The 243,057-nt window shown below is 38.4% G+C and overlaps 1 protein-coding gene across 2 annotated transcripts; it reads right to left on the bottom strand.

The window, feature by feature from the left end:
- Positions 1-43,529: 43,529 nt before the first annotated feature.
- On the bottom strand, positions 43,530-199,278 carry rasgef1a.S (RasGEF domain family member 1A S homeolog). Of its 2 annotated transcripts, XM_041571145.1 has the most exons (14): positions 199,206-199,278; positions 145,120-145,205; positions 64,961-65,140; positions 60,114-60,242; positions 57,067-57,204; positions 51,844-52,065; positions 51,423-51,497; positions 51,108-51,200; positions 48,291-48,393; positions 47,111-47,190; positions 45,964-46,155; positions 45,523-45,646; positions 44,479-44,551; positions 43,530-43,888 (listed from the first exon to the last, which is right to left on the bottom strand). In XM_041571145.1, exons 3-14 carry the CDS (start codon positions 65,132-65,134, stop codon positions 43,864-43,866), a joined length of 1,428 nt encoding a protein of 475 aa, XP_041427079.1. In that variant the 5' UTR covers positions 65,135-65,140; positions 145,120-145,205; positions 199,206-199,278; the 3' UTR covers positions 43,530-43,863. The 2 variants fall into 2 exon arrangements, with proteins under 2 accessions (XP_041427079.1, XP_018094960.1); XM_018239471.2 differs by lacking the exons at positions 145,120-145,205; positions 199,206-199,278 and adding an exon at positions 88,253-88,530.
- Between the last annotated feature and the right edge of the window lie 43,779 nt (positions 199,279-243,057).

A 243,057-nucleotide genomic window follows, 5' to 3' on the forward strand; every position in this document is an offset into this window, starting at 1 on the left:
GCTTCAGTGGCTGCAACCAAAAAAACTGGGCAAACAATGTCTACAAGGTCAACGTATGGCGAAAAATTACTATTTTCAGCATTTATATGGCATATTTTTTCTGGCAACTGTGCTTCAGTGGCTGCGTCCAAAAAAACTGGGCAAACAATGCCTACAAGGTCAACGTATGGCAGTTGTTTAAAGAGAACAGTAGATTACTAGCCAGCAAAGCTACCTAAGCTAAAATGTCCCTCAAATCCCTGCAGACTTCTGTCCCTCCAATACAGAGCAGTATCAAGCAGATTACTAGCCAGCAAACTTACTATCATCTGTCCCTGAAATCACTAACAGCTCTCCCCCTACACTATCTCTTCCAAGCACACACAGGCAGATTTTTCAGATACATTTTTGCCCTTGATCCCCCTCTGGCATGCCACTGTCCAGGTCGTTGCACCCTTTAAACAACTTTAAAATCATTTTTCTGGCCAGAAATGTCTTTTTTAGATGTTAAAGTTCGCCTTCCCATTGAAGTCTATGGGGTTCGCGAACCGTTCGCGAACCGCTCGCATTTTTGCGCAAGTTCGCGAATATGTTCGCGAACTTTTTTTCCGACGTTCGCTACATCCCTAAATACCATTTAGGAGCTGAGTTACAATACATTAATTCTGCAAATAGAACACCATGCCAAAGATGTCATTTGTGATAACTCTTCAGTATAATTTATTACTGTCACTAAATGTGTTCGATCATTATTAGTTTATAGTGTTCTGTAATGTTCATAGACCTTAGAATCCAGTTATCCTACCTTCAGTTGCATACAGATTGTTCTTGTTCATGTCAATGAGAGTGCCACATAAAGTAAACAATATGCTTATTTTTCTACATTCATGTTTTTTGTCTTTGTGAATAGATGTTTTTTTACTTAGAAAAATGTATGACAATATTACAAATGCACTGCTGATTGTATTTCTTATGAACTGAAAATATCATGCTCTCCAAACACTGCTTAATAATAGTAAGAAGACAAGACATTTGGAACAAGAATTCACCTTGCAACATTTCAAGAATATGGGATAGTGGAGAATTCTACAATCTTTATGAGACACAATGTACACAACTGTATTTTTATAACATCAGCCAAACATGGTTGCCCAGATACAAAAGGAATGTTTGGCAGTAGACTGATTGAATATGTTTTACTCTGAGAGTTTGTCCCAAATAAAATGCAACCAATGGTACTTATATATATGTACCCTATATATGGCACCAGACCTCTAGCTGCTCCCCTATCTGCCGTGACATATGAAGTGCTATGTATTTAACTAATAAAGTGTCCAGTGGTGGGCTAAATATATATATATAACAAACAAGGGAAAGTTGTGCTCACCACTATTTTTTAAAACCATTAGGCATGGGTGCAATGAGGGTGTGACCACGAAATACATATAGTCAACTACAAGAGATCCTCTGCACTCAACCCATTATCAATATATTTAAGACAGACATTTTGTTTGTTATAGTTATACAGGAGCAGTGACCAGCTCCATGTTGTAGCTCCCACCCTTCCCAGCTGTAGTCAGGTGATCCCACTGGTGTCTAATAAAAGGGCAGCCAAGTTTGGGAGTTTTACTTTGAAAGCAGCTAGTAAGTTGCAGGTAAAACTTAGTCCCTTTGTAAAATGTATAATTAAGCAATTGAATTCTTAATGAATCGGATGAAAATTAAGCGTAGGACTGGCCAGATATGGGATGACTTTGACGTAGTTGGCCAACTTAAATATATTGCAATATATGGACAAACAATCCCTGTGTTGTTTAAAGGGTAAGGCATTTTTTAGTAGCAGTATGCACAAAATGTCCAGCTCCATGTTGTAGCTCCCACCCTTCCCAGCTATAGTCAGGTGATCCCACTGGTGTCTAATAAAAGGGCAGCCAAGTTTGGGAGTTTTACTTTGAAAGCAGCTAGTAAGTTGCAGGTAAAACTTAGTCCCTTTGTAAAATGTATAATTAAGCAATTGAATTCTTAATGAATCGGATGAAAATTAAGCGTAGGACTGGCCAGATATGGGATGACTTTGACGTAGTTGGCCATCTTAAATATATTGCAATATATGGACAAATATATTGAATATATTGATAATGGGTTGAGTGCAGAGGATCTCTTGTAGTTGACTATATATATATATATATATATATATATATATATATATATATATATATATATATATATATATATATATATATATATATATATACACACTTCACCAATTGGGTCCGCACACACTTTCAGGCATTAGTTACATCTGATTAAATCTGGGCGCTGTGCTCATTATTGGAATGTAGAGAGATAGCAGGTATAGCACTCCAAGTTAGGTTAATATTTATTGAATAAAAAATGACATTACAGAGGCATCTACAAATATATATACACACACACATATATAGACACTAAAGAGCCAGCCCCCTAAAGCTAAATCTTTAAATCAGTATTGATCTGTCTTCCACACCAATACCAAAGGCATCACTGGTATAGCTATTGTTTATAAAATGCTGGGTCATAACTGGTACAGATTAAAAGGTTAACCATGGATTAGACACATTTTTTAGCACCATCTTGATAAATGACCCACAGAAAGTTAATGGTAAGGTTGCCAGTACTACACAGTACTTCAAAGATCAGTGTTTGGTGGTATTGAAATCATTTAAATAGTGTTATAATATGTATTAAAGACAAGGTGAAGTCTTTGTCACACTTCGCTAGGCGCAAATTCACTACCACTATGCAAGTTCTCTAAAATGCAAAGTTGCATCTCAGCAGTTGAATGTTTGGGAAGTTTCGCTATCATTAATTCGTCAGTACGAGCATTTCATATCGAACTTTCACTAACGTTCGTTTCAGCCTAGGAAAACTACATTAGTACACTTGCCCTTAGGTCAATTTGAATAGGGCGGGTAAGTCGTATAGAAGTCTTTACTAGAGATGTTGGTGCAAATGCTTGAAGTGGCCACTTATTATTAAAAATGTTCAAGAAAATAAAATAAAGACAAAAGAGATCCTCTATTGTCCAAGACATGAGCTCACCCTAAAACAAATGTGGCGTGTCCCTCAAATGGTTAAAAAAATAGGTCTAAACAAAAATTTATAATAGTTACAATTTTTAAAGACATTCCTGCTTTAAAATATGAAAAAGCATGGTTTTCATAATTTTAATAACTTTTCAGCATAGAGGATATGATGTCACTGATTGAAGAGGATGTAGCTTCTTCTTTAGTGAATTTGTGAGTGTTCGTCTGAGCAAAAATTCACCTGGGGATAGGGAACGAAACTGCGGTAGTGATGGTCTCTTTCACTGGCAACTTGTCTTTTAGGCCTGTTAGTAAATTGGAGATGTCCCTGGCGAATTTTCGCTAGCAACAGTCACTTCTGCCCAAAGGTTTGTTTTACTTGGTCTTGAAGAATTAAAACACACGTGATCTATGCATATGGCAAGGTAATTCACCAAGAATAAAAATGGATATCTTTCACAAAACTAGATTGCAGGATGGGTTGGGTATGTCTGACTTTGAATTATATTATCATGCAAGTTTCAAGGGTACAAATGTGAGGTAGTTTCTACCTGGTATAAGCCCATTGGGTGGGGGGCCTTCCAGACAAATAAAATGGTACCCTAATTTAAAAAAATGCAAACTAAATACCATAATTCTCTATCTTTTGTGATGTAATTTTTGTCATATGACTGAAATTTATGTATTATAAAAAAAATAATGTACCCTGCACAGAAACCACCAGCAATTGCTCCATTCATGCCATTTTAAATGTCACATGTAGGGATGAGCGAATTTTTTTGCTGTGTTTTGCCGCAAAAATGACACCCATAGACTTTAATGGAAGATTGTTTTTTGGAGATTTTATAGACTAAAAAAAAGTTTCCACATTAACTCACCATCAGCTCATGCTATGCATAACCAACGTAATTTACATGATCACAGTGGGATTTCAGTGACTCCAGAGCTTTTGAGTGTTGAGAATTAATGTTTGGAGCTTGATGCATGTGACGCACCACATAATGGACAGGATCCAATAGGTGAAAACCAAATTACAGGAAGACCTCTCCCATAGACTCCATTTTAATCAAATAATTAAAATGTTTAAACATGATTTCCCTTTTTACTGTAATAATAAAACAGTACCTTCTACTTGATCACTGCAATATAAATAACCCTTAATGGAAGCAAAACAATCCTAATGGGTTTTTTAATGTTTAAATTACTTTTTTTTTGTAGATGTAAGTAATGCAGATCCAAATTACAGAAAGACCCCTTGTCCATTAAACCCCATGTCCTGGGCATTACGGATAACAAAACTAGCTGGGGAGGAATGTATAAAAACAATAATTGACTCAATGTTCTGGATTGATTGTGAGCTCTCAAGACTCATCAGGTGTCTGTTTATATTGGGTGTACAGCAATGAGAAAATAGGCTTCAGGGTTGCATTACACAGACAGAACAAATCCCTTTTTTAGGGGTAAGCACACGTTCCCGGTTGGACAAAACAAAAGGAGAAGAAATCACACCAGGAGGGGGAGGTACAAACGTAAAAAAACAAACCTCCGAATGTGATTTTTAATTTGAGTAAACATATCCTTTCCCTGGGTGAATTGTCTCTACTAAATAAGGGTCTATCCTTTATTCCCAGTAAAACCCCAGAGCCCTTTGAGATCCTGGTTCCAACGTAAGCTTAACCTTCGTGAACATTTCAGACACAATCCTAGGGAATCTGTCCCTCTATTTAAACCCATGAGCAGATTCGATCCACCTAATACTTCAGCAGCAATACGCACTTTTAGCAACATTTTATCCAAAGAAATTACAACCACCCTACACAATATTAAACCACACCGTAAGCTTTCAGTTGATGAGAGACATGCCATTAAAACACTTATGCAGGACGATGATTTGGTAATATGCCCGGCCGATAAGGGTGGGGGCATAGTTCTCTTAAGCTATGAATATTATAAACAGGAACTACTTAATCAACTATCTGCCGTATCCACATACCGAGTACTACCTGGGGACCCAATATTAGTATTCAAGAGGGAATTGGACATGAAACTACGGAATGCCCTGACATCGGGTTGACTTGACTAGGATACCTTTCACTTGTTGACTTCGGACTTTCCATCCCATTCCCATCATTTAAACACTTCCCAAGATTCATAAATCACAATCTGCACCCCAGGGCAGACCAATTATATTGGCAGTGGGCTCATTATTGCAACCAGTGGCAATTTATGTTCAGTTCAGTGTTGCTCCCCACATACTATTCACTAGGAAGGGTGGTTGCTTAGCAACGGCTTTTGGCACCATTAAACGGCCTGTGGGTTTAAATTCTGGGGGGGGGGTTATGGTTTTCTGGTTGTTTGCCTGTAATCTCCTGATGAAGATCCTTGTGTGGGATCGAAACATTGAGTGGAATAAACACATTCTGTTTGCATCTAAAATGATCCCGTGAGTGTCGCTTCTCGTACAAGGTACAAATATTGGTTTTCCATAGCTGGCACCCGCGTCCTTACTAAGTAAACGGAGTGCACTTTTGGAACTGTCTTTGGCAAATAAAATGGTCTAAAATTTGGGGAAAATACTGTAGGTAGGACAGTTATTACTGTATGCTTGATTTTAGTCCTTATGGTGGACTAAATTTCATATCCACAGAAATAATTCATTACTTAAAGGAACAGTTCAGTGTGAAAATAAAAACTGTGTAAATAGATATAGGCTGTGCAAAATAAAAATATTTTCTAATATAGTTAGTTAGCCAAAAATATAATGTATAAAGGCTGGAGTGACTGTGTGTGTAACATAATAGCCAGAACACTACTTGCTTTTCAGCTATTTATATGTTAGTCTGTTGGTGCTGTATTGGGTAGACACATCACCCTCACCTTGCAGAAAGAAATATGGAATGGTAAGCAAGCTTGTTCACAGTGATAATTTAGGGTAGCAGCTTTTGGTAGATCCCTCTATCAGGATGTTTATCTGATGAAAACATGCAGGGGGCTCTGTCCTGTGGCAGATTGATGGTTTTAGATGGTTGTAAGTCTGGGTAGACTTCTCTAGTTTGGTTGAGCACTTGTGTTATTCCAACAGTATGAGCGGCTTTTCAGCTTTGTTACTCCTAAACTCTGTTTTGATTTCAGAATATATATAATGCATAAGAGCCATGAATATCCTGTATATGATATCCTTATGATGCTTAGTGAAGTCATCAGTTATAATCAGAGCTGCGTGATGTAATTTGTCAAATGTATGTATTATAATAAACAATGTTCTCCCTGTTGTAAATAATGAGGATATTACAAGCTTCCGTCTAACTTGTGTGTGATACACAAGCTTACTTCTAATGTGTGTGTATGTGTGTGTGTGTATATATATATATAGATATATATATATAGATATATATATATATATATATATATATATATATATATATATATATATATATATATATATATATATATAGATATAGATATAGATATAGATATAAATAAATAAAATTAAAAAAAATACAATGGAATGCCGCTCATCCCTTTTTATTGGGTGCACATGGGTCAGGCTTGATATACATACTGCACAATTTAACCCCAGCACTCCAATATATAGCTCCCTGGGAAAACCTATTTTTGCACAACTGAAATGTAGCTCTAGTAAAAAAAGACACTTTTCGTTAGAAAGTTTGTACAAAGTATGCATAAGCTGATGCACCCCGTCAAGGCAGTGTCCATGCGTCAGTCCTAACTAAGAGAAAGTGTTATCTTTGTTATCTTTGGGAGGAGAAAGACCATACCTGCTTTTCTCTTTATTTTGCACGATCTCTTCCAAAGACACCATTAAGTAGGGGTTGGGAGAGCAGGCATTGAGAAGAGAGCCACCTCCCCATAATATAAAATTAAAAAAACACAATGAACCAACGTGGAAAAGATTTATTCCTCCATAGTCACATCCAAGTGTTTCGATCCACAGGGGATTATATATATATATATATATATATATATATATATATATATATATATATATATATATATATATATATATATATATATATATATATACATAGATATAGATATAGATATAGATATATATTCAGTCTCAAGCATCTGCTGCAGTGGTTGTAGGGTCAAGTAATATGTAAAAATCTTCTCATGGATAGGGATGTAGCGAACGTCGGGAAAAAAGTTCGCGAACATATTCGCGAACTTGCGCAAAAACGCGAGCGGTTCGCGAACGGTTCGCGAACCCCATAGACTTCAATGGGAAGGCGAACTTTAACATCTAGAAAAGACATTTCTGGCCAGAAAAATGATTTTAAAGTTGTTTAAAGGGTGCAACGACCTGGACAGTGGCATGCCAGAGGGGATCAAGGGCAAAAATGTATCTGAAAAATCTGCCTGTGTGTGCTTGGAAGAGATAGTGTAGGGGGAGAGCTGTTAGTGATTTCAGGGACAGATGATAGTAAGTTTGCTGGCTAGTAATCTGCTTGATACTGCTCTGTATTGGAGGGACAGAAGTCTGCAGGGATTTGAGGGACATTTTAGCTTAGGTAGCTTTGCTGGCTAGTAATCTACTGTTCTCTTTAAACAACTGCCATACGTTGACCTTGTAGGCATTGTTTGCCCAGTTTTTTTGGACGCAGCCACTGAAGCACAGTTGCCAGAAAAAATATGCCATATAAATGCTGAAAATAGTCATTTTTCGCCATACGTTGACCTTGTAGACATTGTTTGCCCAGTTTTTTTGGACGCAGCCACTGAAGCACAGTTGCCAGAAAAATTATGCCATATAAATGCTGAAAATATAAATTTTTTTGGTTGCAGCCACTGAAGCACAGAGGCCAGAAAAATTACGCCATATAAATGCAGAAAATATGCATTTTTTTGGTCGCAGCCACTGAAGCACAGTTGACAGAAAAATTATGCCATATAAATGCTGAAAATATAAACTTTTTTGGTTGCAGCCACTGAAGCACAGAGGCCAGAAAAATTATGCCATATAAATGCAGAAAACATGCATTTTTTTGGTCGCAGCCACTGAAGCACAGTTGACAGAAAAATTATGCCATATAAATGCTGAAAATATAAATTTTTTTGGTTGCAGCCACTGAAGCACAGAGGCCAGAAAAATTATGCCATATAAATGCAGAAAATATGCATTTTTTTGGTCGCAGCCACTGAAGCACAGTTGCCAGAAAAATATGCCATATAAATGCTGAAAATATCATTTTTTGCCATATCGTTGAGTCACGTATGGCAAAAAATTGACTATTTTCAGCAATTTATATGGCATATTTTTTCTGGCCTCTGTGCTTCAGTGCTGCGGCCAAAAAAACTGGCAACAATGCCTACAAGGTCAACGTCGTGACCTTGTAGGCATTGTTGCCATTTTTTTGCCCAAGCCACTGAATCACAGAGGCCAGAAAAATACTTTTGCCATATTAAGCTGAAAATTCTCATTTTTTGTCGCAGCCACTGAAGCACAGTTGCCAGAAAATTATGCCATATAAATGCTGAAAATATCAATTTTTTTGTTGCAGCCACTGAAGCACAGAGGCCAGAAAAATTATGCCATATAAATGCAGAAAATATGCATTTTTTTGGTTGCAGCCACTGAAGCACAGAGGCCAGAAAAATTATGCCATATAAATGCAGAAAATATGCATTTTTTTGGGAATGCACGGCCAGAAATATGATATAATGCAGAAAAGTTTTTGGCAGCCACTGAACACAAGCAGAAAATATGCCATATAAATGCTGAAAATAGTCATTTTTTGCCATACGTTGACCTTGTAGACATTGTTTGCCCAGTTTTTTTGGTTGCAGCCACTGAAGCACAGAGGCCAGAAAAAATTAAACCAGTAGGGTTTGCACCCTAGTTTGTAACGGTGGCGGAGGGAGGAGGAGGACGCTAAAGGACAGCTGTGTGTGGAGTCATGAGGCTTGAAGAGAAGGACAGCTGCATAGAAGTCAGAACAAGTCTTCCGGCGTGCAGTAACCCTCCGAGATCCACCCCTCATTCATTTTAATAAAGGTCAGGTAATCGACACTTTTGTGACCTAGGCGAGTTCTCTTCTCAGTTACAATCCCTCCTGCTGCACTGAAGGTCCTTTCTGAGAGCACACTTGAGGCTGGGCAAGACAAGAGGTTCATGGCAAATTGTGACAGCTCTGGCCACAGATCAAGCCTGCGCACCCAGTAGTCCAGGGGTTCATCGCTCCTCAGAGTGTCGATATCTGCAGTTAATGCCAGGTAGTCCGCTACCTGCCGGTCGAGGCGTTCTTTGAGGGTGGATCCAGAAGGGTTGTGGCGCTGCCTTGGACAGAAAAACATTTGCATGTCTGACGTTACAGACTGGCCAAAGGGCTTTGTCCTTGCAGGTGTGCTCGTGGCAGGATTACTGGCACCTCTGCCCCTGGAATGTTGATGAGTTCCTGAAGTGACATCACCCTTAAAAGCATTGTACAACATGTTTTGCAGGCTGGTTTGTAAATGCCGCATCTTTTCGGACTTGTGGTATGTTGGTAACATTTCTGACACTTTATGCTTGTACCGAGGGTCTAGTAGCGTTGCGACCCAGTACAGGTCCTTCTCCTTAAGCCTCTTGATACGGGGGTCCTTCAACAGGCATGACAGCATGAAAGACCCCATTCTCACAAGGTTGGATGCAGAGCTATCCATCTCCGCTTCCTCATTATCAAGGACTGCATCATCCACGGTCTCCTCCCCCCAGCCACGTACAAGACCAGGGGTCCCCAAAAGGTCACCACTAGCCCCCTGGGAAGCCTGCTCCTGTTGGTCCTCCTCCTCCTCCTCCACAAAGCCACCTTCCTCCTCTGACTCCACTTCTGGCACCTCTCCCTGCGTTGCAGCAGGTGCCTGGGTTCGTTCTGGTGATTCCGACCAGAAATCGTGCGCTTCCAGCTCCTCGTCACGCTGGTCTACAGCCTCATCTGTCACTCGTCGCACGGCACGCTCCAGGAAGAAAGCGAAGGGTATTAGGTCGCTGATGGTGCCTTCGGTGCGACTGACCATATTTGTCACCTCTTCAAAAGGTCGCATGAGCCTGCAGGCATCGCGCATAAGCACCCAGTAACGGGGGAAAAAAATCCCCAGCTGTGCAGATCCAGTCCTACCACCCAGTTCAAAAAGGTACTCGTTGACGGCCCTTTGTTGTTGCAGCAGACGTTCCAACATAAGGAGCGTTGAATTCCAGCGAGTCTGGCTGTCAGAAATCAAACGCCTGACTGGCATGTTGTAGCGCTGCTGAATGTCAGCAAGGCGTGCCATGGCTGTGTAGGAACGTCTGAAATGGGCCGACACCTTTCTGGACTGGGTGAGAACGTCCTGGAATCCTGGGTACTTGGAGACAAAACGTTGGACTATTAAATTTAACACATGTGCCATGCAGGGCACATGTGTTAAATTGCCTAGTCTCAACGCTGCCAACAGATTGCTTCCATTGTCACACACCACTTTTCCGATCTGCAGTTGGTGTGGGGTCAGCCACCGATCGGCCTGTAACTGCAGAGATGACAGGAGTACAGATCCGGTATGGTTTTTGCTTTCCAGGCACGTCATCCCCAAGACAGCGTGACAACGGCGTACCTGGCACGTCGAATAGCCTAGGGGGAGCTGGGGGTGCACAGGTGTGGAGGAGGAGAAGGAGGACCCAGCAGCAGAGTAAGAAGAAGAAGAAGAAGACGAGGTAGAGAGCGATGGAGGAGTAGAGGTGGTGGCAGAACCGCGTGCAATCCGTGGCGGTGACACCAACTCCACTGTTGTTGTTGAGCTACCCATTCCCTGCTTCCCAGCCATTACCAAGTTCACCCAGTGGGCAGTGTAGGTGACATACCTGCCCTGACCATGCTTGGAGGACCATGCGTCAGTAGTCATATGGACCTTTGGCCCAACACTAAGTGACAGAGATGCGGTAACTTGGCTCTGCACATGTTGGTACAGGTGTGGTATTCCCTTTTTAGAAAAAAAATTGCGGCTGGGTACCTTCCACTGCGGTGTCCCAATTGCTACAAATTTGCGGAAGGCCTCAGAGTCCACCAGCTGGTATGGTAAAAGCTGGCGGGCTAAGAGTGCAGACAAGCCAGCTGTCAGACGCCGGGCAAGGGGGTGACAGTCAGACATTGGCTTCTTACGCTCAAACATGGCCTTCACAGAAACTTGGCTGGTGGCAGATGACTGGGAATGGGAACAGGTGGTCAAGGTGGAAGGCGGAGTGGAGGGTGGTTCAGACGGGTCAAGGAGAGCAGAGGTAGAGCAGTAAGATGCTGGACCAGAAGGAGTGTGGCTTTTAGTTTGCCTGTTGCCTTTGAGGTGTTGCTCCCAAAGTGCTTTGTGCTTGCCGCTCATGTGCCTTCGCATAGAAGTTGTACCTATGTGGCTGTTGGGCTTACCAAGGCTCAGTTTCTGACTGCACTCATTGCAAATTACAATGCTTTTGTCAGAGGCACACACATTAAAAAAATCCCACACTGCTGACTTTTTGGAAGTGTGCGATCTGGCGGTAACAGTAGAAGTTGGCGGAGTTGGCGGTATTGGCGGCAATGGCGGGTGCGTTGGCCGGCTGAACACAGGTGCCGATACATGTTGTTGCCCTGCTGATCCCTGCGGGCTGTCCTCCCTGCTTCTTCTAAGTCTTATTCTCCTACTGCCTCTCTGACTCTCCGTCTCTCCATCTGAACTACCCTCCTCTTGCTCTCTTCTACTAGGCACCCACAAAACATCAATCTCCTCATCATCATTCTCCTCAGATGCATCAATTTCTTCTGACACATCACAGAAGGAAGCAGCAGCGGGGACCTCCTCCTCATCACTCATTATGTCCATCTCTATCGTGTTCTCTGCCAGAATTAAATCTGGTGTAAGGTCCTCATCTCCTTCATCTTCTTCTGGCAATAATGGTTGCGCATTACTCAGTTCAAGAAACTCATTGGAAAATAACTCCTCTGACCCCAGTGAAGAAGGGGCACCGGTGGTGGAGGAAGTGTTACGTGGGGTGGCCATAGCAGTGGAGGATGAGGAGGATGTTGTGGTAAAGTTAGAAACGGTAGAGGATGGGGTGTGCTGTGTAAGCCAGTCAACTACCTCTTCAGCATTTTGGGAGTTCAGGGTCATTGGCTTTTTAAAACTGGGCAATTTGCTAGGGCCACAGGATTGCATAGCAGCACGGCCCCTAGCACGGCCTCTGCGTGGCGGCCTGCCTTTGCCTGGCATTATTTTTAAAAAAACAACAACAACAACAAAAACTCAGTTGGTTTTTCTGGAAACGATAATACACACAGCTCGATGGCGGGTTGAAGAAAACACTGTGCAAATAATGCCTACAAGGTCAACGTATACACTACTACAGCGGTGGATACGGATTACGTAAAATATATGAATGCTGCTTGAAAAAAAGTAACTCAAGTGGTTTTTCTAGAGACGATAATATTATCAATATTTAGACAAAATGTGAACAAGGTCACACAGCTCGATGGCGGGTTGAAGAAAACACTGTGCAAATAATGCCTACAAGGCCAACGTATACACTACTACAGCGGTGGATACGGATTACGTAAAATATATGAATGCTGCTTGAAAAAAGTGACTCCGGTGTTTTTTCTGGAGACGGTAATATTATGGATATTTAGACAGAATGGGAACAAGGTCACACAGCTCGATGGCGGGTTGAAGAAAACAGTGTGCAAATAATGCCTACAAGGTCAACGTATACACTACTACAGCGGTGGATACGGATTACGTAAAATATATGAATGCTGCTTGAAAAAAAGTAACTCAAGTGGTTTTTCTAGAGACGATAATATTATCAATATTTAGACAAAATGTGAACAAGCTCACACAGCTCGATGGCGGGTTGAAGAAAACACTGTGCAAATAATGCCTACAAGGCCAACGTATACACTACTACAGCGGTGGATACGGATTACGTAAAATATATGAATGCTGCTTGAAAAAAGTGACTCCGGTGTTTTTTCTGGAGACGGTAATATTATGGATATTTAGACAGAATGGGAACAAGGTCACACAGCTCGATGGCGGGTTGAAGAAAACAGTGTGCAAATAATGCCTACAAGGTCAACGTATACACTACTACAGCGGTGGATACGGATTACGTAAAATATATGAATGCTGCTTGAAAAAAAGTAACTCAAGTGGTTTTTCTAGAGACGATAATATTATCAATATTTAGACAAAATGTGAACAAGGTCACACAGCTCGATGGCGGGTTGAAGAAAACACTGTGCAAATAATGCCTACAAGGCCAACGTATACACTACTACAGCGGTGGATACGGATTACGTAAAATATATGAATGCTGCTTGAAAAAAGTGACTCCGGTGTTTTTTCTGGAGACGGTAATATTATGGATATTTAGACAGAATGGGAACAAGGTCACACAGCTCGATGGCGGGTTGAAGAAAACAGTGTGCAAATAATGCCTACAAGGTCAACGTATACACTACTACAGCGGTGGATACGGATTACGTAAAATATATGAATGCTGCTTGAAAAAAAGTAACTCAAGTGGTTTTTCTAGAGACGATAATATTATCAATATTTAGACAAAATGTGAACAAGCTCACACAGCTCGATGGCGGGTTGAAGAAAACACTGTGCAAATAATGCCTACAAGGCCAACGTATACACTACTACAGCGGTGGATACGGATTACGTAAAATATATGAATGCTGCTTGAAAAAAGTGACTCCGGTGTTTTTTCTGGAGACGGTAATATTATGGATATTTAGACAGAATGGGAACAAGGTCACACAGCTCGATGGCGGGTTGAAGAAAACAGTGTGCAAATAATGCCTACAAGGCCAACGTATTCACTACTACAGCGGTGGATACGGATTGCGTAAAATATATGAATGCTGCTTGAAAAAAGTGACTCCGGTGTTTTTTCTGGAGACGGTAATATTATGGATATTTAGACAGAATGGGAACAAGGTCACACAGCTCGATGGCGGGTTGAAGAAAACAGTGTGCAAATAATGCCTACAAGGCCAACGTATACACTACTACAGCGGTGGATACGGATTACGTAAAATATATGAATGCTGCTTGAAAAAAGTGACTCCGGTGTTTTTTCTGGAGACGGTAATATTATGGATATTTAGACAGAATGTGAACAAGGTCACACAGCTCGATGGCGGGTTGAAGAAAACAGTGTGCAAATAATGCCTACAAGGCCAACGTATACACTACTACAGCGGTGGATACGGATTACGTAAAATATATGAATGCTGCTTGAAAAAAGTGACTCCGGTGTTTTTTCTGGAGACGGTAATATTATGGATATTTAGACAGAATGGGAACAAGGTCACACAGCTCGATGGCGGGTTGAAGAAAACAGTGTGCAAATAATGCCTACAAGGCCAACGTATACACTACTACAGCGGTGGATACGGATTACGTAAAATATATGAATGCTGCTTGAAAAAAGTGACTCCGGTGTTTTTTCTGGAGACGGTAATATTATGGATATTTAGACAGAATGGGAACAAGGTCACACAGCTCGATGGCGGGTTGAAGAAAACAGTGTGCAAATAATGCCTACAAGGCCAACGTATACACTACTACAGCGGTGGATACGGATTACGTAAAATATATTATGGCTGCTTGAAAAAAGTGACTCCGGTGTTTTTTCTGGAGACGGTAATATTATGGATATTTAGACAGAATGTGAACAAGGTCACACAGCTCGATGGCGGGTTGAAGAAAACAGTGTGCAAATAATGCCTACAGGGCAAATAATGCCTAAAAGGTCAACTTATACACTACTACAGCGGTAGTAAAATAAAAAAAGTAAAATAAAAAAAAAATGAATATTAAAAAAAAAAATTAAAGTTGGTGCTGCTGAACTACTAGGAGCAGCAGATTAGCACACCAGTCCCACTCCCCAACACTGCTAGACTAATAGCACTGGGCTCTTATAGTAGTAGTAGTAGTAGTAGTAGTAGTAGTAGTAGTAGTAAAACAACAAAAAAATAAATAAAAGCAGTCCTTACAAGGACTACTGTTATTGCAGCAGTCAGCAGATGAGATCAGAAGCAGGACAGCTGCCCACTGCAGCTACATACAGAGCACTGCAGTAGAAGGTAGATTACTAGCCAGCAAAGCTACCTAAGCTTAAATGTCCCTCAAACCCCTGCAGACTTCTGTCCCTCCAATAACAGAGCAGTATCAAAACGATTACTAGCCAGCAAACTTTCAACTGTCCCTGAAATCACTAACAGGCAGCAGCTCTCTCCCTACACTATCTCTTCAGCACACACAGGCAGAGTGAAAAAACGCTGCAGGGCTTCGGTTTTTATAGGGAAGGGGAGTGGTCCAGGGGAGAGCTTCCTGATTGGCTGCCATGTACCTGCTGGTCTGGGGTGAGAGGGCAAAAAAAAGCGCCAACAATGGCGAACCCAAAATGGCGAACGTCGCGCGACGTTCGCGAACTTCCGGCGAGCGCGAACACCCGATGTTCGCGCGAACAAGTTCGCCGGCGAACAGTTCGCGACATCTCTACTCATGGACCAGCATTTCCAGTTGTGGTAAATCAAATTGCTTTTATTGTGTGTGTGTATATATATATATATATATATATATATATATATATATATAGTGTCGAAGGCTGAGTGTTTTTATACAGGTCATAGAACTCAGAGAGGGAGAGAGAGAGAGAGAGAGAGAGAGAGAGAGAGAGAGAGAGAGAGAGAGAGAGAGAGAGAGAGAGAGAGAGAGAAAGAGAGAGAGAGAGAGAAATACAAGAAGTCCTCTGCACTCAACCCATTATCAATATATTTAAGACATTGAGACATTTTGTCCATACAGCTACTAAAAATGCCTTACCCTTTAAAGAAAACAGGAATTGTTTGTCCATATATTGCAATTTATATCAGCTGGCCAACTACGTCAAAGTCATGCCATATCTGGCCAGTCCTATGCTTAATTTTCATCCAGTTAATTGTATAGTGATGTAATTTTTTGTGGGGGGAAAAGTATAAAAAGGGACAAGACACAAGGGAAGGGGCAGTTTGTAGGCGGGCATGGTTCAGTGAAGAACGCCTGCTGGAGGAGAAGAGTCCAGTTCTGAAGTTAAGCAATGTAATAGTGTACACAAGGTAGCAAGTGCAGTTAAGAGACTCAACCAGGAGCTTCCAGTTACTTCTGCCAAAGTATCTACAGATCACCTGCCTACATGCTGGGGCTGTATGTGTGAACAACTGTAAAAGCAACAAAATCTGCTATATTTTATATTGTAATGAAGTGGAGTAAAGTTAGAGATATATATCATTTATATATTGCCAGTAACCAAGGCTGGAAAAAGGCAGTGGGAACATCCAGACTGCTTTTGAACTTTCCTGAAAAGGAGAGTATTTATTCCACAGGGCAATCAACATGTCACAAATAATTTTAATGCAAATGGCACCCAGAAAGGCAAGTGCAGTAGCCAAAATGTGCTGCTTCTACTTATTTTTGCTTTCAAATTCAAAACTCTTAGGGGCCCATTTGCTAACGGTGGAATTTCGTTTTTTCTATGAATCTTGAAAAATTTTGGTTTTTGTGAAAAAAAAGTTGTGGTTTATAAAGTATAAAAACCATGAAATCCTCTAAGGTAAAATTTCGCCAAGTAAAAGTTTTTGAGGCACTATAGAAGTCAATGGATTTGATTGGAGCGTTTTAAATCAATCCGGAGCTTTTGGAGGTTTACCGATTTCCACCCGAAGGCTGTAATAGTGTTGAAAAGCTATTCAATGTTTAGGTTTATAGCCCATTTTTGTCTTTTTATAAAAATACTCTCATTTCCATATTTTAATCCCACTAATTGCAAAGGTATCCATTTTCTAAGTTTATATAATATGCATCAGGTCTTTTTAAGTTTATAAGTATTTGCTTCTAGTTTAAACCTTTCTCTTTACTGTACTCTGGCTTTTAATTCCATGACTCCTTTTTTCTTTCAGTACTGTATGTTCATTTCCAGTAAACAGTCCTATTAGATTGCTATGGCATGGGTACATTTTTCTTCCCCTAGAACATTGTGTTTTATATTCTGTCTGAGGTTTTTGAGTGATCTAATCATACTCCTCTCATCTCAGTAAGTGTCAGAGCTCAGAATGGTCCATGCTTTTGGTGTGACACCATGTTATTACTGTCAAAGCTCTCTGCAGAGACAATGACTAAACCTGTGTGAATGTTTGGCTATAGCTCAGAATGTAATACTATCATTTGTTTTAAGAAGAACGAGGAAACCTAATTCCCTTATTTGGATTTAATTTTTTCAGTAGTAGAACAGACAGATGTAGACTTATATTTTCTTTTGGAAAGGTATGGGTTAACCCTTGCTACCAGATCATGCCTCCAGATGTGTGTGTGTGTGTGTGTATATATATATATATATATATATATATATATATATATATATATATATATATATATATATATATATATATATATATATATACTGTATATATATACACATACACACATATAACAAATAAAATAAAAACAAATACAAAAAGTATTGTATTGGCTAACAACAAAAATACATTGCAAGCTTTCAGAGCACCAAGGCCAAAGAGACCAAGGCACCTAGTACATGTAATCATGTATAACACAGTAAATGAAGCACACAAATAGGAGTCCAGAATGGTGTATACTTTTTATGTAGTTGGTATAGCAAATTGATCTGTGCACAGGATTTATTTGCAGGTTTCACATCTGTTGCTGTTGCAAGGAAATGTGATGTGAAACCTGCAAATACATCCTGTGCAAAGATCAAGTTGCTACACAAAAAGTATACACCATTCTGGACGACAATTCGTGTGCTTCATTCAATGTGGTATACATGATTACAGTACATGAACCAGAAAGACTGTAATCCTTTGTGAAAATGGGACATTTATACAACCAAAAAAAACCTCCATTGGTGTTTCCTATAATTTTCAAGGTTTTGCTGATTCTGCTTTAGTCTACAGTAAATTACAAATTCTGATTTTGATTTATTATGATATTCAATTCATAGTCGTTATAGTTTATGAGTATGGACACCTTTGCACATACCCAAGCAACCAGTAAATAGAGACCTTGTTTTTATTCATTAACAAGATGCTTTTGCAGACATGAGCACATAATGGGGGTTATGTAATAAAAGGCACTAAGTATGCCCAGGAGCAGTAACCCATAGCAACTAATAAGATGTTTGCTTTTAAACAGGTGACCAGTAAAAGCTACCTGCTGATTGGTTGCTATGGGGTACTGCTCCTGGGCAAACTTAATGCCTTATATTACATATGGGGGTACGAGTCTTAAATTTCAAAGGGAAAGCAACACTTAGGGGCAGATTTATAAAAGGTCGAGGTGAATTTTTGCATGAAAAAAATTAGAATTTCAAGATATTTTTTGTGTACTTTGACTAGGAAGTAGTCCAAATTCGATTCGAATTTGAAAAAAATTTGAAAATTTGAATATCAAAATTTATCATGTACTGACCATTCGCCATCTAAAACCTGACGAATTTCTGTTTTAGCCTATGGGGGACCTCCTAGAACCTATTTGGAGTCAATTGGTGGACTTTGAAAAATCTAAGTTTTTTTGGGGGAAAATTTCGATTAGAATTCGATTGAATTATTCCTTCGATTTGAACGATTCAAATTTGGCTGAATACGTACCTATTCAATTGAAAACAGACCTATTCGACCCAAAAAAAAACATTCAACTTAATTTCGGTTAGTCTTTTTAAATTCGAATTTCAAAGTTTTTTCAATTCGAAATTCGACCCTTGATAAATATGCCCCTTATCGTTAGAATGCCCTGAAAAGGGTAATTTCTCCAAGCCAGAACCCGATGGTTACTGCTTGGGCTTGCATTGGTTTTCAGCCTAATGCTTCTCATGTATATGTTAGAACAGGAGAGCCCATACTTTACTCATGCGAGGTCTACTTGACCATGTCCATTTATGATCTACATATAGCATTATTAGAATTCTGTTCCATGGAAAATAATACTTAAATATTGGTTTATGAGAAAAGTAATATTTTTATATTTAACAAAAAACTATTTCTCATGTTACCTTAATAATAATAGATATCTGAATGAAAAGTATGAAATATGCTGAGTCAATTTAGTCAAGCTGCTTGTTGACAGTCTCTTGAGATCTACTGATCACCAGCTAAAGTCTACTGGTAAATCCCAATCTACCTTTTGGGCACCCCTGTGTTAGAATGTGCTCCAACACCAGAAGGAAATTGTTCTCTGCCAGGGATTGCTATAGAGACACATAGTTACATAGTTACATATAGTGATGGGCGAATTTATTCGCAAGGCGCGAATTCACAGTGAATTTGCGAGATACTCCGCCAGCAAATAAATTCGCAAAACGCCCGCGAATAAATTCGTGAAACGCCCGCGAAAATTCGGCTGGAAAAATTCGCCGGCATCAAAAAAATGTTCCCGTCGGCGAAAACGTGAAAAACTAATTTTTCGGCGAAACGGCGCAAATGCACCCATCACTAGTTACATAGTTAAATTGGGTTGAAATTAAGACAAAGTCCATCAAGTTCAACCCTTCCAAATGAAAACCCAGCATCCATACACACAACACTCCCTGGCAAAGAATATTATTAGGCTCTTCTTTAAAAGCAGGAAGAACATTACAAGAACCATGCCTCAAGCCTGAAGAGGCAGATTGGCCATCTTAAGCAAGAACTTCAGGATATGAGTGAGAAACTGAGAGCTGTCCGCGATCCATTTTTAATTGGCCCACAGCAGGTAATGACTAGCTGCTCCTGGATGAGGAGGGGCTGCCCAAGAACCCGGATCTCCACATCGCGCAGCTCAAATTCCTGCTGAGTCTCCCCAAGCACCACCCGGATGTGCTGCTCTGCATTGAGCTCATGGAGGCGGCGACTGTGAATAGTGAGCAGCGCGGGGCACGGGGTCGGGTCGGGCAGTGGGTCCGGGGAAGCAGTGGGGTTGGGGAGGGACGGTGGAGCGAGGGACCCGGCCTGCGAGAGATGTGCACATTGTCAATTGTCATTGGGCCTGATGCTGCTGGGGAGCTCCCATCACTCAGCACTTGGGCCCCTCTATCTTTAGCCCGGATCAAGGCTCCTCCTCCTTCTGTCACTGACCTCCCAGCATCCCCTGCACTCTGGATGATTATTACATGAGCCATTGGGCTCCAGGTAGGGAGTGCTGGGAGCTGTAGTGTCTGATCTCCGCTGCTGCAGAATCTCTACTCTGCTGGGAATGATGTATAATCTGTGTGCAGCACTGTGGAATTTGTCAGAGCTATAGAAACAAAAGATAATAATACAGTAGAAATGTCATGTGACTCCAAATAGGCCTAAATCGCTAGTTAGCTACCTCGGAAGGGATCAGTGTCAGGCTGAATGTCAAGCTGAATGGTCGGCCCCCGCACATTTTCACCTCACCAAATCTGGCCCTTGTTGCAAAAAGTTTGGACACCCCTGTTATAGAGGTTGGTTGGGATGTAATTAATAACTAGTGATGGGCGAATTTAGCGAATAAATTCGCGAATCGCCCGCGAAAATTCGCGTCAAAAAATTCGCCGGCGTCAAAAATTTTTTTTCGAAAAACGGACGCCGGCGCCAAAAACGGGCGCCGGCGTCGGAAAAACGGGCGCCGGCGTCAAAAACGGGCGCCGGCGTCAAAAACGAGACGCCGGCGCCGTTTCGCGAATTTTTCGCCGTTTCGCGAATTTCGCGCGAAATTCGCGAATTTTTCGGCGAAGCGAAACGGCGCAAATTCGCCCATCACTATTAATAACCCTGTTGAAGAAGATGAAGAACAAGAAACCAGAGGGAGTGACAAGGTTCTATACAGTGAGACAGATTTTGTAGAAGGTATGATTAAAACAAAAATAATCAGTCTATTAATCCTTCTTCTTCTTCTTGACCAAGAAGTAAGGAGCTGGAAAACGGCCTGAATTTAAAAGGAACCTGTCATTCTAAAAAATAAATCCAAATCCTATTTTGTGATGTTAGCTAAGCAAAATAAACTTCAGTAACACTATATACATGATTGAAATCTTGTTTCTTTCAGTCTCAGAATTCACAATCACAGCAAGCAGGCAGACACCATTTTGTGGACAGTGCTATTAAGGCAAGCTCTGCATCCTGCCAAAATCGTGTTTATTCACCAGAAAGGGGCACACAATGCCCATGTTCATGCACTGGCTAAACAATTATAGATCGTGAGAAGAGAGGGGCAATGTGAGGAGAGTAGTGACATCTAGGAAGTGCAGAATAGAAAGTGAAAGTAATTGCCTGCCCTGCCTCTGTGTCTAAGGCATAGTGGAGGGTCAGGCAATATATGATTGACAGTTGAGACTTTTAAACAAGTTTATAACAGGTACGGTTGTTTTAATGAAAAAAAGAATATGGGTTTCATGTTTAATTTGAAAAGGACATTTATGATATAGCTTTTTATGCTAAGTAAAGGGTTCCCTTTAATTATTTTCTGCTAATATACAGATAGTTTTTACTATGCAGTACTCTTAAGAAGAAGTCAATTTATATTCTGATATATTAATGTCCCTTTAGACAAAATGCTTTATAATTACTTGTCCTCTTTAGCAAGCTGGAAGAAATAAAGTTTTGTTGTGTAGCCTGAAGTAACATGTGTCCAGCTTCCTGCAATAGCAGATGTAATACTAATATGACTACCCTGAGTAAACTGTCATTGACAGTTTTCTAATTGGTGAAGAGCCCCCTAATCTGATTGTTTTACTGTGTTCAGCAATTTTTAGACTTTTAGAATCTCAGTGAATTTTGTGCAAAGTTTAATTTCATCTGAATTCCAGACTGAATTTAAATTCTGTCAAACACTTTACAAGTACATTAGAGGACATTATAGACAAATAGCAGGGGACCTTTTTACCCATAAAGTGGATCACCGTACCAGAGGCCACCCCTTTAGACTAGAAGAAAAGAAATTTCATTTGAAGCAACATAGGTGGTTCTTCACAGTGAGGTTGTGGAATGCACTGCCGGGTGATGCTGAGATGGCTGATTCAGTTAATGCCTTTAAGAATGGCTTGGATGATTTTTTGGACAGACATAATATCAAAGGCTATTGTGATACTAAACTCTATAGTTAGTATAGGTATGGGTATATAGAATTTATGTGAAAGTGTGGAGGGGTGTGTGTATGGATGCTGGGTTTTCATTTGGAGGGGTTGAACTTGATGGACTTTGTCTTTTTTCAGCCCGATTTAACTATGTAACTATGTAACTATGTGATTTTAAAGGGATTCTGTCATGCTTTTTATGATGTAGTTTTATTTCTAAATTACACTGTTTACACTGCAAATAATTCACTCTACAATGTAAAATTTAATTCCTGAACCAGCAAGTGTATTTTTTTAGTTGTAATATTGGTGTGTAGGCAGCCATCTCAGGTCATTTTGCCTGGTCATGTGCTTTCAGAAAGAGCCAACACTTTAGAATGGGACTGCTTTCTGGCAGGCTATTGTTTCTCCTACTCAATGTAACTGAATGTGTCACAGTGGGACCTGGATTTTACTATTGAGTGCTGTTCTTAGATCTACCAGGCAGCTGTTATCTTGTATTAGGGAATTTTGTTTATTGATAAAATACTGTAACAAAGAAACAAATCAATACAAAATAAACATTGCACAGAACACAGAATAATAAACTTAGAAATAACAACAAATCAAACAAAATCAAATAATCAATCTGTAACCTTCAATATTATCATTAAAGTTTCAGAGATTTAGCTGCTGATGTTCTCTGGTCTTGTGATCTTTCCTTCTGAACCCCACTCATTCCTAGGGATCCCTCATCCTCAGCATTTTTCCCAAAATACTCTTCCAGCCTCTTGAGACCTATTGTTTCACAGGGGAGTCTAAAGTGCCCCTAACTGCCCATCTCCTCAGAACCACCCCCCCTCTCTCTCCGCTTTCCTCTCTCTCCAACCGTTTTTAATTCCTCTTCCTCCTGTTCCATCATCTCCCCCCAACCGTTGCTGTTGAATAAATCAAATCAATTGGATCTCATTAGCTTTGTATTGGATGTAAATCTCCTCTTCCTCTTTTGTTTCTTACCTGCTGCCACTACTGCCCATCTACAACTGCTCTGGTTGCTTCCACCCTGTCCTCCTTCGTCTCTGTGCCACCTTTCTCTCTCCTCTCTGTGCTGCTCTCCTCCCTAGGGGTTTTCTTTTCTCTCTGCACCACACTAACTTCCTCCTGTCCCTCCTGCATTTCTTCCTTAGAATTGGGCATTTGCTGCTATGACTCCCAGACTGAAATAACTCCTGTTCCACCACGGGACAAGCCCTGTGGATATTGTGCCAGGCCTCAGGGCATTTGTGGTTGGAGTGACCCAAGGCCATGCACAGCTTGCAGCGGATTCATTTACACTCTTTACTCACATGGCCCTGGACCCCACACAGCACACAACTTTTAACTTTACAGTCACTTGCCAAATGTTACCTTGAGTCACACCTGAAGCACTGGGGGGGCTGCCTGGGTTAAAAACAGAAGCCTCTCTCTTTCCATATGAAGAAGGAATTTGGGATATGCCTGGTGATGTTATTATGTACCTGCAGCTTTACCTGCACCTGCCACCATGCCACCCAAAAGCCTTCCTTATCATACACCTTTCTCAGGGGGGTCAGCATAATAAATTGTTTCCTAAGCCAGACCAGAACATCCTGGGGAGGAATGGACTCATTGAACATTACAGTGACCAGCTTAGTGTCAAGCTTAGGGTCAGGCCTGGAGACAGGAACCAATCTGTACCCCTCCCAGTCCAACTCAAGAACCTTCTTCTTTCCCAGAAACTTTGGCCTCTTTGCACATCCTCACAAGACACTTTGTGCTCACCCACCACCCCACTTTCAATTCTGTATTGCCCCCCCATTTCCTTAAACCTGTCCTTATGGGCATAGAATGCCTTCCAGCTCCATTGTCTCTTTTATCACCTGCTCAATGTCCTCCAGCCTTCCTGATGCCCTGGGCCATTAAAGGGCCATTAAAGAGCCACTTGCAAAAGTCACAATCTATATCTCCCTCATGATCTCAAGACTCAGTGTCACGTTCCAGCTTTGCAACAACTCTATTCTCCTTAATGCAGTTATGATCTTATCAGTCACCAGAACAGTGCCCTGAGGATTTGCCTGCACCAGGGCACCGGGACTTTATACTGAGAACAGCAGGGCCATGAGGGGAGATCGTACTCTGCCCCATGTGTGATGTTGAAGGCAAAACACTCCCTTTAAGAACCATGATATTAGCAGTAGATGCATGTAAAAAACTTTTTTCAGAGTGGTATAAATTATTTTTCCCTCTGTTTCATATACACACCATCCACAGTGTATTAGTATTTATAAGCATGAAGAGTCGAAACAGACTGGAACATAGGCAGTACTTTTCTCTGCAATCACCCTTTATTGGTGTTAAATCACTACATGTTTCGGGAAAAAATCCCTTTTTCAAGTGATACAAAAAAGCCAATTGAATACACAATAAATACCCTGCAGGCTTAAGTCTTCACCCAACTACACCATGTGACACACATTCGTTGCTGGTAAATTTAAATGATGTAGTATTGGTATCAATAGACATTCAAAGTCTGTATACCTCTATACCGCAGGAGGAGGGGATAATGTACATCGAGAAAGTTTTGGTAGATACTACATTACCACACCAAACTGTGTATTTCTTATTGGATTGTCTGCAGTTAGTGTTAAGTAAGAACTTTTTCCAGTTTGATGACCAATATTATTGGCAAAGATAAGGTACGTTGATGGGGGCAGCAGTAGCGCCCTCTTTTGCCAGTATAGTGGTACACAAACTTGAAAAGGAATATTTTCTAAATAATACTACATATTGTCAGAATATAAAAGCCAACTTTAGATGTGTGGACGATATTTTGGTTCTATGGTCAGGTACTAGAGAGACCTTCGAAAAAATGATGGAACAAGCCAGTATGAACCATAAAAGCATTAAATTCACATACAAATACTCCAACAATTCCATCAATTTTTTGGATGTCTCTTTAACTATTATAGATGGGAAATTGACAACTAATCTATATCGGAAACCTCAGGATAGAAACAACTTGTTGAGAGCAGATAGTTTCCATCATCCTAAGGTTAAGAAAGGAATTCCAAAAGGTCAGTTCCTTAGGGTCAGGAGAATAACAAGTGAGACTAATGATTATAGAGAAGCAGCTGCGGACTTAGTCGAAAGATTCACACAAAAAGGGTACAGAAAAACAGAAATGGAAACAATAGCTAGTGAAGTTGAACAGATTCCAAGAAACCCCTTAATGTTAAGTAAAGGGAGTAATAATAAAAAGAACCATTTACCATTCGTATCTACGTTCCAACATAAAAGTAACAAAATAGAAAGGGTGATTAAAAGATATTGGCCATTATTACAGAATGATGTAACATACGGACATTTATTTAAGGATAATCCACTTTTTTCATATAAAAGAGGCAAGACATTAAAAGATAGATTATGTAGCTCTGATCTTAAAGCTAAAACTGCAATATCGAGATTTTTTGGTAAGCCTAAAATGGGAACCTTTCCCTGCTTGAGTTGTGGGGTTTGTAATTCAGTGATAAAAGGTGAAAAAGTGAGTCATCCATTTAAAGGCTTTGATATACCAATACAAACATATGCTACATGTGAGAGCTCATATTTTGTTTACTTGATTAAATGTCCGTGTGGGTTTGCCTACGTGGGACAAACGCCCAGACCAGTAAAGACTTGCATTGGGGAACATAAGGGGTATATAAGGAATTTTGACCCAAATAAAACCCAGCGACTCCTTACTTGCTAAACATTTTTTTGAAGCAAAACATCACCCTTCACAATTGAGATGGAGAGTTTTAGATAAAGTAGAACCTCTCCTTAGAGGTGGAGATAGGGTTAAAATGCTTCTACAAAAAGAAAATAAATGGATATGGCTTTTGGATACAATGCAACCAAAAGGATTTAACGATAAACTTAGTTATAAATGTTTCTTATAAGTATCTAATATACCCTTGACTTTATGCAGATCACTGAACTAGGAACTGAACACTACAAATGTAAGTGTAGAAAATCTTACAGTGAATGAATATTTGAAAATAATATAATAAGTGACATGTTTCCTATGTTTTTATTATTCAGCTTGACAGGCAAAGTTATGCAGTGTCTTGTGTTAATACTTAGATAGGCGAGGTGTAATGTCTAAAGTATTTTTTACTTCAACATGATGTTTATGGAATCGTATTTATAACACTATGGACTGCCTTGCAAGAAAAGGTGCTGGATATATGGACTTAAGGGTTAAATTTACCAGCAACGAATGTGCATCACATGGTGTAGTTGGGTGGAGGCTTAAGCCTGCATGGTATTTATTGTGTATTCAATTGGCTTTTTTGTATCACTTGAAAAAGGTATTTCTTCCCGAAACATGTCGTGATTTAACACCAGTAAAGGGTGATTGCAGAGAAAAGTACTGCCTATGTTCCAGTCTGTTTCGACTCTTCATGCTTATAAATACTAATACACTGTGGATGGTGTGTATATGAAACAGAGGGAAAAAGAATTTATACCACTCTGAAAAAACATTTTTTACTTATAATTAGCAGTAGATGGTAAATCAGAAACAGAAAGTAAATCCTTGCCTTTAAGGCCCATAACATCAGAATTGCAAGTATTATCAGCGGAAGGAAAAACATTGTCTTTAAGCACCATCACACCAGGTGCAGCAGAGTCAGAAGGAGTTACAGTACATTGCATTGCTTTAATACACAGGGTAAGTCATTGCCCTTGGACACTAGGACAGCAGTTACAGTATCGGTCACAGTCTCAGTGGGAAAACTTTCCCTTTGCCCCCCCCCTGTGATATGGCTGTTTGCTCTTTTGAGAAACAGATTTCAGTGCAGAATTCTGCTGGAGCAGCACTATTAACTGATGCATTTTGAAAAAAAGCTTTTTTTCCCATGGCATTATCCCTTTAAGCACTAGATGTTTTTTTTCAAGGTTCACAGTTTTTATTGTTTGTATTAAAGGAACAGGAACACCAAAAAATGAAATTGTATCAAATGAATTAAAATATAATGTACTGGTTAAACTGACATGTCTATAGTTTATATATAGAGGTTCCTTTGTAGTCATGGGGGGCAGCCATTCAAGTTGGAGAAAAGGCACAAGTTACATAGCTGATAACAGATAAAACACCACCATTATCTGTTATGTTCCTTGTAACCTGTGCCTTTTCCCATTTTTTCTAGCTTGAGTGGCTGCATCCATGCATATACAGCAGCTAGTTTATATAAACTATAGCAGTGTTTCTGAATTACTTCAAAAAGCTTTAATTGTTTGGTGTTACTGTTCCTTTAAGTTTAAAGATTCATTTGATATTGAGCCCAGTCAATACAGGGACTTTGATTTGGTGCATCCTTAGCGAGAGCGAATCAGGTTAGGATTTTTTGCACTACAAACAGTTTCATATAATTCTATTATTACAGCACTTAACATAATGAGTTCCCATTATGAACTGCTCTACAAGAAGGCAGACTCAGGAAGCTATCACCATATCACTTTATTTCGACCATTTGAGCCGCTCATGAAGGTGAAAAATAAAAGACAATACTGAAAATTGTGTATGCTACAACACTCAAATCAAGTACAGTAATTGTTTATAAACGCATAAAAATGCATTTTTAAGTGATAATGCGATTTGAGTGTTTCAATTAGTATTCCTATGATTAAAAGTGATAAATCTGACTTTTTTTTTCTAAATGCCTGATTATCAATTGTACAGCCACTGAACCTCTATGCTTGACCCACTAAATAGTGCTGGTAGCCCTGTGGAAATGTGTCGCACCCCAATTCTCTAACCTTTCAATAAGACATGCCCATATATAAAGTTTTAAAATGTGTCATCTCTTTAAAATCGCATTTTAAAGATAAGTTATGATTTAAAAAGAAGCCGTAAATGATTTGGCTTTTGTTTCTGAGTTAAAGAGAAATCTCATTTCTGTATGATGCATAGCTGAACGACTATTTCTTGCTCACATGAGGCAAGCAGTCCAACACATACAATGGTGCACCAAGCACCGGTCTTTACCTTCTTTTCCGTGCAATGCCCAGGATTTACAGACTTTGCTTATTTGTGTTTGTGTGACTCATTCAAGTATTGTGCAAAGGTAGCTCTGAGCAATAGAGCTTTATATTACATGCAGGCTAAAATACCTATGTGATAATAACGTTTTCTGTTTTCAGCAGGGCCTAGAGGTGGGGCAGACAATTACTTTCACTTTCCATTAACCATTAACCATTTAATTGTGTAGCCAGGGCATGGGGGTGGACATCGAGTCCCCCATTCTGATAGTAGTATACCATATTAGATAAGATTCTGAGATGATGCAAGATTCAAATAATTTATATATTGTAATTAAAGTTAATTTTGCTTGACTTATGTGATAAAATAGGATTTCGAATAATTTATTTGGGTGACAGGTCCATTTTAATAACCTGGAGGTGGGCATTAAAAGTACTGTTTCTATTTTTGCTGATGATACTAAATTGTGGCGAACTATCATTTCCATGCAGGATGCTGCCACTTTTCCAAGTGATTTGATGAAATTGGAAAATGAGGTGCAATGTTGATAAATGTAATGTTATGCATTTTGGTAGAAATAATATAAATGCAAATTATACACTAAATGGCAGTTTGTTGGGGGTTTCCTTAATTGAGAAGGATCTAGGGGATTTTTGTAAATAACTAGCTTTCTAATTTCAGGCAGTGTCATTCAGTAGTTACTAAAGCAAATAAAGTTCTGTCTTGAATAAAAAAAAAGGGCATTAACGCAAGGTATGAAAACATAATTTATAGATCCCTGGTAAGGCCTCACCTGGAGTATACAGTGCAATGTTAGTCTCCAGTCCTTTAAGGGAAACCAAAAAATTTGTGTTGTAAAAGAAAGACCTGTACTGGCAAAACTGGGGTGTTTGCTTCAGAAAAACAACTACAGTTTATATAAACAAGCTACTGTGTAGCCACGAGGGCAGCCATTCAATCACAGGACACATAGTAGATAATGGATACGTTCTAAAGAATCCAATTGTATACTACAGAGCTTATCTGTTATCTGCTGTGTATCCTGTGCCTATTCTCCATTTTCAGCTCTGAATGGCTGTCCCCATCGCTACACAGCAGCTTGTTTATATAAACTATAATTGTGTTTCTGAAGCAATCACATCAGTTTTACCAGAGGAGCACAACATTACATTATATTTACATTACTTTAATATAATGTAGACTGTCAAGGTTGGGGTTGTTCTCTCTGGGAAAAATTACTTGCAAAGGAATATGATTATTCTTTATAAGAACATTACAGGCCATTATAGACAGATCACATGAGATCTTTTTTTCCCATTAAGAGGATTACTGTACCAGAGGCCACCCCTTCAGACTAGAAGAAAAGAACTTTCATTTGAAGCAACGTAGGGGGTTCTTCACAGTCAGGACAGTGATGTTGTGGAATGCACTGCCTGGTGATGTTGTGATGGCTGATTCAGTTAATGCCTTTAAGAGGGGTGTGGTTGATTTTGCGGACAAGCATAATATCCAAGGCTATAGTGATACTAAAATCTACAATTAGCAGTGGCGGAACTACCAAGGGCGCAAAAGGTGCAGTTGCACCAGGGTCCCTGCCCCTGCACCCTCTATGCACGTCCAGCCCATCCTGCTGCGCTGCCTTTGCTGTGCGGCTCACAGCACTTCCCATTTTTTTTTACAGAGGCAATTAGCATAGTCGCCATGAAGAGAATAGAGAAATGTGCTACTGCTTCAGAAGAGGAGATGTCTAACAGGAACGCAGTTCTGCTGAAGACAGCTAAGGGATTTTCTTAATGTTTAATTTATGTCTTTGGGGTTTCCAGATAAGATAAGTAAATATCCTGCTCCCATTCAGCTCAGGTTTCAGGTACTCACAGCACATTGCAGTGTCCAGAGTTCTGGTGGATGTTTAACTAATGCACGCATCCCTGTCCATGCTTGTTGCTAGCCTGGCAATTTCGAGCGACTTTGAAAAACGTATCGCCGTGTGGGCCCGGGGGCACAGTATCTGTGTGTGTCAGTGAGTGTGTGTGTCAGTGTCTGTGTGTGTCAGTGAGTGTGTCTGTGTGTGTGTGTCAGTGAGTGTGTGTGTCAGTGTCTGTGTGTGTCAGTGAGTGTGTGTGTCAGTGTGTGTGTGTGTCAGTAAGTGTGTCAGTGTGTGTGTGTCTGTGTGTGTCAGTGAGTTTGTGTGTGTCAGTGTGTGTGTGTCAGTGAGTGTAAGTGTGTGTGTGTGTCAGTGAGTGTGTGTCAGTGAGTGTGTCTGTGTCAGTGAGTGTGTGTGTCAGTGTCTGTCTGTGTCAGTGAGTGTGTCTGTGTGTGTGTGTGTGTGTCTGTGTGTGTCAGTGTGTGTGTCAGTGTCAGTGTGTGTCAGTGAGTGCGTCTGTGTGTCAGTGTGTGTGTGTCAGTGAGTGTGTCTGTGTGTGTGTCAGTGTCTGTGTGTGTCAGTGAGTGTGTGTGTCAGTGTCTGTGTGTGTCAGTGAGTGCATCTGTGTGTCAGTGAGTGTGTGTGTGTGTCAGTGTCTGTGTGTGTGTCAGTGAGTGTGTCTGTATGTGTAAGTGTGTGTGTGTCAGTGAGTGTGTGTGTCAGTGTCTGTCTGTGTGTGTCAGTGAGTGTGTCTGTGTGTGTGTCAGTGTCTGTGTGTGTCAGTGAGTGTGTGTGTCAGTGTCTGTGTGTGTCAGTGAGTGCATCTGTGTGTCAGTGAGTGTGTGTGTGTCAGTGTCTGTGTGTGTGTCAGTGAGTGTGTCTGTATGTGTAAGTGTGTGTGTGTGTGTGTGTGTGTCAGTGAGTGTGTGTCAGTGAGTGTGTCTGTGTCAGTGAGTGTGTGTGTCAGTGTCTGTCTTTTGTCAGTGAGTGTGTCTGTGTGTGTGTGTGTGTGTGTGTGTCAGTGAGTGTGTCTGTGTGTGTCAGTGTCTGTGTGTGTCAGTGAGTGCATCTGTGTGTCAGTGAGTGTGTGTGTGTGTCAGTGTCTGTGTGTGGGTCAGTGAGTGTGTCTGTATGTGTAAGTGTGTGTGTGTGTCAGTGAGTGTGTGTCAGTGAGTGTGTCTGTGTCAGTGAGTGCGTCTGTGTGTCAGGGTGTGTGTGTCAGTGAGTGTGTCTGTGTGTGTGTCAGTGTCTGTGTGTGTCAGTGAGTGTGTGTGTCAGTGAGTGTGTGTGTCAGTGTCTGTGTGTGTCAGTGAGTGCATCTGTGTGTCAGTGAGTGTGTGTGTGTCAGTGTCTGTGTGTGTGTCAGTGAGTGTGTCTGTATGTGTAAGTGTGTGTGTGTGTGTGTCAGTGAGTGTGTGTCAGTGAGTGTGTGTGTCAGTGTCTGTCTGTGTCAGTGAGTGTGTCTGTGTGTGTGTCAGTGAGTGTGTCTGTGTGTGTGTCAGTGTGTGTGTGTGTCAGTGTTTGTGTGTCAGTTAGTGTGTGTCTCAGTGTCTGTGTCAGTGAGTGTGTGTGTCAGTAAATGCGTGTGTGTGTGTGTGTCAGTAAATGTGTGTCAGTGTGTGTGTGTGTGTGTGTGTGTCAGTGAGTGTGTGTGTCAGTGTCTGTGTGTGTCAGTGAGTGTGTGTGTGTCAATAAATGTGTGTGGGTGTGTGTCAGTGGTGTCAGTGTGTGTGTGTGTCAGTGAGTGTGTGTCAGTCTGTGTGTGTGTGTCAGTGTGTGTGTGTGTGTCAGTGAGTGTGTCTGTATGTGTAAGTGTGTGTGTGTGTCAGTGAGTGTGTGTCAGTGAGTGTGTCTGTGTCAGCGAGTGTGTGTGTCAGTGTCTGTCTGTGTCAGTGAGTGTGTCTGTGTGTGTGTGTCAGTGAGTGTGTCTGTGTGTGTGTCAGTGTGTGTGTGTGTCAGTGTTTGTGTGTCAGTTAGTGTGTGTCTCAGTGTCTGTCTGTGTCAGTGAGTGTGTGTGTGTGTGTGTCAGTAAATGTGTGTGTGTGTGTGTGTGTGTCAGTAAATGTGTGTCAGTGTGTGTGTGTGTGTGTGTGTCAGTGTCTGTGTGTGTCAGTGAGTGTGTGTGTGTCAATAAATGTGTGTGGGTGTGTGTCAGTGGTGTCAGTGTGTGTGTGTGTCAGTGAGTGTGTGTCAGTCTGTGTGTGTGTGTGTCAGTGTGTGTGTGTCAGTGAGTGTGTCTGTGTGTCAGTGAGTGTGTGTGTGTGTGTGTGTCAGTGTCTGTGTGTGTCAGTGAGTGTGTCTGTGTGTGTAAGTGTGTGTGTGTCAGTGAGTGTGTCTGTGTGTGTGTCAGTGTCTGTGTGTGTCAGTGAGTGTGTCAGTGTCTGTGTGTGTCAGTGAGTGTGTGTGTCAGTGTGTGTGTGTCAGTGAGTGTGTCTGTGTGTGTGTCAGTGAGTGTGTGTGTGTGTGACAGTTTCTGTGTGTGTGTCAGTGAGTGTGTCTGTGCGTGTGTGTCAGTGTGTGTGTGTGTCAGTGACTGTGTGCCAGTGAGTGTGTCTGTGTGTGTGTCAGTGTCTGTGTGTGTCAGTGAGTGTGTGTATGTCAATGAGTGTGTCTGTGTGTCTGTGTGTGTGTGTGTGTGTGTCAGTGAGTGAGTGTGTGTGTCAGTATCTGTGTGTGCGTGTCAATGTCTGTGTGTGTCAGTGTGTGTGTCTGTGTGCGTGTGTGTGGAGGATTTGATACCCTTATTGTTTTACTTTATTTTATTAAGATTTTTCCGTTTGCAAATCTGGCTAGTTTTGGGCTACCTTTAAAATGGCTTTTGGCTACTTTTTGGCTAGTCTTTGGCTGGTTTTGAAATGAAAACCTGGCAACCATGAGAGAGCAAAAGAGGAGGGGGAAACAGAATGTAGGAAGAATGTAGGGTGGACAATACATATACAATGGTTGGGGAGAAAATAAGATCCCTTATAATATGGTCACAGAACAACCCTCAGTGACTTCTAATATCCTTATCATTTACAGTAGGGGGTACATTATCATTATAATACATGAGTGATACTCAGAGTTCCCTTATATCATTATAATACAGTGAAACCTCCATTTTACATGTCCTTTTTACATGTAATGTTTGGATTAACTTTTAGTATGTTATATAATGGGTAATTCTTATCAACTTTTCAATTGGTCTTCATTATTTATTTTTTATTGTTTTTGAATGATTTTCCTTCCTCTTCTACATCTTTTCAGCTTTTTTTTTTATTGACCGCTTCTAAAAACAAATGCTTTGTAAAGCTACACATTTACTCTTGCTACTTTTTAATGACTAATTTGTGTATATTGACCCTCTTCTATTCATATTTCAGTCTCTTATTCAAATCAGTGCATGGTTGCTAGGGCAAAAAACCACAAATAATAAAAAATGAAAACCAATTGCAAATTGTCTCAGAATATCCCTCTCTACATCATACTAAAAGTTAATTGATAGGTGAACAACCACTTTAGGGGGGCCCAGTTGTAAATTTCTGTACCGGGGCCCTTAGGGGTCTAGTTACGCCACTGACAATTAGCAGTTCTGTATTTAGACCTAAACACGCCCTTATGTTGTGTGCATGATGTCAGCGTGTCATGCGTGTGACATCACCGAATTGATGTATAATTTCGAATTCATCATCAGCGAATTGATGTATAACTGAAATATAATTTCTACCAAAAATAGTGATTCATTAGGTTAGTGATGTCAGACTGCTATTATTCTGAACACAACAGTATAGGTTTACATGAATGTTAGTGGATGTATGTGTGCTGGGTTTGAAAGGTCTGAAATTGATGGACTTTAGTCTTTTTTCAGCCCAACTTAACTATGTAACTATATTATTTATTTTAATGCTTTCTCTTCCTGGTGTGTACTTTTCTGCAGGGGAAAATTATACAGCACTGGGGGTCATTTATAAACTTCGCGCAGGGCAGATTGGTTCGCAAAGTGAATATATTTGCCCTGCGCATGGTTATATTTATAAAGCTGAATAAGAGGATGCAAACAGAATTGCGAATTTTTTGTTCACAATGCGAATGTCTAAAGGGGTTTTGTAAATATGTCACAATTCGCAAATTGCAAAATCTTTATGCGCACACTCTGCGACTCAATTAAGCCACAACTTCGGTGGCGGATAAAATATTCTCAAAACAGTTTCGCAAACTGCGAATTAAAGTTACTGTCAACGCTATTTTCGTGCACAACAACCTCGCACATTGGGTGCGCTCAACGCAAACTCCTGTCTCATTTGTGCACCATTTGCGAAAATTTATTCACACTACGGATGGGCAGAGCATTGCAATATATTGCGTTCATGTGCAATACAAACATTTGTGAAAAATATGCGCTGCGCGAACTTTATAAATGACCCACACTGTGTTTTCTATGGGCAATATATACATAGTTATACTTCCATACACATGAAACAGGCTGCACATACACAATGAATGAAAGTAGCAATACAAACCCATTCTCAAGACTTTTTTGAAGCTATATATTTCTGCGATTATTCTGGTAGAAGCAGCAGTGGATCAATCAGCAGAAAAGATGGGTCCTTCAAAAAGGTCGTTTCACTTATTGATCCCCTTTGGTCCTACATGGATTTCTGAAAACCATGCACGGTTAGGAGTAAAGACGACTGAGCACAACGTGCTGCACTGACACTTTTACAAATTGAAATATCAGCTTTAATGGTCATACTACTACATATATCCCATTGGGATTTTTCAAATAAGAAAATCTCTCATGGGACTATGGGGCAGATTTACTAAGCGGTGGATTTTTGCCAGCGTCAGTTTCGCAAACAAACACAACACTTAGCCAGACGCAAATGTGCTCAGACTACGCCAATACATTAATTTGCGGGAGTTCGTCCAGGGGGTCGAACACTGGCAACTTTTCGCTAGCGGTACTTTGGCAGTGCAAGCATTTCATAGCGAAGATGCGCTAGCGTTCATATGTGCCTAGTGAAAATTCGCTAGTGATCTTGCGCTTAGGTCAATTTGCATAGGGTAGGTAATTTAAACTTGTATGGAGGTCTTTATTATAAATGTTGGTGCAAATGCTTGAAGTTACCACTTTTTCTTATAGATTTCCAGGGAAACTTAATAAAGACAAGAAAGTTAATATAATGTCCTACACATGAGCCCACTGTAAAATGAATGTTCCATATGTTATGAAATGTGTGGAGAAAACCGGTTACCCAAAAGAGATTGTCAGCCAAAAAAAGTTTGTCAGGACTTTTGCAGGCAATTCCGCTTCAAAAAAGGAAAAGTAGCCAGCATTTTTGAACTCTGATGCATTTTTGGGTCACAGGATATGATGTAAGTGACAGAAGATTGAGGAAGATCTAGCTACTTTATAGCACTTTGCCTGGTCTGAGGTGGTGAAGGCAACTCTGGCAAAAGAGTTCAGTAAAATCCACATTTTAGTTAAAGGGATACTGTCATGGGAAAAAAAAAAAATTCTAAATGAATCAGTTAATAGTGCTGCTCCAGCAGAATGCTGCACCGAAATCCATTTATCAAAAGTGCAAACAGATTTTTTATATTTAATTTTGAAATCTGACATGGGGCTAGACATATTGTCAATTTCCCAGCTGCCCCAAGTCATGTGACTTGTGCTCTGATAAACTTCAAGCACTCTTTACTGCTGTACAATGGAAAGGTAACCAGATAACAGCTCCCTAACACAAGATAACAGCTGCCTGGTAGATTTAAGAACAGCACTCAATAGTAAAAACCCATGTCCCACTGAGACACATTCAGTTACATTGAGAAGGAAAAACAGCAGCCTGCCAGAAAGCATTTCTCTCCTAAAGTGCAGGCACAAGTCACATGACCAGGGGCAGCTGGGAAATTGACAAAATGTCTAGCCCCATGTCAGATTTCAAAATTGAATATAAAAAAATCTGTTTGCTCTTTTGAGAAATGGATTTCAGTGCAGAATTCTGCTGGAGCAGCACTATTAACCGATTCATTTATAAAAAAAAATTCCCATGACAGTATCCCTTTAATTTGCGGAGTAACAATTTGGAGACCGTCGCTAGTGGTCATTTCCACTCTATCACCAGGCGACTTTTAGCTCTGGTTAACGGACATTACTCCAAATTGGCACCTGCGCCTGTTAGTAAATTGGCGATGTCCCTGCGGGTAGCAACGCTGGGGGAAAGTCACTAGCGTTAGCCACTACGCTCTTTAGTAAATCTGCCCCTATGTCAGTTAATGAGATCTGCAAGGCGGCACTTAAGTGCAGTCTCTCATTGCCAGCAGGCCTAAAAGAGAGTTCTGTTTCAAAGAACAACCACTCTGTCTAATTCCTGAATATTCCTGAGTGAATTGTACCATGTAATGTTTTACATTTACACTACACTGTGTAAGTTCTGCCACATGTGTAAGATACTGATAAATGCTTTTATTGTGTTGTTTATCTGTACTATATTCTCCAAATAGAAATAAATACAGATTTAGGGAGCACTATCAATCACACTCGAGAGGCAGTAAGATGGTGTGCAGGGTTAAACTGTAAATTGTAATAGAAAAAAGAGAAAGGAAAGCAAACCCTAGAAGGTGCATCTCCCCATCGTGGATCCGATGACTCAAAGAACCAATTAAAACTTAACTTTTATTAATAATTGAATAAAAACCAAAAGTCCAGAATAAATTAAAATAATTGTTAAGAACAGGGGGATAAACGGACTGTAATTAAGTTGCGCGGTATATAAAAGCCGTGAGGTAGAGAATAGACCAATCACAAGGTCTTGGGATAACCACGGGGCATGAATGGGGGTTAATAACCAATTTACTGAAAAATAGTGGGTATAAGCCAATCCTCGTAGGTTCCCTTCCTTAATTCACCATCCACCCCTTCACCCTCAGTTTCACCCTCCCAGTTCGTTGGAAAGGGAACCGAGTGAATGCTGTGCCAAAAAATATGTTCTCCAAATACTGGCACTTCCAGACCCTGCTGTACGAAGGGGTGGACTGGGGCCCACCGGGGCTGCTGTCTCAGGGGCCCCCTCCACAACCCACCTCCTTTTAAGACCGCCCCACTCATGCACATACTTTTTGCCTCAATCGGGGCCAGAGAGATGGGTCGGGAGCAGCAAGGGCAGGTAGTGGATCTCATCCGGGTCCCATCTGTTTTTTTTTCCCCTGGTGTCCCACAGCCCAGTCCGACCCCGGCTGTACAGGAACCAAATCAGTATATTATTCACTATATTATTTTAAAAATGTGCTATGTGGCACATACACAAGACTTCAGTTCTTCAGACTGGGCGTAGACCCATGATAGTTGGCTGTAACAGTCACTGTCCTAAGTAAGTAAATAAGCACACACACCAATAAACAGCCTTTTTGCTTAACCCCCACCTTTATGCCCCCCTAAGGTAGCCAGCCCCACAGTTTGGGAGTCACTGCTCTATTTGTATTAATTATTGATTTTCCCTTTAAAGGGGTTGTTCACCTTTAAATAACATTTTAGTGTAATGTCGACAGTGATACTCTGAGACAATTTGCAAAGATGAGTAATACAAAGTAGAAATAACAATAAATGTGTAGTCTTACGGATCGTTTGTTTTTTAGATGGGGTCAGTGAACCCCACTTGACAGCTGGAAAAAGAGAAACATTTCAAAAACTATTTAAAAAAAAAAAGAAAGAAGACATCAAGGCCAAATGAAAGGTTGATGATAATTAGACATTCTATAGCATTCTACAATTAAACTTAAAGGTGAACCTCCTCTAATGAAACAGACCCGTGTCATTGAGTACCTGCCACAGCATATCAGAATTGTGCATGCATGTCCCCAGCATATTAGCCCACAATTCCTGTTGGGGGAAAAAAAATTTGTGATAGGTGCCCTGTAGGAGTACTGGGAGACACTGGGAAACTCTGTATGTAAGGACTGTCTATTGGGGTCTCCCTTGCCTAATTAGCTGCATAATGCTGGAAGGCCATGTCATTTGCAAATCAGATTTTGGATCAGTTACATTATTTTTATACCTTTAATACACATATCTTGTAAGATGTATCTGAGAAAGTCTCTTGCATTCTACAGCCCTTACACATAACACATCCAGTGTAAGGGAGCATATATTTGTACTTCTCTATCTCCCTAATGGAAGTTATGTACACTGAGTTTCATATGGGGAAAAATACACAGACCATCTGAGATGAAGCAATTCTGTATTTATTTATGCAAGCACATCAGTTCAAACACAGAGTACCCTGCTTTGCAGTACAGCTTTTGTATTGAGCAAGATGGTTGGAAAAGAGCAAACTATCCAAAAACAATACACTATTTTAGAATGATTTAGAGCAAGGGGAAAATAAGATACGAGTCCCCTGATGAATGGATATGGTCTGTGAGTCTGCGTCTTACAGAAGGCATACCCCTGTCCTTGCTTATGGTACCAGCGATCAAGTAACGCATTGTCTTTATATATCACAAAAAAACAATTAAGGCATAATTACATGTAAAACTATCTCCTATATTTAAATTAAATAGATTCCCTTCATACTTTTTCTTTTTCAATATATCTTTTATTTTTTATAATTCAACATGTCTTTGGATAAATTCTATAGGCAACAATTTGGTTTTGTTCAGGGCTTGTTCAGACTGGCCAATTTGCATTTACAATTCACAGAAATGTGGTCTCACTGATCTCTGTGGGTTAGCTGATACTGTGAATGAATACTGCAGTGCGTAGAAAAAATTGTAGTTGACTGTAGGATTGCTGAAGTGATTGCCTGTTGCAGGGAAGTTACAGCTTGCCTTTTATGTTGGAAGCCACAAAGCTGATGTCCAGGTTGGATTTGCAGTAAAATTGCAATGGGTGCACAGATTTTTAACAACAATCACTTGTGTTTTTTATTTACAGTAACAAGTGTAAATAAAAACAGAATGTCACTAAAGTCATGATTAGCTTATTCAGCAGCATTCCAATTGCACTGTAGTGCTTTAATGAACAGATTTCAGCTACAAAGGTTAAAGTAAATAGTGCAACTGGAGCCAGAGGACACTGAACAATGAGACACTATATGACCTCTGAAGCTTGTTGCAGCTGCTTAAACTGCTAAGGTTGATTCCCACTGACATCCGTGTGAGCAGACCTGCAAATGCTTTAAAAATGCGTTTAAAATGTTTTAACCCAACAAAATCTGCTTGCACATTTTCAAGGAGATCATGGGGGAACATAGACATTTTTTGATGAAAATGATGCTGCCTTTTGTCCTATAGTCCTAAGGTATTCTTTGGCAATAGTTTCCCCTTTTGACTTCAGCAGAGATAGGTAGCCAGCATTCTTATATAGTCACCAAAATTGCAACTGATGCACTTGGGGTAGATCTGTTTGTCACCACAACCGTCTGACTTTGTTTGACAATTGCCACTTCTGTCTAGTTGTATACGGATAATAAAAGTCTTAAAGGAGAACTAAACCCTAAAAATTAATATGGCTAAAAATGCCATATTTTATACACTGAACTTATTGCAGCAGCCTAAAGTTTTGGCTTGTCAATAGCAGCAATGATCCAGAACTTTAAAATTGTCACAGGGGGTCACCATCTTGGACAGTGTCTGTGACTCTCACATGCTCAGTGGGCTCTGAGCAGCTGTTGAGAAGCTAAGCTTAGGGGGTCTTCCCAAATTATCAAGCAGAAATCGAGGTTGGCCTATAATATAAGCTGATGCTACAAGGCTGATTATTAGATTTGAAAGCTAGTTACACTGGTTTCTGAGCTGTCATGTAGTAATTATCTGTTTTAATTACTAATCAGCCTTGATTAGTGTCATATTTATATTCTATGTTTACTGTATGTTGTGCGTTAGGCCCTAAGCTCAGTAAGTGACAGCAGCACAGAGCATGTGGGGGCCATTCTCATACTGGTGGTAGGTGTATCTGCTCCTTGCTGTATAATTGTAATACTTACTGTTTACTGTTATGTAATTGTGGCTATGTTTAAACGTTAGGTATATACCATGTAAGCTTATGTATTGTATTATACAGGCCTACTATTGTGGCTTTGTGTGTATTATTTGCATAAACAAGTAAAACTTTATTTTAAATATACCATACTTGCCTTCTTTTGAGTGTGCATACCTATCTATATATTGTTACGTTGTGGGGTACCCATTGTAGGGGTACCCTTTTGATGTTTGCACCTCTTGCACTGTTTACCTACAGCATTTGCTGAATTGGTGTGCCCTCCACCCATTACTAAATTCTGTATGCTTACTCTCTAATTATCTGGTTTTGAGGCAAGGAAAATTGTGTAGTTAGAATTTCTCAAAAATGACAGATTTTTGGATCCTTTTTCTTTGTGGTCATTTGAAGCAGAAAAACATTTAGCTGCAGTACAGGTATGGGATCTCTTTGCCAGAAACCCAATATCTAGAAAGCTCTGAATTGCAGGAAGGCCATCTCCCACAGAGCCCATTTAAAGCAAAAATCCATATTGGTGGCAAGACAATCCTACTGGGTTTATTTAATGTTTTAGCAGACTTAGGGGCCGATTCACTAAGCTTGAGTGAAGGATTCGAATGAAAAAAATTCGAATTTCTAAGTATTTTTTTGGTACTTCGACCATCGAATTGGTTAAATTCATTCGAATACGAACGAAATCGAACGAATCGAACGAAAAATCGTTCGACTATTCGACCATTCGATAGTCGAAGTACTTTCCCTTTAAAAAAAACTTCGACCCCCTACTTCGGCAGGTAAAACCTACCGAAGTCAATGTTAGCCTATGGGGAAGGTCCCCATAGGTTTGCTAACCTTTTTTTGATCGAAGGATTTTCCTTCGATCGTTGGATTAAAATCCTTCGATCGATCGAACGAACGTTTAGCGCTAAATCCTTCGACTTCGATATTCGAAGTCGAAGGATTTCAATTCGAGGGTCGAATTTCGAAGTATTTTTTACTTCGAAATTCGACCCTTAGTGAATCTGCCCCTTAAAGTATGGTGATTCAAATTATGGAAAACCTCCTTATTCATAAAACCCCCAAGCATTCTTGAACCCAAACCTGTAAATGGGCAGCATAAATCAGCATCAGTATTACCCTCCACTTGGACTATGCTTAGTGCAGTAGACAGCCAGAACAGTTAGGGTGGGCACCAAATAATTTTTGGGTGGTCAATGCTTATATTTTATTGAAGATTATCTACTAAACACACACAAAATGTGTTTATAGGTCTGTGCACTAAAAATATGAGCTAAATCAACACTGAATAAAGGGGTTGTTCAATTTCCAAACACTTTTGTCAGTTGAGTTGTTTTCAGATTGTTCACCATAAACAAAGATTTTTTTCAATTTACTTTTTTAAAGTTTAATGTTCCGCTCTCTAATGTTTCAGTCTGTCAACTCAGTAATCCAGGAGCATTCTGAACTGTTGCTACATTTAGTTGATACAATTAGTTGATACATTTCTTAGCAGCATCTGTGGAATATCAGCAACTATTGTATCAATTCTAACAGCTTCCTTTAATGAAGCTCAGGGATTCTGCTCAGCATGACTAAAGATAACAAATGTATCAGTAAAATGTATACATTTTGAGCAGTTGCAGAGCCAGTGACCCCCCCCCCCAGAGCTGCAGATCTCAAAACAACTGAATTGAAAAAAGTGTATGAAGGTGACCCATTTAAATGGACTTTTAGTTTAAATTTAGAGAGTGATGTTCTGAGAATTGTTTTTAATTTTTTTTATTATTTGTGGTTTCTGAGTTATTTAGCTTTTTATTTCAGTCTGCAATTTCAGAAATCTGGTTGCTGGGGTCCAAATTACTCTAGCAACCATTTACTGATGTGAATACGAGACTGGAATATGAATAGGAGAGGGCCTAAATAGAAAAAGTAGCAATAACAATAGAATTGTAGCCTTACATAGCATTTGATTTTAAAAGCTTGCAAATAACTAAAAACTATAATGAAGATAATGACTGCTAGTTACAAAGTTGCTAGGGATTGGCCATTCTACTACATACTAAAAGTTACCTCACAGGTGAACCATCCCTTTAACAAGCTTGATATTGGTCTACAAGCCTTACTTTTATGTTGACCCATAATAAAACATGGTGTTTTTGCACATAAATGACCTGTCCGAAAAAAAAATCCATATCAGGTTATGTAAGAAATGAGTAAATCATGTAGGGGAATCATAATATTGTAGGTGCTAATATCTCAGAATTTCTTGGGGGAAACACCTCATATAAGCAATTAATTGTGCTAATGGTACTGATGATTTGGGACATACAAATGAAGTCAAATGTAAAACAATAACATTTTTATTGGTCATTAAGTGAATAGACCTCACCTGTCTCAACTCAATGGTCATTTCAACATTATAGGCGACAATAAATTAATTAAGAAAAAAGCATGGTATTACACAGACTCCAGGAGCACATAGTTTAGTGTAAACTTCAGAAGGGCTTGCTTTCATTTAAATACAGGCTAGGAGCCCTGTAGCTGTAAGACTGCATTTTACCTTAAGGCTTTAAGAAAATCAGTACTTGCAATGACCGACTTGCCATTTATCTTATATAAAAGTTTGCTGAAATACTGCATTTGTCCAATGTTTGTGTGACACAAATTATGCTGTATGGAAAATACTGAAACCATTCCTAGACACCAGTTAGCAGCAGATGCTAGTGATGAACCAGGCCTACAGGTGGCACGTGTTGTAGAATAAATGTAGTCCATAATACAGAGACCAAACACCTGAAAGATACGATTGCTTTTTCTTTTTAAGACACAATATAAATTAATGACACCTGCAAAGTGTTTATCAGATAAACCAAGCAAAATGTCCAAAGGATGTTCTCCTTTATAAAAACTTAGGAACTTAGTGATACTGACACTAAAAAACAACTTTTTAAAACATAAATATGTACATTAAACGTTACCTATAGGTTATGTTGATCATTTTTTGCTGAGAGGTTTGTCTATCTAAGTTATTATTAGTTGAAGTTTCTAAACCTGACTGTTTTGCCAACCTGACTGTCCCATCTCAGCCTGTCAGTTAAAGTTTCCAATGCTAACAGACTCCTGCTGCACAAATATGGCAGCCCCCTTATACAGGCACATGGGGCATCAGACAGGTAATGTAAAAGCATTGTGCAAATACTTGATGGCAAAGTTATAAGTAGCTTTTAAAGGCAATATTATGACAGAAAAAAGATTTTAATTTCTGGTGTCAGTATCTCTTTCAGTTTAAGGAAAACTGGTACCAGTTTTATATAAAAGATATAGTATTTTGTTATTAATTGTCTAAAAACATGAAAATGAATTGCATGTGACTAGTGCTTATGTGTTGTAACAAATCTGGTTCAGATACAGTTAACTATGTTACCATGGCAGCCAGTGGGTTACAAACAATGGATGAAAACATGGATGCTGGACATGAATGGGTAAAAACCCAAATGTCTTTTCATTAAAAACACTCAAAACACAGGGCCCGGCCCTTGGATTAAGAGTTAAATCTTTTGTTATATGGGGCTCGTGCAAAGCATTTTATTCTAGATGTAAATTCTTTGCATTGTGTAGTGGCCATACTTGCAGCAAAGGGTCTTTTTATTTTTAGTAAAACACAAAAATAAGAAACAAAATTCCCTTTTACATTATAAGTGCTTAAAGCATGAAATATATATATATATATCTATATTTATATACCATTAATTTTTTTAGACGTCATAAAAGATTATATACAAAAATGGCAAGCCCCAACCAGTGAGGACTAACTTCCTGCACAGAATGTTCTGCACAAAAAAGAAATCTAAAAATCTTTTATTCCTGTATGTGCTTCAGGCTTTGATTGATGGGCTTTCAGGCTCTGTTCAAAAGTGTTGACCTTTAAGAGAAAAAGAAAAACTGTTATTCTCTCTCATGCTGCCCTTACCTTTTGTCAGGTAAAAAAAAACTGAACACAAATGGAAGGGAATGACAAACAGAGTTGAAAAGAAATGCTTAGGGGGCATAGACATGGACTAGAGAACAGCAATGTAAAAACATATGAAAACACACTTCTTGTTAAGTCTGTTCTATGATTGGGTCACTAACACAAGCCTAGACTAAAAATGAGTACAGCATTATAAAAGCTGAATATTTAACCTACTACCAAACATTGTAGCAATTGTATGGTTGCACAACTGAACCCATCAGATTGCTGCAAGTAAAATGGCTATCATTTGATGATGAAAATATGTATAATCTGATAAATTTACATGATTTATTTAAGGTGCTTACTAGATTAATCTGAAGTTTGATTTATATCATATCAGTACTACACCATGCTATCCCTTTCTGGCAACACCAAAACCTCAATAAATCCCCAGTGAAAAACACCAACATACAGAACAAACAAAGTTTGTGACACTGAGAGTGATTCTGTATAAGCCACTTCCTATGCATTGTGATAGTAAAGAAATATTGCAGACCAACCTGAGAGTCTTCCAGCTGTCCTTTTCCATGTGGTTATCTGGGCCTTCATTCTCAAAGGAAGCCAGGAAAAGGGCTAAATATAAAAAATTACATCTTGTAATTAGTGATGAGCAAATTAATTTTTTTGCAGTGAAAATGATGCCCATAGACTGAAATGGGTGAAAACAATTATTGCGCATTAAAAACATTTTGTCGACAGACTTCAATGCAAATTCTTGCTCTTACGTGCATTTTCATAGAATGTAATCCCCATAAATCCCCATAGGAATGATTATAAAGTGGAGTTTTTCTGTGGTCGGCTCTAATCTCACATTTTGATAAATCTGCCCCAAAATGTCTTCTAAACCATGTCAATTACAGAAAAATTACACTGAAATTAGTGCTGACAACTCTATACTGATGCTCCATGTATAGTGATGGGCGAATTTATTCGTCAGGCGCGAATTCGCTGCAAATTCCTGCGATTCGTGAACTGAGACGCTGGTGCCGTTTCGCAAATTATTTGCCATTTCGGCAGAGTGGAACGCCCAATATTTGCCCATCACTATCCATGTACTTAGGAAAACAGAGCAGCACACAAAGCACTGGGTGTCTATTTGTATATGGAGTTGTGACAATTGGACAGAAGATTGCTGCTGAAAGAACCCTATATTTAGCTTTATATATACTGTATATATAAAAATAAATCTCGCACAGGTATGTTAATCGGCTGGCTACTAGAAAAGGTATAATCACTGTATAACTTAACGTAAATTAGATTTTCTTTACTTAGGAATCAATATTTTTCAGGTTTACATGTCCTTTATGAAATTCCTTAAAACAGTTATGCATAGAAGTACATGTACCTCTGTGAGAATGGGCTGCCAAGGCCAGTCACAAATACAATGTGCTTGCAATTCATACAGCGTTATTAATTTATTAAGTTATTAAAAAAGGTATTTGCACTAATGATGAGTAGTTAGTTAGAACTCCAGGGGACAACACTGATGTGTCTTTGCAATGAAGACATGCTATTTTCAAAAGAAAGGAGGTGGCTCGTTTTACCTTCTTCAGTGTAAATTGGTGTGGTTAGTAGGTAGGTCTGAATCTTTTTGTCCTTCTCATATGGACACTCCACCTGTTTCCATGTCAAGAAATCGTGGATCTGTCTTGAAATCTCCCAGAATTTCTAAACATATAAAAAGTGATAGTTGTGTTACTTACACACACGCACAGTACTTACAAACAAATAACTGAAATAAGACTAAATTCAGAAACAAAATTAGTTGGACAGCTGTCTTCTTCACACTACAAGGGACCTAAATTATTGGAATCATTGGGAAGCTAGGATCTGCATTCATTAGAAGGGTACATGATTGTTCATATGCTCTGGTAATTTAAAAATAGGCTAAAATCAGTAGTTGTGATACTCAACACAAGTGACTTCATGTATTGTATATCTGGGCCTAAATCACATTAAGAGGAAAGCAGAATAGGGGCTTTTACCTTGAAGTTAATGTGTCCATTAGGTAAACAGTTGGAATGGATTTTATGAAGGAAAAATATGTCTTTGATAAAAAGGTTGAAAACTGGGATTACAATTTTCTCCCGACTGCTGTTGGCACTAAGGGACCTTTGTGTTGCTCCCTGCAGAGCTGTACGGTAATTTCCAAAGTTGCTTGAGGGATCCATATGATGCTGTGAACAAAAGAAAGCAGTTTGATGGTTGTAAGATTCTCTTAAATCTGTAGCCACTAGAGGGTGCCGATGTCAAAGTTTGTCACATTTTTCTGTTTGAATAAGCTCTACCCTTCGCCTCACCAGCTGTTCAACAGCTGCATGCTTAATATGGTGTACTACTATTAAACTATCTATGTAGCAAGAACAATTTATATTTTACATATAGCAGCCCTGCACAGTTATTGGTCCTACAGCTGCTGTATAACTCCTTGCATTCTATACTATATGCTGGAAGGAATAGTTCAGAAGTATTTAGAGTACTGCAGACAGTGCTACTATGCAAGCTATCCCACAGTCCCTTCTGCTATAGGGAGACATGAGTTAAATATGTGTTAGGAGACTGAGACCACTGTCCATACACTTCAAGCAGCTAAAAAGTGTGTCTCATAGTAATAATTTATACATCTATTATTAATATTGATATGTATTTACAAAACAATGGAAACAGCTTATTGCTAACAGCCTAATATAACTGATCATAAGAATCTCATTACCACCTTTGGGGTTTATGCAAGTAATTTCCAAGGTTTTTGCTTTGCTTTCTTTGTTCTAAAAATGTCTATATTAAACTTTAATTGAGAGTGTTCTATATATATATATATATATATATATATATATATATATATATATATATATATATATATATATATATATATATATATATATATATATATATATATACACAGTTCAGGCTGTGGTGCACTCCAATCCAGCAGAATTTTACTGCCTGGGTGCTGTCATATATAGTGCAGATAGTCGTGTTCCAAGGATGAACATGAAACCTTGACAAATAAACTTCACTTTGCTTGATCTCATTATGAAGTCCTGGAATGCGTCATTCCTTGGAACACGACTATATATATATATATATATATATATATATATATATATATACACAAATCAATTTTTGTACCTCTAAAACATCAAATTTGGCTGTTTTCACTTTGGACCAAGTCTTCTTAAGCCTGGCTACAGGACTGAGATTCATTCCAGCTAAAATGAGAGAGAGAAAAAAACATCCAGAAATATGCATAATTTTATTTATAGCATAGCAGCAATGTCGTCTCAAATTTATATTCCCAATCAGCTATCAGACACACTTTATCAAAGGTACAAAAATCCCCAGTAAGACCAATGCCTGTTTTTGTCTCTTTCACCATACAAAGCCAGTAAATAAAAGCGAAAGATTATTAAAGCAGTTGTTCAGCTTTAAATTAACGTTTAGTGTGATGTAGAGAAACAATGTATTCTGAAACAATATGCAGGTGGTTTCCATTTTTTATTATTTGTAGTTTTTGAGTTACTTAGCTTTTTATTCAGAAGCTCTACAGTTTGTAATTTCACTAATCTAGTTGATATGGTCAAAATTACCCTAGCAATTCCGTATTGATTTGAATAAGAGACTGGAATATGAATAAGAAAGGGCATGAATAGAAAGATGAGTAATAAAACTAGCAATAATAATACATTTGTAGCCGTACAGAGCATTTGTTTTCAGATGGGGTCAGTGACTCCCAGTTGAAAGCTGGAAAGAGTCAGAAGAAAAATATATAGTAAAAAATATATAAAAAAAAAATTCAAGGTCAGTTTAAACATTTCTTAGAATTAGCCATTTTAAAACATACTAAAAGTTAAATTAAATGTGAACCACCCCTTTAATGGAGATTAATTATCTCTGGAGGGTATCAATTTGTTGAACACCCATGACAGTTATTATAATTGCGTACCTCAGACTATGGCCTGTTTTTTTTCTGAAAACTGCACTGGACCTGGGTATTATTCTAGTAAGTAACACTGCACCATCTCGTCTGTCCCAGGGATCTCCTGGGCACACAGCTCAGGCAAGGCAGAGATCCTGGAGTCAGAAAACAAGATGGATGTGCAGCACTACTTAGAATACTACCACGCGTTGGTGTGTTTTTTCAATGAAGAGGACCGCTAGTCTGGGATCTGAGATAAGAGATCATATTCAATGACAGGTGCCTAACAAATTGGTCTGATAACCAATATCTGAATATATTCAATTTCACCCTTCATGTCACACTCATACTCAATCATGCTCTCTGTATCCTGTTATATATATAGCTTCTTACAGATGATGGCCATCATGGAATTGAAATTTCCAATGTTAAAACATTCTCTGGCTACATCTATGAAAAACTCCATTACTCTGGTCCTCTGCTTCTTTTTCACCACCTATAGAATAAAAAAAAGAGTAGCATCAGTAGGAGTGTAAAATAGTATTTTCAATAAATAATATAATGCTAATATCACTATGCCCTGGTCATTTCTTTCTAATTATATTTAAGGCATTTCACCCAAAGTGTCACCACACAGTGGGCCTTGAATAGGCCCTGAACCTTGTGGCCTCTGGTGCTCCCCAGCCTTGCACATCTGATCATCATTCATGCTGTGAGGTACATTTCAGTGGATGCACACCCACTTGCTGCCAGACACCCATCCCCTCTATATACAGCTCTGCCAAATGCAGGTACCGCTGTATTCAGAGTATGGTGCAACCCTTTGAATACATTTTTAGCACTTTCCCTGGTTTTGTAAATGAGACTTCTCATGTACTGCTAAAGCACAAACAGTGAAGATGCTAAACAAGCTTACCTTTTATAATAAAAGGTACAAGGTAAGCACTAGAAATAGTAGCTCATAGCAAAGAATGCAGACTTTACAGCTACCTTGTAGCAAATATCTGGTTGCTATGAGTTACTAGACATGGAAAAAACTGTATGACTTTTTTTTATCACACACCTTGCTTTAAGCAATTTGAAACCAGTAAGTTCCTGCAATTAACAGTGAGAAGTGAGCCAATGGGGGGTTCTTAAATATTCTTAAGTATACAACTTTATGCTTTCATACAAATTAATTTCATCGTAAGTTTTATGTTGCATCTAGGGATATATCTAGGAACTGCTGAATGGCTTATTTTCACTGACTATTAATAAACTGTGTTGCCAGCAGGGAAGAACAATGCAGCTGAACCCCCCTCTGTTAACGTGATTGTTAGTTTGCATTTGCCTGTATTAACAATATTGAAATCAGTCATCCCAAACTTGTTTTATTAAAAGAGAAACTAAGAGATCAGTCCCCTGACTAACTTCTGTTGAACAGGATTTATAAGAAAGGTCACACTTTAGCAGTGTCAGACTGGGACACCAGGGGCCCACCCAAGAACCTTAGACCAGGGGCCCACCCAAAAACCTTAGATCAGGGGCCCACTCTCTGTACTATTATTCTTCCTCTCCTCACTCAACCGCTATTCTCCTAGTCTCTTTTCTTTACATACTAATATTCTATAATCTATTATTACATTTATTTGGCCTCTTTGTTCTCATAGAAATAGGGAATGGCCATGAAATAGGCTAAATGTTTAGCAGCAAGAGGGCCCACTGACACCTGGGCCCACCAGGACTCAATCGTGAAAGAAAGTTCATGAAAAAATTTTGAAATTCTACTGTTTTCACGGAAAAATTGTGAAATTCAAACATTTTCACGAAAAAATAGAGCAATTCGAACATTTTCGGAAATTGATTCTGCCGAATTTTCCCCTGTAAATTTCCACAAATTTATTCGCCGGCGGCGAAACACGAGAATTCTGCGCGAATTCATGCCAGACAAATTTATTTGCCCATCACTAATAACAGATGCTGCATATATATATATATGGATTGAATGATAAGGTGGGTGAATGCATCAGGAACTTACACCATTGGTGAAACCTGCCTATTAACAAACAAGTAGCTACTTATGTAGTACAGTATATAAAAACCATATATGGGACTTTTTGGTATGAAAAAGTTACAGAAATACTGTATCATATAATGCTGGTCACCTGGCCAAAGTTGGTGTGGTGTACTTGCAAGAGGCTTCAGGACAGGGACAACCATTAAGGGGCAGATTATTTAATTTTCGATTTTTTTTTTTGTCAAAACTCACAAATTCGAATTTTAAATCACCAACTCGAATTTAAATTGGAATGCGAGATTTATCACACCTTGACCCTGTAAACAGTTCTAATTCAAATATTCACCACCTGCTAATTTCATTTAAAAGTCAGTGGCAGAGGTCCGTTGAACCATTTGAAGAAGTGCCTTCCTGACATTCGAGTATTATTTCGAAGTACAAACTTGATTTGAATTTGATTCTAATTTCATTTGAATTTTCGGGTCGTTCGTATTCGATCAAATATAAGACGTTCGAGTTTTATCATAAATAATTTATTCAAATTTATTAGAGTTAAAAAAATCACATAGCTTTAAAATTCAATCTTTGATATATCCCAATGTCCCTAAGACTATGTTATAAAAGAAGGCAAGATCTTCCCCATCTAACATTTAACAAACAATCAGAGAGGTCTGTACAAGTAAGAGCTTGATTAAATCTAACTACCCTAAGGCCTTAGTTACTATATTTTTAACTTAGCACTCTGCCCTACACTTAGTGCCCATATACTTTTCAGGGGGTAGGCTGGGGGCAGCACATAGTCTTCTCCTTTGGATGCCCCTTGACTTGTATGTATGAGTCAGGTTTTAGGATACAGGTATTAACACTACTGTCTGTATGAGTGCCAACAAGTACAAACTGGTAGCGAGACCCATACCTTCTGCCTATAGCAGAGCATTAGGTACAGGGCTGACAGCTTTGCTTTTTTAATTTGGTGCATGGTACAGAGCACAGACAGTAGAAGTCTTTTCCTCACACAGATCTCCTACACTTGTGTCTGGGGGCAATGGGAAATGAGCCTCAAAGTGTCATAGTTAACATTGGTGCTCTGGATTTGTTTTCAGTCAAGTGGTCACTCTCCCTGACAATATTTATGCTGGTCAAAAAGCTGACCATGCACAAAATATGGCAAAAAATGTAACTTAATGTCATGCTTATTATATTAAATTACATACCTTGCATATCTCTGTAGCCACCAGCATGCTTAGGCAGTTAAACCAGTTGTCATAGGCTTCAAGGTTATAGGTTTTTGTGACATCACTTCGGCACTTTTAAAAGACAAGGAAAATGTGAGAAAAAGGGAAGTGTACAGTAACACAGTATAGCAAGTCATAGCCTTGACATTTGGTAATGCTAATGTTCTGTCTTTCTCTTTACCAAGAATAAATAATATGATTTGATGTAGTTGGCCAGCTTAAATATTTTGCACGAATATATGGACAAACAATCCCTGTTTTGTCTAAAGGAGAGGGCATTTTAACAGTAGCTACCTTATGGTTATCCAAGGAATCCATGTGACTGATGATTTGCATCAAATCTTCAGGGTAGATGTTTCCTAATCGTTCCTAAACAAACAAAAGATGTTAATTCCTGCATTCATGCCTATATTTATTAACAGACCATCATTATAAGGTTTGGCTGTAAACTCTTTCATCCACATATGATTAAGATACGATCTGCATAACAATCTCTTAATCTGGAAACTTCCTTAAATCAGTTATTTTAATTGTTGTGATCATCTCTGGAAGGACCACTGTGACTGAACTAATGTAAATGGACATAGTGCAGTAAACACCCAGTCAACAATTTCAGAAAGAACATCTTTGATTGCTGCTGTGAGCACAGCTGCAAATTTGCCACTTGCCTTTTTAATTTGCCCTACACGATCCAGACTTATACATGCCTTCTTACCAGTTCAATAGTGGTTAGCTGCTGAGCCAAAATCAGTGGTTCACTACACACACTCAAAATGTCCTTTTGAGCAGATTGGGGTTTGGTTTTCAGAATGGTGCCTTTATCACTGACAGGCTGACGGATCTTTTCCCTGACCTCCTGGAATTGGCCCCGAGTGGAGAGAATAAGCAGTACATTCTGAGTCATGTGACTGATGCTTTTTTTGATAGTTCCATTCTCCTGTACAAAATTAAAAAAAAAACACTTGCTAACTGACGTTTGCAGACGTTACATTGATATTATGCACAGAGAACACAATTCCATAACAATATTTGGACACAAAATAGACTTGCTTCTCTTATATGAAAATTCCAAAAATAAAAACTATGTGTTTGGTATACCAAGAACATTGATATTGGCCTTAGGCATACTTGAGATAAAATAATCATAAACTTTATGAGCAAACTGTAGTTTCTTCACACAGTAAAAAAAATGTTTACAGCACTGTCTAGGTTAGCAGAACACAGAAGGTCAAATTTATTTTCATCTTTAAAATACTATAAAAACCATTCCCACCCTTTACAGCAGCTTAAAAACCTTAATATGTTTCTGCTGAATGCAAATGGTTTTATTTTTTTATTAATGGTGCATGCAACTAGTAACATACAGATGAAGCCACTTGGATTTGTGAGTTAAATGCGTCATGACTCATGGTTAATTGAAGAAACTGGGTTATCTAAAGTCATCTTAACTCATTTAATGCATTTAACCTTTTCATTAGCATACCAAAGCACCATTGTTCACAATGGTGAATGCTTTAATTAGATGGGATGTTGTGACACAGTTTTCTGTGTTAAATGAGATAAATGGGATATCTGTGTTTAGTTATTCTGTGTCAAACAGACAAACCAAAGTGGCTGCATCTGTATCTACCAATCAGGGGCTGATGGTACAACAATGAAGTCCCAGTGCAGTATTATGTGGTTATCAGCTCCATAACAGATAACCTTTTAACTAAAGCAGATTCCAACAGAACATACTGATAACTCTATCAAGCAATATTGATAAATACATAAAATACAAATGTTATGCAGTTAAATATATATATATATATATATATAGACACATATTAGTGGTGAGCACAACTTTCCATTGATATATATATATATATATATATATATATATATATATATATATATATATATATATATATATACATATATACATATATATATATATATATATATATATATATAATGTATATATTTGGAATATGGATATATATATATATATATATATATATATATATATATATATATATATATATATATATATATATATAAATATTGTATATATAACTGATCTGGCGGCTACATGTACACTGTGCAGCCTTTTGTTATAGATACAGAGATGCTATATTCATTGTAAAAGGCTTTTTTTTAGTATGTAGAGATTATCACACCTCGAGGAATTAATTAAAAGCTGTCAACAAAGCGAAATGGTGGTCATATTTATAAACTCTATTTCTTAATATACAGATTTCTTTCTTTTGTTCTGAGTAGTGAAGCATGGCACCTAATTGTCTACTTGGATTATAAAGCATAATGGTTTTGTAATGAGTCTTATTAAAGTTTCTGGGCTGCATGCAAAGGCACTATGATTCTGGGGGTGATTCTGATGCATATTCCATTTTGTAAGGGTATACATAATTTAATGCCCGATAAATGGATATTCGTTGTGCCTAAACTGATGAATTTGGATTGGTGTGTAATAAATATACTCCAATGGATTAGTGGACAGCTGGTGTTCTTTTTACAAGACAGTTATATATTTATAATGGGAAAATTATGGATTTGCCAAGGCTTACATAAATAACTAATGTAAAAAGTGTATTGTGTTAATATATTTGTTTTACCTAAGTTAAAGGGTAAATCTGGCACACACATTTACATTTGCTTCTGAAGCTAAACATCAATCTTATTCTCTTAGAGACTGTTGAAATACTGAGAAGACACTATCTACTGAAAAACTACTTTTACACAACAGATGGAGCTCTGTGAGTGCTCTACCCAGGATATTCCAGCGATAAAAAAAACCTATGAAAAGGGCATATATGCACTAAACTAGTGTTGTATATTGCATGATACTTAGGGGGTTATTTATTAAAGTCTAAATGCTAAAAACTCGAAAAATTAGAGTTGTTTTACTATGAAATCAGAATTTTTAGTAGAAAATAAACTAACATTTTTTGAGATTTAAGATACTCCAGGGGTGTCCAAACATTTTGCAACGAGGGCCAGATTTGGTGAGGTGAAAATGTGTGGGGGCCGACCATTAAGCCTGACATCCATTCTGAGGTAGCTATCTTGAGATCAGGATCATCCACTCCTGGAGATGGACGCGCACACGTCGTTTAGGAAGTGCAGTCTGTTTGGACTTATTATTAGTGAAAGTATTTGCCACTTGGTTTATACGGCTGCCTGTGTGCTGAAGGTGTTAGCAATAGACACGTACTGGCATGTAGTGATGCACCACACTCACATACTTCTTTAGTTTACTGTACTGGCACATCAGTACATCTTTTGCACCTTCAGCCCTAAAGAAGTATGCAAGAGTGGTGCATCACTATGTGCCAGTGTGTGCCTATTGCTAACACCTTCAGCACACAAGCATCAGTATAGACCAAGTGCAGATCATTTCACTAATGTGCCCAAATATTACTGATACGGCTACGCGATTCCTGATTGCACTCTGCCGGGGGGCCACATTATTATTAATTTCATGATGGAGGCTGCGGGCCAGTGTATATTTAAAAACCGGCTGCAATTGGCCCCCGGGACTGACTTTGGGCATGCCTAATATACTTCACAAAAAGTTTGACCTCAGACCTGCCTAGGTTGTATATACTGTTAGTCAATGGGAGAGGTCCCTATGCTTTTTAGACGTTTCTGTGGTCTGCACTGGAAAATTTGATCCATAAAATTCTGGCATTTTGGGAAAGAGCCGGAAAAAAAAAATCTGAAAAAATTGTACAATTAGCGTTTTCACTCGATTTTATTAAGTTTTTCCAACGATCCAATTAAATTGAGCTTTTTTAATAATAAAATAAAGGTCAAATCATTTATTCTAATTTGGTCTCAATACATAATCAGAAAAATTGGGATTTTGATAAATCACCCACTTAAAGTTACACTGCCACTAATTCAAATAGGAATGATACCTACTCTAAAAAATTGGTTGCATAGGCAATATATAAGGCTGAAAAAGGGTTCATAAAGTTCATTACATTCACGTAATATTGTCAGTGCATTCTCAATAAAATCTTCACAGCTAACAATTAGAGATGTCGCGAACTGTTCGCCGGCGAACTTGTTCGCGCGAACATCGGGTGTTCGCGCTCGCCGGAAGTTCGCGAACGTCGCGCGACGTTCGCCATTTTGGGTTCGCCATTGTTGGCGCTTTTTTTTGCCCTCTCACCCCAGACCAGCAGGTACATGGCAGCCAATCAGGAAGCTCTCCCCTGGACCACTCCCCTTCCCTATAAAAACCGAAGCCCTGCAGCGTTTTTTCACTCTGCCTGTGTGTGCTGAAGAGATAGTGTAGGGAGAGAGCTGCTGCCTGATTTCAGGGACAGTTGAAAGTTTGCTGGCTAGTAATCGTTTTGATACTGCTCTGTTATTGGAGGGACAGAAGTCTGCAGGGGTTTGAGGGACATTTTAGCTTAGGTAGCTTTGCTGGCTAGTAATCTACCTTCTACTGCAGTGCTCTGTATGTAGCTGCAGTGGGCAGCTGTCCTGCTTCTGATCTCATCTGCTGACTGCTGCAATAACAGTAGTCCTTGTAAGGACTGCTTTTATTTATTTTTTTGTTGTTTTACTACTACTACTACTACTACTATAAGAGCCCAGTGCTATTAGTCTAGCAGTGTTGGGGAGTGGGACTGGTGTGCTAATCTGCTGCTCCTAGTAGTTCAGCAGCACCAACTTTAATTTTTTTTTTTAATATTCATTTTTTTTTTATTTTACTTTTTTTTATTTTACTACCGCTGTAGTAGTGTATAAGTTGACCTTTTAGGCATTATTTGCCCTGTAGGCATTATTTGCACAGTGTTTTCTTCAACCCGCCATCTAGCTGTGTGACCTTGTTCACATTCTGTCTAAATATCCATAATATTACCGTCTCCAGAAAAAACACCGGAGTGACTTTTTTCAAGCAGCCATAATATATTTTACGTAATCCGTATCCACCGCTGTAGTAGTGTATACGTTGACCTTGTAGGCATTGTTTGCCCAGTTTTTTTGGCCGCAGCCACTGAAGCACAGAGGCCAGAAAAAATATGCCATATAAATGCTGAAAATAGTCATTTTTTGCCATACGTTGACTCAACGTATATGGCAAAAAATGACTATTTTCAGCATTTATATGGCATATTTTTTCTGGCAACTGTGCTTCAGTGGCTGCGACCAAAAAAACTGGGCAAACAATACCTACAAGGTCAACGTATGGCAAAAAATGACTATTTTCAGCATTTATATGGCATATTTTTTCTGGCAACTGTGCTTCAGTGGTTGCAACCAAAAAAACTGGGCAAACAATGTCTACAAGGTCAACGTATGGCGAAAAATGACTATTTTCAGCATTTATATGGCATATTTTTTCTGGCAACTGTGCTTCAGTGGCTGCGTCCAAAAAAACTGGGCAAACAATGCCTACAAGGTCAACGTATGGCAGTTGTTTAAAGAGAACAGTAGATTACTAGCCAGCAAAGCTACCTAAGCTAAAATGTCCCTCAAATCCCTGCAGACTTCTGTCCCTCCAATACAGAGCAGTATCAAGCAGATTACTAGCCAGCAAACTTACTATCATCTGTCCCTGAAATCACTAACAGCTCTCCCCCTACACTATCTCTTCCAAGCACACACAGGCAGATTTTTCAGATACATTTTTGCCCTTGATCCCCCTCTGGCATGCCACTGTCCAGGTCGTTGCACCCTTTAAACAACTTTAAAATCATTTTTCTGGCCAGAAATTTTTTTTTTAGATGTTAAAGTTCGCCTTCCCATTGAAGTCTATGGGGTTCGCGAACCGTTCGCGAACCGCTCGCGTTTTTGCGCAAGTTCGCGAATATGTTCGCGAACTTTTTTTCCGACGTTCGCTACATCCCTACTAACAATGATGCCTTCAATTAACAAAGTAACACTTCTAGAAGAAAGACTTGGAATGGAATTCAGAGCTTCTCACCTCATCACACTGTGTGATACTTTGTGCAATCTCTTTCATTACTTTTCGAGCTCTCTCATCTTGGAAATCGAAAGGAAATGTTTCTGTCCATTCCTTCAGAAGCTGGATGATTTTTGCAGCAAAGGATTTGAGTTTGGCCTGGGAAAGAAAGCAAGTGCCAGTGTTATAAACTGCAGAATTCAGAAATGGAGCATAAGAACATAATGTTATTTTTTTTTTATGTTTAACAGTCACTTCCCATTTTGGCTAACTCGAGTAGCCACTAATGGCACTCCTACGCAATTGTCATTAATTGAGCATTAACGGCCACATTTACAGATAAAAACGCTACATGTGTGCCATACATTTTAGGATTGTTGTCCACAATGGAAAGTAATTGGATAAGTCCTTGGTGTGACAGTCACATTAATAAAACACAGATTTCTAGCCTCTGTCCTTTTTTTAACTCTGATGCCCCATTTTACATCTCCCATCATTCTTTAATTTATGGGTAAAGCAAGCTGGAAGTTGAAGTCCAACAACATTTGGGGCCCCAAGGTTAACAGGGTGGCAAAGCTAATCATAATGTGTCCTGTTTATTCATTTCAGTATCATCCAAGACAGAATGTTTGTTTTGAGACTATATAGCTTGACATTTGTGTACTTTTTGTATGCACCTGTACAGCAAAAAGGGCAGCTCTGATGTCTGTAGGTTACTGTGTAGTGGGAGGAACGTGGTAAGAGACTTAGAGATTACTAAGAATAAGTGACATGTCATCCAACATGTCACACAGTGGGAGGACTGAGTTACATGGTTCTGCAGAAATAAGATTCATGACAGGCCAGATAGGAACTTTTATGTGATCTTATTCTTGTGTTTCAATATTAACATTTTTGGCATTCCTTCTCAACTTCAATATGTTCATATAATAAGTATATGTACGATTCGAATGATTTTAAGCGATCAATCGAAGGATTTTTCTTCAATCAAAAAAATGTAGGAAAGGTGCTGGGGAAGGTCCCCATAGGCTAACATTGTACCTCGGTAGGTTTAAACTGCTAACCTTGACAGGCTATAGTTTTAATATAGTTACACAATGTCATCCTTCATTTTTGTTGATGTTAATTTTGTTTTGTTAATGTTGCAAGTTCCTAGTCAAAGGCAAATATAATGAAATATTGATTCCCAAATATGCACATGAAAATGACACAGGCTGAATCAAATTTGTTCTCAAAGTCAGTTAATACTCAGGCATTGCTCATTTTAAAATGCAAGGATATAATGAGGTCAGTCTGCAGGGCTAGGTCATAACAAAACAGTCCTTGAAATTGTTTTCTAGTTGCGACTGTTGGGAACATGGAATTACTGTCACGGTGAGGGTGGACTAACTCCAGGGTTCCTCTGTGTCAATAGGCAAGTTTGTGCATAAATCAGCTGAAGAGGCAGTGCATATGCCATGTTGCTTGGTGCAGCTATATAGAAGTGCAAGGATCATGCCAATATCTTAAAAGAATAGCCTCAATATGTGCAACAGTTGAAACCATCTTAACACAACCACATCTGTGGCTGCATTTGTAAACAAGCCCTATGGTCGGTTCTTAATCATTCACTTGGCATTCACTTAATCATTTCAAGCCACAAAAAAAATCTATGCTAACAATTATGCTATTAAAAATACTGTATCGAGGGTTGATAACTTTGCAAATTGTGCGTGTTCTATGCTGTTCATATTGCACTTGCATAGGCCCTTATGTATGCTTTACACATTCAATAAAACACAGTAATGTGTAGGCAGTCTCATAATGTGCTTTGCTTCCTGTATTGGCTTGTGCGGAAAGCTCTTGTCATGGCTGTGAAAGTTCCCACAGAGTGCCCCCACGACTCCCCGTCACACGGAACATTCTGAATACACAAGAGGTGTGGCCTTTGTCGAAATTTGACAAACATTGCAGCTTTCACTATTGAAAAATGAAAAGACAACTGTCTGTCACAAACATAATGTCACTTTTAACCTCATTGTGCCCAGTGGAAAAGAGTAGACCTTTAAAATCTAGCATTATACATTGTAGTGCATAGACTTGTGACCCAAAGACAACAGGAGGAATGCCAAATATCATTACATGTGACTGTCCCAGGCACCCAGCCAAAGAAAGGACGTTGCTCTTGTCCTGTGCAAACTGAACACATTGTTGGTTTAAGCAGATCACCATGAACAGAAAATGTCAAAATACAGCCTGCTGCTGGGAATGGGTCAGGGGAATGTGATATAAGCAAGATTAATCATTAGTGATGGGGGAATTTGGGGCGTTTCGCCGAAAAATTTGCAAATTTCCAGCGAAAATGCGCCGCCGTCCATTTTTTTTGGATGCCGGCGAATTTTCGCAGCGGTTTCGCAAATTTTTTCACTGGTAACTGTCAATTACCTACAAACAACATGATGACGAACAGATAATACATTCCAATACATTCCAATTAAGTTAACCCTTTTACTGCAACAGCTTTTTGTTCTTGGCCTGACTCAACTGGCTTTTAAGGATGCCTGGAAAAGTACAGTCTGCTCTGGTTGACACTTTGGTGCTTATCTAAGGCACATCAAGGGACACAATAATCAAATTATAATTTCTTTATTTCACCTGAAAACAATGTGTATGTTTAGCAAATGGCAATAACTTTTGTAGATAACATATGGTTCACCAAGTGATGGTCGGTTAGTCATCAATATGTCTGCTAAAGGCAGAGCATTTTCCATTTATATCTATGGAAACCAATGAGATGTGGATAGGGGTGTTTTGACCCCACAGTTGGTTATTATTCAACCAGGCCATTTATAATTTGCTTTTAATTTGCTTTTAATTCAGAATGGCTACAGTCATGATCTGCAAAAAACATTTTTCAAAGGGCAATCTTTGGTATTCCAACTATTGAAGAACTGCAACTCTCGCCAACAACCCTTTAAAAACAAGATATGCAAGATCTGGTCTGCAGCTGCATGTTTTTTTCCATCTTGAAAGAAAATGTGTGTAATATGTGCATGAAATCAATATGACCCCGCTGAATAATCCCTTACTTTGTCTGCCTCAGATCCAGATTCCAGTTGCTGTTTTTGCTTGATGCACATTTGTCCCACTTTGGCCAGAATCTCATAAGGATGAATGAAGATCCGTGCACTCAGCAAGAAGGTGAATATATAGGTTTTCTGTAGAGAAGAAAACAATGTACCATAAGGTAAAGCACAAGCAATGACCAGTATATTTGGAAACCATAATTCTTTCTGGTGTTCTTTGCCATGGGTAAACTTTGCGGTATCTACAAATAATGTTCAGGAATACTGGGACATGTTTATTCTATTTAGTTTGTATTTGTAACACAAGAAATAACTTATCAAGCCAGCCACATCTTTCTCTCTCTCTGCTACACACAAGGCAGGACTCCCAATTTAAATGTGGATGCTATGGTTAGAATGATTGAATGATCCAGTGCAGGGGAACACAGGCAGCATTGCTTATCTGTGAGAGCCCTAAAGCTGGCCATAGACGCAAAGATCTGATCGTACGAATCGAGGATTCGTACGATTTTCGGAACGTGTGTGGAGAGTCCCGACATTTTTTGTCCGGCGGAGATCGGTCGTTTGGTCGATCGGACAGGTTAGAAAATTTCTGTCGGCTGCCGATAATATCTCTGCGTGTATTGTCGATCGTACGATTTTCAGTGGGTGACTGTCACTAGCTTTGGTTGGACATAGATATCGTACGATTGCTGTCAGGGGCAGAACATTGCTGATCTGTTCTTTTACTAATCTGACTGGTAAGACTTTGATCTGAATGGTTAGTGGCGGGTCGGGAGATGGGAGAGTCCGATCGTACGATGATTCGTACGTTTGGATCTTTGCATCTATGGCCAGCTTAAGACTCATTATCAGAAATGTGTGGTATCTTGGTCTGATCTGTATAAATGTGTTTTCTGGCTACTCAGCTTCAGTCTGAATTTGTCTTGGCTGCTTGCTGCAATACATGCTTCATTCTAGCTTGTTTGCTTTATAATGCTTTTTCCCACAGTCTGTGCAAGTCCTGTCTGGGTAAATCTCCCAAAGCATTAAAGTGGGTTTTGGGTGAATAGAATTCAAGCTTCTCTTAAATCTGTATAATGTGCAGATCCGAGCACTGCTACAATTTTGCAGCTTAAATGTTTCAACCTAACAGAATGACCAATTGGCCAAAGTACAAAGCTAGTATATGTAGAGTACAAGAGCCCTGGCACAATGGAGCTTCTATGTAAGTGCACCATTGTCTTACTACTCAGTCACAGCAAGTTCGATATTTCAACCATATACAGAAACTACCTACACAGACTGGCCTATTAAGGGTAGCACATAGAACAGCCAATGATAGAGAGTAAATGCTTCTAACTGTTTTGTAGCCCTTTCACTTTTTGTGGCATTTGGAAACAGGGATACACTTATTAAACTCACGGTTGAATATATTATTAACATATAATTTATTATTAATATAATAAAGGGAAAAGTGGGAGGGATTGCTTAAAGGGGTAGTTCACCTTAAAATAAACTTGTAGTATGATGTAATATATTGTGATATTCTGACACCATTTGCCACTGGTTTTAATTTTTTTAATTTTTTGTGGTTTTTCAGTTAATTAGCTTTTTGTTCAGCAACTCTCCAGTTTGGAATTTCAGCAACTATCTGTTTTCTATAACTTTATTTACTTTAGAGAGCAGACAATTAATAAGAGAGGGATGGACTAGAAGGAGATGTAATAATAACATTGTACCCAGGGTCAGACTGGGCCAGCAAGCCACCGGGAAAAAACACTGCCGGCCCAGACCCGCTATTACAGCTGCGCCCTGAACTCCTTTCCGGCCCGGTTGCCTCCATGAACAGGAAATAAAAGGTAGGTACGGGGAGAGGGGGGGGGATTTTGGCATGGGGGCCAGAGGTGTCTTTACTGCTGGGGCGGGGGGCCCGGGGGGGTTTGGGGGCCCTAAAGCAGCAGCCCCGGTGGGCCACAGTCTGACCCTAATTGTACCCTCACAGAGCAATATGTAGTTGTTTTGGCTGCCAGGGTCAGTGACACCATTTGAAAGCTGGAAAGAGGCAGAAGAGAAAGGCAACTATTCAAAAACGATCACAATTGCAGAGTTGCTAGAAATAGCAAATTCTTACCAAAAGTTTACTTAGCTGTGAGCCACCCCTTTAAGTAAAGGGGAACAATTATTATCTCACCTTCCGCCAAATGTTTTTTTCTTGTTAATTATGGCAGATATATTAATAACATGATATATTAGGAGTACCATTTGCTATGCACGGAGTGTCATTTCATATAGGAGATAATCTTAAAATTGTCTATTATGGTTTCCAAGCAATATACCCAATAACATGGAAAATGGGGGAGGGGTGGCTTTTTAGGCAGGGATGAAGGAAAGTGCTGAAATCTGTGACCTTTCACATCCAAACAACATTGTGAGACAATATAGACACAGCACATTCTGTTCCATGGACAGCATCCAGCAAAGGCAATACAGGGCTGTAGGAATTATACCAGTGATCAAGGGGTCAGAACACAATATTGTCTGTTTATGAGTGAAGAGGCGTTGCACAATTGTTTCTTACTGTGAACGACTACTCACAAAAAACCCATTTACAAAGCCTTTGTGAATTCCTGTTTGAGCCCTTCCCAGGTTCAAGTCACATAACACCCTTAGACATCTGTCTACTAATGTGTGATAGAGTGATATAATAGGGGGCATTTCCTATTAGGGAGGCAGTGTTGCAAAATAACGGGTGCAATAGTCTCATCAATACATAAAACAATTGCATCTATTTTAGCGCTACCCCAGTTTAAGTTTGTAAATGATCTATATGGTTTCAGACCCTGCATCTTTTTTTTAGACTGAGGGCTATCTAGACCCCTGATATCTTTGGTACAGGGGACACTTTATGGAGGCCAACACTCAAGTCGATGTTCTTTCTACTGGTACAGCCCAGTATTTTTTCTGACAAAGAACAGGTAAGCTGGCCATAGATGTTGAGATTTTTAAAAGATCAGATCCTGATCGTAAGACCACGATCTTATCAGATGGTACGATCATACGAATTTACCATCAACTAAAAAGACCAATTTGCCAGGAAAACAAAGGGTAGCTGCCTGCTTGGCCCTGCAAACATAGATAGATTGCACTGGAACCGACAAAGATTTTTTGACCTGGCCGATCAATTTCCTGACAGATGTCGCCCGAAAAATCGTAAGATGTACGATCGTTCGAATCCCACTAACTGCACGATAATTTCGGAGGATTGGTCGGGCTTCCCTAAAATCGGTCGTTCGGCAAGAGAAATCTTTGCCTCTATGGGGACCTGTAGTGTAACAATAATGAACTGGGTAAGTTCTTCCTATGAATATAGTCAAGCCTCAATTTCCCATTTTCTGTGGGACCAAATAAAAATGGAAAATGTGGGAAAATGGAAAATCTTAGTATGTAAAATCAGGGTTTAAAAAAAATAAAGTTTAATGTAAAAAGTAATATTCAAAGGTAAAAGATGTTTTTAAGGAAAATATCATATTGACTAAAATCTTTGAAATTTTCTGCAAAAAATATAAACTAGGGAAACTGGGGGTTCACTATACTTTCCTTAGTGTGTTTCTAGTATTTAATTTCATGAATAAATATCTCACACAAAGAAAGGGTTATTTTTCTGGATGTTAATAGGAGAATGAAATAAGAATTTTTCAAAGAACATACTTGTTATATTAACAAAAAATAAAGGTTTTTTTTCAGTACTCAAGGCAAAACATAATTACAAGGTGTTTATTTCCCATTTATGTTCTTTTTTTATGTTCCATTTAAAACCAGTAATGTATGAAAGCAAGGACACATTTGTATTTATATTCCTTTTCTATACAAATACATGAGAGTCACAGTGATTGACTTGGCAGGGGGTTATATGAATGAACACCCTCAGTAAACCCCTGGTCCCATTTACTAGGCAGTTCTCATGATGTGTACAGAACACACAGCAGACAAGGGTAAGAACATGGCAGGTACACCTTATACACCTCAAACACAAATATAAGAGCAGGAACACTATGCACCCAATAAGTTGTGCCCTCAAACATTTCTGGAACTTTGTTTAGCTATACAATGCAATGCTTGTACATTCAGATTACAGTGTTAGAATGCTTTTATGCCTGATTACGTAAGTTTCATGCAAACTATAAATTCTCTTTCTGTAAAAATCTCCTCATTTGGCAATGCTATTCGTGCAGGAGTAGTACTGTACATTCTTTGCATTCTGTTGAAGAGAAAGGAAAGTACATATTTATAAATATATATATATATATATATATATATATATATATATATATATATATATATATATATATATATATATATATATATATATATATATATATATATATATAGTGAATAAAAAATACCCCTGACCAAGCTCATTAATCAGCGAAACATATGAGGCAGCATAGGTGTGAATAGCTCCCACTGGTTCCCAATGTAGATGAGCAGGTTTTGAGTGGGGCAACAAATGGAAGGGAAGGAATGGAAACAACAATACCAACTACATAGTAAGCCATTTGAAGTGTGACTAAGGGGTACTATAATTAGAGGTGGCTTATTCACTACACCACCAGTTCATTTGGGTGAATGCGGTTTATTTGTTATTTTAAGGACACAGTCCTGCATTGCTGGAAAGAGTAACAGTGAGTCTATTGAAGGTTAGGTTGGTTAATTTTAAGTATGGATTGAAGGTTAAGTTTTATTATACTATTATGTTCCGCCATCTGAACTGGTTAGCTTGAAGTAATGGGGTAATGGCCTAAATGCAGTTAGTTCCTAATTACTTCAGTTGTAATGTTAAAGCAGAGAATAACCAACACTCAACTTACATCAGGATAATAATCCAAAGTAGGCACAAGACGTTCAATTAAAACTTCCAGGGACCCAGAAACCAGGCTTCCATCTTGGTAGACAGGATCTCCACACTGCTCTCCCATCTCTGGCTGCACCTGCCCACTACAGGTGGAGCCAAGCATGCTGGGAAATATAGGGGTCTGTGGCATACTTTCCTGCAATGAAACACAAGGAGTCCTTTATAGTTATATGAAGACATAAGTCTAGTATTATAACACATATCCAAGCATAAGGGTATACAATAAATGAAAAAATACACAAATACAATCTTTGTATTGTTATGTAAAGCAGAATCACAATCAAAATGACTTGTACAAATACCGAACCCTTCTATAAAATTCTACAAAATAATATTAAAGTCTCCAGTGATAAGGCTCAGTCATAAAGTTAAACAGAAACTCAGGACTTGGTACAATCAGTATCATACCCCTAATCTGCATGGACATGATTTTCAGTTCCCAATCCATGGTAATATGTAGATATGGTTTTACTCTTTATTATCTCTGTACAGCTCATGCTGAGGAAATTGCTCCATCCAGCTCTTTAATATTGTGTATTTCAAATGTCATTACTATGGTAAAGTTATATGAAAACTGTTTTGCAAAAGACTTTCAGAAATGTTATGATTTGCATTTACTATTAGTTCTATTTAGGCATGGCTCAAATGCTTGGAGACAGGTCATGTAAGCTTCAGCTTCCAACCTACCACTCAGAATTTTTGGTACATGAGTACAGGCTTTTTCAAAATTACCCCTCTTTCAACAAGCCAAGATAGTTGGCCAACTGTTATATGCAGTGTAAATTATGGCCAGAGCAACGTTGTGTCATTTGTGACAACAAAGTATTTTAAAAAGCCTTTTTATAGAATTCTGTACCAGGTCGGGTGTTCGCGGCTACCCATGGAATACCCACAAATCAAAAAGGCAAAAAGTCCCACGGTTCTCTAGCTATGCAGATAGTCCACGGGGAACCCATCTGGGTACCCAACAAATGTGTGTACTGTGCCCTCCCACCCTTCCCTGTAGTTGCATGAAGTTTTTTTCTATATTTCTGTGAATTTGGCACTGTTCTTAGTACACTCTTTCAACAAGCCAAGATAGTTACATTTACATTTTTGTTGGAAAAATACAAAAACATTTTTATAGCCTGGAACTGAACCCCTTTATTATGCCACATTCCATTGCTCTAATAGGCTGCTTCCAATACAAAACAATTTGGCACATACTTACTTCTTTGCACTGTATAACTATAGACTACATTCTTTTGGTTTTTAGTGTTCTCCTTAGCAAAAGAATGTTGTCTGGTTACCATAAAGTCATGGTCAATACATGTTTTGTTTGTGAACAATACAAATTGTTGCTGTTTACATCACAAGGATTAGCAAAGTCTACTATTTCAATGTTCAATTATACCATTACCAATCTACAGGTACATTTTTTTTCAAAGAACTAAAGCCTAAAATGAATATGGATAGAAATACATTTTTGTCTTTAATACATACTGAACTTTTTATACATACAGTATATTGTTGATACCAAAGGAACTTAACTGAAGCTTAGAGCATGTGCTGAGAATAAGCAGAAAATGTGATGATCTACTAGGGGCATTGGTCTTTGGTTACCTTGGTCATGGAAAGAAGCCCAATACATAATATACAGCCTACTTTAGTTATTTTAGTTCTCATAGAATTTCTAGGTCTGTTTTTTTGCATTAACTAGTAATAAATATATTAATGAAAAAGTAATCCCATTCAGTAAGAAATCATTTTTACTTGAATCCCTACAACAGATGTGTCCACAAATTAAGAAGGCCATACACAAATCAACTTATTTGGCAAGGTCGCCAAAAAAGTGGATATTTGCCTGATTTGGCCATCCATGTGTGGGGTAAAATTAGGCTAATGCCAATGTCTGGATACTAACAGAGATCTATGCAGAACTGATGAGAACCAGATCAATGTGCAAATGTGGTCCTTACGTAACAAAAATTTTATACCAAGATATATGTTGGGCAGGCTTTTAGAATGGAAAAATGCATGGGCCAGTAAGCTGCCACCTTGATCTGAAGTGGTTGAGCCAGCAGTTTTTATCTGCTTATGTACAACCAACTTTAGATTGTGATCTACAAATAGATCTGGAGCTGGTAAAAATAACTGCAACATATCTATATATATATATATATATAAATATATATATATCTGTACATATACAATTGTATATATATATATATATATATATATATATATATATATATATATATATATAATATGTCCAAGGTACCTGCACTCCAACCACTTAGATTTTTCACGGGTGCTTGGTCAAAGTAGTATTGTATAATCATCAAAGGATGGACCAGCACTCCAGTTTTGATAAATAATGGTGCTTTTATTCACATATCATCGTGCATCCAACGTTTCGGCCCGCATTGGGGCCTTTATCAAGGATAAAGGCCCCACATATCAAGGATGCACGATGATATGTGAATAAAAGCACCATTATTTATCAAAACTGGAGTGCTGGTCCATCCTTTGATGATTATATATATATATATATATATATATATATATATACATATATATATATATATATATATATATATATATATATATATATATATATATATATATATATATATATATATATTGTAGAATCTTCTTCTTTCTACCAAAGCCACAGTAAACCTTGTTCTGGTTCTTCCCTTGGGCCCTGTTGTTTACTACGCAGATGCAGCATGATTTTTAAAAAATGTTCCACAGAGACAGAACATCCCAATAGGACACAACAACAAACATCATTTGCTGTGACTTGTACCCTCTAATTGGTGATCCACAGCAGAGTGATGCAGTAACAATGTGGTTTAGCTGAACAGCTTGTCTTTGGGCGTGTGAGGCTATTAAGTAATTTTAAAAAAGCCACTGCCGTGCACTTTAAAGACAGAAGGACTTTGTGTTCTTCTTCCAATCAGCCCTATATTTATTCTTGGATTCAGTACATTTTCATTACTAGCTGGTACACGTACAGTATGTAACATATAATGATGCTGTTATTGAATGGATGAAACTGCAGCCATTCCATTTAACAATAAAAGCACACATTTTAAAATAAAGAAAATTATTTTCTACAAATAATAGAGAGCAAGTCATTGTCTAACCTTTAGGAGGTCACAACCAATCTTAACATAATTAAAAACTATTTGATTGATGAAGCTTGTAAAAACGAATATATTCATTATGCAATTACAAGCACTGTTAAGTTAATATTACATTTAGAGCACAAACACTGAAGTGCACCACATATCATTTTGCTATGTTACTGGCAAACATAGAAATGTAATTAACACTGAGAATGATTTTTAAAAGTTGTAGGCAAACTGCAATAAATTGTAGAGCTATGGGGATGACTAGGGATGTAGCGAACGTCGGAAAAAAACTTCGCGAACATATTCGCGAACTTGCGCAAAAATGCGAGCGGTTCGCGAACGGTTCGCGAACCCCATAGACTTCAATGGGAAGGCGAACTTTAACATCTAGAAAAGACATTTCTGGCCAGAAAAATGATTTTAAAGTTGTTTAAAGGGTGCAAAGACCTGGACAGTGGCATGCCAGAGGGGGATCAAGGGCAAAAATGTATCTGAAAAATCTGCCTGTGTGTGCTTGGAAGAGATAGTGTAGGGGGAGAGCTGTTAGTGATTTCAGGGACAGATGATAGTAAGTTTGCTGGCTAGTAATCTGCTTGATACTGCTCTGTATTGGAGGGACAGAAGTCTGCAGGGATTTGAGGGACATTTTAGCTTAGGTAGCTTTGCTGGCTAGTAATCTACTGTTCTCTTTAAACAACTGCCATACGTTGACCTTGTAGGCATTGTTTGCCCAGTTTTTTTGGACGCAGCCACTGAAGCACAGTTGCCAGAAAAAATATGCCATATAAATGCTGAAAATAGTCATTTTTCGCCATACGTTGACCTTGTAGACATTGTTTGCCCAGTTTTTTTGGACGCAGCCACTGAAGCACAGTTGCCAGAAAAAATATGCCATATAAATGCTGAAAATAGTAATTTTTCGCCATACGTTGACCTTGTAGACATTGTTTGCCCAGTTTTTTTGGTTGCAGCCACTGAAGCACAGTTGCCAGAAAAAATATGCCACATAAATGCTGAAAATAGTCATTTTTTGCCATATACGTTGAGTCAACGTATGGCAAAAAATGACTATTTTCAGCATTTATATGGCATATTTTTTCTGGCCTCTGTGCTTCAGTGGCTGTGGCCAAAAAAACTGGGCAAACAATGCCTACAAGGTCAACGTCGTTGACCTTGTAGGCATTGTTTGCCCAGTTTTTTTGGCCACAGCCACTGAAGCACAGAGGCCAGAAAAAATATGCCATATAAATGCTGAAAATAGTCATTTTTTTGGTCGCAGCCACTGAAGCACAGTTGCCAGAAAAATTATGCCATATAAATGCTGAAAATATAAATTTTTTTGGTTGCAGCCACTGAAGCACAGAGGCCAGAAAAATTATGCCATATAAATGCAGAAAATATGCATTTTTTTGGTCGCAGCCACTGAAGCACAGTTGACAGAAAAATTATGCCATATAAATGCTGAAAATATAAATTTTTTTGGTTGCAGCCACTGAAGCACAGAGGCCAGAAAAATTATGCCATATAAATGCAGAAAATATGCATTTTTTTGGTCGCAGCCACTGAAGCACAGTTGCCAGAAAAATTATGCCATATAAATGCTGAAAATAGTAATTTTTTTGGTTGCAGCCACTGAAGCACAGAGGCCAGAAAAATTATGCCATATAAATGCAGAAAATATGCATTTTTTTGGTCGCAGCCACTGAAGCACAGTTGACAGAAAAATTATGCCATATAAATGCTGAAAATATAAATTTTTTTGGTTGCAGCCACTGAAGCACAGAGGCCAGAAAAATTATGTCATATAAATGCAGAAAATAGGCATTTTTTTGGTCGCAGCCACTGAAGCACAGAGGCCAGAAAAAATTAAACCAGTAGGGTTTGCACCCTAGTTTGTAACGGTGGCGGAGGGAGGAGGAGGACGCTAAAGGACAGCTGTGTGTGGAGTCATGAGGCTTGAAGAGAAGGACAGCTGCATAGAAGTCAGAACAAGTCTTCCGGCGTGCAGTAACCCTCCGAGATCCACCCCTCATTCATTTTAATAAAGGTCAGGTAATCGACACTTTTGTGACCTAGGCGAGTTCTCTTCTCAGTTACAATCCCTCCTGCTGCACTGAAGGTCCTTTCTGAGAGCACACTTGAGGCTGGGCAAGACAAGAGGTTCATGGCAAATTGTGACAGCTCTGGCCACAGATCAAGCCTGCGCACTCAGTAGTCCAGGGGTTCATCGCTCCTCAGAGTGTCGATATCTGCAGTTAATGCCAGGTAGTCCGCTACCTGCCGGTCGAGGCGTTCTTTGAGGGTGGATCCAGAAGGGTTGTGGCGCTGCCTTGGACAGAAAAACATTTGCATGTCTGACGTTACAGACTGGCCAAAGGGCTTTGTCCTTGCAGGTGTGCTCGTGGCAGGATTACTGGCACCTCTGCCCCTGGAATGTTGATGAGTTCCTGAAGTGACATCACCCTTAAAAGCATTGTACAACATGTTTGCAGGCTGGTTTGTAAATGCCGCATCTTTTCGGACTTGTGGTATGTTGGTAACATTTCTGACACTTTATGCTTGTACCGAGGGTCTAGTAGCGTTGCGACCCAGTACAGGTCCTTCTCCTTAAGCCTCTTGATACGGGGGTCCTTCAACAGGCATGACAGCATGAAAGACCCCATTCTCACAAGGTTGGATGCAGAGCTATCCATCTCCGCTTCCTCATTATCAAGGACTGCATCATCCACGGTCTCCTCCCCCCAGCCACGTACAAGACCAGGGGTCCCCAAAAGGTCACCACTAGCCCCCTGGGAAGCCTGCTCCTGTTGGTCCTCCTCCTCCTCCTCCACAAAGCCACCTTCCTCCTCTGACTCCACTTCTGGCACCTCTCCCTGCGTTGCAGCATGTGCCTGGGTTCGTTCTGGTGATTCCGACCAGAAATCGTGCGCTTCCAGCTCCTCGTCACGCTGGTCTACAGCCTCATCTGTCACTCGTCGCACGGCACGCTCCAGGAATAAAGCGAAGGGTATTAGGTCGCTGATGGTGCCTTCGGTGCGACTGACCATATTTGTCACCTCTTCAAAAGGTCTCATGAGCCTGCAGGCATCGCGCATAAGCACCCAGTAACGGGGGAAAAAAATCCCCAGCTGTGCAGATCCAGTCCTACCACCCAGTTCAAAAAGGTACTCGTTGACGGCCCTTTGTTGTTGCAGCAGACGTTCCAACATAAGGAGCGTTGAATTCCAGCGAGTCTGGCTGTCAGAAATCAAACGCCTGACTGGCATGTTGTAGCGCTGCTGAATGTCAGCAAGGCGTGCCATGGCTGTGTAGGAACGTCTGAAATGGGCCGACACCTTTCTGGACTGGGTGAGAACGTCCTGGAATCCTGGGTACTTGGAGACAAAACGTTGGACTATTAAATTTAACACATGTGCCATGCAGGGCACATGTGTTAAATTGCCTAGTCTCAACGCTGCCAACAGATTGCTTCCATTGTCACACACCACTTTTCCGATCTGCAGTTGGTGTGGGGTCAGCCACCGATCGGCCTGTGACTGCAGAGATGACAGGAGTACAGATCCGGTATGGTTTTTGCTTTCCAGGCACGTCATCCCCAAGACAGCGTGACAACGGCGTACCTGGCACGTCGAATAGCCTAGGGGGAGCTGGGGGTGCACAGGTGTGGAGGAGGAGAAGGAGGACCCAGCAGCAGAGTAAGAAGAAGAAGAAGACGAGGTAGAGAGCGATGGAGGAGTAGAGGTGGTGGCAGAACCGCGTGCAATCCGTGGCGGTGACACCAACTCCACTGTTGTTGTTGAGCTACCCATTCCCTGCTTCCCAGCCATTACCAAGTTCACCCAGTGGGCAGTGTAGGTGACATACCTGCCCTGACCATGCTTGGAGGACCATGCGTCAGTAGTCATATGGACCTTTGGCCCAACACTAAGTGACAGAGATGCGGTAACTTGGCTCTGCACATGTTGGTACAGGTGTGGTATTCCCTTTTTAGAAAAAAAATTGCGGCTGGGTACCTTCCACTGCGGTGTCCCAATTGCTACAAATTTGCGGAAGGCCTCAGAGTCCACCAGCTGGTATGGTAAAAGCTGGCGGGCTAAGAGTGCAGACAAGCCAGCTGTCAGACGCCGGGCAAGGGGTGACAGTCAGACATTGGCTTCTTACGCTCAAACATGGCCTTCACAGAAACTTGGCTGGTGGCAGATGACTGGGAATGGGAACAGGTGGTCAAGGTGGAAGGCGGAGTGGAGGGTGGTTCAGACGGGTCAAGGAGAGCAGAGGTAGAGCAGTAAGATGCTGGACCAGAAGGAGTGTGGCTTTTAGTTTGCCTGTTGCCTTTGAGGTGTTGCTCCCAAAGTGCTTTGTGCTTGCCGCTCATGTGCCTTCGCATAGAAGTTGTACCTATGTGGCTGTTGGGCTTACCAAGGCTCAGTTTCTGACTGCACTCATTGCAAATTACAATGCTTTTGTCAGAGGCACACACATTAAAAAAATCCCACACTGCTGACTTTTTGGAAGTGTGCGATCTGGCGGTAACAGTAGAAGTTGGCGGAGTTGGCGGAGTTGGCGGTATTGGCGGCAATGGCGGGTGCGTTGGCCGGCTGAACACAGGTGCCGATACATGTTGTTGCCCTACTGATCCCTGCGGGCTGTCCTCCCTGCTTCTTCTAAGTCTTATTCTCCTACTGCCTCTCTGACTCTCCGTCTCTCCATCTGAACTACCCTCCTCTTGCTCTCTTCTACTAGGCACCCACAAAACATCAATCTCCTCATCATCATTCTCCTCAGATGCATCAATTTCTTCTGACACATCACAGAAGGAAGCAGCAGCGGGGACCTCCTCCTCATCACTCATTATGTCCATCTCTATCGTGTTCTCTGCCAGAATTAAATCTGGTGTAAGGTCCTCATCTCCTTCATCTTCTTCTGGCAATAATGGTTGCGCATTACTCAGTTCAAGAAACTCATGGGAAAATAACTCCTCTGACCCCAGTGAAGAAGGGGCACCGGTGGTGGAGGAAGTGTTACGTGGGGTGGCCATAGCAGTGGAGGATGAGGAGGATGTTGTGGTAAAGTTAGAAACGGTAGAGGATGGGGTGTGCTGTGTAAGCCAGTCAACTACCTCTTCAGCATTTTGGGAGTTCAGGGTCATTGGCTTTTTAAAACTGGGCAATTTGCTAGGGCCACAGGATTGCATAGCAGCACGGCCCCTAGCACGGCCTCTGCGTGGCGGCCTGCCTTTGCCTGGCATTATTTTTAAAAAAACAACAACAACAACAAAAACTCAGTTGGTTTTTCTGGAAACGATAATACACACAGCTAGATGGCGGGTTGAAGAAAACACTGTGCAAATAATGCCTACAAAGTCAACGTATACACTACTACAGCGGTGGATACGGATTACGTAAAATATATGAATGCTGCTTGAAAAAAAGTAACTCAAGTGGTTTTTCTAGAGACGATAATATTATCAATATTTAGACAAAATGTGAACAAGGTCACACAGCTCGATGGCGGGTTGAAGAAAACAGTGTGCAAATAATGCCTACAAGGTCAACGTATACACTACTACAGCGGTGGATACGGATTACGTAAAATATATGAATGCTGCTTGAAAAAAAGTAACTCAAGTGGTTTTTCTAGAGACGATAATATTATCAATATTTAGACAAAATGTGAACAAGCTCACACAGCTCGATGGCGGGTTGAAGAAAACACTGTGCAAATAATGCCTACAAGGTCAACGTATACACTACTACAGCGGTGGATACGGATTACGTAAAATATATGAATGCTGCTTGAAAAAAAGTAACTCAAGTGGTTTTTCTAGAGACGATAATATTATCAATATTTAGACAAAATGTGAACAAGGTCACACAGCTCGATGGCGGGTTGAAGAAAACAGTGTGCAAATAATGCCTACAAGGTCAACGTATACACTACTACAGCGGTGGATACGGATTACGTAAAATATATTATGGCTGCTTGAAAAAAGTGACTCCGGTGTTTTTTCTGGAGACGGTAATATTATGGATATTTAGACAGAATGTGAACAAGGTCACACAGCTCGATGGCGGGTTGAAGAAAACAGTGTGCAAATAATGCCTACAAGGCCAACGTATACACTACTACAGCGGTGGATACGGATTACGTAAAATATATGAATGCTGCTTGAAAAAAGTGACTCCGGTGTTTTTTCTGGAGACGGTAATATTATGGATATTTAGACAGAATGTGAACAAGGTCACACAGCTCGATGGCGGGTTGAAGAAAACAGTGTGCAAATAATGCCTACAAGGCCAACGTATACACTACTACAGCGGTGGATACGGATTACGTAAAATATATGAATGCTGCTTGAAAAAAGTGACTCCGGTGTTTTTTCTGGAGACGGTAATATTATGGATATTTAGACAGAATGGGAACAAGGTCACACAGCTCGATGGCGGGTTGAAGAAAACAGTGTGCAAATAATGCCTACAAGGCCAACGTATACACTACTACAGCGGTGGATACGGATTACGTAAAATATATTATGGCTGCTTGAAAAAAGTGACTCCGGTGTTTTTTCTGGAGACGGTAATATTATGGATATTTAGACAGAATGTGAACAAGGTCACACAGCTCGATGGCGGGTTGAAGAAAACAGTGTGCAAATAATGCCTACAAGGCCAACGTATACACTACTACAGCGGTGGATACGGATTACGTAAAATATATGAATGCTGCTTGAAAAAAGTGACTCCGGTGTTTTTTCTGGAGACGGTAATATTATGGATATTTAGACAGAATGGGAACAAGGTCACACAGCTCGATGGCGGGTTGAAGAAAACAGTGTGCAAATAATGCCTACAAGGCCAACGTATACACTACTACAGCGGTGGATACGGATTACGTAAAATATATTATGGCTGCTTGAAAAAAGTGACTCCGGTGTTTTTTCTGGAGACGGTAATATTATGGATATTTAGACAGAATGTGAACAAGGTCACACAGCTCGATGGCGGGTTGAAGAAAACAGTGTGCAAATAATGCCTACAAGGCCAACGTATACACTACTACAGCGGTGGATACGGATTACGTAAAATATATTATGGCTGCTTGAAAAAAGTGACTCCGGTGTTTTTTCTGGAGACGGTAATATTATGGATATTTAGACAGAATGTGAACAAGGTCACACAGCTCGATGGCGGGTTGAAGAAAACAGTGTGCAAATAATGCCTACAGGGCAAATAATGCCTAAAAGGTCAACTTATACACTACTACAGCGGTAGTAAAATAAAAAAAAGTAAAATAAAAAAAAAATGAATATTAAAAAAAAAAAATTAAAGTTGGTGCTGCTGAACTACTAGGAGCAGCAGATTAGCACACCAGTCCCACTCCCCAACACTGCTAGACTAATAGCACTGGGCTCTTATAGTAGTAGTAGTAGTAGTAGTAGTAGTAAAACAACAAAAAAATAAATAAAAGCAGTCCTTACAAGGACTACTGTTATTGCAGCAGTCAGCAGATGAGATCAGAAGCAGGACAGCTGCCCACTGCAGCTACATACAGAGCACTGCAGTAGAAGGTAGATTACTAGCCAGCAAAGCTACCTAAGCTTAAATGTCCCTCAAACCCCTGCAGACTTCTGTCCCTCCAATAACAGAGCAGTATCAAAACGATTACTAGCCAGCAAACTTTCAACTGTCCCTGAAATCACTAACAGGCAGCAGCTCTCTCCCTACACTATCTCTTCAGCACACACAGGCAGAGTGAAAAAACGCTACAGGGCTTCGGTTTTTATAGGGAAGGGGAGTGGTCCAGGGGAGAGCTTCCTGATTGGCTGCCATGTACCTGCTGGTCTGGGGTGAGAGGGCAAAAAAAGCGCCAACAATGGCGAACCCAAAATGGCGAACGTCGCGCGACGTTCGCGAACTTCCGGCGAGCGCGAACACCCGATGTTTGCGCGAACAAGTTCGCCGGCGAACAGTTCGCGACATCTCTAGGGATGACAACCATACTACCTGCTGGTTTTAAGAAATGCTTAGGCAGGATCCAAACTATGTCTTATTTAGTAAAAATTGAGAGTAAAGCTAATTGCACAAACTGTCAGATTTTCTGACAAAATATGTTTCGTAAGGGACTGTAGTCTTGTAATGGGCCAATAAATGAAAAAAATGTAAGCTAATTGCACTCATTAATATATAATGAACTGGTAAAGTGGTAAAGTGATTAGTCTGCTCTTGAATGTCTAATAGTTACATATAACCATGGAATATACTATTCAAGTACTAATATGTAGGTAGGTCCTTTATTTGCAGCGTAGATAAGAGGTAAACATTAAGTAGTTAAGTGAGGGTAAAAGAGGACTGGGTCGTCATTCATGAATATCTATGTTCCTATAGGATGAATAATAAGGGACAATAAGGGAAAACTCTTATGTGTGGCTGATTTCTGTTTTTTTTGTCATGAAATACCAAAAACATCTTGATGAAACAATGTGAGTGTTTAGAATTATTTATTATGCTGGTTAATAGTGATGGATAAATCTGACAAGTTTCACAAAAATAACCGAGATTCGCCAAATGCAGTAAAATCTATGGACGACAATTTTTTTTGACGAGCGGCACATTTTTTTGGATGCGCAACAATTTCTTTTACTAATTAGGGTCTATGGGCGTCTTTTTTGTGGTGAAACCTGGTGACAAATTTCACTTATCAATGGTTACTAATACTGAGGGGCAGATTTATCAAGGGTCGAACAGTAAATTTGAATTCGAATTTTCGAGTGTCAAAATTCACGCATTCCTAATCCCCTATTGGAATGGAAATGGAATGGAAACAGTCCTAATTCGAATATTTGCCACCTAAAACCTGCCAAGTTAATTTACAAGGCAATGGCAGAGGTCCGTTGAGCTATTTGGAGATAGCCTTCCTGACATTCAAGGTTTTATTTCGGGAGAAAAACTCAATTTGCACAAATCAAATATGAATCAAATATTATATATTATCGAATACTATTCGAATTTTCAAGTCAGAACCATTCGATCGAATATTAGACATTCAAATTCTTTGTTAAATAACCTCCCAGTCAAATTGTGAGGATATTCAAATTAAAAAAAATTCATATGAATTCGAAATTCAACCATTGATAAATTGGCCTCTGAGTGTTCTGTTTGTGGAAGAGTATTTTTTAACTCAATGCTCGCTACTCTCCCAGTGCTTAACAATGTGACAGGATGTTTGCGTTGAGCTCATAAAACAAAATGTTTTTTGGCTTCTCTTAGCAGTTAAATACGTTCCTACAATCTGACACGCTGGTCTGCTTTGATAAATGTGTCAATACTTGAAACCATTTCCCAACTGCCAGAAAAATGTTCTTGATAGGAAAAAGAAAAATATTGAACGGTTGGGAATCTCTCTCTCAGCCCTTTAAGTGTATACCACAGATGGCTGCTGATCATGTGTAATGGGTTTGAATCACTTAGCTATATTTCTACCATACATAAAATGTCAAGCACAATAAACCCTAATAAGTAGCTGCCCCATACACAACATATTCACACAAATGATTTACAGTTGCGAACAGAAAATGTATGTTGAAGGTTTTCTGTGGCTTTTCCCAAACTATGTCTACCATGCTGCACTTGGTCTGTTAAGTATGCATTTTTGTATATTGGCCTTGGTTATAAAGATTTCCATTACAGCTTACCATTTACTTAGCTTTGTGACTAGGTCACAGAATAGAAGATACAGCTCTGTCAATTCTCATGCTTCACCTAAATGTTAGATAAATACTATCCCAGTGAGACTGCAGAGATTGACAGCAGTATGAGGAAAACAAAATTTTTGGAATACTAGATGGGATTAAATTATGAGTTGTTTTGAGGGATTACTGGTTCTTAAATCTCAAATGCATTGGAACCTTTTAATGGTTTTGTTTCCAAAATATACATACTGTACAGTTTTGTCTGCTCAGTACAGTCTGATCATTTTTAAACTACCCAAAATAAACCTTTGGTGTCAAATAAACTGTTTATGTTTAGGAAAGAGCAGAATCCTTTTGTCACAGTACTTAATGGGCTGTTTGTAAATCAGAATAAAAATAAACATAATTCCAAGTAATTTGCACATACTGAATATAGAGGCTTGAATAAATTATCACCTTGTTTCACATGTGCATGAGTGTGACCCAGTTTTTGTTTCCTGCATATTGAGGATTGCACCCATGTTAATATTGCTTCCTTGTATGTGAGTGCCGGTACTTGAACTAAATTAAATTGCTAACTTTATTCCCTAGACTGGTGCTCCTGTTTAGGGAATATGGAACAGGTCTGGGAATATTACTCGCTATGGACAAATTTATTATGTGGTGCAAAAAACGGCAGAATAATTAGGCATGCATCGATGGGTAAAAATGGCATAATTTTTTAACACGCTTTTTCTTTGAGTAACTACCGCCAGAACTTACTTACAAAGATCTGAATGTAAAATAACCATGGCAAATCTGGTGTTCACATGGTGTAAAATAAAACACACCCTGATAAATTCACCATTTAACTAGCTTTTAACACTTTTTTGGCAAATTTAGCTTTACACAGCATAATAAAAAAAAGTAGGTCCCTAAGGGTAGGGACACACTGGGCGATTTGGGGAGTTTTAGTCGCCTGGCGACTAATCGCCGCGACTTTTCTCCCCGAATGCCTCCCCTCGCTCTGCGCCTGGCTAATTTTTCATTTTAGCCAGGCGCAGAGCGAGGGGAGGCATTCGGGGAGAAAAGTCGCGGCGATTAGTCGCCAGGCGACTAAAACTCCCCAAATCGCCCAGTGTGTCCCTACCCTAAGAGACACTCTGCCATCTTTGTAACATTTCCCAAGGCTCTCTCGCAACTGTATAGAATTGTCCATGTGTACTACAGGAAAATAGGATATTTTTATTAAAGTGCACACGCTATCAAGCCAAGGAGCTTGAGAGAGCCTAGCATCCCCCAATGTATTACAGGGGGTTGTTCACTTTCCAAACACTTTCTTCAGTTCAGTGTAATGTGTATGGCCAACTTAAAGCTTCATAGTACTATTGGCGTGGCAGAACAAAGGACATCCTAGAAATCCAGTTAATGATTTCCAAAATCCACACCATACTCCTTGGAGAAAAATTAAAATGAACTATAAAAGAAATACTTATAACCTTGTGGTAGAAAGCTTCTTTAATAATGGGGCCAATTGGGAACCTTTGCATGTGTGCTTCACTGCCTTCATTGGGAATGTATGTATGTTATATATTTAATAACATTGAAACAAATAAAATATTCCTATAAAAGGCTTAATCTCTCCAGAAATATGCAGGTGAAATTTGCTGTATTACTACAAGCCAATGTGTTTACATGATATAAGATAACCTCTTCTTTATAAAAATAAACTTCTGAGTTTTGGTATTTTAGTCTGCTGCAATAATTGTAAATATCAGAAAGGAAACCTATTTGGAGGAATATTTAATACCAGTATACAAGATTACTTAATACTTTGAATGTTAAACAGTTCAGTTTTTATTTCCACTTTTCTATTGTCAGTAATATGCATTCATGTTACTTGCCTGATTATCCCTCTTCTTACAGCCACATTAAAGCTCTCCTTAAGAAAATATTTTCCAGGTCCAGTATAAATATTTTAGTGAACTGGTATGTCTGCTTATATTGTAGTCAATAAAGTTGTTTTTTTAAAATTTTTGGACCTTTGAAGACCACATCAATTGTCTGGTATGTTAAACTGACAGCTATAAAATATATTTAAGAAAGAAAGTTGAAGTTAATAACGTTTACTTCAAGGTGAGCAAAACCTTTAACTATTGTTATTTACAAGTGAAATAACTTTGGACTAAAAATCTATCATTTAAAGCAAAAAAGGAGCTTTACAACATATTTACTTCCTTATAAAAGTGTTAAGTCCCATAATTTTTTTAAATAGTGCTAAAATATTTCACAGCATTTTACAGCTTTCACTGTGCCAGTGAAGATTGCAGTCTAAGGTGCCTCTCAAATACACTTTTTTTTTAATCAGGTGCCTAAGCTTCTTTTATGTCTTTGGAATTTGGTAGGGCATCAGCGTCCCTGAAAAATCCCATGCAAGAATGCAGAGAACATACAAACCAGGTAGTAATGCTAACCTCTGGGCCAAGTATTAAGTCCCTTTTTATATTTTGTATAAGAAAATGCTACATGTTATAATATATCAATGCTTATATTTATATAAAATATAGAACTGTGTATGAGAAAATATGTATTTTGTTAACTGTAAAGAGTGTGACATGTTTTAAGGAACGATTACAATTACAGTTGTTGTTCATCATTTACATCACTATCACTATAGTCAGTGTACAGTATTGTCAGTATAGTCTGTATACAGTCTAAGGCACTACCATACATCAGGAGTCCATCAACCTGCCTATATGTTTTGGTCTGAGGAAGGAAAAAACATTATTTTCTAATGAAGTGGGATAGAAGTTGTAGACATGGTCCAACCTGGTATCATACGCAGGGCCCCACCACTGCAAAGCAGCAGTAATAACCTAAGAACCATCATGCCTTCCCCAAGCAACAACTTATTTTAAAGCACTCCTGCCTATTTAAGTGTCAGGTTATTTTATATTAATTACTGGCTAAACAGTAACTCATGTAATCTTCCAATTACTTATACACTTATAATTAAACTTATTAGAAGCTACTTTCTTAGAGCTCTTAGAATACAGGCTATTTTCATGCATTTGACATGTTGGGGGATGCAGATTTTAACTGATAACATTTTGTTATGCCTTGTTTTACCCATTTATTCTATTTTAGCAGTGTTGCATTTAATGCATAAATGTTTTATTGAACACAACACGCTGCATTTTCTATTAGTTTTGGCTCACGCTCAAAAGATATTAAACATTTCATTAAAAATAGAAAAAGGCATGCATGAACTCACTACTGAAGGTAGCTGTGGGAACATTCCACATAGTTTGCCACCTCTAAACCATACGGCAGCTCCAAGGTCCATGCAGAGCCTTTCATTAATGGCTGCAGCGCAGTTGCACCAAAAGAGTTGGGTACATGTGCTAGTCTCATTTCTGAAGCCAAAAAGTTTACAACAGAACTTGGGCACCACCCTATTGGTTTCAGATACCATACAATTCACTTTGAAATGCAACCGCAATTGCATCAGTTTTGATGCATTGGCTATAACTATGTCAGGTGCAACTAGGGACCTCCAGATGACAGCAATGATGCTGGGATTATTTGCAAAAATGTAGCTTTGTGGGTAAGAAATAAGGTGATTGCATCCTAAATTGCACTTTGCACAATGTGGCGCAGCATGAAAATGACCTCTATTTATTTGTTAAATAATGCATTTAAAAGCAATTTCTGTGCATATGTTAAGCCTGCATTTCAAAAGAGGCTCACTCAAATGCACTGTACAAATTAAGTAGTCAGCTTTATTGTTATGATAGTGATGACCTTAAGGATATTTTCTTCATTAAATTATTTGTTTCATGATGTTGTGAAGTTTGTATGAAAAGAATACCAATTATAAACGCTGTGCCTTTTATAAAGAAGAATGAGTTTGTGAAAATGTATTGTAACTGCTTAAATAAAGCAAACATTTAAATTTTGACCTTTGAGATTCCTCATAGGTCAATTGTTTGATTACAAATTGTAATTGTAATTGCAGATACTAAATTTTTAAGACCTGCTTAAATTTATCCTTTAGTTGCAAAAATGTATTTTTCATTCGCATACACTATACACTGCGGGTTCACAAAAGCCATATGAAATACAAGCAAAGTATTTGAATTAAAATTGCTCATACAAGGAATAACATTTTTACGTGTATGGTCAGCTTAAGAACGTAGGCGGAAGAAGGCACACATCAGGCTTTTTCAGGACTAGCAGAGACAGCTCACATAGATCAATATCACTGCACTTAAGGTCAGCTTGACCCTTTCCTGGGTAACCTGTGACAGCAATAACACATTCTCAGAGCTGCTGATTACACATGCTTTGTCTGAACAAGCTGCAATACATCCACAAGGTAAGAAGAGATAGCTTTTAATATTTCACTGGAACTACTTATTAAAATCAGTCACACATTTATCAAATGGAGACTGGTTTGTACCAGCAGCCCTTCTACCTATTTTATGCTCTCAGGTGTAAGTGAAGCAAAACACATTTCCAAAGTGTCATTCATTTCTCATGATCACATACTGAACCTCAGCTCCCTATATTAATTGGGCAGTCCCTGCTGCTAAAAATTGTTGGGTGGTATTCAATCAGTGACTTTAGTGTGCCTCAATGTGATTGGCAATATTTAAGAATTCTGCTGCATACTGTAGAAATACGTAGGCAGATGATTGCTTCATACTTTAAAGCAAACCAGCTAATTTCTTTGGACATTTTCCTTTTATGTATATATAGACTCCATCTCCACATTCCTCCCTAGTTTTTACACTTTGGTTTTCAGTCTTAAGGTGGCCATAGACTCAAAGATCCGCTCGTTTGGCGACATCGCCAAACAAGCGGATCTTTGCCCGATATGCCACTAACGGCATGGCTATATCGGGGGTAATACAAACGTTCGGCCGTATGGCCAAACAATTGAAAGGGGCTCCGACGGGTCGATCGGGTAAAAATCCAACCTTCCCGATCGATATCGTGGCCAGATATCGATCGGGAAGACCCGTCGGAAGCCCCCATACACGGGCAGATAAGCTGTCAAATCGGTACAAACAACTGATATCGGCAGCTTTATCTGCCCGTGTATGGCCACTTTTAGGGTCAGATGTATAAGTGGGGGGTGAAGTAATTATTATGCAAAAGCTTCACTTGATTCAGGTATTCTTTATAGACCTGCTACTACTATAATATATTGAAAAGGGTAAACTACATCTTTCTACAGGGTCTTCTGGGTGTATTTTCATTAATGGGAGATACATTCACCAACACTTGCTCACTGGTGAAATTCCAGGTTATAAAGGTATTTTGGTATCTATTGTATATTACAGAGTATATGGCAGAGGATGGAAATATTTCATAAACCTGCAGAAAACTATTACTTAGGCACACATGGACTTTTTTCTGCATTCAGTTTTATTAAGGTTGCCTTGAGCTATAGTTTTTTCAATGGCAACCAAGACTACAGCAGTATGAGCACGTAATGTCTGTAACAAATGTATATAGCCTTTGGACATATGCAGGACAAAATGCCTTTGCTGCTTTTCCTTGGTGGACTGTCCTGGCCCTTCTATTTCCCCTGCCAACCCAGGGAGCCCTTCCATCCCCAATAGTGAGCATAAAGAATAAGAAGAAAGTATGGTGTTGGGCTTACTGTGTGGAGGGGCCTGCGACTGGGGTGTTGGGCCCATGAGCTGGCAGCCCCAGTAGGCCCACACACCCTGGCTGACAATTTTTTCTAAGTAACAGTGCCCACTGATTACAAAGTCTAGAAGTATGAACAGTACCAGTACAGCAACAGTTGCTTAAATATTTAACTTCTTCTTTCCATATATTTTTATAACTTCTCCTTTCTAATTACCAAATTATAAGCAGCACCTTAGTAATAAATATGAGTATAGCATAACTTCCTCTGAGAAGTGCATTACTCCAAAACACATGATCTGGGGAAAATATCTGCTTTAGCTGTCACCCACTGATGACTTTTTTTATTTTTAGAAGTCAATGTACTACATCAGCCCTTGCATCAGAGGTCCAGCCAAAGTTGTTGAATATTAAATACGTCATTCACATTCTTTTAAAGAATTGGGCTCCAGAAAAACTGGTTTTACTTATCTGATGTGTGTCATACTGCTTTCTAAGTCTTATATACTCTCATTATGATGTAAGTTTCCTTCCAACCACTTTTTTCAGTTCAGCTGTTTACAAATTGTTCGCCATGAACAACGACTTTTTCAATTACTTTCCATCTTTTATCTTCCCAAAATTTAAGTTTAAAGTTGAATGTTTGTGTCTCTAGTGTTTCAGTTTGGCAACTCCATGATCCAGGAGCATTCTAAATTGTTACAATTTGCTACATATAGTTGATAGAATTAGTTGATACATTTCTCAGCAGTATCTGTGGAATATTAGCAACTATTGTATCAATTCTAACAGCTACCTTTAATAAAACTCAGGGATTCTGCTCAGCAAGGTCAAAGATAACAAATGTGTCAACTAAATGTATCAATTTAGAATGTTTTAAGAGTTGGTGACCTCCTTCCAGAGCTGCTTTAGAAGGTGAAAAAATTAACTTTACGCTTATATTAGAAAAATGGTCACAAATAGAAAATAAAAAGTAATTGGAAAAAGTCTTTATTTCTGGTGAACTATCTGAAACCAACTGAAATTAAAAAAGGTGTTTGAAGGTGAACAACCCCTTTAATTGTTTTGTTCCTATTGTATTTTAAAATGTGTAGGAATATTCAGCCACCTGCTTTGAACTGGACAGTAATGAACAAATCAGGCAAAATGACAGTTACAATATTATATTACAATAAGGATCAAATACAGGTATGGGATCTATTATACAGAAACCCATTATCAAGAAAGTTTAGAATTATACTCCATTGTATCCAAATAATCCACATTTTCTCTATAATAATAAAATAGTACCTTGTACTTGATCCAAACTAAAATAGAATTATTCCTTATTAGAAGCAAAACCAGCCTATTGTGTTTATTTAATGGTTACAATTGTTTCTAGTAGATTTAAGGCATGAAGAACCAAATTACAGAAAGATCCATTAGCCAGAAAACCCCAGGTCTCAAGCATTCTGGATAACAGGCCCCATACCTGAACAAAGTACTGTTTTACTATTACAGGAAAAGATTATTTTTAAATATTAGAATTATTTGCTTGAAATTAAGTCTATGAGAGTTGGTCATGCCATAATACAGAGCTTTCTGTATAACAGGTTTCCAGATAATGGATCCTGTACCTGTACCCCATTTAACAGTAAAATGCATTGTGGTTATGGATGGCATATGGTTGAACCAAATTCAAACCCCTAGGGGCAGATTTATCAAGGGTCGAATTTCAAATTTGAAAAACTCAAATTAAAACTAATTTTCATCAGACTTAAAAGGCTGGACAACTGAACAGGCTTTTTTTTATTATTCTCATATTTTAAAATACAAATTATGGTTAAAAATTAGTCTAGCATTCAGCCAAAAGTTTTGGATTTAGAGCATCTCATCTTTTATGAAGTAACTGCATATTTTTACAAGAACAAGCAAGAGATTCAATTATAGGTTGCCAAGGTCCAATTTAGGACATACAGCAGCTGGATATCATTATATGTACATGCATGATATGTATATTTGCTCCTTGGAAAAACTGCTCTGAACATGTAATAACTGTTTCTACCTCCAGCTTATTTCCAGCATTTCAGCAGCTGTGAAATAGATTATAATAGATAAGTCCAACATCATAAAGCTGAAAATCATGTTATCGAAGTCTTTATAACATAGACAGCCTTTAGCAATTTTTAAAAACAACAGAGACAATAGAAAAAAAACTGGCATTTACTTGGAGGAAGGCAGGAGTGGAATGGGGAAATTCCTGTTTTTTGTATTAGCTGAATAGCTCGCCTAAAGAATGCACCTGTGCTGGGGAGTGCTGGGCAAACTATACAAAAACATGTTATAGTATTAATATACAGTATATACTGTATATTATGTATTACCATGGGGTCTGCAAAACATTTTCAAAGTGGGGCAGGTTATCAACCAAAAGCATCCTGTTTTCTGAACTGCAGCTGGACATACACGTAAAAATCAGTTTGTTTGTCATAACATTGTTTGTATAAAATTTACAAATATTTTGCACTATGCATAACACAATCATAAGTGATATAATTTGGGGGAAAAGGCTTCATCCTTATGCCCCCCCCAGTCCTGTTTATTGTCGGATTCAATTCCCATATCCAGTCATTTTGAACCAGTTTCCAGGTACTTCTGGCACCAGCACTTACAGTGTTAGCACATCATACATATAACAAAAATATAAAATTTTTATGCAGGAAAAATACATTTCCCATTTACATGTAAAACAGAGCAAGTATGTTCCTCCATGGCAAAGCTATGCCTAACTATCTTAGTAAGCCTCCGCTGTCACATACTGTATATTAATTAGCTAGTAACATAGAAAATGTTCCTGTGGCTCTATAGTGAATATCCAGGGGCTGATAGGGCAGTGCCAGCAAAGCTCTGATTGCTGCAGTTTGAAAACAGTTATATAGTGAATAAAGTACCCCCTCTTGTAAAATATAAGGATATTATAAGTTACCAAGGCGTTTCATGACCATATAAAAGTACGAGGCCGTAGGCCGAGTGTTTTTATACAAGTCATGGAACTTCGAGGTAACTTCTAATATCCTCATATTTTGCAACTGGGGGTACTTTATTTATTATATTACACAAATTTCAGTGAGTCATGTGACAGAAATGACATCAGAACTCACCGTTTATAACTGATGACATCAGAACTCACCGTTTATAAGGATATAATTTACAAGATATTCATAGCTTTTGTGTATTTTAATAGTATCTATAGCATACATACAATTCACAGAACCACAGAAAGCAGAGTTAATGACATGAAAGCTAGTGATAGGCGAATTTGGGGTGTTTTGCTTCACTGAAACTGCGAAAAATTAGCGAAACTGCGCCAGCGTCTCGTTTTTGATGCCGGCGTTAAATTCTGATGCTAGTTACACTGGTAATTATCTGTATTAATTACTAATCAGCCTTTTATTGCGACATTTATATTCTGTGTGTCCTATATCAGTCCCTAAGCTCAGTAAGTGACAGCAGCACAGAGCATGTGCATTGAATCTGCAGAAAAGAAGACGGGGAGCTCAGGGGTGCTTCGCCAATGAGGCGAGTTGAGGCTGTCGCCTCAAAATGCTGCTCCTGGTACTTTAAGAGTGAATTTCTGGGGGAGGGGGGGGCCGAGAGGCCAGGATCGCCCCTGGGGGAGCTACTGGAGCATCTTTGGAGACACAGATCTTTACTGCTAAAGGACTGTGGTTGCCTTGGGCTGGCACAGAAGCCCAAAACACAATGTGCAACATTTCTAGCTTACTTCTTCAGTCTAACTTTCCTTGTCCTTATACATTGTACCTGAAAAAAGTCACATCCACATTTCCTCAGGCTGCTGTTGAACTTCAGCACTCACAAACTCTCCTTAGCAGGAGAAGGAACTTTTAATAACACTCAAGAAGGGGGTTCATTTTCATCTTTACAATTTAAGCACCTGATACACCAAAATCAAGCAGCCGCTGGACTGGCAAACAGGATAACAACAGCAAATCAATGGGCAGAGGAACCAATCAATTGGAGGACTGATTCAGGACATAAGAGATTTTATAGAAATCAATTAACAACCAAGCCAACAATAACACCTACCGTCTCCGAACACAATAAGATAGCTCAGATAGTAATTCGGTTGGTTCCCTTGGTGCAGTAGCCATAGGTACCCAAGCTCCCCTTTAACTGCACAATAATATTAACTCACAAAGTCACATGCAAGCAGACTCACACTCAGTCTTTCTCACATACACAAAAAACAGAGCAGATGTAGCCCCTTCTGCCCCATACTGATCCAGAAGCATATTCTAACACCCTTTCTCCACTCACACACATCATCACGTGACCATACTGTGAGTCAGTCTCAGAAGAACAGATACAGTCTAGCATGTTTCAGGACTGCAGCAGCTGCCAGGGAGAGCCGCAATGTTATCAGAAGGGGGGCAGAGAATCAGCACTTATTCTTGCCCTACCAGAGGGAAAAACTCTGGGGGTAAGAAATGCACCTCCTTTCATTTCTTGGTTACTATTAGTGGGGTCACCAACATCTCCTATTTGAATAAAAGTAGGGTATCATCAACTGACTCGTCTCCATGCTCTCCAGTACTCTCTGTAGATCTGAAGCCACTTATATAAACCCTTGTCTATTGTAAGGCTCAAGCCTTGGTGCATTAAGGTGATGCCCAAAAGGGTCCAACATTTATGCCTCCAGCTGCTGTGTAAGTACAACAGAGAGTACCTACATGAACAACATCCCTAATGTACCTCCTATAATAATAATAATATACCAGGATTGTAGGATAAAGGGCCTTACCCTCATTTCTGCACCATGCACATGAAGGCAGCCAGACGTTATAGCCAGAAGACAGGAATTTAAGAGGGGTGCGTTGCCTTGGTAGCGAAGACTTTAGACTCCCAGTAGCATTATCCCAGTGCTGTCTCTCTTCCCTCCAGCCACGCTATGAACAGCTTCCTTATAACCCAGAAAGGATGTGGATATCTCTGTCCTCTTCTGCCTGTGACCAAGCCGGACGTTATTGCAGTGAGAGCACAGCTCACTTGTACTTGCTGTGTTAGAATAAAAGCTCCAAGCAGCCTGACTGTTTCATTTAGTCCCGCCTGCTCAGCCTTTTAGGAAATCCCTAGCCACACAACAGGTTAGACAAGGCAGTGAAACTCCTCCTCCTCCTGGTACTGCACAAACAGCAGCAACATGAGGCAGAGGTGCACATGGTGGGAGGAGGGTGGGCTTTTAGGGGAAACAACCACTGCAATTAGCAATTCTGCTCAGACACATTCCTCAGACAGGCAAGAGGTAACACCAAGCATTTCAGACAGGGAATTACATGCTTCATTATAGTGAGGAAGCTCAGCCCTTATACTGTAGGCACAGTGGCATTTGAACCTGAAAGCATTTCTCATGGGGTTATTTACAAAAATTTTAATTTTTCTGATTAATTAATACAAAAAAAAAATCCGACCAAACTGGAATCCATGTGGGTTATTTATCATTAAAAAACCCCAGAAAATATCAGATCGACAAAAACCATAACTTTTTCGGATTCTTGAATGAAAACCACTTCTTGGGATCTGAAATTTTCGGATTTGATGCCTGAAAAGTCGGTGGAAATCGGTGGAGAAGCCGAAATGTTCAGATGATTTTACAGTGCAGACAATATCTTCAAATTGCAAATAGGACCTCTGCCATTGACTTCTACAGAACCTCGACAGGTTGAAGATGGAGTATTTTAGAATTTTTCTGATTTTTTTCCCACTAACAATTCAAATTTTATAGTAAAACAATAGAAATTTTCTAGTTTTTACCATTCTACTTCTGCTTGATAACCTATGGCAGGGCTGTCAAACTGAGGCATCACAGTTGGCATGTGGATCAGAATTCTGCCTAGGAGTTAAATTAATTATTTTTATGTTTATATTGTAGAAAAAAAATCACCTTATTAAAGGGGATCACTGAGAACCACCGGAAACAGCAAGTGGATCTAGAAGTTAATAATCTCTGCTTTAGGTGATTTTATGGGCCCAGCTTGCTTCTTATTAAATAAATATAATGTAGCTCCTATGCAGTATATCAAATAATCTGCCCATCACATGACAAAAATGGTGGCATACAGTTAATAAAAAGGATACTTAAAACATGAGTATATATATATATATATATATATATATATATATATATATATATATATATATATATACACACACAACTAGTTGCTAGCCATTCTTCTACATACATACTTTCATATATACCAGGGGTGTAACAACAGCACACTGGGCCATCCTGCCAGTACATAAACACTTTTTCCAACTACTCACCCCCTTCAGTAACCCCCTCCACCACCCCTTCCGTCTGCTGCTCTCCCTTCCCATTCTCTCCTCTGCTACAGTGCAATGGGGTTACATGGCCGGCCAGGATGTCTAGGGCACCCAGTTAGCTTGGCCCAGCCCTGCTGCATTGTGTAAATAGTTTTAGGCCTCTACACTCTTTTTTGAACACAGCCGCTCAACGCTAGAATACAGCTCTGACTGCATTATTAGGGACGGGTAGAAGGGCACAGCATATCCACTCTCACATCCCCTATCCCCTATCCGTAGCGTGCATGATATTCAGAAATGCAAGTTAGGGAGCATAAGGAGATGCAGCCTTGTTTCATGATTCTGCTGTGCCTCCTGATGCTGCTCTCTTCTTGGTTTAGAGGGCAGCATTACCTATCACTTCTCTTATAGGGGAATGTATTAAAAGTCGGTAATGCAAATTTATGCCTTTGCATAACAAATTTTAATTTGTGCAAATTTAATATAGCTTTTGTGAACCCAGAAACAGTTTAGCGACCACTTATGGCAGTGGAAGAAATATTGTGAATGTTTCATTTGCACCAGTGCGCAGTGTATACTGTATAATGAAATGTCTTACTAAAAAAGTTGTTATGCTTGCTCTAAAAGATTACAACACCCTCAAGCATCCCTTAAAAGTGTGCAATGCGCAGTTAAAATTCACAATGCAATAACAATCTATTGAAGAATATTATGATATACAAACATATATTATTATTTGTAGAAATTATTTTTCGCTTTGCAACTTTTATGAATAAAGTTGTACATTTTTCAATAGACAGCCATACCTGCTTTTGAGACCCACGATCCTCTGTTCACTATAAGCGGGAACCATTTTTTTTCTCGCGCAACAAAGGATTGGAATCTACATTCTTTTCTTTCCCTACTGCCTGAAACACCAGTGACAAGTTATGCAGATTTTTTCTCATCTGAACTATTATGTGTATCAGGCCCGGACTGGCAATCTGTGGGTTCTGGCAAATGCCAGAGGGGCTGCTGTAAATTGCCATAGACAGGTACTATTTAGTGGTCTGGTGAGGTGCTGTTTGGGCCTCTGTGTAGCTGAAATGCCAGGGCCTATTTTGAATCTCAGTCCAGACCTGATGTGTATGCTGAAATGTAAGTACTGGTGCCAGAATAACAGGGAAATTAGAATGCCATGACTAATACAGTAGGTCTTGGATGGAGCCTTTTTCCTAAATGATAAAGAACTTATAAAATTGCTAATTTTAATTGGGCATTGTGATTTTAATTGCACATTTTTGTGCTTGAATGTGTTGTAATCTTTTTAACTTTTCAATAAGAACTTTTATTATATGAGCTGCAAACTGGCTCAAATTATAAAATTTGCAAACCTTCTTCCACTGTCGGAAGAGGCTGCTAAACAGTTTCCAGGTTTGTAAAAGTTAAATTCACACAAATAAACATTTTTTGTACAATGGCATACAGTTTCACATTGCAAATATTTTTTCATTACTGACTTTTATTATACTACATTCCCCCATTATTGTGTTATACATAGTGCAAGACATTTTTATTATATTCCTACAAATCATGCCTTAGACCTGATATAACCTTAGCACCTAGTTATTGTATACAGGGTTAGGCTAGTAAAACAGGTTGCTTTTGGCTCAAGACTTTGCCCCCACACCCCATGGAAAATTTCCTGCAAGCAGCCATAGTTGCAGCTGTCAGTGCTTTACAGCCCTATCTGACAGCCAAGGTGACATGTCTAAAAAAGTAAATGATGGACAGACATGTAATCTGGAACCCCAAGACAAGACCAAAAACGTCATTATTGAAAGAAGTGCAATCCGGTATAAGCCACACATGTTTTGTGCCTCTGCCCACTTACGTAAATCCTTAAGTAATTGCTTGTGCAAATGTTTAGAGACATGAAAGGCATAAGATGTTCTGTAGATTGCACTTCCTTGATTTACAGTAAGTATTAGTATAGTCAGTGCAGTTATGAGGGGTCATGTTTGAGCAATTGCTTTTACATTCAATTGTTTTTTCACTCCTCCACAAATGCAACAGAGACCTTCATTTATTGTGCACCACTCAGGTCTTTTTTCATCTTTATAATTTTGCTACAAAATGAACTGATAGTTGCAATGTAAAGGGTTTCAATATCAGGATATTTGATCTGTTGCCCAGGGGATGCTAGCATGGCCTGCCACTTCCCCTATTAGTAAATCTGCCCCTATATTGCCCCATTAAGAATTCTGTGAAAACAATCCTGCCTCCAGGTCTGATTCTGACCTTATGAAGTCTGTGAAGACCATCAGGTTTATCTAGAAAAATAAAATAAAATATAATTCTAAGCAACATTCATTACACATTTTCTATGGCTTTTAAGTTAATTGTATTTTTGTTATTTGTAACCAGAAAGCTCCAGATCATGGAAAGGCTGTCTTCCATAGATTCCATTTTATCACTAATAATCAAAGTTTGGATCTGAATTATCGAAAAATAGTGTTTGTCTGTTGTTTTCTATTCTCTGCCCTGGTGGCTGTGGCTGTTGAAACAATGTAATACAAGAAAACAAATTGACAGACCTGCCTTGTTTGAGGAGACTGGATTTTGCAACCTTGTTTAAAAAGTAACCACCAGGATTTTAATAGCAGATTACATTTACAAATAACTCCTTACTCCTTTGCAAATTATGCACACATACTGTATGGGGCACATTCACTAAGCTCGGGTGAATGAATAGAGGGGAAAAAAAAGAGTTTTTTGTGCTCCTCGACTATCGAATTGGTGTAAATTCGCCTGAGTAGACTGATTCGAATAGATTGAGCGAAAAAACGCTGCGACTATTCGCCCATTCAATAGTCGAAGTACTGCCTCTTTTAAAAATCATTCCACTGCCTACTTCGCCAGATTAAACCTACTGAATTGCTTCAAAAGCCTATGGGAAAGTCTTATAGGCTTTTTTTCTAAGTTTTTGATCGAATAAAAAGGCATTCGATCGATCATTCGGTCGAATGAAAATCCTTCGATAGAATATTGGATCGCTCGACTATTCACTCATTCGACTATTCGCCAGCGTGTAAATTCGCCCGAAGTCCCTATTCGATTCTATTCCCCAGTCGAATTTCGAGGGATTTAACCCCTCGAAATTCGACCCTTGATACATCTGCCCCTATATGTTCTTGTGATTATCTGATTTATTTGCTACATATAAAGTGCTGTATAAATAAATAAATAAAGAAAATATAAATAAACATGCATACATGCAAACAAACTGGAATAAATAAAAAGAGTTTGATCAAGAGTTTGGCAAAGCAAAAGAACTGCCTAGAACAAGTTATCTATGCATACTGTATCATGAGTGGTATTTATTATTAGTCGGTGATTCATCAGATCTTGTGTGAATATTCTGTGGAAAAAAGGGAAAAGGGTATGTTCACCTTGAGACATTTTACTGTATTTTAATTTTTTCCTAAAATAGATATTATGTATATATTATATTTGCAATATTTTTCATTTTACAGTTTTTTATTTAGGTTTGATTTTAGATGTTTTTTTCATTTGAGCCTTCTGTTATTATATCTACTAATGTCTAATTGAATTTGTAAAAGTTAGTTTGCACAAAAAATATATAGTGAGCAGCTCCAGTAACAGAGCAGGAGTGTAAGACACAGGAGAAAAGCATGAAATACATAGATAATTCTGGCATGTATTATATGACTTTGATAGCAGCAATTACCAATAACAACCCTAACCCTAGTAATTCACACTTAAGAATGAATTAGATTTATTAACAAACATACTTCTTTAAAGGATTAATTCACCTTTAAATGAATTAACCTTTAGTATGATGTAGGCATTGCTATTCTGAGACAATTTGCAATTAGTATTCATTTATTTTATTTTTTATTTCACTTGTCTCTTGCATGCTAAAATGTTGTAGGGAGGGAAGTTTTTACACCTCACTGAAACAGGTATTGCTCATTCTGACTACCCAGGACGCCTTTTCTTTAAATAAATTAAAGACTTCTATACCACTCCCCTTATACATCTCTTCTACAACCCCATCATGTCCCACTACAGTCCAATATATATCCTATTTGTCATTCAGTCATAACTATTACACTACTGCTGCATCCCTAGGTTTCACCTTCGATGCCCTTGGAGTAGGGAGGAGGTTAAATATTGCAAATACTGATTTCTGGAGCTATGGCTAGTACTATTATAATTTTGAGGGAGGAGCTGCAGGTGTTGTAAGGGAGTCAAAATATTAATTTAAAACTGAGAACAAAACATATAAAATGCAGCAGAAAAAAAAAGAATGCTAATCAGTTCCAAGTTGTTATTTATCATGCACTGTTAAAAGGTATCAAACGGTGAATCTGCCCTTTACAAAAACTGATAGTTGAAAGGACATAAACAGATGTCTATAATGTACATGATTCATTATTCAAGTCCAAAGTGACTCACATTACTGGCATAAGCAATATTTCCCATGGCTGAGTCACTAGTGTTTGCATTTTTCTCAGCTCCAATGTGAAAATAGTCTATGAATACTGACCTTCAAAGTTGTGACCCAAAATTTACACTTATAAATAATATTAGACTTTGTCAGATCCCACAAAAGGCAAGCTGATAAGGGCATAAAACAGAATGCATTTGCAGTCAAAACATATGCTCCTGAATGCCAACCCTCCCTACTGCTAGAAATGTAGTATGAACAAAATCTTTATTATTTCCATAACAGGCTAGGTGTTAATGGCACATCTGTAATAAGTATGGGATTTCACAGGGGTTTTTTTTTTTTGCTCAAAGAGTGACAAGGGGAGGGAAATATGGGGGCGAGCAAGAAAAAAAGGAGGGGGCTACTTTCGCTTCTGGCAGGCTATCTTTTGAGGAAAGAAGAACTACAATTCTATTAAATGCTAATCTAATTCCCTCGTGACAGTTGTAGGGGAATTCTAGCAGAAAAAAAGCACTAAAATTTCCAAAATGGTTTCATAGTTAGCATTCACTGCCATTTCTTGCTTTCTGTTATTATTTTGCTATTTTGATCAAGTATTATTTCTACCATGCTAACACTATGTACAGGAAAGTAAACAAACAGTAGTTAGGCTGTAGTGAGCAGAATTTATCTTTATCACTCTAGTGTGTGTGGGTGTGTATAATACTTAATACATACAAAGTTTGCAACTGGTCTCTGCAGTAATAGCAACCAATCAGCAGTAAGCATATACTGTTCACATTCTTAAACGCAAATATCTCATTGCTCGTTAAGAATTACTGCACCTGCAAACGTTGCGACTTTTATTGCACTGCCTCAAAAGAATTCTGAAATAAAACCAGTCAGCTAATTTAAGTAGTGAGTTGGGTTTTTTGGGAACATTGTGTTCACCTAATACATTTATACCACCTCATCAAAAAAATCTAATTTTGTTCTTGAATTAGATATTTTAGAGTTTCTTCTGTTGATTTGTTTTCATGATATTGTAGATAATACACTAGTTATTGAACAAGTTACTTTCGTCTAACAGTAAGTTTTTTCCAGGTCAAAATTTGATTTGGGGTGCTCATAGCTGAAATGGAAAAAACTTTTAAATTAGGCATTGGGAGGCCAGTAGTTAAAGGAATGCTGTGAATAAGCATCAAGGAGGGATAGAGAGAGTTGGATTATGTAGGTGATAATCAGTGCCCTTCTACATGGACACATTTTGATCCTAATGGGTAGTGATGGGTGAATTTTGACGCCGGCGCCAATTCCGACGCACATTAAAGTCAATGGGCACCTTTAATTGTCGTCGGCTTCAGAATAGGCCGGCATCAAAAAAAATTTGCAGCAAATTTGTGCCTGCCGAATAAATTCTCCCATCATGTACAAGTCAATGGTAGAGGTTCATTGAGCCATTTGGAGAATATGAATCTAATACAACTCAAATTTTCGGGTCGGAATCATTCGATCGAATATTAGACATTCACATTTTTTCTTAAAAAACCTTCCAGTCGAATTGTGAGTATATTTGAATTTAAAAAAATTCAAATTAATTCGAAATTTGACTTTGATAAATGGGCCTCCCTGTAAAAAAAACATTTGTTAGCTAGTCACATAGAGAGTATCCTGCAAACAAGACCGCACTGCAATTTTTATTGGTATCGAAAATGTTAATAGCTTTGCTAGAAGCACCCCAGTTCTAGCATCTCATGACGCCTTTACAGACAGTTTCCATGGTAACAGCATCTTTACATTGTATGCTGTTTACTTCCCCTTCCAAACACTGGCGCTCCCCACCCAAAATCAGGTTATTTTTAACCTCTAAAAGCTGCGCAGCTCTGCAATTACATCCCGCAAATGACACAGAGGGGAGCTGAGCCATTGTGTTTGCTCAGTGGAAATTTTTTTACTGCTGTTGATGAGGCAGAAAAATGCAGGCCTCTCCAAATGAGTGGTAGAGCTGATTTTCAGGAACAATATTATTAGCTGCAAGCTAAAGAAATTATAATAACTGCCTAAAAATATGCTCAGATTGATTTTTTTGTTTTAGCTTTAAGACATGAGATTGAAGTACTGTCAAATTGTTTGTATCTTCATAGTGTATCCCACAATGAAACTGACCAGGGTCAGACTGGTCTGGCGGGACACTGAGGGTCGGACTGGGCTGGCGGGACACTGGGAGAAAACTCGGTGCATCCTGTGGTTCCTCTTCCTGCCATGAACAATTTTGAAGAAGGGCCAGAGGGCTGAATAACACAGTGCGTGTGCACACTTCCACGCACACGCAGCTGAGGCAGAAGGGCAGGAGTGCACAGCAGCGGGGGGCCCTGGAACTGAAGCCCTGCTGGGCCTCCGGCCCCCAAGTCTGACCCTAAAACTGATGTGGAAGTTTTATTGCACTTCAGTATCACTGGGAGAAAAAAACCTTGCACATCAGTACAGGAGAAACAAGTGTACCATACCACAGAATGGCCCCTTTCTCACAGTGACAAGCAGCTGTAGAGACAGCCTTCTCAATTGCATTAAGCATTATTTTTTTCCGTGCCAGAATGAAGCAGACCCGTTTTTGAACACCCTCTTCCCAATGACACATCAGCTTCAACAAGCTTCACATTTTCTTTATATTAAATATCAGAATCAGAATTAAACTGTTACAGATGGAGACCCACACCCAGAACTAATTCCAAGGTCCTGGTTGCGGCCCACTCTTCTGCCTTAAACAGCCACCTTTTGCTTCAGGTGGAGCCCTCCTTTACTTGCGTGCCGTCAGGTCTTAGCGTTATAAGACCAGGTATAGAATTCTTGGCCGGTAAGGGAACTGAACATAGTAACTAAATGGAGATCGAGAAGCATGTCAGGAGAGGCAGTATGAACACACAAAGCAGGAATTCAATAGAGTAGTTAATATGAGCAATGGTTAGGATGGGCAGCGGACTAGACAAGGTCAGGAACAGATCAGGAACACTTAGGGGCAGATTTACTAAAGAGAGAAGTGGCTAACGCCTGCAGGGACATCACCGATTTACTAACGTGCGCAGGCACCAATTCGCTAGAGAAAGAGAATTGCACTAGCGGTCATTCACACTCTACCGTCAGTCGACTTTTCACTCTGGTATACGGTAGTTACTCGGCAAAGTGAGAATTATACTGAATGTTACCTCTTTCACCAGAGTTGCCTTCACCACCTTAGACCAGGCGAAGTGCATTAAAGTAGCTAGATCTTCCTCAATCTCCTGTCACTTACATTATTTCTGTGAGCCAAAAATGCATCGAAGTCCAAAAAAACGCTGGCTTCTTTTACTTTTTTCAGCCTGATTGCCTGCAAAAGACCTAACAAACTTTTTTTGGGTAACCGGTTTTCCCCATACATTTGCAAACATATGGAACATTAATTTTACAGTAGGCACATGTGTAGGGCATTAGAATAATTTATTAAGGTTCCCTGGACATGTGTATTAATAAGTGTAATTTGTAAGTATATGCACCAACATTTAACATAAAGACATTCATACTAATTTAAATTTGCCACCCTATGCAAAGTGACCTGAGCGCAAGATCCCTAGCGAAGTTTCGCTAGGCCGAAATGATTGCTAGCGCATCTTCACTATTAAATGCTCGCATTGCCGAACTAACTCTAGTGAAAAGTCAACAGCGCTCAGCACCCATGACAAAACTCTGCATTTTAGTGAATTAGCTTTTTCTGAGCGCATTTGCGCATGACGAAGTGTAGTGATGGGTGCGAAGCAGTCGCTGGCGACAATTCACCCTTTAGTAAATCTGCCCCTTAGAATAACACCCAGGAACCAATGAATAGACCTTTACATTGGACAAAGAGAAATAGCCCAAGACCCCTTAACATATTTGAACTTCACACCAAACCATGACGTCACGCCCAAATGTGCCAAATATAGCCAAAGACCATCGAGGATCGCGAACACGGAAGAGAAGGCTCATCAGCAAGACAGTACCGAAGAGAGTGGACATGGCGGTTGTCCCCGTCGCACCCCCACCAGACCACCAGGCAAGACCCTCACATAAACAGACCACCAATACTAGCACTGCCTGTTCTTACAGATACAGACCATACATCCATTAAAGCTTTTTCTGGCCATTATGGCACAGCCTACAAACAAAAAAGGGAGACTTTCTGTCATGTATTTCCTGTCATCTTGGCATCATATTCTGAATGGTGTGTGGTAAAGCTTGCTTTACTGACACCTTCCAGCATTCACCAGGAATAACCAATAGGGCAGAACCACATGAGACATATTGAGGGTTATTTATCAACATTGGGCAAATTTGCCCATGGGCAATAACCCATGACAACCAATCAGATTGATGCATTCATTATTCAACTTGCAGCTGGCTTTAAAAAGCTAATCGCTGATTGGTTGCTTTGGGTAACTGCCCATGGGCAAATTTGCCCAGTGTTGATAAATGAGCCCCATTGAGACAAATCTGTAAAGGCACATAAATTGTAGTGCTGCAGTACTCTGGGCACAGAAACATAGTACATAATGCCAGCCGACAGCTTATCTCTTTACATAGTCCCACAGCTTTCCTTTGCTTTAATTTCATTGGTTTAATCTCTTTGTCATTGTAATTTTATAGACTTTACCATAAAAGATACATTTTATTATCTGCTCCTTTATGAGTAGACTAGTTTTTATGCACATGATTTGGGGGGGAGGTGCTTCTTCTCTGAAACTTTATTTATTTTCTTTTTTGGTCAAAAAACAAATCAGAATATATGTGACTGATAATAATTTTTTGCCATTTATGTAACTTTTTCCAGGAAAGAAAATGTCCTTTATTGCACCCTTACCGACTTCCTGTACAGACTGCTGATCGGAGGTATTTAAAATGGGTATCCATTAGCACACTCTCAAAAAATTAGAGGGAATGGTATATATGACACTGCTTTTAGGGCTCTTACATGCGTTTTTTTTGGTGTTTTTCAAACACATGTGAAGTACGAAAAAAAACCGCATATATAGCAACCTTCTATTCTACTAATAGCTGAACGCACATCAAGCACAAGAAAATTGAGCATGCTGCGTCTAAAGAAACACAAAGAAAGGCAAATGGTAAACTGCAACTCAGAATGCTTATGAGTACAGCCATTCAGAATATAATGGAATAAATTAGAGAATGCATTTAGCTGTACTTAAATCTGAGTTTAAACATATGTTAAACGCAGAACTAATGTGTAAGAAGAGCCCTTACACACTCACAGAGAATCTCAGAAATCTACGGTGTACTGATACCTCTGTATATCTGTGGTTGTGGCACACATGCCCACAGGTCATCAGATATAATATCTGGAAAGCCAGTCTGAGTGCTTATTTACTCCTTGTACTCCATCTAGTTGAGACTGTTAAAGGGGTTATTCACCTTCAAACAACTGGTTGTTTTCAGATAGGTCACCAGAAATAACAACTTTTTTCGATGACTTTCTATTTTCTGTGTCACTGTTTTTTCTAATATATATAAAAAGTAAAGTGTCATTTTCACCTTCTAAAGCAGATCTGGAAGGGGGGGTCGCAGACCCTGTAAACTGTTCTAAATTGATACATTTGGATTAGAGTCTGCACATAAATTACTGAGCTGCCAGACTGAAACACCAGAGACAGGAACATTAAACTTAGATTTTGGAAAAACAGTAAAAAATAAATAATGGAAGGTAATTGAAAAAAGTCTTTATTTCTGGGGAATCTGAAAACAACTGAACTGAAAAAAGTGTTTAGAAGGTGAATAACCCCTTTAAAGGAACTGCAAACAGCCACAGCATCAGGAGAGAGGACAATAAGTCAAAGGTTCACCAACATCGACAGTTAGGGACTTGACATAGCGTGATAGAATTACCTAATGGACATTAATAATGTTTTAATATATTCATATTCTCTGAGTGGGTTTTCTACTCTTGTTGCATGGTTGCTAACACCTGTTAACATGAATTATCTGTTAACATGTGTGTACCTTGCCTGTATATTTATATAGATACATTTATCAATCCACCATTCAAACAATAATTGCTGTTGTGCCATGTGCAATACATACCCCAAACTATGGATTTCTGGTCAATATAACATTACGATTCATCATGACCTATTGGCCCACACTTTGTGGTAAAACAACCTTTTCTATACATGTTGTAACATACATTTCCGAGAATATTTACTTCTACTCATATGTAGGTGGTTGGGAACTGAGGGCCAGTGGTTTACCCTCGGCATGCGGGGGCGCCCGCCATGCCTTTGGCAGGGACGCCCGCTGCATGCGTCCTGTCCCCTTCAGCGCCGGTTTCCCTATGGCACGTGTGGCCTTGCGCTTCCGAATTTATGCGCCGAAGTGATGACGTCACGGCGCATTGACGCTGGCGTGATGACATCATTGCACAATGGTGTGATTTTCAAATGTTATTTAAGGGGAATTCACTTTACAGCACATCGCCCGTTGTTAGGTTTAATTAGATTGTTCCTGGTGCTATTCCTTTTTGATTCCTATAGATCCTCTGGTTATTGACCCTTGCTATGCCTGTCTGACTATTCTACGCTTTCCAATCCTGATTCCGGCCTGTCTGACTAATTCTACTCTGCTTGTGCTGGCTCGGCCTGCCTGTTCCACGCTGTATCGTCTGGCCTGCCTTCCAAGTTGTGTTCTTCCTTCCAGTATCCTTGGTGAGACGATCGTGCCCCCTTTGCTCGTCCAGAACCGTTCTCTTAAATAAGCCCTGTGGCATCCGATTAGCCGAGGACTCCTCCCGACGTGAAAAGCAGCTGTTATAGGCGGAAGCAAGAGCCGAGACCAAGGAGCTTATCTTGGGTTCTGGATTCAGGGTGCCGATCGTGACAGTTTGTTGATCATGCCTGGCTGACATCGACTTCCATTTCATCCAGGTGTTCATCTGGGTTGAGGTCAAAGCTTTATTCAAGTTATTCCATTTGCAACGTAACAAAACAATTTTAAATGGACCTTACTTGGTTCACAGGGTTTATGCTAGGGCCAGACATTTGTGGAAATGCAGGCCGAGATCTACTCCCCGCTGCCACTCAAACTGCAAAATGTTATTTATCAAAGGTCGAATTTTAGAATAATGTGAATTTTTTTAAATTGGTAAATCTGCCTGCATGCGGAAGCATTTTCTCTGCTCGGGTGTATTTCGGCACTGAAATGGGACATTTTACATTTGGCTGTAAAATCTGCCCTGCCTACAAAAGTGAAGGGGAGCAGCCAGGCAGCCAGCAGAGAATTTGTATCGTCTGGAACTAGCCTAATTACTTACTCAGACAGGACTTCCCCAAACTTTTGCCACAATTTAGGAAGTACAGAATTGTCAATTTTTTTTTGTTTTATTTTACGCAATGCGAAGACTTCATTTGCCGCCATTATTTTACATTGCTTCAGACCTTTTTTAGTAATTTACAGCGAGAATTGTTTATAAAAAAGGCATAAAAAAATTACACAATTTTTAACTACATTTTTTACATGGTGTTGCCTGCCACTGTGTGGCCACTTATTTGGCGGTTTTTTACACCACACGTTAAATCTGCCCCATGGGTCAGAGCTATTAAGGTTTGAATAGTAAATTTTAAATTTACCAATTTAAAAAAAATTCACATTATTCTAAAATTCAACCTTTGATAAATAACCCCATAATGTATGACATCCCACAGATAAATTATGGTGAAATAACATGATCCTAAATCAATAGATATAATATCAGAGCTACAAGAAGTGTACCATATGGTGTAACAGATGTCACTATATTAAGACAACCTGCAGAATAATGTAATATAGATTAAAGAAAAATGAGTTTGAGATTCATGAATGTGTATAAAAATCAGAAGTAATTAAGCTTGTCAATGAAAAGTCACCTAGAGCCAATCTGAATCATTTGTATCTTTCTCTAGTTGCTTCCCATTTATTTTTGTTTTGTACTTCTTAGGATAGTTATGCTTGTTATATATTAAAGTTACAATGAGGAACCTTTTTTACCACCTTGCTGCGTGTTTTTCATTTATATTTATTTGATATTTATACATTGAATTGGTCACTTAAAAAACCCCAGTATCTTTTAAAAAAGGCCTAAAGTGACTTTAAATTATGCTTCTGGTGAACACAATATTTTCAACAGACTATTGATAATTTTAATGGTAAATGACACTGTGTGTGTGCTGTACATAATGGTACATACTAATTGACAGCTTAACCAATGCAGTATGTAATGAGGGATCTGCTTACAAGGGTTTATAATCTATAGGGTGGGGATAAGTGAGACAAAAAAGTATAAAATATGTAGCTGTATGTTGAAGAAATACTGATGTAAGTGTTATAACTGCAAGGAAATATTGGATCAACAGGATGTATTGTGTGAAGGCTGGTGTGCTATTGTGGGAATTGGGGACTTTTGTAAGGGAGCTGTTAGAAGTTAATAGGTTAGTGTGTAAGCTTCACACAACTTACATTTTATGGGAAGATTTGAAACTCTGCAGGGTACAGGAATATGTGTTGTTGTGAGGTAATGAATTCCACAGGTTTGGAGCCGTTCTTTAAGTGTGCATTTGAGGAGGTTACTAGGGAGAATTTAAGTAATTTGGGAAACAAAGTGGCCGATTTACAGAATATCTGGAGAAACATAATGCAATAGAAAAAGCAAGGAGGTATACAATAGGTTATGTTTTTCAGTGGACCAGGAAAAATCAGAAAAATGTGTTTAAGCAACTTATCCTTCAAGTATTCAAAGGATATAAGAACAAAAGTCTGTTTTACAATATTTACTGTGATATTGGCAAGGTTTAAGCAGTGTAATATTAATGTTACACTATGCAACAGCATGTGCAGGGCACCTCAGTCACATGCACAACCTAAAGCAATAATTGACTTGCAGATGACTGTATGAGGTGTAAAATAATTGGAATTGACTATTTAGAGACAAAATATGCATCTGGTTATTTTAAACCTCTTAATTTCACATATAATAATAATCACAGAGGACAACTATTTTTGGGAAAATCAGGGCAATGTAATGTCTGCGTAAATATTATGCAAAATCAGGAAAATGCATTCATTTCAAAGCATTATAAATTGGTGGGACCTCAAAAAAGCAATTTAAGAATGTTTTAAATTAAAATGCTTAAAATTTTGGTCCATAAAAATGAGTTTGTCATAGATACTATTCCCCAGTACTGTGGCAGCATTAACCACATATATTATTAATAAGGAAGCAGTTCATAGGTGAAAAACAATGTTCACTGGCCTTGTCAAATAGAATTAAGGTATACGTTCCCTCATTTAGAAAGCCTATATCTGGAAAACTCCAAATTACAGGAAAGTCATCTCCCCTAGACTAGAGTAATTCATTCTCATTTTCAAAAATGATTTCCTTTTTCTCTGTAAAAATAAAACAGTACCTTGTAATCAATCCTAACTAAGCTGCATACATTCTGAATAATAGATCCCATACCTGTGTGATATGTCAGAAATTTTCTAGGGATTTTGACAGACTTTTAGATCAAGAATACTGCTACTCAGCTGAGAATATCAGTTCTTACACATCCCCTCATACCACTGCAAAAACTTGAGACCCACTAAGAAATCCCACATGAGCACCATAAGAGAATAAAATGCCAAAGCAGTGAACCACAGTATTTAAAGGAAACTCTGTAAAAGAACTAAAGATGGAGCATGCTTTAATCTGGTATTTTTTGCTTGACATAGCACATTGTATTATACAGGAACACTCTCAGTACAATGGATGTAATAATGTATCATGTTTCTTAGCTCCATCTATTTTAAAAGATAGAATTGCAATATACTTTGGATTTGTTATAGAGGAGCAAAGCCTTTACCAGTAGTACCTTAGGCCTGTATCTATGGCAAAATTATAGCGGACTATTGCTAGGGTTTAGGGGTCTGCCTCTACTACACTCATTCTTTTCAGCTCGGCACATGTAGTTTAGGTGTGTTCTAGCATGTTCTTGAGTTGCAGTATTAGTACAGTATTATTGCATCCGTTCATCTGTATACTCTGTAAAGATAGATTGAGGAAAGATTTGCTGGTGCAATATAGAGTATGTGTTGCGTGAGTCTGAAAGTGGTCACTGGAACTGTTACTGATGAGAATGTATTTATCAAACAGATAAAATAATTTGAATGAGTTTATGTTGTTAGTACTTGATAGATATGTTCTTCAAACACCTCTGTCTGTCTAACTGGAGGCCCATTGGCCAACAGCAGCACTGTTTTTTTTGCCTCTCTGCCTGGATAGAACATCATCATTTTAAATACAGTCTGGCCAAGAACACATAGGGATCTATTTATTATGCTGTGTAAAAATTGCATACGTTTTGTACTGTTTTGCAGCAACCAAAAACATCCATGTGCAAATCTGACATAACTTTAAGCAGCTGCTTAGAGATGCTGTGGGAAAATACAATGATCATCCATCACAGCTTTTTACATGGTATTTATTAGAGTGACTTCCACCAGAACTTGCTTGGCTCTTCAATTTTAAGAGACTTTCATGGATTATGCAAGGTCTGAAGTAGCAAAGAAAACTGGTGCAGATCCAGCTTTTGGATGGTGTACAAACCTTGATAAATTAGCCATTTATATTAAACAGCTTTTTTACATCGTATTAGAATAGTCAGACATTCCCTTTACACAGCAAAATAAATAGGCCCCATAGTTGGTCTGTCCCTCAACATGGAAACATGGAAGCTTTAAATAAAGTTTCTTTATATCTCTGAGCAGTTCTAATACTTCTAAGTATAACCTTAAATTATCCCAACAGTTTTTCTTTCATCAGTTGTAACTTATGCTAATCCAAAGTATAATTGCCATTTTGGTATATGGCTGCTATGATTACATCTACAAAGCTATTAAAGATATCTGAAATTAAGAAACATGTGTTGATTATGTGCCTCTGGAAGTGTTGATTAAGGGAACAGTTTCCCATCCATATATATTCAATGCACCTTGCTAAGGGGCTGTCTGGGTACTAACCAAAAAAGGAATGCAGGATAATCTTAAAGGGTAAAAAAAATGAAATTATGACGAAAGCAGCGAGCAGTAAACTGCTTCTTAATTGCAATTTGAAGATTTTTAAGCATTTGCTGCAATCTCTTATATGTAAAATTGTGTTTAGCAGACATCAGCTTGAAAAAAAGTAAACCCATTACAAACAATTCTTGGCCACTTCTTCTTTCATCTCATGAGAAACTAAAGAAAAATTGTTGCTTTCATAATTTTTTTCCAAGTTGCTGAGTATTTTGTCTACTATATAAAAATGTACCCACTGTGAAACCCATGTGTCTTTTAGGTTCGGTTAGCAATGACTGCTGTGGCTGACCATATATTTTTTTGCAATTTAGAACTAATCTATTGTATAAGTTTTCAGCAGCAATTCAACTCATTTTTAAAAAAGGAAAAGGCTGGCTGTTGAACATTCTAATGTAAATCTGAAAGCTGAACTGTCTATGAGTAGGAGTGGAAATAGACATAGATTGCGTGCCTGAGGAATGGCCAGCATTAAGTTAACAGTGGTCAGAAACTAGTGGCTTGTGAGCAATATGTTGCTTCCAGTGGCCTCAAAAAAGGAGCTTATTTTTTAATTCCTGGCTTGGAGGCAAATTTTGGTTGCATAAATACCAGGCATACTGCCAAACAGAGCCTCCTATATTCTGCCAGTCCACATAGGGGCTACCAAATGACCAATCACAGCCCTTTTTTGTGCCATCCATGAACATTTTTCATGCTTGTATTGCTTCCCAATTCTTTACATTTGAATATGGCTGAAAATGTACAAAAGGTTGGAGATCCATAATCAAGTAGATCAGTTTGGCAGCAGCAAACTGAGTGTGAGCTATTGCTTGGTGTATTGTTACCGAAAAAATTAAGGAGCACGCCTAGAAAATCCAACTAGAGGAACTGAATTAATTGCAATTTATTTTAAATGCAGTCAGTTCAGCAGATGGTTTCTGATTGTGGCACTGTAACTTGATGCTGCTAATTTGTACACATATTAGGTTAGCTATTGTGTACAGTATATTTCAGGTTATTATCCTACTCTGTTTTTAACACTTTGCAGTTTCCATATATATTAAAATAATAATGACATATAGTGCCCTGTGTTTGCTTTTCTGTGCATAAAATCAAGGTTTGGTACACTGCAGGAGGCTTACATATTTATAAAGTACTTATGCATACAATAGGTAAGGTATTGCAATTGGTAAGGTAATAGGTAAGGTATTTTCTCCCAATTTTAAATAATTTCTCTGTAATAATAATAAAACAGTACCTTGCATTTGATCCAAACTAAGATATAATTAATTCCCATTGAAAGTGAAACAGTCATATTGGATTTATTTAAATGTTTATTTAATGTTTAAGATCTGTAATAGTAAAACCCCAGGTCCCAAGCATTCTGGATAACAGGCCCTATGCCTGTATATAAAATAGAAAGTGTTGTCAAACAAACTCAACTAAATAACTAGACACCACATATTGGCCACCTTACTTTTTAGGGTGGACTGCTACAATCCCATTTATTAAATAAAGCAATGCTTCATTATGCATGGTGGTGCAGTGGTTAGAATTGCTACCTTACAACATTGTTCTGCTAAATTCATTACCCAGGCATCACCCACTGCTTACTTACTCAAGCCTGACTACCCAATAAAATGGGTGACACTATAATATAGGAATGATACTGGCCACCTTGCCTCAGGCGGCAGTGAACGGGCAGTTACAAGGGGCAGCAAAAAGCCGCCTCCTGTAACTTTAAGAGCCGAATTTCCGGTATTTAAACTGGAAATTCGGCTCTGCTAGTGCAGAAAGCGCAGTATGTGCTCATTTCACTAGCGATACCGCCCCTTTTGACCAGCTCCAATGCTAAACTTTTAAGCACGGATCGGGAGAGGGGGCGGCATCGGGGTTGCTGCCTCAGGCGGCAGCAGCCCACGGATTGCCCCTCTATGTACCAATAGCTATTGTAGATTTTAGTATCAGAATATCCTTTGATATTTTGCTTCTTAAAGAAATCATCCAATTCACTTGTAAAGACATTAATATAATCAGCCATCACAACATCACCCAGCAGGCATTCCACAACCTCACTGTCCTCACCATGAAGAATCACCTACGCTGCTTCAAATGAAAGTTCTGTTCTGCCTATGGTGTATTGATCATTTTTATGGGTGTAAGATTCTCCCAGTATCAATGTCCTCTAATGTACTTGTAAAGAATATTCATGTCCCCTTGCAAGCACATTTTCTCCTTGTTAGTTTACACCTCATAATTTAATTTTTCTATCCATTAAACCAGTTTAGTGGCAAGTCTCTCCACTTTCTATAGCTCATTTTTATTCTTTTTTAAGAACTGAAGCCAAAATCTGCACTGCATGATGCCTACTCAACAGAAAAAAACAGTACAGTATAGAAAACCTTAGCTAAGAGGAAAGACTGGCCAAGTTGGGGTTGGAGGTGCTTTAATAGCTATGTATAAATATATAAGGGGATCATATAATAATCTCTCTAATGCTTTCCAACTGATACAAGGTTAACCATTCCGATTAGAAGAAACGAGGTTCTGGCTAAATATTCGGAAGTTTTTTTTTACAGTGAGAGCTTTGAAGATGTGGAATTCTCTCCCTGAATCAGTTGTACAGGCTGATACCTTAGATAGTCTAACAAGGGATTGAATGGCTTTTAACAAGTGAGGGAATACAGGGTTATGGAAGATAGCTCATAGTACAAGTTGATCCAGTGATGGATTGATGACTTGATGACTTGATGGACGAGTGTCTTTTTCAACCTAACTTTCTATGTTACTATGTTATTATAATCACCTTTCTTTTCTACTTTCCCTTAGTATTTATATTAAAAGAATGAAATTAAAGTTATTTTTCTATTTATCCAAGTTTAAATGAAGATACTGGCTACTTACTCAACATGCAGTTTCAGCTTTGAGCTGTCCCTTTGTGACAAAGAATGAGAGAGAGAGAATGCTGCCAGTGCAAAACTAAGAATTCACTGATAACAATGTGTAATGTGCATATAGTAATGTTCTAGTTAAAATAAAAGTCTGCTTTTAAAGGAAATAATTCAAGAACAAGAATACCATTTCAACCAACAATATCTTGCAGCATAAACATTATTCTAGATAAAAATGATAATAAAAAATATACTATAACCAATATCCTATAAAGCTTTAAAAAATTATATATATATATATATATATATATATATATATATATATATATAGTATAAGTATCCGCCAGAAATAGCAAATCATCTAACCTAGCTTACAACATATTTTGAAATATATAAGAACTTTATGTAAATATTAATAAAAGTGTTGAGGAAACAAAATTGAACATTTTTACCATTGATCAATATACAGTTAGGATGCTGCAGAATGTGCCTGCATGAAATTGATTTGACTGCGACTAAAGAATGAACCTTTAAACACTTAAACTTAAAGCTTTAAATTATTCAACAACAAAACAATCACTTATTACAAATGTTCAAATGTTATTACATATCATAACAAAAATTAAACTAATTAACTAATTTTTATGTCAAGAGTTACAAACACAGAAAAGTTTGCAGTTGTTATTACTTAATACCAAAACAGCCTGCAATGCTCAAATACATGAGATTAATGTGTTTTCATAACATCCATTGTCTTCAGTTCCAATAGAAAAGGCTCCCTCTAGCAAAATGAGCCAGTTCGATGCAAAACTATGTGTCTATTCTTTAAAAGCGAATTGGGCTGTTCTCCATTATTGCCCAATCATGCTTTAATAAATGCACAGCTAAGAGCTTTAATGAGATATTTCTGTGATTTACAATAACAGACACATTAATGTTTACTGCTCAATATGTCCTGGATTTCAATATAGAATAGAAGTGCTGAAGAATACATATATGTCTTGAAGTATTTTTGTATTTAAATTTACTTAAGGCACCAATATGACTTATATAAGGCCAATTATTTAGGCATCATAAATTCTGACAGCATGTAACACTAACTTGATTTGTGCCCATTTTTCGTCCCTAATCCTCAGGCTTCTTTCAACATTGACCTCAATTCATGCTTAAGACAGCCGTCTCAGTTCCCACTTGTAAGTTTGTGCATTTGTCCAATAAAAATTGATGAAATCATAGGCAGATGTAATTGGATTGACAAAGGAAAAGCATATTTTGACCTAATTAGGAAGAGGAGCCACAATCATAGTGATAAGTGCTTACTCATATAAAACAGTATTATGCTTATTGTACTTTTAGAGAAATGGCACAATAGACATTTTTGTCTCTGGTATGAAATTGCCTTTCTGGTGGGCAGAAGGTTGCATTTTCATGGGATAATGCTATTCCACTTGTAAGGATACAAAGTCTCCAAAGCCTTTCAATGCAAAGGATTTTTTTGGCATCTTGTCATCTGCCTAAAAGGTGCCATTACCTTAGGATATTTCTATAATAGATGACATCTTACACTTTCTACACCTTCTGCTCCATAGGGCTTATGTACTAAACTTGGGAACCACTAGTGAAATATACACACAAACAGGATAGAAAGAAATAATGTGCACTTGTAGAATAACATGAGATTTCAAGTAATTTAGCAGATTTGTATCAATAGTTGTATTAATTTGTACTATAATACTCATGCTTTATTTCAACCAAACTGACAACACTGTTACATTTTTGTTAGCACTACAAATAAATGAAAGGAAGAAAAGAAGGGGTACTTCCATAGTGTAAAACCAGCAATATACATTTATTAGGATAAAAATAATGCAAGGATTCCCCTGATGAAATCGGATGTTCGACAAAACACATTGGGCCATATTATTTGCTGAGCTATTTGTACTTCAGTACTTGTAAGTGTACACTGGGGTTTGTTTGGAGGGTTTGATGGACTTTGTTTCTTTTTTTCATCCCAAATTAACTATATGTGAATAACAAATGTTATTAAAGGAAGTCAGATACAGCAGGATAGTTTTTTCTTTATTAAATGATTTCCAAACATAGAGCATGTCAAATGTACTTTAAAAAAAGTACAATAATAAAAGAAAAATACTAGCAGAAATAATAATTAATTAGGCAATATGAGAGGAAATGCACCTACAATGTACTTTTCTTATTTTCACAATAGAATAGATGACATTAAATTGTTTTATCAATAAAAAAAAAACATTTTAAGCCTGGCATTAGTCTGCTTTTCATATCCAGAAATTTGGCTGGAGGCCTATAATAATCCAGTTACTGGGAAATATTGAAGTACATGTGCCAAGATTTTTCTTTGGTGCTGTTGTCTTAGGATTGCCTCAAGCATGCAGTTGTATGACATATAAATCCACATTAAAGAAATAAAAACCTATCATATGCTCAATCAAATATTGGATACAGATTAAAGGGGTAATTTCTGAATATCTCTTTCAATCAATAAATGAACATATGCTGCACCCCCGTGGGCAAACAAATGCTGAATTGTGTACTGAATATACAGGAAGCAAGAATTCCATGATGCATGCTCTCAGCTGTGTCTTTAAATCCAACATGCTTAGGGATCACTGAAGCATTTCAGTCAATCACATGTGATTAAACAACAGGAAAATTCAAAGCCTGTCAATCCACACTATGAATGCCTGCAAGCCCAGATACACCAAATGTATGGCTGGCATGTACTGTATCTGCGTGGGTTAGAAATAAAAATAAAGCAAATAACAATTACTTAGTGCTTTTGTACATAATTGTTCTTGGGATACTAACATTATTTTAATTTCTGGCATTGTCTGTGTAATACAACAAAAACTTCTGCCTTATGAAGTTGATTTTTCAGGCAAAAACATAATAAATAATATTTCTAGGCATATGTCCTTAACTGTGCATTGGCATATACACACAACATTGGCTGTATCCTACTTTGCAAGGCATGACAAGATTTAAATTCTTAATCTAAAGAAATATATGTCCATGTATCTTCCATTCTAATTTCTATATCCCTTACCTAAAGTTTCCATAATTACCTGCTGGTCAAGGCACAGGGATTGGACCTGTTTTCCAGAATGCTCGGGACCTGGGGTTTTCCAGATAACACATCTAATTTAATTTGGATCTTCATACCTTAAGTCTACTAAAAATCATGTAAACAACTAAACTCAATCATCTAGTTTTGCTTCCAATAAGGATTCATTTCTGTATATCTGAGTTTGGATCAAGTATAAGGTACTGTTTTATTATAACAGAGAAAAGGGAAATTATTTTTAAAAAATTAGGATTATTTGGATAAAATGAAGTCAATGGGAGATGTCCATTCCATTATTCAGAGCTTTCTAGATAACGGGTTTCCTGATAACAGATCCCATACCTGTAGTAAAAATAAAAGTGCAATTCTCCTGCAACTATTTATTGTCAATATCTTATGATTTACAATTATAAATTATGCAATTATAAAAAGAATTTCCTACTGTTAATAGTATGGATGACAAATAATTTAAAAAAAAATTGCATTCCTTGTATAATAATAAGTTGCTGGTTCTTCACAGGTTTCCTAAGTTATATGCCTTTTCTGATTACCCCTACATGATTGATCCATAATTGATACATAGTTGTCTACTTGACTGTTTTCAAAAATACAAAATAGTTACAAAATACAAAATAGTTTTTTTTACTTCTTAGAATCAAAATGCATTTTAACTGTTGCACTGCTACACAGCGAATTTCTCCCGTTTTGCTTTGCGGAAAAATTCACCGAAAAATTTGTGAAACTCAAAAATTTATGTCCACGTCAATCTCGACACTGGCATTAAAGTCAATTTTGACGCAATCGCCTTTTGGACACCCGTCCAAAATTTTTGACTTTGCCGCAAATTTGCGCCAGCCAAATTTATTCATCCATCACTAGTCAATATAGCATCAAAGTAAAAGCCAATAAGTCATAAACCTTCATAGAGATTAAAGGATAAAAAGGCTATTATATCTAAATGTTTTATTGAGTAGAAATATATTTTTAACTATAAATAAAAATGTCCTCCCTGGATGCACCACTTTATCACCTTAATGCAATCTCTGAGGTTATTTATTACTTATGCAAAGTTATGTGTACTTTTGTGGGCAGAAATACTGATGGTGATACAAGTTTGCATTAAACATTTGCCAGGTCTTATCTATTGCTTGTCAAACTTGTCACAAGGGATCACCACCTTGGAAAGTGTTTGCGACAGTCTTATGCTCAGTGGGCTCAGAGCAGTTGTTGGGAAGCTAAGCTTAGGGGTCGTTGTAAATTTTGCAGCAGAAAATGAGGTTGGCCTATAATATAAGCTGATGCTACAATGCTGATTATTAATTGCTGATGCTAGTTGCACTGGTTTCTGTGCTGCCATGTAGTAACTATCTGTATTAATTAATAATCAGTCTTATATTGTGACATTTATGTACGGTATATTTTGAGTAAGTGTCTAAGTTCAGTAACTGACAGCAGTACAGAGCATGTGCAGTGAAAAAAAGAAAATGGGGAGCTACTGAGGCATCTTCAGATGCACAGATCTTTACTGGGAAAGGGCTGTGGTTGCCATGGGCTGGTACAGAAGCCCAAAACAAAATGTGCAACATTTATTGCCTACTTCTTTAATTAGACTTTAGTTCTCCTTTAACTAGGATGCATATAGAAGTATACTCACAGAGTAGCAAGCCATAAGTAAATATTTATTCATATGGTGCAATCTGGGATCCAGCTATTTCTCACTGGAGATGTAAGCCTATGGAAAGACTCTGACATTACACATCTCATCTCTTGAGGGAAACTATAAATCACACCAGACCACACATACTGTACCAAAGCACCTCAATGCCACCACATGTGAACTGTCCCTGTCTGTATATAGGGTTTAAGAGTGGACATGACCACTGATGACTGTACATCAGTATGCAGTACCAGATATTAATATTCTTTACATATACACAGAACAATGCACATAATAATATAAAGTCACTAAGATACAGGGCACTAAGGAGCTGAGTTACCATGGCTCAGTGGCACAACTCAAGTCTATAAAGACTTTTAACCTCAAGTCTACTTAGACTGGTCCATGATAGCCATGGCCCATTGCTCAATGGCACAACTCAAGTCTGGTCCATGGGAGAAAGAGGCCCTTAAATCTATAAAATGCAGGGACCAGTGTAAACCTTTTACCATACCCATTGATCTACATTTGGACCTCTACATAAAGGAGCAATCACCTTTTACAAAGTCACTGTAACAGGCCTGTCATGCCTGGTATCAGCATCAGACTGGCCCAACTGGATACCAGGAGAAATCCCCATGATCCCTGGCACTGGTAGGACCCCTCCATTGGACATCAGGTGTGTATGGCAGATGGGGGTCAATGTTACCAGCACAGCCATACAACATTGTCTAATAACCTGTGCCTCTTTCATATATAGATATTCAGAGTCACTGCTGCTATTACACAGTTTATGGTGACTTCTATCTGTGACCCCTTCCTTCTCTTACCCCTTTGCCAGTATTTAAAGATATTGCTTTGATCTCATAAAGTCCAGTCTAATGCAAAAGTTTGACATTGACTGTCAAATATCAAATCTCAAGTGTCAAAGACCACTGACACAATAATCTGTACAGACTATTTATGAAAGGCTGTGTGTAAGAACAGGGCCACTGAGGGGCACAAAATGAAGCTCATCATGCTCAGTGTAGTCATTTTTTAAGAATTAATTTTAGGGATCCCCAGCAACACTGCTGCTCTCCAGCTTGTCTATTCTGCATGAAATGAAAGCAATAAGCTTTCTTGAAGATGCCTGCTTCTCTCTTCTACACTCTGTGTAGTGTTGCTGATTGCACGTAGTGCTTTATACAGAATTCTAAGGGGTCAGTTTACTAAGGTGCAATAAGCAGCGACAATAGCCTGTGCCAGAAAAAAACGCCAGATTTTGATGAACATATATTGTATATAAATGGCTATTATCGCATTCATTCTACGTAAGTTGTGTCGCAAGGTTTGCTAAAGATTATCGCCAGAGAGTGGTGTTATGGACAGAAATTGTATAGTAAAAGAGAAGTATAGTCAGTTTTTTAACATATGCAGTGAAAATTATTGATTGCACTGGGGAAGAATGATTCTTAAAAATGTATTTTAGTGAATGTATTAAGAAAAATTAATATAATGGGAAAAATTTTTTTTTCCTGATAATACTTAATTGGCTCTAAGTATATTTAATAATACATTATAAACTGGTAATAAATACTATTTTATATAAGCTCATATATATATATATATATATATATATATATATATTCATTAGTGTGGACATTGGCAGTGGTGCCAAAAAAATTTGCAAGATTTAAAGCAGATTATGCAGTTAAACTAAATGAGCGCCAAAAAACTCACAATTCCCCAGAAATAAAGCTGAAACAAACTGCGACCCTTGCATAATTAACATCACTTATCGCAAGACAAATTTGTCTCATTTATGCTGAGTGCAATTTTTTAGAAGGCAGACCTGAATAGCACAATATGTTTTTATTCTCAGAACCAACGAATACTTGGAGATATAAGGATATTTGAATATAAATGCATACAAAAAATAAATCAAATCAACTAGACTTGCTGTGTTTTTCTTGAAAATTCACATACCTGTTAAACATAAACATACTGTAACGTTAATTGCTCTTATCTATTTTTTAATGCAATGCACGGTTTCACCAGATGACAATATTTAAAGTGAAACTAAAAAGAAACAGCGCCCACCTAGGATGAAGTCTAAACAGCAGTTGCATTAATGCTTAAAATGATTCACATTTGCAATTCATTTCACCTACTTGCTGAAGGGAATATTAGAAGAGCTAACCTGTTTGTTTAAACATTTCCTTCCTTCTACTTTCCCCACTCACTTCCCATTATTTAGGATTATTTGTCTTCATGGAAAACCCAGGCTGCTGTGGCCCAAACACTGGGGACAAAGGAAGCATTAATCCTTTGCTTTGTTGATGCTGAGAAGGATAAAGGTCATGGATCATTGTAACCATCAGTGACCAATGAAAAGGAAAAAAAGGGTGAACTCAATGCTTTCACAGTAACGCAACCTATTTAAATCCACTTTTGTTTTAAATTGTATATTGGGATTACATCAGATTACTGTTTTGTTTATTCACCCTGCAGCATTTCAAATCAAATTGTTGTGAACACTTGATAATTTGAAAAGAAGTTGTAATCTACAGAGAGAATTATCTTTCCCAATCTTAATCTTCCCTCAGGCTTTCACATCAATTGTTCACCACTGTGTGCAGATTCTGAAAATCTTTGCATCTGTGTGGAAAACCCCAAGTAGAAATGTATCAGTATAGATGTCAAGGTGCCAGCAATATTCTATGTGATTGAAGAAACTTGCTCTTTATAACACTATTTAAAGACTATCGGGCCTGTTAAAGCCAGAGATTGGAATCGTGAAGTATGAGCAAAAATAGCAGAGAAGTCATAGTCTGATAAAGACCATATATCTCCCAGAACTGAATTTGATCAACTTTAACATTAATGACAAACATAGTGGGTTCCACATTTTTTTACTCTCAAAATGCAACTTAAAACATATCTAAAGCCTAAAAACAAATATGGCTAGAAATGTGGTATTTTATTTACTGAACATACTGCACCAGCCTAAAGTTTCAGAATCTCTCTTCAGAACAGTAAGGATGAAAGCCTTCAGCGTTGCACACAGGGTTTACCATTTTGGATTTTGTTAGACATGCCGGTGATACTCACGCTAGAAAAGGCCTGAGATCCTAATTTAAAAATGGCACATTTATAATATAATGACATAGGCGCAAACTGTTTATATGGATACAATTTAAAGTTTTGTCCCATAGACCATAGTTTTATATGTATAGAGATATATACCCCCACATATTTTAAGTATACTCCACATTTGGTGAATTGCATTAAATATTTGTCCTTACCAAATGATGGTACCTGTTTACTTGCAAGTATGAACGTGGTAAGTTTGTACACTGTAATACCACATGCTGTGGGCATGGAGGCAGTAAGATGCTCTATGATCAAGTTTGATCGCTCCTATAACATTTATTTTGGATTTATTAGATTTGGCATTATCTCTGAAATGTTTTGTCGTTGCCAACCTGTACAGCATTATATTGTGCCTAACTTTGGAGACAAATAGTTATTTTTTCACAGATTTAAATGGTATTGATTGCCCCATGAGAATCACCTATGTTATACATACATTAAAAATACAGTTTCTGGATGTGGAATTGACGTTGAATGGTGACCATTTAAGGTACACACTGTTTCGTAAACCAATAGTCAGAAATACCCTTCTTCATTATGGCAGTTGCCATCCTGACTCCATGAAAAAATCATTACCTATTAGTCAGTGTTAAGGAACAATTCTAACCATCATGTATCTGATCAGCAATTAGATGAAATGTGGAACAGATTTAAGGACACAGGGTACCCAAATAAGGTTTTGCAACACACCTTAACTATGGCTTATTGAAGGTGGCACTTGGCCTTGTGTTTTGTACTAGGCACAATTCTGTAACTAAGGTTCTGGGTGATGTTATTAAGAAACAATGGAACATAATCTGTGCTGACAATAACTTGGCGAGAATGGTACCGGAACTCAAGGTACTAATCTACATTCTTTGTGGATACTCTACCACAATAAAAATATATATATATAGTGCTGGGGATCAGCAAAAAAGAAGAAGGGGAGCTACTGGGGGTACAAAACAAGGGCTTTCAGAACTGCCCAACCCATTGTTGGTGCCATTGCTACATAAACAGTTAATTAAGCCTTAAATGCACCCAATTTAATATTCTGGAAGGACATAGATAAAAGACTACATTATACAGTATATCTCTGACATTTGCTGTTGAGCTGGTAGAAAGAAAGGAAATACACATGGCACTAAGGAAGACATCATACAAAACTTTGCTTCAACTTCCAAATCATAATGCATAAATAAAGCATCTGAGCCCATATTGATGTAAAAGTAACAGAAAGAGTATGTGACAGACAGTAGAATTCATAGGCCCCAGACATTCATAATTCTCCTTATATGTTGGAGACATTAAATGAGTCCTTGTTTTTTCTCTGTATTGTAGCACAGAGTTGAACAGACTTCACTTGTCTTTTGGGACAGCAGATAGTTTGCGGATGGCTGTTGAATTTCCGCTATCCATTCAGTAATCCATTATATTTGGTATGCAGATGATATGGTGCCAGGAAATAAACGTTTTAGTTCACCAAACATGACCTAGGGTTTAACCATTTAACTGCCACACACTATACCAGCCACAGTTTTTTTCAGCAAAACGTACTATTATACCAACATACTTTATATTCTGGATGCTAAAGTTTTTATTGTTGCATTTCTTTTTTGTAAATTGGACAAATTTGAGTCTATGGGCGTTTGTTTTTTTCTTGGTACCTTGTTTCTGCTTTGGGGTTTCCAATAAAAATTGGGAGTGCAAAATGACATGCATTTAGCACTCGTACACACCCCTACATTGTTAGAGAATCTCCTATCCACTAGGCTAGAACTGCTTTTTCAATAGAAAAAAAAGCTCCCATGTTGCTAATTTCTTAAACACAGGCACAGCTAATAATAAATCTGACCATCAACAGATGAAAGCTGGGTGCTTTGTATCCCACATCTGAAGTAATAAACGATATATTTATGTCCTTATATAAATAGTGGGAAATCTCAGATGCCTTTGGTTGATGTGGAAGGAAAGGGGAAGGATAAAATGAAGTTAGCATTTGTTGCACATCTTTTTTTTTTGCATGTCTTTTGTTTTGTCATGCAAAGCAAAATGACGGTCCATCTACTAACAATTGTGGAGGCTTTTTTATTAAAGGTTGGATTTTAGTGGTTTTAGAGTTTTTTTTAAATCTCAACTAAACTATTACTCTACTACAACTACTAGTAAATTATTTGCCATGTAGAAACATAACATAATTTCTACCAAAAACACTGATTGATCAAGTTAGTGATGTCGGACTGTTATATAGCTAAACACAATTGTATTTGTAGTGAAATCAATATTGGCACTGTTGGTGATATAATATTATAATATTATTATTAATAATAATATTATTATTAGTCCACACCCAACAGAGTCTGTATAGTCCCTATAAACCCCTAAATGCCTATTTAATAGTTTGCCCAGTTCTCTAGTTTCATTCATCTGCCAAATTTTACATATTTTGCAGCGTGAAAATAGACAAAATTGCAAAATATGCTGTATTGACCTTAATCCTGGGAAAAAAAGTGAGATCAAAAGATTGTGAAACACGTTATTTATTCAAAGAAAGAAAAAACTGGAGTCTTTTGCATAAAGTAGAAAGAAAAAACAAACATTCTATGTCTCATTCTTTTACACTTGGTTTCTGAGCTGCATTTGTTCCTGTGTCACTGAGGGGGAAATGAAATGACATCAGGATCACAAATTCTGTCATTTGTGGAGAAGACGAGAAGATAAGTCATCCAGAGAATAATGAGCGCACCATGATCTAGCGTGTCATGTGATGCTGAAGGTGTCACTTAACTTGACCAGCCAGGAAATTAGTGCTATTCACTGTTTTCATACATATTTATGCTGTTAATATATATTGATATGTTTTTCTAATAAAAAAAAAAACCCCAGTTCTTAAAACATTTATTGACAGACCCATGATGCTTTAAACCCTAAATGCTTTAAATGCTTTAAACATTAATGGTTTAAATTCTAAAGAATATTACAACTTTAAATTAAGTTAAATATTGTTTACAGTAGGCAAAATGCCAGAAAGGTTATCTGAAGCTTTATTTTACATAATGAACAGTTTTCAGAACTTTTAATATCTTTTAGATCACAGTAATATCTTCACTGGAACTGATTTTTATAGTTATATTTGCCTTTTAACCAGATACTATTTTAGTCAGCATTTTTTATAAAACATATTCACGATTTATGGTCACTGAGGTAAATTGATCTACAAAAGAGGAACTGGAATGATTATGAGGCTGGGTTTTATTGTTATTTGTGTACATTTGGTTTATCTTTCTTTTAATGGTTTCCCTGTCCCTTTTACAGGGTTGTGTTCAAACCACTATTTAGGTAGCAGGACCAATGACTACTCTAATGCATTTTCCAACACCTGATATAGCTATATACAAAAAGATCTCTGTATCATATGTTTTGTAGTGTTCCCTATGTAATTATCTAATGGAAATAGAGGTGAACTTATAAATATTTGCATTTAGCTTTTGCCCCATAGCTTTTTTTTTATTGTGTTATTGTCTCCATGTGCATTTCTAACTTTGCATTAGACAACGTTGCCTGATAGGATGCTGATCTACAAGCATCCATGTCAACACCCACAGCTCTCCTATTGTTTTTAAATCCCATTACAAAAAGACAAGAAGCAGGTGCAGAAGCGTACAGTAAGGGATATTTAGTACAGGTAATGGAAAACTGACTTCTCCTACATGAATTTTTCATATGAGGGGTTGCATTAGATCAAAACATAGAAATATTGATTTTGTGACCAATAAGTAGACTTGATTATGCTGCATTAATCAATACTGTCACACTTTCCTACATTATCCCCTTGCTCTTATGCCCTAGGAGTACATTTTAGGGGAGAAAGGTCTCTGCTGATTACTGCAGCAACTTTAAGTTCCACTGCGAGAGTAATGAACTAAAAAAAAAAATTGTCAACTTGGAACAACTGGTAATTTTTTCTCCATGGAACATGGATCTGAACCCTAACAGTTAATACCTATTAGGGTCACTTTTGTTGCTTGCAAGTTATTAGAATATTAGTGAAGCCACAACGTAATGCACAAAAATGTTGCTCTTTTTGACCTTGGGTGGTAAACTCAGTCTAGCAATCAACAAATTGTTTTTTGGCAGTAGATTGAGCTGAAACCTAATGGTTATACCATGCCATGAAATAGCGACAAATAATAACAGCAAACAGAAATCTGATTTGAAACCTAACCTGGGGCTAGATATGTTTTTCGTTTCCCAAGTGCAGTCAGTCATGTGATTTGTGCCCTGATAAACTTCAGTCACTCTTTACTGCTGCAATGCAATTTATAGTGGTGTCATCCCTTTCCCATCTCTTTCAGTAGCCTATCAACAGACCAATGGAAAGGAAACAAGATATAAATCTGAATGCAGCTATCTTCATTGAATTGTAGTACCTTACCTGGGCATAGGGTACAATATGCATTCGGGCCTGCAAAGAGTTGGTGTTCCATTGTATAACACACCCTAACTAATTTGATCAAAAGATAACAGTTCCCTGACACCTGCATTGCTAAAAATGGTCCAATGCCCTGCCTAGTAGTATATATTAGAACAGCACTCAATAGTAAAAATCCCACATTGAGTAGGAAAAACAATAGCTTATCTGAAAGCACTCCTTTTGTGAAGTGCTGGTTCTTTCTGTAAGCACAGGATCAGGTACAATGAGCTGAGAAAGCTGCCTACGCACAAATATTACAGATAGAAAAATGCACTTGGTTCAGGAATTTTATTTTTATATTTTTATTTATATTTTATTTTATATAGTAGACTGAATTATTTGTAGTATAAACAGTGCCATTTGGAAATAAAAACTACACCATAAAAATCAGAATCCCTTTAAAGGGGAAGGAAACCTAGTTGGCGCAAAAACTCTCACCCCCTCCCGTGTGTTGCCCACCCTCCCTCCTCCCCCCTGGCCTACCCGTCCCGCTGGGCAAATGCCCCTAACTTGTTACTTACCCTTCTGCGCAGGTCCAGTCCAGGGAGTTCACAGACGACATCTTCTTCCACGTGATCTTCTTCCTGCTTTGAACGGCGTTTTGGCGCATGCGCAGTAGGAGCATTTCGCCGGTACGCATCTACTGCACATGCGCCAAAAGTAACAAAGTACTTTTGGCGCATGCGCAGTAGATCGTACCGGCGAAATGCTCCTACTGCGCATGCGCCGGTCAAAGCAGGAAGAAGATCGCGTGGAAGAAAATGTCTTCTGTGAACTCCCTGGACTGGACCTGCAACACACGGGAGGGGGGGAGGGTTTTTGCGCCAACTAGGTTTCCTTCCCCTTTAACATAAGTTAAGATCTATGGTACAAGAAGAGTCAGCATTACTTATTGAGCCTTGCCTGAAAGTGCTTACATCTGTTGTAAGAAGTAGATTTCTTGTTCAAATGGTGGAGAAGATGCTACAGAAGGGTAAGGGCATAATGTTTAATATGGTTCTCCATGAAATGATATTATCTCCTTGCCTTACACTATGAGTGCAAGGGAAAACAGTTTCTCCAGCTAATGGAATGTAAATGATTTAAGCCAGATGCCAGTAAGACCTACAATGGCAGACACATTCTCATCTTAAATTACTGAGCTGCTTTCAAATGAATGCTGTTATGGTAAATCCTAACTCTGTTCCATGATTGTTTTACAGTTGATGTTTGCTACATTAACTCAAGTTGTAGGCTGTCATGCTTAAAGCCATTGTGAACTACAATTCCAAGCATCTTCTGCCAACAGTAACTGACTTGTGATATTGTTAACAAGTTGACAGTAGCAGATGAAATATAAAGTTTGACACTGCTGTCATAAGTCATTTCCAAGTTTCTTGCTGACCTAGTAAGTTTGAATTTAGTGCTTTACATTCACACCAAGCCTTTTTTGTGTTCCTCTTGTAGTTTTATTTGAATAATAATTAGGGGTTAGTGTGTATATTCCTGATGTGTATAAAATGTTCCAGAATCTTCTTGCAGCTTCTGTTTTGCATTCCAGCATTTCATTGTTTGTTACAAGTCTAAATGCCTAGACTAGAGCAACCAGTCAGCAGGTAGCATTTACATGGCTTTTATTACATATGAAGTTAAAGGAGAAGGAAAGGTTAAAACTAAGTAAGCCTTATCAGAAAGGTCCATCTAAATATACCAGTAAACCCCCAAAGTAATGTTGCTCTGAGTCCCCTGTCAAAAGAAACAGCACATTTCTTTCCTTCTATTGTGTACACATGGGCTTCTGTATCAGACTTCCTGCCTTCAGCTTAAACCTCATTGCCCTGGGCAAGAGCATGCTCAGTTTGCTCCTCTTCCCCACCCCCCTCCCTTCTCTACTGTAATCTGAGCCCAGAGCAGGGAGAGACTCAGGCAGGAAGTGATGTCACACCACATTAATACTGCAGCTCCTATTCTAAACAAACAGAGAGTTTCTAGAGCTTTTTACTCAGGTATGGTAAAACATTCTACAGAATAAATATAGCATTCTAGCTTGCACTATTGCAGCTAATCTATTGGCAATAAAATGCCTCCGTAGCTTTCCTTCTCCTTTAAGGAACTTGTTTTTCTTCAAGGGCTTTAGTTGGTACATTGGAGATCTATTAGTATTTGATGCATCCATAAAGATAAAAAGCCCTTCATTCTGTTTTTTTTTTTAAACCTCCTGCTACTTTGTGTGCAGCCAGGATATTTCTCAGTAGGGGGTGCATAATCCTTTTAGTCCATATTGTACATTTCCTCCCGTTATTCAAAAAAAAATAAGACTGTTGTTCCTAGTATCATAAGTCAATATCAAACAAAAGCACTTCAGCAATCCAAATAAATACTGTGTCTGCAGTGCTTATGGCATAAGATGGGATGTATGGCTTTTCAGTGTTTAGAGTTATGCAGAGCTTAATACCAGTCTATTGTATTCATCACAATGACCTGCATTGCTCCTTAAAAACATCTTTGACTCAAGCATTCTTTCTTAGTTTGATGACTCAGTCAAGGCCAGCATACTCCACCCACAAACTGTAGCCCGAACAGCACAAAAACAGAATTCTTTATTCTATTTTTAACCTAGAAAAATACCACGACAGCAAGTGCTTTGTTATAATACAATCTGATTTTCCTCTAAGAAAGCAAATAAAGGTCCTTCCTCATAATTATTGCAGAAGCTGCTTGTGACATTTTATACCAGGAATTAGTCCCTTTGTCTGTTGACTCTATATGACATTTTAGTAACTGTAAATGTGAAAAAAGTATGTGTTTGTCTTAGCAGCAATTGAAAAAAAGAATAATTGATATAAAATGCACATATAAGCCAAAAAAGAGGTCCATATAGTTATAATACAAGCACTGCAAAGAGTGCTCATATTGATGCTATCCATTAAAGGTCCTTGAAGGGGTGGTTGGCACGGAATAGTGGGTCCAGGATTGTGGGGTCTACTTCCTCTATAGCCACAATACTAACCAAGAATTTGTGCACCCACTGCCAGTGCAGGTGGTGTGCATATGATCAGGCAGGTGTGCACACAATGGATGGTTTTAGTGTACACTGGGCCCCTCTGTAGATTATTTTTCATGGGGGGGCAGCTTCCTACCTTGCTTCCTAACACAGTTCTTAAGCTCCATCATAATTGCCTCATGAAATTGTTGCACTTCGTTCATAAATTACCCTCAATATCTCTCTCCATATGTTGCATTGACTAGCTGTTTTCAACTTTTGAACTGAATCATGACTGCGCCGGCTTGGGGTTTTCCAGCACCAAGGAATCACGATCGTCTTCCGGCTTCTTCTTTCTTCTCGCAGCTGCGCATGCGCAGTAGAGCAAAAGGCTGGACTTTAACTAAAAAGCCTGCTTGTTGGAAGAACCCCGGGCTGGTGCAGTTTTTTCTTGATCAGGGTGTCAGGTAAGTAGATAACTTTTGGCACCCCCAAATAAAAACACCTTTCCTTCTCCTTTAAGTCTCTACTCTCTATGAGGTTTAATTTTAATACATACATACATACAAGCACAAATACACACACACATATATATATATACTGTATATGTATGTATACTCTATATTACAGTTAGAAGTTATAGCAGCTGTCCAATCTAAGTGGCACAAATGAACAAATTTTACTAAACACTTTAGCATGAAGCAATACAAAGAATACTACATTTTGGGGCACATTTACTAAGCTCGAGTGAAGGATTAGAATAAAAAATACTTCGAATTTCAAAGTATTTTTTTGGCTACTTCGACCATCGAATTGGCTACTTCGACCATCGATATTTGACCCATTGTAAATTTGCCCCTTTATGTTTTTTATGTTTTTTATGTAACTTATAGTTTCATTGAAATTTTTCATCAGAAAATGAAAAAAGCACTCAAGAACAGAAAGAAGAAAATGAGTGGGTTTAGCAGTACACGAAAAACATATGAAAAGACATATGAAATACATATATATATATATATATATATATATATATATATATATATATATATATATATATATATATATATATATATATATATATGCGTGCCAGTCAATGTTTATACATGGGGTACAAGAAATTGGCTAAAATAATGGGTAAACGGACCAAATTGGATAAGTAAACCAACCAGGAAAATGCACATAACAGGACTGGATATATAGATCAAGACTCCCTCGCCTGGTTTGGCTATCAGTAATGTGCCCCTTTATGTTGAACTTCCTATTCATATTCTGCACTTGAACTTGTGTTTTTTTGCTTTGTACTTCGTTACAAAGCATGTGTATTTATGAACTATTTACTGTATTTGCAGCTGTCACACTGGCTTTAGAGTAGAGATTACTGTTCTCAAATATCAGTCAATGTATAGCTGTGTTCTTGGCAGTAGACAGCTGTTCAACCGCATTCCTGATGTAGTAGTGCCTTTATTATGTCTAGGTGGGTGTGGCGGTTTAGTGTAGCATATCACCTGATGATGTCAGTACTAGTTTAGGCATTTAGACTGATGACAGTTGCAGATATGTACAGTATGTGTTCATTAAGTGCAGTTTTGTCTGCACTGTTGCTGAATACATACTAGGCCACTCATTGCCTTTTTGTCCTGTTAAGCTTTTAATTATTTAACTTCATTACAAAATCCGAGTATGGGCCAAATTCAGTTCAAACTAATTAGCTGTCTTTCAAATAACTAATAATGCTTGTTGGTCAGACTCAATTTCCCATTATTAAGGAGAACAAAACAAAGAATTGGGGTTAAATGCTACACATTATGCTTTGAGATTCTGTACTAGCCAAAGGGGACCACAACCTTCCACAATGAAGATCTGTCACTCCAAAAATGCCCCAGTAGCTCCCCATCTTTTTTTTCATCTGAATCACAGCACATCCTCTGTGCTTTAGAGACAAACTCTTATATACTGTATATACAAAGTTTAAAAGTCAGAACAAAAGGCTGATTAGTAATTAATTCAGATTCTTATTACATGGCAGCTCAAAAATCAGTGTAATTTACATCAGAATTTAATCAGCCATATTGCATCAGCTTCTATGACATATTCACTTAATTTTCTGCTTGATAATTTGTGACAACCCCCAAGCTTAGCTTCTCAACAGCTGCCCACAGCCCACTGAGCATGTGCTTGTCACAGACATTCCTAACAAAATCCATGTTGGTGACCCCCCCAACTCAGGGTCGAACTCAGGGCCTATGGGGGCTGCCACATCAGGGCCCTCCCCAGTCCCAAATCCCCCTCCCCAGTTTTAAACCCCACCCCTCCCCAGTCGCAAACCCCCCTCTGTCCCTCTCCCGCCCCCCTTGCCGGCTCATACCTACTTGTCATCTTTATGCAATTGGGCTGGTGGGCGGAGGTCAGGAGCAGACAGGGAGTAGGTCAGGCTCTGTGGAGCCCAGTCCGACACTGCCCCCACTCCCTGTGCACTACTTTGAAGGCCTGAATCATTAATATGTTAGAGATTCTGAAACTTTAGGCTGATGCAATATGTTCAGTTTAAGCAACAGACCATTTCTATCCATATATGGTTTTAGAGGTTAGATCTAAGGTTTCCATATTGTGCAGCTGGTCATGTGGACCAATGCAGTGGATAGGATAACCAAAAATTTAGGGACCCATTTACTAACAATTGAATTTATATTTTTTCCACAAATCTCAAAAGATTTGTGGTTTTACTATATTTCTTAAAAGCACTAAACATTCAAGATTTATTAAATGTGCCAGATAAAAGTTGTCAAGGCTTATTTATCAACATTCTCAGTTGAGTGGTTTTAGAGGTTTTTGAAACCACTACTAAAGTCACTTTCTCTAAAACCACAAATATCACTGAATTTATTAAAAGATCTGAATATATAAAAAGTGCAAACAAAGAAAAGCTCTGAACCATTTGCCAAAATATATGAATACGAGTTTATCGGACAATTCCTAGCAAAAAAAAAAAAATTTGAAAATGAGAATAATCACTTTCATTTTTAGATAAAGGTGCATTCTATGTAATAAGCATCTACCGATTCGCCTGACATGAAAAGCTTTGTATAAATTGCATTTATAGTACTCCAGTGATCTGAAAAGTGTGTAGTGATTAATTATTACATGTGCAATGAAATTGTGGTACAGTCTGCAGGATAGTACACAAACCTGGTGGATATTGCAGCACTCCCTATAAAGAGTATCTACTGTATCTTCCTGTAAATTCCTGATCAGTGATATTGTATAGAAAAATTAGTTGTCATTCTTGAGCCCTCTGATGCTATGGATTTAGGCATCTGACTTTTCACCCCAAATTAAAATATATTTAAATGTGTTGCATGAACTTAAATGATTTACTTTATTTATTTATTTTTAAACAACAGTTCATAATTTTCATTTTCTAGCTTAGTTGCCTTTAGAGAAATGACGCCCATAGACTTGTATGGCATCAAAAAAAAATTCCCCAAGAGGCGGGAAAACAAACTTGATGACATCATCAGGTGTCAAGGGGTGTGGAAAAGAGCATACAGCACAAAGGAAAATAAAATAAAAAGAAAGCCTGGACATTTATTTTTCTTTGTGCTGTATGCTCTTTTCCACGCCCCTTGACACCTGATGAAGCCATCACGTTTGTTTTCCCGCCTCTTGGGGTTTAAATGTTTGGTCTTCACTGTGTGTTGCACTTTGAGAAAGGCTATAGGATTAAAAGAAACGTCAGTTATTTATTTTCAATAAATTTCACCGATTTTTTGCATCTTAAGACCTGTGAGTGCTCGCTTCTTTCCAGGATATCTTACTTACTTTGCTGATAGCACCCAGGCACCAAACACCTTTTTTACGAGTAGTGCTGGCCCAACATGGACGCTTTATTCCAAAGTTTTACAACCTGCTCCTATATATATATATATATATATATATATATATATATATATATATATATATATATATATATATATATATATATATATATATATATATATATATATATATATATATATATATATATATATATTGGCTGACAACATTAGCTCTCTTTTTAAGGTTCTCTCCCTTGGGCTCTGGGTGTGAAGCATGCTCAGGGCTGGCACCCTGCTTATCCCCTCCCAAAATTCATAGTGTTCCCTTCCTAATATTTACTTGTGTGTAGTGATGGGCGAAAAATTTGCGAAATTCGCGAAACGGTGAAAAATTCGCGAAACGGCACCGGCGTCTCGTTTTTGATGCCGGCGCCCGTTTTTGACCCTGTTTTTTCAAAAAAAAAATTCGCGCCTGGTGAATAAATTCACCCATCACTACTTGTGTGCATTTGTAGCTTATATATTTTATATTCATATAATATATTGTACTATATTTATATATCTGATGTTTTATACTTTTATAGTCTACTGCATACTCATTATTGTACATTGTAATAGAATAAACATGCAATAAATGCAATAAAGAATAAATGCAATAAATAATGAATACACACAGTAACAAAAAAATTCACAGTAGTAAAAACTGCGTTGAATATAGACACAGAAGGAAGGTGGCCCATGCTCCACAGAGCTTACAGTATCAATGAGTGGGTTACTTACAGACACAAAAGATTCACATGCATTCTCACAAAAAAATTGCTTTATGGGTGAAATATAGTTGGTGTTGAAATTCTACACTTGATTTAGAAATAATCCCAGTGATCTATTTTCTGAAATAAGACAAATGACCAATTTGAGTTTACAATTTGTAGGCAATAAATAGCACAACAGGCTATACACCAGGTACCAATTGTCCTGTCAAATCTGCAGCTGAAAGTTTTCTTTGATTTGGGTCAATATGCTTTTGTATAGTGCAAATTCCCTAAAGGAAATGGGAAAAAGCGATCCATCCAACACTGTATTAAAGAGCTACAAACTAAAAAAAAAGAATTGATCTCCCAAGTTCAGCCCCAGTTAAAATGCTATGTCAAAATTAGTTTCGGTTGAGTTCCTTCACAAATCCCAAGAGACAGCTCTGGGTCAGGAGTACACTGATGGCAGCTCCCATTTAATCACTCCAATGACATGCTTCATAAAATAAGCTGTGTCACCTTGGACATTTTATAAGACCAATTACAAATTTTTGACAGCAGTGTTGATTTGAAAGACCACCAATCTAATGTGTTCTTTGTAGGCAGTTTTTACATCAGTAGTGAGTAAGGTATGTTTTTTTTCTCCCAGGTATAGAAAAATACCTTTAAACAGGATTTGTTTTGGTTTAAAACAATTTAGAAGACAGCATATAATCCAAAGACTATGTTTAAACTGCAGCATGAAATAACAGTAATACAAATACTAATATCTCATCATACTAATGTGCGAGATGAACATACAGTATTACAGTATAGTGATTTTTCAAAAAATATCCCAAATCCCCAAAAAATTTATGGAGAGAGGCGTATTTCACTCTAGCTAACTGTTGTAATATCTAACTTCACTCTTTGATAAATGTACCCCTAAGAGTGATATGTGCACCTGATTCTAGATGCAAGTGTGCTGCACCTTTTGACGCAGGGCGCTGAGGGAACCTTGGAGCTACTGCCTGGTCCGGAGGTGGCAGTAACTCCAGGCTTCCCCTGTGTCACAATGGAACAGGATTTTATCTTGAGGGTAAAAAAGATCATTCCAGTGCAGAAAAGGGTTGTCTGAAACTTTACTACTCACTTGAATTAGCAGTGAGGATTACAGGTTATGTCACACATGATATTTTTCTTTTGCATTATTAGTAAATATGCTAAATTAATCAATACTATAGAAAACACTGTAATACACTTGTTGTATTTACAAGCTGATATATGAAAAAAACACAGGACAAATCAAAATCTATTAAAAACAATGAATACTCCTGGATTGGTGGCACTTGTGGCATAAAACGCAGCATATTTATAGTTGACTGCTGTAATTACATTAGAATATCATCTGCATCATTAAGTTATATTATGAAGACATTCCTTTAATAATTTATTTATTGTCCTTTGTTTTGGTCATTATGCAAGTCATTACCAATATAAATATACAGCGCTCAATTTCTTGCAACAAACTTGTTGTTACTACATCCCATTATGGTGTTTGGCAACACAAATGACAAAGGTCAGATTGACCGAAGGTTCTGGCAGTTTGTAGGGAATGTGAATAAGAATAAAGGTTTGTGGGAAAGTAAAATGAATCATGAGTAATTTAGACACATGCCTGGTAGATATACTTATGTAAGAGTACTCTTATTTTTAATCTGCGTTAAAATTTTACAATAAAGCTGCATAAATATGTAGGACATAGCCCTTCAGAGGGTTGTTATCTGCGTGGCTCTTCCTAAAACAATTGCAGCTGCTCAAGCTTTTTTTTTTAATTATACATTAATATTTATTGAGATCACAAAAGTTCATCCATTTGTGAATTTCACTTATCTTTGACCGCGTACATTAACTACAGTTTTATAATGACTTGTGCAAGGGAAAAAAATGCAAAACATGGTTTACTATATTGTGGACATTTTTGTCTTTGCTATTTTTTTTTCTACTAAAAGTCAAGCAATTCCTGAATTGTACAGCACCCATTTTGACTCTCATAAAGCCTCCTTTGTTTTCAATTAACGGCACATTACAGTATTATGGGGCATTCGCCAACCCCCTGTTTTACAATGTAAGACAATGGTTCTCAAACTGTTAAACTGTCCCCTGGATTGCATATAGAAGTAGAGGTGGGGGCTGGGGGCAGCTTGAACAATAGGTGGGATTTGGGAGGACATCCAAAACACAAACACAGCATTGAAATTTCCATTCTAATGCTAATTGTATTTATTCTTATGTCTGTTGTTAAAATATAGTTAGGCTGGCCTTCTTCATACTCCAGTATAAAAATTATGTTTTACCTTTTTTGAATGCACACAACATAATGGAGCAAAACAAGAGTATACAACATTTACAAATTGTTCTCTGTTTCTGTTTTGCATTATATCATTTTTTTTAAATAAATGTTATTCAATACTTTCCCCCCTTAAATCTTTGCATGCCCTTGTTATGCCATTTAAAATACCCCCATAATTTTAATGACAACATTTACTTGTCCTTCTCTATTGTCTTTATGTTGTCTGATGCATTGTATTTGTGCCTCAGCCTCAAATTTGCCATGCTGTCCCTTCCCCATTGTCACCCTCTGACCTATTTCTTGCCACTTTTTCCCATCTACATGAGATTACTCATTATTCATAGTAAACACCATACAATGAAAACTTCTGTTTTTTAATATATGCTTTAAGATGAGTTCTGTGCCATCACTCCCCCGATGTTCATACTATGACCTATATTTTGCCCCTGTTTCCCATCTATGGGTTAGATTAATTTCAGTGAGGAAAAGGTATCTCATGGTTTTCAATTCAAGAAGAAACAACTTTTCTCCAAATTCAGTTCCAGTTTTTACCAATAAACTTCAGGCTTCCCAATGATAAAATGTGAGAAGTTTTTCTGAATGAATTTGCATCTCAAATTGAATCTTGTGCATGAGTTTTTTAAATTTGTGTGTGCAGTTTTTAAAAATTGTGTGCTCAGGTCACAATTGATACAAAATGTTATGCTTTCACACAAAATTCTTTGTGCACACCACAATTTGATGTGTGTGCTGACCTCAAAATTGGTTTGCACTTGCACAAGTGCACACCGTAGAGGGAACATTGCTGCTAACCCATTTCTGTGCTCTAGATAAACTTTCCATAGCTATTAGATTAAAGGGAGAATAAGATAAAAAGGATATAGATTGATATTTGTGACTAAGAGCAATGTCTGACATGCTTCCATTGGAATAGTGCATTCTCCTTCCATCCTTTCCATTTTCCAACATTTTCATTATGACTTACATCTAAAGTTCTAGCTTAGTCAAAAAAATAGTTTTCAATTTTAATATCTGGAAATATCTGGAAATATCTAGATTTTGTTACGTAACACTGTGGAGAATCACAACTCTCCCCTTAATAAAGAGAAGTTGGTACCTACAGTACAACTAAATTGTGAATCTTGTCTACAGAACAGCAGTAAATCAATAAATTTGATAAAATGCACATATACTGGCACTCCATACAATGACAAAATTGCAATTTTTCTTGAGAACACTCAAGTGCAGTTCCACAATTATGGTGGCTGAATAGCAAATGTTCTTAAAGGTGGCAACCTTTGTTATGATCAGAATATGTCTTCTATTTTTCCGTTCTGAGTTTCTAGGTCTTCTAATGCGAATCTACAGTATATACATTAAGCTCCAAATGAACAATATGAATGGTGCTGTTTAGTTGCATTTTTCCAATGATGCAGAAAAACTGAGTATGTAAAAGGAAAAATTGGTGTAGTTTTAAGTGAGTCACAAGAAATTAATTCAGCAGACAAACTAAAAGGATTCAATGTTGTTTATTCAATATAGTTGCCTCTATAACAGAAGTTACAGAATACTAAATATGAAAATGGAAAAAATAATATTGAATTTTAGGAGCACATAAAAATGTTCAAATATTATATTTTTTCTTGCTCACTCCAACCCACCTGTATGCGTTCATAGTTTTAAAACAGCATGAACAGGTTTTTTTTCTAGAAAATAAATTAGAGGGAATAATGATCATGAATCATGGCAGAATTACATGAGTTAAAGCTTAATTAAGATGTATGTTAATTGGCTTTGGGAAGCCCACACACAGACTGACTTTGGTTATTTTTCAGTGGAATTATTTTATCATTCTTCTTTTTGTTGGCCCCCAGTTGAGCATTTTGCTTTATTAAACCAACATTTTAAAAAAGTGAGCCCATGTGTCATTCAATTTGTCAAATTGGTGCTAATAAACAAAAAAAGTAACCTATTCAGTGTTTACATTTAATGGATTGCAGAATGATCTTTTTTCAGCAAATGAGATGTTGTGGATAAGCAAGGATTTATATGACTGTACTGAAGCTACACATTTAAGATTCCTATCGAAAATTGCACACTAGATTAATAAGGTGAATTATCATGTAATATTTAATTAATATACATATTTTAATATTTACCACTGATATAAAGAACATTTTATCCAAAAGTAAAAGACAGAGATATTCATTTAGTTACACAGATGCAACTTAGCACCACCCAGAATAGCAACAAGGGAAGACTACAAATTTTTGGCCTAGGGGCATGTAAACTAAAGACATGAACACTCCCTAGCTTTTGTGTCATTCACAAACAAGCCAAGGTACACCTGGAACCCCAAGGCATATGAAAGCCACTTGCCTGTGGCAAGCATTTAGTACAGGGACCCCCTGCTCCTGACAGCATCTTGCACTGAATTGCACTGGGCACAAGTGCTTTGTGATTGGACACATAAAAGGGCAATTTTGCGTTCCAGCAATTATAAATGAGTTTTAATGTTAGAGAATATACTTGGATGACGGTGAGGTACGAGAGTTACATACAAGTAAAACAGGTAAAAGGCTCTCCAACGCATAAAATAACAGCCAATACTAAAAATGTTACAATCGGGAAAAAAAGTGTTACAATCTATACATTGTGTAGATGTCTGTTACATTATTCTTTCACAATAAAGTTTTATAGTTTTAGATTACCATTATTGTCCATATATCATATTGAACAAACGTAGTCCAAAAAAACGTTTCCAAATATATCTGTTAACACTTCAAACATAACAGACTGACAAGACCTAGTACCTTATACTGCATTCATTTTTCACACTAGAGGGGTATTTTGAGGTAACTGACTAAATGCTTAAAAGCGCTATGGGACTATCTGCTCCATACCTATAGTCTAACCAGGGGGTCCAAAATTTTTGATGGGAGTCCAACAGCACACTGGACAGCTTCTCTTGAACCATAATCCAATCTATTTTATTTTAGTGGTGTCAAAGGGAATTGGTTTTGTTTTCCATGCTCTTGCTATGACCTGTTTTGCAGCAGTCATTACAGAGAAAAATAACTGAAATTGACTGGAAGTTAATGTGTCTGTTTTTTTACACAGCAGAGCTGTACTTGGATGTTTAGGTATTCGTGTGCATAAGATATTTGTTGACTGTCAGTTATTTTAAAAAAATTACTATAGAGAATCAAAATTACTTTTCGAGTTTTGGAGAATCTAAGGATTTTTTTAAAAACAAAAGTAGAAACATTTTCAGTTGACCACAGCATCTTATTTCCAAAAACATACCAGACATTGTTTTTGAATCGTGGCTTTCTGATATGGTGGAGTTGCATTTTCACATGGGCAAACACTGCTTTAAAATTGTGAAATCTGTTCATTATTAAAGTGTACTTATAGGAAAGAAATAATTTAAAAAGAAAGATGACACAACACATATATATATATATTTTTGTTATGTGTTTAAATGGTTACAAAGTGTATAGGTGTTTGAATGGTTATAAAGGGGGCTTGAGTTCCTACCAACATAATTGCTACATGTTCCCTTAATCAGAGCCTTTAGACTTTCCAAGAGAAATGCCATTATGCCATGTAACATTATAGTTACAACACAAGATTATGTGTTTTGAAAAGAAGAGGTGAATGGATGACAGGGCCACTTAAGAAAAGCGAGCACTAATGGAATACACATCAGTGATATAATTCCAATGTTGTAACTATGAAAGCATCGTAGAAGCATTTATTTCATTGCTCTGAGCCCACACAAATTCATGAGACTCAGTCTCCCTCTCTAACTCATTTTCCTCTGTTTAAAAACATGTTAGTGAAGTTGCTTTTTATGCATTAAAGGGGTTAATCACCTTCCAACAGATTTTTAAGTTCACTTGTTTTCAGATACAGTAATTCACCACAAAATACTTTATTTCAGTTACTTTCTATTTTTTATATTTGTAACCGTTTGTCTAATATTGAAGTAAGATTCACTTTTCTTTTGCACCTTCTTATGTCTTTCTGAAGCAGCTTTGGAAGGAGGGTCCCTAACTCTGCAACTGTTATGAATGATACATTTGTTTAGATAAATATGTGATTTTGTTGTATTAGTAGTGATCCAGTAACATAGGTGGCCTGTAAATCTGTACCAGTATATCAAAGGCTGAGTAACAGAAACTGAATTTGGGTTGCAGTTACAGAAGTTTATTGGAGGAGAGGGACCATTTAATTACTAATGTCAATGCTGCAGTCCTCTGTATAATACCTGAAGGGCAGCTGTGTATGTCTTTAAAAAGTTATACTTTTCCTGCTATTGGCTTTATTTACTGAGGAAGCTCTTTGCACTTCAGCATATGTCCCCTTTATGTCTAACTCTGTTAGAGTTCATTGACATCCACGGAGGGAAGTCCAAAAAAATATATATATATATTTTTTTTTTGCAAAATGAAAAAAAGTCTCATTCTAAGCCACTTAACTATATGGGTATGGGATCTGTTATCAGGAAACTTTTATCCAGAAAGCTCCAAATTACAATATTATCTCTCATATTGGATCTCAAATAGGATCTCTCATTGATCCTATTTTAATCAAATAATTCACATTTTTATAAATGATTTCTTTTTTCTCTGTACTAATAAACCAATATTATTGTAAGACAATCCTATTGTTTTTGTTCAATATTTAAAAATATTTTTTAGAAGATTTCAGGAATGGGGATACAAATTACAGAAAGACCCCTTATCCAGAAAACCCCAGGACCTGCGCATTCTGGGTAACAGGTCCTATACTTGTATATATAGTAACACTTCATTGGTTTAAGTTATTTGTATATGAAATTTCAACTGCAAGCAGTTTGTCTGTTATTTTCCATTACCTCCCCAGTTTGGCAGACTACAAAAACAATATATCAGAAATATATATATATATATATAAATGTATAATGTTAAACAATGTATAAATATTCTATAAAATACATCCTCATAAATGGTGTTTATCAGTTACAAATGATGCTTAGTGATGACATTTGTATTATATGATCCATCAAACCTTGAGCATTATATAGTGAATAAAGTACCCCCTCTTGTAAAATATAAGGATATTATAAGTTACCGAGGAGTTTCATGACCATATACAGGTCATGGAACTCCGAGGTAACTTCTAATATCCTCATATTTTGCAACAGGGGGTACTTTATTTATTATAATACACAAATTCCAGTGAGTCATGAGACAGAAATTACATCAGAACTCACCGTTTATAATGATATAATTTACAAGATATTCATAGCTTTTGTGTATTATAAAAAAATAATATACCCACTGTTTTAAATTATGAGGATGCTAGAAGTCACTTTGAAGTTCCGTGACCTGTAGAGACGCACTCTGATTTTATATGGTAATAAAATGTTTTGGCGAGATGTACTTACAACAGGGGGTAAATGATTCCAATGCAATAATCAGCTCTATTACAATAACATGCTTGTATTGCTGTGATGCACTTACTGTATCATACTGGAGCAAACCACTGTCTGACCATGCATTAAGCTGTACAGAAAATATACGCAATATGGGATGAACACATTGAATAAAGACTCTTTCCAGGGCTCCATTAAGTATTGGGATTAACCTATTCTGTGTCACATGGGATATCAGTAGCAATATATATATATATATATATATATATATATATATATATATATATATATATATATATATATATATATATATATATATATATATTGCTAATGAATTCCCATGTGACACAGAATAGGTTAATCCCAATACTAAATGTAGGGTTTATATCTATATATATATATATATATATATATATATATATATATATATATATATATATATATATATATATATATATATATATATATATATATATATATATATATATATATATATAAAATACATATATAATACTAGGGCCATCTTCAGGATGTGAAACAAAACATACAGTGTTACTCCTTTTAAAGTGAACAAAATGGTTTCAGAACCATGAGGTATGATGTCATCAGTGTGTGCCACTATCAAAATTAACCCTGTGAGTGTTATATTGTTGCCAAATAATATATTCGTACGTCAAACATAAATATATTCCATTGCATCAGGTGAAGTGTCCAATAGTGAAGTATACAAAGTGTCCATGTGTTTAAAGCAGGCACAATGTGCCTACTCATACTACCACTTGTGGGGGTAGCAAGTGTTAAAAACAACTTGCCCTGGGTTAAGAGATGCTACAGCCCGCTGTGCCTATCTGTCCCTCCTCGCAGAGCATCATACCAATGAACTGTGGCCAACTACCCCTTGTGGTCTGCCTCCCGACCTAACAGAACTCTACCGGCGGCTGTCAACAGCACGGTTCCACCTGCATTGCCATGGTAACCAGATCCTGGGTTTGGCTGAAGCATAAGCATTCTTTACCCCAGTTTCGGCACATGATCATTGATCATGTCCCAGCCCTCCGGAGGGGGGGTGATCCAGATCGGATATTAATACAAAAGGAATCCATGTGGATCTTCAAGTTGGAAACTCTGGCACCGAAGGGCAGGGCCGGAACTAGGGGTAAGCAGAGTAGGCACGTGCCTAGGGTGCAAAGCTGGGGGGGCACCAGGCACTTAACTCCATTTCACGCAGATTCGCGCATGCGCACGCTACGCAGGTGCCGCGACTGCCCAGCTTGCCTAGGGCGTCTGCAACCTGGTAATATACAACATACGACATTGGTAGTGTCTCATTTAGCCCCTTCGGCACAGCCGGCCACGCTTTTCGCAGCTTTTTTCTGTTTTGCAAATCTTTTGGTGAGGCAAAACGGGACAAATTTGTTTATTACTATTGGGGACTACAGGACATATTTCAAAAAATTTGATAAACCCAGAGGGACCCAGAGGGCGCACACTTCCGGGTTTTACGTGCCATGCACGTGATGTCATCAGGCTGAGTGGCGCGAAATTCAATCTATTTTAAGGGGCTTTGAATCCAAACTGATTGCCCGTTGTTAGGTCTAACTTGTTAGTTCCTGGGTGCGATCCTTGTATTGTTTGATTCCTGTTTTGACCCTTGCCTGCCTGAATCTTCTGAACTCTGCTAAATCTGACCCTTGCCTATCTGACTACTCTGAACTCTACCAATCCTGACCCTTGCCTGCCTGACTATCCTTGAACGCTGCATTAGCAGCTTAGCACCTATCCTGGATTTAGGGAACCGATCATGACACCTCTGTTATTCATAGCCCAGTCTCTTATTCAAATCAATGCAGGGTTCATCATTGCTAGGGTAATTTGGACAAAATTCTGTCAACTAAGAGATATAAAAAAACTTATGATGTTAGCTCTGAATTCAGTGGCTTAACTAGATGTTGCTGGGCCCCACAGCAAATTCATTTTAGGGCCCCCAACATATCCAGCGTTTGTCCTGTTTTACCAATATATGTTCAAATTGCTCATCAATGAGAGCCTCATGGGGCCCCCTTTACCTCCTGGGCCCCCCTGCAGCCGCAGGGCCTGCTTCCTCTGTAGTTACACCCCTGTCTGAATTCACTGTTTCCTGTGCAGACTTTGGCACTTATTTTCTGATGTTCATGACAATCTGCAATCATGCAGAGACAGCAGTAAATAGACCTTTTATTAATGTTAGCTCACAAGACTGGCTAAAACGAATTGCTGCTATGGGATAGTACATGAGTTTGTAGCTGTATCCATAACTCATATTTGTTGTTTTGAAAGAGTGAGCTTTAATACAACTTCTAAGCAATGGATCCCCGAGAAGATGTATCAGACCTGACTTTCATAATCTGATCCCTGCCTAAAGAGGAAATGGAGATAGATTGCAGAGAGGGACATAGAGAAGAATAAATTATATTAGACTATATTTACATAGTTTATTATAACCACGAGATGCAACTTATAAGTATATTAAAATGTTTGTTGTTAGAGGAAAGGGGCACTGATACATTTAGGGCTAAAAAAAGGCCATCAAAGCTTCTCTGGTAAATATCCTAGTGGATAGTCTCTTTTACAAATCCTATTTAAAAAAAAAAAAAAAGGACAGGTTCACTATGAAAATGTAGAACATGCATGAGCCAAATATTAAAGTATGTACAGAAACATTAATCAGCAAAAAATGACAGTTCTTTTGAAGTAAGAAGAACATGTTGCTCCTAATGGAATCTCAAATATGTTAATACATCCTGTACAATACTATAAGAGTTAGTTAAAGCCAGTGCTGAAAAACCTATTCACTTTACCATAGCATCAAAGGCTGTCATTTCTATAAGATATACATTTCTAGCAAGATTTCTCCGGAGTAAAAGATAAAACAATATCTCAAATCCCTTGCTATGCTTTAGCATTCCATTTATAAACTACACAATTACCCAACCCATATTATTAAATGCATTGCAAAGGCATACATCAGTCATATGTAGGTGTGCATGACTCAATGCAGAGGAAAGAGAAAAGTTATAATACAATTCTCTATAAAGTATACAATAAAAGGCAGTTTGCCCAGGTGCACTGACTCATGGCAACCAATTAGATGAATTAGATGTTTGCATTTTTTGCTGATTAGTTATTTTAGGTTACTGCACCTGGACAAAGTCTGTTTCTTTTCTGTGCTCTACCACAGGCAGGGCCAATTCTGCCATGAGGCAAGGTGAGACCCTTGCCTCAGGCGGCAGTGAGAGGCCACTTACAAGGGACGGCAAAAAGCCGCCTCTTGTAACCTTAATAGACGAACTTCTGTGTTTTAACCCGGAAATTCAGCTCAACTAGTGCAGAGAGCGCCATTGCGTTTAATGCACTAGTGATACTGACCCCTTAGACCCTCTCCATCGTTAATCTTTCAGGAGAGGAGGGGGCGGCATCTGGGCTGCAGCCTCAGGCGGCAGCAGCCCCAGATTCGGCACTGACCACAGGCAACTAATCTCCAGAAAAAACGTTCCCACCAGCCATACAGATCTTTGAAACGTCAGATTATCGTATGAAACCCAGCGCAGATCATGGTTTTTTCGAATTGTAAGACTGCCATTGACTTCTACATGACCTCAGCAGGTTCGAGATGGAGCATTTTCACATTCAGACTTTTAGCAGCCTCTGGGTATACTAAGGGGGTTATTTACTAAACTCCGAATGCAAAAATTAAACCCCGATGTTGGAAAAGTCTGAATCTGAAAATCCGGCATCTCAGACCTGTCAACAGGGCCGGAACTAGGGGTAGCAGAAGAGGCAGCTGCCTAGGGCGCAATGATTGGGGGGCGCTGGGCAGCTACCTCTTCTGCCTACCCCTAGACCCAACCCACCTGTAAATCTGTTTACAATAAGCGCCGCACGCTTGAGTGGCGTTTCTGCGCATGCGCGCCGGGAACATCTTTACTGCGCATGTGCGCTGGAATGCCTTTACTGCGCATGCGCGCCGGGAAAGTCGTTACTGAGCATGCGCGAGTGACGGGGTAAAGGAAGGGGCGAGCAGGCTGGCTGGGCTGCCTAGGGCTCTCAGCCTGCTTGGCCCACCTCTGCCTGTCGAGGTTGCATATAAGTCACTGGGATAAGTCCCAATGATTTTTTGATGTGTGCTGGGTTTCGTGCAATCCCCCGAAGTTTTTGGGTGAAAATTCCAAAAAAATGGTGAAAATCCAATGAAAAAAATCTGAATCAGATTTTTTCCTGCAAAGCAAATTCTCTGGAAAATATAATAATAAATAAACGTAAAAAACCTGAGTGGATTTGATCGGAGTTTGTAGCGGAAAATATTGAGATAAATTCGGACTTTGATAAATAACCCCCTAAAAAAATCTAGTTTATTTTTCCACGGAAAAAATTGTGTCCCACCGGCCCAGTCCGACACTGTTCGTAAAGTGATAACAGTTTAAGGAAAAATTTTACATTACGAAATGCACATTTTTATTCTTATTTGTGCAAGTTGGTTTGCTTTTTGCTTTTTACATTCCCCCAATAATGTTATGATTGTCTTTGTGTTTTTGTATTTGTATGATATTGATTTTAATAAAGAATAATAAAGACGCTGAGTTGTAGTCCCGGTATCTACCTCTAGCTGGTCAACTGCAAAACACTAAATGGAGTAAGGAATGGAGATCCCAGCCTGCTCTCCTCCATTCACTCCAGGGACCTATTTATCCGGCTTTTCCTAAGCCTGTACACAAACATAGCCATGCTTTCTTCAACAAATTGCAAGCAACAGTAATCTATTCTTTCTTGGTACTGTATAGCTCACATTTAAAGATGAAAGTTAATTATTTTGTTTGGGTGTACTTGGGTGTGTTTGGATAGGGTATCACAGGGTCCTACTGGGCCTCATGGGGGATGCCAACCTAGAGACACACTCCTTGCCTGAAACCATTGCCACTACCGGCTGGAGGGGGGGTTGCAGCTGCGGTGGGGGTCCGGAGGGAGCTTTGTGGCCGTGTTATAACAAAATGCAATGAAACTTCACATGTACCATCCTCTCATCTGCAAGAATACTTTAGACACTGTTCCCTCTAAGGTGAGCATTTGTGCACACGCTGACACATTTTGAGACCAGTGCACACAACAACTTGTGGTACACACAAATAATTTTGTGTGAAAACATGATCTGAGCATACCATTTTTAAAACCATGCACACAAATTCAAAATGTGCACACAAAATATTTTTTTGTGCACATAGCTGAGAACGCATCAAAAACATTAGGCCCCCAAGTACAATGGCCCTGCACACCCTGAGATATAACTGCAGGTTACCAAACAGGGGCATAACTACAGGGGAAGCAGACCCTGGTGTTGCATGGAGGCACAGGAGGTATAGTGGCCCCATGAGGCCATAATTCATATAAAATTTCAATACATATTGGTAAAACAAGTAAACCTCTAGACATTTTGGGGCAGGGTCAGTACTAGGGGTAAGCAGAAGAGGCACCTGCCAAGGGAACAACAATAGGGGAGGAGCTGTGCTGGTAACTCTTCTGCCTACTCCTTTTGTTGTAGTTGTTTCCTTCTGCTGGTCTGTCCTCCCCACTCCAGCCCTCCCTTCTGCTGCTTCTCTTCCTCAATGCTGCCCTCCTCTGCATTCCCTCCCCACTCTGGCCCTCCCCTCTGTTACTTCCCCCCCCCCCCGACACCAGGGTGAGAACGTGAACGTGCACGCACCCGGGGGAGCTTAGGGCACCCAGTTGGCTTGGCCTGTGCCTGTTTTGGGGGCCTGGAAAATAATGAGCTATGGGGCCCAGTAATATCTAGTTACTCCACTGTTACCAAATATCATTCATTTGGTCACAGAATGGGACAAAACATTTCTCTGACCATTCTGATCAACTGGGAGAAAGTAAATTACTAATTTTTATTAACAATACATCTGTCCCCCAGGCCACTAAAAGCCCCACTATTTCATCAGATTTCAGATTTCAGAATTCCATATTTGTTCTCTGCAACAATTTTTTAAATATACAAATGCTAAACCATTTATTAACCCTTAAATTGCTGACTTTGCAGGCTCTGAGTGGGATCGTCCATATAGAATAATATGAAATCCTGATCCATCAAATCTACCGGCATTTTGTAACTTTGTAAAATGTAACATTTTGCTCACAAAGTAGATTCTATGTCGAATGCTTAATGTGTCATTTAGTGATGGGCGAATTTATTCGCCAGACGTGAATTTGCGCTGAATTTCCACGTCTCGTCGCCAGCGAATAAATTAGCAAATTTGCCTCGAATACTTTTGAACTCATAGAGTTACAGATATCCACCGTGATAAAAGAGAACAATCTCTACATGTTGCTTTTATAACAATCTATATATTTATCAGTTAATACAAATGTCCATTATATATTTAAATACGGGCGAGGCTATTAAAATTCAAGAACCTTGGGTGGCGGTACTGGATCCACAGGTCCTAAAACCTTGAAAATCAGTTTTGTTGATTAAAAAATATACTGTTTAGTTTTTCCATAATTAAAACTTTATTTATTCTTGCCTTCAGCTCTGGAAAAGATAACTGAGTGGTAAGCCAGTTCTTTGCAATGACTTGTTTAGTGGTGGTAAAAATGCACAATTAAGGCATGATGGGGCAAATTCACTAAGATTCGTAGTTGCGCCAGCGTCCACTTCGCCGTGCTTCGCCACACTTCACCAGGCGTATTTTCGCCAGCGCTACACAAATTCACTAAAATCTGAAGTTGCGCTCAGGGGAAGCGTAAGGTTGCGAAGTTGCGCTAGCATTAATTCGCCAAGCAAAGCAAAGTTCTGCTAGCGATGGTTAATTTGCATACGGAGCCAAATTCAAGCTACAATGGAGGTATATGTAGCAGCACTACACAAGCCTGGGAAACCTTCAAAACAGCAAATAAAATTTTTATTTTGCCCTACACGTGTGCCCACTGTATAGTTAAGGTGCCATGAGTTAGGAAATGTGGGGGAAGGAGGGTAGCCCCAAAAATTTTTTCGATCTATCACCCATAAAAAATGAAAAAAAACGCCAGTTTTTTGGGACTTAGAAAAATGTTTAACTTTTTTTAAGCAATACCTATCTACTCTATTGCACTTCGCCTGGTCTGAGGTGGCGAAGGAAGTCTGGCGTAAAAGGTAGCGTTCAGAATAATTTGTGCGTTAGTAAATTTTTCTTAGTTACGTCCGTTGGGCAAATTCGCCAGGCGTAAAGGGTGCGAAGTAACACTATCGAATTTATGCCAGCGTCCGTTAGTGATTCGGCGAATTAACGAAAATACACTATGCTAGCGCATTCATGCTGGCGTTAGGCGCTTCATCGTTTAGTGAATTTGCCCCGATGTGCTTTAGAAATTACATCTATAGATTATTTTTAAAGGAGAACTAAATCCTAAAAATGAATATGGTTAGAAATGCCATATTGTACGTACTGATACCTTGGTAATCCTAGTAGTAAAAACTACACAACATTCACACCTCTGTGAGTTTCAACTGTCACCTCTCTGAATAGTTAAAATGGGCTATTGTGATTGGATTAGTGGAAGAGTTTATATCCCAGGGACTTCCCATACCTGTCAATTAAACTGAAAGAGCTGCTCGGCTGAGTAGTGAAACATCTTCAATGACTATTCAGCAAGTCCAGTTGCTCTAGAATTACTTATACTAGATATACCAGGACATGGATAAATGAGAATCTTCATAGTCATTTTAGGTACTGAACTTATTGTATCAGCCTAATGTTTCAGCTTGTCAATAGCAATAATGATCCAGGACTTCAAACTTGTCACAGGAGGTCACCATCTTGGAAAGTGTCTGCAACACTCACATACTCAGTGTGCTTTGAGCAGCTGTTGAAAATCTAAGCTTAGGCATTGTCCTAATTTACAAGCAGAAAATTAGATTTGTCTGTAATATAAGCCAATGCTACAAGGCTGGTTATTAAATTTTGATGGTAATTGCACCGGTTTCTGAGATGACATTATCTGTATTAAGTACTAATCAGCCTTATATTGTGTAATTTCTATTCTGTATATACAATATATTGTTAGTCGTAAGTGGCAGCAACACAGAGTATGTGGAGTGAATCAGCAGAAAATAAGATGGGGAGCTACTGGGACATCTTTTGAGGCAGATCTTCACTGCTAAAGGGCTGTTGTTGCCTTGGGCTGGTACAGAATCCCAAAACATACTACACAACAATTTTAGCCTACTTCTTAAGTTAGGCTTTAGTTCTCCTTTAGCAGGGCCTCTTCTGGATGTTTTGGTTTATTAACTTGTAGTACTGTGTAGATTGATAGACCCCAATTCATAAGCATTGTGCTTTTTTACAGTACCACAATATGCCATAGTACTTGGCACAGTACCAAAAGTGTCATAGTACTTGGAGTGGCACATCCCCTGAAACAATTGGGGTTAGTTCCAGGGATCCATTTAGCTTTGCAGCTTGGAACCAAATACTGTACCATCTACTCAAGACCTTATATGATGTTTCCTGGGCTAGCACATTAATAAGTCTTCATTATCTAAGGCGAATGACAAATCTGTATTAACCCTCTTTATAAATTTCAGGGTATTGTTGATAAAAACAAAACATGAATGCAAATTGCTTAAAAAAAGGTGTGCAAGTCAACCAGCTGAATAAATGTTTTTAGATAATGTGAGAATATTGACAAAATATTAAGGACAAGCAAAAATTCTTAAATCCTATTTTATTGGTTTTATAGTTACAATGGGTCAATTATCAATTCCGTGCAAGTTTGCCTATAGGCAATAACCCATGGCAACCAATCACATTGCTGCTTTCATTGTTCTACTTGTAGCTGGCTTTAAAAAGCTAATTACTGATTGGTTGCTATAGGTAACTGCCCCTTGGCACATTTGCCCAGTGTTGATAAATGAGTCCCACTGTGTTAGGATATTATATATTTGTTGGGTTTTTTTTTAGTTATGGGTTGAATTCACCGTCAAGACTGTGGACCATTTTTCTTGTAAGTATTATTAATGACTACTTCTCTAAAAATACAGTACCACCTCCTAAAAAGAAGATGAAGTGCGTATAGGAAAATTGATCTCCACATTCAAAAAGCCATTATGAGATATCATATACCTTATAACTAATTGAAGTAAGTCAACAGTTAAAACTTACATACCAAGTAAATATTGCATTATCTGTATATAAGGTTGTTATGAAATATCTGTATAAGGATAAATTCAAGATATGTTTACATGAGACATGAATTCTTGTTTATGTGAATGAAGCTGCCAAAATACTCACCCATAGCTGTTTCCATGGACACTCACACACAATGAAAGGCGATTCTGACTCCGTAGTAAAAGCAGACACAACCAGCTTTAGAGCAGCTAGAAAAAAAACACAAGTACACATGTTAGTGTATTCCCCTTCATGGCCTATAAGCATTACATACTTCTATTTTTAAATGTTTATTTTCTTCCACGGTATATTAACCAATGGTATAACTATAGAGGAAGTAGACACACATTTGCAGGGGGCTGGGGAAATCAGGGGGCCTGTGAATGCTAACTTTGTATTCAATGTACACAATGTATTCTATTGAGTGTCCTTGGATACCTAATAATTGCTCTGGGACATAAGACTAGCATGCTTCCAGGAAGCAATCCTAGGCAGAATTTAGCATTTGTATATTTTAAATGTAGGAGGACAAAAGGTTTGGTCTGCTAGATATTGCCAGGAGGGTTATTAGCCAGCTAGGTTGGTAATTACAGTTGGTAAGCCCCTTAAGTTTAAAGTGTCAGGTTTCCGCTAGGTTATAAAAAAGGGTTGCACTTATGTGCCCAGTATCTTTGGTTCCCCCGCTGTCTGAAAGTGGTTCCATTATAGGAGAAGTAGGTACAAGTGCAGTTTTGTTATAGTCACTCTAGGAGTGAAAGATAGGACCAGGGTTTCATTAATAGAAAAGCCAGAGGCCAGGAGGCTTAGTACCCTATGGTGACATGGCCGACAGGATAGGGACTCAGGGATAGAGGTATCCTTGGAATGTGGAACCACTGTGAGATTTGTCTAGAATAGGGAAGTGTGCAGCGAGGCAGGCAATACTACATTTAGAGCACATAAATATGAAGGGGGGACCAAAATGTAAGGTTACTTGTAAAAAATGCAAAGGGAACTGTGAAGTGATAGAAGAGATGATGGATTGGCTAATAAGAAGAAACAAGAGAAAAGGGGGTACAAAACAGACTGTATAGGTGATGATGGAAAGCAGCATAAAAAGAGAGAGACAAATTAAAAAGGAATACAATAGTGGATGAGAAACTAGTAAGAGAGCAAAAGGATACATAGGATGGTACAGCAGATAAAACACGGTAATTGTGCTTTCTTCGATGACATGCCCTGTGTTTACAGGACATAAGCAGAGAGGTAAAATCAAAGCATGCTGCTGGCAAGGAGTGGATTAAGTAGCCTTAAGAGAGGAAGACAGAAGCAGCCTGGGACAGAAGAGAAGCAGCCTAAGAGAGGTGACAGGACAGCCTTGAGAGGACAGCAGACAAGAGGTGCCGGAAGACAGATAGATGCCAGGATGGGAAGAATGAAGCTGACCTCTATTCCGTTATTCTGGTGCTAACAATAAATAACTGTATTGATTATCCTTAACTGTAAATAGTGTATATATTGTTTTATATTGATTTATTAAACAATATAATCACTTTAAAATACATTTGGTGGCTTGGATTATTTGTGTGTTTGCTCAAAAGAACCATAAACCCTGGTAGTAGGGACAATATTATTATTAATAGTATATCATAATCTTACAATTGCAAACTTTAGTGGGTATGGTTAAAAGGCACCTAGGGTTAAATATTTATGATTCTGCAGCACGTGCAACTATTTACCACCATCTACACCCCAAGATTTCATTTTGAAACAGGTTGGAAAAAGAAATAATAGAGACACAAAAAACCAAGACCAGTTCCAGACCAGTTTCTTTATTTATTTATTTTTGTGTGTGCAAGAGCAAATTACATTTTCAGATTTTCAGACCAAAGAGTAACTAAGACATTTAGCAATTTGGCATGAATTCCTTTATAAAAAAACACTTAAGAACTGTACAATAAAATTACCCATACACTTCAAAAATCAATATCAATAAGTGCCATGCCGTGGCATGTAGCTCTACATCTGTAATAACTACAAATTCCCTTACTAACACAATTGTCAGACACTGAAGTTAAAATCACCACCTAAGAAAGTATTTCTATGTTTATCAAGAAAATTCAAATATCCATATATCCTTTAACACACACACACACACACATAAAACATATAAAATAAAATGTATTCAAAGTCTCAGTGATAGTATCCTGTGTGCCATGTGTTTGTACTCTATGCACATACATATATAAAGAACCCCAAAGTGAGCAGCAGCAGCAAGTGATACAGTAACTTGTAAGGGGTGAACAAATAAAAACACTGATGCAGACTTGATGCCATCTTCTGCCACTGCACTGTGCTTTTTGTCCTTAGAAGGTACAGGGTTAACCTTAAAAAAAAAACCTTAAATTACTTAACTGCACTTAATCACTGTACAATGCAGCAAAACAACATAGAGGGGAAATAAATATAAAACTATGTAATAAAAGGCATAAAAATCAGCACATATGATTTACTGGTCACCTGTTTAAAATCAAAAATCGTATTGGTTCCAGTAGGTACTGCTACTGGGAAAACTTAGTCCTTTTTGTTTCATATGGGGGATAGGAACAAAAGTGTTTTTTTTCTGCTCCTTGTGGAGCTCAAAAAATCCACCTGCTGTTGATTGTATACTGTAGATAGGAAGCTTTGCATACAAGAACAGATTAATGAAGAATAATATATATATATATATATATATATATATATATATATATATATATATATATATATATTTGAGAAAGGCCTCTGAAGAGGTCGAAACGTCAGTCTCCTTTGTGAAAAAAAATTTTTTTTTTATGTTTTCCTAAGCCCTGAGAGTGCGGACCTTATTCTGTATATATATATATATATATATATATATATATATATATATATATATATATATATATATATATATATACACATATCTATATATAGATAGATTTTTTTTTCTTTTTTTTACTCTTTGCGACTTTTTATTACATCTCCCCCCATATCAATGTCAGATATAGTTGCTAAACAGTTTTCGGGTTCGCAAAAGCTGTGTTAAATTCACACAGAGGAAAATGTTACCAACTTTTATACACTTCTCTGTGCAGTGGGAAGTGAAGCTCCATTGAACATTCAGCAAGGGATATACGTTATAGGGCAAGTCAACCCCAAAAATAAAAATTTGCCTTAAAAAACATAATTCTAAGCAACTTTCCAACATACATTTATTAAACATGTCTGATGCTCTAAATGTTATTTTTAAAAACAATTGCTACTGAAAGCAGCATCTGCTTATCTCTTGGGGGCAGATTAACTAAAGGGCAAAGTGACTAATGCTAGCGAAAATTCGCCTGGGCACAACTTTGCATTTTAGTAAATTACCGTTGTCTGGCCTGGTGAAGTGTTGCAATAGCTGCAAAGCCGTTACGGGCGAATTTTCGACGCTTAGTAAATTTACCCCTTGGTTGCTACTTTTTAAATGATGTGGCAAAAGCCTTTGTTACCCTGCAAAGACAGGTCTGTTAATCACCTGCCTTGTTTTACATAATTTCAACAGTCTGAGCCATCAGGGCAGAGAATAGAAAGGGACAGAAAACAAATAACTTTAACCATTGAAAATTTAAAATATATGTATGTTGCAAAGTTGCGTAGAATTAGGTTTTCTTTTATTAGGCAAACAAATAAATTTTTTGGGTTGACACTCCCTTTAAGCTGGCCACAAATGTAAATATCCATTCATTTGTGCCGATAAGTTACCAGCTTGATCCTGAAGGCTTTTATCTGCCCATGTATGACCACCTATTAACTCATGTTGATGCTTTTCATCAAAGGTACTTGCTTCTAAAAATGGTCCTTGCAATTCCATATAGTTGGAATAAGTACCATAATCATGCAAAGGTTTCCCCTACTGATGCTGTGGAACAATGGAGCTACCACCACTCTGAACATGGCAGTAATTCCAGGGTTCCTATAGTGCATTGTGTTAATATGAATAGCAGACTTCCACCAAAAGACTCACATGCAAATGGTGTTTTAATAATGTGTTCTGAAAGTGACACAATCCCCAGTCTGGGGATTTGTAAACACACATATCTCCTTTCATATATCACTTGTTCCTTTATCTAAATTTCTGCCAATGTGCCCATCTGATGCCAGGGTGCCAAGTCAAGTTTTTTTAAATGCATCAGTTAACAGTGCTGTTCCAGCAGAATTCTGCAGTGAAATTCTCAAAATTTCTCGAAAGAACAAATACATTTTTTTAATATTTAATTTTGAAATCTGACATGGGGCTAGACAAATAGTTTTTTTTTTAATGTTTCACCTTTGCTGAACTGAAGGGACAAGGAATCCTAGTGATTTCAATAACATCAGATAGCGACACATAGTTCAATAGAAAAATAATCCAGCTAGCATGTTTTTCAGCTAAATGGAGCTCTGTCAACACCACTCTTGTCTGCAACTGTGGGGTCTGCTTTATTTTGCCTCCTTGGAAATTTTTAATAAGTGGCCACGTGAACGTGCATCAGCATCTCTAATAAAGACACATCTATTACCTATATCGACCCGCCCTATTCAAACTGACCTAAGCATAAGTGTACTAACGAAGCTTCACTAGGCAGAAACAAACGTTAATGAAAGTTCACTATGAAAGGCTTGCGCTGATGAATTTACGCTACCGAAACATCACCAGTGTTCAACTTCGCATTTTAGTGAAGCTGTGAAGTAGAGCGAAGTGTGGCAAAGCCTACACAGGTGAAAATTCATCCTTTAGTGAATTTGCCCCTAAATATGAACCATTTTTTCCCTCAACCATTGAACCAAAGGGATCCTGTCATCGGATTTCTCAGCTGCCCCTGGTCATGTGACTTGTGCCTGCACTTTAGGAGAGAAATGCTTTCTGGCAGGCTGCTGTTTTTCCTTCTCAATGTAACTGAATGTGTCTCAGTGGGACATGGGTTTTTACTATTGAGTGCTGTTCTTAGATCTACCAGGCAGCTGTTATCTTGTGTTAGGGAGGTGTTATCTGGTTACCTTCCCATTGTTCTTTTGTTTGGCTGCTGGGGGGGAAGAGGGAGGGGGGTGATATCACTCCAACTTGCAGTACAGCACTAAAGAGTGATTGAAGTTTATCAGAGCACAAGTCACATGACTTGGGGCTGCTGGGAAATTGACAATATGTCTAGCCCCATGTCAGAATTCAAAATTGAATATAAAAAAATCTGTTTGCTTTTTTGTGAAATGGATTTCAGTGCAGAATTCTACTGGAGCATCACTATTTACTGATTCATTTTGAAATTTTTTTTTTTCCCATGACAGTATCCCTTTAACATATTTACCTTCTCCAGTGGAAGGGATTCTAAAACATGGGGAGGCACATTTATCAAAGGTAAAATTTCGAATTCATGTGAGTTTTTTTTAAACTCCCCATAACTCTCATAAATTTGAAATTCCACTAGTCAAAATGTATTAATCACATTGAATTTTTTAAACTCGAATGAATTTAAACGGCCCGAAAACGAATTGAATTTGATTCGAATTATAAAAACTCGATTCGAATTTAAAAAACTTGATTCGAGTTTTTTCTCCAAAAAAAAACTTAAAAGTCAGGAAAGTTACAAACATCACAAAATTGATCCCTGGAGCTCTCCCATGAATTTACTGTATATAGTAATTCGGCAGGTTTTAGGTGGCGAATAGTCAAATTCGGGTTCTTATTCTAATTTGAGTTTTCACTTCAACCCTTAATAAATCTTCCCCACAGTATGGACTTAGATGAGTTTGCTGTGTATATACAGTATAACACTTGGACTGAAGAAATGCTTGATATCATTAACCTGTCTAGAGTATAGCTTCCTATGCTGCCTTTGGGCTAAGGTCTTGAACAAAGATTCATTATCCTGTGGGAACACAGTTTTTATGTGAAACCTACTATTGGAAAAAAAAAGTTTATACATAGAATCTCTGACATATAAATACTATATTTCCACTATTTTTCCTCTGACATATTTTCCCAAATAATAGAGGAACATTTTATTACAGTATCTCACTTGCACAACTCTGACTAATTTGTTCAAAATGGTACAGCATGAGAATGTTGTTTAGTGATGATAAACGAAGATGTGTCTCTCTGACACTAATAGAGACCTACAGTAACTGTAATATAGTACAGTATACATCAGCTGCTAATAAGTGACAAACCGGGGCATAGATTTAGACTGACAACTTAGTCAACTAACTGAACTGGCTATAAAAGAAGACTGCAGTTCTGAATAGGTGGAATATTAAATTCAATAACATGCATTTCAGGGAGCACATGTCTGTATACATTACCGTGCTAGTCATTAGGTAGAACTCTGTAAACTACATTGAACCCCACTTAAACTTAAACTCAGCATTGTAATATGGATTCCTATAGTGAACATCTTGTAAAATTACAGATGCAAACTTACATACGAGATATTTATGGCACTTTGTCCCTCCATTTATAAATGACACTCTTACAATACAAAAGTGAATAAACCGAAATGGAATATAACATATATATTTAATTTGTATCTTCCTAAAAATGCTTATGATCTTATACAGCCTAAAACCACCCACATACTGTAGCAGAAGCTGTTGCCGAAAAAGAAATACTACGATTATTCTTACAATAATTTAGTCATGAATATTCCATCCTCTCTAAATGCAACTCTTATAATCAATTGTACACCAAATTTACAAAAGACTTTTGGGACAACTGTAATGAAGCTAGAAACGTCATAATTAATTAAACATCAATGCTCTATTAATTCTGTACCCATGTATTAAAAGCGTTTAATTCAAGATACATTTCCAATTGCTGACAACCTGAAAACAATATTTGGTCCAATCAAAGTGGCTAATGAAGCACATAAAGCTGAAATATGCTTTATTAGGGTGTTCTTTCCATAATGTGGAAAATGTTCCAAGTGCTGTGCCAGTTCTGACTGGACAATGGTTTAACATGAATTGGATCTTTTTTTTTTTTTTTTCAAAATATTTTTATTAAACAAAAAGAAAAACATCACCATAAAAGTGTACAGTATTTTTCACATTTGGTATAATATATCACAGCATACAGCAGAGAACATTATTGCATAGGACACATATAAAAATCTTCTCTGGTAAACAATCACTCATTAAGTGCAATCCGACAGCTGAAAATCAAATGGCACAGTGTACATAATAAGCTGAAAGTGATGAAAAAGAAGTAACATAAAACTCAACATAGCAATACACACAAATGAGTTTCAGCACAGCAGCAGCAACATCTCAGATACAGGACACCCCGAGCAGACATAATAAAATGGTACAATCCTCCCAGCACGATATAATTGGGTAAATAAGGAAGGTAGCAGGAGTGGCAAAATATGTCAATTAGAAAGTATCTCCTGGGCTATATCCCAGTTGCCCCAAATGCTATTAAAGCGGTCAATTGTGTCATTACGTAAAGCCGTTAAAAAGTCCATCCGTCTGACATACCTGATCCGGTTTAACAACTCTAGTTCAGAAGGTGGGGATGTCCCCTTCCATTTACTGGCTATACAGCACCTAGCTGCTGACAAAATAGAGTTTGCCAGTCTCTGCAGTGGAGTGGCAACGTGAGGTATGGTATCCCCTAAGACAAATATAATCGGATCTTTAGGTATAGGTGAGGGAAGCACTTTGCCTAACCATTTGCTCACAGAGTCCCAGAAGCCTAAAATCACCGGGCACGACCAGAAAATGTGTAAAATAGTACCCTCCCCAGTATTGCATCTCCAACACTTGGGAGAAGAAGTTTGAGGGAACAAGTGATGCAATAGCGCTGGAGTATGATACCACCTCATTTGTAATTTGTAAATATTTTCCTTGATAATAGTGCATATAGAACTTTTGGAAGCATTCTCCCACATTCTCTGCCATCTGGGCAAATCTATAGAACATTGCAGATCAGCTTCCCACTTTTGCATGTAAGCATGAGGGTGAGTTTCCAAATCAATAGAATTCAGTAAGTAATACCACCGTGATGTTAGCCCCCTTTGAATATAACCGAGGCGGCACAATGCTGACAGCGGATCAATAGGAGGTAGTATACCCTTAGGAACAATAGCCAAAACAAAATGCCTCAACTGAAGATATCTAAATCTGGAAAGGGTAACTTCCCCCGTGTCTGAAGTACACTCTTGGTAGCTTTTTAACTTCCTAGTGAGTGGGTGAAACACCTTAGAGAGGTGGAATAAAGGAATAGTGAGGGTAGGAGAAACATTAGTGTGTTGTAAGTTTGCTGACAAATCTGGATTACCCCAAAGAGGTAACAGCGGAGGTGGGGAGGGTAAAAGTTTATGTTTAGCTATCGTTCGTTGCCACAAGGTTAGTGAATGGAAAGTCAGCCTCAACAGAGTAGGGTAGCAAGGAGGTTTATGGGTAGTCCATAAGTAATAAGCCAGATGTGGGGTATGACAATGAGAAAGTTCCAAGGACGCCCATTTAGTACATGGAACATACTCAACCCAGTCCATCGCCTGTTTAAGCTGCGCAGCCTTATAATAATTTGACAAGTTAGGGATCGCCAATCCGCCTTGCGTGTGATGGGCAAACAATGTGTGACGCGCTATACGATGTCTTTTACCCGCCCATACAAAGTTCATAATCGCCCGTTGTAAATTATCTATTGCTGATTTCGGTACCATCAGAGGCAGAGTGTCAAAAAAATACAAGAGTCGCGGAAGTAGATTCATCTTAGTTGCGGCTATTCTACCCACCCATGATAAATTATAAGTATGCCATGTTTGGAGATCACGTTTCAAAGCTGTCAAGAGGGGCACATAATTCTGTTTATATAAGGAAGCATAGTCTGCTGTAAGCTTGATACCCAAGTATTTGAGAGATTCTAAAGGCCAGCGGTATGGGAAATTAATCTGCAAAGTTTTAGGTGTGAGCCCGTGATGTGAAGAGGGAGTGCCTCAGACTTATCATGATTAACTTTATACCCTGATAAGTGTCCATAGTTCTCCAATATCTGGTGAAGGTTTGGCAGAGAAGTTTGCGGAGAAGTAAGTGTCAACAAAATATCATCTGCATACAATCCTATCTTAAATGTCTGTGTACCCACTACAACTCCAAATACGTCAGGGGATCGCCGTATGGCTGCTGCAAGTGGCTCAATACATAAAGCAAATAGAAGTGGGGATAAGGGGCAGCCTTGTCGTGTACCATTACTTATCTGCAAAGGCTGTGACAAGACCCCTGTAAGTTTGACCTGTGCAGATGGTGTAGAATAAAGGGAATGCAAGGCTGAAATAAAGGGGCCGTGAAATCCCATGCTGTGAAGCGTCCGAAACATAAAACTCCACCGCAAGCGATCAAACGCCTTTTCTGCGTCCAAACTAAGGAGAAGTGATGGTATCTTATGTTTGTTAATATAATCAGTTATCGATATCGCCCTACGGATGTTATCACTCGCTTTCCTCCCCAATATGAAACCCACTTGGTCCAAATCTATCAATTTCGGGAGGATAATGTTCAGCCGAGAGGCTAACAATTTGGTGAATATTTTCAAATCAGAGTTAAGCAACGCAATGGGACGGTAATTGGCACAGAGGGTATGATCTTTCTCCGGCTTCGGAATGAGGGTAATATAGGAGTTGAGTACTGTATTAGGTATTGGTGTACCTGACATCCAATCATTAAATAATGGAACCATACGCGGTACTAACAATTCCTGAAATGTTTTATAGTAGCCATATGGCAGCCCATCCGGACCCGGAGATTTATTTGCCGGCATGCCTTTCAACACCTCAAGAAGTTCTTCAGCAGTAACCGGTTTGTTAAGGGATTCCACATCTAAGGGATCTAATTTAGGGAGACTGGCTTTAAGGAGAAAGTCATCTTGTTTCCGCGACAAAGTGTCACTACCCCCAGCAGGAAATAGATTATATAGTTGGGCATAATAATCATGAAACGCCTTAGCAATATCTGCGGTGCACTAACCAGCCCTCTGCTAGAACGAATAAGCTGCGGAGTTTGGAGAGCCTGCTTAGTTCTAAGCTTGTTCGCTAACAGCGTGTGCGCCTTATTGGCTTTTTCATAATAGATCTGTCTGTACATAGTTAACAATTTGTCCGCATCCGCTATCTTCAAATCTCGTAATGCATTTCTTAAGGAAACAATTTTAGATAAGGTATGTATTGTTGGGTGATTGGCCTGTCTCTTCACCTCCTTTTGTAAGGCTGCCGTGAGTTGATCATATTGCAAAGCCTTATTCTTCTTAAGAGAAGAAGAAGAAGCAATGCATACACCCCGTATAACAGCCTTATGCGCCTCCCAAAGGGTATTTTGCGAGGACACCGAGGGCTGATTAATAAGAAAATATTCCTTCAGCTGAGCAGCAATGTGATCCCTGACAGCTGGAGACTTCAACAAATGATCATTCATCCTCCAGTGGCTCTTATGGGTATGCAGGTTGGTAGTGTGAATAATTAATTCTATCGGAGCATGATCTGCCCACGAAATGGGGTGTAATTTCGCAGAATAAACCAGAGAGGTAAGTGGAGACGTTAAAAATATATAATCTATCCTGGTATGCACTTTGTGTGCATGCGAATAGAATGTATATTCTCTAGAAGAGGGATTTTGGAGCCTCCACACATCTTGTAAATAATAGGAACGTAATAATGTTCGGAATTGAACAGAAGTCTGATCAGTAACCGAGGGTGGCAAAGAATTATGTAGCGCTTGTCTATCCCTGGACGGGGTATGAATCATATTGAAGTCTCCAGCTACAATCATATTAGCATTATTAAAGGAAGCAGTCTTTAACAGGACCTTCCTAAGGAAAGCCAGTGGTCTCTTATTCGGTACATACACATTCACCAAAATTACAGGAACGGTACCCAGGTGTCCAGAAAGGATAAGGTAATGACCAGAGGGGTCAGCTAAGTGAGTCGAGCATGTAAAATTACTATTTTTATGAATCAATATAGCGACCCCTGCTTTTTTCGCGGGTCCTGACGCTCGGTAACAATGCGGGTAGTCCCTATGTTTAATATACCAGGGATCAGACTGCCTATGATGCGTCTCCTGAATACAAAAAATAGAGGAATTCAAGGATTTGAGTTCCCTATAAAGCAAAGCTCGTTTGAGCGGGGAATTCAAACCATTGACATTCAATGAGGTAATGTTAGCCATTAAATAATTTGAATGGGTCATGCAACTTAACCTTCCAAACTTGGATTATCAGCAAAGGCAAATATGTAAAAGTAAATAAACATTTCCAATAAATATTATACCACCAAAATGCACAGGTAAATATCAGAAACCATTTACGAAAATACGTCAAAAATCGTGCAGCCAGCCTCATCACAATCAGACGAATCAGACGATCACTGGGATCTCCAGGAAAAAAAGGGATTAGTCCAGCCACAGGGCTCATTTGTGTGTGCCAAAAAAAAAATAAAAAGAGTAAAAAAGTAAGAAACGGAACAAAATCAAAATAGAAAAACCAACGATAAAGTCGAAAAAATTCCCGTCTTGCCAACATGATCAGTGTGTAAAGACCAAACTTGGTGACCCTTCAAGGCCTCAGCAAGGGGAAGACAAGAAAGTGAGCGGGGTCACCCTGCTCGTGGTGGGTGAGATGGTGTGAAGGCCTACCAGTAGGCAAATGAGTGGAAAAGGAGAAAAACACGTACATCCGACTGCAATCATGGATGGTGGGCATCAGGGGGTCGTGGTAAACAGCAGAGATGACTATGTCTCCCACATTCAGCAAATCCAGAAAGTAACACAAAATTGTATGGGCCAGAGTCCTCATGTAGGCGACGGTGGCGTAGATCTCTCAGCAGGAGAGCCTTGAGTGCGTGGCGGTTTCGGCGATACTGCGGTCCATAAAGGAGAGGGCCTAGAACACGGTGGAGAAGGAGCTTTCGGTGGGGACTCTCTCCCCCCAATCCCCAACTGTGAGAGTAGTTGGGAGCCCAATTTGGGGTCCCGAAGCACATATTGACGCCCATCTTTAGTGACAGTTAGTCTGAATGGGAAGCCCCAACGATAATTGAGATGGTGTTCACGCAGTTTCTGCGTAATAGGCTGCAATAATCTCCGCTTTGCCAAGGTGGTCAGAGAGAGATCATTAAATATTTGTAAAGTCTCACCTTGGTGGGAGAGTTGCTGTTGATTACGGAGCTTCTGTATAATTGAATCTTTACTCTCAAAATAGTGGAGACGAACCACCACATCCTTGGGTAAGTTGGAGGAATTGCTTCCCAGAGCTCTATGAGCTCTATCCATTCTCCATGCTTCTGGGGGTAAGTCCGGGTTTATGGAGGAAAAAAGCCCCCTGAGATATGTGCGCAGATCAGGAGTCGAGACCGTGTTGGGGATGCCTCTAATACGCACATTGTTTCTCCGCTCCCTGTTCTCAATATCCTCCTGTTGCGTTTTGAAATGATCAATTTCCTCCCTAAGTGCAGCATTCTCATCCTCCAGAAAAACCTGACACTGTAAAAGGTCATCAGCAGCCCCCTCCAATTTATCTGTGCGTTCGCCAAGAGAAGTCAAATCAGCCTTAAAATCCGAAATAGCAGATTTTATGGATTGAGAAATGGAGGCCGTAAGCTGGTCATGAAGGGATCGCAGCTGCGTCATAAGATTGGTAGTGGTGAGCGCTTCAGCAGATTCTTCTGCTATATCAGGCATCTCCATCTGGCTATACGTTTGGGGAGAGGAGGCCCCCGGATCCCCTGAACTTTCACTTACGAAAGACTGCGCTGGGGAGTTAGGTGCCGAGGGCCTCAGATCACCGCCATCTTGTTTCTCCCGTCTGGCGCGGCCTGACTGCGAACGCTTGAGGTAGGGTGAAATGGTGCCATTCGGGTCTTTATGTTTCCTCCGGCCCATAGCAAGTGCTGCCCCTTACGTCCTTACGGCAGCCCGGATGTGAAGGAGCAATTGTAAAAGCTGTATTCAGGCTGAAATGTCGGCTTAGGTACGGAGCTCACTGACTATGCAGCCATCTTGTTTGCGCGCCAAACCACGCCCCCAACATGAATTGGATCTTAATGTATTCCAGAATAAGTTTATCTACCCATTTCACCAATTCAGTTATCTTTAATATCTATTGACTGGGTGGGCACCTGAATTTAGAGTAAGCCACAGTCAAGCCACAAAAAAAATATTTATTAAAGAGGCATTTTCATTTTGGAAAGTATAGGAAAGGACCTGTTATCCAAAATGCTTGGGACCTGGGGTTTTCTGGATAACAGATCTTTCCATAATTTATTTTGCCATACCTTAAGTCTACTAGAAAATAATGTAAACATACAGGGGGTTATTTATTAAAACTCAACTTTTTCTAGTCAAGTTTTTTTTAGAGAAAATTTTATTATGCACCAAAGCTGCTAAAAGTCTGAATCCGGAAAAAAAAATCCATCTAAAACCTGTCAAATTCATGTAAAAATCAATGGCAGCTCTCCCTTTAACCATTTGAAGATTATTTAACCTTCACGAATTTTAGGAGTTTGGGGGTGTTTGACGCTGGGGTTTTTTTCCCTAAAACTCGATAAATTTGAGTTTTTCTAGTGCCACTTTGATATAGTCGAATAATTTGAAACGAAGCTTAATTTTTTTTTAAGAGTTTTTTTTTTTTAAACTCAAAAAAGTTTTTTTAATTTGCTTTTTTTTCATTTGATTATTTTCTACCTGAAATATGAGTAAATAAGCCAAATTCATGAATGGGAGTTAGGTTGAGTTTGTTTCTTGAAAAAGATGACAAAAAACAAGTTTTAGTAAATAACCCACTAAATAAACACAAACAGAGTCGTTTTGCTTCCAATAGGGAGTAATTATTATCTTAGGGTGGATCAAGCACAGGCTACTGTTTTATTATTGCAGAGAAAAAGGAACTCTTTTATAAAATTTGGATTATTTTGATAAAATGGAGTCTATGGGAAATTTGGAGTTTCCTGGATAACAGGTTTCTGGATAACGGGTCCCATACCTGTATTGCTGATAAAAGTATCAGGACTTCAAAATGTAGAACTAAAATGATGAATGCACCTGAGATTAATTGCAGAAGAATTAATTGAGAAGAATTCAGTGCCACAAACCCAGTGATCCTTTTACAGGAGCATTCTTTTTTTCCCAAAGTGATTTAAAGAAAATAACTATAATTAAAGGGAATTAAAAGATTAGTTTGACTCCTTACTGTCATTTAATTAGCAGCAATTATTTGTAACAGTGGCAACAAATATTGCTGGTTCTGTGTATAGTTATACCTTGTACTTTGTCCTTAAAATGTATTGGCTTGAAAGAGATACCTTACTGGAATCACATTAGCTCTTGTCAATCGGCATTTAGGAAATAATTAAAACGATGCCCCCTTCAAACCTTTTACTGTACATATTAATTTATATATTACATATTTAAAAAGTTAAGCTGCAGTGATATGGAACCTGCTGAAGACTGTTTAAAAGTGCTGGAAATTGTAGTTTTATAAGGGCAGTTTGTAATAATTGAACATTGAACCCTGGTACCTGTGTTCAGACCTGATGGTCTGAGGCTGCCTCACCTTTGAGCAAGGCAAAAGTGGATTTATTGAGGATCATTTACTTTTCCCCAAAGTGCTATCACATAAGGGTACAACTACATGAGCTTCTTTAACGCAATTCCGGTGGAGCCGATGCGATGGCATCAAGTCGGATGCGGTGGAAAATAATGGTGGCCATACACGGGCAGATAAAGCTGCCGATATTGGTCGTTTGGACCAATTTGACAGCTTATCTGCCGGTGTATGGGGGCTTCCGACGGGTCTTCCCGATCGATATCTGGCCACGTTATCGATCGGGAAGGTTGGATTTTTACCCGACCGACCCGTCGGAGCCGCTTGGCGCATCGTGATTCGATCGTTCGGCCATGCGGCAGTTTAGTGGCATATCGGGGAAATATCTGCTCGTTTGGCGATGTCGCCAAACGAGCGGATCTTTGAGTCTATGGCCACCTTAAGGTAAGAAATACAAATGTCGGATGCTGTCGCAGTGTTCATCTGATGCGTCACGACTGTCGGATGCAGGCGATGCACGCTGCGTCTGCATCCGACGTCGCATCGGATGAATGCTGTGACACATTGCTATAGCTTACCTTATTTTCTATCGCATCCGACTCGACACCAGCGTTTTGATGTACCACGTCGGATCGGCTGGAATCGCGTTGAAGCCGCTCGTGTAATTCTACCCTTAGAGGCACAGGCGTGCTAAGCCCTTGTGGGCAGAGAATGCTGCAGTCTGCACCTATTTTTTCTCCTAAGTCTCTCCTTCTCTCCTGAGCTCAGTTTAAATATAATAGCGTTCAATCCAAGCAGAACTTGGGAGAATTCTGCCTGTGTAATGAATGGACTTTACACTGAATAAGGGTCTCTGCATGATGTGTCAGAAGGAAAATTGCTGCCAGGTGAACAATATGATAGTGCTGGCGAAAGGAGGGACTATATATCAGTACAAATTATACTGTTTAGGTAGGGGAAATAATTCTAGTTTATTTTAAAACTATTTCCCTTTTCTCTGTATTAATACAACAGCACTTTGTACTTGATACTAAACAGCATGAATCTATTTTGGTGGCAAATCAGTCACATTGGGTTTATATAATGTTTAAATGTTTTTTACAAGGCAAGGTATGGTGAACCAAATAATGGAAACCCTTATCTGGGAAACCTCAGGCACCAAGCATTGCAGGTAATAGATCCCATACATGTCCCCCGTTTTTTTGCCATCTGTGAGTGTTGATCTTTCTTCTATTCCAAAGACAGACATACGGTATATGAATATTATACAGACAATATATATATATATATATACCCATGCATGCTTGCTACTGTAAGTAAAAATTCTCCACAGCAGACAGGATTCCCCTATGTCTCACAGCTCTTGTTATAGCGGCTGTACACTAGTATGGCAACAATAAGCTTATCAAGGCTTCATACCAAGTGAAATTTCACAGTAGAGGGAAATTTCCCCTGAGCTTTAGGCTTGGCATTTTGTAGATTTGTTCCTTCAGTGTAAGTTAAATGATCAGAAGATACAATACAATCTTCTCTCTTGATGAGGTAGAGATAACAGCAAAGACTTCAGCCTTGTTGAAGTTGTATCGGTAAGTGAAACTGCACCCAGAGGATCTTAATTTACCCTTAGTTCCCATCTATTTCATTCTGGAGCTATAAATCATTTTTATCTGCCTAGCTTATTGAATATAGACAATATAATAACATGATTTGATCAAAGCCTGCAATGTTGTATATATATATATATATATATATATATATATATATATATATATATATATATATATATATATATGTATACACACATATATCATATACACATATATATATATATATACATAAATATATATTCATACCAGTATTACGAGCCTTAACTTGGAATAGCAGTGCTACTTATATTCATTATAACTTCACTCTTTCACAAATAATGATGCATGTACTATATTAACATGTTTCTTTTAAGGTTTCAAAATTTTCAACATATTTTGATATACAAAAAAATCCTGCTACACATTCAAATATATAAAAAGAAAAATTCAAGAAGACTCAAGGGACATAAAATGAAAGTAGGTGGACAATGCTGTTAGGTATGAGCTGCCCTCAAGGGGTTCTTCTCCAATTATTGGTTTAAATGATGACACAGCACAGCTGGACTCTGATATATAAAGATTCATCATATTGCTTTAGTCATGTCCCAAGGCAAGAGAATAGATGATCACATCAGCTGCTCCCCTAAACACGATACAAGAATCAATGGTTTCTTCCTGAAAACATCCTTTGACTTGTTGTGGTCATATGTTACTAAGAATGTACTAAATTCATGATGTTTGCATTCAAACCCTAATTTTCATGGCCAGATTTGATAAGGATTAGGGAAAAACTACATCAACTTTGAACAAAAAAATGTCACAGTCAGTTGGCCAGAGCTTTACGATAAGGCTTTGGTTGGGTTGAATATATCAGATTTATCTGAATTCAAACGATGCAAGGATTGTGCATAAATAATACAGGTCCCAGTTTTCTACCCATAAGATAAGAAAGATAATAAGGAATTCTTGTAGTAAGCAGGTGTGTAAGAGGCATAAGAGAGTGTTTGTTAGTCCCAATATACTGCAGTGCTTCACCAGAATTAGAATCTTTTGGAAATATTATGGGGTAGATTCACTAAAGGGTGAAGTGGTTGATGCTTATGACAATTTGCCAGAAATCCAATCTGCAGGGTCATCGACAATTTATTAATAGGCACAGAAAACAAATTCGCTAGCGAAAGAGACCGTTGCTATCGTACGTTTGCACTCTATCAGAGCTGACATTTCTAACAGTCGTTACTCCGCATATTCACAAAAATGTGAATATTACCGAACGTTTCCTCTTTCGACAGAGTTTCCTTTGCCACCTTAGACCAGACAAACTGATAAAACAATGCTACATCTCCCTCAATCCTATGTCAGTGACATCATATCATATTCAAAAAAAATTGTAAAAAATGCTGGCGACATTTATTTTTCAAAACGGGGTTGCCTTCAAAAGTCCTAACTATTACAGACATTTTTTTCCAGACATTTGAGGGGCATGCCACGTTTGTCTAGGGCATTTGAGGATCTTTAATGTTTTTATTTTGGTTCCTTGGACATTTGTAATAAAAAGTGGCCACTTCAAGCATTTGCACCAACATCACTAATAAAGACCTCCATACAACTTTTATGTACCCATCCTATTCACAATTGACCTAAGTGTAAGAGTACTAATGAAGTTTCACTAGACAGAAATGAAGGCTAGCAAAAATTTGAAATTAAACGCTCACACTGGCGAAGTGGTGCGAAGTGTGACGAATTGGTCTCTGGCAAAAATTCGTCCCCTTTAGTGAATTTGCCCCAGAGAATTTTGCTTGCATACAGAGTTGGTCACTGTGGGGTGGGTTAGGAATTGGTTACCATTACCTTTATATTAGAAATTCAAGAGTGCCATATACATTCTTTCACATACTCTTGATTGTGATAAAACATCACTAAAGTATTGTATAGGTCAGCAGTCAGATCTCAGATAATTGGGTAATCAATGTTAAAGTGATGGGTTTGCCACACCAACAAGCCATAAGCAGTACAATGGCTTGTACTTCTTACTATTAAACAAGATAATACCTGCTTAAAATTCAGAAAACCGACTCAAAGGTTGACCTATGCCTTTCCTTTACACGGCAGCTCATTCAGAATCATGTCACCTGAAGGAAACCATGCATGAAATGAAATTTGTTAGCTCTATGTTTGTTCCCTCAGGAACATTGTGAGAGTTAATTAAAAACTGAACAGTGTTTCCTGACAGTAGACTTACCATCCAGTAAGACTAGATGATTCAAAGACAATGGCTCTAAAAATGAGCATAGCAAGCAATTTAAGAGCCATGCATGTCACTACTGATAAATCAAGCTTTTTTTTTAGGACTACAGTGTAAACACCACCCAAATTGTACAGCTTTGTACTTGTGGAAAATATATTCATAAATGACATCTAATTACACAATAATGCCTTTTGTCTTTAAATTCTTGTCTGTGTTATATAAGGGAGACCATTATTAAGAAAGAGTGACAGTAACCCAATCATAAACACAAAAATGGAGTAAAAGCAATTTTCAGGAACTATAATCTCTGCAAAAAAAGCTTGCAGCTGTTTCTATTTGACCCTAGAGCATTCTTATATTACAAGTAATATCTGAAGTGCCATAAGCCCCAGATGCTTCTTCAGGTTTAATAGGTACTGTAATAATATTTCTATTCTTCATATTTAAGCAGTAATTTTTTTCTGGGCACTGAAATTACTGCTTTCAGTTTAGGTACCAAAAGACCAAAGTGCACAAAGAACACTTGATGTAAGACTAAATCAAGGAGACTATGGGTATGTTTTAACGATTAAACAAGCAAATACAACAGAATTAAGGTGGAACAGAATCTTATTTGGAATATGTCAAACCAACACTAATTCAATTACTGGACTGGGGCATAACAGATAAAGTGGAAAAGTATTGCGTCCCCACTGCATTTGCCATTGACCTCCTTATTGTCTACATGTTTTGCTTCTGCTAAAGTGTGGCTGGGACCTCTACAGTTTGCCTATGTTACTCACTGCCCCAGGAAAGTGGTCTTTGCATCATAGCCCTTGAATGATGCAATAACTATTTTACAACTATTCTATTTATAAAGGACATTGTTCAGAAGAACAGCGTACTTTGATTAAAAAGTTGATTGGAGAGGGGAAACATAAAAAGAAGTGTAGAAAATTATAGACTGATCAGCTAAAATGATCTCAAATGCTTTAAAATGGCAACCAAAACCTGAAAGACGTGGAAGAAAACTGAAAACTACCATTCAAATTAATACAAGAATAACCAAAATGGCAAAGACTCAGTTAATGATCAGCTCCAGGAAGATCAAAGAGATCTAAAGTTACCTATGGGTACAGTTACAATTACAATTAGAAGACACCTATGTGAAGCCAAGCTATCGTCAAAAAGCCCCAACAAAGTCCCATTGTTGAAAAAAAGACGTGCTGAAGAGGTTACAATTTTCCAAAGAACACACTCTCCTAAAGAGAAATGGAGCAACATCTTGAAAGCAAGATTGTTCTTTTGGGTCTAGGGGCTGCAGACCATTTGACAAATGACAGGCCACAGTACACTGTGAAGGCAGTGAAGCATAGTGGCACAAGCATCATGATATGGGGATGTTTCTAATACTATGGTGTTGGGCCTATTTATCACATACCAGGGATCATGGATCAGTTTCAATACATCAAAATACTTGAAGAAGTCATGTTGTCTTATGCTAAAGAGGAAATGCCTTTGAAATGGGTATTTCAACAAAACAACGACCCAAACACACCAGTACACGAGCAACATCTTGGTTTCAGACCAGCAAGATTGATGTTATGGAGTGGCCAGCTGAATCCCCAGACCTTAATCCAATAGAAAACTTGTGGGGTCACATAGAATATTGTTTCTGAGGCAAAACCAAGAAATGCCGGAGAATGGTGGAATGTAACAGATGCCAGAAATTTGTTGACTCCATGCAACACAGATGTGCAGCAGTTCTCAGAAATAGTGGTTATACAACTATGGTTTATAGTGGTTTATACAGTGAATCTTTGAGGTATTAAAAAAGAATGCAGGCACTGCTATTATTTGGAACAGCCTAATATTCCCTTTTCTCTACTTTCTATAAAGGAATAACACACATTTGCAAACCTATAACTTTTATTACAATAACAAAGCTTCCAGATTATATATATATATATATAGAGAGAGAGGGAGAGAGGGAGAGAGAGAGCGTAAGCAGCTGTGCATATTTTAATTTCAACAGTTGTATGTAAAATCAGAATTAGTTATATTCCTTTGGCAATAAGTATCCTCACAATGCACAATGTGAAAAGTTTTCTACTTAAAATGCAAGATACGCACTTTTAAATCCAAAAGTGCCTCATAATACATATGAAAAAAGTCATTAGTAATTCTGAGCTCACCCAGTTTCTTGATAAATTAGGCTTTTATCATAAATCCTCTTAATAGAACATTAGCACTTGATCATAGGGGCAGACACAGCTCACAGGAGTTGCTTGATTAATGAATGCACAGAAAGCATATATCTGATATCACTGTGAGCAGGTAGAAAACTGAAATCATGTTCACTATTTTATTTTAAAAACAACTTGATTTAGATGAAATCCTAAACTTTGAAGTCTTAAGGACACTTGAAACTCCTTTAACAAAAGCCAGAGCACGAAACTTGCCAGAGGTTGGAGAGAAATATTGGAAGAGGTGCCCTTTATCCAAACAATCACTTATCTTGTAGATCAGGGATTTTACTGTTGCAGCCACCCAAGATGTGGCTTAATTACAAATTGAAACAACTTGATGGCTGCAAGTTGGATGCCTTATTGCAGAGAAATGCCAAAAAGTAGGCAAATATAACAAGTTGCTGTGCTATTACTATGAAGCTTAATACCACTACCTTATTTTTATTTCCTGGTATACAGGTATGGGACCTGTTTTCGGATTTGCGGATAACAGCTCTCATACCTGTACATATAGACATTTACACTTTTCCATGGATTATACATCACTCCTTGCTCCAGAGGCGTTTACAAACTAAAGCATTACCAAATGCAGACACAGCAGGGCTAATTTTATCAGGAACCAATTATTTATTTTGGAGCATGGGAAAAAAATATACATCTAGCAAAAATCCAAAGGCACACAGAACTGATGCAAGCAAGGAACACCTTGCTCGTTTATTGCTGAAGTGCAACATTTTGGGTCACGCCCCTTTGTAAAGCATGCTTGACAAAGGGGCGTGACCATGAAACGTTGCACTTCCCCATTAAACATGCAAGGTGTTCCTTGCTTGCATGAGTTCTGTGTGCCTTTGGATTTTTGCTTGACATTGGAATTGAGTGGACGAACCTCTAACACTGTACACCAGACATCATTGAGTCAACTCAAAAAACATACAGACATGAAGAGAACACACAAACTCCTTGCAGATACTGTAGTTGGCTGGCTGAAATTGAACTCAGTACAGTAAAAGCTGCAAGGTAGAGATGCTACCCACTGGTTTACCATGCTGCCCTATATAACATTTTAAATATGGATAAAAATGTGAATAACGGGATAGGAAAAAAAGAAAAAAAAACATGTGTATAAGGTATGAGGTATCTGCTCATCATGCAGTTCATCACTTTTGTAAAAGTAGGACAATAGTATTGGTAGAAAGTGCCTTATTATGTCTAATACCACTGAGTATTTAGTATAGGTACTATAATCAGCAGTACCGACCCATAGAGATGAGTGACCTTCTTATACGTGAAAGAAACAGATTCACTGAAGAATTTGTGTTTTTGCCAGCAGGAAACATTGTTGTGAATCGGTACTAGTGTTTAATGCATTTTGGTTCATCAAAAAAAAAAAAAAAGGAAACTACCCAGCAGAAAAACCACAAGTGTCATTATTATGCTTCCATTGCCTTCCATATTAAGCAATTGGACTGAAATACTGGAGGTAATATTTAAGAATTAAACATTCTTCATAAACACTTCAAACCTGATGGATTGTTTTTATATCCCAAACAATTATTTTAGTACCGGTATATAGTATGCTATTTGCTAATGATTCCTTTTCTCCTACAAAAAAAAAAAGCATAGTCTTCACAGCACTTACCTGTCAGTTCAAGTGAGTGGTGCTGCAGCTAATAATAATACTAACATGCTGACACGCTCCGGGTGAACCCTATGAAGCTTACATTTTTAGCATTTTCTAATTAAAAATCCTTTTAATACAACATTTGTCTAGGTGGAACCATGGCATAGAGCAACATATGGTAGATTATATTGACAGAATATGACGGTGGTGTTATTTTTTTAGCAGACACTGATTCTAACATTGCTCTTCATGTCTCGACTTCCCTGCTGTCCATTTAATGATACATTATGCACTTCAGGATTCTTCTAGTTGCAGTGGCTTCACTGACAAATCATCTCTTGTTATTTATTAAATTCTTTAACAAGCTGGCTGTAGAGTTATGATTCATTATAATAACAGCCTCTATGGACATTCTGATTCTCACTTTTAGCATCTTAAAACATGCAATGCATCTAGCAACCAAGTTAAATATGTAGCAAACCACTTCAACTCTGAAAGTGGCTGCATCTGCAGTTCATCAGAATAAATGCAACTTGTGTACTTTGCTATAAAAATTTGGCAGCTGTGCTGAATATATTCAAAGTCTGCCTGGCATCATTTTCATTGTTTTGACTTGTGAGTGACACCTGTGCCCATTTTTTAGGCAGAAAGCACAAAAAACAGAAGTAGTCCAACATTTTTCTTTTGCACTTTCCAACCTGCACTTTACTTGAATTGCCAATGGTTGCTGCACTCCTTTTTTAGCTATTCTATTAGCTATGTGTTTGGCAGCACTGTATTAGTGAGGGGCTCAGTGTCGGACTGGGTTGCCAGGGGCCCACCAGAAAACTTTAGTCCAGGGGCCCATTCTCCAAACTATTTCTCCTCTTCCTCACCTCACTCAACCTCTATTTTTCAAGTCTCTTTTCTTTCTATTCTATTATTTATTATTCTTTATCTATTTAGCTTCTCTTTTACCATACAGAAGTAGGTATTGACCATCAAACAGGACAAATGGTTATAAGCAGGAGGGCCCACTGACACTTGGGCCCACCGGGAGTTTTCCTGGTGGGCCAGTCCGACACATTGAAGAGTTAATGGCTGCTAAATCGGCAGCAATTTAATATTGTGAAATGCAAAGGGCAGATTAAGTACATCAGAATTTTAACTTTTGAAATCTTTGCCAACATAATCCCACATATAATAATATATGAAACGCCAGCGTTTTTTTTAATGACTTTTTTGGAGTATAGTACATGATGTCACTGACATAATAATTTTGAGGATGGTGCTTCATCTAATCAATTCGCCAGCTAGAACCTGGCAAAATAGACTTTGTCGAAAAGGGTAACATAAAGAAACGTTTACAGTTTGGTAAATTTGAGGAATAACGATCGTTCGCATGACAAAAAGGCTCAAAACTTCTCCTGCTCTAAGCTTTGCGCTAGTGAATTGTCTTCTTCATTGTCAATGTCCCTACAAATTGTCATTTTGGTGAATTTTCACTCTTTAGTAAATTTGCCCCAATGGCTGATAATGTCTATTTTTCACACTTTGCATCCTGTCTTCTACATCATAAATGACTTGTACTGTATGTTTGTTTCATAGATGTAAACATGAAAGTGTTAAACTCAGTGTGCATTTATATGCTTGTAGTTTTATTTTAAATCATGATTATTTATCACTTATTTTATCACTTACATCTTTGTTGCTTGGCTTCTTAGGGAGGGCCTGCCAAATTGTGCTAGCATTAACTAAAGGGGATAAAAAGGCATAACAGTAAAATCCAATTGTTACTTTCTTTAATGAAAAAGGAACATATCTCCAATATACTTTTATTAAAAAAAATGTGTACTATTTTTATAAGAAACCTGACTGTACGCAGTGATATCCCCCCTTCTTTTCAATTGCTCTGACTGCTGTGGATAGGAAACTTCAGATGGTCCCAAGCTGCTCTGCAAGGAAACAATCATACTTATGAACAGCAGGTGGCAACCCCCCACCTTACTTCCCAGCCATACAGAACTCAAGCATCTTTGTTTGTTTCCCTGTAGAGCAGTCAGGGACTGTGTAGAGATTCATATTGGATTTTATTTTTTCCATTACATTCCCTTTAATGTTTCCAACTCCAGTGGCAGGGACAAAGATTATGGAGCCAGATTTAAACAGATAAACTGGGATTCTCATTGAAGGATTATTTTGCTGCAGTGACTGGTTCTGCAGAGTTAGAGAAAGTATGTATTACACAATACAATAACTATAAAATCCACATTAGATTACATGACAACACAGGACCCAGTGCAGTCTGCATATTCTGATTAATAATCAGTCTTGCTGTATCGGCTTCTGGCAAATATTATTTGATTTGTGCTGTTTTGATAATTTATGACAATCCCTGACCTCCAAACAACAGCCCAGACCACACTAAGCATGTGCATGGTCTTGCAAAGATGTTTAACAACGTTACAAGATGGTGACCCCCTGTGGTCAACTTTAAAAGCATAAATCATTTGTTTTATTAGGCTTGTGGTGTAGTAAGTTCATGTTTATGTTTGGTATACAAAATACAGCATTTCTAGCATTATTCCATTTTAGACTTTAGTTCCCCTGTATTGAACCACCAACAGAATTATTTTATCAAAATTAAAACCAAATCATGGAAAATTTTGTTTTGCAAAACTTTAGCTAAGTTAAACCTTTTATTTTTCTGTATCCACTATGCTCAGTTCTTCTCTGCAGAGTAAATCAGAGAGTTGTGATTGCTACAATGTCAACTGAGTGTGTGTCCCAGTCTACAATTGAGTTTTGTTATTTGGCCAATCCATTTGAAAGTATTGAACTGCATAACTAGTATTTGATTGAAAAGAATTTCATGTTGGAATACTGATCTGACTAACATTTATGCAAAAAAGATTGTTTGTCTAAATATAAGTCATGTAGTATAAATTAATTGTATTCTTTTACACCACTATGATACAAGAAATTATCATAGTATTATTCTATATATGGGACACGTAGTGAAGGTGCTCATTATTGAGCTGGGAAACAAATGTAATACAGAGCTGAGTGCAAAATCATCCACATTGTTATCCATCTTAATGGGCACAGTAGTCCTCTGAAACCTTAACAATGATTTTCTGAATTTTCTGCTGTCTTTGGAGAGCAAATGCATTCTTTTTTATTTATTTAAAATGTACAACATCCATCTTTAACTTGTGTGCCAGCTGGGCCATCCAGAGAGAGTGTAAGGGGTACAATTCACCCTGTCACAACTATGCATGTGTAGCACTATAGTAAATTATAGTAGCGCTGTCTCTACTATGAGCTTACTTTCATATATATGTGTGCCAGGGATGAGACCTTTTTCTCAGGTGTAAACCCTCGCAACGGTGTGGAGGCAGGGTGTAGTGAAACTGTAATAAAGTGCTAATGCACAAGAACTGGGCACCAGTGGTTCTTTATGCTTGAACATAGAACATAGTTTATATACAGGATAATCCACAATGGAGTACAGAGGATATATAGCATAAAGGATAGCATATACTCACAGCACCAGAGAAAAGCTGGATCCCTGCAGGCTAGGGAACATGTCAGCAGTAGTTAAACAGCAATTGAGAAGGTAGCAGCTTTCAGCCTGTGCCCTAAGTGGAACCCGGGGATGATTCTACCATCCCTAAGTCTATGCACTGTGAACCGGTAACTGGAGCACAGTGTGAAGGGAGATATATTTCCCCTAGGATCATGTCTTACTCCCATATGTACAGCAGTTCTGAGAGGGTTAATTCCCCTAGAAAGTCTCACCTGGGGAATAATTAGCAGGCTAGATCAGCTAGCTGCTAGAGAGGGTTGGGTCTCAGAGAGGAAGATTGAAACACACACTGAGAAGAGCTGGGAGCTGAGTGTAGCCATTGGAAGACACTGTTTATTTTTCCCCAAAGGGAAAGGACTTTATAAAGGTACTGTGACTCTGGGGAGTTGTACTGTTTTTTTGTTTGACCGGGAATCCCAGTAGGGGACCGGTAGTAGAGAGGGAAACTACCCTGTGTATTAGTTGGAGCCCAAGTGTGGCAAGGATTTTGTTTTGTTTTGTTTAATGCTGCTTTGCTCCCAAAGTCTTTATATGTGAACAATAAATGGACTTTCCCCTGTTCAAGAACTGTCTGTTTGTCTGATCCTGCTCACAGCACTTAGTCCCTACTTCTGGGTTATTAGCACCCAGGATCTTAATCCCTCTGACTCTCCTTGTCGGGGTCTTGAGCTGCTCAACTATATAACCTATCTATCACTCCTAGAGTGATCTATGAAAGAGTATAGATATCCACTTTACTAGGGCTGAAGCACCTAGGTTCCACTACCCATTCCCTTCCTGCCTGCTTGGTAAGGGCTAAAGCAATGGACTCTGACCGCATGGTTACCTAGACCTGTATACTATAGTACAGTGCCATCTACAGTACACTGTGAGAACAACAGGGGCTTACATAAGCAGAGCATTGACACAAATACCCATTAGGACCCATTAAGGCATCTAGAACCTTGAGGATTTGCCTGCCAATATTATGTGAGGGTGTCTAAATTATCACATCCCTACACACGTAACACACAATACAAAAGAAAATATGGAACCCTGGCTTCATGTAGTACAGGGGCAAAAACTCAGGCATGCTAGATTAATTGCCTCCCATGCTAGGAAATATGCTGTGTGTGACTTTTAATTAAAAGTGTGCCAGGTTTTCACTTCTTAATGATACTACTATTCATTGGTATGGGGCATATAATAAACGGTAGTTTTGCCCACAAATAACAAATATTGTGACCACATTGAATGTATGAGGCATTTATAATAGGCATTTATAATTGTAATACGATTTGTTGTTGTTTTATTTTTAAAAGCAGTGATTTACTGACAACTGTAGGGTGATTGACCATAAAAAATTAATCTGAGATTTCCAAGATTGGTTTCACATTTCCCATATGAAAAAGTTAGAAAAATGTTACAAATGCCCATTGCACAAACATGTTGATTATATGACTGCATTCTTGCCTTGAAAAACACCAACTGTCTCATCTACAAAGCAGAAAATAACAGGCTGCAGATTTCTTAGGGAAGCCACTTCCTTTAGATGGTCTGACTTCTGACATTACTGTCTTGCATTCTACCAGATTTGACAGACGACAATAAAAAAATAACATGCTATGAACCCCAAGCTCCATTTATGCAATATTTATGTAACCATTCAGCACCTGCATGCTTGGTGGAAGTCTTGAAGCAATGTCAGGGTGTGATTTGACCTTTCTTCATCTGTGAGATGCTGTGATTAAAAAGTTATTCACAGCTTATCTATATAGCAAGTCCTTCATTTACAGTTTGAAGTGTGCACTTGGCATTTATTTTTTATGTACAGGCTCAGAATTTGTATTAAAAACAGGCACCAGAAAGTGCAAAATCCTACTTTCTTTGTGGATATTTAATGAAAAGGAAAACTTGTATTGTACAAAAGTCTCCAGACTGTGCAGGTTGCTAATCTTTGTCACCTGTGACACAGTTCACAAATATGTGAATGAAAAGAGGTTACAGCACTGAGAGAGCCGTGAAAATATTTGAATATATTTGAATAGGCTCAGATTTCGGTAAATACAGTAGTTCTTGCGCAGTTATTATATAGATGAGCGTGAGGTGCTGCCTTGGTCAAAAATAGTTTTAGGGTAACGCAAAGAAAAAATGCAGGAAGAGTACAAGGAGCAAGACAAAAGCCTAACATATTTAAATGAATAGTTTAATAAATACTTGCATGCCAATTAGTGCTAGATAATTGCCTTATTTAATATTTTTATATTTTTTTTCACTTTGCAACAAACTCAAGAAAAGAACCCAAATGCTAACTGTGTTCATTTCTGTCTAGCGAAACTTCCCTAGAACTCTTGCGCTTAGGTTAATTTGAATAGGGCGGGTACCTTAAAGTCGTATGGACGTCTTTAATAGTAATCGTGGTGCAAATGTTTGATATGGCCACTTTTTAAAATAAATGTTCAATGACCCATAATAAAGACAGAATTACATAAATGTGGCATGCCCCTCAAATTATTTAAAAAAATTTGTTCACACTTTTGAATGCAAACCCGCTTTTAAAAAAAAAAAAAAAAAGTCGCCAGCGTTTTCGACAACTTTAAAGCATTTCTGGCATAAAGCATATGAAGTCACTGACATAAGATTGAGGAAGATGTTGCTTTGTTTTTTCAGTTCGCCTGGTCTGAGGTGGTGAAGTAAACTCTGGGGACAGAGGTAACGTTCAGTAAAATTCACACTTTACTCAACTTGCGGAGTAATGACCGATCGCCGGAGCTTTTCAATAGAGCATGAACAAACGCTAGCGACAGTCTCATTCGCTAGAAAATTGTCCTCTACACTTTTTAGAGAATTGTCAAAGTGTCTCTGCGGATGGGATTTCTGGCGAATTGACATAAGCATCGGCCACTTCGCCCTATAGTGAACCTGTCTCACGTCTTATGAAAATCCACACTCACTATATTTTTTTTTTAACTTGACACATCTGTATAATGTATAGTTTCAAAAGTCTGGGTTGTTCTGTGATATCTGTTAAACTGCATTTACTAAACAATAAATAATATTTTATTCTTCCCATCCATAAAGCACTGTATAGGTTGCCAAGCAACCAAAGCAACATCCATCTGCTACATAGGAAAAACTTTATTTTGCTGTTATTTTTACATTGCAGTTTTCTTAAGGGTGCTAAAATGTAATGCAGTTCATTCAAACCAGTGATTTAGAAATTTCCAGCCTTCAGGACCAATCCACAACAGCTAATAGGTGCACAAGTCAGAAATTCAGAACTTACTTTGTACTGATGATCAGATAGCTTGATTTAATTGTATGAAAAATATGTGCGTACTGCCAACCTAAAGGGCACCTGTTGGGCAAAAGTATTATCCCCAACCAAAGGTGCAGGCTAATAAAGCCCACATTCCGGTTGGAGATAGCAGTAGTTCTTTTATTTATTTTTTTTAAATTGTTCCCCGCCAGTGCTAGAACACCTGCACCTGGAGTAAGCACCTGGTTTGAGCAGCCATGTTGGGCATACCTCCCAACATTTTGGAAATAAATAGAGAGACAAAAATGCTGCCGCTCGCAGCGTGGTGAAATTGTTTTTACCACGCCCGTTTTTTGGACACACCCCCTAATTACCATGTTCATTTTACAAAATTTTGCAGGTTATAAAAGTTTGAACATATTTCTGTGTTTTTTTTTTTTTCTTCAGTTATTACAGTTTTGCTAATAAAGGTGAATTGGCGAATTTAAGCTGTGAGTCTTTTCCCAAGGGACCTGTTATTTTATATTGTTACAATTACTTATTTGTTATCTAAATTGCTTATCTAGATACATTTGAATAGTTAAAAATGTATCTTATCTTCTGTTCTGGCTGTTCTGGGCTCTCTGCCAAAAGCCAATTAAGTTAGAAACTTTGTTTCTTTTTCTGGCTGTTCAATGCAGAGAAAAACTGGACTTTCCAGTACAAATGAGGGACTGCAGGTTGAGCTGTCAAAAGAGGGACTGTCCCTCTAAAAACGGGACAGTTGGGAGGTATGATGTTGGGGCACATGCATATACATAATGATTGAAAGCTATATTTGCTCATTATGAGCATGCGTGTGGCATCAGAAGCTGAATATGCATATGTGCTGTACCAGGAGCTCCCTCCCAGTGCGGGTGTCCTAGTGCCGGTGGGGAACAATAAAAAAAAAACAAAAAAAAACTACTGCTACTCCCAACAAGAGTGCTGGCTCTATTAGCCTGCACCTTTGTTTAGGTGCCCTTTAATGAATCCACCACTGACCATAGATAGTTCTTTTGGGATGCCTGTCATCCTCTGTCACATTTGAAGGAGAACTAAACCCTAAAAATGATAATGACAAAAAATGCCATATTTACTGTATATACTGCACCAATATGAAGGTTCAGCATCTGTAAAGATCCAGCCCTTCATAGTTATCACAACAGTTCAACATTTTTTAGGAAAGTCAGTGACACCGCACATGCTCAGTAAGCTCTGGGCAGCTTTTGGGAAGTCAACCTTAGAGGTTGTTGCAAATAATCAGGCAGAAAGTTAAGTTTGCCATATTAACTGATGCTATGATTGTAATTATTAATGCTAATTGCATTATTATGAATTAGGGTTTCCGCCTTTTCTGATGCCTGAAAATGGTCAGGGGGCAGGACGGTTGATGTCGGAGGCAGGGTGGATGATGTGGGAGGCAGGACGGGGGTGGTGACATTGGGTCAAGATGGTGACATTGGGGGCGGGACTGATGATCTGGCAATCAGTGATTGGCTGATCGCCATACCATTATTTTCAATGTCCTGTCCGGATTCACTAATTTGGAAATCTGAACAGGAAGGTTACACGTGACAGCCTTTCCAAATACTGAGTTGTCCTGGTGAAATCCAGACAGGTAGCAACCATAGTTGCAATTAATCTGAATTAATTATTAATCAACCTTATATTGTGACATTTTTCTATATGTACAGAGCATGAGTTGGGAATTAGTAGAAAAGAAGATGGGGAGCTGGGGCAGGAACTAGGGTTTAGGTAGTAGAGGCACTGGTCTAGGTTGTGGAGGTGCTAGGCACGTATCTCTTCTTTTGCCTACCCCTAGTCCAGACCCTGTTTTCCTCCCACAGCTCCCTTGTCTCTGCACACTCCCTCCCTGCATTTCATCACAGTGCTCCTATGCCCACACACAGGGGAGGGGGCAAGGTTGTTAGCTGGGTCACCAAGGGAGCCTGGCTAGCTCTGTGGGAGCTACTGGTGCATCTTTGGAGCTACAGATCTTCACTGATAAATGGCTGTGGCCACCTTGGGCTGCTACAGGACACCAAAACATAAGCTTTAGTTCTCCTTCAAAAAGCAGCTAACAAATGTTTAAAAAAATCTGCTACCTTTTAATATAAAGAATTAAACATTATTTACAGTATACAAAATACATAACATAAAGGAGATGTTTAAAAAAGCAAGCTACTTTCAAGAATAATCAATTTACATATTTTTTCATCTTCTCTTGAGAGCTTTTGCTTTTCTAATATGATGTCTGCAGTCATGAGCTAAATATCAATTAATTTCAATGTTGTAAACTTTTCTGTCTTGTAATGTATTTTACTGAGTATTACTGACTACATTCATAGATCCAAAAAGAAAACAAGAAACATATAATGCTGAGATTATAAAGCATGGCAAATGAAATCAATTCCACATACATCATTATTTTAATAGCCACTGGGTAGCAGTAAAAGTGTGGATTTAATCTGTAAAATTATGCACGCCTGAAAATGCATCATAGCCAAGGTGTTGTAGCGCATACAAAACGATATGATGTGATAACTTTCACAGATTATTTTTTACTTTTATCCCTGTGATACTGACACTGAATTCTTATTAGTGAGTTTTATTCTGGCCATGAGTTAAAATATTAAAATAGATATAATCATCAGGTCCGAGGAATGCTGTACTGAAGGTTAGACAGACAAGACTGTCAAAATATGGGTTCTATTTAATTGCAACAGTACAACATGAATGCAAATATTTTGGGCATATTTTAAGCAGCTATCTGTAGGTAAAATTAAAACATATCAGGGTAACCCTTTCAGGCTTTCCTCCTTGTCTTTGTACCTAGCTCTCATTCTTTCTTTGTTGCAATTTTCATAATATCCCTTCCTTATAAACCAATATGACTATCCCCTGTCACTAATGGGGGAATGTAATAAAAGTCGCAAAAAGCAAAACAATATGCACAAATAAGAATAAAAATGTGTATTTCGCAATGTAATTTTCTTCCTTAAACTGTTATTGCATTGAGAATTTTAATTGCCCATTGCTTTAAAGAAGTGCTGGAAGGTGCATAACTTTTTTTATTAAGACTTTTAAAACTATAACATTCGCAAACCTTTTTCCACGGTCGGATATGGTCACTAAATAGTTTCCGGGTTCACAAAAGCTATATTAAATTTGTGCAACAGAAAATTTGTTCACACAAAACTTTTCGCATTGAAAATAAATTTCTCTGTTACTGACTTTTATTACATTCTGCCCATAAATTGCATATAAAGGCAAACATGCATTAGGGAAAAGCCATGTGTATATAATGCTCCAAAAATGTAAAAAAAACTGCCAAGTGACTTTCTGTCCAGTTTAATTACAGTTTGTGCTTTAGGTAAGTTCAATATGTGTGAGGTGGAGTGTACTGAAAAAAAAGACAAGAAATGAGAGTACAGGTATGGAACCTATTATCCAGAACCCTCAGGACCTGGAGCTTTCCAGATAACAAATCCTTCCGTAATTTGTATTTTCATACCTTAAGTCTACTATAAAATCATTTAAATGTGAAATAAAATAAATATTTTGCTTCCAATAAATATTATTTACATCTAAGATTGGATCATATACAAGGTACTGTTTGATTATTACAGAGAAAAATTAAATACTTTTTAAAAATTTGGATTTGGATAAAATGGAGTCTAGACTTCATTCATTAATTCTGAGCTTTCTGGATAACCAGATAATGGATCCCATACCTGTACACCATTATTTATACTGTATAAATAAAATCTAGACATAAAGGTCTTCGATACAGATTTGTACAGTATGCACAGTACTTCTGCTTTCCACATTCAGGCTGGCATTCTACAAACAAATAAAAGTCATCAATCAGCTTAGCATTCTTCTTGTTTACATTTCCAGAACCACAATCTGTCTGTTCCTGCAGTCAAAATTGCTTTATTAGTACTAGTGAATTTATGTGGATGCGTTTCCTTCCTGGTCTTGCTCAAAACTGCCAAGGATTTTATTCAACAGCTGAGCCCTAGATTTATTTCATTTTCATATCCGTATGTTACTCACAAATATTACATTATGAATTAAACATATGTAGATTTCTAAATTGGTGCCTCTGATTTTTTAATTTTTAAAATCGATAAATAATAAATCTACTTGTAGCAACTTTGTCTCTATGCCTTGCGATAGGTACATTTTTGTTAGATTTACAGCAATCCCAGAAACAATTTATTTTCCAGATTACATAAAATGTCCTATATCCAGGCCGCTCCAGCCATGAGGCAAGGTGAGAAGTTTGCCTCAGACAGCACAGATTGGCCCAGATTGGCAAAAAGCCACCTCTGGTAACTTTAAGGCTAGGGCCACACGGGAAGATTCAGGGAGATTGGTCACCTGGCGACTAATCGCCACGTCTTTGAGGCAACTAATCTCCCTGAATGGCTTGCTGGTATCTCGCACCCGCTAGCGCTAAAGTCGTCTGCTCCTATTCACACGCGGCGATACGTTTTTCAAAGTCGCTCGAAATTGCCTCACGAGTGTGAATAGGCGCAGGAGACTTTAGTGCTAGCGGATGCAAGATAACAGCAAGCCATTCGGGGAGATTAGACGCGGCGATTAGTCGCCAGGCGGCTAATCTCCCTGAAATCTTCCCGTGTGACCTAGCCCTAAGAGCCAAATTTCCATTTTTTAAAATGAACAAGGGAAAGTTGTGCTCACCACTATTTTTTAAAACCATTAGGGGGGGGTGCAATGAGGCTGTGACCACAAAATACATATAGTCAAATACAAGAGTCCTCTGCACTCAACCCATTATCAATATATTCTTAATGAATCAGATAAAATTGAGCATAGGACTGGCCAGATATGGGATGACTTTGACGTAGTTGGCCAGCTTAAATATATTGCAATATATGGACAAACAATCCCTGTTTTGTTTAAAGGGTAAGGCATTTTTTAGTAGCAGTATGCACAAAATGTCGCTGTCTTAAATATATTGATAATGGGTTGAGTGCAGAGGACTCTTGTATTTGACTACATTTTTTAAAATGGAAATTCGGCTCTGCTAGTGCAGTGAGTGCTATTGCCCTGCTGAGGGGGGGAGGGAGGGTGGCATTGGGATTGCTGCCTCAGGCTGCAGCAGCCACTGAAACGCCCCTGCCCATTTCCTTTTTCAGTGGGATCTGTAGGTTTTCTGATGCAAGCATAAAAACATATAGAGGATTCTCTCATGTCCATTACATATAAATAAAATCCAATGAGGGACATAACAGATCAAAAGGTACAGATATGGGACCTATTATCCAGAATGCTTGGGACCTGGGGTTTTCCAGATAATGAAACCCCAAAAGCTGGTTTTGCTTTCAATCAGGATTAATTATATCTTAGTTTTGATCAAATACAAGGTACATTTTTATCATTACAGAGAAAAAGGAAATAATGATTAAAATTTTGGATTATTTCATCATAATGGAGTCTATAGGAGATGGCCATTTCATAATTCAGAGCTTTCTGGATAATGGGTTTCCAGATAAAATAGTAGTTGTAGTTGGAAAGGAAGTTGTGAGATGGAACTTCAAGCTGCTAATCATTGTTCTGTATGAAACCTAGTTAGGTACTGCTGCTATGTAGAGGGATCAATGAATTCAGTATTGAGATTATTTTGCTGGGTTTAAGGCATATTAGCAGTATCAGCCAACTCTAAAAAAAGAAGTCAGACTCTAAAAAGAGAAGAATCTCATGATCTCGGGACTTAGATTAAAAGACATCCCTCAAGTTGGAAATCGATCAACAAGGGATATTGAAAAACGATGTAAAGCAAGTTAAAAAATACTATATGGGTATTTTGAAGAGACCATGGAAGACCCTTAAAGCTCATTCTGAAAGCACTTGCTTTTCGGGTTCAGAACAGCCTTGTCCTTACTGTTTGTACAGGGTTCTGTTGCAGTCTGTGCCTACCTCTCATCCCTTACTACTTAAAAAAAGATAGATTAAGTCATATTAGGGTACATTACAGAATCTTACCAAACTGGAATATACTTCCCTTGAGCCAACATTTTGTAAAATTATGTGTGCACCCTCAGAGATCACCTGACCAAATAAGGAAGAGCATCTGATAACAGACAAAGTTTAACCACAGTCATCAGATAGGTCTATCACGTGAAAAGTCATGAACAAGATTTAATTAGAGGAGAAAAAAACGTTTCTCCAAATGTAGTTCCAGGTTTTCCCCATAGACTTCGATGGAGTTTTTCTGAATTGAATTGCATCTCAAATTGAATCTTGACCATGACTCTTCACTTGATTAACCCTTTTCTTACTAAATTGAATCTGGCGTATTATCATGACATCTGCCCATGGTGGGAAAAGACAAACTTTTTGTGACATGAATATCATTTTTATTGCAGAATGCTATTTATATTTGTAGAGATATACATATTAGAAGTGAAAAGTATTGCCTGGGAGCACTCACCGCAACGGCACCTCGCTTCCAGCAATCTCCTGTGCTAGCACGTGTTACACCCCCCGGATCCGGACGATTTTTGTACAAACTCACAGCAATATACATGGAGCACCGGGTTGCTGAATACATAAAATCTTCATTTATTGGGTATAATTAAAAGCATATTCTTCACACACAGCTGTGACACATACCCCATGCTTGACACGTTTCGTGGCGTGTCACCACTTTCTCAGAAGCATAAATGCTTGAGGGTGAGTAAAATGTCTTCAAATTCCTTGGCCATTATAAAACCATTAAGAGTAATCATTAAAGCTTAAGACTACCATGAGATGGATTCTAATTAGTGATGAGTGAAATTTTTCGCCAAGTTTTTCTGTGAAAATAATGCCCATAGACTCAAATTGGTGAAAAAGTGTAATTTTTTGTTGGCCATAGACTTCAATGCATTTCTGAGAATTTTCAATGTTTCACAAATTTCTGGCAAAGCGAAAAAGGGTCAGATTCGCCCATCTCTAATTCTTATATAATATATGGATCTGACACAATGTTTAACAGTCCACAAATGTGGGTTTAAGGCATGTTTCAGTTTACTTCAAAACATATTTTAAACATATTTGGATGCAGGGAAATTCTAAGCACACATTAATTATGGTATATTGTGGGCTTTTTGTTCACATCTCAGAAGGAAGTGCATGATGGTGTTTAAATTACAAGCATCTTTGTATTAAGTAAAATTGTCAGAGCACACACTATATTAAAACTGAGCAGAGTACTGGGTACAAACTCTCTCAATTTGGTACTGAAATCTGAAACGTGTGTCTGCCCCTGAGTCAGCAATGATTGCAGGTGCAGGCATAGTAAGCAGTCGAATGTTGCATCGGGGCTGATTCACCACCTGTGTTTTTCAGCAGACAGTTTCAGCTCTTTATGGCATTACCCTTGTAATAAAATAAACCTCTTTGCTTTGAGTAGAAACATTCCTTATTTTCACACGCCATGTAATCTTTTAAAATACAACTGCTTCTTAGCCCCAGTTCGGTTTATAATAGTGCAAGATAAACAAATAGCTGCTGTATAAATGAGGTTGAATCAAGAGTTGCTACTGTACTTTTATTCTTTTGTGTTTCTTTTTAGCCCTGAACATTTTTTCTAAAAGCCTAACGTTACAAGGGTTGTCACGCAAACATAAACTCTATTTAGACTATTTCCCTGTTTTTTCTATCATATACGATTTTTTTCTATTCTTAAATAACATGTTCCTGGTAATAAATGTTAGGTAATTCTTTTTGAGAATTCAATTACTTTAAAAAGGTTACCAATACAGAGTCAGGCAGTGATGATTTCTATAGGCTTTTGGTGAAAGATCAGCAACCTCAGCAACCTCACCTATAGGAGAAATGGCCAAAAACAACTTATGTTTTGAAACAAACTGTTTCATTTTCGAAATGATTAACATGCTTATAGATTAAGTAATACGTATATTAAATTGCATTTCAAGAAGTTCATTAGGACATCCAGGGGTCCATTTATTAAACCTCAAATGTTTCTATTCATGGTTTTTGAAGGGGAAACCTACATTTTTCAAGATTTATTATGCTCTGAAGATGCTAAAAATTCAAAGCCTAAAATACTCCAGCTAGAAGTCAACGGCAGATGTTCCCTTTAACAAATGGAACATGTTTTTTACCTTCAAGATTCAATAGTTTTGGGCTGTTTGCGTTTGTTTTTATTTGATAACCAGATAAATTAGAGTTTTCAGAGCGACAATTCAATGAAGTCATGTTTTAAAGGAGAAGGAAAGGCTAAAATTAAGTAAGCTTTATCAGAAAGGTCTATATAAATACATCAGTAAACCCTCAATGTAATGCTGCTCTGAGTCCTTTGTCAAAAGAAATACAGCATTTATTTCCTTTTATTGTGTACACATGGGCTTCTGTATCAGACTTCCTGTTTTCAGCGAAAACCTCCAGGGCAGGGCTTAAGCATGCTCAGTGTGCTCCTCTCCCCCTCCCTCCTCCCATTCCTGCTGTAATCTGAGCTCAGAGCTGTAAGTGAGCAGGGAGAGACTCAGGCAGGAAGTGATGTCACACCAAGTTTATATGGCAGCTTCTATCCTAAACAAACAGAGACAGTGTCTAGAGCTGTTTACTCAGGTATGGTAAAGCATTCTGCAGAATAAATATAGCATTCTATCTTTCACTATTGAGGCTAATCTGTTGACAATAAACCATTTTGGAGTTTTCCTTCTCCTTTAAGGAAAACGATTTGAAAAAGTTGCACGCTTCGAATTGATGCTCGATTTTGTCGCAACTTTTTGTTGCACTGTTTTTTTTGGTAGATTAAGGGGATTCAGGTTTGGCAATTTTTTTTAATAAAGTGAGAGTTTGAGAGAATAAAGTAAAGTTTTAGTAAATAACCCCCTAAATGTTTACGTTAAGGGGCCTATTTATTAAAGGTTGGGTTTATTTCTAAATCTAAAAAACTCCATCACATTCATGTAAAAGTTAATGGCAGAGGTTCCTTTAACCATTTGAAGATTTTTTTTGTCTTCACGATTTTTGGGTATTTTGGGGTGTATGGTGCTGGTTTTCACGTGATCATTTTGTTACTTTGCCAATTTACTAACGGGTGCTGGCGTAAAGCGAAGTGGACCTACTCTAGCGCTACTTCGGACCCTTACGCCAGGCGAAGTTGCGCTATGGTGAAGGGACGTAACTATGCTAATTCACTAACTTGCGCATTTTACTGAACTCTTGCACCAGACTTGCCTTCGCCAGCTCAGACCAGGTGAAGTGCAATAGAGTAGATAGGGCTTGCTTCAAAAAAAGTTGAAATTTTTTCCAAGTCACATAAAATGCTGGCGTCTTTTACTTTTTTAAGGGTGATAGGCTGAAAAAGATATTAAAATTTTTGGGGGTATTTCCTAACATATAGCACCTAAACTATACAGTGGGAACGTGTATAGAGCAAAAAACAACTCTATTTTATTTTATGAAGCTTTCCCAGGCTTGTGTAGTGTAATGTTTTAGTTGCTACATATACTTCCATTGTACTTTAACTTGGCACCGTATGCAAATTAGCATCGCTAGCGTAACTTTGCTTTGCTTGATGAATTAATGCTAGTTTAACTTCGCAACTTTGGATTTTAGTGAATTAGCAGCGCCCTGGTGAAACCTCGCTTGGCGAAGTGCGGCAAAGGCGTCGCTAGCTTATTTTCGGAGCTTAGTGTATTTGCCCCTAACCCCTGCTTGCATAAGAATTCAAAAATTGTTATACCTAAATATTTTTTCTAACACAGTAAATGGGTTGTTTAATATGAAATTCTCACTATTTTACTGAATAGTAGAACATCAGACCAGCCCTCTTTCTTTCTCCTGACAACTTCCTTGACTGCTTCATGGTCGGAAACTGAGCACCAAATGTCATTGTTTTAACAAAAGTCCTTCATATTAGCATTAGATTTATCTCTTAATAACTTGGAATTAAAAAAATTAACAAATGTTAATTGCAAAAGTGCTTAGAATAGCACTTTCATCAATGTTATATTCACTTATTTTCAAGGTTTACTTATCCTATAATAAACAGAGGGTTTCTTTTACTGTTACTTTTACTGATGACTATAGAGTGGGTGCACATCCTACTGTAGTCACTTTTCCATAGATAATATAACTTCTACAGCTCTGTCCACCATTCCACTACATTTCTTTAATGAATAAAAATGCCTGTATTAGCACATCTTGGCATGGACCCCCCCTGCAATAAAGTCATTTTAATTCCTTAATGATGACGTAGAATACCAGCCAGAGTTGTGAAAGATATTTTATATACCACTCAGACATGTTTGCATGCAAGTGCATTATATAAAATAATCTCAACCAGCTTCAGGTGGAAGACCAACGTAAATATTTAGTTGGTTGATAAATTGTGCACCAAATACATTTCTGGCATTTTCCTATGAAAAGGAGGATTGGCTATTGTCAGCTGCCCCAAGCTGCCTGTTGGGGATTTTTAAGCTCCACATGTGAGGTCCTGAAAATATAGCATGCTGCAAATAACTGACATAAGGGTTCATCACAACGTCTCTGATTTAAATTGTTATTTCTTCCGTCTATGCTATTTATGATTATGGTGTTACTGCTCGGGTTAAAATGGTTTATGGGAATAAGATAAAGCGCAAGGACAATGTAAAAGCAGCAGAAAGACACTGGCACAAGGGTTATATTTACTAGACCTACGCTCTCTCTGCTTTCATTACATCTTTACAACAGTAGTTACCCAACTTTTAGATTGAACTATTTGCTGCAAAATGCAAATTTTCTGAAGCCTGCAGCTATGTTTTTCTCAACTAGGTATGGAAGAGGTTAAACGTGCGTCTGCTTTGTTTACACTAATATTTAGATACATATACATTAAACTACTAAGATAATCTTGGTCAATAACGAATTAACTTTCTTGACACCACTGCGTTCCTTGTCTTTAACATGGAATTTTTCATTAGTAAATATATTTAAGTGAATGAGCACTTAGTAAAACAGGATCTCCTTTTCAAGTTGGACACTAGAGACACAGGTCTAAAACATTCCTGGGTCCCATATATTATATTTAGTTAGAACCAGCATCCTTGTAGTTTTTCTGTGCAGAGTTAATTCTACCACTACAATAATACAGGGACATAGAAGGAAAACAATATAAATCATCAGGATATCACAAAAGAGAACAAGCATGTAGTTGTAATTTGGTGCCAATCTCAACCCATTCAATAGAGGTTAACAAATAATTTTATAGATTATGCTAAAAAAAAGTTCTAATGTAAGAAATTGGAACACACAGTTCCTAAACATATAATTTATTATTATAAGCTATCTGTTTGCCAATGGGTAGCTAAAAATGTGGCTGTATACCAATCTGTTGGATTGATTACACACAAACACGCACGTATAAAATATATAAACACTATCCATAGCATGTACAGTAAAAAAATCGGACTCAAACGTCAGTCATTTTCAAAAGCCTTCATGACTCCCTCCTTCCCCTCCTCATGAATACAGCGCAGCTTGGCCACATGTGGGCAGATTGCATACTTTTCTGCACTTTGCGCCTAGCCTTCCAATGTGTGACCAAATATAAAGTATTGCTTACTGTGTATGTTTAAACCTGCATTTTGTATAAGCACTGCACAGTGGAATCATTTATGGCTTAAATTCTATATGATCACTAAAGCGATGGGTTAAACTGAGTCTTTAATTAATTTTCCCAAAATAAGTAAAGGCATTGGAAGAGGATTGTTGAAGACACCCTCCTTCAATAACTAGGGGCCAGTCGTATCAGTTGCATGATCCTAAAACATTAGGGTCAGAGAGTCTGAGGTCAGGAAAAATATCCAAATTATTAAATGTCTCAGATTATCAAATAAGTAGCATATCTATAAAGTTATAGAAAAAGAAATTATTTCAAGGTACAGTAAATAGTCCACAACATGAAGCATGTTTATGTTTTCTTCTCTTGGTTGGACAGTTGTTTCATCAATAAAATAGTTCAGAGAAGTCTGTGTTACTAGATAAATAATTAATTTGTTGTGATCCACTTTGTAGCTGGTAAGGCTTTGATAAATATGACCCATGTTTGTTCCAGATACTGTATCTCAACAATTTTGGCCATCAGTGAGTAAAGAACTCTGTGGGTTCCATAATACTGCACCAGGCAATAGATTTTCTTACACTGGATTACTATATAGTTTTTCCACACAGTTTGCTTTCTAATTTGGTTTTTGGTGGATTAATTGCCAAAGTCATCATACTTTGTAGAGTGTGACTGTTATTCCTGGATGTGAATACTCTTACATAATACGAATGAAACTGTTCATTATAACTGGTGCTGTTAGGTTGATGTGTGAAAATGTTATACAAGGCATGCAGAAATCTTTTATGTCTGCTTAGAATTCATTTTTTATAAATGTAAAATAATCATAAACAAAAATATGGCAGACAAGAATATATATTTTCTTTATATTGTTAAAATAATTTAGAGAAAGCTCTATGCTTTTTGTCCACACTTGTTAATTTAACTAGAGCAAGGACACACTGTCCATAGGATTTTAATCCCCCGTCTGCTTAAAGACTCCATAGACTTCATTGAATGACATTATCATTTAAATTTAATCCAACTCTTGAACATTCTGTATTAGAAATATGCAGACCACTACATGTAATAAGTTAGACAACACTGAACTAGATATATGAGGAGTAAGAACACTGAGGCCCTCTGCTGCCTCGGCTCCAAGCTGAGCATTGCATGCAATATCTGTCTTTGAGTAGGTGGTAAGGACAGGGCCCCAATGGAGGCTGATCCCCCTGCCACACTGGGCCTTGCACCTCTTAATGTCACTCAAGGTACAGAGTGGGTAAAAGCCACCTGCATGCCTCCCCCACCTGCCTCTCTTAAATCAAGTGCTGCCTTATGCAGACAGTGCTCAATTTAAAACCAATAGTCCAATTGCACTTTGTACACTGAGTGGGTTATTTTAAATTACCTCTATTGTTTAGGAGTTCTGTGCAAGTTCTGCCCTATTTAGACTTTAAGCACATAAAGATAACTAAAGCTTAGAAAGGAATATTGCTGAACTTACCAGCAAGGTGGTTCAGTAGTAATGATAATGCATGGCTTCAAATTTGTCTTCTAGTTTTGTTATTGAGATATAGTAATCCTTAAAAGCAAGGGACCTGTTATGCTAATGCATTTACAGTAAAGGTATAGGATCTATTATCCTTGGATATCCTTATGATTGGGACTTATCTGGAATAAGGGTTCTTTCTGTAATATGGATCATACTTCTGCTAAAAATAATTTAAACATTAGGGGGGTTATTTACTAAACTCCGAAATTGATCTCACCTTTGAATGAACTTTTAGTATGATATAAAGATATTCTGAGACAATTTACAGTTGGGTTTAATTTTTTATTATTAGTGATTTTTGAGTTATTTAGCTTTTAATTCTGCAGCTCTCCAGTTTGCAATATCAGCTATTTGGTTGCTAGGGTCCTTATCACCTAAACAACCATGCATTGATTTGAATAAGAGACTGGAATATGAATAGGAGAGGCCTGAATAGAAAGATGACTTATAAAAAAGTGGAAATAACTTTGAATTTGTTGCCTTACAGAGCATTTGTTTTTAGATGTGGTCAGTGACTCCCATTTGAAAGCTGGAAAGTACAGTATCAGAAAAAGAAGGCAAATCTCCACAGTGCATATTAAATGCACTACAGTTTCTTTTTGAAACTCCTTATGAGTTATTTTTTTACTTTTTTTTGGGTACAGAGTATTTTAATAGAGAAAATTCCCTGATGTGCGTTATGTACTGCAGAGCAGACTGGACACATGTATGATGTCTACAAGGTCCTAGCACAGTACTGTTGGTCTCATTGTAGGTCTCTTCTATAAAAATATATTCTTTTGGCATCTTGTACCCATGTGAGCATATGGATACTGTGAGTCTATTATCCTCTAAGTTTTTCAATTACCTTTTTGTAGCCACAGTTAGGGGAAAATGAGCACTCAGTAGAGTTAATTAGTGTTAACATTAAAGGATTTATCAAGATTTGTTAGTAATCTTTAGTCCACTACAAAGGGGACACTAATATTTATTACAAAGAGCACCAGTTTGGACCATCAGCAGTTGAATGCAGTGACTACCTAAAAAAATGCTGTTTGTTTTGTCTTATGATGGATTTTATTATTTTAGTAAAATCGTAATGTTATACATGAAATAAAGTACATCAGAAGTATTTTTTATTAATAGTTTGGAAATATGTACACATACACATGCACACATTTCTCCCCACTATATTTATCATACAGTATATATCAGCCTGCTGTCACATTAACTGCCTGAAAACCCACACTTTCATTTGTTAAGGGAATTACCATGGAAACTGAATCCTTGGGAACTACATTTAAATTAGTTAGAAGTACAGTATGACTTGAGCAGAACAATACTCCCCAACACCCCCCACACAAGAGTAGGGGATGTTCCATTTCAGAAAAAGCTTAATAATTTTTTTTCTGGAGTGTAATGATTTCTTGCATGAGTAAGAAGCACTCTTCTTGCTTAAAGGAGAAGGAAAGCTCCAAGATGGTTTATTGTCAACAGATTAGCCTCAATCGTGCAAGCTAGAATGCTATATTTATTCTGCAGAATGCTTTACCATACCTGAGTAAACAGCTCTAGACACTGTCTCTGTTTGTTTAGGATAGAAGCTGCCAATATAAACTTGGTGTGACATCACTTGCTGCCTGAGTCTCTCCCTGCTCACTTACAGCTCTGAGCTCAGATTACAGCAGGGATGAGAGGAGGGAGGGGGAGAGGAGCAAACTGAGCATGCTCAAGCCCTGCCCTGGAGGTTTACGCTGAAAACAGGAAGTCTGATACAGAAGCCCATGTGTACACAATAGAAGGAAATAAATGCTGTGTTTCTTTTGACAGAGGACTCGGAGCAGCATTACTTTGAGGGTTAACTGGTGTATTTATATAGACCTTTTTGGATAAAGCTTACTTAATTTTACTGATGTCTGAATATTGTAAAAATATTAGCCACAACAAAATGTTAGCCAGTAGAAAAAAATAACACTTCTTTTTGTATTTGTTTGTTTTTTTATTTGTTATTTATATTTTGATAAGTCCAACAGTAATACCTGTCAGTGATTTTTCAGCGTTTTCTGATCTGCTACATTTACGTAATTACGCATTTAGTCCTATTTTACATTTCACATTTCATCCTATTTTATATTTGTACACTGGTTAGCACTGAAAAGTTGTTTGTCAAGCTGAACTGTAAGTTCAAATGGGGGATTTGCAGCTCTTACCAAAGTTTTTATTTTTGATTCCTTTTGTTTTAGCCACAAAAATAACTGAAAACTTACCTCTCTGGTATAAACTCTGCAAACGTTGTGCAGATATATATAAAGTAACCTTGATTTGGAAAGATCCCTAATCTGAAAATCCCCAGATCCTGAGGATTCTGGATACCAGGTTCCAAACCTGTACTACTATTCTCATGGTGGCAGTGGCAACTTGGCAAGATCAAAATTCACTATACATTTCTGGGCATTTGTTAAGACCTTTTTTTGTGGTTTTAGAGTTTTTTGAAACCACAAATAAAGATACTCATACCTCTACAACCTCTAAAATTTGAGTTTTTCTGATAATTCCTAACGAAAAAAAAATCTTAAACCTCTAAAAGATGTCTAATAGGATGAGCATAGCTCCAACTGACTTCTATAGGACCATAGCAACTTTTACTTTGCAAATATTGCTATTAAAGTTTTTTTGGTTTTTACACTTAATAAATCTTGGATCTTTAGAGTTTTAGAGAAAAAAAATAGTAAAAAAAAATCATGAATTTTTAGAGATGTGTGAAAAAACAGACATTTGAATGTTAGTAAACAGGCCCCTTAATGTTCTGGCCCTACCCTATGAAATTATTGTGTAGTTCAGTGTATGAAAAAGAAAAATATTTATATACATTGTATAAGTATAAATACAGTTTTACATAATGTACTAAAAATTACACTATAAGAAAAGAATTTTTGTTGTACATAAGATGGCTGAAGTAAAAAATAAATGAAAAATAAAAAATTATTGTAGGAACGCTGAGAAATTTCATCAATTAAAAGATCCAGCGGAGAGCTCACCACTGCGCAAATCAGAGAGATATTTAAAGATGGAAGGTAGTGATGCATGATTTATATGGCTAATTGTGCTTTTTCAGGGCACTTCTGAGCAGTGATTAGATTTCACCCATGAGGTATAGATCAATTTATTATGTCTAGTTATTTAAACAGTGCCTAGTTAATGCATTCTATGAGCAGGCTGGTTGCATCAAAATGATGGTTCACTACATTGGTCAAAATAAAAAATGTATTCATTTCGCTGCCAATCTGTGATAGGTTTCTGATGAAGTGCGCAGACATGAAACGCGTCAGACCTCAGATGCTTATATATATATATCTAATGTCCAAATAAAGTTTATACCTTTTTAACTGAGATCTTGACTTCGGCGGTCTGTTTGTGGGGTCAGGAGTGCGCTGCCGCAAAAAGATTGACTGCTGTGGATGCCGTGATTTTCTTGGCGACTGACTCGCGGCGGCTGCACCCGGATCAAAAAACCTATCTGGTAAGAGATTTACCCTCTGTGTGTCATTGAACTATACTATCCACGTGGAGGCTGATTTACCTTTCAAGCGTAGAGTTCGGGGCTTGATGCACCCGAACCAATAAAAATAATTGGTGACGTGAGCTGTTAACTAGCCTACACTTAGGGGCAAATTTACTTATGGTTGAATATCAAGGGTTAATTAACCCTCGATATTCGACTGTCGAAGTTAAATCCGTCGACTTCGAATATCGAAGTTGAAGGATTTACCGCAAATCGTTCGAACGAACAATTAAATCCTTCGAAACGTTCGATTTGAAGGATTTTAATCCATCGATCAACCTATTTTTCTTCGACCAAAAAAAGATAGCAAAGCCTATGGGGACCTTCCCCATAGGCTAACATTGACTTCGGTAGATTTTAAGTGGCAAACTAGGGGGTTGAAGTTTTTTTTCAAAGAGACTTCGACTATCGAATGGACGAATAGTCGAACGATTTTTAGTTTAAATCATTCGATTCGAAGTCGTAATCAAAAGTAGAAGTAGCCCATTCGATGGTCGAAGTAGCCAAAAAAAATTCCAAATTCTACGTTTTTTTTATTCTAGTCCTTCACTCGAGCTAAGTAAATGGGCCCCTTACTATATGGTGTTACTAGATATATCAAAAAACATTCCCAGTTTAGACGCATTTATAGCACTGGTGTTATTATTACAGGTTTCATTTTTAAGTTTCTTTTAATAGATAGGTTTCTGTATTCTACTGTAACAAATCCTCACCCTGGTGGTCTAATGGTGGTGTGGCGGGGACGCCCGCCGTGCCATCCTGCTCCTTCCATACCGGCTTCCCAGTGTGCGCCGCGTGCACACTTCGGTATTTTATAGGGACATTTTTTCTTTAGTCATTGCCCGTGATAGGTTTTGTTCCTGGTGCCTTGTACCTTGTGCTGAAAAGCTTCTAGTCTGTTTGATTTCTGTGTTTGACCCTGCCTGGCTGTTTGACTACACAGATCTCTGGAACCTGACCCTTGCCTGAAACCGACCTCGATTCTGATTAACCCTCCTGATTGACGTTCTGGTTTGACCTCTGCCTGTTATTTGACTCCGATTCTGCCTCATCCCATCTGATTAATTACCCGGTTTTGACCCTTGCCTGCCTGACGATTCTAGCTATCTGCCTGCCTCGACCCGGCCAGTCTGACCACGAATCTGTCTTATCCTGTTGTACCGCGACCTTCGGCCTAACTGACTTTAACAACTGTCGTGCCCCTTTGCTTGCCAGAACTCCTCGTCTTGCTCCTCTCGAAAAGTCCAGGTGGCATCCGAGTACTCTGAGGGCTCCTCCCGAAGCCAAAGGTGGTCACACTACTGGTGAAGCCGAGACCAGGGAGCTTGGCACTAGTTGTGGTTTAGGGTGCCGACCGTGACATCTACTTTGTAATGGTTCATTTTATTCTCTTATGCCTGTTAAATTAGTTCTCCTCATAAAAGACACCCTGCTACCTTGCTGCAATTGTTGAACGTACTGTGAGTGTGTTCAGTGCAGGCAAAGGGTCACAATGCTTTTTTTATTGTTGTTTTTAATTGTTGGAAATATTAAGAGGTGAATGATGATTATTTAAATGTTTTTATTTTTTTAGTGGCATTTTAGCTTTTGCTAAGCTACCTTAGCTCCCCGTTGTAGTATGTATTCTAGGCAGATGTTACCTGAAGAGTACAAACCTTTCCTTGGTGGAGCACAAAAGTGTTCTGATAGCTAGCCCCAGGGTCGGACTGGGGGGCCCGGGGCCAACCGGGACTTGCTGTCCAGAGCCCCCCTCCAGACCCCCTGGCCCCCCTAACACAACGCCGCACAAGCTCACAAGAAACCGCACATGCGCATAAGAAGCCACGCGGTGCGCATGTACACACGGAGCTGCACAGAGGGCATGTGTGCCCAGAGCCACACAGCAAGTTGTTTTTTGTTTTAGGAACAGGAAATCGGGAGAGGGGGTCCGGCCGGGTTTTTTCCCGGTATTCCACCGGGCCAGTCCGACCCTGGCTAGCAATGTCTGTCTAATGCTATCTGTCTACTATCTTTACTTTACCTTATTCACTGGGACCCTGTTCCCTGACTTCACTAAAGAGCTGGTTAAGTTAGGGCATCCTTGTACTGAGGACTTCCTCCACCTCACACTCCCTCCAGTACACATGTCATTAGCTTAAGCTGAAGTTCAAGGAGATAGAAGCATGTGTTACCCTCTCCTTTTATAGACTTTGGAATAGGAACTTACCCTACAACTCATGGGCCATTTGAAATAGTTCCCACCCACAGGGCATTGGACATTACCCAAGGACTTTATGTAAGGTAAACCCCTTACATGACAAGTGGACTCAATTGACCCTTTCGCTTTAAGCCATCCCGCCCATTGTTACATAGCTTAATGGAACACCAGTAGCCAGAAATGGTGTAAAATGGCCACAGCATTTATTCACATTTTATCAAATAAATAGGACCTTATCAACCTCACCCCAAGGCAATATTCAAAGCCAGAATTCCATAAGAGATCACTACTATGCTCTGCCATTCCTCAGAGAAGTCAGCACTATGTAATTTTATCCACCACTAAAATTAGGCTGCCTCTACCTACAGAGAGGATTGCCCCAAACTTTGCTACCAGCTGGAGCTGCATCTCCCATCATGAGCCCTGCTGTCGGCCTGAATCTGTAGTGTCTCAATGATAAGAAATCCAAGCAGGCTGTCACCTAGCACATACAGTAGTAGCGTCTGTATCAATCAACCCACCGTTCAGTCACAGGAGAGAACCTCCATTCTCCCTCTTCTAAAATTTCCTGTGCAGTACTCTGCCAAGGTCCTACCGCTGCTGTGACAAATAAAACTTTAAATACATTATCATATATACACTGTTTTGATCCAGAGGAAGGCAAAAACCCCAATCTGAAGCCAGTGCCAATTATGCCTCAAGAGGGAAAAAATTGCTTCCTGAACCCAGTGGCGATCAGAAACATTCCCTGGATCAAGTATTTGACATTCATTTAACATAAATAATAACATGCAGATGCTCATGTGTATACAGTATAACAGTACCAAAACCACAATTTAACAGTGCATGCAGGAAAACATCAAAATTCAGGTATTAATAGATAATATGAGAACATAAAGAGGAGAAACTCCTGACATTTCACAAAGTATGCAAAAAAGGAGAACAGGTGGGTGGTATGTTTCTACCTGCTCAGAAGATAAGTAAGTGAACTGCTTCTACCCCTGACATCACATCCCTCCCAGCTTTCCTCTGCCTTAACTCATTCCTTCTCACCCAATCACAGCTACATCTGATTTTGCTAGTCTTTAAAAATAAACCAGTGTAATTTGGCATTCAGATCCCTTGTCATGCAACCCCTGCACATATAGCTCCAGGGCTTTCCTTTCCCATCAGGAAGACAAAGATAAAGATAATCACTATTTATATCCCCTTACAATTATAGAAATAGATCATAAGAGAATACTAAATATAAAAAAAATACTAAATACAACAACACTAAGGGGGTTATTTATCAAAGTTTGAATTTATCTCAATATTGTCTGCTACAAACTCCAATCAAATCTGCTCTGTTTTGTTACGTTTATTTATTATTAAATTTTCCATAAAATTAGCTTTGAGGGAAAAAATCAAATTTTCACGGTTTTTTTTTTGAAATTTTCACCCGAAAACTTCAGGGTATTGCACAAAACCCACGCACATCAAAAAATCATTGGGACTTCTCCCATTGACTTATATGAAACCTCGACAGTCTAAGATGCCAGATTTTCAGATTCAGACTTTTCCATCCTCAGGGTGTAATTAATTCCGAAACATTAGTGATTTTTCAAAAGTCCAATTTTATAAAAAAAAAAAAATCACACATTTTTCGTGAATTATGCATTTGGAGTTTAGTAAATAACCCCCATAATGACACAATAAGACATATATCATTTAGAAATATCATACTTTCTTATATCATTCAATATATAAGCTGTACAGTCCAAACCACCACTGCTACATCTTTGGTATAAAATATTATAGGGACCCTGGTTCCTTGCTTGCTTTTCATTATGCATACTCAAATTCAAAACATCACTTTCTACATATAATTATATTACACATTTCAATGCAACAGCTATGGATTGCATCCAATTTTATATCTCCATTTTGACAGCAATACAAAGAATTTGTTCTTTATAAGCAAATAATATTATAGCACTGTAGACTGTTTGGTAAATAAATCTTAATGGTCCTTTGCACTTGGTTCTTTGCACTTGTAAGAATGTATCATTATACCTAGTTTGTTTTATATTCTGCATTTTGTAAAGATGCATTAACCAGTGGTTACAGTTCATCTGGAGGCTGTTACAGATAATTATGCAGAACTAACAGCATCTTCAAAGTGAGAGCTGTAAGCACACATTTTATATTTACAACCTCTTCTGTTGTAATTGAGGTTGCTTCCAGAGACAGATAATTACTACTCCAGTCTACAAATGCTGGATTTTTCACTTGGATAAACCTTTTACAGCCATACATCTAAACCTACATAGTCTTTGGTCTCATTTATTCTGATTGTCTGAGTTTTTGGCAAACAATTGTTGAATGAGTTAAATGACTTGTAGTTTTTTCTAATTACATTTTATTGTGCAAGTATATAGATGTCATGCAGGATAATATATATTCTATATCAGTCAGTTGCTTGTTTAATAATCTCATTAACTAAAATGGACACTTTTCTGGAATGCTAGATGTTGAATGCATGAGAGGCCCAAGCTTATCATGGCTTCCTCAGATATAAACAGGGAAAATTAAGCTACTACATTTAGTTTTCCTGTGCACATATACTGTAAACAGGAATCCATTATGCAAGGGATTATCTGAGCTCTGATAATCTAATTATCTATCTTGTAAACAATGAGCATGAAATAGCTTCAATTCTCTTGTTTTCCCTGTTTAGAAAAGAAACTGAGATTTTTTTGTGGTTAAAACAATAGGCAAAAAGTAGATCCAGCCAATGCCCTATTATAATTAGCTTAGCTGTAGGCATCCTCAAAACCCAACCAAAATAATTACAGGTATTTTAAATAAAAATATTGCTCTTTCTTAAAGGGATACTGTCATTATATTTATGGTGTAGTTTTTTTTTATCTATATAGCATTGTTTCTACTGCAGATAATTAATTCTACCATATAAAATTGTATTCCTGAACCAACAATATTGGTGTGTATTGTTGCAATATTGGTGTGTAGGCAGCCATCTCAGGCCATTCTGTTTGCCTGATTCTGTGCTTTCAGAAAGACCCACCACTTCATGGTGGAACTGCTTTCAGGCGGGTTATTGTTTCTTCAAATCAATGTAACTGGAGGACTTACAGTGGAACTTTGATTTTTATTATTGATTGCTATTCTGTTGTTATCTTGTTGTCCAGCCTCACATCAGATTTAAAAAATAAATATTAAACAATCTGTTTGCCCTTTTGAAAAACGGATTTCAGTGCAAAATTCTGCTGAAACAGTACTATTAACATATACGTTTTGAAAAAAACATATTTTTCCATGACAGAATCTCTGTAAGATATTGCTGAATTTCCAAATGTGCAGAGCAAGTAGGATATATGAATGATTTTAAACATTCCTTTCCATAATTTGGATCTTCGTCTCTTAAGTGTACTAGAGAATCATGTTAACATTAAGTAAACCCAATAGGCTGGGTTTGCTTCCAATAAGGACTCATTTTATCTTAGTTTGGATCAAGTAAGGGTACAGTTTTGTTATTACAAAGATGAAGGAAATCATTTAAAAAAAATTGTATAATTTGATAAAATGGAGTTGAGTAAATGAATTCGAAGCTTTCTGGATAACGGGTTTCTGGTTAACAGATCCCATACCTGTATTTGTATTTTCTGGTCTGTTACTGGTCCTTTAATTGCACATATATACACATACAAAAACACACCCAGTGAAACATACATTCATTTTTCCTTGTCTAGAGAGCCATAATCAAGAGAAAAGAAGAGTCTTGGCAAAGACACAACACAATCTGTCACAGTAGTATTTTGGAATTAGAGGCAACATCATGCCCAGTGATTACCTCTATGATCTTGTAATAACTGTGGTTTATCTCTCTCTTCAAAATAAATAGGATCCAGCAAGAATATTATATTAGGTAACTAAAGTTACTAATACAGATTATTATTACAGAATATTAAATATTACATTTGGATTTGTTTTTGTTATTTTAATATATGATTAAAATATTTGGTTATGTATATGTAGCGCAATAGTAAATTGAGTGCACCATACTCTACTATAAGCTCTACTCCCAGTATATATGCTCGGATGAGACCTTAAAATCTTAGGGAGTGAGCCTTCGCAGTGATGTGGAAGCAGGGTGTAGTGCAACTGTAACTGTATTCAGGGTGCAAATAATTGGGCGCCATTGGTTCTTATAACTTAACCATAGAACAGATTTATTGAACATACAATCCTCAGTGGAGTGCACATAAAGAGAACATTGCAGGATCATACATTACAATGGATAGGCAATACTCACAGCACCTTTGGTCAATATAAGTTCCCTCAGAAACGAGAACAATGAATGCAGCCTTGAGGAGGTACAGCCAGCTTTCAGCCTTTTCCCTAAGTGGAACCTGAGGGGAATACTCTACCCTAGGTCTGTACACTTAGTTCCTGCTTCTGGGAAATTAGTACCCGGGATCTTAATCCCACTCACAATCCTCGGAGGAGCTTCAAGATGCTCAGATAAATAATCTGACTGTCTGTCACTCCTAGAGTGACCTATAAAGGTGAGTAGCCTATCCTTACTAGACCTGATCTGTCTAGGTTCCACTCGAGCTCTGCCTCCTGCTCAGGCTAGAGCCAGCACAAGATGGACACTGAAAGCATGGCATCAGAGCATTTTATACTCTAGCACAATGCCATCTACTGGTCACTATGAGAAACAACAAGGGGCATAGCTTAAAGCAGGAATAGGAAACAGGAAACAGGTCCCATACTTGTACTGTGATTGACTGAATGGGATACACCATTTCAATTCCCACAGGACCATGGAAGACAACCTTGGCATGCTTGTATTCAGCCACCCCCTCAGCTTCCTAGCATTAAGTGTAGGGCTCCACAACTAGATTGTTAACTTTCCCCTCAGTGTACCAAACACATCACAAAGAAAGGAATGTTTCAAATTAAAGGGAGGTCCAAAGTTTGACTGATTAACTTCTCATAACTCAATCACCTTATGATGTAGAGTAATTTATTTACAGCAAAAAATGGGTGTGGATAAGCAGGTAACACATTAGAAAATGGATTTCAAAATAGAAAACAAGCCAAGAACAGCAACATCTTGCATAGGTGAAATACTTTTGCCATAGATCACACGTATTATCTTAATGCAGGGTTGCTGGGTAACCCCAGACTACATGCACAATAAAAAATACAGCATATAAAGAAACTTAGCTCGCCCACCAGTGAATGCATCAGATGTTCAGTCAATTTATTTTTCATTACTTTATTCATCTACATTACTTCTTAACCTTTTGAATTCAAGAGACATATAACAAAAAATTACTTGCACATATTAAGCACCATTTCTACCATAAACCTGGCAATTCCTGCATAACTGTAGTATGCATAGTATATACATAACATTTGCAGATGGTTAATTATTAGGTTTATCAGCTTTTTAAGTGTTCTTATACAATTTCTGCAACATTAGACCCAAAGGATCCATTTGGTTCTATTTCTCATGGTTTATTTAATATAGGCAAAAGTATGATCACACACTTGAGAAATTTCAATCATACATTCTGAGAGTCATTATGCCATAAATAATGTGAAAAACGATGGTTTCTTTGCCATTATTATTGTGCCACAGATTGCTGCCTAGCAACTGCATCTACGTGAGCTATACTTTGCCTTTTTCACTGAGAGGGTTAATTCTATTACAATTGAATTAATGCTGAAAAATACAAGGATAAAGAATGCTTTTCATTGCCTGTCAGAACCTGCAGGTGAATACAAAGCTTTTTAGCCCCACCACATGCAGAATGTATGTTCTTTTAAAGCAAGAAAGAAACTCCTACAAACACAGGTCTGAAATTCAAAGCCTTAAATGAAAAATATAAAATCAAAATAATTCTAGTAAGCAATTTAATTATAATGTCATCATGTCCATTATAAGGAGGGAGTTATTTGACTGTAAGGTTCTTGTACTTTTAATTCTAACTTTCAAAGCACAATGAAATATTAAAAGGCTGCAGAGTGAAAATAATTTGACAGCAGGTATAATAAGTAAGACGCTCACTGCTGCCAAAAGGTCATGCCATTGTTTCAAGACTGTTGGCAGTAGATCACCAGCATGGGTGGATAGCAGTGGTTCTATAGTATGTGTCAAAGCTTTATAATATTACAAGAACAATAAAAATAGATCTTAGTCACAGAAATGTCAGTTCATTCTCTCGGATTATTAAATAGAATTAGGCTGAGCCATAAATAGCTAATTCCCTACCTTTTAGCTGATCTACGCTGGAGGTTGAGAAATGCAGAAATATCCTTAGTGGCTGAAGTGACACACTCCTGTGCAATGGCTCATTCCACTAACAGCAGCTGGTGCTGAAGGTTGTCCCATTCCTTATCTTACTGCAGGGGGAGTATGAGCATGTGTGCAGGAAAAAGGGAGGGAGGGATGGATAGAGGAGAGCTCTGGCATTAAAACGTGGACTGAAAAATAGGGCTAAAAAAAAGAACAATGTGACTGACTCTATTTTAATATGTATTAATAAGAAGGAGATGCAGAATGGTATAGATGGAACTGTCTACTGCCTGTTCTGTGCTTTATGAACAGTGTTAACAGCATACCTTGAAGATTTATCAGTGCTGGATGAAATGAGAATTTCTGTCATTCCAAAACCACCAGGAAGTCAATAATAAAAGCAACAGAGATATTGTAGTACATTTTTACATTTATTTAGTATATGTTTATAAGTCTGAAAGAGTTCCGTTTCCCTACGACAAATTTTACCACTCTGAGTAAACCATTGGAAAAATTTCCTAATAAGCGTAGATAGTTCAAACCTATATGGTCAGTGCTGGCCAGCAGCAAGTATTTTCCAGAACAAACCCACAAGTATTCTCATTCCATACTATATTTTTTTTAGTTTGATTCATCAGAGCCTTATGCAGTGGGTAAAATCAAATTAGACTTTCCAAAGACAACAGACATCTCAAATAAATAAATAAATCAAAACCAGTGTATATTTACACTGGTTCTGGTTTATATTTAATAAAAAAATAGTAATACACGTATGGGACCTGCTATCCAGAATGTTTAGGGTCTGGGGTTTTCCAGATAATGTATCTTTTTGTAAACTTGATTTTCATAACTTACGTCTATTGCAAATCAAATAAACCCAATAGGTTTGTTTTTCCTAAAATAACCATTAAATATATCTTAGTTTGGTTTAAGGTACCATTTTATTATTACAGGAAAAAAGAAAATCGTTTTTAAAAATTTTAATTATTCGGATAAAATGGAATCTATGGGTGATGGCCTTCTGAATAACAGGTTTCTGGATAAAGGATCTCATACCTGTAGCATACATAAATGCAACACGATGACTTTCTAGATGATAGTGTATTTCACATATGACCGAGCATTATAAAAATGTTTGGAACTAAAGTTTATATCTATCAGACACTCTAACATTACATTGGTGTTAAACACACAAAAACGCATGAATCTCACAGCATCACCAGCAACTCATATATATATATATAGAAAGTTCCATTATCCAGAAAACTCCAGGTCCCGAGCATTCTAGATAACATGTTCCATACCTGTACTACATTGTAACACAAAAGTATATTAGTTCCACAATAAAGATCTAGAGATACAGAGCCACTGTCAAAGTCTCTGCATATGTCTATTTATACTGTCTTATTTTATTGATGTACAGTAAATGGAAGGAAGGCACTTTTGCACAGTATGACAGAGTAACATATTCTGCTAGTCAGGAATTACATTTATGCTGTATATGTGAAAGCACTAGTTGGGTTAAGAATGTTTGCACTATGGCTGTAATCTTAGGGGGTTATTTAAAAGTCTGAATTTATCTCAATATTTTCTGCTACAAACTCCGATTAAATCCGCTGAGGTTTTTTTACGCTTATTTATTCTTACATTCTCCTGAAAAAAATTTTGCTGGAAAAAAATCAGATTTTCACGATTTTTCCGGATTTTCCACCCAATTTTTATAGGGTTTTTTTTTTTAATTTTCACCAAAAACTTCGGAGTATTGCACGAAACCCAGCACATACTGTATGAAAAAAATCATTGGGCCTTCTACCATTGACTTATATGCAACTTCGATAGGTCTGAGATGCCGGATTTTCAGATTCACACTTTTTTGTAGATTTTTTCTGTAAATGTAAACTTAATTAGTGGTTACTTTAGTTAACAGTCTGCAGGCTACGCCTCAAATTTTGGTATGGAATTTGTGTACTAATGTTTGTATGTATAACTTTATTTGTAAAGCGCAGTGAAGGAGTCGCATTGCTGTACAATGCATAAAAGTACAATACACAGTATGTATATATATATATATATATAATTCAGTAAATGGACCCGCACTCATTCTTAAAGGTGAAATAAATGTACTTTAATTCACAGGTTCATTTCCAATGGAAATGAACCTGTGAATAAAAGCACATTTATTTCACCTTTAAGAATGAGTGTGGGTCCATTTACTGAATTGTAACATGGAATTTTGACCAACGCACCACCATCAACAGAATCTGAACCGGGAGGAGTGCGTTCACTGTACAAACTTTGTATATATATATATATATATATATATATATATATATATATATATATATATATATATATATATATATATATATATATATATATATATAAAACTATACATGGGGAAGATAAATCACACAACGAATATACACAGAGCTCATATCAGAACAAAGAGCTAAAAGGGATACTGTCATGGGAAAAAAAAATTTCAAAATGAATCAGTTAATAGTGCTGCTCCAGCAGAATTCTGCACTGAATCCATTTCTCAAAAGAGCAAACAGATTTTTTTATATTCAATTTTGAAATCTGACATGGGGCTAGACATATTGTCAATTTCCCAGCTGCCCCAAGTCATGTGACTTGTGCTCTGATAAACTTCAATCACTCTTTACTGCTGTACTGCAAGTTGGAGTGATATCACCCCCTCCCTTTTTCCCCCCAACAGCCAAACAAAAGAACAATGGGAAGGTAACCAGATAACAGCTCCCTAACACAAGATAACAGCTGCCTGATAGATCTAAGAACAACACTCAATAGTAAAAACCCATGTCCCACTGAGACACATTCAGTTACATTGAGAAGGAAAAACAGCAGCCTGCCAAAAAGCATTTCTCTCCTAAAGTGCAGGCACAAGTCACATGACCAGGGGCAGCTGGGAAATTGACCAAATTGACTCAATTCAAAATTCATAAATATGCACATGGAAATCTATAAAATAAAATCCTAGTGTTAAAAAAAATTTTGTCCAAACTACTGGCTTACAGTAATTACATTTTATTCATTCATAAATGGAAATAAAGTCTTCACTGTAGATATTTTGATTAACAGAATTTATACAGAAAAAAGATATCACTTGAGACCCACAACAAATGAATTTACCTATTATAATATGGTTCAGAGTTAAAACCAAGATATTGGGATTGAAAGTGACTAACTAAGCAACCTCCAACACACTGTGGTAATTCCTTGTGCTATTTAATATATATGCTGCACAGCATTAGGGATGTAGCGAACGTCGGAAAAAAAGTTCGCGAACATATTCGCGAACTTGCGCAAAAATGCGAGCGGTTCGCGAACGGTTCGCGAACCCCATAGACTTCAATGGGAAGGCGAACTTTAACATCTAGAAAAGACATTTCTGGCCAGAAAAATGATTTTAAAGTTGTTTAAAGGGTGCAACGACCTGGACAGTGGCATGCCAGAGGGGGATCAAGGGCAAAAATGTATCTGAAAAATCTGCCTGTGTGTGCTTGGAAGAGATAGTGTAGGGGGAGAGCTGTTAGTGATTTCAGGGACAGATGATAGTAAGCTTGCTGGCTAGTAATCTGCTTGATACTGCTCTGTATTGGAGGGACAGAAGTCTGCAGGGATTTGAGGGACATTTTAGCTTAGGTAGCTTTGCTGGCTAGTAATCTACTGTTCTCTTTAAACAACTGCCATACGTTGACCTTGTAGGCATTGTTTGCCCAGTTTTTTTGGACGCAGCCACTGAAGCACAGTTGCCAGAAAAAATATGCCATATAAATGCTGAAAATAGTCATTTTTCGCCATACGTTGACCTTGTAGACATTGTTTGCCCAGTTTTTTTGGACGCAGCCACTGAAGCACAGTTGCCAGAAAAATTATGCCATATAAATGCTGAAAATATAAATTTTTTTGGTTGCAGCCACTGAAGCACAGAGGCCAGAAAAATTATGCCATATAAATGCAGAAAATATGCATTTTTTTGGTCGCAGCCACTGAAGCACAGTTGACAGAAAAATTATGCCATATAAATGCTGAAAATATAAATTTTTTTGGTTGCAGCCACTGAAGCACAGAGGCCAGAAAAATTATGCCATATAAATGCAGAAAATATGCATTTTTTTGGTCGCAGCCACTGAAGCACAGTTGCCAGAAAAAATATGCCATATAAATGCTGAAAATAGTCATTTTTAGCTCAAGTGGTTTTTCTAGAGACGATAATATTATCAATATTTAGACAAAATGTGAACAAGCTCACACAGCTCGATGGCGGGTTGAAGAAAACAGTGTGCAAATAATGCCTACAAGGTCAACGTATACACTACTACAGCGGTGGATACGGATTACGTAAAATATATGAATGCTGCTTGAAAAAAGTGACTCCGGTGTTTTTTCTGGAGACGGTAATATTATGGATATTTAGACAGAATGTGAACAAGGTCACACAGCTCGATGGCGGGTTGAAGAAAACAGTGTGCAAATAATGCCTACAAGGCCAACGTATACACTACTACAGCGGTGGATACGGATTACGTAAAATATATGAATGCTGCTTGAAAAAAGTGACTCCAGTGTTTTTTCTGCAGACGGTAATATTATGGATATTTAGACAGAATGTGAACAAGGTCACACAGCTCGATGGCGGGTTGAAGAAAACAGTGTGCAAATAATGCCTACAAGGCCAACGTATACACTACTACAGCGGTGGATACGGATTACGTAAAATATATGAATGCTGCTTGAAAAAAGTGACTCCGGTGTTTTTTCTGGAGACGGTAATATTATGGATATTTAGACAGAATGTGAACAAGGTCACACAGCTCGATGGCGGGTTGAAGAAAACAGTGTGCAAATAATGCCTACAAGGCCAACGTATACACTACTACAGCGGTGGATACGGATTACGTAAAATATATTATGGCTGCTTGAAAAAAGTGACTCCGGTGTTTTTTCTGGAGACGGTAATATTATGGATATTTAGACAGAATGTGAACAAGGTCACACAGCTCGATGGCGGGTTGAAGAAAACAGTGTGCAAATAATGCCTACAAGGCCAACGTATACACTACTACAGCGGTGGATACGGATTACGTAAAATATATTATGGCTGCTTGAAAAAAGTGACTCCGGTGTTTTTCTGGAGACGGTAATATTATGGATATTTAGACAGAATGTGAACAAGGTCACACAGCTCGATGGCGGGTTGAAGAAAACAGTGTGCAAATAATGCCTACAGGGCAAATAATGCCTAAAAGGTCAACTTATACACTACTACAGCGGTAGTAAAATAAAAAAAAGTAAAATAAAAAAAAATGAATATTAAAAAAAAAAAATTAAAGTTGGTGCTGCTGAACTACTAGGAGCAGCAGATTAGCACACCAGTCCCACTCCCCAACACTGCTAGACTAATAGCACTGGGCTCTTATAGTAGTAGTAGTAGTAGTAGTAGTAAAACAACAAAAAAATAAATAAAAGCAGTCCTTACAAGGACTACTGTTATTGCAGCAGTCAGCAGATGAGATCAGAAGCAGGACAGCTGCCCACTGCAGCTACATACAGAGCACTGCAGTAGAAGGTAGATTACTAGCCAGCAAAGCTACCTAAGCTTAAATGTCCCTCAAACCCCTGCAGACTTCTGTCCCTCCAATAACAGAGCAGTATCAAAACGATTACTAGCCAGCAAACTTTCAACTGTCCCTGAAATCACTAACAGGCAGCAGCTCTCTCCCTACACTATCTCTTCAGCACACACAGGCAGAGTGAAAAAACGCTGCAGGGCTTCGGTTTTTATAGGGAAGGGGAGTGGTCCAGGGGAGAGCTTCCTGATTGGCTGCCATGTACCTGCTGGTCTGGGGTGAGAGGGCAAAAAAAAGCGCCAACAATGGCGAACCCAAAATGGCGAACGTCGCGCGACGTTCGCGAACTTCCGGCGAGCGCGAACACCCGATGTTCGCGCGAACAAGTTCGCCGGCGAACAGTTCGCGACATCTCTACACAGCATACAGTGCTTTAGCTTTGTTATGATTGTTGATACTAGAAAAGCAGAGGACTCATACATGTTATTTTTACAGTAATAAATGTAGCCATTCTCTGACAAGGATGCAAACAGGCCTGTCAAATATAATATTAATTTTAAGGGGTTTATTTACTAAAGATTTATTTTCTGGTCTCAATTTTAAAGAGCAAAACCAACCTTTTTTTTATTGAAAATTAAAAAGTACTCCATCTTAAACCAGGCAGGGTCATGTAGAAGTCAATGGCAGATGTCCCATTTACAATTGGAAGATATCATGATCAGCGCTGGGTTTTGTACAATAACTTGAGTGTTCAGGCATCAAATTCAAAAAAATCGTAGAGTTTTGATTTTTTAAAAATTTTATCTTGTCTTTTCCTGCACCAGATTTTTTTGAGTAAATTTATTGACAAAAACGGTAATTTTAGTAAAAAATAAATTACTACCCAAAATATGGGACACATACATTTATCAATCCCCTCTTTTTGTATGTTTAAATTTAAAGCATATGTTTTTTTTCAGGATGCATGGGCAATAGCTTCTATGGAAACATGTTGGGACCACCCCTAGGTTGAATATAGAAGTTCTTCTCACCTAACCACTGTCAGGTCATGATTAACTTTTACAACGTATATATACAAAACAGTGTCAACATAACACTTTGCAGAGATAACCCTTGCCCAGAAGGGTTTATATTTAAGTATCAATATCAAAAACAATAGTCAGATATATCTAGACAAAATTATCCTTCCTGTATGTGTTTTTGGAATGTGGAAATCTGATGGAACTCCATGGAATCACAAAGAGACAAATTTCTTGGAGACAGAGTGCCTGGCTAGAATGAAACATATGACCCAGTTCTGCAAGTCAGCAATGTTAATCACTGTGTTACAATGCTACTGTTAAATAAAGTCCACTTAGGTCCCTGTCCCAATTTAGGTATATTTTCTACAGTGTTGACCAGTCCAAGTGTTTGTTGGCTTTTTAGATTCCTGTTTGTGTGTAGCATTGAGAGGGCTTCCAATACAACAATGCATACACTGTGGCTTGCATATGTATTCACCCCTAGGATTTTTTCACATTTTGTAAACTGCAATTAAATGAATTTAATTAAGATGCATTCTTCATACTTAACACTATGTCAAATTATTTTTATTCTATCACAAAGTTCATTAAACGAAAGCAGACATTTTTTGATTGCATAAGTATTCACCTCAATTTTAGCAATGAAGGGAGCACCGAGACCAACGGCTCCCTTCACAAATACAGCACTGACTGTACATGGTATGGTGCAACAGTAGTGCAACCTGCATCTACCACTCAGCGCAGGGGGGTGAAAGTGTAGACTCATAATGTGTTTATTTATCAGAAAGGCACTGTAGTAGGTTAAGTACCATCAAATGGGATTTATATTTAATATCACTGCTATGAATATGTTCCGAACCCTATCAGGAGGTAACACGTTTGTGAATAGAATATACTGGTAGGTAAGCTCCAGGTGCTTTCATTGATAGTTGCTATTATTTTCAGTGTAATGTTAGTCCTTAATAGGGAAGAAAAAAAACATTTTGCTTAGTACAGTTTCAGGGCAAATTCATTGTTTCTCCTTTGACAAAATCCATGCTGGAATTTTACTTTGCAGTCTGTTTTGCTAGTCTGTTGTACCATAAAAAAGCAGACATTATTATTATTATTATCTGTCCATTGGCTTTCACATCAATCTGCCCTGACATTCATCTGTTTGTAGTCTACTTGCAGTATACTTTTGCTAACAACACACAGTTTAGATGATAATCTCTGCCAGTCCCCACCTCACCATTTTATTCATAGCTTTATTATAAGTCTTAGCAAAAATAAATCAATTTTTATAAACCAAACTGGGTACTGTTCTCCTGAATGACCTGGGTTTTTTCGGATCAGTGGTCCTTCTGACATTTGGATATCTAAATCTAAAGTGTACTAAAAAAAAGTATTGAAACATTAATTAAGCCCACAATTATTCATTATATCTTAGTTAAGCTCAAGTACAAGGTACTTATTATTACAGAGAAAAAGGAAATAATTTTTCAAATGTTAATAATTTGATTAAAATGGAATCTATGGGAGATGGCCATCCCATAATTTGGAGCTTTCTGTAAGACAGGTTTCCCATACTTGTATAAGATAGTTCATTGCAGTTATCATTTACTGGATATACACATAAGGCTATCAACATGCTTCAAACAACGCAAGGATTTATCGTTGTTGCCGGCATTTTCAACCACGCAAACCTGAAGTCAGTGCTTCCCAAATTCTTTCAACATGTGAGCTTTGCTTCAAGTGGAGAGAACTGTTTGGACAAAGTCTACACCAACATGTGAGGCGCCTACATAGCCTTCGCTTGCCCACCCCGACCACCGGACAGTGATGTTATCATCCGTATAAACATCACTGCTCAAGCGCACAAGACCAGCCATGAAAAACCATCGCAATCTGGCCGAGTGGAGCTGTGGAAGCACTTCTGGACTGTTTCGACTGCACAGATTGGAACATGTTCAGGGAGGATGCTACCCACAACGGCTCCATAAACTTAGAGGAGTACACAGACTCTGTGACCTGCTACATCAACAAATGCATAGAGGATGTTAATGTCTCCAAAACTGTCACCATGAGAGCCAACGAAAAACCCTGGTTTATGGCAAAGGTTTGTGCAAGAGAGAGAGATGCCGCTTTCCGGTCAGGGGACAGAACTGCTTTTAAAACAACCAGGGCCAACCTCTCTCGAACCATTCAACATGCAAAGCAGGACTACATACTGAAGATTCAAAATCATTTCAACAACACAAAAGACTCACACAACTTATGGCAAGGCATTCAGGCTGTCACACAGTACAAGCCTGCGCGGAGCATTAGCGATGAAGACGCCACACTCCCAGAGGAACTGAACAAGTTTTACGCATGGTTTGACTAGCTGAACAAAGAGCCTGTGAGGAAACCAAGCCTCCTCTCACTGACTAAGTCATCTGGCTATCCACAGCCGACGTGAGGCGAACCTTATCCAAGGTCAATCCACAAAAGGCTGCCAGACCAGACTACATTCCTGGTTATGTATTCAGAGACTGTGCTGATCAGCTGGCAGACATCTTCACTGACATCTTCAACACATTGCTAAGCCAGATGATCATCCCCACATGCTTCAAGTCCACCACCATAGTTCCAGTGCCAAAGAAATATTCAGTAACCTGCCTGAATGACTTCTGCCCTGTTGCACTAACCCCAGTCATCATGAAATGCTTCGAGAGACTTGTGATGGCACACATCAAGAGCACCCTCCCTCGCTCACTAGACCCACTACAATTTGCATATTGGCCAAACAGATCAACCGAGGATGCCATATCTTCTGCACTCATCTGGACAAGAAAGACAGTTATGTGAGAATGCTGTTCATAGACTTAGCTTAGCATTCAATACCATCATCCCTCAAATTGAGCACCTCTTTCTGCATTTGGATCTTGGACTTTCTGTCAGAGAGGCCTAAGTCTGTTCGTATCGGCAACAACATTTCCAGCACCATCAGATTGAACACAGGAGCTCCTCAAGGATGCATTCTCAGCCCGTTGTTCTACACATTGCTGACACATGACTGCACAGCTAGACACAACTCAAACCACATCATCAAGTTTGCCGACGACACAACTATGGTGGGGCTCATCAGCCTCAACGACGAGTCGGCATACAGAGATGAGGTTCGGCAGCTGGCGGTCTGCTGGCAGCAACCTATCACTGAATGTGGATAAAACGAAAGAGATGATTGTCGACTTCAGGAGAACTCGTCGTGCTCACACACCACTCAACATCAACGGCTCCACTGTAGAGATAGTAAAGAACACCAAATTCCTGGGAGTCCACATCTCTGATGACCTCACGTGGACCACCACCTCCATCACCAAAAAGGCTCAGCAGGGTCTTCACTTCCTGAGACGACTGAACCAGTCTTCTGCCTTCTACCCTCACAGTGTTCTACAGGGGCACCATAGAGAGCGTCCTGATGAGCGAAATCTCCATCTGGTAGAGTAGTGCCAGTGCTGCTGACCGGAAAAGTATGTAGTGGACTGTCAGAGCAGCTGGCAACATCATTGGAGTGGCTCTTCCATCACTGCAGGACATCTACCACAAGCGCTGTGCAAGAAAGGCCTCCTGCATTGCACTGGACTCCACACACCCCTCACACGGACTGTTAACCCTGCTCCCATTCCCTGCAGCATTAAAGCCCGAACAACCAGGCTGCGCGAAAGCTTTCTTCCACAAGCTATGAGACTCCTCAACTCTTGCCTGACCTCCCACTATATTCCAGACACACCTGAACTGTGAACTGAACCTTGTTTCACACTTCTGTACTTTACACACCTGGACTACCTCAGAGACACTCTGATCTCACTTTTACTTAAATCGTTCTTCTGCTGACATAGCACGGTTGGCACTTTTGCTCACATTACATCTACATGTTGCTACTTTTTCACAAAACCTGTAGATTACTTAACTTTATATCCAGATTCCTTTAATACTTCATCTACTGTTAATTTATTTGCAGAATTCTAAATAATTACACAAGTATATATCCAATTTCTACCAATATATTGCACATTTCAAATGTTTCTGTACAAGCTGGAGCCACGTTGTCTCGTCTCACTGTGTATTGGTATACTTCTGAGATGACAATAAAGTTTACTTTGACTTTGAAAACTTAGCTGCTGAATAACATGATATTCACTGCCTATTTAGCACCCATCTGTTCTGTATATTTAATATAGCCCCTGGAACACACTGTTAATAGTGGGGCAACTATGGGGTAACCACCACCCTTGGCAGTAATTCCAGGATTCCCACTCAGGTTGTGTCACTAGGCGCCCGTATGCTGTTTTTAACTTGTGCGTTAGAAGTGATGGCGCAATCTCCACTTTGAAAATGCTAGCTTCAACTTGCAACAGATTCATGAAAAAATTGCAATTGTTTGACACATCAGGGGTTATTTATCAAAGTCCAATTTTTCTGGTTGGACTTTTAAAAGGGAAAAACACAATTTTTTCATAGCAAAAAAACTCAAATTTTTCGTTATTTATTAAACCCTGATGGTGTTAAAAGTCTGAATAAAAATGTACTCCAACTCAGACATGCTGAGTTTATGTAGAAGTCAATGGCAGATGTCCCATTATATCCGCACTAGGTTTCATTCAATAATCCGAAGATTTCATGATTTTCGGGAGTCAAATCCGAAAAAGTTGCAGTTTTCAGCAACAAAGAAATTTTCGGAAAAAAATATTGATAAACAGTGGGAAAAAGTCTGTGCAGATGTGGTCGGAAGTAATTTTCCAAAAATATTTTGAACTTTTTGGATTTTGATAAATAACCCCCTGTGCAATTGCAGGGAAACTCTGCACTTGGCTGCAATGATACTGACATTCTATGAAAATTGCTGCATTGTTGGGAAAAAACAAGGTGAATTGCTCCAAAACACTGCACTTTGTACAGTACACCTGGTAAGTAAATGGGCTTTGTTATACAGTATATGGGTTAGTGGCATGCTAAAAACTTCTCCTTTCTAAAACCTCAATTCAATGTATTGAAAATGAAAGTTTAGAAAGTCTGTTCTTTCTTTTTAGCTACGGTAAGTTTTCTTATATGTTTTCAAAAGCCTTGGCCTGGCTAATAGTAACCATGGCAATTTTAACAATGAGAATAGGTATGCTTGAATGTGCCACTGCTGTAATCTTTTGAGCCCTGCCAATTATCTTTCCTTTTTATGCCAGTTTCCAATCATTTTTAAACCTGTATTGTTAGAGTACTGTGCACCTGGACTCCACATTAACAATAGCAATAATTACTAGGCCTTAGAAAGATTACCTGCTGCATCTGGGGAAAGCTGACAGCACCATTCTGTGTTTAGAAATTAACATTTAAATTTAACTTTTTACCTTAATCCCTTCAGTGATTATGGCGTTCTGTTTTAGTATATTTTCATTGAGGGTAGGGGGTAGTGCAGTCATTGGCTCTCTTAACTATTAATGGCACCACTCTGTTATTGTAGTTCTGTTGTTTACTATCAGTGAGGACTGTCCTGCCATAATTGTGTATAGGGGTGCAGTCAAGCAACTTATGGTTTAATGCAAAGTTAAAACACGACTCCCTGCTTTAGGCTGATGTCCCTTTAAAATTCTCGTCATTAGCAGCACAGAAGCAGCCTTCTCTGAGACTCATTTGCAAGTGGTCTATCTTACTCTATTGGGAACAATCTTCTAACTGATTACAGCATAGATATAGAAATTTCTGATAAGGTGCAAGACCTCTATTAAACCTGATCCAGTACCTCTGCAGTAACGATTTTCTATAGTCAGCATAAGAATAATTTGCATTGTGATTTTTCATTTTAACTCTTTGTTATGAATTGTAGCTTCTATTATGCATGACTGTTATATTGCAAACATTTGATTACAGTCCAGGGGTTAATCATTTATCAATGCTTTAAATTGTTTTTAAGCTTATGCCTGCTCTTCCATATTTCTTGCTAATTAAATCCATCATTAGATGCATATTGTTCATTTCATGGGATGATATTTTTCTTCTGTATTCAGGGTTTTAGAGACTGTCACTGCAACAAAGAATATTATGTTTTCACATTATTATTATTAACATTTATGTATATAGTGCAATCATATTTTGCAGCGCTGTACATTACCCAGTACAGGTATAGCATTTACTACCTGTTTCTCTATAACAATAAGACAGTACATTGTGCATAATTACTAAATTGGATAAATCCATCTCAGTGGGAAAACAATCCTGATGGTGTTTTTTTTAATATTGAATTTGAATATTGTCCTTCTAGTTTCTGGTAAGGGTAGTCTAACACTATGATTAAGATAATTTGGCATTTTAGACAAGGCTAAACCTACAAGCTTAGACATTAATACCTTTACAGAACCTAAGGTTAAAATAAGAAAAAGGAAAAGGAAAGCCATAATCACAAGGGGGAGGAAGTGTCAGGCACCCCCCCAGTAATTATTATGTACTTATAGTTGTGCAATATCTATAAATGGGACAGACAGTCACAGGGAGATTCAGGTTAGCAGTAGCCCTAGAAACCTCTGAACATTAAACACGTCGACTTTGTAGCCTGGAATACCACACCCAGTTAACAAAAAGACACCCCTTTTTACATGATGGTAAATGCAGCATCACACATTCCATGAAACACAAGGGCCTCCAAGCATTTCACGATACATTGTGAACTTAAATTGTGGCCCCATGTATATTCTGACACAGTTTGGTCACTGACCACAGTTACAGTGGCAGCCATGTGCATACTTAAACTAAGTGCAGCTAAAGCTGGAATTGCATTACAACCACACACCTCTTGACAATACTGTATGTTGGTTATAACGTACTTTAGGGTGCTGCAGCAGAGCATCTTTATTTTGATAGATATTTATATTTTCAATCCACGGCAAAGGTTAATATGGCATGGCTGAGCCTAAGAGTAGCCCACCGTCAAAACCATCTGCTATGAGGGCTAGTGAGGTAGTAGTTGTTTAGCACAAAGTAGTGCTGTTGCTTTTTGGAGGAAAGAAAACTATTATTTGAATTATGCAACAAATCAAACAAAAACAAATTTAACCAAAACACAAAAATAGTTTTTTTGACATTTTTATTGGTCACCACTGGTATCACCTGGCTGAAGTTGAGGAATGGTGAGAGCTGCAGCATGAAGTGGGCAACTGCTCCGCTATAGCAAAGAAAAGGAGTTGTGCATATCACTAAACAATTTTAAACCATTAGGCGGGGATGAGTGTGTGACCCCAGAATTCAAACAGACAAAAGATCCTCTGCGCTTAGCCATTATCAATATACAAAGGACTTTAAGATGCTAACTTTAGGATGTTAACAAAACAAGGGAGTCAGGTGAGCCTACAGGTGTAACCAGTGGTTGCCAATAAAACGGTCAACCTTTTGTTAGTGTTGACTTTGAAAAGTCAGTAGTAGATATATTGATAAAGTGTGAATGCAGAGGATTTTTTGTCTTTGTATATATTTTGTGGTCACAGACTCTGCACCCGCCCCCAGATTAATGGTTTAAAGTTGTTTAATGATGAGCACAAATTTCCCTAATTTTAAACTAGTTAGTATTGTTCTGCAGCAGGAAAGGAGAGAGGAATTTTTACTTTCCTTCTGACACTTAAGCAACTGACAGCTCACTGTATATATAAAATGTTCGAAAAGAAATCAAAGGTGCTGTCATTATGCAGCTACTTTATCAACCAGGTATGTATTCTGATTTATCCTGATTTTTAAATATTGCCATCAGTATGATTCTTCAGTATTCTCTAAATGTCATCAGTCCTTAGTGTGAACAGATCACAAACACAGTACTGTGTGCTAATCATATTGTGGAAGCAAATAGCAGCCTAGTAAATCAAAGGGTTTCTCTACCATGTCTGCTGCTCTGCTGGTACTCTGCTACAAGACACTGCAGGCAGTGTGTATTCTGATTCACACAGGGATAAATTCCAAGCATGGAACAGTAGTACCTGGCCTTCTTGCTGTGAAAAAAAAAATAATTGGTATTTTATGTGTCAGTAGGTCTTGTGAGGAAAAGAAGCATTCTTGTGATACAAAACACATAGAGATCTGGCAACGTCAGTCAATTGGTTTTAAAAGCTGTTAAGGTTTTTGACCTATGTTGGTGTTAATTAAGCAGATGTTAGAATATAAATGCGATTCAATGAAGTAAAAATATAACTATATGAATAAATAAATTGCAATAATCAAATATATAGAAATACTATAATTATAAAGATAGATAAATGGATGCTGACCAACCCCATTAATATTTACCAATAGCACATCTACTTTATTAAAAGATATAATGAACGGGGGCGCATGCTTGGCGCAGAGTGAGTGAGACGCGACTTCGCTGAGCTCCGAGACCGGGCTCAAAGAAAGCTGGTAAATTAGCGTTTCAATAGCGTACCTTAGCACCGGACTAGTCACAGGGGATCCGGATCACGATGGGGAAGAAAAAGCCAAAGGATAATGCAGGTACGATGTCCCCTTACCTCAGTAAATATCCAGGCCAATCTCACAAGCGTGCAGCCCAAGATGGCGCAGAACAAGGAGACTCGAGTCAACACATCTCGGCTCCTGCTTCCCCAGCTATGTCTGCTTTAACAGGCTCACAGAGCCCTAGCCCACAACATATTGGGACACAAGATATGCAATGTACCCCATCTGAATTTACTCCGGTAACGGAGAATATCTTGCTGCAGCATTTAAATAGTCTTAAAGACTCCCTTACTGACTCCATTACTGAAACAGTGGCTCAAGCTCTATCCACAATAAAGGCTGATGTAGCTGAGTTGGGGGACAGGAAAAACAAAGTGGAAAACACTGGAGAACCTTAAAACCATTGTTTTGTTTATTTCAATACACATTGAAATAAACAAGACAATGGTTTTAAGGTTCTCCAGGGTAAGCTTTATTCATTGATCTTTGAGATTCCTTGACTGGACGGAGTCAGGCACCCTGTTTGAGAGCAAATACGTATCTACACAACGCTGCAAGGATATCACCACAATAAAGGCTGATGTAGCTGAGTTGGGGGACAGGAAAAACAAAGTGGAAAACACTGGAGAACCTTAAAACCATTGTCTTGTTTATTTCAATACACATTGAAATAAACAAGACAATGGTTTTAAGGTTCTCCAGGGTAAGCTTTATTCATTGATCTTTGAGATTCCTTGACTGGACGGAGTCAGGCACCCTGTTTGAGAGCAAATACGTATTTACACAACGCTGCAAGGATATCACCTAAAGCATTGTGATTTATTAAAGTGGAAAACACCCTGGATGAAATAATATCCTCTTATAATTCTTTGGCAGAGGAACATAATGCCTTACAAACAGATCACCAACAATTGAAATTGCTTTGTGAAGATCTGGAAAACCGGAATCGCAGATGCAACCTGTGTATCAGGGGAATACCAGAGACAGTTAAACAATCAGATCTCAAAGATTATTTACATAACTTGTTTGTGCACCTGGCCCCGGATCACCCAGCAGAACTGTGGCGCATGGATAGAGCACACAGAGCTCTAGGGGCCAGACCACCAGACGCAAAACTCCCAAAGGATGTGATCCTATGTATGCATTACTATGACAGCAAGGACAAGATCCTCTTGGCTACCAGAAACCGCCAGTCGATCGCATACCTGGGAGCAACTCTGCAAATCTTTAACAACATATCGGCTATTACATTAGCTAAAAGAAGAGCTTTGAAACCACTAACTCAACAGCTCCGAGAAAATAACATTCCATATAGGTGGGGATACCCGTTTAAATTAATCGCCACAAAAAATGCCAGGCAAGTTACACTGCAAGACGTCAGCCAGACTAAGCAGTTCCTGCACGCTCTGGAATTGTCGGACAAAGCCACATAGCCTCGTCCAGCAGAATGTCTGCAACCTGGCAGAATACAGCCGCTTTGGGATAAAGTACCAGCGCCACGTCAACAAAATGATTGATAACGATGGAGCAGCACAACTTTTCTTGCCCAGAAGACAAAGGAAACCTGCTTTAACCTAGGAATAACCTCACTGCCATTCGGACTTGGACGGATCCACTGTATTGTTACCTTAGGCCCGGATCGAGCTCGGCAGAAGTACTTTATATATCTACTACATATTTTGGTGCACTACGACGTCTGAACCCGCACCATACCCCGAGGACGGAGACTGGGGGCTACCAGCTGAATATCCCAGTGAATACTCCATACTTATAGTACTACTACTAACACTGATAGAAAGATAACAGTTAAGTGGTTTGTGTCTCGTCAAACCACCAGTTTGCCCTCCCGATTGGCAAGCAGGCAACACATCATTGTTAAGCCATTTTTAGGCTCTTCAATGCTCCAGGAGGACAGATGAGTACACCTTATATCCACGCTTCCTTCACATTTTCTTTTCATTTACTAAATGATACTGTTTACTTTGTTATGATTTTGTTTAAAGTTGATTCTTTAATGTTTTGGTTACATGTACATTTTCGGTTTTGTGAGTGGTACCCAGTCAAACACAATTACGGGAATAGTTGGTTGGAGGGGATTATGATGATTATGTGGTCTACTCTGCGCCCACTTCCACAGAGATGCAGGAGAGTTGAATGTTTTAGTACAAATGGTTAATTTTGTTTCGTTTAACCTCAAGGGAACTAATACTCCTTTGAAGAGAAGATTAGTTTTTAAGGAACTCCAGGCTTTGAAGGCAGTTGTAGCATTCCTCCAGGAAACGCATCATAAAAAACATGAGCTTTGGAGACTGACAAATCGGGTGTTTCCGAAATACCACTCTGCCTCAAACCCCAGTAAAAAAGCAGGGGTAGCTATTTTAATGCGTAACACCATAAATTTCTCCCTTACTCATAAGGAAGTCCTTCGGACTAATAATACTCCCCCACCAAGGAACTCAGAATTTCATGCACAAAAATTCAGACAACTTATAAGAAAGATACCTGTGGTAGATATCTGGAGGATAAAATATCCTACACAGAAACAATATTCTTTTTACTCCCACCCGCACAACTCCCATAGTAGGATGACTCCCCCCAGTTGAGTCATCCTAAACTTACAGCTGACATTGGACTAATAACTAGGTCGGACCATGCCCCAATCTCGGTGCACATACCATTTCTAGATCTTGGACCTAAGAAAACGTGTCAATGGAGGCTTAATGAAACTCTCCTGACTTCTCCAGAAAACTTAAAAATCATAGGTGACAAATTGGAAGACTTTTTTAGGATAAATCAGGGGACAGTAGACGACATCTCCATAATCTGGGAGGCGCATAAAGCCACTATTAGAGGTGAATTGATATCTCTTGCAAGCCAGTTAAAGCGTAATAAGTTAACTACTCTAAAAACTCTACGAGATTTATTAAGCACACTAGAGCGACAATTTGCGCAATGGCCTACTGTCCAGAAGCTAGCAAGAATTACCCAAATTAGAAATAATATCAAAGAGCTCCAAGTCCAGGATGTGGAAAAATCCATACAATGGACTAAACAAAGATATTACGAATATGGAAACAAGGCCCATACCATGTTGGCAAAAAGATTGAAGGATCGCAGGGCGCTTAATAGACCCCTTATAATTCAGAATAATGGTAGACAGGAGACGCATTCAGATAAGATATTGGAGTGCTTCAGGAATTATTATGAGAAGTTATACAATTTGCCACACCATCCAAACAATCAGTTGAAACATCAACAGGCAATTAAAGAATTCGTTAGACAGAGTTGCCCACCCTTACTACAGAGGAAATAACAATGTTAAATGCCAAAGTCACGGTTGAAAAATTAGCTCAGATCCTAAAGGATCTTCCTTCCAAAAAAGCACCTGGCCCTGATGGCCTGACTTATAAATATTATAAATGTTTTCCTACTCAACTACATGCTACTATGAGTGACCTTTATAATGGGTATTTACACGGCAATCCCATACACAGGGAAACGTTGCAGTCATTCATTACAATCATACCTAAGGACAGGGATGGGCGAATTTGACCCGTTTCGCTTCGTCAAAAATTCGCCGCCGGCGAAATGTCGCAGACGCCCATTAAAGTCTATGGGCGTCAAAAGAATTTTGTCGTGCGGCGAAACTGTTTTGACGCGCGTCTTTTTTTTTGACGCACGCCGCCATACAAGTCTATGGGCGTAATTTTTTCGGCTAAACGAGGCTAAAAAATTCGCCCATCCCCACTAAGGAAGGACGTGACCATACTCAATGCGCAAATTATAGGCCGATCTCCTTGCTCAACTCTGACTTGAAGATTTTCACTAAATTACTAGCAAATAGGTTAAATGAGATTCTTCTCAGGTTAATCCACAAAGACTAAGTGGGTTTTGTCAAATTCAGACAAGCAGGAGACAATACCCGTACAGCCATAGATCTGATAGATTAAATAAAGAATCGATCAGCGCTTTAGTCCTAAGTGTAGACGCTGAAAAGGCGTTTGATCGCCTAAACTGGGGATTTATGTTCTCTACTTTAGATTAGAGGTGATGGGTTTTCAAGGGCCTTTTGTAGAGGCAATTCGGGGATTATATTCTCAACCATTGGCACAGGTTAAATCAGCAGGGCTACTCTCAGATGCCTTCTCAATTCATAATGGAACCAGGCAGGGGTGTCCTCTGTCGCCACTGTTATTTGTCCTTAGCATAGAACCACTGGCAAGTAGAATACGGAATCATCCAGATATTCATGGGATCTCTCTTAAAGGAAGGTCATTCAAAATTTGCCTATATGCGGATGATGTCTTGTTCACACTGACACGCCCACTCACCTCTCTATCTAATTTACACCGGGAAATTGATATTTATGGCCAATACTCAGGATATAAGATCAATAATGACAAGACAGAAGTGTTGTCATTAAATATGCCCTCTGCCACCTTAAAACTATTGAAACTCAATTTTAATTATCGCTGGCAAACAGATAGTCTTAAGTATTTGGGTATACATCTCACTACAAGATATGACACCCTATATAGAGCAAACTATGTAGCACTATGGAGTGCTTTGTCAAAAGATATTGATAAGTGGGGTAAGCTCAATTTATCTTGGTTCGGTAAAATAGCTACACTGAAAATGACTGCCCTTCCTCGGCTGCTTTATTATTTTGAGACCCTCCCAGTGGCAGTCCCTAGACCAGCGCTACGCAGTTTCCAAAATCACTGCTATAGATATATATGGGGAGGGAAGAGACAGCAAATACGTCAGCAAGTCCTACAGCGACAAAGGACACAAGGAGGGCTAGACATCCCTGACTTCTCTACATATTATCTAGCTACTCATGTATGACAGACTTTACAGTGGTCCTCTAAATTAGCTTATACAAAATGGATGGAAATAGAAAAATTGTCTCTGGCTCCTATACACCCAAGTACACTTTTATGGACCCATGGACATGGGGCACTGGGACAAATAGCCCCACGTACGATTAAATTTACTCTAAATGTCTGGTCCAAATGTAAGGATCGACTGTGCCCCAAGGATAGACCTGCCCCCCTTACACCTTTCCTTTATAATGAAGCATTCCCCTTGGGACAAGAAGCGCACTTTATTCATATATGGAAGGACACCTTAGCTTTTCAGATTGTACATTTGTGTGATCAGCGAACAAAAACTTTTCTGGACAAACAACAACTAATAGAAGGTTATAATTTAAGGGGTTTTAAAGACTACATGTATTTTCAGTTAAGACATTATGTTAAGTCGTTATGTACTAGTATGAGAATGCCAGAATTGACTGTATTTGAAAAATTAGGTGTTAAAATTGGAGAAAGAGTGGGCCATGTATCTCAATTGTATAAAATTTTGAATTCTTGTCCCATAGAAGAACACCCTCATCCTTACATGCAGAAATGGGAAAAAGATTTAAACATGAACATTTCTATAGAACAATGGAACCGTATGGACAAATGCTGCGAAGTCTTCTATGTGTATCCCCATAAAAGAGCATATTTATAAAGTAATGTTTGGTTGGTATCATACCACAGCGCTCCTGAAAAGGATCTTTCCAGAAACATCGCCCAATTGTTGGAGATGTGGGGGGACCCCAGCAGATCTTGTCCATATATTCTGGTCCTGTCCTATAATAGCCCCACTATGGTCCATAGTCAGGACAATTGTAAGGAAGGCTACATGCCTGGACCTTCCAAACGATCCCTTAACTCACATACTGGGTCATCCAGTTCGAGGGGTGGGGAAAAGGATACAGAAAATTCTGAACTGCATATTAACAGCAACCCGCTGCTCGATAGCCGCAAAATGGAAAGATCCTTCCCCCCCATCCTTGTGGGAATTAGTTAATAGGATAGAACATGTTAGAAGAATGGAATATTTAACAGCCTTGGCCCATGATACTTTGTTGGAATCTGAGGAACACTGGTTTATGTGGAATGGCTACTATCGGGAGCTGCAAGACCCTCAATGATACCATGTGATAAATTGTAGAGGAATTGGGCTGAGAAATATACCTAACTAATATATAGGGAATAGGACTTCATTAGGTCCCTCCCCCGGAGAATATCTAGATACATATAGGCTGTATGCTATTTGGGTTAAAATATTGAAAATGACTGTTGTTAATAGACAATGCTGTTATATGGATTGATCTTATCTTGTACACCTTGAAACCCGTGTCATGTATTTGATATTGTGTTGAATTGGAAATGTACCACTTACTTTTTCATGTAATTACAAATAAAAAAACACAGTTTAAAAAAAAAAGATATAATGAACTAAAATAATAAATAATCAGAATAATACAGGCAATGGACTGGCCAGTTGCTAAAACATTATTATTTGATAAATCAGATATATTGTAATGTACTTTCTCTGCTGCAGTTCATACTTACAGTATAGGATCTATGACAAGGGGACTCCTCAACTGATCCTTCACTTTCAGCAATCCCACTGAACCCCATTATTACACCTTAATGAAATACTAGGAGACAGAGATCTGGTATTAGTTAATAAACCAGAAGACGTATTAGTTAATAAAACATAGAAAAAGAATGAAAATTAAATATTCACAAAATATACAAAACATTTCCTTTGTACCACACATTATGGACGCAAATTCACTAAGATGCGGATTTTAATGAATGTTACCTCTTGCACCAAACTTGCCTTCACCACCTCAGACCAGGCGAAGTGCATTAGATTGGAGTAGATTGGAGTTCCTCAAAAAAAAATTAAAATTTTTCTATGTCCCAAAAAACGCTGACGACTTTTCAGCTTTTCAGGGTGATAGGCTGCAAAAGATCATAATTTTTTTTTAGGGTACCTGGCTTCCCCCCCTACATTTCCTAACATATGGCGCATAAACTATACACTGGGCACATGTGGAGGGCATTATAACAACTTTATTTTCTTTTATTAAGGTTCCATGGGCTTGTGTAGTGTAATGTATTTGCAGAAACAGGACACCGGGATCACTGTTCCCCACGTGATGGCAATGGGAGCCGCCATCTTGGATTTGATGCTGAAGAAGACGGACGCACCAGATTCCTGACAATAACCTTGTCAAGACTGGGATGGTTGCTATCAGTTTCTCGATTGCTTGTACCCTAACTCCTCAATCACCCCGCCAGGTGGCCATCAAATGTTATATTGACAATAAGGAACAGCTTTCTGCTCTGAAAATGAAAATGAAAACTAAGCTCTATGAAAATAAAGGCTTTGTGCTGAGGAGCTAAGTAATAAGCTTAAATATATAAATATAGTAAACCTACCTCTACCCCTGACGGAAGCCACAATAAGCAGGCACCTATGATATAATCTTGGGGGCTGCTAATTGTTTATATTTGCACAGACATGGTGAAATTGTACAACCCCACAACTGAGATGCAACCTGACTGCCATGAAACCACAAGCGACATTGTGTAAAGTGTACAGTATTTTCACAGGCGCTGTGAATTTTATACATACTTAAAGCATGAAGTAAAAAAAAAACCTTTCCCAGAGAGAAAGCCTGCCAATAATCAACCACCATATGCTTTTCTGGGATACCTGATATGCTGACCATGCAACTGGTCAGGTGGGCAAGTGTAACCAGGCAGCCAATTGTCACCACTCCTGTGAGACCCCTACCTACCAAAAGTCTGTCTCACTACCAGTCGGCAACTCAGCCGTATCAACCGGCAATAGGCCCCCAAGGCAAGCATCCCGACATCGTTCTAATTGTAAGCACCCAGTCACATGTTCCATGCTACACTCTCAGGCGGGACTGTACTGTGACCCCCATCTGTCTATACAGTGTATCATTATATTATATATATATCATTATCATCATCATATATCATATGACTCACTATAACTTGTGTATTATAATAAATAGTTTACCCCTTGTTGGAAAATATGAGGATATTAGAAGTAACCTCGAAATTCCATGACCTGCTTTTATATGGTCAAGCAACTAAGCAAGTAACTATAACTGTAGAAATAGTGTGCGAAACACAGTAAAGCAAAGCCCAAGAAAGTTACAGTATTCAGGCTTTGCCCTACTCCAAGATGAGCCCCACTGCCATCTCTGTATACTCCAGATACATCTCTCTCTATACTCTTACTTACAGCTCTGTATACTCTTACTTACAGCTCTCTCGCCATCTTGGATTCTTAGGGCGCGCGCCTCTTAAAGGTACAGGCGCGCTGGCGTGATTGCCCCACCGCACATTGGCGCGCGTTTTGGCGCAAACTTTGTCTGTATTTAAGGCCCATTCTGACCCCCAGCCAGTGCCCGTGATAGAACTTGTTCTAGTGGTTTTCCTGAGCCTTGTGCGTCTATCTTTGAAATTCTGATCTGATTATCCGTGTTTGACCCTGCCTGTTCCTAACTATTCTGCATTCTGTATCCTGACCCTTGCCTGCCTACGACAACTCTCCTGCTTAACCCCTTGATTGACTACCCGGTTTTGACCTATGCCTGCCTGACGATTTTGATATTCGCCTGCCTCGACCCAGCCTGTCTGACCATCCTTCTGTAATGGGCCCGAAGGCGCAGCAGTAAAGTTGAGGACCAAAGAGGAGACCAAACCAGGTTCGAAGTACAAAAAGGGTTTATCCAGAAGAATCGTCAAGGTACAGGCAAAATATCAGTTCAGGCGGCAATCAAACGAAGACAAGAAACAGGCAAAGGTCGGTACACGGATAATCAGAATATATATATATAACACACCCAGGAACACAAGTCAATGGAACCTATAATTGGGCAAAGAAGAAAAGGGGAATGGGGTTTAAATAGTCCAAGGCTTGGCGCCAAAATGTTGACGCGCTGGCATCAGACGCAGACGCCAGCGTCCTCACGCTGACGTCTTGACGCCGGCGCCCGATTCTGACGCCGGCGTCCGTTCCGTCGCCGGCGACCAATCCCAGGGCGAGAAGATGCTGATGTCACAGGACAGCGCCCAGCAGGAGCCATGCGGTGGAGCAGAGGGTCGCCATCTTGGAAGCCATCTTGAGAAAATGTAACAGTTTCCATTACACCTTCTGCCTAATCCTCTTGTACTGTGACCTTCGCCCAAAAGACTTTGCTACCAGCCGTGCCCCTTCGCCAGCCAGAACATCGCGCCTTGTACCCCTCGTTAAGTCCAGATGGCACCCAAGTAAGCTCAGGGCTACTTCCGAAGCCCAATGGTGGTCACACTACTGGTGAAGCCGAGCTGAGACCAGGCTACTTGACACTTGTTCTGGTATTGGATGCCGGCCATGACATTATCACGGGCCATGGAGGACGACAGTCACGAAGCTGCTGCTGCCTCTGCTACACCATCTCCTCAAACTTCCACTGAGATGTTGCTCACTACCTTACTGCAACATACAGTATGGATGAGCAAGAGCAAAAGCAGAACTATTTGCTTCAAGGGTTCCACAATCTGACCTGCCAGTTTGGGCCTTCGCAGCAGCCGCCTAATCCTGTTCCTGCACCTCCTGTGGGTTCTTCTGCCAATTGGGGTAACTCAATTAAACCCCATGAACCCAAATTGTGTTCCCCGAAAAATTCAGTGGGGATCGCACTAAATTTTTCGTCTTTAAAGAGGCATGTAAGTTATACTTTAGTTTTTTCCCTCACTATTCCAATCTGGTGAGGAGAAAGTAAGTTTCGTTATTACCCTGCTTTTGGATGACCCCCAAATTTGGGCCCTCAGGCTGCCTTCCTCTGACCCTGCTCGTTATTCCCTAGACACTTTCTTTAACAACATGGCAATTCTCCACGATGACCCGGATCATGCATCTTCTGCCGATACCGTGAATTGTAAGTTGCGCCAAGGGAAAAGGGATGCGGAGGTGTAATGCACCGAATTCCGCCGGTGGGCAGTGGAGACTGGGTGGAACGATTTGGCCCTACGGAGTCAATTCCGTTTGGGGTTATCTGATTCAGTAAAGGATAGTCTGGTTAATTACCCACTATCTTCTAACCTGGATGGTCTCATGTCCCTCGCCATCCAGGTAGATAGAAGGCAAAGGGAGAGAAGGGGTGAGAGGAGTACAAACTTCACTGGGGTTACTAATATAAGATCTAATGTGGTGACCAATGTAAAATTTCCTAACCCATCGGTGCCTTTGCCTCAGGAGGAGCCTATGCAATTAGCCATATCCCATTTAACTCCTGAGGAAAAGGTACGCAGGCGTTCTCTGAGTCTTTGCATGTACTGTGGTGAAAAGAGACATTTTCTGAACCAATGTGCTAAGAGGCTGGGAAACTCCAAAGCCTAAATGGAGAAGAGGAGCTCCATTTGGGTGCAGGAGTTTCCTCTCCCCAATTTGCCTCTAAGGTTTTGTTGCCAGTTAAACTAACTTGGCCTACGGGCTCTGTCAAGCTGTCCACATTTGTGGATTCAGGGGCGGAGGGTAACTTTTTGGATGAGGCCTTTAAATACAAATTTCCGTTAGTTGCTCTAAATCCCCCCATGAGAATTTTGGCTGTAGACAAGAGACCCTTAGGGTCAGGTGTAGTTTCTCAAAAGATCATAACCCTTTCGCTGTGTGTCAACAATCTGCACTATGAGGAGATAGCTTTATACCTCATAGAGGGAGCTTCCTCTCCTCTTATTTTAGGTTTAGTATGGCTCCAGAGGCATAACCCTCTGATTGATTGGGTCACAAGGGAAGTTACTCAATGGGGTTCCAAGTGTGGTGCGGTCTGCTTTCTCTCTTTCGTAGCTACTACTTCCCTTGAAGGTTTACCTGCTGCTTACACAGAATATGCTGATGTTTTCTCCAAAAAAGCAGCTGAGACCTTACCCCCACACCGGCAGTATTGATCTAATTCCTGGGTCTACTCCCCCTAGGGGTAGAACTTACCCTCTTTCCTTGCCCGAAGCCCAGGCAATGAAGGAGTATATTAAGGAAAATCTAGAGAGGGGTTTCATCAAGCCTTCTAGTTCCCCTGCGGGGGCAGGTTTCTTTTTTGTGGGTAAAAAAGATGGTGGTCTTTGTCCCTGTATCGATTACAGGGGTCTCAACAAGATCACCATAAAAAAACGCTATCCTCTCCTTTTAATTTCTGAACTCTTTGATCAGGTCAAAAATGCTAAAATCTTTTCCAAGCTAGATCTTAGGGGGGCTTGTAACCTGATCCGTATTAGGGAGGGTGATGAGTGGAAGACCGCATTTAACACCAGGGATGGCCACAACGAGTATCTCGTTATGCCTTTTGGTCTCTGTAATGCCCCCGCAGTGTTTCAGGAGTTTGTCAATGACATCTTCCCGGGACCTGCTGGGGATCTTCGTAGTGGTCTACCTAGACAATATTCTGATTTTTTCCTCTAACATAAAAGAACATCAAAATCATGTTTGTGAAGTCTTATGAAGGCTAAGGGGAAATAATCTTTATGCGAAACTAGAGAAATGTACTTTTGGGGTTTCTTCTGTTCAGTTTTTGGGGTTTAACATTTCCAGCAAGGGTCTAGAAATGGATCCAGGCAAGGTGAGAGCAGTCCTGGATTGGACCCAACCCCTTTCGTTACATGCAACCCAAAGGTTTCTTGGTTTTGCTCATTATTAAAAAATTTCCCTTATTGTGGCCCCCATCACTAATCTGACTAAAAAGGGTGCTGACCCCAGCATGTGGCCCCCTGAGGCCATTCAAGTGTTTGAATTCCTAAAAAAGGAATTCAGTTCAGCCCCCTTTCTCAGACACCCGATACTGCACTACCTTTTGTTGTTGAGGTTGACGCCTCTGAGGTAGGAGCTGGGGCAGTCCTTTCTCAAAGGCAACCGACTACCAAAAAATTGCATCCTTGTGCCTTTTTCTCCAGGAAGTTTTCATCTGCTGAGGTGAATTATGATATAGGTAAGAGGGAGTTGTTGGAGGTCAAGTGGGCCTTTGAGGAATGGTGGCACCTCCTTGAGGGTGCAAAACATGTTGTGACGGTCTATACTGACCACAAGAATTTACTTTACATTGAATCTGCTAAACGCCTAAATCCAAGGCAAGCTAGGTGGGCTCTGTTTTTCTCACGATTTAATTTTTCTTTGACATTTCGGCCTGGGTCTAAAAACACCAAGGCAGATGCACTCTCTAGGAGTTTCAAATCCATTTCTCCTGACAGTATTGAGTGTAGTACCATCATCCCCAGGGAAATATAGCAACCCTAGAATCTGAACTTTCTTCATTATTGCTCCCCTTACCAACATCCATTCCTAATGATACTCCTTCTGGGAGATGGTTTGTACCTCAGGAGTTAAGGGAACAAGTATTGAAGGAGATTCATGATTCTAAAATGGCAGGACATCCAGGCATTTCTAAAACGGTGTCTCTGTTATCCAGTCATGTTTGGTGGCCTTCATTCAAACAAGATACTAAGGCCTTTGTATATTCTTGTCCAGTCTGCCAAAGATCAAAATCCTATCGGAAGTCTTCCCAGGGTTTGCTACTTTCTTTACCAATTCCAGAAAAACCATGGACTCATCTTTCAATGGATTTTATTGTTGATTTACCTCCTTCACAGGGGAAAACTGTGATCTGGGTGGTGGTGGATAGGTTTAGTAAGATGAGCCATTTTGTACCCCTTCCATACCTACCTTCTGCTAAATCCTTGGCTGATCTATTTGTCACTCACATTTTTAAGTTATATGGTTTTCCTGAAAATATTGTTTCTGACAGTATTTTCTCTGCTAGATTCTTGTATTGACCGTTTTTCTAAGGTTTGGTCGCAGGTTCACGACTCTCTGTCAGCAGCTTCCTCAGCTCAGAAAAAAGCTGCTGACAGAACCCGTAGAGAAGCACCCCAATATAAAGTGGGAGACTCAGTGTGGCTCTCTACCAGGAATATTAAACTGAAGGTTCCCTCCGTCAAACTGGGGCCTAGATTCATTGGTCCATACCCCATTTCTGAAATTATCAACCCTTCTTGTGTTCATCTTAAGTTACCTGCTAATTTCAAGATTTCAGACTCATTTCATGTTTCTTTGTTAAAACCTACTAACCATGTTCGTTTTGTTTCTGTTCCTCCACCTGTGCTAGTTGAAGGTCAGCCTGAATTTGAGATCCAGGATTTCCTTGATTCCTGCCTTGTGTGTGGTAAGTTACAATATCTTACCAGATGGAAGGGCTTTGGCCCTGAAGAGAAGTCCTGGGTCTCAGTTGATGACATCAGGGCTGACCGTCTCAGGAAGCAATTCCAAAAATCTTCATAGTCATATATCTCCAAAATGAATATTTAAGTAACACATCTTACCAAACTGTAATATATATTTAAGTAAATATTGCCCTTTTACATCTCTTGCCTTGAACCCCCATTTTGTGATGGTCTGTGTGCTGCCTCAGAGATCACCTGACCAGAAATTCTACAACTCTAACTGTAACAGGAAGAAGTGTTGAAGCAAAAGACACAACTCTGTCTGTTAATAGGGATGTAGCGAACTGCCGTTTATGTGTTCGCGAACGCCGTTCGCGAACACCGGCAAAAAATGCGAACAGTTCGCGAACTGTTCGCGAACTTCGAACATCCGAAAATCGTTCAATTCGAACGATCGAAGGATTTTAATCGTTCGATCGAACGATTTTCGTTCGAATCGAACGATCGAAGCCATTCGATCGAATGATTTCATTCAATCCAATGGCTTCGATCGTTCGATTCGAACGAAAATCCTTCGATTTTAGCGATCGAATGGTCAAATGGTCGAACGATTTTGACGCGAACGCCTATTGGCGAACGTCGCGCGACGTTTGCGAACATTCGGCGGACGCGAACAGTCGAAGTTCGCGCGAACTAGTTCGCCGGCGAAAAGTTCGCTACATCCCTATCTGTTAATTGGCTCATGTAACCTAAGCAGTATAGTTTGTTTGTGTGCACAGTAAATTGTATGATCCCAGGGGGCGGCCCTTATTTTTTAAAATGGCAATTTTCTATTTATGATTACCCAATGGCACATACTACTAGAAAAGTATGTTATTTAGGAAAATGGGTTATTTGCATGAAGCTGGGTTATACATTTGAGCTGTTATATGCAATATCTTTTTATAGAGACCTACATTGTTTGGGGGTTATAGTCAAGGCCATTAGGAGAAAGGGTATTCAATATATAGATCCATCTCAACTCCCGCTGTTTTAACAGTAATTCTCTATCACCAACCCTAGTGGTTGTTCTCACCCATTCTATACCCATGAACCGTAACTGGCTCACCAGATGGTGTTCCTGCAAAAAATGTCTGACTATGGGAGATAAACTTTTGCTCAATCTTATTTCACTTCTATGCTCTCCAATCCTGCTCTCCTCAGAGCCATATGGGCATTTAAGTATATAGATCACATAATCAGATTGACAATTGATGTAGTCTTCAATATGGTAGTCCTTACCCGTCATGGGATGATAAAATTGATCAGCACATACCACAAATTTGCAATTAACACACCTCCCACATCTGTACATCCCCTTAGTTCCACTTAACTATGTACCTTGTTTTTTTCTCACACAATGCATGAACCAATTGGTCTCTCAGATTGTTCGCTCTCTTGTTTCAGATTCCAATTAGGGAAGAAGCACACCAGTTCAGCTAGGCAATGCATTTAGCACATTTATTTGCAGAAGTATTAAATGCACAAGCTTGCACCTGAGGAAGGGGTTGGTCCCCGAAAGCTTGTGCGTTTAATACTTCTGCAAATAAATGTGCTAAAGGCATTGCCTAGCTGAACTGGTGTGCTTCTTATTTTTTGCAGGAACACTATCAGGTGAGCCAGTTACGGTTCATGGGAATAGAACGGGTGAGAACACCCACTAAGAGTGGTGATAAAGAATTACTGTTAAAACAGCAGGAGTTGAGATGGATCTATAAATTGAATACCCTTTCTCCTAATTGCCTTAATGAAGATAGGGAATTATTCATTTTCTTTTGAATATTTTGTCTTGTATTGACCTCAGCTTGTGTAGATAATCAGTTTTATATTCTTCTGATGTTTTGAAATAATAAATAGAAAAAATCGGTTTAAATGCTATACGTTGTCTTTGCAGATTACATAGGACCCTGATGGCGATTTAAAAAAAAACAAAAACCTTCTATGGACTTCAATTTTTTATGGCACTGACACTTTGAATGCATTTCTGAATGATTATGAGTTGCATCATTGTGAGAAAGAAGGGTAATGGATTTTGGCATTTTCACACACTGTTACTTTGTTGCACTGACATTGGCATGGTCACATATTGTTACCATGTTTCTTTGACACTACGTATGATTAACCTATTGGAGGCCATGTACTGGCTGTTGCAGAATTGTGTATGTTAATTATGTCACTTATATATGATTAACTGAATTATTGTCATTTTAAGTATATTAATGCATTGTTATGCACTGTCACTTTTTCTCCAAAAGAATGGAGGTCCAGAGTATGGTGTCACTTTATACATATAGAAGTATATACTAGCACTTTTGCATATTTATTAATCTTTATGATATTATTATGATTTGGGGATTGCCATAAATGATGTTTCAGTCCCAGTGACCATCATGCCTTAGATCATGCCTTAGATAACTCTGTGATAAGACAAGGAGCTGTGATTGCTAGGACACAGCGTGTCAAATGGATTAATACATGTGCCAGCCCTAAATACTGTATAAGTGCATGTTTATTGATCTCCCTATATAAAGACCCATCATGACTTGTAAGACACAGACCTATGTCTTTTATCGTTGCTGAATAGTGATGGGCGAATTTGGGGCCTTTTGCTTTGCCGAATAATTTGCATGAAATTCATGAAACGGCCCAACGCCAGTGTCCGTTTTTGACACCGGAGTCCATTTTTTGGATGCCGTCGTCCGTTTTTTTGGACGCCGGCACACATTCGCCTGCAAAAATGCACCGGGGTCCAATTTGCCCATCACTATTGCTGAAGCTTCCTGATTTAATTTCTGCATATCTGTACAAAGCGATGCTCCTGGTTGCTAGGATACGATGGAGGCTTACGTTCTTTATGTTGATATTAGAGAGATTGCGCTAGCAGGGAGCCATGCCATGACACTGGATCGAGTATCCAGGGAAGTGACGTCGGCAGACGCAACGTCACGATGGCGAAAGTGTGGGAAACGCGCGAACATGGAGATTCTCGCGTCTAATAGAATAGGGTATACCCAGTCTATGCTGTATATGGTTTTGGGTCACTAATTGTGGGGTACCCCAGGGTTATTTGCATCCTCTATATTCTACATATATCTTCTAAAAAAACTTCTGTGTCAAAAGATGTTTTCTCTTTTCACTGCACTTGGAGTGCCCTCCATTGATTTGAATTTCTATATAATACAGAGAGTGCCTTTCAGGCCCAGGCCCAAGGTAGATTGGGATAAACCTGTAGACCTTTAGCTGGTGATCAGTAGATCTCAAGACACTGTCAACAAACAGTTTGTCTAAATCATCCTGCTGTTTCATGCTTTTCATGCAGATATTTATGTTAAGGTAACATAATAAATAGTTTGTTAAACATAACAATATACATTTTCTCCTGAATCAATATTTAAGTAATATTTAAGTAAGACTTAGTGGCATTTACTGGTATTAACACCTGTGCAGGGGGAACAGCAACTACATCTGATTCTGCCAATCTTTAAACATAAACCAGCATAATCTTGCTGTTGGTCATTTGGATCCCTTGTCATGCAGCCCCTGTGTTTACTACTCCAGGGCTTTGCTTTATCCTGAATATTTGGGACCTGAGGCTTTCAAGATAAGGCATCTTTCCATAATTTGGATCATCATAAGTCTAAAAAATATTTAAACATTTAAATAAACCCAACAGATTTGTTTAGTGTTTTGCCACCAACATTCTTTGGATTCATGCAGCATAGTTAGCGTCATGTACAAGATACTGTTTTATTATTACAAAGAAAAAGGAAATCATTTTTAAAAAATTTAATTATTTGCCTATAATGAACTTCCCTTAATTTCTGAATAACAGGTTACCAGATAAGTGAATCCATACCTGTACTATAATATAAGGAACAAGCATTACTTGGGTATACTTTACTTTGGTTTTATTCCAAAAAGAAAGCCAGAACTATACCCCAAGCCAGATCTATACCCCTCACTAAGGGGCAAATTCACTAAATTGTGAAGTGGCTAATGCTAGCGCAAATTCGCCAGTGTGACGTCATTTTGTTACTTTGCCAATTTACTAACGGGTGCTTGCGTAAATATGCTAGCAAAGTGGACCTACTCTAGTGCTACTTCGCACCCTTGTACCAGGCGAAGTTCCACTATGGCGAAGGGACATAAGTACGCTAATTCAATAACTTGAGCATTTTACTGAACGTTACCTCTTGCACCAGACTTGCCTTCGCCAGCTCAGACCAGGCGAAGTGCAATAGAGTAGATAGGGCTTGCTTCAAAAAAAAGTCCCAAAAAATGCTGGCATATTTTACTTTTTTAAGGGTGATAGGCTGAAAAAGATCTAAAATGTTTTGGGGGGTACCCTCCTTCCCCCCTATATTTCCTAACATATGGCACCTAAACTATACAGAGGGAACATGTATAGGGCAAAATAACAACTCTATTTTATTTCATGAAGCTTTCCCAGGCTTGTGTAGTGTAATGTATTTGGCGCTGTAAGCAAATTAGGCATCGCTAGCAGAACTTCGATTTGCTTGACGAATTAACGATAGCACAACTTCACCACCTTTCGCCTCCCTGAGCGCAACTTCGGATTTTAGTGAATTAGTGGTGTCCTGGTGAAACTTCGCCTGACGAAGTGCGGCAAAGGCGTCGCTAGCGTATTTTCGGTGCTTAGGGAATTTGCCCCTAAGAGTCATATTTATTGTACTGTGTAAAACAAAATTTGCTACAAAAAAAACCTGTGTAAAACAAATGGCGAATTTATCAAGGTGTATGTAATTTTACGACATGCGAAAGACAGATTTACAATCCATTATTTTGCATTGCTTCCAGCGGAAGTCACTCTAAGAAAAAACACATACAAATGTTATGCCGTTTTTTTTACAAAGGGAAGCCTGGAGATGTGTGGTGTATTATCCCGTTTTTTTACAAAGCATGATAAATATGCCCCTAGGTGTACAAAAAGAAATGGCATATTTATAAAGCTGTGTATTTCTCTTTACACTTGATTGGACAGGCTAATAATTCAGTAACATAAATTTAAACTTGCTGACATCCTGTTTTGATCTTCTTAGAGTTTATCGGTGCCAGAAATTTATACATTACAAAAGCCTTTTTTACAAAGGATATTCTTGGCTCACATTGCTTTTACACTGGAATATAACATAGACCCACATGATCACTTAAACATAGGGCTTTATTTTTTATATAGGTATCAGAGGATCTGTGTGTAGGAGAGCAACACCAGGGGGCAAACAAGGCCAAAGCTTTTTATATAGAAGAAAAAACACAAAGAAAAATTACCTGCAGTCTGCTATTGGATATTTGCTGCTAAATCTGACAGTAAAGCTGAGGAGTTAAAAATCTTTTCTTCCACGACCAACGCGCATACAGACTGTCCTATTAATATTTACTTTGGGGTGCTGTACAGTGTCTTGAAAAAAGTCAGAACTAAAAAAAAAGTTATGGTACATTTCATAAGGTGATGCCTGGTGCTCAAAAGTCAATGTATGCTGAATTCAGAAGGTTTTTAAACTTATATTTTATTTATTTTTGATTGGAGCCATTTACACCTTTCTTGTTATAATGGTAGGTGCTCCATATGGCAAATTTATGAGTTTGATATTTAGTTAAAGGAAACACCAAACCTATTTATATTTGCATAATTTAAACTCTTTTTGAATTACAGGACTACATGTATTTAGAATTAGACAGCACATTAACAGCATAATTTACATTTTTCTTAACAAACAAAAATGCTGTATTTTATGGTATTCATTAGTTATGAGTGTTAATAGTGATATTTATATATCTATCCCTTTAGTCTGATTGCTTTAGATATTTGGACTGTAGTTCTTAGTTTATGATCATATGTGCATCTCATATTGTAGTTACAGTGAAACTGCATTAGAGAGTTTTTGTATCAAAGTTCATTTTAATAATTATTTGTATACATGCATATACAGTTAAAGTTTTTACATAGGACACATGCATACTAGCTGTGTTAGTATTAAATGAATGAACACTTACGTAACATACGTAACCAGGGACTGCCTGTACATGTTCATGCTATTTTTGATTTCAATAAATCATGCTACTTTTGTTTAGAACTCTTAATTATTGGGAACAAAATAAAACTACAGGAAACTCTCATAATTAATCAGTTGTAATATCCATAAAACTCTGGTTACTGTTGAAGTGGCAGATCAAATCCACTAGACAGAAAATTTGAGTATTTTGTTGCACAGGGTAGCCACTTTCTGAAGGTAAAGGTAAAAGACTAGTTTTTGAAACTTAACAGCATATGAGATATGTTATTATCATGACATAATCTGTTTTCCAATACCTTGCACTGTGGTTTCATTACTTTATAGTTCATATCATGGTACTTTTCCTCCATCTCTCTCCGACCAGTTCTTTCACTTGTAATCTGCTCCTAGATGTTAACCAGTGTGTCCATCTATTCTACTCATTAAATCAATATTTTTACTATACTTCATCCATGCATGTTTTAATTCTAAACACTTCTGCAGGAAGGTATACGTTTATCAACCTTCTTGTACAGAAGTGATTTTTCCCTGCAAGTTCATATTGTCCTGGTTGAGGGCATGTTCCTTCTCCAGGACTATGACTCTGCCTTTGCATTTAATAAATTTAGTCACAGAGTAAACTGTGAGGACTCAGACCTTTAAAAACAGCATTCACCCTATTGACATGAGGTATAGCATTTGGCTCCAACCTTCGCTTCTGTAGCCTCATTCGAAGTAGAAACATTGCATTCATCTATCAACAGCTTTAAATTTTGGCTATAGCAGTAACAATAAGAATGATTTGGTTAAGATACTCTCTAAATGTCATAATTTAACGGTAATGTAATTGCATACCCAATGTTTTGCAACCACAGTATACTTTACAAGCTTGATTCATTTCTATTATTGATAGATGTCGTCCGTCTCACCAGCTTGGTTTTTCCACCTTACAGTTAAGTGTGTGCCATGCTACAATTATACAGTAAATGTAGATAAGGTGTGCTTCAAAAGCGGATTAAACTCTTTGCAGCCCCGGGTGCACGCCGTACCCCCTGCCAGGGCAACGCATACATGTAGTGAATAAAGCAGCAGCACTTCGGTATTTTTGAAAATTTGTAAACCTTTACTTAAATGCAATAGGCAACGTTTCGGGCTACGCAGGCCCTTTGTCAAGCCATCTTGTCAGGCTTGACAAAGGGCCTGCGTAGCCCGAAACGTTGCCTATTGCATTTAAGTAAAGGTTTACAAATTTTCAAAAATACCGGAGTGCTGCTGCTTTATTCACTACATGCTAGAATTATACATTACATGCAAAAGTATGCCCATTGTTTTGTACACATATTGCATTTTAAATGTGCTATAATGGTAGTTTATGATGCCTGCAGTTGTACAACCGGTCATTTCTTTAAACAGTGTTTGCCACAATGCAGCTGCCTATGGATGATGACTGCATCTGAAAGACAAGTGTTTCAGAATCTGCTATATATGGTGTCTGTGATTAAGTGATTACAGTATTTGAGCTTGTACTGTGTATGGCTAAAATGCCCACAAGGCTACTGTATATCTTGTTATATTCTGAGCTGCCTGAGATGAGAAATGTTCACAGTATATATTGTTGTTTTCAGGGCTGACAGAAATGGTAAAAAAAAACAACCTGCCACATAGTGGTTTATTGTTACTATACACAAGAGGTTACTATATCTGTTGTAAACACTTCATATTGTAAATCCTGTGTTGGGGTGGCATTTTTCATTGTATTTATGTTTTACTCATCTAGGGCACACTGGAAATTGTACGTTTAGCTTCTGCATATGTCACAATTCACGTGATACACATAAGAAATGCAATCAGTTCAATTTATTGACAATATTTATTTATTATTTAACTTCTCCATAGTGGTAGAGCAAGGGAGAACTGATGTTGCTCAAACAAGCAACAGTTTCTTCCAAGTATCTATCTCAAATGAGGTTAAGCTGATATGAATAAAATGTGTTTATTGATACCATTCATTTAAGGCACTTGCATCTAAATACGCTCCTTGCACTACCGTACAGCTTAAGGGTGATGATATACAGAGCTACTAGTAGCAGCTACCTGTCATGGCTACCAAATAGTGATAATTGGCTTTACTAAGACACTGCATGTGTTTTAAAAGAGGCAATTATCTGTATTGCCTATGACAGGGTAATTTGTAGCCACAAAAAAATAGCTGCTGTTATTAGATCTGTATGTCTTTGTACGACTGTGTTTAATGCTGGAGAACTATGGAACTACCGGCCACCCTAGATTCTAGCAGTTGCAGGGTTTCCACAGCGGGTTGCATCAATAACGTCAATTTTAATGCAGGTGCAGCTTCCTGCATGAGCACAATTTCTTTAGAATTTTGGAAAAAACACTGGACTTTTGGTGCAAAAACACAAGTATTTGCACCTCTGCGAAAATGGTAGCCACAATTGGCATCTGATTTGTAAAACGCAACATTATTGTGTTTATTTTGATACATTTCACACAATTGTAACTGACACAAAAAGAAAAAAGAAAATTGCACTTGCACTGTGATGCCTTCACAAAAGAGCCTCATTAACCTCTGCTTAACATTTCTAAATACTGCAAAATACTGTGGTAGTAATGTATTATTGCTGTTTCTACTGTAAGAAGAAATCCTTGTGCTGTGAATGCTATGCAATTTGTCTAAACACTCTCTTTCAATCAGCAGTGATATATTCACTTCCAAACTCCATTTTATCTGATGTTTAAATAACATCAATATTGTCAATGTATCATTAAAATGACTCAGTGTTCTGCATAACTGAGTGATCCTTTCTCACACTTCTGCATTTACAAGTTTATAATCAAGTTGATAGTTCACATAAAGAATAGAGTTTTTAACATAAATCATTCTTTATGTGTTGGAAATGCTGCAATCTACAGAGAACACTCAAGGACACCAGAAATTACTTGTCAAAACATAAATGTTACCATATACAAGATGTACAGAATATTCCTTTCTTTTTATTAATGTGTATTTCACATTTGAAGTCATTGCTTTCCATCTTGTAGGTTTTGTCTCTGTTATTTTGTTTTTTATTCTGTAATCAAGTGTAACCTTCCCTTCATTATACTGTTTGCTCGGCCTGCTATAAAAGCAATGATTAAATAGCATATTTATGCTAAGCAAAAACCTTGAGCACATAAACACAACTAACTATACACCTACAGTTGTGTCATGCAAGGGACAATCTATGGTAGCAAGCCTTTATAGTTGGTCTATGTCCTTTAGACAGTTTCTTTGAGTCTGTTTGAGAGTACTGCAGCTGGAACTTTGTTAGTAGGATTTGTGGATGCTGTTATTAGTGAGGGGTCAGCAGGTCTGTCGTTTGCAGGGCACAATATAAATTCGTATTACTCAATTTTCACCTTCTTCTGGTTAACAAATGTAAATATGGCTAGGCTATGATGACTTCACTTCTAGTCTACATTGACATCACATCAATTTATGGAGATTGAGCAATTGTGGTCGGATTGGGCAGCAGGTAAAAAGGTGGATTGAGGGTCTGTGGGCTGAGTGTTGTTATACCTTTGCTTTGCAGCTACTAAGTTGCAGCTATTTGTTACAGGTGCACTTTGGTGACCGACTCTACTTCTGACTCGGTGCGGATACTGACTCTGCGACTAACACACTCATCAAGAAATTTAACTCTGTGAGTAGATCCGATCAGCAATCCACACTAATTAACAAACTGTAATACACTATATATTTTCATTCTCTGCTTAGATATTGGGGACGTAATATCAGCTCAGAGCACCAAACCCTGAACCCTTCTTCTGTGTAATCTTGCGGACCATGTGTGGACTCGCATAAACCTTTGGTGCAGCTAAAAGACTTTTTGTAATTGGACCAAGCGCAGCGCTGACACCTACCCGATAAAAGATCCATTACCAACTTTATTCCAAAAGAGACATATACCAGAGGGGGAACTTTTTTTTGAACACAAACACAGCAGTGCAAGTCTCAGGTGGCTATTACTAGAAGAAATCATATTACCAAGCAGGGGTGGTTACAGAAAAAGTTGACATTTGTGAAGCCAAATGGATTGATATTTTAAACATACTTGAACCATTTGGATTAAATGATGCACAAAGTTATAAATGTTTATTATAAATTGGTAAATAATTTTCTCTCTTCAGACTGTTTGAACTTTATGAGAACACTCATGGACTTATAACACAGCAGGTAGGGGACTACTACCTGCTCTGATATATATAGGACAATACATATTAAGCACTAATTCAAATGTGTCTTGGCACATGAGGTAACTGACACAATTGTTTGTTTTATTGGCTATAAAATGTGATTTAGGTTGTGTACGCTGTTAATATACACACCTAAGGAAGGATCTTTGATCTGAAACATGTTGTGCATTTTCTAATAAAAGGAATACTGGCTGATCATATGGTTCTCCAAAGTGATATTATCAATGATTTGCCAAGATAACCCATTTGTTTTTCTCAGTACTGCCATTTAAATTATATGTAAAACCTTAAAGGGGTAGCCTGTTGTTGTTTCATATGCAAACTCCAATTACAGGCAAAGCTGCACCTTCTGTTGCAAGATCCACTGTCTGGTTTCTTCACTGCCAATTGGTTTGGGAACCCCTCTCAGCCTGCATAATAATTTACTCCACTTTCAACAAAACAATGGTATGTCTTTCATTTCCCAAGAACATTTTTAGTGAAGCAGTATTCAGTTGTATGAAATGAAATCAAATGTGAAAAACTGGCTGTGCAAAAATTTGTAATTTTGCTCATTTGAATGCGTGTAACTGTTCAATACTGATTATTAGCAACACCAAATTGGTTGGATTAGCTCGCTAAACCTTGAACTTCATAGACAGGTGTGTTCAATCATGAGAAAATGTATTTAAGGTAATCCAAGTGTGTTTAGGGTCAATTTAAGACAATGACCCTAAACACACTTGGAAATCTACAAATTCATTTATGCAGAGGGAGAAGTACAATATTTTGGAATGGCCATCACAGTCCCCCCAACTTGAATATCATCAAAAATCTATGGGATGATTTGAGCAGGCTGTCCATGCTCGGCAGCCATCAAATTTAACTGAACTGGAGAGATTTTGTATGGATGAATGGTCAGAAATACTGTTATCCAGAAAACACTCATCAAAGACTATAGGAGGTGTCTAGAGGCTGTTACATTTGCAAAAGGAGGCTCAAATAAGTATCGATGTAATATCTCTGTTGGGGTACCCAACAGATTTTGCACCTGTCTAATTTTGTTATGATGCATATTGCATATTTTCTGTTAATCCACTAAACTTTTATGTCACTGCTAAAATACTACTGTTTCCATAAGGCATGTTATATATTAAAAGGAAGTTGCTACTTTGAAAGCTCAGCCAATGATAAACAAAACTCCAAAGAATTCAGAGGGGTTCCCAAACTTTTTCATATGACTATCTATCTATCTATCTATCTATCTATCTATCTATCTATCTATCTATCTATCTATCTATCTATCTATCGGTTCCATCTTATCTGCTATTGTAAATGAGTCTGATATAGTTGAAATATCCCAAGAGGATTACAGGGTAGAAAAACATGGAATATATAGCCTATGCACTTGTGTTTGAGAGACACATTTATGAATATTTATCTGCAACAATTTTTGCTTACAACTGTGTTATGCACTATAAGCAAAACTCCTTGCTCTTCCTCTATTTCTATCCTCAGTCATATGACATTAATATAATTTAGGACTATACTTTCACAGTTTGCAAAATGCAGTTGAAAATGAATTGAAAACAGGCAAAGATCTTCAATCAGATAAGGGTACCCCCCCCCCCATAATATTGAATTTACTACACAAGTCAGTCTGTGGCTTCATAAAAGCAAAGTGAGAGTGTTGTTCCTATTTCTCTGCTTTTTGGTATATGTTGATGATCAGCACAGTGTGAGAAACACTCACCCTGGTGGTCTAGTGGGCTGGCAGGGACACCCGCTGCACTGTCGACGGGGATGCGTTTATCTTTTTGCCTTGCTGCCGAGTCCTCTATGGCGTGCGCGCATCTCCTTGAGTTATACATTACGTCGCCGGCGTGATGACGTCATCATACCGAGTGGCGCGAAATTTACACTACTTAAAGGGACCTTGTGTATTTTTATATTGCCCGTTGTTAGGTTCAACTTTAAGAGTTCCTGGGTGCTATCCTGTTTGTTCCTGTACTCTGATTCCTGTTTTGACCCTGCCTGCCTGACTTTCCTAATTTCTGTGATCCCGACCTCTGCCTGATATCCGTATCCCGTCTGACTCTTCTGATTGATATCCTGGTTTTGACCCTTTGCCTATCTGACTTTGCCAGAATTCTGCCTGCACTGACCTGGCCTGTTTGACTACGTTTCCTGTCTGCTCCTTGAATTGTGACCTTCTGCCCAAAAAGACTTTGCTAACTATTGTGTCCCTCTGCTCGTCCAGAACCCTTAGCTTGGTTCCTTTCTTAATAAGACCTGGCAGTATCAAATTAGCCGAGGGCTCCTCCAGAGGTGAAAGGTGGCTGTTAAAGGCGGAAGCAGAGCCAAGACCAGGGAGCTTAGCATTGGTTCTGGATTTTGGGTACCGACTGTGACACAAAGACTGACTTGATTGAACTTTTGCAGGCAGTTTTCACATATAGTGCAGGACTGTTTTTACCATAGTTACACAAGGGCTCGTGATTGGATTAGCTTTAGAGGTTTGCTCTTGATTGTGTTGGAAAGGGATGGTCAACTATATAGTGCCTATGAGAATGTTATAAGAATGTTACTTTCCATTTTACTTTTGATGCACCAATATTTAGCTTTCTGCAGAATCTGGTAATCTTTCTTTCACCTTATAAACCCTGGCCTTCTTCAACCTCCCATTCATTGAAAGGTATTTCACATCATACAAAGACCCCACAATATTACTGTCAGGGAACTGTCAGTACCACTATGATTTGAGAAGCTGGGGCGTGCAGACCATGCAGCAGCAGGGGAGCCCAGGAGGTATAGAGGGCCCATGAGGTCATATACAATTTCAATAAATATTGGTAAAACAAGTCAACTTCTACACATTTTGGGGGCCTGAAAAAATTATTTGCTGTGGGACCAAGTAATATCAAGTTAAGATACTGATGAGAAGGTTTATGTCCAAAAGATTATTTTCAGTGTTTGCTATAAGCATCTGTTCAGTGTTGGACTGGCCCACAGGGATACCAGGAAAACTCCCAGTGGGCCCAGGTGTCAATGGGCCCTCCTGCTTCAAAACATTTGGCATATTTAATGGCCATTACCTATTTCTATGAGAACAAAGAGACTAAATAGATTGAATTATAGATTATAGCATTTACAGAAAAAAGACTATCAGAAAATATTTTTTTTTATTTAAAAGATCACTTTACATTAAATAATCATCATTTCATAAAGAGTTCACAAATCATACAACAAAACAAAAATAACCAAAAGTCCCACAAAGCCACCCATACACCCTTCAGCCCGCAGAGTCCATCCCTCTGTGTTTCCATTAAACACACCAAATCATAGGTCAGTTTGCAAAGTTTTGGTTTGTCCATACGGCCTTCCTTCCCCCACCACCAACTCAAATGAGCATTCCAGAAAAGTCTTTCCTGGACCAAATTTCTACAGTTTTCATCACCAACAAAAACATCATACTTTCATATTCATATCTGAGTAGTTTCTTCCAGGCTACAGAAAGCTGCACCTCCAGCCTAGACTAGCAGAATAGAGGTTGCGCGAGGAGAAGAATTATAATAGCACTGAAAGTGGGCCACCGATCTAAGGTCTTTTGGTGGGCCCCTGGTCTAAGATTTTTGGATGGGCCCCTGGTGTCCCTGTCCGAGACTGCATCTGTTTTGATGGATTATGTATCAAAACACCATTTCGTCTTCAAGGAAAGAACGAGAAAGTTCAGCTGCCTCCCTCATTAGTCTCACACTTTCATTGCTGCTGGGAAAAAGCCTATTTATACAATCTAGTTTTCCAGCACTTCAGCTTTAGCTCTCTTTGTAAAATCTACTTCCTCAGAAAGTACGACTCTTCTCTTGTAATTTTCAGGGTTGCACTGACCTTTACAATAAACTGCAGGAATGCAAAGTTTGTGATCAGATTTTACCACCAAATCATTTATTTCCCACCAGTTTCATATCCCGTTATGAACCGCTTATCATTTTATATCCACAAAGCCACCATTGCTAAAACTGCTTTTAAAATCTTTGCAAACAGCAATGATCTGTTATGATGTCATTATTAAAGTGATACCAAATTCCCTCAAAGAATGTAAGGTCCACAAAAAAACTCAAAAACGGTCAGCTATGACTGGGTTCTGTATCGCTGTATTCATAATATAACATAGGTGTCCCCCTCTCCTGTCCACTCAATTGCACACTTTAGATGGCAAAGAGGGATTTTACTTACCGAAAAATCTTTTTCTAGCTGGCCCGAACTGTCAGTGCAGAACGCCTGGGGTTAAGTATCCACCTCCGGAGGCAGGACAGAAGAATAGAAAAAACTTCAGCTCCACCCTCCCTATATATAGCCATGCTCCTCCTGTATCCTGCAGTTTCGTCGGTCAGCTTAGTTAGGAATAAACAGAGGAGATGCATGCAACATACAAGAACATATACAACAGAACGTGAGAACGTATCAATATAAAACTACGCCAGAAGTATGCGCTCGTATAACCTTAACAGAAGGGTGGGGCTAACTGCACTGACAGTTCGGGCCAGCTAGAAAAAGATTTTTCGGTAAGTAAAATCCCTCTTTCTCTAGACTGGCCCTCCCTGTCAGTGCAGAACGCCTGGGGACGTCCAAAAGCTGTCCCATAACTAGGGCGGGAAAATCACTACTGCTGTACTGCTGCCTGTAAAACTTTTCTACCAAAGGCAGCAGGTGCAGAATGGAAGACATGTAGTCTGTAAAATTTAGCAAAAGTGGACAATGAGGCCCAAGTGGCTGCTTTACAAATCTGTTCAGGGGAAGCAGAATTATACAGAGCCCAGGAGGTACTCATAGCTCTAGTAGAATGAGCCTTAACATGGAATGGCCTAGGCTTGTTACTTAGATCATATGCACAATTTATGGTCTCCACGAGCCATCTAGCTATAGTGCGTTTCGTGGCCGGAGATCCCTTGTTGACCCCATGTGTGACTAGAAAAGTATCGGTCTTCCTATACGCTTTTGATCTGTCTAAGTAGTAGCGGATTGCCCGAACCACGTCCAACTTGTGCAGGGCTTTCTCTTTAGCATTAGCTGGGTTAGGGCAAAGGGATGGCAAATTAATCTCTTCATTAATATGGAAAGCGGAGACCACTTTTGGAGTGAATGAAGGAATCGTCCTGAACACTGCCCTATCCTGATGCAAGATTAACCATGGTTCTTTACGGGAAAGGGCTGCCATGTCCGATACCCGCTTTGCTGAGGTAACGGCCAACAAAAATGTCATTTTCCAAGTAAGGAACTTCAGTGGGCAGGATGCCAGTGGCTCAAAGGGGGGACCCTGAAGTGCAGTGAGAACAGTAGTAAGGTCCCAAGGTGGTGTGGGGTCCCTGTAGGCTGGCCTGACCTTGCAAACCCCCTGCAGA

The sequence above is a fragment of the Xenopus laevis genome, chromosome 7S, assembly GCF_017654675.1.
Source record: "Xenopus laevis strain J_2021 chromosome 7S, Xenopus_laevis_v10.1, whole genome shotgun sequence".
Taxonomy (NCBI): domain Eukaryota; kingdom Metazoa; phylum Chordata; class Amphibia; order Anura; family Pipidae; genus Xenopus; species Xenopus laevis.

Coding starts and splice junctions, on each gene's coding strand:
- rasgef1a.S (XM_018239471.2), bottom strand. Junction 60,243..64,960: donor CTTTGGATTATTATCCTGAT/GTAAGTTGAGTG, acceptor TCTTCTCTACAG/AAAACCTATATATTCACCTT. Junction 51,498..51,843: donor AGCTAACCACTATTGAACTG/GTAAGAAGGCAT, acceptor TTGTTTGTTTAG/GAACGATTAGGAAACATCTA.